This window comes from Medicago sativa, chromosome 4 (genome assembly GCF_051527215.1).
Source record: "Medicago sativa cultivar Bolivia chromosome 4, Bolivia_mono, whole genome shotgun sequence".
NCBI classification, from domain to species: domain Eukaryota; kingdom Viridiplantae; phylum Streptophyta; class Magnoliopsida; order Fabales; family Fabaceae; genus Medicago; species Medicago sativa.
This window is the reverse complement of record NC_140752.1, coordinates 82,210,830-82,432,573: the sequence shown is the minus strand read 5'-3', so window position 1 is coordinate 82,432,573 and position 221,744 is coordinate 82,210,830. Positions and strand designations below refer to the sequence as shown.

Here is a 221,744-nt window from a genome sequence, read left to right as displayed (position 1 = left end):
CAGTACAGTAGTAAAAAAATCCATAAATTTCCATTTCCTCTTTCTTTTCAATTTGAATATCACAGTGAGTTTGTTTTGCATTTCTTTCTTTCTTAGAAGTTGAGAGTGGAATTTCGATTTCCAAAAACAAATAACAATGTGGAGGTTGAAAAAATACGTTGAAAGATCACTATTTTGGTCACTTATAAAAACAATTGTATTTTTTGGATACGATATCCGACATCATATGTCATTGAGTGTGAACATCGATTCCAAGAAATGAGAACAAACACACAATGAGAGAGAAACAGTTTAAAATTTTGAAACCATATAAATATAGTACATGGTATGTGTCCAATTTGTATAAGAAAAAACATTTCTCATTAGAAAAAATAATTTAAAAACGGAATATACAAACAAGAACTACTGTCATTTTTAGTAGTATATATGTTATTTTTTCATCTAAAAAAGACTATATACTAATCTTTATTTACAGGAATATATAGACTCAATCTTAAACAAATAGAAAATCAAGAATAAATAGTACCAAAAGAAATCAAGAATAAATAATAATAATAATAATAATAATAATAATAATAATAATAATAATAATAATAATAATAATAATAAGTTATATAAAATCTTCCTTCAAAAAAAGTTATATATAAAATCTAATATTTTTTTTAAAAATAACTGATTTTTTTAAGAAACAATCTAATATACTCTAAAATGATAAATAATTCATAAAAGAAGTTAAGATTCTCAAGTATAATATAAAAGATATTATATAATATTCTAACATATAGTAATCTAGTAATCAACTGAAAGGTTAGGATTCATAAAAAGAAGTTAAGATTCTCTAAAATTACCTAATTTTGAGGACTGAAAGGAGTTGGTGCAATATAAACTATAATGCAAATCATATGCCAAACATGAAATTCAGAACTTATTAAAGAATCATTAATCTGAAATATATACTACACAGCAATAGTAATCTAGTAATCAACTGTCCCAGAACTTTGTTAGTAGCACACCTAACCTAACAATGGTTGTACTTTCTATTTAACAAAATAAATGGTTTGAAAGTAATATCCAACAGAGAGGAGTCTCTTTGCAAGTCATCATGGAGATTAATGCTCCTTGCAAAATTCGGTAAAAACTGGTAGTCTTTTTTTAGTGGTCGGCTTATTAAGAATGCCGAAAATGTATGCATCAACTTCCTCCCTAGAGGGAACTCTGTCTAAACCATTTGGGAGGACAACCTCAATGCCATCATCCAGAGGTGACCAGTCGTTGATGGAGTTGGGATTGACAGTGGTACGATGAGGTTCAGGCGAAGTTGGTTGGGATCTTGCAAGTCTTGTGATTACAGCTCGAGCGGATTCAGGAAAATAGCAGCCATCTGAGCCACACATGCACAGTTCTGGTCTCAAAGATAATTTGTCCATCTGTGCCTACACAATCATGTAAAAATACTATTACTCAAAAAAAAAAAAATCAAGTAGAAATAATGAACAATTGATTAGGTGTTTATTATGCTAAACGATAAGGTGATGTGTACAGTGTATATAATTAATTTGATTGGCAAACTGCAAAAGGATGATAATGTCAAGCATTCAAATAGAAAGCATGTTACGTGCTTGTTTCTTTTAATATAGCCACAAATACAATAATATCATATTCAGGTTTTCAACAAAATACAGTACCAAAGATGTTCTTTATTGAATGTAGCAGAATGTTAGAGAATATGATTTTAATTTTTAATTAATACCTTCTACTAACCTTATGACTCCCTTATATAGAAAACGTAACACAACAAACAACTAACTGCCAAACTCCCTAACTGTCATCCGTTATTAGTAAAGTTGGTTAGAATGCAATCTGTTAGTTACACGGGTTCATTAGATCTCCTGTTTCCCTATCATTCTACGCCACTTTCTTATTTACTTCAATTTTTTTTATGCCAAACTCTAGCATCAAGATTCTTAATCAAACTCTCTCAGAACACTTTCAATCCCTAGTATCACACTTTCAACTGCACGACATTCCTTATACACTAAAAGGAACCAAAACTGAAAAGAAACCAACAAGGATTGCAGAATTAAAAACCAAACTACATATATAATGTTAAGGTAAACAAAATTAAGAAGTTAGAGTACCTTTTTCTGCAAATAATCAAACCTCGTATGAAAATTGTCTCCTTGAGTTGGTGGAAGGAAACCTAGAAGGATGCTTGCTTGCTTGCAAAGCCAAAATACAATCTATTTTCGTTTTTCTGTCTATTTATATTAGGATTAGCTAGGTTATAAAAAATAATAATATCTTTCAATTATTTAGATTTGTTTTATATTTGTTACAAATTAATATAACTGATTTGAAATTAGAATTATCTTATTAAATTTGATTAGGATTTACATAAAAATTTGTTACAATTGTATATATTTGATTCTTCTTCAAATAATATATATATATATATATATATATATATATATATATATATATATATATATATATATATATATATTGCATCTTAAGATCTCTTGTGTCCATGGGCTAAGATCCCACATATTAATATTTTTTTTTTTAAATCTTGTAAATAAAATTTGAGAGAAGATTTTCTTTGTTTTTTAAAGTATCAATTTGTTTGCAATGCTCAAGTCAAGGTTATAGCTCCACGAAAATAACTGGTTGCGATCGTTCATAATTCATTCTAGGATTCAACAACCTTGTGATTTATAATTCCTTCAACAAAAAACGAAAAAAACAACCTTGATTTATAATGAAACAGCCACCTTTGTTGTAAAATTCAAGTTTAACCCTAAATTCAAGTTTTATTTATTGAGAATGTTACCAACGGTCAATGATTATTTATTGAAAAATAAATGGCATGAAGAATATGAAATTCTAACAACGAATAAATTTGAATTTCTTTCTTTCTCATTAGATCATAATCAAATAAAGAATGAAAAGAGTGGAAAAATTAAAAGATTGTTATTTGTTTTGTTATCGTAAAAAACAAATAACAACGCCGAGGTGAGGTGAAGAAATACATGGAAAAGAGGTGACTAACTGTGCCATTATAAATATACGATGTACGTATCCAATTTGTGTCAAAAACATTTCTCATCGAATATTGTATCTGACACAGTATAAAATACAATTTAAATGTTATTTAAAAAAAACAATTTAAATGTGCATGGTGTCGAAATCGAGAATAGAAAAAATAATACAAAAACCAAAAACTGTATATACATATGATGTTGATGTCAAATTTTGTACTCGATAAACATTTCCGTTAGAAAATTTGAGCTAGGGTAAGAATTGATTTTTTTTTTCTTTTTTTTGTTATTTTCATATAAAAAAAGTAGCTAGCTTGAACTCAAAACTCACGTCAAGTTTGTGGTTGAAAATACTTGCATGCACAGCCACAAATAAAATACATTTGTGCGCACACACATAAAAGCACTTATCATTTAAAATAACATATTAGATAAGTGTTTCTTATTTTACCTATTTCTTGTTTGTGTGAGTGTGTCCAAATAAAATTATTTGTGATTGTGACCAAGCAAGTGTTCCTCATCTTGGATATGATTCCCAAATTTCAAAGACAACAATTGAAAGCATAGAGAACACTTCACTTAAAACTTAAGCTCTTATTACCAAAACATAACCCAAAAACTCTATCACATAATTAATGTCATGCCTTAATTTTGACGGACTAGTTTAAAAATTTGAAAAAGAAATAAACCATTGCAATTTTTTTTCATGTTGCTTCACCCAGGCTTCCAATGTTAAAAGTGTTGTAGAGTTGGAAACAAATATACTCATTTTAATTTCTTTCAACTCACCACCAATGGAAACCAACCTCTAGTAGTAGCCACCATATTCAACCTCTACTAGCCTAGAATCACCATAAACTTCACCAGCCTTAGCCACCGTTCCCCCATAGGACCAACACATTAAGACACATAACAACCGTAATGCCAGACAAACAACGGCTTTATCTCCATTAAACGGCCACATTTTCTCCTTTCTTGCAACGCTATGGCACTTGCATTTGATTATCAGAGCAGTTGAGTTTTTCTCTCCTTATCTTATCTTATTTTATACATTTTGTTTTGGATTAAATGAGCATTTTTTGATACTGAAACTGTGAAGTTCCCATCATTAGTCACTTAAATTTTGAGTAAAAGAAGTCCTTTGAATGTAGGGGTATGAAACAAGTGGATTTGGTTTGGTTTTTACGAGAAAATAAACCCAAAATTTATGTGATACATTTGACCTTGATGACGAACAAATTAGAGGAGAGGAGAAAATCATATAAAAAATAATTCTAAATTCCTCAAAAAATAATGAAATAATTTTAAATTATTATTATTATATATAAAAATTGATTGAGTTGTGTTATCTTTTTGTTAAATGATAAATTAAATTAAATCTCCAAACTTGAGAGTTAAATGAGATTGATTTTACCTATATAAATTTCGAAAACAATTAGTTGTCTCTATAAAAAAAAAGTGATTTCATAAAGTAAACTTGTCAACAAAAAAAAAATTGACATCAAAGTAATTTATGAGTAAATAAATTGCATAATTATTGAAAAAAAGTGATAGAAATAAAACTCGAGAATAAAATAAAATTGATTTTACCTATATAAATTCCAAAAAAAAAAAAAGGTGGCTATCTTTATGAAAATTGCGATTTATAAAAATTAATATCACAGTAGCTTACAATTTTAATTTTGTCTTAGAAAGAATATCAAAGGAAATGTAACCAAAGAAAGAATATCAAAGGAATGAGTGAAATATATAAGAAGATTTCATATATAAGAAAAAAGTAATAAACGGTTCCCTACGAAAAAGTACTAGTGTGTATAAGATCTGAAGCATGGGATTAATCCAACGGTCATTATTGCCCCAAAGTCTTGTGACTTTTCCGCCCAAAAGTCATACAATCCAGATCCAATACTGGTTTACCCGCAAACTTTGTTGCAGTATAGTTTGATACACGTTTTTTAACCTAGTGTTTGACAACCTTGGATTCGTGACGCTTATTATTTTGATTCCTTTCAAATTATGAATCAATGTCTTTATTGGACTGACTTTCTCAATCATTAAGCAGTCAATGATTAGGTAGAGTATGTCAGTCTCTGCAGTTTAATTATTGTGAACTCATTAATAATTTTCATGTTATCCAAGGTTCAAGCCACAAAGACCGATTTTGATCAAAATCGATTTTTGTGATTTGAAATTTGAATAACTAAAAAGGCATTAATAAATTTGTGGTAAGTGAACTACATAGTGATAGATATCTGGCAAGTGTACCAAAAACTATCGAAGTAGTAATAAATATCGATCCACAAGGACTGTGTTAGTTTCAATTATAACAAGTATGTTATACGTTAGGATGTGTAAAAATTATATTTGGTTGCCCTAGCTAGGTAGAAAAAGTTTGTTTTAATCAGAGTTGATTAAAGTTGAAAGAGTTTGAAAGAAAATTATGTCGAGATGAATGGTTAAGCCGGTGAATCCACTATTGCTTTATATGAAAAAGTCTACCTCTCTCTACTCTCAATTACTACTCAGTTTTTACGATAAATTAACTAAGTGACTTTGATCAATCTCTCGCATCAAAGCCCTTTTCTAAGTTATAACCCTATTAATCTCTTAACGTGATTGAATAACCGCGGTAGCAATATTGGAACGTTAATTCATGTATCATAACCCTCAATTTCCTATCTCTAGGTTCCTAGTGTTGAGACAAAATTACTATTTCAGGATTAAAAGCTAGGGCTAGTAGTCATTCAATTCCTAAGATCAATTCATGTGATTGCAAGAAGCTAGGGCTAGTAGTCATACAAAACAATAATCATGAAAAGCAATAAACACAAGTAATTCTGAATAAAAACTGAATAGCATTGATTATAGAGAGAGTTCAACTACAAAATCATATATTACAAAAGTTTCATCATGGCTTAACCAAACTAAAGGTTTAGCTACTCATAGCTAAACAATCATAAGAAATAACAAGAGAAAACATACATAAATCTAACCAACGGAGTGTTGGTATGAGATTCAGGGCTCGTTCCTTGGTCTCCTGTCGTCCTCGATGCTCAAAATCGTAATAATAATCAGTACCCAAAACCCTTGCTAGCAGCTGGATATTTATAGAAAGAAAATTAGGGTTTCAGAAAAGTCCATCATTGTGCCACGTTACGGGCTGGTCGTGGCACGATGCTTCATTAATCCTACGTGGCAGTAGACAAAATCAACCATCGTGGCACGTTGCATGTTTCTTCGTGCCACGAAAATTCCAGTGTTGAATCCTTTGTCCCACGCTTCCTTCAACGTGCCACGAACGTCACCAACGTGGCACGATGCTTCATTCTTGGGCAATTTTCCTTGGTTTCTTGAAGTTTCTTCTCTTGAGCACTTGTTCCTGTTTTAGCTTGATTACACCATGAAATCATTGCAGTTGACTCTCTAAATGCTATAATAAAGACCTAAATATGACTAAATAACTAGTGTTGATGCACTGTCATCACATAGAATGAACATCATGATCATTGATAAGGTCAATGTAATGTAATATAGGTTTTGATTCATATTTATTTTTAACTCTAAAGAATAAAAGACCATGTATCAAACTCTAATGCACCAAAGTTCATGGATAAGCCACATTAGGTTAAATTAGTTTTATGATTTTAATGCTTTCTAATATTCTATCATAGTGACACAATTATTAGCTAAACCAACATAGCCTTTTACTGCGCTCATGGTGTTTCTTTCACCATGCACTCCACAATTCTTTAAGAAAGATTCATCAAACATCGAATTAACCTCCATTTCATAACATCCCAAAACTCCTTGATGAAGGCTAAATAAAATTCATCCAGCCTCAGACTCTTGTTTTCATCCGACAATGACATCACCGCCAAGATTTCTTCCAAATAAAATTCTCATGAGAGGTTTTGCTTTGTTCTCCTGAAAGACGAGGTACCTCCACCTAGTTAATAGTTGGTCTTTCCCACTCCACCTCCTTAAAGTGACTCCTAAAATATCTCACTACCTCCTCTCACACATCACCAGGCTTCTCCACCCATCCTTTTCCACTCTCTAGCGTCATCACCACATTTGATCTTTTTCTACTATTCAAACAAGAATAGAAATAGTTTGTGTTTGCATCTCCCTCCTTTAGCCCTTTTTATCTTGCTCTTTTAAACACCATACTCTATTGACATTAAGAAGAAACCAAAGTTCTACCACTTTCCATTTATACTCCTCTCCTTCTTCACCGGCAACACACCACTCTCACTCTTAACCTCCAAAGCCTTTATTATTTGCACTAATAAATTTATTTTTGTCTCTATCTCCCCATATACCTCCTGGTTCCCACCTTTGAGCACACTCTTTAACTTTTTGAATTTTTCCTTTAGGAAATGTCTCATTCAATCTTGAACGTCACCCCCCTCCCAAACCCTTAACACCACATTGTGAAAGTCTTATTTGCTACCCAATGATTATTGAATCAAAACAAATTTTGACCCCAATCATAAGATGGATACCTCAATATTAGAGGACAATGATCCACAAAAATATCTCTTGAAAGTGCTCATAGATTAACATCACCATAACCCTATCCAAACGGCTCATAGATTGGTCATTTGGTTGGATCTAGGTGAACTTCCTTCCCATTAAAGGTAAATCGACTAAGCCTAACATTTGAATAAAGAGATTAAATAAATGTGTGTCATTCTTTCACAAAATCCCTTTGTAGGAATATAATTGCTCCACCAACTTCCTTTCTTCTCTATTTAGCGCCTAGTTAAAATCTCTCAAACAACAACATAAATCTTCTACCATTCCATGCTTTTTGACTGATATATACACCCATATTCGTTTCTTGGCCACCAAGTCACGAGGTGAGTAAACACTTACAATTACACACATTTTTCCCGATTCAAGACACAAGTCTAAATCCCCTACTCCCCTAAAACTATGCACCAAACTCCCCTTCTTTTTATCCCACAATAACAATATTCCACTACTCCTACCAACCAACGACACACTTAGCCACCTCACCTCATCACCTCTCCACCACCTAGTATAATATTTTTCATTCACCTCCTTCACGTTTGTTTTTGGTATCACTAAAACAACTACTTTTACCCCTTTCCAACTAAGCCCCTCATCCTCCTCCTTTTCACCCTCTCTCCCAACCCCCTCACCTACTAGAAGAAAATAATTTTTGTGATTTCAAAAATAGAAGACCATTTGTTAGCAATAAAAAGTAGTGATATTCGGTATTATTCCATAAGATAGTTGAAGACTTGTATTATTCCTTGTAGTGATCTTCAGTATTGAAATGAAGTATTCTAAACAATGAATTTAAATGTTATTGATAATCTACTTCCAACAGAAATGAACTTGATTTCTAAACAAAATTATTTATTTTAGGAAGAGAAAAGCTTCCTTCAGCTGTAAGCTTTATATAATAAGTATTATTTTTCATATTTATTACAAAAATGTTACATGTACATACAATGTAAACTAAGAATATGAATGAATTCTCCACTGATTGAATGAAGCAATTAGCCAATGAAGGCTCTATCATTTAACAGTGATTCAGCTGCTCTTCTTCCAGAAACCAAAGCACCATCAAATGTAGCTGAGGTCAAATAATCACCACACAAATACAAACCCGGTTCAATTTTTGGGTTTTTCTTCAAATTCGTAGGTGGACACTGATTAGGTTGTGCATACTCAATCCTATAAGTCCTCAAATGCTTCCATTCTTTTACCATTTTATCCCCAAACCACTCTGAAAGTTCTTGAATCACCTTACCCACCAACTCATCTTCAGACACATCCTCAAATAACCCAATCAATGATACTGAAACCAACGCCTTGTTTGGTGGTGCATATGATGGTGCTACATTTGTCACAAAAAACATGTTATTCACTATTCCTTTACCCGAACCGTTTAAAAACAGAACTGGATCACGGACCGGGATTTGATCAGGGTTCGCGGTAAAATATAAGCAAACCGTACTCCGAACCGGTTTTTTGTAAACCGGGTTTTTCTTTCCCGGTAATAATTTAACCAGAGCCGGTTCTTCAACGGCAACGATCACTCCTAGCTCGCTACTCAAAACGTCACCGTTTTGCAACCTCACGCTTGGCGAATCGGAGCCGTTAAAATCAACGGAAACTGCTTTCGTGTTCAGCAAGATTGAATCTGACGGTAACCTCGCCGCTAACTGTTCTGGAATCGCTGATATACCTTTCGCCGGAAGAGTATTTTCGCCGAGAGCAAGACACTTGAAGATGAAATCGAATAGTCTTGAAGTTGTTTCGAGCTCTGGATCGAAGAAGATACCGCCGAAAAATGGTCGGAAGAATCTTCTAACGATCGAATCTGAAAATCCTAGCTTCTTTAGTAAGTCAATTGTGGGAACTTCTTCTGCGGTAAGAATTTGTTCGTCGGATTTTGTGAGGACACCGATTCTGGTGGTTCCGATGAGTAATTTATCGAAGATGGAACCGATAGGGTTAGTTAGGGATTTTGCGGAGTCGAAGAAATGGCGAAGTGGATCAGCGACGGTGTGGAATTGGCCGTTGTAGAAGATTTTAGCACCTGAGTAGAATTTTTGGAGGTTTAAGGATTGGTAATTGAGGAGTTTTTGAGCTTCTGGATAAGCGGTGATGAAGATTTGGAAGCCACGGTCAAGGAGGAAGCCGTCGACAATGTCGGTGCGGACGCGACCACCGACGGCGTTGGTTGATTCGAGGAGGAGGAAAGGGATGTTTTGGGAGTTGAGATGGGTTGCAGCAGCTAAGCCGGCGAGGCCAGCGCCGATTATAATGACGCCGGTTTTGGGGAGTGAGGAGGGGGTGGGGGCAAGTTGGGAGGAGCATTTGGGATTGAATTTGAATGGTTTTGGAGAAGAAGGGAAGAAGATGGAGGGGTTTGTGGAAGGGAGGGAAAGTGTGATGATAGTCATTAGAGAGTTGGATAAGGTTTTGAGTTATTTTTGGTTTGGAAAATGTTCAAAGCCTTTGATTGGTGACCATATGACTATCTAATGTATATGTATCTTATGCAATTGCTACCTTTTATGTCTCTAATTAAATTTTTTTTTATACTCCCTCCGTTTTAAAATGAGTGTCGCTTTAGCCAAAAAAATTTGTTTCAAAATGAATGTCTCAGTTTTCAATGCAATAATAACATTTTCTTTTCAATTGTACCTCCAATTAATACTCTGCACACTACTTCCAAAGTATTACTTTTAAAACTAACCAATAGTTAATAAGGACAATTTGGTAAAATAACTATTCTCTTTCTTTTAATCATTGCATTTCTTAATATGTGTGTAAACACCTAAAACGACACTCATTTTAAAACGGATGGAGTAATAAAGATTGGAGGGAGTATTATTTTGCAATTTCTACTTTTATATTAAAAAATAGAAAATGCTAACTAATGGATTAGAATATTGTTTAAAGATTCAAAATCAACTTTGACTTTAATTTTTATTTGTAAGATAGAATTTCTTTTTATGAATTTTGTAAACAACGTGCTTAAAGCATCATGATAGAGAATTTCAAATTTTATACTTGCGACAAAAAAAAATGTGTAAACTAACCAAAGATATTTATGATCGGTGGCTAATGCATAAACAACATCGAGCAAAACACAAGAAGACTACTTATGGTTTGTTTGGATTGGTGTTAGGTGTATATTTTAGTGCCCTATGCAAAATTCAATGTGATTTTAAGAAGCTGGTATTTCTAGCTTCACTGAAAACACGGATAGTTGTCGTGATTTTGGCTTAAATTATAAAGCAACTGATACACATCCCTAGCTACATCTTCCCTGTCCTTGACACGAGACGGGAATAGAAAGGGGAAGCGTAAAAATATGAAACCAGAATTTCTAATAAATTGCTATCTAGAAATGAAAGCTGGTTGTACTTACCATGAGGGAAATAGATTAGACAAAAACAACCACGTCCATTAGTCTAATGTACTCTTAACAACTTAATGTAATGAAGCCAGAAGCTAGCCATCCAAGATACTACTAATAATTGCAGTTGTAAGTTGTAACATTCCTCAATTATTGCCTAATTTGAGAACTGGAGGGAGTTAGTGCAATCTAGTAAAATTACAATGCAAATCATATGCCAAACACGAAATTCAGAACTTATTAAAGAATCAGTCAATGATTCAGAAAGTAGTTGTTCAATCAAACCATTGCTGGGTTCTGCCTTTCTTGTAAAAATGTGTAATTATTCTGAAATATATACACAGTACTGGTAATCTAGTCATCAAACTCCCAGAACATCATTAGCAGCACACCCAACAATGATTGTACTTATTTATTTATTTAACAAATGGGGGGAAATTATTCAAAAGGTAGAAAAAAAATGGGTTTGAAAGTAATATCCAACAGAGAGGAGTCTTTTTGCTAGTCGTCATGGAGACTACTGCCCCTCGCAAAGTGCCGCAAACACTGGTAGTCTTCTTTTAGTGGTCGGCTGATTGAGAATGCCAAAAATGTATGCATCAACTTCCTCCCTAGAGGGAACTCTGTCTGAACCATTTGGGAGGACAGCCTCAATGCCATCATCCAGGGGTGACCAGTCGCTGATGGTGTTGGGATTGACAGGGGTACGATGAGATTCAGGCGAAGTTGGTTGGGATCTTGCAAGTTTTGTGACTACAGGTCCAGCTGATTCAGTTACTTCAGCGGTTTCAGGAACAATGCGGCTATCCGGGCTGGCATGAGTGCGATGAGGTTCAGGGGAAGCTGGTTGGGATCTTGCAAGTCTTGTGACTAAAGGTCCAGATTCAGCTACTTCAGCGGATTCAGGAACAATGCGGCTATCCGGGTCATACAAGCACAGTCCTGCTCTCATAGAAAATCTGCCCATCTGTGCCTACACAATAAAGAAAAAATGCTATTGCTCAAAAAAAAAAAAGAATTGAAATACTTAACCGCTAATTAGGTGTTTATTATGCTTAAGGACAAGGTGATGTATATATAATTTGACTGTTACCTCAGATTTACTCTTCATGGAGAGACGACTTGGATGAAGCTCTTCTCTTCCGTGGGCAAACTGTAAAAGGATGATAGTGTCAAGCATTCGAATAGCAAAGACAGACAGTTTAAACAAAATGCAGTTCCATAGAAGTCAATAATATCTTATACAGGTTTTCAACAAAATGCAGTTCCATAGATGTTCTGTGATAAGATCTAACTCAAGAATAAACAGAGAATATTAATCTTAATTGAATCTTTATTGCAATTACATGTAACAGAATGTCAGAGACCTGGACTCCACAAAAATTATCTTAATCATACCTTCTACTACTAACCTTATGACTCCCTTATATAGAAAGCCTAACACAACAAACAACTAACTTCCATAACTCACTAACTGTAATGTTAGTTTCACTGCCATCAATTAGTTACAGTGTCATTATCTTCTGTTTCCCTCCTATCCCTCCAACTGTATACCTTCCTAATAGGAGATCCTAGTCCCCTATCATTCTATGCCACTTTTTTATTTACTTAATTTATTCATGCCAAACTCTAGCATCCAAATGTACCACATTCCCCATTCAGAAATCAACAAGCAGTATCCAGCAATTCAACATTTAGGTCCTATTTGGATAAATGGTTAAATTAAGCACTTATAGCATAAGTTCTTATGGTACAAGTGCTTATGTATAAACCATTTTTATAACAAAAGATAAAATGAAGCCAAATAATTTTAATAAGTTGTAAAACTGTTTTTGTAAACTACCATTGAGCGCAAATGGAAATAAGTTGAAAACAACTTATGACATATCCATAGAATTCTGCATAACTACATATGCTGTTTCTATAAGCTCTCCCAAACAGTTTTACAGGTGCTTATGTTAGTAGATAAACTCAAATAAGTCAATCCAAATAGACCCTCAATATACAATTCTACAGAGAGAGAGTCGGTGCCAGAATGACAGAACATTGCAGCAGTCAAATGTTTGTGTCTAATAGCTCCAAGATTCTTAATCAAACTATCTGGCCACACTTTGGATCCCTAGTATCATAGTCTGGTTAACCAATACGTGTCCAGCAATGACAACAAAGACTCAGACACTCTTTTGTGACTGAATCTGCAACTGCACGACATTCCTTATGCACTAAAAGGAACCAAAAAACGAAAAGAAACCAACAGAGATTGCAGAATTCAAAAGCCCAACTGCGTATAGAACTATAGATGTCAAGGTAAAGAAAATTAAGAAGTAAAGGTACTTTTTAATGCAGAGAACCAAACCTTGTGTGAAAACTGTCTCCTTGAATTGGTGGAAGGAAACCTACAAGGACGCTTGCTTGCAAAACCAAAATACAATCTATTTTCGTTTTTGTTTGTCTATTTAAATTAGAATTAGGTTGTAAAAAACAATAATATCTTCCAATGATTTAAATTTGTTCTATAACTATTTCAGATTTAATTGATTTGAAATTAAAATTATCTTATTAAATTTGATATAGGATTTAGTTCAAAATTGATTACAATTTTATATATTTGATTGTATCTTTAGATCTTTTGAGTCCATTGGGGTACCCATATATTAATATCTTATTTTTTAATAATCAGATTGATGATTGTAATTAAAATTTGGGAGAAAATTTTCTCTGTTTTATTTTGAGTATCAATTTGCTTGTGATGCTCAAATCTGATTTATCACTGAGATGCCAATATCAGGCGGATCATACCAAAATTATTGCTCCATGAAATTAACCGGGTTGCAGTCGTTCATAGCATTCATTCTAGGATAGGATGAAACAACAACCTAGGTTTATAATGAAACAACAACCTTGTTTTTGGGAAAGTAATTTGGTTTGGGAAAGTTTCATTGATTGATATTAACCCATCCCAAAATCAGAATAACCTATACATGGAATCACTACCAGCAGGCAAATTTCCTATCTGGCCCAATTAAACAAGAAACTTGTGAAGTTCACATACCTGACTGCCGCAAGAGCGGTGAGGGAACCTCGTAATTTTTAAAACAACCATCTTAATATATTCTTTCTTACTACACTGCAGCATTTTTGCTCGCCTCACTCCCAATTGGATAGACCGTAGGTGCGATGATTTACTTCACGGACAAGATCTCCGGTTCAAATCCAGGATGGTCCAATTTATAGTCAGTTTGTTTGTCTTTAAGTTTAATTCATCCACGTTACACGCTTATGGACATCTGGATGTAAGAGTAAAGTTCTCTCCGGTATATCGTAATGCGTGTTCTAAGGTGTTTGGATGCAGACATAAAGATGACATAAAAAAATTATCGATTAGATCATATATCGCACTTTATAGGTGTTTGGACACAGATAAGGATGCTTTACTGACTTGTTTGGATTCACGTTGCGACAAAATTTCTCGCGGCCCAATGCTTTCTAAACGCAATTTTAGTGAAACAACAAATACTTGTTTCTAGTCAATCGCGCATTAGGTGAATATCCCGCCGTAATTCCAAACAAATGCTAAATCTAAAACAATCGCGCATTAGAGGCATAAATAATGTCCCATCAGGACAAAATGAACTACTATTAGTCGCAACCTGCCAGACACATACACCCTTATTGGAGTCGTGACGTCACAAAATCACAAATACAACCCAAGAAAAGGTCTCTAAATAGTCTAAAAATTTGCAAATCAAACCCTTGTTTGCAAATTGTGTTTTAGTCCTTTGGGACAATCCTCCTTTAAACAACTACAGCCTAATGGAAATGGAATATTTATTTAGTGCATGTTTGATATCCTAGTAAATTTGCTGAAATCACGGTGAGACGCCGGGATTTGGCAAAAGCTATAGACACCAAACATGCACTTAATAGTTAATACAGGAGCACTTTTACTTTAAGGGAAATGTTAACTTGTGCCCTCAAGGCACAAGTTAATGAGTCAATGTAGAAACTTTTTGTTGGAATTCGTATATTGTACTTAATTTGTTAACTTTTAATTAGTTGAATGCACAAATATTAATGGAATATTTCTATTTTAGGATTGCTTAACATGTGCCCTTAGGGCACAAGTTAACAAGACCCTAAATAAAATCAAAAGTTTTTCCAATTAAGATGAATACAATTCTTTAAGAGAATTGAATTTACTAATCTAATTCTAAAGTATGATATTATTATTGCATCAAAAGCCAAAAACAGGAATCATTGAATTCATAATAGTTATGGCGGGAACAAACCTGGCATTTGGAGTCATAGCGGCAGTTTCCAGATTCCTCCCATGCTCTGCAAACCTCCTTCTTAAACAACACACTCTTCGAGGACGAAGAAGAGGAAGATGAAGAGCCTCTACCGGAAGAAGAAGAAGAAGAAGAAGAAGATGAAGATCTTCTGTTCTTTCCTCCTGACATTGGCCTCACCTGAATATCATCCATCACAATAACTTCCTCACCACCCTTCACCGGCGTTTGATACATCCGCGGCGACGAGAGCTGCTTCTTCTCCAAATTCTCAATTGAAGAAAGCGGCGAGAGAGACAATCTACCGCGAGAACTGAAGCTATTATTCCCCCCTGAACTGTTGCCGGAGTACGGTGGCGTTTTTGCTAACCTGTACTTACTGGAGCCATAAATCGGAGAATTGAATGAGTCACTGGATTTAGCAGAAATCGGAGATACAGCGTAGAAGTATTTAGCAAGCTGCGACGGCGAGCCGGTAACGTCGAAGTTCTCGGCGGCGTAGGGTTGAAAACCTGGACTCATCGTTGTTGATTGGAGATAACGTAGACCTCTGTTATCATCCAACTCGATCATCAATGGCGAAACGTTCTCGTTCGAAGTCCTTAACTTGGAAACCTTCTTCATCTTGCTGTTGTTCATCGAAACCAATTCCTGCATGTCAAAAACGAAGCTCGAATCACGATTCGGATAAATTTTCATTACGTGATTTTCATTTCTTGGAACGAAATTTGAACTCTTGTTAAGTTTTTCATCAATCTAAACTATTGATTCCAGTTCAGAATTTCAATCGATTTAACCTAATTTCAATTGATTGCAGAGAACGAAAATTTTCCAGGAAAAGAAAATCATAACGAAATTGAAATCAAAATAGAGGTTGAAAATTGATAGAGGAAAGAGAAATTACAAGCTCGAAAATGGAGATTCATGGCGGTTTCATCGTGTGGTAGGGTTAGTGCAGAGAGAGAAAATGGAGAATGAGAGAAAAGAGGAAGAAGAGAAAGTTTCCGTTTTTGAAGTGTGAGAGTTGTTACGAAGAAATCTCATATTTATAGTTTGCGGAACACGGTTTAAAGGCGGTTTAGGTTCACCGCATTAGTATTTCATTGAAGCAAAATAGAAACTACTACTACTACAGGTTTTAAGAATACAATGATTTAATTACAGAAAACACAGAATTATGAGACTGTTTGTGGCAGTGGATTTATGTGCTTATTGTTTGGGATTGCCACGTTGGCACCTTACAACATTGAAGAATGAAGAAACACTACAAACAATAAGAGCTTAATGGCTAATAATCAACTTATCAACACACAACAATAATAACGGAGTAACTGAACATGTTGCACGAACACTTATGCACAGGAATGGTCCCTACTATTTCCTAAAGTGAAATCTACACATACAACTTGAGAGTCACAAACTTGAAACTCCCTCTGACTTCAGATACCATCAAGTGCATTTTTGAGATTCCCTCCAAAAAACAACATGAGGTCGCCACCGTGAACCCTGCCCTCCGGCAAATCAAAGTCGAAGCCTTTTTTAGTACCACTGCAGCCGGCAGCAATGTTTTGGAGGTTTCTGTCTTGGGTTGGCTTATTGGCTGCCAAGAAGTTTGAGTAAGATGGTGATTTCATTGAGAGTGGAACTAACACCTCCTTGGGTATAAGGTGGTGATGTCTTCTTGTAGGTGTTTCCGTAGAATCGTAGGAATCAGACACAACGCTGACGCCTGAGGAAGAGTTGTTGTTCTCATAACTGCTACAGGCAGTGGAAGCAGAAGGCACAAGACCACGGAAAAGTCCCGGTGCAATTAGACTTCCCTTGCTCATTTCGCTTTCTTGCAACAAGCTACAGTGGGCAGCACAGAGCCCGCTTTTTCCCCTTGCAAATTTCTCGCACTTTCCATCTCCCCAATTGCATCGTTTTCCTCCACCATGGGCCTTGCAGAAATCTGTGCTCCCTTGAGCACTCTTCCCACAGCTTTCAAACTTGCAGCGTTTACCCCCACCATGCCTAACACAACAGTCGGTACGGCCACGTGCACTCTTGGTGCAACCGGAAACAGCACACCTCTTTCCACCACCATGAGCAACACAAAAGTTTGTCCCTCCGTGTACGCTTTTTGGACAAATACCACCGCCATTGAAAAGGCAACGCTTGCCTCCACCGTGCGCCTTGCATAGTGGGGTGCTTCCTTCAGCACCTTTGGTGCACCCTGCAAATGAGCAACGTTTCCCACCACCATGTGCCTTGCAAAACATGGTGCTCCCTTGTGCACCCTTTGAACATTCGCGATACTGACAACGGCGTCCACCCCCGTGGGAGATGCACAGCCCAGCTTGCCCTTCAGCACTTCTGGTGCAGCCTTCTATCGTGCATCTCTTGCCTCCTCCATGTCTAATACAAAGTCCTGACTTACCTCGTGCAGCTTTTGCGCACCCACCTGGATACCCACATCGCCTACCACCACCATGTGCTATGCAATAATCTGTCTTCCCCTCGGCACTTTTGGTACACCCTAAGTGTTGGCACCTCTTGCCTCCACCATGGGCCTTACAATAAGCAGTACGACTCTCAGCACCCTTGTTGCATCCTGGTTTCTGACATCTCTGTCCACCCCCATGTCCAATACAAAGCCCTGAAGCACCTCGAGCTCCCTTTGAACAGCCAAAAAATCTGCATCTCTTAGGATTGCTTGTTCGGTTCTGCGAACTTATCGCGGTTTCCTGGGGGCCAGATGCGGTGCCAAGTGATTGATTTGTTGCACTGGATGGTTCGGGGCACATCTGAGATTTAGTCCCAAGAATTAGTTCTTGTGTCTGCGCCGAAATTTCAGCATTATCCATTCTTGGAGCTAAAAGAAGTGATGGCATATAACCACCTGATTTCTTTGCTGAGGTAGAACCCTCATCAACGACAGGTATCATTGCATAATTATATTCTCCTGATGTCTGGCTGGAGAAACATGAAAGATTCACATCAGTCTCTGTTGAACCCGAGTACTCCATTACACTTGATGTCTCATTTCCTGCACCTGAAAGGCCAAGTTGAAGAATTGATTCACATTCAGATGGCATGCTCTGAGAAAAAAGACTGGTTGATTTTTTCTTCTTATTAAACACCATGTCATTGTAGTCATCTCCATATGCCTTCGGGGTTGGACCCAATCCGAGAACCAATCTGCAGCCATCATCCGAAGCATTGGAAAACTTCATCCCATGATTGCTCTCAGGACATCCATAATCAGTACTATTGGTTTCTCCAAAGCCAATACCATTCAAGCTTAATGCAGTATTACCAATCCTAAGCTCAGCATCATGAGGAAACAGTACAGCTTTCTTATTCAAATCCATTATCCAGATGGTTTGCACTACAGCTACAGAAGATTGAAGTAGCAGAACAATTCACACATACTACTACAAGATCCACATACCTACCAGACTAGAAAACGAAACTTGAGCATAAAGCATCCACCGCTTACAAAGCCTGATGTGTCTGCTCTGTCCATTTTCACTATATCCCAAAAGCTTCAAAAAATCTTATGATACCAAATATATCTTATAACGTCTCTTGGGAAGAAACCTTTTATAAGGGTGGTTAATATTGATGTGAAGAGTTCTCTGGAGCTTCTCGTGCTCCTTGTGATTAAATCATTAAGCTTCATTAACCCTGACAAAGAAAAAAAGGAAATAATTTTTTTTGAGTTAATACTCATTGGGAAGAAAATTATCTTTTCATAACAAACACCACAACACATCCATATAAAACTCTACGCTACCTAGATTGAGAGGTCAGTTCATGTAATTGGATTAGGATATGTCAAGTTTTAAATCTTACCTCAAACATGAGCAGAAAACCTTCTAAATAAAATAAAATTATGCATACACATTCAAAGAGACTCAAAGGTACAAGTAAAAATATATTGACACATTAGAAAGGGTTACAAAGGTGCAGATATATTCGCAAGAGGAAAGGCATAGAGAAAGTTCTAAACATACTGGCATGGAATTACAATGACAAGTTTCATAATGAAGCAGCAATTTGTCTAAACAATCCAAGATTTTGATGATATTTGCACATGCAGATTGACTATGGTAGCCTACAGCCTAAACCTTGGAGTTGCAACATTGAAAACAAGAGTGCAGCCTATTTTTGTGCTGTCTCTGGACAGTAAAGCTCTTCCCCGGATGTTTAAGAAAGATTGGTTCATAAAGTATGACAGCACAAAGACTTCCCATGTATAAACATGAGGAAATGGGAGGAGATGGTTTCAAATAACTGTTGGTGATTTCCTTAAAAAACAATTTTCATACTTGTCATAAATAAAGGCATACATACACTAGTGATGCTAAATATTTTCCTTAACAGGCATATATATATATATGTATATTAGGTGCAGAAGAAGGTGTTTTTCTCCTATGACCTATCAACAAAATGAAGCCTATTCATAGCTTAGGCAATTTGATTGTTTTAATCAATTAACTTAAAAGTAATCACCTTTGGATCTATATTCATGTTAAAAATTAGTAAAAGTGTTTCAATCATCCAAAAAAACGGTTACCCAATTCTAGTGTCAACAATGTATTTAGAAATAAAAGGAGGTTGGGCTTTAGTTAGAGAGTGGTTATTGATTGTTTGTACTTTTGAAGAGATAGAGAAAGGGAGGGACAAGTCTCTGAAATACCTTCTGTATACTAGCTCTGTTATTGATCTCTGATCTGTATCACATTTATACTAGTGCAGAGATTCATTATAATTATTTGCAATGAATATTACTCTCTTGTTTCATATTCCAGTCCAGATCTATTAAAAACCTTATACTATATTACAATACGCTATGTTTTATATAATAGTTTCATCATGAAAGAAAAAAGCTTTTCAAATGAAAAATCAAAACCAAAAATAACATAACAGATGATCTGTCATATATCAAGTAGCAGAATACTAAGATGTAGCTATCATTTCAGCAAGCTGAATAAAATATGCGAATGACATACGCATTACAGACATGATCCAAAGGTTGTTCATAAAGTTTTCCATGTGTCACAAGTACATTAACGCGTTAAAAGGTATCCAAGCACCAAAACTTTGATTGATTGTGAAAGGTTTTACTTAACAAATTAAAAATGAAAACTGTGATGGGAGAAAATCTTGCAACCTCCAGAAGGTATCGTGCCAGTCAATTAGATAGTGACATATGGCACATAAATCAAATTTGTGACATATGGCACATAAATCAAATTTGTGACATCATATCAACGTTGAAGTAAATTTCGATCTATTAGATGCATTACTCTTTAGCGTACAAGAATCTTGTAAGGTCGTCAAAGAGTGTTCGGAAAGTTATAACTCATGAAGAGAAGAAAAATCATATTTCAAAATAGGTAGTATTATTATGGAAGAAATCTTGAATTTCATTATTAGCCACAATGCGGCATTCATTAAGAAACATGACTTTGGAATTTCAAGTTGTAATCAGTACTCTCAGCCCAAAAATTTAAAAATTATAATAAAATAACAAATAAACAAGTAGATATGAAAACACCATACCTTATGTACATGAGAAATGAATTATTAATAGGGAAAAAACTCATCAAAAGGTCAGAACATGAAGCAGTTTATTTGCTTCGTTACGAAATAACCTCAAGTCGTTTTAGAAGAATGATATAGCTTTGACTTAAAACACAACCAAGCGGGCGCAAAATTCAAGCTTCAACAAAGACATTGATTAAAAGGAAACTAAAAAAAACCGTGAGGAGTTCTCTAACCTTTGCCAATCTGAAAGAGTATGATCCATTCCCATTTTCTTTGAATAGAGTTCCGTGGTCAGAAAGTCCTTTCAGTATGTAATTTATTTGCAGAGTTTCCAAATATGGAAAAGAATGTTAAAGATGTACCTGCACGAAATTTGAACATAACAACCACTTCAAGCCTTGAGCAAGGAAGTATAAATAAGATAACAACTCTTGTCGGGAGCAAAATTACCAACGTGCACGCAAACTATGCTACACTTCCTTCAAGAAGACGTTAACTATTGAATAAGATAACTTCATTATGAGATTTATATACAGCTAGTAATTATACTTGTAGCACATCAAGCACATAAAAATACAACATTGAAAATGTACAGGTAATAATGGCTAAAAGATAATCAATACTGTTGAAATTAAATTTGCAACTTCTATACAACAAAGTAGTAGATCCAAGTAGGAAAAATAACACCAAATTCACACTCAAATCTGAGATTTAGGATATTTATTAAAAAACATATTGGAAAAAATGAAAAAAAAAAAAAAAAAAAAACACCAAGGTTTATGCAGAGAAAGAAAATCAATTAGCCTGCATCACACTCACATCAAAAAACAAAAATAAGTAAATAAATAAAGAAATAAACAAATAAATAAATAATAAGTAATACAATTACAAGTAGATCAAAGATTATAATTGTTTCATGAAATTCTACCATGAGAGTAGAACATAAACATAGAGAGTAAAAATTCATTCTCAGTAGTAAATCTAGTAAATTCCCCAACAAATAACAAAAAATAGTAAGAGAGATTCAAATTATATTCTCATATGATATTACAATAAAATTCCCTCATACACTGAATTCTTGAAAACTCAACAAGCCAGATACCTATAGTAGCAAAACCAACCAAAAACATAACAAAAAAGCAAACACAGTTCAAAAACCAGCTAGTTACAGCTCAAACAAAAAAGTTACACAAAGAACAATAAGAGCTAGTCATAGCAATAAAAAAATACAAATTAACCATGGAGCAATAAATAAAATTAGAGAAACACGGTATAGGAAATAAAGCAGAATCAGATTAGAAGTATACCGTGATTGTGAAAAATGAAGATGGAAAGTGAAAATGGAAATAGTATTCAGATCTGAGAATCACTCTGTACCATTGACACTTCGAAGAAGACGAAGCAAAAACGCAAAGTGTGAAGGAAAAAACAAAGGAAAGAGAAACACACAAAAATTCTTGAAAGAGAAATACAAATGGAAATTCATTACGTCATAAAGCCTTGTCAATAAATAAAGTAGGGGCGGCTCTGTTTGTTTTTTTTTTTTTTTCTTATTATTTTTGACAAATTGTCTTAAAAAAATTAATAAATTATGCGCAATATTGTTAAGTTGGACATGATCACCGCGAATTTAGTCATTCATTGTGATCGTACCTATTTGATATTAGTTGTGAGCTAAGCATATTCGATTAACACAAAAAAAATTGATTTCAATAATTGATTCAAGTTTTATAATTGATTTTCACATATAAATTTATAGTTTCATTCACTTTTAAATGAATGTATCTAAATTTCAAACACAACTCACTTTTAGTTTGAATTATTTTAACCAAAAACAATTCTACATAATCAATTTTATTAAAATTATTTTTTATCACCGCATAACCAAACACGCTTTTATTTGAAGTTCAAAAATAAAAAATTGACAATATTGATATTGATATAAGTTGAAGATCCCTCAAAATTATGTATGAATGGTGTCATATTGTCTATCAAACCAAAAAAATGTATGTATTCCTTTCATAAAAAGGTTGTAAATTTCCATGGTGAGGAGAAGCTTAGGAAAAATATCAAGGTGCAATGGAATGTGAAAATGACAAAACTGACCCTTTTGGCATTACAAGCGTCACATGCTAGTTTGCGGGGCATGCACCTTTTTGCTCGAAAAGGAAATTTGGGGTGGAGTTCCTTGACTACCCCTATGGTCGGCATTATGTACGGTTAGAATAAAGGGTGTTTCGTCTTTTTAATTTTCGTCTGTTTTGGGATTTTGTGTTTTGTTTTTTCGTTGGGGGAAGAGGAAGTTGTCGTGGCTCTCTAAGAACAATCACCTGCGGTTAGGGTAGATTCATGGTAATGATTAATCATGACCGTTGAATGTGCTTGAAGTCAACGCTTTGATGAACGAGACGAATCTATGAATTTGGTGTATGACGTAAGAGGAGAAAATCTGAGAGCATAATTGTGTTGGGTAGAAGCAGAATAATGACGCAAGAATCAGTTTCGGTTTCGGGTTGGGCATCTTAGGTTTGCTCATTCACACTGGGGTTTCTCGATTTTGTCCTCCAAACATTTACAAGTGATGAATTTGCATGGACCGGAGAATTTGCATAGGTACTTGTTTCAAAAATGTGTTTTTTCAAGGAAAATACGAACAATTATCTTTAGAAGGACACCTGTGAAAAAAATTAAGGTCAAATATCTCCCCTGGTCCTTTAAGTTTCATGTTTGTTTTAGATAGATCTTTAAGTTTCTAAGGTTTCAGATAAGTCCTTTAAGTTTCAAGTTTGTTTCGCATAGGTCCTTCAAGTTTCTAAGGTTTCAGATAAGTCCTTTAAGTTTCGAGTTTGTTCCTTTCTATCAAACTCCGTTAAGCCAAAGTTGATTTGTCCGTTAAGCCAAAGTTGATCTGGTTGGGGAAAAAAATTGATGCCAAGTGTCAGAGAGAACCACCTCACCCACTTAACGGACATATTAGCTTTGGCTTAACGGACAGATCAACTTTGGCTTAACGGAGGTTGACAGAAAGGACCTATCCGAAACAAACTCGAAACTTAAAGGACCTATCTGAAACCTTAGAAACTTAAAGGACATATCTAAAACAAACATGAAACTTAAAGGACCCAGGGAGGTATTTGGCCAAAAATTAAATACTATAATAATATTTTATAGGTTTTTAAGGGATAATATTCCATAAATTGCAGGTTTAATTTTTTTAAAGTTTAAAAAATATTATTTTCAACACAATTTATTTAGGTTATTTAACAAGTATCTCAATGACACTTGTTAGTATTAACTTTTTTTTAATATTCAAAAGTGTGTTTGATGTTTCATGGATTTGGATAAAAAAAATTATATTTGAACACATTTTTTACGACACCAGGGATACTTTTGTTATTTCAATACAATAACAGGGGTAAAAGGATGGCTTCAAATCAATATTCTCCATCTTCTCTCATATTCTCTCCTCTCTTCCATCATCGTCGTCGTTAGTCGTCACCTAGTCCTAAAACACCACCATCACGTTGTCCTCACTATGTCACCATGTCGTCCTCACAACCACCATCACATTGTCTTCACCACAACTGAATCGTCGTCAGTGTGTGTGTGTGTGTGTGAGAGAGAGAGAGAGAGAGAGAGAGAGAGATGGAGAGGTAGATGCACCGGAGAGAAGGGGGATTTTGGTCAATCGTACAAATAGAGAGCAAAAGGAGGGTTTGGGGCATGATTGCCACGTGTATATAGGAATATCGTGTGTCTCGTGTTCCAATAAAAAGTGTGTAGAGGGATTTTAGGACACATGTTAAAATAGAATTATCTATACTATATAGTATAAAGAAAATAGAGGGTTTTCAGTAGATTTTGGGCTAACTTTTTTGTTATTTCAATTATACTCTTTAACAAAAAAATTAATAATAAAGCTATATTGTTGGTGTTATAAAAAAATAGAATTTTTGTTATATTTGTTATATTATTGTTGTCATTGAAAAATATAAATATAGTTTGTTGTGTTTGTTACATTTGAAATTCACAAATATCTATACTTATAATTTTAATATATATCAAAAAAATTATATAAAATATCGTTGATAATCTACACGCGTTAGCGCAATAAAACAAAACAGAAAAACGGGCACGTGAGTGTCCGTCTTTACGCAGGTGAAATATAATGATAATTGGCTTTGTTTAGTTGGTGGAAGACCAAAACCAACAGTGGCAATGAAATAAATATGTCAAAAGTTAATGTAATCTAATATGCTTAAAATGTTTGAACCAAAATGTTCAAAAAATAATGACCTGAAATGTTTAACAAATTATATGAGAACAATTTATCTAATTGCCGCTTATTTGGATCCCACAATATTTAAGGGATTAGTCTCTGCCGTTGTGCGTGAAGGATACCTGGTTTACACCCAAAAAGAACAATTTATCCAATGAAATTTGCTTGAGTATCCAAATAGTACCATCCAAAGAAAACTCAAGGAGAAACCCATATCTTATGGTTATGGTCTTTTGATCAACGCAATGTTGATCATACATTTGTTCAATCAAATATAAGACAATTAGTCTAGTGCTTACGATTTGTTAACCAATGTAACGTACAAAATGTGTCTGATAGTGCGAAACTCATGTCATATAGTGCTCAACGTATACTAACACATGTGAAACACATAATGGTTTCACCATCTGATATGAAGCGTGTGTAGCACTTAATGAAGAAATCACATGTTTAATACTTCACCTGATCTCATTGATTCATCTAAGACAAAAATGACATCGTTTACAAACATTGTGAAGATATTTAATAGGTTTCATGAAATATTTTTTATGGTACGAGATTTTTTAGTGTTAAAGTCAATCGTCTAAAATTTAGAGATGAGTGTGTATGAGTATTATGATAGTAATTATTGACTGGGTCATGATACCACGTGTCTTAAGGGTCGTTGAACTATTGAGTCGTGTTAAAGTTTCCGCAAATAACAAATATTTATTGAAAAAATTAATATTTTACTTTTTGAAAAATAAATTGGCATAATTTTCAATAAATAGTTTCTACTTTTGGTACATTAATAATGGAAATGCTAACATGTGCCCTTACGGCCCTAATAAAGGAAATACTAACATGTTTTCTAATGACACACATTAGCATTTTCCTTATTTATTTCAAATGTATTTTTTCTTTAAAAAAGTTATTTCAAATGTATGAACCTTGGCTTGTTTTGGCTACATTACTAGATTTCTTCCATTATTATTAAATTCATATACGTTTTAATTTCTTCAAAATATTTCAGCATATATTAAATATCACTCTTTTTTTTTAGGTAGTTAAATATCACTTATAAATATGTATTTTATCAAGTGTCGAAATTTAAAGCTAATTTTATTCTTTGGTCTCTATTTTTTTTCTTCTGTAATTCATTTTCCATGTTAGTATTTTTAGTTCTAAAAGAATATAATATTTAAGTACTTTTAGTCATCAAAAAATACATCCATGTCATTTTGATTTATTATTTAATAGAACGGGTCTATTTTTTGGTCCGTAGCATAGCTAACTATGATTATCTAACTGTTTTTTTTTTGTCTTAATACTTCAATTTTCGAAGCAAATGAACTCTAGTAATTTGAAGTTTCACTCAAAAGTAAGTAATTGATCCAAAATTGTTTCAACAAATTTAAACTTGAATTATCTCGATCTATTTATTTTTAATTGAAATTCATTAGTTATTTAAATACAACTAGTGATTTGGTTGTTCTAATTCTTTTTTGTTTTTGAAAAGGAAAGAGAAAAACAAATATATAATGAATTCAATTAATAAGTATAGATAGTCATGTTACTGATGACTAAGAAATTATATTAGGTTAAACACTTAAATTGTCAATTTGGTGGCTTGCCCCTTGGTGTTACTCAAAAGCAAGCCTATATAAGACTACATACTAAACATGACAGCAGAACCATTTTGGATTTTATTTACAGAAAAATAGTACATGGTGACAAAACAAGACTAAAATTATCCTTTGGCATTCATATAAGTCATTTTACATGACAATACTCTTATTTTTTGTTAGCCCTCATGTGTTTTTAGAGGATGAGTTTTAGTAATATGAAGTTTAAAAACGGATAAAACATATTCAATAATTGTTTTCATATATAATTGAATTTGAATTCTCTCAAACGATTCGTTCTAATGAGAATTTATTAATCACTTACGCCAAAATACTTTTTTTTTTCCGAGGGATTACGTCAAAATACTTTGTTTAGCTAACATACTAATCTACCGACATTTCCATTAATGGAAATTTATCATTTTTTTTTGGCTAAAATATGGTTTTAGTCCCTGCAAATATGCCTCGTTTTGGTTTTAGTCCCTGTAAAAAAAAGTTTTGTTTTTGGTCCCTGCAAAATTTTTTGTTTTTGAAAATAGTCCCTCCAGGGACTATAGGAGGGACTATTTTCAAAAACAAAAAATTTTGCAGGGACCTTTTTAAAAAACAAAATATTTTGCAGGGACCAAAAACTACAAAATGGGTTCAGTCATCATGTGCCGAATTTTTTTTTTGTCTGCCCTATATTGAAAAGCAAATTCCAAATCTGCCCTACATGAAGAAAAAAAGTCCAAAACTGCCCTACTTTTTCTTTTTCTCTTTATTCCCTACAAAACAGGTTTGGGGGTGTCTTTCCCAGCAATTTCGTTTGGGGGGGAAGGCCCTGTTTTTTTGTCTAATTATGTTATTCCCCGCAAAACAGGTTTGGGGGGTATCCTTCCCAGCAATTTCATTTTGGGGGGAAGACCCTGTTTTTTTGTCTTATTATGTTATTCCCCGCAAAACAGGTTTGGGGGGTGTCCTTCCCAGCAATTTCATTTTGCGGGGAATAAAGAGAGAGAGAGAGAGAGAGAGAGAGAGAAAGTAGGGCAGTTTTGGACTTTCTTTTTCATGTAGGACAGATTTGGAATTTGCTTTTCAATATAGGGCAGACAAAAAAAAAATTCGACGTATGCAAATCATCACAAAAATGGGGTCAGGGACTATTTTAAAAAACAAAAAATTTTGCAGGGACCAAAAACAAAACTTTTTTTTACAGGGACTAAAACCAAAACGAGACATATTTGCAGGGACTAAAACCATATTTTAGCCTTTTTTTTTTATATGAGAAATATTTATCATTTAGACAACCAAATTTCACAATAAACATTTTTTTTTAGAATTTTCAATTAAACGTATTAACTTTATTATCACTTTTGTTAAAATTGAATCGTGAAAGGCTATTAAGTAAAATGTTGGTCATAATTTTTTGACGAAATGTTTTTTGTAAACAATTAGTTGCTTCAACTTATCTAATCTTTTATGAAAGTAAAAATTGAATTGTAAAATGTTGGTCATAATTTTTTTACAAAAATGTTTTTTTTAACGATTTTTTGCTTCAACTTATCTAATCTTTTATGAAAGTAAGAGAATGCTATCAATTGGTATCTATCACCTATCTCCCATTGCAACTAGAATATTAGCAGGGCTTAAACGTAGGATCTCTAGGTCTAATAATGTCTGTATTTTTTTTTTTATCATTAGATCAAATATTTTCAAATAATCAAATGTTCAAAACAAGGATTACTTAAAGTTGATTTGAAGAGAATGGGATAATTTATTTATTTTGTTTACTCACGTAAGGGGGAAATGAATTAATTATATACATTTGATCTCCGTTCATTGAAATAAGTATAAGATAAAACTCACAAACTGAATTATCATACTTCGTTAAACAATAATGAATATTTCATAACTATTGTGTTTACCCAAAAAAGTCATGATTGGTTTTGAAGAAATTACTCATATTTACTCAAGACTTAAACATAAGCAAAACTGTACTTGCAAAAAGTATCCTTCCTTTATTATAAAAGCTAAAGTTGTTTGGCTACAATGTTTGCCCTAATTCACCCTATTTTGCCCTAATGCCTAGCATTTTTCCCTCCTAAATAAGTACTAATTGCTACTCTAATCTCACCCGTTCAAACTCTATTTTCACATTTGATCACACCCGTTGATTCAAACTCTAAAAATGTTTCCTCATATATCTTCGTTAATGCAATTAAAGACGTATTAAATACTAATCAATTCGTTCAACAATCCCCTACACTAATTGCTAATCAAAAAAATCATAAACATCCATTAAAACGAACTTATATCAATTGGTCACAAAAAATAAAAACGTATTAAATGCCAATCAATTCATTCAACAATCCCCTACACTAATTGCTAATCAAAAAAATCATAAACATCCATTAAAACGAACTTATATCAATTGGTCACGAAAAATAAAAGATAGACTTGCTTGGCTACCATGTTTGTCCTAATTCACCCTATTTTGCCCTAAAGCCTAGGATTTTTCCCTCCTAACCCTAATTCACCCTATTTTGCCCTAATGCCTATCACTTTTCCCTCCTAAACAAGTACTAATTGCTACTCTATTCTCATCCGTTCAAACTCTATTTTCACACTTGATCACACCCGTTGATTCAAACTCTAAAAATGTTCCCTCATATAACTTCGTTAATGCAATTAAAGACGTATTAAATGCTAATCAATTCGTTCAACAATCCCCTACACTAATTGCTAATCAAGAAAATCATAAACATCCATTGAAACAAACTTATATCAATTGGTCACGAAAAATAAAAATGTATTAAATGCTAATCAATTCGTTCAACAATCCCCTACACTAATTGCTAATCAAAAAAATCATAAACATCCATTAAAACAAACTTATATCAATTGGTCACGAAAAACTTGATACCCGGAGAAGTTAATCGACTATCCTATATATTCTATATATCAAATATGCTCCAATAACAAAAAATAACCATATATAATATATTAAACACATTTGTCACACTAAATGGAAAAGTCGTGCAAAGTCATTGTTTTGCAATATGACGTACTTATAGGATTTGCTTTTAATTGCTTTTATGCATTATGAGCTAATTCCTCTACCAATTACGCCCTATTAAAACCAATTATGACGTGGTTATCGCACAAATCGAATTACTGATTTTATGGCTGCAGTATCTTTAATTGCCGAGAGCCACCAGACAAGAAATAACAAATGCCACAATCAATTCTTCAAATATATGGAATTATTGTGAAATTCTCACCCTTACAAAAAATATGAGACTGATAAGTGAAGCATCAGACGCTGATATTGAAGAAAGAAGATTGTTCTCTAATTGGGTTTTGGCAATTGGTGATGGGAGAGTTGGGCTCATAAATGACGTGGATATATCGCTTCAGATTCCTCCGGAATTACTTATACATAGTTCAGGAAATCATGTTCAATCCATTGTTGATAGCTCTTATCCAAACCTATTGGATGGTATGACTGATATATCATATTTTCAGGTCAAAGCAATACTTGCTCCAACAAACGCAATAGTGGATCAGATCAACGATTACATGTTAGATTTGATTCCTGGTGAAGCGAAAACATATTTGAGCTATGATACTCCATTGACACGTAATGGAAATTGTGATGTTGTTGATGATGTCCACACTCCAGAGTTTCTCAACACAATAAATGCTTCAGGACTCCCACATCACAAGATAAGATTGAAGATTGGAGTTCCAATTATGCTTTTGAGAAATATTGATCTAAAGTTAGAATTATGCAATGGAACAAGGTTAACCATAACCAGAATGGGAAAATTTGTACTTGAAGCAAAGGTTATATCTGGAAGTAACATCGGCAAAAAAGTTTTCATACCCAGGTTATCTCTTCAACCGTCTGATATTAAAATTCCATTCAAATTTAAGAGAAGACAATTTCCAGTATCTGTTTCATTTGCCATGACAATCAACAGGAGTCAAGGGCAATCACTTAAAAATGTTGGTATTTATTTGCCGAGTCCTGTATTCTTACATAGTCAGTTGTACGTTGCAATTTCCAAAGTCACTTCAAAACAAGGTTTGAAAATACTAATCGTTGATGGAGATGGAGAGAGCACTGATACGACCTCAAATGTTGTTTATCACGAAGTCTTTCGTAATGTATCTTGATGGTTAATGTTCAAACCTTTTTGTTATGTATGCTACCATTTCATTTTGTTATGTATGATATAAAACTTCTATCGGCAATGTATGGTTATATTATTTTCATTGATTTGATTAACTTCTACGTGGTAGGACCCGTGCGGTAGCACGGGTCATTGGTCTAGTTATTATAAAAGCTAGAGTTGTCAAGCTATCATGTTTGCCCTAATCACTAGCTATTTTTCCCTCCTAAGCATGTATATGATCTCAGCCGTTGATGTGAATTCATTGCTAATCTAATCTCAGTCGTTAATTCAAAGGCTATGTTTCAAACTACTCATTTCCTATCTCATACAGATGCGTCATAATGTCCATTAAAATTGTAGTTAATGCTAATCAAATCATCATAACTCCCAACGATTACCATCTCCTACCTTTGTCATCTCCCGCTGATCAAATCACCATAACTCTTAATGTTTACCATCTTCCACCATTATCATCTCCCACCATTAGAATCTCCTACAAGAAGATATGCATTTATCAAATTTTATCGTCTCCTAACTCTTAATGCTATCCGAAATAGAGTGATAGGAAGATATGCGTTTTTAGGTGAAGTTTCCCCCAAATTTTACCACTAAGGTTAAATGTTTGTTCTTCACAGTGCATGTACAAAATCAGGTTTGTTTCATTTGATGATTTAATCTTTTTCTATTTAAATAAGATGAACGGATTCCGTAAACTTATTCCGTAAACTTTTTATGCCTAACTTATAGGATGTTGGAGAACTGCAGCCATTCTTCGTTGCTAAATATTTCTACGAGCTACTGGAGCAATGACACTTGCTAGATGGTGATGGGAATACTCATAATGTCGTGTTCAACAAATCAGTTAGTCGGCAGTTGTTGACAGATGGTTGGAATGCACTGCGATTGTTCTACGAGTTTAGTGGAAGTAAGATTATTGCTTTCCAGTACCTTGGTGGAAGTAGATTTCAAATCTTTGTTTTTGCGCATAACATTACTCTACTGATTATCCACCCTATCATTCCATGAGTGCGGCAACATCGTGTTATTGTACCTTTGAAGTTCCTATCGTTGGATATGGATCGACGATATCACCAAAGGTTGTTTATTGTTTTTTTGTTGCTATTCAATTAGATATATGTTGTAATAAAGTATTTTTGTCTGTCATTAACAGTTTTTTTTCTTTTTTTTAAGGGACTACCTCATACTTTTGGCAAATTCCTTAGAGTGAAACATCACGATTACCTAATGTTGTGCGGACCTTATGACAATATCATTCCTGTGAGACTCAAATATACAGACGACCCCATACCAAATGTGATGTTCGGAAAATGGTGGACGAGTTTTTGTGCTGCCAATGGTATTGAGGGCAGAGACGTGTTGATTTTCAAGTGCAAGTGCGTCATGGACAAAAAATATGTTATCTTATCCAAGCGTTAATAAACACATGACTCGAGTTTTTTTATTAGTAATAGTTTAAGTTTTTCTTTGAAAGAAAGAATAATTTAGTATGTGTTTTTTGTTAGTAATAGTTTAAGTTTTTCTTTGCATAGGTAAAAGAAGGCAAAAAAAGTACGTAATGTGGTTTATGTTATTGTCTTTTCAGTTTAATTTGCTCTCTTTTTTCGTGCCGTAGCAGTTGCTTTTAATTTCTGTTTAGTGGCAAAAAATATATTGTATCACGCAAAAAATTAATGAAATCGTTGTTGATTGCAATTGAAAACTTTTTAACTTGCATATTTTCGAATAAGAATTGCTTTTAATAGCTTTTATGCAGTATGCACTAATTGCTCTGCCAATTAGTGTGTATTGAATGCATTCATGACTGCAATGATCATATTAACAAAAAAACTTTATTAGAAAAATACATTTAATGAGCACTAATTGCTTTTATGTCTGCAATAGATAAGAATTACTACCAATATAATACTATAGTCATTCACATTAAAAACACACCAGTGAATATACCTATCTATACCTCCCTTACGAAAAAACTTTCTTGGAAAAATACAATTAATTTGCACTAATTGCTTTTATGGAGACAATAAATAGGTAGTAATTGTATTTAATAAGAGTTACTTTTAATAGAAAAACTTTCTTCGAATAAGAATTGCTTTTAATAGCTTTTATGCAGAATGCACTAATTGCTCTGCCAATTAGTGCGTATTGAATGCATTCATGACTGCAATGATCATATTAACAAAGAAATTTCTTAGAAAAATACTAATCTTTGATGGAGATGGAGAGAGCACCGATACGACCTCAAATGTTGTTTGTCACGAAGTCTTTCGTAATTTATCTTGATGGTTAATGTTCAAACCTTTTTGTTATGTATGCTACCATTTCATTTTGTTATGTATGATGATAGAAAATTAGCAAGTGTACTAACTTATATCGAAGTAATAAAATTTATAAGATTCGTATCCACGGGGACTGTTTCAACTTCTACTCGGTAGTAACGTTATTATTAAGGATGTTTGTAAAATGGGGGGTGCACTGAGGCAATTGGTTTGATTTGCAAGTTAAAATAAAATGGTTAAGGAAAAATTGGATTGAAAAATAGTATGGAGAGATGACTAGGTCATTCGATTCATCTGCCCATCGCTCATATTAGCAACCTGTTTCTTAAGTCTATGAACGCTTATAAAGTTAACGACAAATTAACAAAATAGCTTAGGTCAATCCCTTGATCCTAAGCCCTCTTTTCTGATTATAATTCCCTAATCCCTTAGGTGAACCTATAATCATCAAAGGTTTTAAGTCCGTTAATTCAATTATCACAACCTAACAACGCTCCATCCCTAGATTGTCCGTTAGATTGAACAGTATAAATATGTCAGAGTTACACGCTAGTGTCAGTAGTCATATAAACTCTTGAATCAATTATATTGGGTCAGAATCATAAAAGCATTAAGAACGATTTATACTAAATAAACTAGAAATGCATTCATAAAGATTAAGAGTTACAGGTTACATAAACATGAGCTAGAACAGAATCATCTCTTGACCTAATCACAAAGGATCTAATTACTCATGGCTAAAGCATAAATAACTAATATGAAAGAAGGATTCATTACATGAAAATTGGTAACCGGATATGAGTTTTGATGGTCTCCAACCTTCTCTCCATATCTCCAGCTCCAAAAGTACGTTTTTCTCTCCAAAATTTCCAACCCCTGCTTAGAAAACAGTTTGGCTTTTATAGAAAATTTCCAAGTCACGCAAAAATCGTACTACGATGCATAAAATCGTAGTACGATGCTTCATAAATTCCAGATCAAATCCAGACGCTCCTCTTCATCGTAGTACGATGCTTGTAGATTGTACTACGATTTTTCCAGTGGCCAAAACTCCTAAAAACGTCTTCAAATCGTAGTACGATGCTAGAAATCGTACTACGATGCTTCCTGTACTCATGCATTTGAATATCACTTTGTTGTAGCTCATAACACATGCAAAACCACCTAAACTCGACTAAAAGTACATAATAATTAAAGCAAAAGTGATATATGACCTAGTGTCATCATATGATATAAAACTTCTATCGCCAATGTATGGTTACATTATTTTCATTTTTTCGATTAACTTTTACGTGGTTGGACCCGTGCGGTAGCACGGGTCATTGGTCTAGTAATAAGAGATACTAGGGTTAAGTATTGTATTCTAGGGTTTAGACTGATTATTGGATGCCTTGAGAATGCTCCCAATGGTGGTATTTATAGCCTCCTTGTGGGCTTGTTTTAGCGTGACTTCAGCACCAAGGATGCTGGGCGTTTGGTCTTTTAGGCGGTTTCTAGAGGTTTCTAGAAGTTAAGAAAGGCGGCGCCCTGGGGAGGGCGCGCCTAGGCCTCATGAGCCCTTCTGGAGGTCGTCTGAGCCTTTCTAAAGGGCTTTTAAACATTTAGGAATATTATGACGGTCCACAACCCCTCAAACACGAGTCTTGGAACAAGACGAAGTGTTGAATCCTTTCTAGAGGGCTTTAAGGCCCTTAGGAATATATTGAAGGTCCACAGCCCCCCAAGCACGAGTCTTGGAACAAAGCGAAGTGATGAATCTGTAAGGTCGATCTCACATGATGCTTTAGAACGTTCTAGATGTTTCTGGAAACCTTTTGAGGCGTCACTCTTAAGAGGGTACGCCTAAGGCCGTTTTTGGTCCTTCTATAGAGCATCTGGGCCCTTAGGTCTTTTAGGAAGATATTGACGGTCCAAAAACAAAGAAGTGTATGGCATGTTTGTGATTTTGTTGAAGGGACTAAGACGTTTGTGTTTCTATTACTCCCTCCGTTTCAAAATGAGTGTCGCTTTAGCCAAAAAAAATTTGTTTCAAAATGAATGCCACTTTCAGTTTCCAATGCAATAATAACTTTTTCTTTTCAATTGTACCCTCCAATTAATACTCTGCACACTACTTCCAAAGTATTACTTTTAAAACTAACCAATAGTTAATAAGGATAATTTGGTAAAATAAACATTCTCTTTCTTTTAATCATTGCATTTCTTAATATGTGTGCAAACACCTAAAACGACACTCATTTTGAAACGGAGGGAGTAATAGATAAAAATGCAAGAACTGATCAAGTGAATTGATGATATTAGTGAAGACTTTGTAGATTTAGAAAAATAAACAACCGCAAACATGTCTTTACTCGACATTACAACAAAGAGATCAATGTCGAGATACAACATGCATAACATATAAAACACGTGTTGAAGACTAAATTTAGGTTTAGAATACATAGCAAACATGCAAGCTATTAACTATTAGGATACTTCTTTATATGGTTCTTTATATGGGGTTGAAGACTTTGTAAAGAAGACTGGTTAATGCATTTTAAAAACCGATTTTGGATCGGAACCGGATTGCACTTTTTGCCCCCTATCTTTTCAAAACTTGCGGTTACTGCCCCTTAACTAATTTAAATACAAAACAGCCCCCTAAGTTTGGATTCTATGGCAGTTTTGGCCCCCTGGTGCTTTTTTGACTTGGTCAGTGATGACGTGGCACCCAAACCCCTTATGTTTGGTGCCACGTGGATATTTGTTTAATTTTTTTTTTTAATATTGCAGGCTTTTTTTTGCTTTTTAAAATTGGAGGAAATTTAAAAAAAAAGGAAAAAGAAAATAGGGGTTGATCCCATCCAAAACGACGCCGTCTTCTTCTTCTTCCTCCTCTCTCTTTTCTATCCTCCCTCAACCTAAATCATCATCTTCTTCCTCCTATTCCCTCTTCAATTCCCTCCCCCTCCCAAACAACAACCCTCCTCCGATACTCCAATCGACACACCCTCTGCTATTCCATCAAATTTCGCCGAAATCTCTACCTTACCTGTTAGATTCGGCTTGCTTCTTCTTCAATTTGGAACTGTTCGATTATTGCTTGTCCTGCTCAATCCGGTTCTGATCTTCTTCTATTTCTTCAAAACCGATTCAGACACAACAGTTTTCACTTCCTCTTTCGCCATTTCATTTCAGTGAATCAGTGTTGTTGTTGTGGTTCAGTTCTATGAAGGTGAACGACGGATGTTGTTGATGCTTGAGGCAGATCCGAACCGAAAAATTGTTGTGATGAGAGTTGTTGAAGAATTCCGATTTGGCTGCTGTGCTTGTGTGAAATTTGAACGAAATGTGTTCGTTGATGATGGTGACGATGCGATTCGGTTTTGTTCGCTTCTGTATGGATTTTGGCCGAATCTGAGCTTTGGTGTTTTGATGTTATTGTTGGAATGGCATGGTGTTGGATCTGGATCTGAAATGGTTTGTGAAGAACTCGAAAATCACATGTTGAATGTTGAGGAGTTTGGGTTCAGATGATGATGATGGTGTTGTTCTGTCACCAGTGAAAAATGAGAGTTGTCGTTGGTTTGTGCTATGAAATTGTTGCTGGAAAATGCTTTGTGTTCATAGTGTTCCGAAAGCTCTGGTTCTGGAGAAGATCCATCCTTGAAATTAGTACACCGGCACCGGAGACAAGTTCCGGCGGTTCTGCCTCTACTGCCTTGGAGAACAATGTTCCTGTTGAGCAAACTGCTGGGGATCATGAGAATTACCAATATGCCACTGATCAGTATGATAGTTATGAGAATTACCAATATTCTGCGGATCAGTATGATAATTCTGGTGCTTGCGCTGGTGCAGCTTCTAATGGCGATGGTGCAACAATAGCTTTCTATTTTCTTTTTCCTTTTTTTTTTTTAAATTTCCTCCAATTTAAAAAAGCAAAAAAAACCTGCAATATTAAAAAAAAAAACAAATATCCACGTGGCACCAAACATAAGGGGTTTGGGTGCCACGTCATCACTGACCAAGTCAAAAAAGCACCAGGGGGCCAAAACTGCCATAAAATCCAAACTTAGGGGGTTGTTTTGTATTTAAATTAGTTAAGGGGCAGTAATCGCAAGTTTTGAAAAGATAAGGGGCAAAAAGTGCAATTAAGCCTTTTAAAAATCACATACAACTCTAAATGATTGTTTGGTCTTCACATTTGATTAAATATGTTATTTATTTTAGCGAAATGTTAACGAGTAACTCCAGGATACTCTTTAAGCACTTTAAATGGTAAGTTTTTAATGAAAAGTCGTGTATTGAATGCATTGAAAATTGTAATAGTTGACTTTTTAAAATACATTGAAAAGTTGACTTTTTAGATACATTGAATAATTTATGTATCTAGTCAAGAATCTAAACCAAATACATAAATTATTTAATGTATCTAAAAAATTAATTGTCTCTTGTAAATAGGACCGGAGTAATTATTATATTTGGGATGCTTAAAGAGTGTCCCGAACACTCGTTAACAAGACCCTATTTTATTGTCAAATTTAATTTAACGCAGTTTACTTTTAGTTCGATTTACATGCTTTTCATCTATATTCGTGCACTTTTAAGTTTCTGCAATTAATAGACATTTGTGCACTTTTAACTAGTAGCAATTTTACTTTTTAAACTCATTTACATTTCTTGCACTTCATTTATTTTACTTTATACACTGTACATTTTCAATATATTTTTACATTCTTGCATTTGAAATTTCAAGATAGTTCATTTGCAGGCACGTTTTATGCTCAAATCATTAACTTTTCTGCATCAAAATTGTTCATTATTTGTATTCTCAATATTACACATTCTAATAATTTATAATTGGTGATAGATCAAGATTCCTATTCCAATAATAAAAAAATCAACAACAAATTGTTAACCAAACCGAAAATCAATTTTTCTTAAAAGAAACTACTCAAAATATATATTTTTTTAACAGTTTTAAGATTATGAGGAGTATTTAAGGGAAGATGGGGTGCTTTAATTTAATCATGTCATTTTAATAGTATTATGGGAAAGTCCACACCTTGTCGAGGTTTGTGGCTTTGTGCATGTCAATATGTTTTTCTAACTAACACCTTGAATTTGATTGATCATAAACGGGAATTCATTCATTAATCAGCTGTTTAATTGCATTTTCTCCATAACTACGCGTAATTGTCACCATCTTTGAATAAAGAAAGTCTTATTAGTTGGGTTTAACGCCCTGTTGGTAGTAGCTGCTTTGCTTCATGACAAAACAAAACATTGAAGTAGGCAGTAGCGATGTCAACAAGACAATATATTAGCCAAGCTTCTGTGAGTCAATCCTTAAACACATAACCTATTCGGATCTTAAAAAATAAATCAATTGGATCATAAATTTTTTAAGGGTCTTGTTAACGAGTGCCCCCGGACACTCTTTAAGGATTCCAAAAGAAGAAATTATTTGATTAAAAAGTCAAACATTTTGATTATCGATGCACTGATTACACGTATTTTCATGATAAGTTACCTTTTAAAGGTGTTAACTAGTGCCCCCGGGGCACTGGTTAACATTTCCCATTTTTTAAACAATATCAGTCATAATTTCTTATTAAATCTAAACTATTCCTAAAAATTATCTTGGAAGAACTAATGTGACCAACATTTAAATTTTGAAGGACTTAATTGATATGTTCAAGGTCCGGGTTGCTGTTATGTTGTCTGGCTAGAAGGATTAATTGGACCAAATCAACCATCGACTCAACCACAAAGACACAGAGACGGTGGAAAATGTTGATTATTGTCGCTCATCGATTGACTTAGAGGGAAGCGTGTAATTCACCAAGATGAAACTTAGGAACAACGACAACATGAGAACCATGTTCTCAGTATTTGGTAAGTACAATATTAAAAGACTGATTGAGTTGGACAGTTTTTGGTCAGATCGTTCGAAGATATTCGAAAAATTTTGATTCGGCCCATGACCTACGAAGAAACCAGGGCTTGCATGGAGGAACAAGATGAAAAAGTTAGTTTGGCTGATCTGTATTTTATTATGTTGTTTTGCATTGATGGATTATGTTGTTAAATTATGTTTAATGTATGTTCTTGGTGTTGTCTTGCATGAATATTGATTGGTTTTGTCCAATTATGATCAGAAGCATTGTTTCATCTTTGAATACTCATTTGTTTGGGTAATTTACAGATGCATTAAGTGGTCTTTGAATACCTATTTGGTTGTGTTCTTGCTTGAAAATGCGTTTTCTTTTTGGAATTGATAGTTAACTACCATAGGTGACTATGGTAGTTAAGTGACGTTGGTGGTATTATCAACAGTTTATGGTGCTTGAGAGCAAATAAGAAAGCTCGAAGACCAATTTTCTAGTTTTTTAATATTAAAAACCCAATTTATGAATTCTCAATTTTAATAACGGGATTTACTTTTTCCACCCTATCTACTTCTCACATGCCCTATAAATTTTACAAAAATGTCCATGGGATTTCGGATTATAAAATCCGAACACAGTTTGGATATGTTCGGGTTATATAATTTGAAATATGCTGAACATAATCAGCAATCAGAATCTCTCCCATTTCAGCAGTTATGAATTTCTCTTTTAAAAACAACAAAAAAAAAAACAAAGTAAAAAATGATAAAACCTGTCAAATAAAATCATTAAAATATAAAAACACCACCAAAAAATCTAAAAATCAAATAAAACTAATGCAAATGAAAAAAATATAGAATCCGAATTGGTGAAAAAATAATTTTTCCACCCCATAACAAAGGAAAAACTCAATTTAGATAAACTCAATTTAAATTCTAAAATCCGAAAATCACATGAGCATTTTCGTAAAAAATTAGGCGCGTGAGAAATGGATAGGGTGAGAAAAGTAATAACCTTTAATAAATGAGCCGATGTTTTAAAAAGCCCAGTTTCATTAATCATAGAATCGACCAACCCAATTGGTGAAAACTTCTATACCCCCACACATACTCGCCCTACCCTCGCATTTTTCAAAATATTTTAATTTGCCTTTTTGTTTCAGAAAAATTAAATAATATAATATAATTATTTTTAAATTATGTGTGTGGTCTACTTATAAACCACATGCATCGTTTATAATGAATTTAAAATTTAAATATTCTTATGGAGAAAGTTTAGCTTAGACACAACCTTTTGAACACATCATTTAGGTATTCACACACAAAATATATTTTATTTAATTATTTAAAAAATAAGTATTATTTAATTATTTTCTCTCTCTATTTTTTTCTCAATTATGTATGTGTTGTGACCAAACACTTGTGCCGAATCAAGTATTTCCCATTCTTATGATAGTAATCGAGAGTGTATATTATTATTATTATCAATGCAATAAAAGTTGAAATGTTTTGTGCAGTACATACTTTACCGTGACCGTGAGAAATAAAAGTGTGTTGTTGAATTTAGGGACGAAAATGGTGGTCAAGATACGACTATCACGTCTAGGATGCAAAAACAAACCATTCTACCGTGTAATGACAGCCGATAGCAGATCTCCGAGCGACGGAAAACACCTTGAACGTCTTGAAGTATTGGCTTTCTGTTGGAGCTCAACCTTCAAATCCCGTTGGGCGTCTTCTGTTTCGAGCAGGGTTACTTCCTCCACCGCCGACGCTAGCTATGGGGCGTAAAGGTGGACTCCGTGATCGATACTCCTCGTCCTGCTGATGCTTTACGGGACGTGTCATCAACAATGACGCTGCTGTATGTGTAACTCAAATGTTGTTTTTATATATTGCTGTTGTCTGTTGAATTATATTTTGTTGCAGATACAGCATTTTGAAATATTATCCATTTATCCTATTTCTTCTGTGAATTAATGCATGGAATGGAACTGTGTTGTTTAATTTAATTCATGTGTTTTTTTGTGCTGTTAATTGTTTTGGTTACTTAAGTGACAATTAATCTATGAAGCAATTAAAATCCAAATAATAGTGCATGTTCCTCGTATTTTATTTTAGTCAATGTTTTTATGCTGTTGTGAATTGCTCAAAAGTAACTTAAGAATCAACATATTTTGAGTTTTATGTGGATTTTCTGTTAATGCTTATTGGTTTGTTTGTTTAAATAATTTGTTGAGCAGAACTATTTATTTAGAATTCTCATCTAAATCTAGTGACTAGTATGAATTGATTATTACTATTATTATTAGTAGAACATGTTCTTGTTGATGCTTTATTCAAAAAAAAAAAAATGTTCTTGTTGATGCAATCTTGGTTAGAATTAGTTTAATCTAGTTGTTTAGGCCCATAGGAATTACGAAGAAATTGCAATAAAGCATGTTTATGCTTGAAAACTGGCTAGGTATGAGGATAAATTATTTTTATTTCTGAACTTGATGAAGTGTACCAGAGTGCACTTAGGTTGTGATAGGTCGAGTTATAAATCATGAGTGATGAGTAGAAAACTGGTCCAGTCAATATTGATTTTTTTTATTAGAATAAGAATAGAAGCATAGCAATTTGTTACAGTTACAGAATCACTTCTAAAACTTATTTCTGGTCTCACTTTTTTAATGCAAGTTATGGTTCCCTTAAATTTTTAAGGAAATCAATAAGGTTAAAAAAAAGACTCAGTGCAGATGATTGCTTTAAATCATCACGCTTAAAGGATGCTTCAAGTCTCCTACATGAAGCACATGTTTTCCTAGGGCAACTTTTCTGTTGCCAAGTTCATCAACCACACTCAAATCTTTACAAACATCTACTTTGAAACTGACCAGTGCTTCTGATTTTCCTGTTAAGAGTACTTTTTCGAAAGCCAACAAGTGTTTCTGAGGTGCATTGTGCACTGCAGGAGGAGTAGAGAACAAAAACACTGTTTGGCTACTGCTCATTTTCCCTTTGTTCTTGATCCTGAGGTGAATATCAAAGGCTAAGTTTTGACAATGTTCGCCAACAACATCGAGTGACTTACATTTTGAAGAACGGCAAACATGATCATCAGCTAAAGGAACAGACACCAATTGTGGTGCTTTAACCAATTTATGCTCGAAAGTTGAGTAGCTTATTCCATCTCCAAATGAGAAGACAGTTTCCCCTTTATAAAATCTGTATGTTCTACCAGGGTAGCCTGTAGCAGGATCAGGCCTCATGTTCATATTGGTCATTGGTACTTTGTCTACATATGATTGTGGATACCATGTCATGGGTAGCCTTCCACCTGAATTAAAAAATTATGTTGTGCAGACCATACTCATATAATTAGATCCTAGTGAGGTCATCAAGTATACAATATATAAAAGTGTATATGCTAATGCAGCTAATATATAAACATATTATTGAGAATTATTGGAACCTAGTGGGGGGCAATTTTCATGAATGAAACCACTATTTAGGTTGTAAGCCGTCACAATTTCCACGCATTCATGCATTTAGCAACTTGGAGCCATTAGATCAAGATCGAACGACTACAATTTCAAGTTTGTAGCAACTTGGAGCCATTAAATCAAGATTGAACGACTACAATTTCAAGTTTGTTTTTGAAGCTGATGTACCGAGTTTAAAATCAAAGTTGTTTGATCCAACAATTTCGTCTTACTGCATGCGTGAGTGCTTGAAAATTGTGACAAAAGGAAATCCAAATTATTGGAATGAGAATTCTGTGATATGAGGAAAGCATGTCAGTGAGATTGACTTACTTGGATTATGATACCCAAAGATGACATCAGCTATGGCAGCTCCACCAGCTTCTCCAGGATAACCAACCCACAAAATGCTTGTGATTTTATCATTAGTTTTAGCAAAGGAAACATCCATGCCTCCTCCAGACATTATGGCAAGAATCACAGGCCCCTTGGCTGCATTTGCAACTTCAGTAACTAACTGTTGCTGCTGTCCCGGAAGAAGAATGTTAACCCTGTCATGACTCTCTGCCTCTATTGCAAGATTTGCACCGACTACAATCACGGTTGCATCTGCTGAGGCTGCAATCTTTTTGGCATCATCTAGTGCAGCATTGGTGCATTGAACATCAGGACAGCCAGCAGCAAAGCTTGTGGGAACTAAGGCTGTTAGGCCTTGCAAAGGTGATGTATATTTGCATGGAATGCCTGCAAAGTTTTAGAACTTGTTAGTATTTCTTAAATATTATGTCAATGCAACTTCAAAAACAAACTATATTATACATTTAACCTATAAAAATTATAGGAGAGGGAAAATTTGATACCTTCGTAGTTTCCAATCATGGCCCTAGTAGCATTGGCATTGGGACCAATAACTGCCAATGATTTAATAGCTTTGGCATTAAGAGGCAATGATCCTGCACAGTTTTTAAGCAACACAATCCCTTGCCTTGCAGCTTCACGAGCTAGCTCCTGGTTTGCTGAAGTGCAGACATCTTTTGGACCAAGGTTTCCATAAGGTTGCTTGCTAGGATCGCCATCAAAGAAACCTAGACGCATTAATGTCGCAAAATTATTGTAGACGGCATTGTTAATGGATGCTTCACCTATAAGCCCTTGCTTGACAGCACCTTCTGTATATCGGCCAAGAAAACTTCCACAGTTCAAATCCAATCCTGTAAAATCAAAATTTGTACACAAAAATGATAAATAAATAGTTGCCTTGTATAATTCTAAAGAAGCTACACTAATTAAATTTCAAATGAATCATCTAAATAAAATTACAATTCAACTGTTGATGCCTATGAATATGTGATTGTGTAATCTTTTCGAATGTAGTTTACCTGCTAGAATGGACTTGGCTGCAGCTTCCTCAGGGGTCTTGGTGTAATGTTGGTTTTTGAAAAGCACATCTACTGAGTCACAATCAGAGACTATATATCTGCATAGCACATAGATAAACAACATATTCATATTTATTATAAAAAAATTGAAAACAGGAAAGAATGGTAAACATCATTATTTTTCTCAAATCTTCAATATAAGCAAAATAAACTCATGTTTGCTGGTCTAAAATATAAATAAATCTTATTTGATTTCACTCTATCTAATAATATTATTTCTAAATGTCATTTAATTAATATATATTTATTTTCTAACAATCTTTTTATTCTCATATAAAAGATAATTGTTTTGGATGTAAATTGGGTATTCTTTGTTCGCAACTACAAAAACTAATTCCTCAACCCGGATAGAATTACAGTGAACAACAAAGTTCTCACTCAAGAGTTTTAAAGTTGCCGCATTCTATAGCTTGTCTTCAAAAAAGTATGAGATAATATATTTTGTTTATATTTGAATGGAGTGAGATACAAGAATTAAGAGGTTTGAAAAATGAAAAGATACCCATTTAGTTTCCATTTGCCACGGATAACACCTTTAAGAAGATCAGGGTCAGCACAAGTCGGTTTTCCATTTACTTGATTGTAGGAACACATAACACTAGCAACATTTCCATCAATCACACAGCTCTTAAAAGGTGGTTGGTATGTGTCATCTAAATCTTGTTGTGTCACCTAACAAAATCAACAACAATTAAAACAATCCTCAAAAACACATTAACTAGCTTTCATTTCAAACAATGATATTGATACATTACCACAGCATTGAAGGTGTAACGCTGAACACCTTTCCAGTCATCAACATCATATGCAGTGTAGTGTTTGCAACAAGCAGCAACCTTAAGCTTGTTGGAGTCTCCATCATCAGTTTGTTGTAGACCTTTCACGTACCCTGCTGCATATTTGCTAACAAGTAAAGGGTCTTCTCCTGGTGTTTCTTGACCTCTTCCCCATCTTGGATCCCTAAATATGTTAATGTTTGGTGACCAATATGTTAAACCAGCCAACCCGACGTTGTGCATTGCTCTTGCTTCCGTCGAAACCACCTACACAAAATAGCCATAAAACAATATTTGTTATTTACACCATTAACATGCATGATATGATAAGAGAAACCTTACCTTTCCTATGGTTTGAAACAAGGAAGCATTGAAAGAAGCTGCAATGAGAATAGGCATAGGAAAACTGGTTGCTCCAGGTATAACATTGGAAAAACGAGTCCCTGGACCAATGTAAGAGACTCCATGAAGTGCTTCAGACCACCATTCATATTTTGGAATCCCAAGTCTGCTTACATCAACAGCAGAATTCACAAGGTTACCAACCTTCTCTTGCAATGTCAACCTTCTCACAAGGTCTTTCACCCTTGCATCCACACTCAATTTCTTGTTGCAGAACCCGTAATTCGCCAATGCTGGATTCTTGGCAACATCGCAGGCGAAAACTGCAGATGTTTGGCTCGAAACTCGACCACCACTCAGCAAAAGTGTGGCAAACAGAACAAAGAAACAGAGGAAAACAGAGACGTTAGGTGTTCTGTTTTCAACAGAGGCCATTATGACCTTGAGAATTTGAAAACACAAAAATAAGTAAAAGGTTATGCTTGTATTGAGTCTGCTACTAAATTATATATGTCATATTAGAGGATGTAGAAAAATGCTAATAACACATTTTTCAGTAGCCCGTGATGGGTGTTAGGAGTGAAAGAAAGAGGACTCTATTATATGTAGTTGCTTTTGGAAGATAGTGAACAACATGGGAAGGAATCTCTGTGGTTGTGTAGTCCGTGAAAAGCTGAAATAAAAGAGAGAAAATTCTATGTATCATAAAGAGTCTTGTTTGTTTGGAAGCTCAACTTGCATCATATTAATAGTATAAGATAAGATAACATTATTACATCATATTATTGCATCATATTGTCTAATATTTATAACAACAAAAATAAGATATGGGTTTGTTTTCTCACTTTCTTTATTTAGCATTATTTTTAGGAAAATAATTGGTGGACATCTTGAAAATAATGTATACATCTTGAAAGAGAAAGAGTTGAAATGAGTAATTTCATGAATTGATATCTTGGTGATGTGATAGGAGGAAAAAGATAGAGATACAATGAGATTTTCAATTAGTATTGGAAAATATTGGTTGTCTACTATCATTGTTGTTATTTTCATACCCTTTATCTCTTTTTTATCAAATTATTTATAATATTTTTCTTCTTATTTCTACATTATTTACATTGCTTTCACTTTTCTTTGTAGGTTGGGGTGAGAGTAGGTCAGATCGACCAAAGAATGGCAATGACGCAGACTGTATAGACCTAGTCCAACAATTTTTTTTTTTAAAAAAATAATAGGTAAGGCCAAACCGTTTTAAAAGCATATTTATTTACCTCAAAACTAAGGTAGGTTAAATAATATTTATTACTTTTTTTAGATAAATATTTATTACTTTTATTATCATTTCACTTTTCTCTGTAGGTTGGGGTGAGAGTAGGTCAGATCGACCAAAGAATGGCAATGACGCAGCCTGTATAGACCTAGTCCAACAATTTTTTTTTTTTAAAAATAATAGGTAAGGCCAAACCGTTTTAAAAGCATATTTATTTACCTCAAAACTAAGGTAGGTTAAATAATATTTATTACTTTTTTTAGAAAAATATTTATTACTTTTATTATCAATTATCATAGGTTTGGTACTTTTTTTTTGTGATGGCCGAGGTTTAGGACATAGGTTTGGTACTTTGTATTAACTCATAGTTTTACTATCATTTTCTCTAATTTAACCATATTGATCAACATCAAATTTTGACATATTTAAAATATAATTTATAAATTATCATTTAAATAGAATATTGTATATAGTTAAGTTCTCCAAAGACCGCGTTAAATATTAAAATATAACTTAATCTTATTTATTACTATTAGTTTGTTAGTTTATTTATGAAAGTCTGCACAATATAACTTAATCTTATTTATTACTATTAGTTTGTTAGTTTATTTATGAAAGTCTGCACTACCCACTAAGCTAAAGATTTTAATAAAAAAAAATATTGAAATAGACTTTTAAACAAATTTCCTCACCTTGTCACACATTCAAAAAAGATCTACCAAATCTTTAAAAATGAATCTATAACAAATAATAGATCAAACTTAACATTTTTAAAGTAGGTCACTAAGTATAGCCTAACCTAGTAATGTGGAGTAATGCTGTATAATTTTTTTTCTAGTAAATTGGAATACAGTTCATCAATTGCCCAAGATGGTAAATCACGTAAGGAAGATATGGTGGCTAGTTTTAGTTTTGTATAGACTGTAGAGTGAAAACAGAGAAAAGGCCTATAAGCAAAGAAGGAAAAAAATAGGACAAGTTACAGAAAAGAGTAATGTTGAAGAAATTGCTCACAAATATTGCACGGGAAAGGGTTATCTATAGACTATATGTGACATAACAGTGTAGGGGTAAACAGCATCTTGTGATCTTCTGAGGTTTTGCTGAGGAATTCCAAATCCCAACTTGAACACGTGAGTTTTTTAGACTGTTACAAAACAAATGTTTAACGTTGTTGGGTTGTGTCAACTTGTCATTGTTTGGACAAAGACATAGCCACTTGCACACCAAAGGAAAGCAAAACGTTAAATATATTATGATTGTATACAATTTAGAATGATTTTGTATTTTTGAGAAATGTGGACAGTTAAAAGAGTAAACATCAAAGATGTAATGTTCTATTCATGAATCATAAGGGTGCTCAAAGTATCAATGGATTTTAGGAGCAATTTCCTTTTCTAACTTTATTTGGTTGTAGTTTCAAATCTTCTAATGAGAGGATAAAAGGACGGGAGAGAAGAGAGGTGGATCTTTTTCCATTTGTTTTGTAGAATGTGATAAAGGTTTAAAAGAATTGCTTACAAAATTTTGGTTTACAAATAATTTGATAATTGATATCCATTAACATTTGATAGTATATGATTACACCTAAAAATAGTTTAAGTTGTTAGCAAAAAATTTGATAGCACTCAATATCTACTTTTTCATTTAATATGGGACTTTTACTTACATTTGAAACAAACAAAAATGACCTGCAACTGAATTAAAGGTGAGCCGAAGCTTGAATAGCCGAATGAATAATCAATCGAACCGATGATAACTGAGAATGAAATAGTCAACTCTTTTTCACTTTGGGCCATGTGTGGAATGCATAGTACGACCTCAAAAACTTGTTATCTATTTTATAGCTCAAGATAAGCAACACAACTAGATCTACTAGGCATGATCAAGAGAGAGATGTGTGGATAGAATACCAGAACTAATTTTTTTAATTCTTGTAATTTACTTAAATTGATCATATATTTAGGGATGAATATAGTATTTGTTGCGATTAATTTATTAATGCATCAATATAAGACATACTCTATAAATTTTTTTTTGAACAAACATACTCTATAAAGATTAAAACTATAATTATCATTATGCTTAATAAATATATGAGCATGTATATAAACTAGGATCTACGTGTGTCAAGGATATTAGGAATACCTAGAATCCTTGCTAATGGTCTCTCATGATAATGATCAGAAACATAAAAAAGATATGAGAATGACAGGCACCCGTTGACTTGTGGTTCTTCTTCAACCTAAACTTTTTATACCTTAGATACTCTTCAGATGGGGAGAAGAGACAATATGCAATATGTTTGATATATTCGGGCCATATCTTTTATATAGTGTGATGGCCAATTATGATTCCCATTATTTCAAAAGGGGTCACCTTGATATCCCATCATGTTGAGTTCATATAAATTAATTATCCAATTAAAAATTTAAATAGTTATATACTTAATTTGATCACTAATCAATCAAGACTCATAATTGTGAATAGTTAACATAATTATTATAAAGATACTAGAGAGCATGCTATGCAATTTTGTGGTGCCTTTCTCTTTAAAAATGCAATGTGTTCTTGTTTCCAGGTGGATGTCTTAGGTTTGGATGATTTAGAAAGAATAGAACTCAAGAATTTTTTGCAATAAAGAATTTTTATTGGAGGAACTTTTTGACTGCATCAAACTTTACTCTTGATGAAGAAACATAATCTTATTAATGTTATTGATTTTTCTTCGTGGTGTTCCACTCTCCTTCTTTGTTTAAAAAAAATACTTAATATCATAACAATATTAAGTATTTTAAATATATTGTAACAAAAAAAAAGTATTTTAAATATATTTTTAAGGACTTAAAATGATTTTATTAACGATCTTATCTTTAAGTCAGCCCTATAACAAAGGGAATAAATTAAAGTTAAATTTCTTTTATTAAAGAACAAAGCTGCATTTGAATATTTACTGTTTCTGTTTGGTCGTTAAAATATTCTTAGAAAAATTCGTCTATTTCAATTTTCATTGAGTCAAAGCTATGATATAATACTAGATTCATTTGGCAAATCTAAACTTGATCTACACACCTGTAGGTGATGTTCACCTTTAGCAATTAATAAAAACTTCAACCAGCTTCGATATATTTTTTTTTGTTTAATAACAGTTTTCGCCCCCTAACTTTCATGAAGTTGCGATTTTGGCCTCCTAAGAAAAAACTACAAAATTGCCCCCTAAGTTTTGCAACTGCAGCAGTTTTGGCCCCCAAGGCCAATTTTTAGTAAAAAATAATAAAAAAATAACACTTGGCACCTCACTTAGGGTGCCACGTCAGCGTCGATCGAGTCAAAATTGGTCTTGGGGGCCAAAACTGTTACAGGTGCAAAACTTAGGGGGCGGTTTTGTAGTTTTTTTCTTAGGAGGACAAAATCGCAACTTTGAAAAAGTTAGGCGGCTAAAACTGCTATTAAGCCTTTTTTTTAAGGAAGCTGCTTCGATATATTTAGAATAGCACTGTCTCTCAAGTCTCATCCTTACTATAAGAGGAAAAAAAATGCAACTATCAATTATTGTAAATTTATTCTGTGTAACTCAGTTTTTTCAAAATTTTAATCATCATTTATAATTTTAATCCTACAAATTCCCCAAATAAATTTTTCCCTCCAAAACTCTATTTATTTTAATTAAATAAAATAAAAAATCAGAATTAAATTGTATAGTGGATGAAAAAAGCTTCCCACATTTGTTTTTTAATAATTTTCTAAAAAATAACTACCTCATAACAACAACAACAACAACAACCTTCCTTCAAAAAAAAAAAAAAACAACAACAACAATCTCATTCCATTTTCCATTTTCTTTCTCCTATAACACGAGAGATTCTTAGGTGAAGTCGAACATAACACACGTCACATATTTCTTCTCTTTCATCTACTCTAAAAAATATACTAATAATAACTATTTCTCTCCACTTTCTTTCTCTCATGACACACACCTTCACATATTTGTTCTCTTCCATCTACCGTCACTCTTTCTTCAATTTTGGCATTATGATATGCACTTTCTTTTTTCTTTTTAAAATTTTACCTACTATTTAACTTTAATCTAAATCAGATATATTATCATTCTTGCATGTAGCTTGAATTATGACCGTCAACTAGCATCACCTTCAATTGCAAAGTAGAGTTTCCCTCACAACTTTTCAGCTTTAGATCATGATCGATGCAATACTACTCATTGGTTAGTTAGTATAACTTTTTTACGGAATTATCGTACATAGATGTTCTATTCTTCTCTAAAGAACCGTGCCCAACTCAAAAACATAGACAATGTACCACTAAATTCAATCAAACTAATCACTTCCTTAAGAACCGTACACAACTCAAAAACAACAATTAAAATGAGGCAGATTAAGAACCGCGTACAACTAAAAAACAACAATTAAAATAAGACAGGTGAAGTATTTCATTATGTTGTTTTCATACATTATTAGCTTCTTCCCTCTTCTAAAGTTTGTGACTAATATATCTTAATTTTCTTGTAGTAAAATCGGTTCGGAAACAGCTTAACGTCCCAAGAAACAAAGAGAACACACCCTTTTGCTTTCACAAGTAGTTTAACAAGTGAATGTGTGTGTCGAGTCCATTAATTCCTTTCTTATTTCAGTTGCTCCGTGTGAACCCACATATAGATCCTTCTCCAAAGATATATGATTTCTTGCTACCAATCTCCATTGCAATTGTATAAATAAATTGATACTGCAAATGTTTTCTTCATCTCACTCTTATACTAACCATTACCTCAACCGTTGGGGGACAACCAACTAGCCATTGGAAACATAAGACATTATTTTTCTGCTGGTACTTAATTCATTAAACTAGCTATATCAATTTTTTCCAACTCGTCAAGACAGATTAATTTTGACACACACTACAAGGTAGTACTGTTTTATAAATAGGCTCTAGTTCATCCTCTCACCCACCCAAGTCCAACATCACAATTCTATCTAAATCCTTAACAGAGTATTTACCTGAAATATGTTGAGTTCCTTCGAAGTCATCTCCACCACTGTAATCCATGACCATGACCAAATGACTCAATTGGTCATATATGATCTACAATTCCTCCCATATAATGTCAACCAAAACGGGCTTCTTTATCAACACCCTATTGAATTAGACACCTCAAATCAAATCCAACACCTCAAACACTCTTTCTTCTACCCTTGAATTTTTTCCACCTTTTACAAGTCATCTCAAGATCACGGTACACAAAGATAATATTATCTCTTGTTTCATCTCGCGCAACAATGAAGGTGCACTCTTTGTCCACGTGGCAGCAAAAAACACTAGTGTTACCGACATCCTTGGATCCGCTAGTGTCCCTCAAATTGTCTGCCTGTTTTTTCCATGTTAAAAACTACGAAGGAGGGTCACAACCACTACTTGCAGTCCAAGTGACGGAGTTAGTTGATGGCATTTTCATTGGCTGCACAATTTGTTGATGGTAAGTTGTTTTGGCATTTCATCAATTCATGGGCCGAAATCTCGAATGGTTGTCTTCCAATATCCAAACCTCCAGTATTCCTATGTTGGTTTCCAAACGTATTGAATGTCCCATTCGATTTCCTTTCACAAAAGAACACAGTAATAATCATTCTAATAATGATAATGATAAAGAGGAAAAACTCAACACACCAAAGAGATTATTTCATTTTACAAAAGAGAATATTGCAAAACTAAAATCCAAAGCCAACTTAGAGGCAGGTACAAATAATATATCTTCTTTTCAAGCACTTCACTCACATTTGCCACTCTATTCTACTTTTCAAAAAACAATTCTTCCGTTGGAAGATGATTATTTTTGGAACGCTAGCTGTGATAGATTGCGTGGTTACCATGAAAGTTGGTGACTTGTTGGAAAATGGTGGGCTTGGTAAATAAATGATTGAGAACAAGATGTATCGAAAGGTTCAGTACAATTTAATGTATTAGAATCTCATTCAAGTGAGCACGAAAAGACACCAATATTGTCATAGGATGAAATTATAGAAAAAAGTTTATCGAATTTCGGTTGGATGAATTTCTTTCAAGTTATTCTTGTAGTGATTGTTATATTCTTTGATGCACAACAATCGTTCATAAGCCTTTACACTAATAATTACCCAAAATATTCATCATGTACTCCATCCTCTGATATTTGCAAACTCTCAAGATCTTCTTGGTCTTGTGAGTTTGGACACACACCCTTCAAACACAATCAATGTGCTAGCACATTTATCACAAGTTTACCACAATCTTCTTTCTTCATAGGTTTTTTTTTTTTTTGCTTTTCTTTTCTTGCAGCATTAGCTGATTCACCTTTCGGTCGAAAAAATATGTTGATCTTTCCTTGTGTTTTAATGTCAATAATTTACATACTCGTAACCTTTTCCACCAATGTTTGGATTTACTCTGTCTTGAAATTCTTGATTGGTTTTTGGCGTTCCTTCATTGCCACATGTATTCTTGTTTTGCTTACTGAGAAAGTTAGCACTGAATGGCGATTCAAAATGGAATTGTTGATTACTTTACTTTCATAATGGGGTAGATGTACTTACCTTGTTTCACTTATAATAACCAAAACTCTTCTTGGATATCTCTTTACCTTTCGTCGTCAGCTCATGATATATGTTACTGGGTCATTTCTTATTTCTTTGTTATGGAGTCGCCAAGGTGGTTTGTTATGTAAGGTCAAGACGAGAAAGAAATTTTAAAAATGCTCAAAAGGGTTTCATTAGAAGAAAGTATTGATAGCTTCGAGTTTACCAAAATTACCCACAAAAAAAAGGTTTCAGTTATTCAACTTTACTCTTCAATAGGTGAATTGTTTCATAAAAGATGGGCTCTTATAAGAATGATAGCTGTTATGATTCTTGGAATGAATTATCTTGGTATGCCACTAGCAGTCGAAAATTTGGGATTTACCATTTGTTTGGGTGTAGTTTTTAGTGCCTCAATGGAAATACTTATTTGTAACATTACATACGGTATAGAAGAAAACCGTCAAGTTGTAGCAACATATTTCTTAGAAAACTATAGAAGAAAACCTTCAATTCTTGTTTTCTCAATCTTAGGTGGAATTTCTTGTGTGATATGTGCTGTTGTTGAGAATAAAGTACCAGCGGCTAAAGTGGTTTTAGTAATGGTTGCTACACATGAAGGTATTTCCATTGAAGCACAAAAAAACTATAGCCCAATAAATCTTGAGTCCCAAATTTCTAACTGCTAGTGGCATAACAAGATAAACCATTCCAATTCCAAGAATCGTAACTACTATAGTTCTTATAAGAGCCCACCTTTTATTAAACAATACCTATTGAAGAGTAAAGGTGAAAAATAATAAGTTTTTCTCTAGTGGGTGATTTTGGTAAACTCAAAGCTACATTGACGCTATCATCATCAGCATTTTCTTCTGATGAAACCCCTTTGAAGTATTTTTAAAATTTCTTTTTCTTAACCTTGTATAACAAGCCACCTTGGTGACTGTGTAACGAAGAAATACGCAATGAGACAGTAACATAGCAGGGATTGACGACCAAAGGTAAATAGATTTTCAAGAAGAGTTGATCAGTTATTATAAGTGAAACCAGGTAAAGACATGTACCCCATTATGAAAATAAAATAATCAAAAATTTCAACCTGGAATCGCCGTTCAACGCTAACTTTCTCAGTAAGCAAAACAATAACACACGTGACAATGGAGGAATGCCAAAAACCAATCAAGAATTTCAAGGCCGGTTAAATACATACATTGGTGGAAAAGATTACGAGCATGCAAGTTATTGACATTAAAACGCAACAAAAGATCAGCATGTTTTTTCGATTTGAAGATGAATCAGCTATTGCTGCAAGAAAAGAATAGCTAAAAAAGAAAAACTATGAAGAAAGAAGATTGTGGTAAACCAGCGATAAATGTGCTAGCACATTGAAAATTTTGATGAGAAATGATTGTGTTTGAAGGGTGTGTGTCCCAACTCCCAAGACCAAGAAGATCTTGAGAGTTTGCAAATATAAGAGGATGGAGTGCATGATGAATATTTTGGGTAATTATTAGTGTAAATGCTTATGAATGGTTGCTGTGCATCAAAGAATATAGCAATCCCTACAAGAACAACTTGAAAGAAATCCATCCAACCAAAATTCGATAAACTTTTTTCTATAGTTTCATCCCATGACAATATAAGTATCTTTTCGTGCTCACTTGAATAAGATTCCAATACATTAAATTGTACCGAACCTTTCGATACATCTTGTTCTCAATCATTTTTTTACCAAGCCCACCATTTTCCAACAAGTCGCCAGCTTTCTTGGTAACCACACAATCTATCACAGCGTTCCCAAAATAATCATCTTTGAATGGAGGAATTATTTTTTGGAACGTAGAAAAGAGCGCCAAATTTGAGTGAAAAGTGCTTGAAAAGAAGATATGTTATTTGTAACAGCCTCTATGTTGGCTTTGAATTTTAGTTTTGCAATATTCTCTTTTGTAAAATGAAATAATCTCTTTGGTGTGTTAAGTTTTTCTTCTTCATCATTATCATTATTAGAGTGATTATTATTTTGTGGTTCTATTGCGAAAAGAAATCAAATGGGACATTCAATACCTTTTGGAAACCAACATTGGAATATTGAAGGTTTGGATATTGGAAGACGCCATTCAAGATTTTGGCCCATGAATTGATGATGTAATGCCAAAATGACTTACCATCAACAACCACATGGTTGATTATGCAGCCAATGAAGATGCTGTCGGCTAACTCCGTTACTTGGACTGCAAGTAGTGGTTGTGACACCCCTTCGTTGTTTTTAGGGGAATTAGTCACTTTAGTCCCTGAATCGGAAGGGATTCGTCATTTTAGTCCCTGAATGCAGATAAATTGCAAAATAGTCCCTGAATGTAGACTTTGTTAGTCAATTTAGTCCTTGAATGCAAACTTCGTTAGTCAATTTAGTCCCTGAATGTAGACTCCGTTAGTCACTTTAGTCCCTGAAATTGACCATGCAGGGACTGTTTTGCAATTTCTCTTCATTCAGGGACTAAAGTGACGAATCATCTCCCATTCAGGGACTAAAGTGACTAATTCCCCTTGTTTTTAACTCGGTTAAGTGGAAAAAACGGGCAGACAATTTGAGGGACATAAGTGAGTCCAAGGATATCAGCAACACTAGTGGGTCCATATAGTGCATGTTGTGACTTGCACCAAGTTGTATTATGTTGCTAAGCACTCAATTTTTTGTGCGTATAATAAAATGAAATATTATTAGTGTTTCCAATAGTGTTTTTTTAATTCGACAATCTTGGAAAATATCTATGATTCTACTTCATTCATGTAGATGTGTCTAACATATAAACCCCGAGCAACTCGTCCTTTATGAATTTGTTAGGCAAATTATCGAACCCATAATAAGTTCTTAAGGGTTGCATTATTGAACCAACATTGGAGATGCTCTTACAAGTGGCGTGGTATATTTTCACCTTGACGATCAAGTTCCGCTATTTTATTTTTCTCCAACAAAGAGAAGTTACTAGTTGAAGAGGCTCTTGAATATTGATCAAACCATATTTATTGCCGGATTATCTATTTGTGGTCCTACATTTAGTCTTTGTAGTGTACTTCCTCTGAAGTGCTGGAAAGTTTACAAGTTACTGTTAAGGTTTTGGAAGAACTTTTTGAAAGATTGACTGATTCCACTGGTCCTTGTATTTAATTTTTCTGATGGTAGATGCAATATGGAAAGAGAATTAAAGGAATTGGCAGCTGCTTTGTAACAACACTCCTAACGTTACAGTTTTGATACCTGCCTCACTAATGTAATGTTCCTTTTTATTTTTTAAGCTAATGTACTGTTTCTGATCTTTATGTTTAATTTCATATGTAATATTTCATTTTTTTAACTCATAGGTAAGCACTATTTCATTATGCATAAATAATCATGTGAAGAAGAGCATGTTACTATCAATATCACAAAATTCATCATGTAGGTACTACTACTATCATAGGTAGGTATTGTTTTGTTATGCATATATAAATGTACTATTTCACAAAATTCCAACAACTAACAAAGCAGGTCAATTCATATTGTACTTCAAACATGTGAAGAAGAGCATTGGCTGTTACCAGCACTATCAAAGGAGGGGACTCAACCTTTGTAATTTGACATATGTATGTGTCAGCTTATTGTTGAAGTTAACCCCTTGAACATGTTCCAACTCAATGAACTCATCCTTTGATCATTCATTGTCATCCAACAACATTTTCAGTTTTTGTCACTGTATACAACAAAACCTTTGGTCTTGGTTAATGATTTAACCTTTTTTGTTCAAGGCAAGTAAAAGTATCATATCAACAAACATGGTAATATTGTGCCTTAGTTCTTGAAGTTACCCTGTTTGCATGCTGGATACAAATCAGGTTCTTGTTTGTATTTGTCTTTCTTTAGAGATTGATATCCCCTAGCTAGGGAACATAATGTGAGCTGGCTAGAAGATGACATTACTAAGTGCATTTTTGTATTCACCGTAAATTTGACACTGTAATTTTGCAAGAAGTTATATTATGGAGGTTCACCAAAATCACGGTGTCATCTTAATTTCGTCAAACCGGTGATTCTAAACTATGCACTAAAGCTAGAGAAATTGTTTGGCAAATGAGATGAAATTTTAATGCTTGATATTATCTGATCTGATTATACCTTGTCCCAAAATTAAGTCCATGTCATGTGTGTATCCTTAGAAGATTTTAGACATCAATTTGGTTGTTCATAAATAAAATAAGCAAATTTAGGGACTAAATTGATTTCCATCTATATGTTGAGGATCAAAATATTTCTAAAATATTTGAAGAATTAAACAATTTAATGTCATATGCATCTTTTCAGAATCCAATTGTAGGATTTTCCTTTTTTGGAGAAGTAATTTTGTTTTTTTGACAAAATAACTGGTATTCTTTTTAAAAACGTGGAAACTTCAAAAAACAAAGTAATTTTTGTCTCCATATAAGTTGAAATGTGAAAAGGAAAAATTATATTATACTTTCTCAGTTAACTAAACATAAAATAAGAAATAAAAAAGAAATAATTTCATTGATCAGCTATTCTTGGCAAAATTAATAAATAAAATCTTTAGATGACCAATTTAGTATCCTGTATATTCTTCTAAAATCAATGTGATATATTGTTTTATTTAAGAAAAATATATTTTTGGTTTGAACATAGATATAAATACCCAAATTTCAACCTATGCATCACTCTGCATCTCTATCACATGTCTTTTTTATTCACAGCATAATGAAGCATAGGTCAATTTCAAAGCATTTACCACTGAAAAGGACAAGATTTTTGACACTTTTACTTCACAGTATATGCATAAATAATAATAGACAAAATGACAAAAGCGTTTTTACAAAATTCAGTACCCTATTGTTAGCAAATTTCAGCATTGATCTCTTCTCTTCTATATTGTCACTTTCTCTCATTCTCTCACAATACCCTTTTGTTCTTCTTTGCACTTTTTATTCACCATTTGACACTTTTCTTCTTAGAAAATCTTCATTTGTGAATTAGTAAACTATGATGAGTTTGAAAACAAGTAACAAGAAAATGATAAGAGGTTTCATGTGCCACTCTCAATCATCAACAGCAGTGTGTATGAGTATACGTGATTCTAATCACTCTGTTGTTGTACCTAAGAGGATTGAAAAGACTGTTTTTCTTGATGATACAAGGCTCATCAATTTTTCCAAGTACTCCAAACTTGTTGAGTCTCCTATGTCCAATCCTGTCCAAAAGATCATTGTTAGAGAGAAGAATCAAAGTTATCAAGCTATTGAACCAAGGGAACTTCAGAAAACATCAACACATAATGTTTTTCAGGTTTGTTAAATTCACATTTTCTACTACACTAGGTCAAATATAGAGCAAATTTCATTTTTTTTTTTTTTCATCTACTTTATATATGTAGCATGGCTTTAAATTGAGGTTCAGTTGCGCTGCAAACCTTTTTAGTAATATAAAATGCGGCTAATGCGGTCAAAATCACGATTTTGATGTAGTTGCAGAGACTTCAAAACCCTTTATGTTGCCGACTGCAATTTGAAACTATGATATAATATATGTAGGTTGAATTAGTGTCTTCTCTTTATATATATTTTTTTCAAATATAATGGAAATAGAGTGATTACTCTATATCTAGTCTAGTTCAAAATTTTCAATTTAATTTATTGAAACAATACCTTCTTTTAGTCATTCTGCTTGATTTATCTGAGAACAAAAAACCAATCAAAAGGATATGTGTCAAAATTAATGGCATATTATTTTTCTAGAGATATAGCATTGCTCTTCATAAATTCTTGGTATTGTTTACTTTTTTGCTACATTTGTTATGTGGTTAACACAAATTCACTAGACTATTCCATTTTCTATTTTTGTGTGTTTCATATTCAATTTTCTGTGTAAGTGGCACAAGTTTAGCTAGGACTGTGCCGCATCAATTAGTGTCATGTGGATCTGCAAGGAAACAAATTATCTCCATTATTTGTGCTCCTTATATTTGTCATTTGTAAAGGTTCCAAGATTTCACGTGCATATTACTTGACCATGTCTCATACATATTCTGTAGAGAAACAGAGTGGCTATGTCCTTTTTTATGCAAATGAGTGATTAATTTAGGTCACGCCATTTGGTTTTTGTCACTTACACATAAAATGCCATAAAAGTGATTAAAGTATATGTTAATTGTCAAGGAATAATGGAATCTTGTATTAAAATTTATTTAGGGTTGCATGTGATACAAAAATTGCCAAACAAAATTCAAAGGAGAATGTTATGATCAGTCATATTCTAAATTTATTAGTAGGGATTTTGAAGTGTGTTAAATGCACTGCAGGTGGTTGTGATGCGGGTTGCTATTCATTGTCAAGGATGTGCTGGCAAAGTGAAAAAACATATCTCTAAGATGGAAGGTAAAATATATATTCACAATTCATTGTTACTATTTATGTATATATCATTATCCTTAAAAAAAAAAATGTATATATCATTATCAAATTATACACTTATAATTTTTTTTAAGGGGTTGTAATATTTGGTATTGTTACACACCACCTCAATAATTTTTACTAGATACATGTATTGCAACATTCACGGATAGATTAAAAGTTTATATGATATAAATAGAAGAAAAATCAGTTAAATAATACATTTAACAGTTTCAAAATCTAAAATAAATTCTCATGTATATGAATATATGATCTAAGAGTAAAACTAGAGTTGTATTTCCAAGTCTAACAAAGTTGATTTTAAAACATGACAAATGAAACAGGAGTAACATCATTCAGTATAGATGTAGAGTCTAAGAGGGTGACAGTGATGGGGCACGTTTCTCCTGTGGAAGTTCTTGAGAGCATTTCAAAGGTGAAAAAGGCTGAGTTCTGGAGTAGTACTGCAACATCTTGTTAAACCACTTGATCACTTGAGTAACCATATATGGAATCATAGGAGATGCAGAGCCAGAGTCAATAAAGTTTGAATGTTTCCTTTTCCATTTTGCTACCCTGTGGTCCTGAATAGTTGTTGCTTGTTGGTGGGTAGATACCTACTCTGTTGACTTGGTTTTTTGTTGTAATTTTCAATGACATTTTGTAGCATTTTTAATTCTGGTTACAACTTTTAATACAGGAGGTTTGAGAGAAAAATTCCTTAGACATTTTAATTATCATTTAAAACTTCCTAGGACTCTAATCATAAGCTAATTTAGATAGATCATAGCAAGAATATGAAACCAACGCCCTCAAAGAGAAATTAAATAAGAGAAACACAAATTTAGCACTTTTCATTTTATTTCTTATCAAACAATTATAGAATCATTTCATTTTTCACTACCGTTTCTTTCTTTATCACGTTCGTCCATCTCTATTCTTTGAAATCAAACAAACTATGAGTGCGTTTGTTTCAACTTTAAAAAAAAGCTATTAGGGGTGCGTTTGTTTTTCATTTTAGGGTCAAAATAGATTTTTTCATTTTAAAAAAAAGCTAATCCTAATAGTTTTTCATTTTAGGGTCAAAATAGATTTTTTTTTGATAAAATGATTTTTCTAAAAATCCTAAACAAACACTTAAAAATGAAAAAAGTGATTTTTTTAAGGGAAAAAATAGATTTTTTTTTGGAAAAAATCTGAAACAAACGGGCTCTAGGATTAGCTTTTCTCAAAATCTATTTTTTTCAACAACAAGGAGATAACACATGTGCATGTTAGAACTCATTTTTTTGAAAAATGGATTTTTATAGATAGTAGGCAAACACAAATAACTTCAGATTTTTTTAAAATCTCTAAAAAATATCTCTAGATTCTTTTGAATCAAAATCTATTTTTTTTAAAGCTGAAACAAACGCACCCTATATGTGTCTATAAGGTTGTACGGACTCAAGGTGAATACATATAATTGTAACATAGTTTTTTCATCGAGTCAAATGTCATTTGTTGGATTAATTGTAGTCGCAATATAAATGATATTGAAACCTCTGCAAAGGCATCCCGGTTACGCGACTACAATTTAAAACTATGATAGAGAGAATTCAATGGCCAACATTAGAAGTTGGAAAGAGTTGCGATGTTGAGTTTGACTCAAAATTTGATGTTTGTGTTTCAACAAAATCAGGGCACAATTTTGGTTCAGAATTTTGGAGTTTGGTTCGACAAAAATCGGGCCACGATTTGTAGAAATCGGGCCACGATTTGTAGAAATCGGGACACGATTTGGATAACGTTCAATTGTACTGTGTACGAACTGAAAAATTGGGGCACGATTTTGACAAGATCTGAAGCACTATTTAAGCACTCTTTGACCAATTTGTTGAGTAAGCTTGGTGAATCTCATGGAAACCAAAGAAGAGAACTTTTAGGGTATTTCTTTCGGTGAGGTTCAAATCATCAAGGTGTGAATCTTGGAAAACCAAAAGAGGAGGCTCTCAGGAGTGGGTTTGTGCCTTTGGGGAGAGATTTATGGGTTGGGAAACACATCAAAGGAGAGTCTTTGTGAGCAACTTGAGTGAATCCTAGGAGACCAAAAGATAATATCCTTAGTGAAATCAAAGGCTAAGGGTAGCCCTCTCTTTTGGCGGTTAAATTCTAGAGTTGGGAAACAATTGAGAAACACCTTGAGTGAGTGAAATGATTGAGTCCTTTGTTCATGGAAAGAGATTGGGAAATGTGTAGAAATTATGTTTGTTCTTGGAGAGCTTGAAAATAATTTCTTGTAACCATTTTATATCTCTTTGTAAAGAACTCATTGATATTGGATTGGAGAGATCAAATCTCTCCCCCGGTGTAGGTCATTATTGGACCGAACTGGGTAAATAATTCTTTGATGCTGTTCTCTTTTTTCTACTCTCTTTATCTTGTTGTTTTTTGATTCAATTGTGGTTTTGTTTTACATTTGGTTGCTAGATTAGTTCTAGATATATTGTTGCTTGTGGTTATTTTGGTTATTGATTGTCATTGATACTTGCCTCACAAATCTAAATTTCATTGACATGAGATTTCGAGTTAACGAATTCACAAAATGAAGCAAGAGAGAGGATTCATATTTTACAATCCATCATTGGCTAGTGTAAAAGACTTGATATCATTTGAAATACTGCAAATTGTGAGAGCTGGCCAAATTTCTTCCCCAAATTAAGAGATAATTATATATATCCAATCCAATAAAAATAAATATAGCTAAGTCATTATACATGAAAGAATTGATGCCTAGAATTAAACTATAGTTCAAAGATAATAGCAACAAGTTAATCACAAATCAGAGCAAGAAACTGATCACTAATTGCTTTATTAGTTCCGATCTTTCATGCTTTGTGTCCTCATTCTGCTACCCCAAGACCTTCCTTTTTGTCCCATACGTCTACTAGACCTTTTCTTCAACTCAACCACTTGTTCTTGCCACCTACTTCTCCATATTTCATCATTTACAATATTATTATTATTCATCATGTTGTTTCTCAAACCTAATTCACTATCATATTGTTCACGAAGCATAGGATTTGACAAAGTTTCATAAGCTGCATTTAACCGAACAAAAATTTTAGTTGATTCCTCTTTCATGGAAGGATCATGACACACATCAGGATGATACTGAAGTGCCATTGATCTATAAGCTCTCTTTATTTCTTCCATTGTTGCGCTTTTCGGATTCACCGACAACATTTTGTAGAAATTTGATCCATTCTTGGTTTCTTCCACTAGCTTTGTTGCTCTACATGAAATTGTTGCAAAGTACACGTGAGTAGGTCTTAGCTGTTTACTAGAGAGTTGTGGAAGGTGATGAAATTGCTTTGAATTTGAAATGCTTAGGCTTGAGGTTAAGGATGAAGCATTCATAGTGCTCTAATTATTTGTGTTACTTTATCTTTGGACTATGAAAATTAGTGAGCGTGCAAATGTAGATGGTTCACTCTACTTTAGTACTTAGACATATTTATATGCGTGACTTTGCTCTTAATTTAATTGAGTCGTGATACCAGCTATTTTAATTTTTATTTATATTAGCAGCCGGAATGGACTTTGAAATTTTTTATCAACAAAAAAGGAAAGGACGAAGAAAAAACATCAAAGAAAGTGAAAGTTTTACATTATGTGATGAATATTCAAAGTTGACGCATTCTGTGTACAACATATTCATTGTATCATGATATTTAATTATAATGGAGATCAAACGGTTTAATTTGTTGTCCTCGTTTTTTATGGTTTTTTTTCTCCTAACGTGATTTGAAAATATATCTTGAAGTTTTAATTTAACTGTTTGATATATATATATGGATTACTAACTTAGCCAACCTAAAACATTAAAACTAAAGTTTAAACTAGCAAGTGTGCATCTATACTTTGAACAAAAATATTCACTTGTTACTATTCAAACAAACTTGAGTGTAATTTACTAAATTATCCTTTATTTCAAATCTCTATGTTAATGGAGTTTAATGGGGTTTAAACTTTCCGATAGACCAAACCTCCCGTGGGTAGTGCATATAATCTATACTTTTCTCTATGTTAATGGAGTTTAAACTTTTCGATAGACCAAACTTCCCATTGGTAGTGCATATAATTTATACTTTTCAATTTGTCTAGAATTATATGTCTTGTTTCCAATTTCACACAAATTAAAAATAATATAGTCAATTTTGTGGGGAAAAGAAAATTTAAATTGTATAACAAAATCATCTTTCATTAATTGTATAGAAAAAAATCTAAAACAATTAAAAATATAGAAAGTAATAAATAATAAAAGCGTAAAAGAATGAGAAACATTAATATTTTATTGTTATTGTGAAATTATATATAAAACTCGAGGAAGACCGGTGCATTTGCACAGGTTGGGTAACATTACGACATTTATTTAAAAAAAACATCAATAGTATATATATAAAGTAAGGTTTTTTATGCCACGTGTCGCTTCCACGTTTATTTTCAATATTTTTATATTTTTTCTATGTTTTATTTGACATCTTATTTGACATAAAAATCTCAGCAAACTTTTGATCTTATCCACTAAATATTTTATTTTATTTTATATTTAATTCCTAATGTTTTGTGTAGCCAAAATATCTCAACAAACTATGTATAATACTTTCAATACTATCCATTAAATATTTCTGTTTTTTAGGAAAAGAAGTTTCAATTAGTTACTATCTCTTTTAGCACCATATTATTCAATTAGTTTTTTTCGTTGAGGAAAAAAATGCTTCGGTTTGTTTTTTTTAAACTATAAATAAAGGAGAATTTTTTAATCACGTAATCACATATTTTGAGCAGAAACTGAAACTCAAACCTTCTTTTGATCTAAGCTTTTTCTTTCTTCAAGTTTGACAAACACCTATACTATTGTTTCTTTTACTTTTACTTATGCTTAGATTTTTATTTTTATATATAATATAAGAGGGAACTAACATCTACGAGTGAGTTTACTGATTGTTTTTTTTCCAGGTCCTTGAACTATTGTTGTTGGCATCCATTACAAATACCTACGAGTTTCAGGTGCTTGAACTAACACCTATACTATTGTTTTTGTTTTACGTCCTTGAACTAACACCTATACTATTTTTTTTTCTCTTTTCGATTCAACAGTAGCGTTTTAATATTATTAATCACTTATACTATTATCACTTATACTATTTTTTTCAGGTCCTTTACGTTTCAATATTATTAATCAGTAGCGTTTTGATTTTAATAATAATAATATTTCAGGTCCTAAAATATTATTATTTCACCAGTAGCGTTTTAATATCAATCAATAGTATATATATAAAGTAAGGTTTTTTATGCTATGTGTCGCTTCCACGTTTATTCTCAATATTTTTATATTTTTTCTATGTTTTATTTGACATCTTATTTGACATAAAAATCTCAGCAAACTTTTGATCTTATCCACTAAATATTTTATTTTATTTTATATTTAATTCCTAATGTTTTATGTAGCCAAAATATCTCAACAAACTATATATAACACTTTCAATATTATCCATTAAATATTTCTTTTTTTTAGGAAAAGAAGTTTCAATTAGTTACTATCTCTTTTAGCACCATATTATTCAATTAGTTTTTTTCATTGAGGAATAAAAGGTTTCGGTTTGTTTTTTTTTTAACTATAAATAAAGGAGAATTTTTTAATCACGTAATCACATATTTTGAGCAGAAACTGAAACTCGAACCTTTTTTTGATCTAAGCTTTTTCTTTCTTCAGGTTTGACAAACACCTATACTATTGTTTCTTTTACTTTTATTTATGCTTAGATTTTTATTTTTATATATAATATAAGAGGGAACTAACACCTATGAGTGAGTTTACTGATTGTTTTTTTTTCCAGGTCCTTGAACTATTGTTGTTGGCATCCATTACAAATACCTACGAGTTTCAGGTGCTTGAACTAACACCTATACTATTGTTTCTGTTTCACGTCCTTGAACTAACACCTATACTATTTTTTTTTCTCTTTTCGATTCAACAGTAGCGTTTTAATATTATTAATCACTTATACTATTATCACTTATACTATTTTTTCAGGTCCTTTTCGTTCCAATATTATTAATCAGTAGCATTTTGATTTTAATAATAATAATATTTCAGGTCCTAAAATATTATTATTTCACCGGTAGGGTTTTAATATTATTAATCACCTATACTATCATTTTATGATAACACCTATACTATTATTTCAGGTCCTTATTTCTAAATCAATCAATCAATCAATCAATATCAATAGTATATATATAAAGTAAGGTTTGTTATGCCGCGTATCACTTTCACATTCATTCTCAATATTTTTATTATTTTTTCTATTTTTAAAATCCAATATTTTATTTTTTGTCAAAAAAAACAATATTTTATTTAACATAAATATCTCAACAAACTTTTGATCTTATGCACTCAGTATTTATTTTTATTTTTATTGAATTTCTAATATCTCAACAAACTACACATCAATCAATCAATAAATCATTCTCGATATTTTTATTATTTTTTCTATTTTTAAAAACCAATATTTTATTTTTTGTCAAAAAAAAACAATATTTTATTTAACATAAATATCTCAACAAACTTTTGATCTTATGCACTCAATCAATCAATAGTATATATATAAACTAAGGTTTTTTATGCCACGTGTCACTTCCACATTCATTCTCAATATTTTTATTATTTTTTCTATTATTAAAAACCAATATTTTATTTTACATAAATATCTCAATAAACTATCAGACAACTAGGAATTTTCTTTGGAAAGGAAATAATAACACGGGAATCCATCTGGTGAATTGGAAGAGAGTCACTAGTCAAAAGCAAAATGGTGGGCTGGGTATCCGAACTTCAAGAGAGGCGAACACTTGCTTACTTGGGAAACTGGTATGGGATATGGTTCAATCAACAGATAAGTTGTGGGTTCACATTCTCGCTAACAAATATGCTTCAGGTCCGAATATTCTTCATGCTTCAGCCAACAACAGTAGTTCTCCCATTTGGTCCTCCATTATCAAAGCCAAGAATGTCCTCCAAAATGGATATGTTTGGAGGGCTGGTTCAGGTTCCACATCATTTTGGTTCGGCATCTGGAGCTCTTTCAGTCCCATTGGAGCGCAGGTTCCCATCATAGACATACATGATACTCACCTTACAGTCCGCGATGTCTTCACTCAATCCGGGCAGCATTCGCAGGCGCTTTATACCAATATCCCGCAACCAATTGCTGATTTCATAAATAACACCCACTTCAAGTTTCATGATAGAGTTAAAGATACTTTCATTTGGGAGCATAACACTAATGGTACCTACACCGCCAAAAGTGGTTACGCTTGGCTTCTCGAAAGCACCAACCCAACTGTCGTTCCTACTACTCTGAGTTCTTGGAATTGGATATGGAAGTTGAAGATTCCTGAAAAATTCAAGTTACTCATATGGCTCGCCTGTCACAACGCGATTCCCACGCTTTCTTTGCTTCAGCACCGTCACATGGTGCCATCTGCTACTTGTCCGAGATGTGGTGAAGATGATGAAACTCTTCTGCATTGCCTCAGAGACTGCAGCTACTCTAAAACCATCTGGACTAAGCTCGGGTATACAGCTCAGGAATTCTTCACCGAAACTGCTCACAGCTGGCTGCGTGATAATGCAACGAAATCAAATTCTGCCATCTTCCTTGCAGGCCTCTGGTGGTCGTGGAGACACCGTAATCAAATGTGTCTCAGTCATGATACCTGGTCCATAACCAGAATTCTCTGTCACATCTATAATACGGCTGCTTCAATAGACAGAGCCTTTCATGTTGCGTCTGCCATTTCTTCCGACCGTCTGGTTCGCTGGAATAACAACGACTACAATTGTCTTGTGCTTAATGTGGATGGAAGTTGTTTGGGTACTCCTTCTCGAGCTGGATATGGAGGCATCATTAGGAATTCTGCAGGTTTTTACATCACGGGATTCTCAGGTTATATTGCAGCTTTTACTGACATTTTGTTTGCTGAACTTACTGCCATTCATCGCGGTCTTCTCCTGGCAGTGGAATCAGATTTTGAGGATTTGGTTTGTTACTCGGACTCTATGATTTCCATTAAAGTTGTCAATGAGCAGGACTCACACTTCCATGCCTATGCTGTTCTTATCCAAGAAATTAAGGACCTCCTTTCCTCAAGAAACTTCTCCATCCATCATTGCCTCAGAGAAGGGAACCAATGCGCCGACTTCTTTGCAAAGTTAGGAGCAAACTCTAATGAAGAATTCACTTCTCATGCTACTCCTCCAACTGACCTCCTCCCTCTGATCCGGAATGACGCTATGGGGACCTTGTTCTCCAGAGCTTAGGCTTTTCTTTTTTCTGTTGTTTTTGTTTTTTTTTTTCTTCTTTTGTTAGCTTTGTAACCAAAAAAAAATAAATTTTTGATCTTATGCACTCAATATTTTCTTTAAATTTTTATTGAATTTCTAATATTTTATATAGGAGAAATATCTCAACAAACTACACATCAATCAATAGTATATATATAAAGTAAGATTTTTTATGCCACGAGCCACTTTCACATTCATTCTCAGTATTTTTATTATTTACTCTAATTTTAAATACCAATATTGTATTTAACATAAATATCTCAACAAACTTTTGATCTTATGCACTCAATATTTTTATTTTTATTTTTATTGAATTTCTAATATTTTATGTAGCAGAAATATCTTAACAAACTACACATCAATCAATCAATCAATAATTAATATCAATCAATAATCAATAGTATATATATAAAGTAAGGTTTTTTATGCCACGTGTCACTTCCACATTCATTCTCAATATTTCTATTATTTTTTCTATTTTTAAAAACCAATATTTTATTTAACATAAATATCTCAACAACATTTTGATCTTATCCACTCAATATTTTCTTTAAATTTTTTTTTGAATTTCTAATTTTTTAATATTTTATGTAGCAGAAATATCTCAACAAACTACACATAATACTTTCAACAAAGTTTACATGTATGATCTTATTTTATGATTAAAAGACTTCAATTTGTTTATTTGTTTTTAGGAAAAGAAACTTCAATTAGTTATTACTAATCTTTTAGCACTGTATCATTCAATTAGTTTTTATGTTTGAAGAAAAAAGGGTTCGATTAGTTTTTATTTTTGATAAAAAAAGGTTCGATTAGTTATTATGTTATCTTTTAGCAGCATATTCTAATGCAAATGTTAATTATAAATAAATAAATTTTTGTTAATCACATATTTACAAACCTTCTTTCATCTAACATTTTTCCCTTTTCATGTTTGCCAAACACCAATGTTATTCCCTTTCAATCGATTTTTTTCTCTCATACGCATGGGCCAGGAAACAAACCCATGACCACATGTTTAAAGGGACCCAACACTCTTACCACTTGGACTAATTCATTATTGATTTTGTTACATTTTTTATTCTTGCATTGGACATTCATCTCATCATTTATATATATTTTTAAGATATTATTATAATTGTAAATTTAAATAAATTCAATCTAATATACTTACATGTGTATTCGTGCACACAAATTTATAAAACTTATTATTTAATATCTAACCCGGGCAACGCCGGGTCTCTAAACTAGTTTATATTGGTAATATTGTGAAATATTTAAAGATTTTAAATGAAAATTATTAATATTAATGTAATATTTCTATTAAATATTTTTTATATGCAAAAAATCAATAAATATTTGCACAACGTCCCTTGTGCATTTTATGTGTTTATATATGTAGAAGTAAACTTTTTATATATTGATATGAAAAAATCGATATGATAAAATTTTAAAAATTGATGACTATTTTCAAAATATCAACATTAATGTAGTTTTTTGAATATAATATTTTTTATTTTATATTCAAAACACCGTAAATATTTGCACGACACTCTTTGCGAATTTTATATAATTATATCAGCGAAAGCACATTTTTATGTGTCGATATGAAAAATTGATATGATAAAATTTTGAAAACTCGTGACTATTTTCCAAATATCAACACTAATGTAGTGTTTTTATTAAATAATTTTTTTTATTTTATTAGTAAAACACTGTTATATATTTGAACCATGCTTGTTATAGATTTTATGAGTTTTTATCTGTAGAAGCAGATTATTATGTACCAAAGTAAGAAAATTGATATGTAAAATTTTGGAAATCCATTATTAATTTCAATATATCAACATCAATGCAGTGTTTTTATTAAAAAGTTTTTTATTGTATAACAAAACATCATTAAATATATGTGCCGCACTCAAAATTTTATGTGCTTATATTTGTTGAAATAAATATGTACCAATAGGAGAAAGCTGATATCATAGAATTTTGAAAACACATAACTATTTTCAATATATCAACAATCATTAGTATGTTATCGATTTTTTTTAATAATATTGAATTGTGTGCTCCATTTTTTGTGAGAGAAAAAAATGCTCACATTTCTTCTATAATCATTTTTTTAAAGAAGTTTGTTATCGATTTTTAAGGATCATGTGTTCCAAATGGTCATGTAGTCTATTATCTAATACTAACAATATACAAAAATTGTACTCCAGCAAAATTTCATAATTGTCCCTTTTATAACTCATGATCTTCTTAATTTTATTTGTCTAGTGGTCATTTTGTAAAATATAAGTTTCCTCTTTCTTCTTATTATTATTCAATTCTCTTAAATATAGGAGAAAAATATATATTATGGCATGACTATAGGGAGAAAAAAAGTTTATTATACTATTTTATGTCATATGTCTAGGAAAATAGTTTATTCTAATCTTTTAATTTCCCTAATTTGTATATAAAATAAAATCAATAAAAATACTTTGTTAACGTTGATATTTTTAAGGGTTAATAGGTCTTTACCATCTGTAATATAGGTCATTTCCGGTTTTCCCCCTATAAATTTTATTTTTATTTACCCCCTCTAAAAAAAAGAAAAAAAAATTGTTTTGATTTACCCCCTAATAGGCCAAACAAAAACGAAAACTTCTTGAAAAATAAAATAAAATTGGTTTTTGTTTGGCCTATTAGGGGGGTAAATCAAAACAATTTTGTTTTACTGGGGGTAAATCATAACAAAAATTTTACAGGGGGAAACCGGAAATGACCTATATTACAGGGAGTAAAAATTTATTAACCCTAATTTGAAAATATCATTAGTTTTAAAACGGAAATGGGGCTATGGCGAATCATCTCAGGTAGGGAAACGTAAAAAGGCCGAGGTTAAAACTAGTATAGATGAGATCTTTGAAACTCTGAAAAATGCTGATTTTAACGACAACACTGCATGCGTGGAGAAGTTGAAGACATACAAAGAAGTTATGGTTCTTCTTCAACCACTACTTTTTGCTAGTGTAACTCTAAACTTGATTGTGGATCAAGGGTTACTAAATGTTTTAGCAAAGCACATCAATGGGCCATCTCCACTAATGCGTAAACTTTGTTGTGAAGCTCTTATGTGGTTCCAGTCAAAACAACATAAACGGATGATTTGTGGTACTGGTGTGATTAATAACATCATGAACGTTTTAAGGATGAGTCAACATGCGGAACCCATAATTTATAATATCAAAGCAGTCTGCATAATGATGAATATAGTTGTTCATCTCGCTGATATCCCAGAAAGCTTTCAAATAAATGGTGTAGTTCAATTATTTCACCAATGTTTTGAAAATTCAGTAAATATAAAAGTGAAAGCGTCTGTGTTTCGTATGCTAGAAAAACTTTTAAAATATATCGTGCCAATTCCCAGTAGATTATTGTTATTGCTCTGATTTTATTGTTTTTTGCCTCAGGTTGATATGTTGGTTTGAAAGAATGAAGAAATTCATCGTTCCGTGTTTCGGTTGATTGTAAATCTATTGGTATTTCCTCCTGTTTAGTAAAGTGCAAGGGTTTTCTAACGAACCGAATATTTCAACTTGCTACTAACCTAATTGGATGCGACAAGACCTTTGAAGACACCATAGCTTTGGGACTGAGTGTCCTTTTTAATATATATATATATATATATATATATATATATATATATAATCTTTTTCTGAAATTGGAATGTTTTATAATTGTTATGATAGTTAAATACCTGAGTTTGATTTATATTGGTTGAAGTATTAGAAAGAGCTCACTGAGATCGTAGTATCTCATCTCACTCTTTTGAATCTTTTTCAGGTATAAGCTATTTAGAGAGAATCGAAGCCGGATCACAAGAGTCTAGAGTTTAGGGTTCTCAGTTATACTTTAAGGACTACTTTGTCTCAAAACTTTTTTTCGAAAAAGCTAAATTAGCCCACTTTGTTTCAAAACTTGTAAATTAGATAATGTCCGATGTGAAAGACTCTTATCGAATAAACTTTTGGTTTTAAAAACTCTTTGATGTTACATTCATCGTATAGATTTTTTTATATATTTACATAAAAATTTGTTTTTGCATTTTTAAGTAAATAAAATTCATAACTAACGTGATTCAACTATTTAACGAATTTTTTATACATAATAGACAATTATTTAATAGAAACACTACATTAAAACGAATTTTTTTATACATAATAGACAATTATTTAATAGAAACACTACATTAATACTGATAATTTTCAGTTAATATTTTTAATGATTTGTCAATATTAACAATCTAACTGTTTTCTATATAATTAGCACAATGTTACGTGTCACACAAGTTTTTTACGATTTTAATTTGTATATTCAATACACAATTTGTGTCCTTTCAATTTAAACTTTTTCATGATATTTTATGTAACACCCTTGAACCCCAAATACATTAATTATTACAATTAAAACAATTAATCATATGTATTCAGGTGCTACTTCACCAATAACTCAAAATCATGCGTAATTCATTTTCATAAACATAAAACAGTCGCAATAGATTCATAAAGTAAAACAACATAAAACCATCGTCTCAACAAAATAGTCGTGAGTTTCTAAAATTTTATCATATTGACTTTCTCATATATGTATATAAAAATTTGTTTATGCAAACATAAACACATAAAATCTGCAAAGTATGTAGTGCAAACTGCAAACATTGAACGATGTTTTTCAAATAAACTAAAATGTTATTTAATAGAAACATTACATTAATGTTTATAATTTGAAAATAGTCACGGATTTTCAATATTTTATCATATCGATTTCTCATATATGTATACTAAATTTGTTTTTGCAAATATAAACACATAAAATCCGCAGCGGGTGAAGTGTAAAGATTGAACGATGTTTTACATATAAAATAAAAGGTTATTTAATAGAAGCACTAAATTAATTTTGATATTTTGAAAATAGACATGAGTTTTCAAAATTTTATCATATCGACTTTCTTATATATGTACATAATTTTTTCTGCATATTTAAGTAAATAAGATTAATAAGTGACGCGATTCAACTATTTAACAATTTTTTGTATATAAAAGAGAAAAATATTTAAGGGTTAATATATATTTCGGAGAAAAATATTTAAGCAATGACAGAGTAACATATAGCAGGGATTGACGACCAAATGTAGAGAGATTTCCATGAAGAGTTTCGGTTAATATAAGCGAAACCAGGTAAAGACATGTACGTCACTGTGAAAGTAAAATACTCAACAATTCCAACCCTAAATCGCCATTCTGCACTAACTTTCTCAGTAAGCAAAACAAGAACACATGTGGCAATGGACGAACACCAGAAACCGAAGAATTTCAAGGCAGAGTAAATCCAAACATTAGTGGAAAAGATTATGATCATTAAAACGCAAGAAAAGAATATGATGTTTTTTCGACCAAAAGATGAATTAGATAATGCTGCAAGAAAGGAAAAGCCAAATAACAACCTATGAAGAAAGAAAATTGTGGTAAACCTGTGATGAATGTGCTAGCACATTCAAGATTCCAATGAGAAATGATTGTGTTCGAAGGGTGTGTGTCCCAAGTCCATCAAGATCTTGGGAGTTTGCAAATATCAGGGGACGGTGTACATGATGAATTTGTGTTTGTGTATGTGCAGTGCCATTTTGGGTAATTATCAGTGTAAATGCCTATGAACGACTGTTGTGCATCAAAGAACATAGCAAATGCTACAAGAACAGCTTAAAGAAATCCATCCAACCAAAATTTGATAAACTTTTTTCTATTATTTCATCCCATGACATCAATGTCTTTTCTTGCTTAATTTATACAGTGTTGTGTTGAACCTTCCATTGATATTGTTTATTTTTTTTTGTTGTTGTTGTTGTGATGTTTGAGGTTGTGGATTGCGAGGGATGAGTGTGTGGGGCTATATTGTACCTATAGGAATACATTTTATATATATATATATATATATATATATATATGGTTTAAATGTGTAATTGGTCCCTGCACTTTCAACAGATTTTGGCATTGGTCCCTGCATTTTTTTTTGTTTGGCATTGGTCCTTGCACTTTGTAAAAATATTGATATTGGTCCCTGCACTTTGGAAAAATATTGGTATTGGTCCCAATCATTTCATGCCACGTGGCACCAATACCAATATTTTTACAAAGTGCAGGGACCAATGCCAAACAAAAAAAAGTGCAGGGACCAATGCCAATATTTTTACAAAGTGCAGGGACCAATGCCAAACAAAAAAAAGTGCAGGGACCAATGCCAAAATCTGTTAAAAGTGCAGGGACCAATTACACATTTAAACCTATATATATATATATACAGGGCCGTCTTAACAAATTTGTTGGCCCTGTTTAAATTTTTAAGGATTCACAAAAAATTTAAATTTTGGGCCCCAAAAAACCTAAATAAGACACTAAAAAGAAAATTATTAACAAAAATCACCTTAGTGGGAGTTGAACCATTGAAGTTCCGTGTCTTATTTGAAATTTTATTAGCATTAACTATATATAAATACTAATTAAGTGCCTAACATATAAAAAAAATATATGTTTCGGGCCCCAAAAAAATCGAGGCCCAGTGGCATAGCCCAGCCTCGACGGGCTATGGGCCGGCCCTGTGTGTGTGTATATATATATATATATATATATATATATATATATATATATATTTTAGAAGAACTGAATTCCAAAAAAATGGGAAGTATCCGGGCATTTAATACTAATACTATTAACATGCAAAAACAAGGAATAAGGAAATTGTAGTTACTCCTACCAAAAAAAATGAATTTTAGTTAATGAGACCATAAATAATGAATTTTTTTAGAAAAACAAAAAACAAAGAGTAAGGAATTGTAGTTAGAGGCTTGCAAAGTTTTTTTTTTTTTTTTAAAGAAGAGGCTTGCGAAGTCAGTATACTCTCAATTTCTCTAAATCTAAATCTCAAAATAAATGGAAGATTCTATTTATAGAGAGATAAACATAAAAGATAGAAAATGAATCATATCAGTCTTATCAAAAAAAGAAAGAAAGAAATAATCATATCACTAAATAAGTCTCACCACCATTAATTATTTTATACTTCAAACTTCTTCGTGTCTTTATATCTACACATAGAAGAAACGACAATGTTATATTAAGTGAAAGAAAACGTCCAGATGGCATATTGAAATTGAAATGGACCAATAGAAAACCAAGACAAGCGGAATTCATGGGAGTTGGGTTGAAATAATGGAAGTCAATAAAAAAGTGGAAGTGAATGGAATACACATCGCAATCAATTTGCTAGATACATCATTTTCCTAGAAGAAATGAAGAGGATCATAATCCATTTAATATATAGATGTGTAAAGACTCAACGTTGTTCGTGTTAAACATAATATATTAAATAAGTGTGTGCATGCACGAGTGAAGTCTAAACATTAAACGGTGTTTACTAAATAAAATAAAAAGTTATTTAATAAAAGCACTATATTAATTTTGATATTTTGAAAATCAAGATAAGTTTTCAAAATTTCATCGTATCGACTTTTTTATATATTTACATTAAAATTTGTTTTTGCATTTTTAAGTAAATAAAATTCATAACTAACGTGATTCAACTATTTAACGAATTTTTTTATACATAATAAACAATTATTTAATAGAAACACTACATTAATACTAAAAAATTTCAGTTAATATCTTTAATGATTCGTCAATATTAACAATCTAATTGTTTTCTATATAATTACCACAATGTTACGTGTCACGCTGGTTTTTTACGAGTTTAATTTGTATACTCAATATACAATTTATGTCCTTTCAATTTAAACTTTTTCATGAGTGCAATGAGCTCTGACTTTGTCTTCTCCGCTCAAAGTGACTTCAACCTGCAAACCACCAAAAAGCCACCCGACCTCCATAACCCCCCAACCCCCAAGCTCTCCTTTCGTGACAAACTCTTGGGACCTTCCCAAGAAATTCAAGTTCGTGAAAAAGAAGACATGATCGAGAAGAAACTTGTCCGTATTGAACTGGAGAATGGTAATCGCCTTTTACCCAAAGTCTTCCTGGAACCAAAAGTCTTTCAAGAATTATGTACGCCATGGAAGGATGCAATAGTTGTGAAGCTTTTAGGAAAGAATCTCGGCTACAACACCATGAGGGAACGACTACAAAAGATCTGGAAGCTTCAAGGAGGGTTCGAAATCATGGACAACGACAATGGCTTCTACATGGTGAAGTTTGACTTGGCAGCCGACAAGGAAAAGGTTATAACCGGTGGACCATGGCTCATTTTTTATCATTATCTTGCAGTTTCGCATTGGTCACCAGAATTCGCTTCACCGGATGCTAAAGTTGATCGTACGGTGGTATGGGTTCGATTTCCAGGTTTGAATCTTGTTTACTACGACGAGAGCTTCCTATTAGCTATGGCCTCTGCGATCGGTCGGCCAATAAAAGTCGACACAAACACACTGAAAGTGGAAAGAGGAAAGTTCGCAAGAGTCTGCGTCGAAATTGATCTCACTGTCCCAGTTGTAGGAAAAATATGGGTCAATGGCCATTGGTATAAGGTCCAATATGAAGGTCTGCATCTGATTTGTACCAATTGTGGATGTTATGGACATATAGGACGAAATTGCACCACAGCAGCCGCCGCCAGTCAGCCATCGCTGCCCCAACCTGCAACCACGCCAGCAACCAACAGGATTCTCATAGGTCTGATCAGCACAATCATATGCATTCAATGCTGGACTCCCAAAACGGTAACAACACAATTACTCCTCCTATTATTTTGTCACTTGATAATGGAAAAGTAATTAGCACTAATGAGGGAAATAAGGATCTTCATGGTGAATGGTTATTGGTTACCAGGAAAAAGAAAATGCCAATAAATCCAGCCTTAACTTCAGCAAAAACCGGTACAAACAAAAACAACCGATTTAGTGTGTTATCAAATTCCTCACAAAAAGCTAAGCATGGTCCACAAAGCAACAAAATTCCCCCATGCCCCAAAACAACAACTATTGCACGAGCTTACTCCAGTACCCATTAAACCAAAAGACGGCGCAGTGATGACAATCATCATGACCTTCACTTTGACCCCACCGTTTACCTTTCTCCCACTGGCCCATTACGTATAACCAAGCCTGGCAAGAAACCACAAATAGCAGATACTCATATGGGAATTCACTTCACAAAACATTCCATAAGCCCACCCAATAGCCATGAGAAACATATGGAAACCAACCAAACATCTGAACCGATTCCCAACATGCAAATTATCACCAATCACCAGCCTGAAACTAACAGTACCAATCATAACATATCACCAACCAGTAACCTTGTTGCAAGTTATGATACCACCCAAGCCATGCAAAACCCTAGTGATGATCACATGAAGAATAACGCAGACAAACATGACCTCCTTGAGGAGGATACGGTAACTTAGCACCTCCCAGTCTCGGCCTATCAATCTTTCCGTTGTTATGGAAGCTCTTTTCGATACTTCATTCCTCTCTTGGAACATCAGAGGAGCTCTCAGTAACAATGCAAGAAGACATTTGAAAGATTTGATAAGAAAGCATCAACCAACTTTTATGGCTATTCTTGAAACACATGTTCCTTTTTCTAAACTATCTGTTTTTTGGTCCAACATGGGATACACTCATGTTCATATTATTGAAGCTAACAGTCATTCTGGAGGAATTTGGCTTTTTCAACATTCTGCTAGTAACACCACAGCCACCGTCCTTGACTTCAACCAATTCTCCATAACCATTAAAATTAGTCGTGGTAATGTTACTACTTCCTACACCTGCATTTATGCTAGCCCCAACCATGCCTAACGTCCCAACCTTTGGAACTACCTCACGAACATTGGCCAAACAATTGATGTCCCTTGGATGCTCATAGGTTGTTGGATATTTGTATGTTGGCTTCACTTTTGCCTAAAACAAATATTCACTTCAGATGTGGAACACAATGTTCCAACATCAAGAGTTGTTCTGTACGTTCTGGGCCTGACCTATGTTTACGCACGCGCTTGCTTGATTGAAGGAATCCACACCAGCATGTGTTGGTATGAACCGTGTGCAATTATGAAGAGATCAGAACATATGTGATTTCTTAAGGAATTGATGAAATGACTTAGGAAAGTATTTTTATGTGGCTTTTAATAAAGCCTATTTTATAGGAGTTTCTATATCCATCCATTGCTTAATGAAGAAGTCACTGATCCGATCTGAAGCATGATTGAAGGAATGACACGCCTTGCTTCAGTATATAAAAGGCTGCAAGACCTGAAGATATTCATTCAAGACATTGTGCAACAAATAGAGTTTTTGTTTAGGTTTTGAGTCATACATATTGTGAGCCTTTCGTGTATCATCTTGATACATGTTTAGGACTGTGCTTTGAGTTGTAATACTGTGCACTACTTCGAAGCTTTTAAGCAAGGAGCTAGGTAGATTGTGGACTGCATCTAAGCTTTTAAGCAAGGTTGCAAGTTGTTGTTTTTCGAGGGTAACCTCATTTGAATTGAGTCTGTAATTTGGGAATCACAGGGGATTGTGATCTGTTGTAAGGGAGTGAGATGGGATCTCAAATCTAGGAGTTCCTAGTTTGAAGTCTAGTTGGGGTAGGTCCTAGGTCTTAAGTGCAAACATGGTTTGCTGAGAGCTTTTGAATACGGACTGCACTAGTGGATTTCCTTCCTGGCTTGGTAGCCCCCAGATGTAGGTGACGTTGCACCGAACTGGGTTAACAATTCTATGTGTCTCTTTTCTTTCTTGTCCATTATTTGCTTTATTATGTTTGTATTTGTTAGCTTAATGTTCTAAACATCATATACAACATCTGTGTATCTGTGTCCTGTGTTGGAACATCGTTTGGAACATCGTAAGTCTAACATGCCAGAATAACAATTGGCATCAGAGCAGGCACCCTGCCTGTATTTGGGTGAGATCCAGAGGAGATCTATTCTGGCAATATGGAGAAAGAAGGAGGATTCATTAACAGACCACCTCTGTTAGATGGAACCAATTATGACTACTGGAAATCACGTATGTGTGCATATCTTAAGTCCATAGACAGCAAAACCTGGAAAGCAGTGTTAAGAGGTTGGGAACATCCAGTTGTCCTTGATAAAGATGGAAACAAAACAACTGTCCTGAAACCAGAAGAGGAGTGGACTGCTCCTGAAGATGAACTGTCACTCGCAAATTCAAAGGCGTTGAATGCTCTCTTCAATGGGGTAGACAAAAATATGTTCAGACTCATCAAAAAGTGTGATGTTGCCAAAGATGCTTGGGACATCCTCAAGACAGCACATGAAGGAACCTCAAAAGTAAAGAGCTCAAGAATTCAGCTCTTAACAACCAAATTTGAGAATCTGAAAATGCAGGAGGATGAGACCATCCAAGACTACTACATGAATGTCTTAGACATTGCAAATTCATTTGATTCTCTTGGTGAAAAGTTGTCAGATGAAAAATTGGTGAGAAAGATTCTCAGATCCCTTCCAAAGAAATTCAATATGAAGGTGATAGCTATTGAAGAATCTCAGGATGTCTCCAGTATGCAAGTGGAAGAACTCATAAGCTCTTTACAGAACTATGAGCTTGTTGTTGACAACAAAGGTGAGAAGAAAGGTAAAGGTATTGCTCTTACAGCAAATGCAGCTGATGATGATGAGTGGTATGAAGATACAGAAGATGACAAAATCGCAGATGATATGGCTATGCTGGGTAGACAGTTCAACAGAATTTTGAAACAAGTCAATAGCAGAATCAGAGGCAGTGGGCAAAACATCCGATTCAACATTGACAAGCAACAAAGCAATCCAAGGTATGATAGAAATAATGACAAAAATGTTCAATACAAAGGAGTGCAATGCTTTGAATGTGGAGGTTATGGTCACATTAGAACTGAATGTGCAACCTTGCTCAAGAAACAAAAGAAAGGGATGTTGGTTTCTTGGTCTGATGATGAAGATGGATATGGTGAAGGAGATGCTGCCAAAATTGTCACTGCCTTGACTGGAAGAGTGATACCCCTGTATAATTCTTCTGATAAAGACCTTTCTGGTAAGGAAATTGTGATACCTGACTATGATGATACAGACATGTCTAAGCTCCTAGCATGGCATGATGAGATTATCAACCAGCTCCAGTATAAAAGAACTAATCATTCTAGCAAAATTGCTGATCTTAATCATAAGGTAATATCTGTCAAATCTCATCCTAACAATGCCTCACAACAAGTTACAATGATGAGTGTTGGAACTGATGTTTTTACTAGGTTGTTAGATGGTCAAACAATAGAAGAACCTAATGACATAGAACATACTCATGAACCCTTGACAAATGAACATAAGATTAGTAACTATGTCCAGTCTCTATATCAGCATGAGATAGATAAAAGTGTGAACCCAGCTGAAAAGTTAAACTTTGTAACTTCTTCCAGCACAGTGGATAACCCTGGCAAAATGTTAGAACATCCGTCAAGACCTCTCCTAACTAAGCCTGAAAAAGAGTTTTCCACCTGGAAATGTCCTCCTAGCAACTTACAAGGACATAAAACTCTGTTGTGTTTCAATCTGTGCAAGACACCTGAACTGTATCAATCCAGATCTGTAGAGAGTGAAACATATAAAGAAAGGAAATCTAAATGTGTGGGTCTGATGATTCATACATCCCCAGCAACATCTGATGAGAAGGGTTGGTTCTTTGATAGTGGTTGTTCTAGACATATGACTGGTGAATACAATTACTTTTAAAACTTGAGACAGGTTGATGTTGGCCCTGTTACCTTTGCTGATAACTTTAAAGCCAGAGTTATAGGAATAGGAAGCCTTAAGATGAGCAAGTTACCTAAGTTGACTAATGTGTTTCTGGTCGAAGGACTCCACTCAAACCTAATTAGCATAAGCCAGTTGTGTGATCAGGATCTAGAAGTTACCTTCAGGAAGACTGGATGCAGAGTTGTGAACAAAGAAGGAGAAACCATAATGAAAGGGGTCAGATCTAGAGACAACTATTACAAATGGGACTCAGAGTATGAGGAACAAATTGAGATGTTGCGAGTAATGATTGAACATCATAAGATATCTGCCACTACTCAAGTTGAAGATACTGAAGGTGGAGGTTGTATGGGCGGAGATTTGGTGTCTATGCCAGATACTAAAAATACTATTGAAACCAAATCTATTTCCAATATCAGTTCTGATGATGTGACAGGGAACAAGGCCAAACTAGCAATACAAGGTCCTGCTTTAGAAGAAAAGTTCAAAATTGTTGAAATCCTTGACTCTATAGTTGAGTTTAAATTCATCTGTCTTCTGGTATGTGTAACTCTTATTCTAAAGGATAATGATGGGTATCTTCAAAAAGATGTCTGTGTAGAAGAACACAGAGTTTATGATGACTCATGTCTTTCTGTCCTTATGTACAAGAAAGCTTGTCCGTACCTTGAGCAAGCTTCCAGACCTTGGCTTAAAAGATTCTCAAAATCCTGTAACATTCAAGAGTACAAGAAAAGTGATGCAGACAAAACCTGGTCTAAAACAAAAGAACGTGAAAGATTTCTGGTTATCCTTACCTACCTTGATAATATTGTGCTTGGTGGAATGTCGAATCAAATGTTTCCACATTTGATTTATCAAATACAATCTGGGACTAAGAAGAGGCTGGAAGGAATAGTGATCTATTTTCTGGGTTTGCAAATAACGAACACCATCTGTATCCGTCAAAACAAGTATTCTAGGAATTTTGTGACAAGGGTTGGTCTGGACAAAACCAGTCATAAAAGAACACCAGCAGCCACTCATGTAAAGCTATCTAAAGATGAAAATGGTGTAGCTGTTGATCAAAGCCTGTACATAAGCATGATTGGAAGTCTCCTATATCTTACAGCAAGCAGACCTGACATAACCTTTGCTGTAGGGGTTTGTGCTAGATATCAAGCAGATCCTAAAATGAGTCATCTTGTTCAAGTTAAAAGGATTCTGAAGTACATAAACGGCACCACAAACTATGGGATTCTCTATTCTCACTGTGGAAGTTGCAGGTTGATTGGCTATTATGATGCAGATTGGGCAGGTAGTGCAGATGTCAGAAAAAGTACTTCAGGAGGCTGTTTCTTCCTTGGAAACAATTTGGTGTCTTGGTTCAGCAAGAAACAAAATTCAGTGTCTCTATCAACCGCAGAGGCAGAATATATTGCTGCAGGTAGTAGCTGCTCTCAGTTAGTCTGGATGAAGCAAATGCTGGAAGAGTATGATGTTCAACAAAATGTTCTAACATTGTACTGTGACAATCTAAGTGCTATCAACATTTCCAAAAATCCTATACAACATAGCAGAACAAAGCACATTGACATCCGGCATCACTTCATTAGGGATCTTGTTGAAGACAAAATTGTAACTCTGGAGCATGTAACAACTGAAGAACAACTGGCTGAAGCCTTAGATATCAAGCAATTTGAGAAACTACGAAGCAAGCTGGGTGTTTGCATCCATGAGGAATAGCAACCACTGTTCAAAATGTCAGGTACTTTTAGCTGTAATTTATGCTTTTATCTCATCTCAATTTGGCATATTTTATGGCTAAAAAGGGGGAGTAGGTATGTCCTTGCTGTATGTTACCTGACTATGTGCTTGAGGATGTTGAGACATCCGGTTCCGGCTTTCTGGTGATTTTGGTTTTTTTGATATTTCTGTTAGTTTGTATATAAAAAAAAATTGTGCATATATTCAGGGGGAGTAAAGAATATCTGTTTGTACTCCTTGAGGGGGAGTAAGCCTCTGTGCCCCTGAATGTTCCTGTGGATGTTGGAACATCCTGATGATTTGAGCTACTGAGTACTATATTCCTATTTCTCTAAGTAGTGTGTTGTGACAGTTGACTGTCTGTTAGGATGTACAGGAATTTATTTTTCCTTATACGTCCTTTGCTGCATAACTCTGATATTCTCTCTGATACCTTCTAGTCTGCTCATTTCCATATGTTAATTGTTGTGTATGGAAGCAGTATCTAAGACCTGTAATATAATTCTTCTAGTCCTGAAGATCATGTGTGAAGACTGAAGAACTATATTTTGGTATCTTTTAGAAGTCTGAGAATGTGAACCTTTCTTCAAGGAAGATTTTATTTGTGAAGATTGAAGGAAAGGTTGCGTGTGCTATCTCTCTGTTTTTAACAGGTGTGGGCTGAATTTGTTTTAGCCAAAAATTTGCCAAAGGGGGAGATTGTTGGATATTTGTATGTTGGCTTCACTTTTGCCTAAAACAAATATTCACTTCAGATGTGGAACACAATGTTCCAACATCAAGAGTTGTTCTGTACGTTCTGGGCCTGACCTATGTTTACGCACACGCTTGCTTGATTGAAGGAATCCACACCAGCATGTGTTGGTATGAACTGTGTGCTATTATGAAGAGATCAGAACATATGTGATTTCTTAAGGAATTGATGAAATGACTTAGGAAAGTATTTTTTATGTGACTTTTAATAAAGCCTATTTTATAGGAGTTTCTATATCCGTCCATTGCTTAATAAAGAAGTCACTGATCCGATCTGAAGCATGATTGAAGGAATGACACGCCTTGCTTCAGTATATAAAAGGCTGCAAGACCTGAAGATATTCATTCAAGACATTGTGCAACAAATAGAGTTTTTGTTTAGGTTTTGAGTCATACATATTGTGAGCCTTTCGTGTATCATCTTGATACATGTTTAGGACTGTGCTTTGAGTTGTAATAATGTGCACTACTCCGAAGCTTTTAAGCAAGGAGCTAGGTAGATTGTGGACTGCATCTAAGCTTTTAAGCAAGGTTGCAAGTTGTTGTTTTTCGAGGGTAACCTCATTTGAATTGAGTCTGTAATTTGGGAATCACAGGGGATTGTGATCTGTTGTAAGGGAGTGAGATGGGATCTCAAATCTAGGAGTTCCTAGGTTGAAGTCTAGTTGGGGTAGGTCCTAGGTCTTAAGTGCAAACGTGGTTTGCTGAGAGCTTTTGAATACGGACTGCACTAGTGGATTTCTTTCCTGGCTTGGTAGCCCCCAGATGTAGGTGACGTTGCACCGAACTGGGTTAACAATTCTCCGTGTCTCTTTTATTTCTTGTCCATTATTTGCTTTATTATGTTTGTATTTGTTAGCTTAATGTTCTAAACATCATATACAACATCTGTCTATCTGTGTCCTATGTTGGAACATCGTTTGGAACATCGTAAGTCTAACGTGCTAGAATAACATAGGTGACTTTAATGAAACCCTTCTCCCTAGTGACCAAACAGGCGGTATTTTTCAGCATAGTAGAGCTGCTCTTTTCTCTAACTTCATGAACAATTGCAACCTTCTTGACCTTACAACTACGGGTGGTCACTTCACTTGGCATCGTAACAACAACGACATTCACATTCTTTCCAAAAAAACTCGACAGAAGCATAGCAAGTGTTGATTGGCGTGTTGCCTTCCCTGAAGCCTTTGTTGAGGTTCTTTGCAGACTCCACTCCGATCATAACCCTCTCCTCCTCCGCTTTGGTGGCCTCCCTTTAGCCAGAGGGCCTAGGCCTTTCCGTTTTGAAGCAGCTTGGATTGATCACAATGATTATGCGGATTTGGTTAAAAATTCCTGGATTCCTCAAAACAACAACATTACTGCGGCTTTAGCTACAATTCAAGAGAATTCCATCATTTTCAATCATGAAGTCTTTGGCAATATTTTCAAAAGGAAAAAACATGTTGAAAATAGAATTAAAGGCGTTCAAAGCTATCTGGAAAGAGTTGATTCTTATCGCCACACCCTCCTTGAAAAAGAATTGCAACAAGAATACAACCATATTCTCTTCCAAGAAGAAATGCTTTGGTATCAAAAATCTAAAGAGCAATGGGTTAAATTTGGCGACAAAAATAGCTCAATTTTTCATGCCCAAACCATCATAAGAAGGAAGAGAAATAGAATTCATCGGCTTCAGCTCCCTAATGGTATATGGACCTCCGATAGCTCCATCCTCCAAGAAGAAGCTCAAAAATACTTCAAATTTTTTTTTGAAGGTCATCAACCCCCCACCAGCAACGTCTTCCATGAAGGCGCTCTTCCCACCATTGATGACATTGACAAACTCTCTCTCACCAAACCTATCACCAAAAATGAAGTGTTTAATGCCCTTAACTCGATGAAACCTTACAAAGCCCCAGGCCCAGACGGCTTCCATTGTATTTTCTTCAAACAGTATTGGCATATAGTAGGAGATGACATTTTCCAAATGGTACACTCTTCCTTCCACACAAGTTACTTTGATCTGGAGATTTCAAGCACTCTCATTGCACTCATTCCTAAAATTGATTCCCTCACCACTTATAAAGATTTTAGACCCATTAGCCTCTGCAACATTATTTACAAGATTATCACAAAAGTTCTTGTGCACCGTCTCAGGCCTATTCTCAATAATCTTATTGGCCCCTACCAAAGCAGTTTTCTGCCTGGTAGGGGAACTTCTGATAATTCAATTGTTTTGCAGGAAATTATTCACTTCATGAGGAAATCAAAGAAGAAGAAGGGCTATGTTGCTTTCAAGCTCGACTAGGCTTACTATTCATCAGGGACTCCACAAGCGAAGATCAACAATCTCACATCTATATCTGGCATCCGCAGCACAACTTCTCTTGGGAAGTACCTAGGCTTTCCCATGCTTAAAGGCCGCCCCAAAAGAAGTGATTTCAACTTCATCATCGAAAAAATGCAAACTAGGCTGGCTTCTTGGAAGAACCGTCTTCTTAACAAAACAGGTAGACTGGCTCTAGCTACTTCTGTGTTATCTTCCATCCCTTCCTACTACATGCAAATAAATTGGTTGCCGCAAAACATTTGTGATTCCATTGATCAAACAACTCGCAACTTTATTTTGCATGGTTCTAGTAACAAGGGTGTTCATTTGGTAAGTTGGAAGAAAATAACTATCCCAAAGCGCTATGAGGGATCGGGTATTAGAACCCCTCGAAACGCTAACAGTTTTCTTCTCGGAAAGCTAGTGTGGGATATGGTTCAGTCCACAAACAAGTTATGGGTGAAGCTTCTTTCTGCAAAATATTCAACAGGGCCTAACGTCCTTCAAGCGAAAGCTACCAGCAACAGTTCACCATCTTGGGCAGCTATCATTCGTGCCAAAGAGATTTTCAAACATGGCTATTCTTGGCGGCCTGGCTCGGGTTCCTCCTCCTTTTGGTTCAGCATTTGGTGTCACCATGGTCTCATTGGCTCTTTGGTTCCTGTTATTGACATTCATGATATTCACCCCACGGTTAGAGATGTGATAAGCTTCAATGGACAACGCACTCAATCCCTCTACACAACACTCCCTCAATCAGTAACCGATACCGTTAATACTTTTCAAGCAAATTTTAACTCAACCGTTGATGATGCCCACATTTGGAGTCATAACAAGAACGATGTTTACTCTACAAAAAGTGGCTATTCTTGGCTTCTCTCCTCCATGGATTCAGGGAACATAATTAATCCGAGTAATTTGTGGTCTTGGATTTGGAAATTAAAGGTTCCGGAGAAGTTCAAATTTTTGCTTTGGCTGTCCATTTACAATGCGGTTCCAACACTTTCTGTGCTTCATCATAGAAATATAGATGCGTCTGCAATTTGTGGTAGATGTGGGGAAGAGGAAGAATCTCTCATGCACTGCTTTCGGGAGTGCAAATTCTCGAAACCCATATGGCAGAAGTTTAATTTCTCTGACACAGGCTTCTACTCTAACTACTGCTGTAACACCCCGTTTTCCCAACTTGAAAATTTCATCATAAATCAGAGTATTTAAATCACAAACGGAATGTCACATACTTCTTAAAACCACAAAATAGATAATAATGATTCAACGTCAAAATCTATAATCTAAAATCAAAGTCTTGGCACGCAGGCCTTATTAGAAAATCTCATCATTTTAATTCAATACTTAATCATAAAAAGGTTCATCAAGGACACGTAAGGAATAGAAGTAAAAGCAGGTTCCCATCCCATTACGTATCAGAGCACTTAGACACAATGTGAGGAGTCTACTCACGAACACAGCTAGTCCTGGTTACCTGCAAGTTACCCATACGAAGGGCAACATTTTCAAGCAGAAGGGGTGAGATTTCACAGTCAATAAATTAAGCATATAATTCATTGAAATGCATTTAACAACATAAAATAGATTAAACATTTATCAATTATAATCATCAAATATCATCATTAGTTCGTAAACAATTATCATCTCTAATTCATAAGCAAAAATCATCATTAAATCATAATCAAGTATCATTATATATCTAACAACTTAAGACATCATAAACATCAGCATTAATAATCATTTAGTATCATATTATTATCATCATCAATCATAAACATACATCATCATCATCAAATATCATCATCAAATCATCATTAAATATAAGTTATGACGACTCTACAATGCAACTACAACTTCAACAACAACTTAGACAACTTTAACAACAACTTAGACAACTTCAACAACAACTTAGACAACTTCGACAACAACTTAGACAACTTCATTACGCATGTGGTACCACCAGGGTATTAAGCCCCCTTCGCTAAGGTCATATTTGGACCTGTCGTGCATTAAACCCCCATCGCTAAGGTCATAAAGGACCTGTCAGGCATTAAGCCCCCATCGCTAAGGTCATAAAGGACCTGTCAGGCATTAAGCCCTCATCGCTGACTATGCAACATCGCAACTCTAAATGCAACGACATAACTTTCGTACAACTTAGACAACTTCATGAACATCTCTTATAATTCCATTATTATGGACAACTTCTCAAATCTTTACAACTTAGACCGACTTATACAACTTCACTAAGATCCAACAGCAACATAGACAACATATGAACAGTTCACAACATATTATCATCGATGAATGAATCACATTAACTTAAAACATCACAAATATTCACTTAATATATTTATAACAACATCACTATATAATCATCTTCAATTATCACATCAATTTTATTACATGTCAATTTCACGTAGTCAAATAATTCACAAATTACAGTTAGTCAAATGATTCATCAATTAAATACATGAATCCCAAGAATGAATTAATTAACACCTTGATAATAAATAGAAGAATCATGTCCATAGATAACAATAATAATAAAAGAACATTATAGTGTGAGAAGGAGTGAATAAGCCGTGTAGCACTAGCAGAGTAGTGTATATACATATAATTATATTCTAGGCTACTAGGTTAGTGATAAGGATGTATGCATTCTTAAGTCCCAAAAAGAACTAGCAAAATAAATATAAGGTAAAGCATACACAGAATATAAAACAAAAACAAAAACAAATTCAAAGTATAAAACTGAGACAATTCGATTGCTTATATCTAAGAGTATAAGGTTGCCGCACCTGGATATAATTTGGTGCAATACTAGTTACTAATAATATATTATCAATATCTCTATTTTCAAGACAAATAAAATCAAAAACTAATTAAGAATAACAATAGTTTCCAAGATTAGTGGATCACTCATGTTTAGTTTAATTATAAAAGGTAATCAATATCATTACAGTACACTTTCTCATTCATAAGAATTCACGTGAATCTATCCCACAATACTATATTTCAATTTCTTTTTTTTTATATATGAGTTTAGTCAAAGGTAGTTAAAACAAATTCAACAAAACTTCGAAGAAAATAGGCAGTAATGAATTAGACTACAAATCGATCAGAGTTACACTTACAGCAACATAAGAGAATACAGTTTCACAAAGATTTATCACAAATTATAAACTACAGTTAAACATATAGTTATAGCAACGTAAAAGAACATGAATTTAACAAGAATTCATCACATAATCATCAATTCTCACTCAAACCCTAATTCTCATAATCTTACAAAACTCATCCTAAAACACGTTAGATGCAATCTAATGATCTACAGACTTAATATTAGTGAAAGATAGTCCCACCCTTACCTGTTTATTGCAGAAATCGACAGCCCCTTTTTGTTCTTCTCTTTTTCTGACTTTTCTCCCTTTTCTCCCAAAAGCGTTTCACGTACGTTGTAAAACTTATTCTCTCAACCTAATCCTCTATTTATAATACTTGTATTACTCTTCTCACCACTAAACTTACTCACCTCACAACACAGCCCACTTGTTAGTAATTTATTTTATTTTTCATATCTTATTTTATTTAATAACAAAATAAGTCACCCAACGTAACAACTTCACAAAATCATATACTCCTCATAATTCATTTATAAATCATATAAATCACTCAACTTCATGAATCATATAGTTCACACACATCAATCATGTAAATCACTTAAATCATAAATCATATAAGCATATATTTATAAATATATTTAAAACTTCGCTAAATCAATTAAAAAATTAAGACGGGCGTTACAACTCTCCCCAACTTATAGAATTTTCGTCCTCGAAAATTTACCTCAGATCAACGATTCTCATTATCAGTCTGAGTACCAGCCAAAGCAAACACCTTACCCCTGGTCGGGGCCTTCTTTGGTTCAGTGCACTTAGCAGAAATGTGCCCCTTTCCACCGCAATTGAAACAAATAATGTCGTCGTGCTTGCAATCTGAAATTGTATGCCCCTTGACGCCACAACGGAAGCATCCTTTCACCTCATCAGCACCACAAGCATTACTCTTGTGACCTTTTTCTCCACATTTGAAACAAACAATCCCAGCATGAGTCTCATTCTTCTTAGGCATTCCCTCATTATTCATCCTTTGCTTGCTCTTATCAGCTGGAGCACTATAAGGCTTCCCACGATCTTGTTGATGCTTACTCTTCCTCTCATTCACAATCTTATAATGAGCCTTTGAATCATCTTCATAGATTCTACATCTGCTCACCAAAGCAGAAAAGTCACGGATTTGTTGGTAACCAATGGCTCGCTTGATATCAGCACGCAAACCACTCTCAAACTTGATACACTTAGAAAAATCAGCATTGTCTCCAGTATAGTGTGGATAGAACTGAGCCAGCTCCACAAACTTCGCTGCATACTCTGTCACCGACATGTTTCCTTGCTTCAGCTCAAGGAACTCGATCTCTTTCCTTCCGCGAACATCTTCAGGAAAATATCTGTTTAGGAACTCTTCCCTAAACACAGCCCAAGTAATAACCGCATCATTCTGCTCTAGGGTAGGTTGAACGCTCACCCACCAGTCATCAGCTTCCTCGGCCAGTATGTGCGTACCAAAACGCACCTTCTGATCATCAGTACATTGCATAACTCTGAAAACTCTTTCAACCTCCTTGAGCCACGTCTGTGCTCCATCAGGGTCGTACCTTCCTTTGAAAGTAGGAGGATGATTCCTCAGAAAGGTCTCCAACATTCTCACATCAGCATTAACACCAGCACCAGCATTTGGATGTTGTCCCACAGCTTGGGCTACAGCTTCCAAAGCAGCAGCAATCGCAGTATCATTTCTTCCAGCCATTCTAGTCCTCTTATAACAGATTAGGTTTGCAGCCTCCAGGTCTCTACTCTGCGCAACACACAACAATTAAAATAACATAATAATGGTATTCTAACTGCTAAAAGACACAACTCGACTCTCTACTTGGCCGGACGGACCGACCTGCTCTGATACCAATTGTAACACCCCGTTTTCCCAACTTGAAAATTTCATCATAAATCAGAGTATTTAAATCACAAACGGAATGTCACATACTTCTTAAAACCACAAAATAGATAATAATGATTATCTTTCGAAATTCAACGTCAAAATCTATAATCTAAAATCAAAGTCTTGGCACGCAGGCCTTATTAGAAAATCTCATCATTTTAATTCAATACTTAATCATAAAAAGGTTCATCAAGGACACGTAAGGAATAGAAGTAAAAGCAGGTTCCCATCCCATTACGTATCAGAGCACTTAGACACAATGTGAGGAGTCTACTCACGAACACAGCTAGTCCTGGTTACCTGCAAGTTACCCATACGAAGGGCAACATTTTCAAGCAGAAGGGGTGAGATTTCACAGTCAATAAATTAAGCATATAATTCATTGAAATGCATTTAACAACATAAAATAGATTAAACATTTATCAATTATAATCATCAAATATCATCATTAGTTCGTAAACAATTATCATCTCTAATTCATAAGCAAAAATCATCATTAAATCATAATCAAGTATCATTATATATCTAACAACTTAAGACATCATAAACATCAGCATTAATAATCATTTAGTATCATATTATTATCATCATCAATCATAAACAGACATCATCATCATCAAATATCATCATCAAATCATCATTAAATATAAGTTATGACGACTCTACAATGCAACTACAACTTCAACAACAACTTAGACAACTTTAACAACAACTTAGACAACTTCGACAACAACTTAGACAACTTCATTACGCATGTGGTACCACCAGGGTATTAAGCCCCCTTCGCTAAGGTCATATTTGGACCTGTCGTGCATTAAACCCCCATCGCTAAGGTCATAAAGGACCTGTCAGGCATTAAGCCCTCATCGCTGACTATGCAACATCGCAACTATTAATGCAACGACATAACTTTCGTACAACTTAGACAACTTCATGAACATCTCTTATAATTCCATTATTATGGACAACTTCTCAAATCCTTACAACTTAGACCGACTTATACAACTTCACTAAGATCCAACAGCAACATAGACAACATATGAACAGTTCACAACATATTATCATCGATGAATGAATCACATTAACTTAAAACATCACAAATATTCACTTAATATATTTATAACAACATCACTATATAATCATCTTCAATTATCACATCAATTTTATTACATGTCAATTTCACGTAGTCAAATAATTCACAAATTACAGTTAGTCAAATGATTCATCAATTAATTACATGAATCCCAAGAATGAATTAATTAACACCTTGATAATAAATAGAAGAATCATGTCCATAGATAACAATAATAATAAAAGAACATTATAGTGTGAGAAGGAGTGAATAAGCCGTGTAGCACTAGCAGAGTAGTGTATATACATATAATTATATTCTAGGCTACTAGGTTAGTGATAAGGATGTACGCATTCTTAAGTCCCAAAAAGAACTAGCAAAATAAATATAAGGTAAAGCATACACAGAATATAAAACAAAAACAAAAACAAATTCAAAGTATAAAACTGAGACAATTCGATTGCTTATATCTAAGAGTATAAGGTTGCCGCACCTGGATATAATTTGGTGCAATACTAGTTACTAATAATATATTATCAATATCTCTATTTTCAAGACAAATAAAATCAAAAACTAATTAAGAATAACAATAGTTTCCAAGATTAGTGGATCACTCATGTTTAGTTTAATTATAAAAGGTAATCAATATCATTACAGTACACTTTCTCATTCATAAGAATTCACGTGAATCTATCCCACAATACTATATTTCAATTTCTTTTTTTTTTTTTATATATGAGTTTAGTCAAAGGTAGTTAAAACAAATTCAACAAAACTTCGAAGAAAATAGGCAGTAATGAATTAGACTACAAATCGATCAGAGTTACACTTGCAACAACATAAGAGAATACAGTTTCACAAAGATTTATCACAAATTATAAACTACAGTTAAACATATAGTTATAGCAACGTAAAAGAACATGAATTTAACAAGAATTCATCACATAATCATCAATTCTCACTCAAACCCTAATTCTCATAATCTTACAAAACTCATCCTAAAACACGTTAGATGCAATCTAATGATCTACAGACTTAATATTAGTGAAAGATAGTCCCACCCTTACCTGTTTATTGCAGAAATCGACAGCCCCTTTTTGTTCTTCTCTTTTTCTGACTTTTCTCCCTTTTCTCCCAAAAGCGTTTCACGTACGTTGTAAAACTTATTCTCTCAACCTAATCCTCTATTTATAATACTTGTATTACTCTTCTCACCACTAAACTTACTCACCTCACAACACAGCCCCACTTGTTAGTAATTTATTTTATTTTTCATATCTTATTTTATTTAATAACAAAATAAGTCACCCAACGTAACAACTTCACAAAATCATATACTCCTCATAATTCATTTATAAATCATATAAATCACTCAACTTCATGAATCATATAGTTCACACACATCAATCATGTAAATCACTTAAATCATAAATCATATAAGCATATATTTATAAATATATTTAAAACTTCGTTAAATCAATTAAAAAAATTAAGACGGGCGTTACAACTGCACGCAAGACTGGATACAAAGTAATGTCAACAGCGCCCGTTCAATTGTCTTCCTGGTTTGCCTTTGGTGGAGCTGGCGGCACCGTAATAACATGTGTTTCAACAATGATGTCTGGTCCCTCACGCGTTTGAGCATCACCATCCAAAATTCAGTCGAAACAATCACAAAAAGCTTCCAATCTGCTGCGAGTTCTGCTGGTTTGGACCGTTGGATTACATGGAACAGCAGCAATTATAACTACCACATTCTAAATGTTGATGGCAACTGCTAATTCATACAGGTTATGGCGGATTAATTCGGAACAGTGCTGGGCTGTTTCTGAGGGGTTTTCTGGTTTTATTCAAGACTCAACGTGCATTCTTCAAGCAGAACTCACAGCCATACATAAAGGTCTTCGACTGGCAGTGAACATGGGAATTGAAAACTTAGTCTGTTACTCAGACTCCCAGCTTTCTGTTAATCTTATTTCAGGAGAAGTTTCAAAATTTCATGGCTATGCAGTGCTCATACAAGATATCAAGGATATAATAGCTTCCCATAACTTCAATATCCTTCACACCTTTAGAGAAGGAAATCATTGCGCCGATTTCTTGGCAAAACTCGGAGCTTCTTCAAATGTAGTTTTCTTGGAGCATCGGTCCTCTCCTCATGACCTCATCGACAAGCTTCGAAATGATGCTATGGGAACTTGCTTCCTAAGAGCTTGATTTTCCTCTTTGTTCCTGTTTTTTTTCCTGTTTTTGTTTTTTTATCTTTGTAACCAAAAAAAAAAAATTAAACTTTTTCATGATATTATATGTAACACCCTTGAACCCCAAATACATTAATTATTACAATTAAATCAATTAATCATATATATTCAAGGTGCTACTTCACAAATAACTCAAAATCATGCGTAATTCATTTTTCATAAACATAAAACAGTCGCAACGGATTCATAAAGTAAAACAACATAAAATCATCATCTTAATAAAATAGTCGTGAGTTTCTAAAATTTTATCATATTGACTTTCTTATATATGTATATAAAAATTTGTTTATGCAAACATAAACACATAAAATCTGCAACATATGTAGTGTCAAGTGTCAACTGCAAACATTGAACAAGTTTTTCATATACACTAAAATGTTATTTAATAGAAACATTAAATTAATGTTTATAATTTAAAAATAGTCACGAATTTCCAATATTTTATCATATCAATTTCTCATATATGTATACTAATTTTATTTTTTTTTGCAAATATAAACACATAAAATCCGCAGCGGGTGAAGTGTAAAGATTGAAAGATGTTTTACATATAAAATAAAAGGTTATTTAATAGAAGCACTAAATTAATTTTGATATTTTGAAAATAGACACGAGTTTTCAAAATTTTATCTTATCAACTTTCTTATATATGTACATAATTTTTTTTCCTGCATATTTAAGTAAATAAAATCAATAAGTGACGCGATTCAACTATTTAACAAATATTTGTATATAAAAGAGAAAAATATTTAAGGGTTAATATATTTTTACCCCCTCTACTAGTATTATATAATAGTAGTTTGAATTTAATATATTAATAGTAGATAAGAAGAAAATAACAGTAGAATTTAATATAAGTGTTATATAATCGATGTGTTAATTTACTAATGAATTTTGTATGATCTGCCAGGCTTGGTCAAAGGGTAAATTTTATTAATTATTGGGATGAATGAAGGAAACTTCAACACAAAGTAGTCCTACAGGTATTATCCTAGGAAACAACTACTTCCTTCTTTCCCAGCTTATTCCAATATCTTCTTGGGGAACAACTATACTTCCTTCTTTCAAAAAAAAAAAAAAAACTATACTTCCTTCTTTCCCTGTTTATTCCAATTAAGACATGTGAAATGTTAATTAATGCCCTCGAGACACTAGTTAAGAAATTATAAAAAAAAACATTTTTTTGAGAACCGTGTATTATACTTTTTGAAACTTGAAAAAATGTTGCTTTTAATGTTAACTTTGTCATTTCTTTTCATTTTTAGTTGCTTAACTAGTGCCTGAGCACTGATTAACATGGCCCGAAAGATACACAGGGTTAAAGATATTTTTCATCCTTATAAATATTCAAATTTTGTATTTTAATTTGTTTAAATTTTTTTTCCAACTTTTATTATTTGAAAGTTTTGCATCATTACTTTTGGTCTCTCCTTTTAAGCCATCTCATGTCTATGATTCAAAAAGTTGAATGAGTTTTTGCATTAATATTTAAAATGTTACAAGAATCTCTTAAAACAAAGATTTTTTTTGTTGGAATTGGATTAAATATGAATTCTTAAAGGCCAAAAACATAAAAAAAATAATTAATTCACCCCTTGTTAAAAAATTAAAAATTTGGCAAAAGAGAAATCTATAATGCACTAAACATGACCGCGGAAAAAAACTCGAATGATATATGAGTTGACTTAAAAACAGAGACCGAAAGTTATAATGCGAAACTTTTTGAGATCCAAAAGTTGAAGGAAAATTTCAGGGGTAAAATAAAAGTTAAAATATTTATAGAGATTAAAAACATATTCAATCTCTATAAATAATGTAGAGATTATCTATCATATTTTAGAGATTACATATAAAAATAGGACAAAAATAACATTTCATGAACTTACTAATGAATTACAAATAATTTAGAGATTACCTATCACATTTATTTATTTTATGTATAAAATAAAATAGAGTACGTTAATTTTGAGACCAAAATGAAGGTTTATTAATTTGTAAACTGATGAAAAAACTTGGTATCACAGTAGTAGGAAAACAAATGGGGTGGTGCGAATAGTTGCATTCTCACCTAACTTGTTCAATAAGAAATAGCCAAGTCCAATAGCATCAAAGCCCATTAAGAAAGTGAAGGATAATTAATAATAAAAATAAAATATAAATACCGACATATAGTATCTACTTTAACTTGTCGCATACCCCAATTCAATTCTACCAAAATCGAATACCCTCCCAACATCACCAACTTCACCATCGCGTCCGAAGAAGAGGAAGAAGGATTTATCGTACTGAATTTATAAAGGTAGATTCTCTCTCTCTCGCTCTTATTTTGGAATTTGGGGGTTAATTATAAATTAGGGTTATTAGGTTACGCTCTTGAATCTGATTTGTAGAATTAGGGTTCCTGAATTCAGACTTTGAAATTTAATTAAAATTGTATTTTACAGTAGAGTTGATCGGATCTGATCTATGGCTGCCGTCGGAGTAGAAGTGAAGCATGCCGAGGGTGCACCGGAGGAGCATTGCTCTGCCAAACCAACCAAACAAGGGGAGGGTCTCCGTCAATACTATACTCAGCACATCCATGAGCTTCAGCTCCTTCACCGTCAAAAGAATCATAATCTTAACCGTCTCGAGGCGCAACGTAACGAGCTCAATTCTAGGGGTTCGTTTACTCTAACCCTATTCCTCTTTTTTATTCTTGAATTGCTATATTTATGAATCTATTTTTGTGTTTTTTTTTTTGCTTTTAGTACAATTATTCAATTCAATAGATAATTAGAGGATATGGTGTGTGTTTGTTTGCCTCAAATTTTGAATCCGTTTATTTACCCCTCTGGGTTGATTTGTATCACCCTTTGGGGTTATCCAACGTGTCGCAGATGGTTCACCATCTACACCCAGTTGTCTAAAACAATAAAAAATGATTAGAGGACATTGTGGCTGAGAGGATGGTTGGGTTTCGGTAATATGGAATTCAACAAGGTTGGTTTCTAGTCACAGACCAATCTTGTTGGAGAAATTGAGAGTAGTGAAGGTGATTTGGTCACTGGCAAACTTTGGTTTGTTTATGTGGGTTTGGGTCTTTCTAGCATGGGGAGTCGGTTTGTGATGATCACTATATATACACACAAAACCAGGATAAGCTTTTGTTTGTTTCTATTTTTTTTCCTAATGTATTTGAGTTATATTTTTGGAGTCTATTGTTTCACGACAAATATTGTCCTTTGAGCGGTGGTTTTTCAAAGTAGTAGGCACAAAAATGATCAGATACTGACACAACATCAACTGGTTACTGAGGAATGATAATAATCAGATCAAACTGTTGCTTAAGTTATTCATTTATCCAATAAATAATATCTAGGTGTGAGCTGTATGGCTCCTCCTCCCAGTTTTCAAATTCATATCTTCTATCACATCAAACTTATTAGGAAGGTTATTCACAAGTGCATTTTCTTTTGCTGTAAGATCGGTTGGGCTATCATTTGCTATATCACGTCACACAATAATATTCAAATTCATCGATCTTTAACTGATTTTCTATCAACTTTATACACCTTCACTGATTTACTATCATTTTTATACACTTCCAAGAATATTATGTATTAAAGTTGTTTTTTTTTTTTATACATATTCGAAGTCATTGTCAAATTGTTTTGCACCCCCCAAAAATAACTTTTCTGGATTTGTCCCTGATTCAATTGCAATTTGGACAGTGAGGATGCTTCGGGAAGAACTGCAGCTTCTTCAGGAGCCTGGTTCATATGTTGGTGAAGTCGTTAAAGTGATGGGCAAGAACAAAGTCTTGGTCAAGGTCAGCTCACTTTTTGTTTTGATTTCGTCTTGATCCACTCTACCATGATGGCTCAATTTGTTTTTTTCTTCCGCTATCTGTACTGTTATATATCAGTCTATCATTATCATCTGCTCAGTGTTGTTAAATAGCAGCTATAGTGGCACTATACCACTATAGTGTAGCGGCATTTGGAGAAACCACTATTGTTGCATAATACACTATTTATTACAAAATGTTGTCCAATAGCCGCTATAGTGGCGCTATAGCACTTTTGCGTAGCGGAATTTCAGCAATCGGATATTTTACGCAGTTCGCGATTGACATCATTTCATTTGCTTGACTTGACATCTCTCTATCTCTATCTCTTTTCATTATTCATTGTTGGAATTGTCTATGTCTCACATCGGTATAGACTAATGAGTAAGAATGTTGTTTGAGCTTCGACTCTAGATCATTAATTGCCGTGGTCTTGTCAAAACTTTTCATTTACTTATAGCAGAATACTATTTAAAGGACACTTATGTATCTTCGAGTCCATGGGCTTTATTGTTTCATCCATTTTTATTGATCTATGCTTCTAAACCTCGTATTGATTAATCTAAATACTCATGTACATAGTTGGAATTATACATTTTAGTCCTTCTTAAATGCTTTTATACATAGTTGGAATTATACATTGTACTAAACCCCGTATTGATTAGTCTAAATACTTATGCTTCTAAACCCGTATTGATTAATCTAAATTCTTATGTACATAGTTAGAATTATACAATGTAGTCCTTAAGAAGTGAAGATTTATGTCCTAAAATAGTACAGAATCTTGGTTGGCCTATGGAATTTTTATCCTTGTAAATCACTTTAATAGTGACTAATATCCATTCTGCTGTTTCCTGTTAGTCATGAACTCATGACTATATCTAATGGCAGGTAATATCCACCTGTGCATGAAATTAATAATAAGAACAAAAAATCCTAGACAAAGGACTGAGTTTCCATTACTTTTCTTCAGGTCCATCCAGAAGGGAAATATGTTGTTGATATTGATAAAAATATTGACATCACAAAGATTACACCATCTACTAGAGTTGCTCTTCGCAACGACAGTTATGTGCTTCATTTAGTTCTTCCAAGCAAAGTTGATCCATTGGTTAATCTGATGAAAGTTGAGAAAGTTCCTGATTCTACATATGACATGATTGGTGGTTTAGACCAACAAATCAAAGAAATAAAAGAGGTAAGTTGCATGACATTCTTTTGATAATAGTATTTAACGTCAAAGTTAATTTTCTGTTGAGTCTGAGAAGTATTTATCTATGTTCATTTACATCAAATTTTACAGGTCATTGAGCTTCCAATTAAACATCCTGAGCTTTTTGAAAGTCTTGGAATAGCTCAACCGAAGGTAATATTGCATGAGTTATAGCTGAATTTGCCATCCTCTGTCAGCATACATGGCTGTAAATTTTTATTTTTGCTTACTCTATTTTACGTATCACAGGGTGTCTTGCTCTATGGGCCACCTGGTACAGGAAAAACATTGTTGGCTAGGGCAGTGGCACATCATACTGATTGTACGTTCATCAGGGTGTCTGGTTCTGAACTTGTTCAGAAATACATTGGAGAAGGTTCTAGAATGGTTAGGGAACTTTTTGTTATGGCCAGGTTTGACCTCTTACCTAAACCTACTCCATTCATTATGTGTAGCATCAACATAAATAAGAGGGAGAAAAATGACGTTTTCTTGACTTCCATGGCTTTTATGGTCGAAGATATATCTGATGGGCACAAGTAAACTCAACTTAGGATGAAGATAGATCCCTAGTAACTGCTGAAGTTGTATAAAATTTATAATTGTAATTTGATGTGCATATATGTATGTTTTTCATTTTCCACTAACTGACCTTTGAAAAGACAACAATGGGCATTTATTCCTAAAAAAACAATGTCTCACAATTTTGATTCTTGAGTTTCCATGCTCATTTGAAGTAAATGTGTTCTGAGGACTTGCTTATCCAATATGATATGTAACACTACTCCTTTTCACAGGGAGCATGCTCCATCAATTATCTTCATGGACGAAATTGACAGTATTGGATCTGCTCGTATGGAATCTGGAAGTGGCAATGGTGATAGTGAAGTGCAGCGTACTATGCTGGAACTTCTCAACCAGTTGGATGGATTTGAAGCTTCCAATAAGATCAAGGTAAATTTTTTTTTAATGATGCTATGGTAGTGTATTAGAGGGAATTCCATAATTGGCAACATGTGTGTTGTAGTAAATGTAAATATAAAATTGTAACAGAGGGACATATTTTATTAACTCTATTCCTAATTTGAGTTATACGTTCACAATTTAGAGGACATAATGAAGAGAAAATTGCAATTATAGGTTTTGATGGCCACCAATCGGATTGATATCCTGGATCAAGCACTCCTGAGACCTGGACGGATTGACAGGAAGATTGAATTTCCAAATCCTAATGAAGAGGTTTGCATCTTTGTCTTCATGTTACCCTTTGATATGATTGTATTGAGAAAGAAGATGCACCTTCAGCATACATATACATATACCATTTACTGAAAACAACTATATTTTTATGCAGTCTCGCCGAGATATCTTGAAAATCCATTCAAGAAGAATGAATTTAATGCGTGGTATTGACTTGAAGAAGATTGCTGAGAAGATGAATGGAGCATCTGGTGCTGAGCTTAAGGTATGTTCTTAATTTGCACTGCATCTTTTTTTCTCCTCCTGCTGCTCTATTATCATCTAAAATATTGTCATCGGCCTTGTTGAAGCAATTAAGGTATGTTATTGTAAAGCTTTACTCTGTTTGCACTTATTGAGATAAACAACGGGTGCCTTTCATTTTCATATAATATTCCCATTATGCAATCACTTTGTTTGATGGGGGGTAAGGTTTCAGAGAAATTTTACAATGCGAAACAAAGGTAAAAGTTTTAACCAACATTAACATGTTATTGTTGTTGTCTAAGATATTATCTCAGGTCATGAGGCGAAACAAAGGTAAAAGTTTTAACCAACATTAACATGTTATTGTTGTTGTCTAAGATATTATCTCAGGTCATGAGGAAAATGAAGTGTTTCAAATTTCAATAGTATGAAATATAAAACTGGGTGTAATATTCAGTTCATTTCAGAGTGAAGAACTGGGTGTAATAGTAACGGGGAACTAAACATGGGTGGGTTACTAATAGTTGATTGGATTGTTGGGTAGTGGAGAACTAAACATGGGTGGGTTACTAGTTACAGTTTGGTCTTGCGGGGTATATTAACAGTTATAAACACTTCATAGTGGTGAGGGTGACTGGGTCATTTGGCAAACGTTGTCGTCTGGATCAAAGTTTGGGTTTATTCCATGGTGTTGGTGACGTTGACAATGACTGTGTTGTTGATATGTATGTGTTTTTGATAAGTGAATCCCCTTTCACAAATCCTTCTATTCAGATAGAATTATGCTGGAATGTCATAATGGTAAAAGTGAATTGCTATGAATTTACGTGTTCATGGTAACAGTAGAATGATTTGTTTGTTGATGTTTGTAAGCTTAAATTAACACATTATTTCAAGTGTGGCCTAGTATGCTCAATTTTCTGTGCTTTTATTTTATGTAGGCTGTGTGCACTGAAGCTGGAATGTTTGCTCTGAGAGAGAGGAGGGTACACGTGACACAGGAGGATTTTGAGATGGCCGTGGCAAAGGTGATGAAGAAGGAGACCGAGAAAAACATGTCATTGAGGAAGTTGTGGAAGTGATTTGTATTTTATGTTTCTGGTGCACATTGTCATGTGCAGATTATAAGAGAACACACATTACCGCAGTTCATGGTCACTCTGGTGTTTTTGCTTATGTTGACTAAGTTATTATTTAGCAAATCTTGATCCTTTCTTGTTCAGTTGTACCTTTTATTACTCTCTTTAGTTTTTGATTTGTATGATATTAATTGATTAAATTTTAATTTAAAATTAAGAGTTTAAGGGAAACTTGAGTCTATAAAATTAAAGGAAAATAATAAAGGAATTTGTCTAAAATAATTTAAAAGGGTCAACTAATTAATTACATGTCATTTTTACAATATTTAATTAATCATGAGAGTAATTTTTTCATTTAAATATAATGATATCTTGTTTGTTATCATGTTCTCATTAAACACATGATAGAATTAATGATTATCATGTTCATACAATATACTGTCTTTGTCCAACTTCATATTGTATCATGTTTCTATCTTATCCTGACCATACAATATCAATTTAAGCCATATATAACCTCGATTCTTTGTAATATAAAAAATTTATTTTAACAACCAAACTCTCTTAATTTGATATAAAGCAACATGCTATTGGTAACGGAGGCATTGATATGTTTCTTATTTTATAGAATGAAAGAATTACATCTTTGAGTATATTTTTTTTCATGAAATATTAAACTTGAAAAAAAAACAATGGTATTTTATAATATAAAAAAACTAATTGTATCAATGTAAAACTATTGTTACTATCACTACAATTTTCTCCCCGTGAGAACAATGTATAATATATGCAAGGTTCAAGGTTTGAACCTTGAACACCAAAAAAAATCACTACAATTCTCGCATGGGAAATTGTATATAACTTGTCATGTTCTTTTAGTGGAACATGAAACATAAACACGAAGTACTTTGAGTTGCTTCTTTTTGTTTGTAACAAAAAACTTGAATTTGTTTTGTTTGATTTATTCGATTTAATTTTTAAAAACCAATTGAACCAAACCTAGTCACATGTTTTTTCTTTTACATGATTTTTATTCTTAAAACTGGATGACACTGCACCATGAACACCTTACTCATTTAGACTTGGTAGAGCGAGAAAAATTAAATTAGATCAATGAAGTAAATAGTAAATACAACTTATTTGAAAAGAGAAATAACATTTGTACGACATATTTTAACAGTTTATCTTTCGAACTCACAGTTGTGTCTTTACTTTCTCCGTTATTTTGGTTTTTTTTATCAATACCGCGTTGTTCATTCATATAACACAAGTTACACAACACATTTCAAAATGAGCAATGATATTTTGACATCTAATTTTCAACAACTTTTAGTGACAACTTTTTTCCACTCTTTTTATTGGACAATAACAATAAAGAGAAAAAAAAGGAAGAGAGAGAATAAAAGTACAATGAGAGTATGCGAGAGAGGATTGTAACAAAAGTTGTTAAAAAGTGGATGTTCAAATATCATTTCTCTTTCAAAATACCACTAGGCACTCTGCACTCCTTGTTTTTCATATTTGCCATAGCTGGTTGAACCAGAATTAGAATTAGAATTAGAATCAGAATTAGAACTGTTTTGTGATGATGGCAACAGCCGTAGAAACAAAATTCGACATCGTAATCTTAGGAGCATCAGGTTTCACTGGAAAACATGTTCTCAAAGAATCTCTCAAATTCCTCAACAACAATAATCTTAACTCCATAGCCATAGCTGGTCGAAACCCATCAAAACTAACCCAAACCCTTCAATGGGCATCTCGACCCGACCCATCACCTTCAATCCCCATTCTCATCGCCGACACAACCGACCCACTTTCCCTCCGTTCACTCTGTCTCAAAACCCGTCTCATACTCAACTGCGTCGGTCCCTTTCGTCTCCACGGCGAGCCGGTCGTCGCTGCGTGTGTCGAAACGGGTTGTGATTACTTGGATATCACGGGTGAGGCTGAGTTTATGGATCGGGTCGAAATTGGATATCATGAAAAAAGTGTAAAGAATGGTTCTTTGATTGTTTCTGCTTGTGGGTTTGACTCTGTTCCTGCTGAGATGGGTTTGTTGTTTCATTTGAAGAAGCAGTGGGTTGGCGGGTGTTTGCCGAATAAGGTTGAGGGTTTTTTGAGTGTTGAGTCGGAGAAGAGGGTTGTTGGTAATTTTGGTACTTTTGAATCTGCTGTTTTAGCTGTTGCTGATTTGAACAAGATGAGACAAAGAAGGGATGCACATGCAATCAAAAGACCAAAGCCTGTGGTATGAATTCAATATTATAATAGTAAACTATATAGCACCGACATTTAAGATTGATGGTGTTTTAGTATCTGACATGTTTTAATGTCCGATACTGACACTGATATGATGCCGACGTTGGTTACATTCAATCTCTGACATGTTGTGATGTCTGTTTATGTGTAGTAACTAAGGTTTACTCGATTGAATTTAGTGTAGGGGATTTAATTTGTATACATTCAATCAGTGTAAAACAACTGTCTTTTATATGTATATCGAATCATATCTCATCATGTAAATATTTGTTGAAATATTTAGAAGTATAATAAAGTGGCATGCCTTACCTCATGATTTGATTGAATGTATGCATAAAACAGTTTTTTACATTGTCAGTGAATAACAATTATAGTAGTTCATATCTTGAGTGTATTTGTAATTGTTATTGTAATTGTAATTGTAATTGCGTGATTGTGTCTGTTACCCCTGTTTGTTGTTCGATGAGTTTTTCTATGGTCTATATACTTTATACCTACACTTCTTGCATATAACATGCATATTAAAGATTGAGCAATTCTTGAATGGGTGATATTGTATAACCAATCAAAAGTTATAAAGGATTGTTAGGAGGCTTCTACCAGGCAGGATTTGGGAAGGGTGGATGTATGTAATCTTACACTTAAAAGTTAGTAAAAAGGAAAAAAAACATCACAACAGTGGAAGCACGGATGCTTATAAAATAGATTCTCATTTAGACTAGATAGATTATTATTATTTTGGAATATTACTGCTAGCTTTGTCGGTAGGAATGATTAATTGACAGTTGTTTTCACTAAATCTTTGATTGGTCTTCATATGTAACAAGCCTGGTCTTCATATAATCTTCAAAGGGAGTGTTACAAATGTAGCCATCGTCACACCCTAAGAATGATTCGCAAGTATAAACTTCATATGTGAAGTGAAGAGGACTGACGGTGTGACACCATTAGTATTCTTCATTCCTGACACTATACTACAATCTCTTCAGCTGAGCATCATATTTTCATCTGCATGTTGTTTATTTTAGGTCATTTTGAATGTTACAACATTGACTCCACTATTAATTGTCATGGTGGATCTTTCATCTATAATATGTTCTACTCCATTATCGTCAAATGGTGGTTATAGTGTTGCGATTGCGTCGAGTAATTTGAATAAATCGTTATTGTCAAATAGCTGCTATGGCGGCAATAGCATGAGCGGAATTTGAACAAACCGCTACTTTCTGTGATTGACAACATTGTTTTACTCAAACTAATGTAATTTTGTGTTGTTGACCTTGTATTACTTTTTAATTTCTTCCTTTTAACATATTTCATATAGTCTGATTTTCCCAATTTTAATGAATCATGCATGTTTGTAGATTCCAGGTCCCCTTCCTAAAGGAGAAATAATAGAACGCCAGAAGAAAATTGGTCTTTGGGGAATAACACTACCTTCAGCAGATGCAACCGTTGTTGGAAAAACATTATCGGTTCTAACTGAAAACCCCGAAGGTCTCCCAGGATTGAATGAGAGTCCTGAGACTGTTGAGAAAAGGAAAGTCTTTTGGTCGTCTGTGAAGCCAGTACATTTTGGTGTGAAGTTAGGCTCAAAATCTCTGTTAGGAATTTTCGCATACATCACTTTTGGAATAATCCTAGGTCTTTTTGGAAGTACCAGTCTTGGAAGATGGCTTCTTTTGAAATATCCTTCAATTTTTAGCCTAGGCGGTTTCAGCAAGCAGGGTCCTTCGGAAGAGGAAGTGGAAAGTGCTTCATTCAAGATGTGGTTTGTCGGACATGGTTTTAGCAGTGAGAGTCTTGCTGCAAAAGTAGACTCAAAACCTGACATGGAAGTTATAACAAGAATAACCGGACCGGAAATGGGTTATGTAACCACGCCGATAATTCTAATTCAGTGTGCTCTTATACTTCTTAGCCAAAGAAATAATCTACCAAAGGGAGGAGTTTACACTCCAGGTATTGTATTTGGTTCAACTGATCTTCAAGAAAGACTTCATCAAAATGGAATATCTTTTGATGTCATCTCGAAAAGCAAGCTATAATTAAAATGAAGTCGTGTCTTTTGTTTACATTTTGTAAGGATATACTATAGTTGTAACATTACTTGTACTGCTTGAACTTGTATCGGTTTATATGACATCATATAGTGGTGGAGTGGACTCGGAAGGAACTCATCATATTTCAGGTAAATACTGTGTTAAGGAAGTAGATAGAATTGTGATGCACTAGTGCCAATTTATAATAGTTACTACCTCGGAGTGTATACAAGAGAGAACATTTTTTACCTGTTCACATGGAGGTAGTCACAAACTTTAGACGAGGGAGGAAGCTAATAATGTATGAAAATTACGTTAATGAAATAGTTAACCGCTCAGCTTTGTCTTCATGACCTTACCTCAATTAATAGGGACAACGCATATATATGCAAGGTCATGGGATCAAACCCCGGCCTCCAAAAAATAATAATAATGAAACTAAACTTTTAATGTGAGTAACTATTCATGTTTGATGTTATAAATATTGTTTTAACATGTTGTCTCTTTTTTAACGAATTTGGATGAAAAACATATAACAATGTAAATATTTTGACTCGAAATGACCAATTTGCTAAAAAAATTGAATTATGAATTCGTTACAAAAAATATAAAAAATTAATTTGTTACAAACATTTAACTTAAAGGACTGCACGGTGTATTTGACCTTTTATAAATTTTAGAAGTTTTAGGTCAAATTCGAAGTTTAAAAAATAGAGACCAATTTGCAAATGTTGAAAATTTAAAGGACCAATTAGCAATTTTTGAAAAAAACCAGGGGTAGTTTGCAATTTATGGGCCAATTTATTTTTGTTGAAACATATGAGAACCAACTTGCAATTTTTTAAAAATTATATGAGCCACTTTAACTTTCACACTTTGAATGAATTTCAAATTTCTAGTGTTTAGAAGTCATTTAAAATTTTCTAAACTTAGTTTGGATAATATATCTCATAAATTTCCATCGTTTTTCACATGTTTGCTGGTATTGCTGGTAACAACCAATGCTCTTCTTCACATGTTCTCGAAGTACAGCATCTTTGTGAAATAGTACATTTATATGCATAACAAAACAATACCTACCTGATGGGAGTTTGATGGGACTCTGACGGGAGTTTTGTGTTGGCAAAATCTGTGCCGCACCCTTGTCTTCTTCCGGTAGATGTGGGCGAAGTGCTCGGCTTGCATTTAGCATTGCAATGGTTAAGTGATATGCAGTTCGATAATGTAGATTTTGAAACGGATTCGAAGCTGACATCTGATGCCTTTCTCTCTGACAGGAACAACACGTCCGAATTTGGTTGCATTATTTCTTCTTGTCGTTCTTTGTTTACCTCTTTATTTTCTAACTCTAGGGTGGAGTTTGTTAGGCGACAAGCTAACGGGGTTGCTCATGCTCTTGCTAGAGAAGCCACATTACTAGCTAGTCTCATTCTGATATACCCAATTGTATTGATACTCTCATTATTAATGAAATGCTATAAGCAAGTTTCTTTAAAAAAAAAAAAAACAATACCTACCTATGATAGTAGTAGCACCTACACAATGAATTTTGTGATATTGCTGGTAACATTTTCTTCACATGATTATTTCTGCATAATGAAATGGTACTTACCTATGAGTAAAGGAAAAAAAATGAAATATTACATATGAAATTAAACATAAATATTAGAAACAATACATTAGCTTAAAAATATGGAACATATTACATTAGTGAGGCAGGTATGCCCATCAATCAAAACTGGTACGATTCTGCATATCAGTGCGTCAGGAGACTTGTTACAAAGTAGCTGTCAAACCAAGACAAACCAATTCTCAACAACAACACTGAACACACAACAAATCCCACCTATGATTGAGAAAACAATAATTGAAGGTTTTCTTCTATAGTTTTCCAAGAATTATGTTGCTACACACATGAAGGTATTTCCATTGAAGCATTAAAAAACACAGCCAAATAAATATTGAATTCCAAGTTTCCAACTGCTAGTGGCATACCAAGATAAACCATTCCAATTCCAATTCCAAGAATCATAACAGCTATTATTCTTATAAGAGCCCATCTTTTATGAATCAATTCACCTAATGAAGAGTAAAGTTGAAAAAATGCAACCTTTTCTTTTGTGGGTGGTTTTGATAAACTCGAACCTAGATCAGTGTTATCATCATTAAGACACAAGAAAAGGTTACATTTTTTCAATTTTACTCTTCAATAGGTGAATTGATTCATAAAAGATGGGCTCTTATAAGAATAATAGTTGTTATGATTATTGGAATTAGAATTGGAATGGTTTATCTTGGTATGCCACTAGCAGTTGGAAACTTGGAATTCAATATTTATTTGGCTGTGGTTTTTAATGCTTCAATGGAAATACCTACATGTGTGTAGCAACATATTTATTGGAAAACTATAGAAGAAAACCTTCAATTCTTGTTTTCTCAATCTTAGGTGGGATTTGTTGTGTGATGTGTGTTGTTGTTGAGAATAGAGCACCAGCAGCTAAAGTGGCGTTAGCAATGGTTGCATTTTTCGGCGCTTGTACGGCTTATAATGTGTTTCTAATATACATTATAGAGTTGTTTCCGACATCTGTGAGGAACACAACAACTTCATTGGTGAGACAAGCAATTGTGTTCGGTTGCATATTCTGTCCCTTTTTGATATTTGCTGGGAGGAAAAATAATATTTTCTCTTATGGTGTGTTTGGAGCTGTTATCATGTTGTCCAATTTCACATTGCTGTGTTTGCCAGAGACTGAAGGGATTGTTCTTTGTGGTACAATGGATCAGCAAGAAAAGAAAGAAATAGCTCTATGTGATACCATGAATCAAGATGAAACATAAAATGTTTTCTTGTAAGAGGCAGGTCATTTTCATTCAAACCAATTAGTTCAAGGTTGTAGTTTTTTTTTTCTTGGTTAAATTTACTAGTGTTTAACCAATGTACTTCTTTCTTGTGAAGTATGGTTAATAATGATACATTTTATGTTCTATGTTGTGCATTCCATTTATGTTGAACATATTTTTTAGCAAGGCCGGTCTTGAGAGATACTACAATAATATGATTAGATCATCATCCATATCTTTCAATATATTGAATTATACTAGATTCCCTATTGATCAAAACAGTGGTGAACAATTATAACATGTTTGGATATAGGTCTGTTTAGATAAACTACTTATTTTACAGCTTACAAAATAGTAAGTGTTTATGGAAAAACTATTCATGTAAACAAGTTAAAATAAGTCAAACTATTTTCCTACCATCTATAAAGCTATTTTCATAAGATATTATGAAGAGTTTATGGAAATAAGTTGAAAACAACTTATGTGTGTGTTATAAGTTATTTTCATAAATTCTCTCAAACAGTGTCACGAGAGTTTATGCTAGTAGATAAACTCAAATAAGTCAATCCAAACAAACCTTTAGTAGAAAACTAATAAAGATATCGTACAAGATTTACATGGATGTGAAGAAACATGACAAAATCAAGGGTGTGAAATCTGCCATATGTCATTAGAAGTGAGTTTTTTTTTTTTAGAATAGATAGATTCACGATTCATCAAATTATATAACTGTAAGAGCATCTCCAATGGGGGGTCCTTACTTAACAAGGACCACTCCCCGTTAAGGACCCTCCATTGGAGGAAGAAAAAATGAGTCTCCGTTAAGGAACAGACAACTATATAAGGACCCTCTCTCTCCTGAGTAATTAACGGGTCCCACGTTTAAAAAAATAATAAAATGTGTACTATTTGGTCCCACTTGCATAAATGAGTAATAAAATGTGTACTACTTGGTCCCACTTGTAAAAATGAGTAATAGATAAATTATTTTTGTTTAATATGTAAAGATAGTGGGACATATTTAAATACTTTTCATTGGAGTCCTTACTAGTGTATTGTCATTGGAGTCATTGAGTCCTTAATAGGTACTTTTATTAAAAAATTATAAATAAGTGATGTGTCACGTGAGGTCCATTTAAGGAGTCCTTGTTAGGGAACTACCATTGTGGATGCTCTAAGTCTTTCGGTTGGAGTTCCATTAAAAACAATATGTCTCAACTTTGCCTTGAAATTCATTTGAAAAAGGAAGCAAGGAAAAAGTTACTTTTGTAAATCAAGTTTAGCAGAATGAAATTTATTCAAACTTAAATTTGTAAACTTTAATCCACACATGCACATAGTTATCTTAACTTGATCAAAGTTTTGGGTTTCCAACTCAATAACATACCAAATAAAAAAAAATCTGGAGTTAAACAACTAAAAGAATGCTCGAAGCACAAAAGAAATGCAGCAAAATCAACTCTCGTTTTGGTGGAATGATTGCTCTAATTATTCGCTCGCAGATCCGGTGGCCATCAAAAACTCACCCTCACAAACAACTTCTCCTCCAACAAATGCCTTCCCTTCCATCTTTGCTATTCCAAATCGCTTTTGCAGTTTGATAAGTGTCATTCTCATAACTAAGGTGTCTCCAGCTATCACTGGCTTCCTAAATCGTACTTTGTCTATCCCAGCAAAGAAGAAATTCTCGCGAGAACCTCCTACTTCAGGTTGTAACATAACCAAGCCACCTACCTGTGCCAATGCCTGCATAAAACACCTCACATTCATCACCACTAACAAACAAGATGTGCCAGAGAGAATCTAATTTCATGCCTATCAAACACAAACCGTAAATGAAATATGAAGAATACTCGACAGATCAAGCAACAACCTTACTAACACGTATATTTTCTATTCACTCAGTTGAGATCATATGAACATTAAGTTTTTCACAGTTGCGCATTTATCTTCATATATAAATTTTACAGCAGAGTGGCAGGGGGAGGGCCAAGACACATCATTCCAATAGAGTAATTGTGTAAATACGTGTGAAAATGCTCATGATCAATAATCTTTTACGTTCTATTTCCACTCTCAAGCTGGTGCTGGCCTGTCAATGTACTTCTTCACAAGTCTAAAATTGTCAAAGAAGAATCTGTCTTGCAAAATGTGATTTTCATTTTTTTGTTGAATAATATGCAAGTAAGGATGAGGGTCTACGACAAGATAGGACTTAGGAATATGTGAATATGATAAACGCAAAATTGTATAAACTTCAACATTGGAAATGCGACAGAGGAAGTGTGTCATGTTTAATAGGTGAATGGAAGCAAAACATGAAGGGATGAACAAAAAAAACTACTATCCCTATAATTGTAGGCTGTATCAGTAAAACCAGTTTTTCTTCAAAAGCTTCAATGATGCATACAAAACTACAAAGGTTGGGTGGAATAGAAATACCTCTTAAAGATGTCCCCAAATATTTTATAGATGAATATTGAGAATATGGTTTTTTAAATTACAAACCTCACCAACTGCTGATAAATTCATAACTATCTCTTACCCGCTTGTTTGACCACCATAATTCACAAATCACTTGCAAAGCTATAACTCTAAAATACAAGTAATCACACCGCTGGCATTTCAATAATAGCTAATATCTTTTCTACAATCTAGATTATTAACACATAATGAGTTCTTAGAGTTTCAAATAAATGGATTAGAGCTTCATCGTCTTATTTATCCAAGTATACAACTAAATGGTATATATTTGAGTTAATCAATCACACAACATACATAGAACATAAGGCATAACATTGAATACTTCAAACTCATATATCAACGAACAAACAGCTATAACAGACAAGCTATAAAAGGGTGGCCTGATTACCTCAACCATGAGAACACCAGGCATGATAGGTCTTTCAGGAAAATGTCCGGGAAAGAAATTATCATTTATTGTTACATTCTTTATAGCCACAGCAGAAACTCCGGGATTGTATTCAATCACTCTATCCACTAGAAGAAATGGAAACCTAAACAAAACACCACCAAAACAAGAATCAAAATAAATAACAAAAAACTAAAGAAAAATAAAACCTTAAATGGATGCATCCAGTGAAAAACAGCTTAAAAAAGCAAACTTTTTAACCTGTGAGGGAGAATATCACGAATCTGATTGATGTCCAATACGGTTGGAAATGCAGGAAACCCTGAAACAAAGTAAAAATCATGAAACCATTAAAATGAGAAATTGAAGGTGGGGAGAAAGTGAAATGATAAAAGAGGGACAAAAAAGCGTACTTAATTCAATTGGGGTGTTTTCTTTTGGAGCATTGGTGGATTCTGAAGAACAAGAGATTGTATATCTTCTTGCGGCGTGGGTGTTCTTCAGCTGGGTAGGTAGATGCAGAGATCTGAGAGATGAGAATTTGGGGGAATGAGAATGGGGAGTGGATAAAGTGGGTGAGATTGTGTTGTAGAAAGTAGAGGAAGCCATTGTTGTGGTTTAGTGAGCTTGGTTGTGATGAACTGTGTTAAATGCAGTTTGAGCGAGTAGTGTGGGGGTGTAACTTGAAATTAAGGGGGTTAATCTAGAGAAATCTATAACAGAGGCGGAAGTAACAAGGATGTAAGTGCAACTAACGATTGTACTTTGTGTCGGGACGGAGTCTCCAACATGGCTCGTTTCGTTCAACTACAAAAATAAATAAGCTCCGCCACTCTTGCCATGTAAATTTTTGTAGGTCAAAATTTAAAGTATGGTAAATAAATTTTTGCCATCACAGCTTATGTATGTATTGAAACTAGTAATAACGCCCGTGCAACGCACGGGATACTTCAAGTTATAAGTTATATATGTATATAAGATTTGCAACTATTTTCAACTTGTTAAGGTCTCATCATGCATGTTATTCTTGTAGTTACTAATTAAATCTTAACAAAACTTATCGTTGAGATTCAACTCTTAAATATTGCTATATAAAGTACATCCTAACTAATGTATTTAGCAAATCCTATTATAAAGTGATGTTATTTAAAAAGTATTTAGAACTAATAAAAAAAGTGTTAAAAACCTTTTTTTTTTTTTTAAAGAAAAGTGTTAGAAAATGCAAAACTGAACAAAACACAATAACAATGAGGATTAATTCTAAAAACCCAACTGCAGCTTTGAAATTTGATTGTCTACAAAGTTAACATTACAACAATAACATAGACGCCCAAAACAAACTTATGGGACTTAGATGGATCAATCATACCACAAACAAAATGCCCAATATAACTGGGTCTTACAAAGATTCGAAATACTTAATAATAATAAACTAAAAGTCATCCATGTTTCCCTATGTGGTGGGATGCCACACTCGACTCTAACAAAAGATCCTCCATATGTGGGAGTGGTACGGATTAAGAAAACAATACTTGAAATAAAGACTGATACGATAAAAGGAAAAACATAATGATTGAGCTGCAAGCCATTATCATCACAAACTTAGAAGACATCAACTTCCTAGCTAGATCTTCTCAATTTTGATACTCCGCTTCAACAGTTTGATAGGAAGGTTCAGATTTTCATCTGCTTCAGCAGTGGGTGAAACCCTTTTACCTCCGTTGTTTTCAATCACCACATCAGAAGTACCACCAATGCCCAATGGGGTAACAGCCTCATCTAGTTCAACAACAGCAGATGAAAACTTGGGCAGCAGATCCTGTAAACATACATTGTGTTTGTTAAAGTCCAGCCATTAATTAATTTTGAATGTTATGTTTGTTTGACAGAATGAGAGATAAGAAAGGTACATCTGATAGTGTTTATAAGTACCTGGCTCACAGCAAGGCTAGCAGAATCGATCACAAGTTCCTTCCCTTTGGAAGAAGATGCAGTCAAAGTCTCAAGTCCCTTAAATTAATGTGTGATTCATTAGACATTAAGTTACAGGTTGGATTTTGTTGTTAAATTACATTATAGTTGAATTATAGAGTAAACAATTAACTTATACCTCAGACAGCACAAGAGCTGAAGCACCAGCCTGCGAATCACCACTATCTCCTGCCAATCCACTCAAAGAACCAGCCTGAGACAGCACAAGAGCTGAAGCACCAGCCTGAGAATCATCACTATCTCCTGCCAATCCACTCAAAGAACCCCACTCCTATCAAATTGAAATTGTAAAACTAACATTAATTAAATACCATTTCATACATTAATTAAAAAAATAAGTTGAAATGAATACTTATGATTATAGAAAAGCAAAAGAAATATTTACATCCTATAGAAGATTGCCTCCTCCTTCGCCCACTTGGTCTTAAATTGATTTATGATAACTCCATCGGTGCATATCTTACGCACGCGAAAGGACTGTTCAAACCTAGGACTTGTATCCGCTTTGCATTCGACCTTAAACAGGTAAGTGGAATTGACCAAAGCAGAAATCTCGGCTGGAAGAACTCCATGAGCAGCATTCTGTGTTAAGAATGAAGAATTTGAACATATTATGCACATAAGTCTAAAGCATTCTTAAATTCTCAACAGTTAACATGCAAAAATTACAGATTTTGAGCAAAGAGTGTAACAGACCACATCATGTGCCTCCAAGACCTCAGCACATGTCTTGTTAAACAGCATAGTGGCATCACAATCAAATATAACAAAGGTAGCACTGTCGGTATCATCCATGACACGAACTTTTATCGAGAACCTATCAAAACAATTTGTTTTTTTTATTAGCTTAAATGAATTCAAGAATTTGATTGAATTATGAGGTTGGTGATAGTTATTTATACCTTTGGGTAACATTTTTAACGTGCCTATTGCACTTCTCACAAAACCAAAGGCCTGAATCAGCATAAACCATGTCAACAACTTCAGTCCACGATTTGTTGAAGTAAAAAAAAAAAAAATATTAAACAACTGTCATTTTAAGAACCTTGAAAAAACATAAAAATTTAATGTTTTGAAGTATACCGTGGAAAGTTTTGATCTTTCCAAATTGGATTGCAACAACAGCGTTCTGGGTTTCTCTGGGTTTCTCCAGATGCTAAGAAAGTGTTCAATTCATCAACATACGAACCAAAAAGGATACATTGGATCTTATGGCTGCATCAAAGTTTAAGTTTTAAATATATTAGAATGGTCATACATTAAGTGTTAAATATGATTAATAGGGAATCTTGAATATATTTTGAAATGTAAACATAGACTATTAAATAAGGAAGTACCCATCTGCTTCGAGAGCAATCACATTAAGCTTTGTAGTCTTTCCATGACGATCGTATTCACGTTCAGAGCCAACTCCAGTAAGCATTCCAACCACATCTAATGAAATTTATAAATATTAAGCAAGCATTCAAGAAGGAAAAAAATGATATAAAGTTAAGAAGTGGCTCATGAAAGACTAACCAACTAAGACTTCATCATCACAAGTGCCTCCACATATTTCAGATATGGGAACAAACTTAAAGGGAGAGCCAGTTACAATGGCAGAAGACAGAGGCATAACTTTAGAAGAAATCTGGAAGTTAAGCTTCAATGGATGTGTTGTGGTTTTGTAGCTACCATTATTAGTGGCAACAGTCAAGTTCTCAAAAGCATACACTCTGCCTTCAGCAATTTGGCTCTGGAACTTGTAAAGTAGAGTCCTCTTAATGGAGGCGTGAATCCGACCTCCCTGAAAATAGGACATCAAAATCAGTGCTTAAAAGTTGAAAGCTTTAAACTTATGTTAATATAAGTTGTATCATTAGACAATCAGCACAAAATTTAAAACAGAGTTTAAGTACTGATTTTTTAATGTAAAATCAAAGTTATAAAATCAGTACAGACTTAAAATCAAAGTTAAAAACTAAAAAACTGTTTTTGACAATAACTGTTAGCCAGTAAATATACAATAAAACCACATAAAAGGTAAAAGCTTTAAACTTATTACTTAAAACTACAATATCAATACAAAATCAGTACTTAATTAAATACACAGTTGTAAAAAATTGTTGTGATGATAACTATTAAGCACTAAAACTTCTTACAGAAAATAAGTAACATTATTAGCTAAATAAGAACAATAAAACAAAAAAAGATTGAAAGTAATTTTAACCTCAGCATCCATAAGAACCAATTCAACAGAGAAAGGCAATGCATTTTTGTTTAAATCGTTGACCAACCACAGCCTAAGGATTCTGGCCTTAAGATTCCAACATGTTTCAAAAGTGTTAATTTCAGAAATTGAGTGAAAACTCGCAGCCATTTCAACTTTGAAAACAAAAGCTTTTGAAAGAAAAAAGAGGGAGAGTTTCTGAATACAATGTTGGGATTGTGGTGTGAGTAAACTTTCAATACTTCCCCCAATTTATAGAACCCCGAGTCTACCACATCATCTATTAAAAACCATAAAAAAATTACACACAAAATAAAAATTTAAACTTACATTGTTATCAAGGCAGAAGGAATCTCTCCACAGCTGCCCTAATTTTCTGATAATGGGTAGATTTTAGAGTCAACTTTGTGGAAAAATATTGAATTAGTGGAATCTGATTGAGAATGGAAATGGGTTGGTTTTTGTGAATTGGGGATATGTGTATTTAGGTTTAAAATATGAGGAAATTAGGGTTAGATAATGACATAAGGTATAAAGTTTTACTGTGAAACCTTGTTTAGATAAGATTCCTGTGCTACTATTAGCCTGCATCATTGAGAGGGAAATAGACTTTTGAAAAACTTGCATGAAATAAGGGTTGTGGGAAGAAGATGAAAACCTGGTATCGGGGAATCGCTTCCCTGTTGGGTAATCAGTGTTGCGGTTGACCAATTTTGTTTGTCATTTTGTTTTTGTTTGTGAGTTAAAAGGCCGACGAAATCAAATGGGCCTTATTTGAAGCCCAGCCCAATTAAAATGAATCTGAAGGCAATGAAACTATTTGAAGCCAGTGACGTCCATTTTTTGTGTCTTAGAGCTAACTTGAAATTTGAAATCGAAAGCTAAATTAGGATAAAACTTGTACTCTGTAATACTTCTGATTAATAGGTGGCATTGCTTAGAAACCAACACCTGTAATTTGTTACTATAAAGGTGTGAAGTAAAGGTCTAATATTAAGATTTGCTGTTGACACATACCATATGGCTGGGACACACATGTAAATGACCTTTTTGCCCCCTCGGCAGTTAACTGCCGAGGAATTTGAAATCCGGCTGCAGTTAACTGCCGAGGAATTCCTCGGTAGTTAACTGCCGAGGATTATGTTTCTTCAGATGAAACAGGAAACCTGCTCCCCCTACACACTATTTTCTCATCACCTTCATACCACTCCAATCCACCCCAAAATCTAAATTTTTTTTCATCAAATCTTGCTCCAAAATGATTCAAGCATCAAGCATAGGATGATTCAACACACTTTTGACGTAAAAAAACAGGTATTGTGCATTTTATTCGGTTTATTTTTTGGTATTTTTTGGATATGTCAGGGTAGTTTTACAACGTCAGCTACGTAACACTGTCATGGGGAATATCGGCAGTTTACTGCCGAGGAAATCCTCGGTACCTTACTGCCGAGGAAAACCTCGGTAGTTAACTACCGAGGAACTCTTGGGAAAAATTTTCAGGACGAAAAAATGGCAGCTACTGCCATTTTTTCAATTTTTTTTTTTGTTTTTTTTGTTTTGGTTCATTATGACATTGATGTTTATGCATTAGTAAGTTGTTAATTTATATTTTTGTGTTGTTTAATTATAGTAATGACCGAGAACGCGGAAGATGTTTCGGGAGAGACAAAACGTAATTTTGTCCAAATTTCCGGAGATGTCAAACCGCCTAAGGTTGAAGTCAAACCAAACATTGATGGAGCTTCCGTCCATGTTGAAGCTTCTAAATATGTTAGCCCCGGTGTCGTCCCACTTCAAGCCCACGAAGTTGACACGGCTAGGTTTTTTTCTGACGACATTAAGTTTCAAGATAGAGAAGAATTGCTTGGGTGGGTACGTTGTCAAGCAAACAAGGCGGGATTTACAATTGTTACACAAAGATCAAGCTTGATCCATCCAATATTGCGCCTAGTGTGTGAAAGGAGTGGAGCTCACAAAGTGCCTAAAAAAAAACCGAAGCATGCGACAACGGGCTCAAGAAAATGCGGGTGCTTGTTCATGATTAGTGGATATCAAAGTACGCAAACAAAGGAATGGGGATTGAACATTCTTAATGGAGTTCACAACCATGCGATGGAGCCGGCTTTAGAAGGACACATTCTTGCCGGTAGATTAAAGGAGGATGACAAGAAGATTGTACATGACTTGACCAAGAGCAAGGTGCTTCCAAGAAATATTTTGATACACTTGAAGAACAAAAGACCACATTGCATGACAAATGTGAAGCAAGTGTACAATGAACGTCAAAAAATATGGAAGGCAAATAGAGGTGACAAGAAGCCGTTGCAATATCTAATCTCGAAGTTGGAGGAGCACAACTATACTTATTACTCAAGAACACATGGTGAAAGTAATACAATCGAAGATATCTTTTGGGCTCATCCAACATCCGTTAAGTTGTTTAACAATTTTCCAACGGTTTTGGTTATGGACTCCACCTACAAAACCAACTTGTATAAGATGCCAATGTTTGAGGTAGTTGGGGTAACTTCGACCGATTTGACATATTCGGTTGGGTTTGGATTCTTGATGCATGAGAAAGAGGAAAACTTTGTTTGGGTTTTAAAAATGTTGCGTAAACTTCTTACTTCAAAGATGAATATGCCTAAGGTGATTGTTACCGACAGAGATGGGTCTTTGATGAAAGCGGTTGGAATTGTTTTCCCGGAAAGTTATGGTATGAATTGTTACTTTCATGTGCAAGCAAATGTTAAACAAAGGTGCGTCTTAGATTGTAAATATCCTATGGGAAAAAAGGATGGGAAAGAGGTGAGTAATCGCGATGTTGTCAAGAAGATCATGAGGGCATGGAAAGATATGGTTGAATCGTCCACTCAAGAGTTATATGCAAATGCATTAGTGGAGTTCCAAGATGCTTGTAGTGATTTCCCACCTTTCCTAGCCTATGCCATGACCACCTTGAATGAAGTGAAGGAGAAAATAGTGAGGGTATGGACAGACCGTGTGTTGCATCTTGGTTGTAGATCCACCAATAGGGTAGAATCGGCTCATGCTTTGGTGAAGAAATATTTAGACAATAGTGTGGGTGATTTGGGTACTTGTTGGGAGAAAATACATAACATGTTGTTGCTTCAACACACTGCGATACAAACAGCCTTTGGTCAAAGCGTTACCGTGTTGGAACATAGATTCAAAGATGTCACTTTGTACTCCGGCTTAGGTGGTCATGTGTCTAGATATGCTTTGGACAACATTGCTATGGAAGAGTCACGTTGTAGGGAAACGTTGTGCATGAACAAGGAAATTTGTGGTTGTGTTCAAAGGACATCTTATGGCTTACCATGTGCATGCGAAATTGCAACTAAACTCCTTGAAGAAAAGCCAATTTTATTGGATGAGATACACCACCATTGGCAAAGGTTACGCATGGGAGAAGAAAGTAATGAACTTGGTTTTTCGGTGGATGATGAGTTGAAGGGTATTGTAGAACGTCTCAAGAAACTCCCTTTCCAAATGAAGCTTGAAGTCAAGGAGGCTTTGCGGCAATTGGCATTTCCTGAAACCACCATGATGTCTCCACCACCACAAAAAGCAACAACCAAGGGAGCCAAGAAAAAAGTGGACATTGCGAGGTCTAAAGGAAGAATTACATCCACTAGCCGGATCCCTTCTTCTTGGGAGGTTGTTGATTCCCAAAATCCGGATAGTCAACCGTCACCATCACCAACAACATCATCATATAAAAGGAAAAAAGGTGCTCGTCTTGGTAAAGCACCAATTTCCCCACTTCCACCACCTTCTCGATATCCAAAGCCTAAGGCTATCCCGGTTATGAGGCCTATTGATTATATGCCACGCTTCATGCTTCCATTTATTGAAAAAGTGGTGGATGTTATTGGCGATGGACATTGTGGATTCCGGGCTATAGCCGAGTTCATGGGCTTAACCGAACAAAATCATCTCATGATTCGTACACATCTTATTCAAGAATTGAAAGATCATAGAGATGATTATGTTGAAGTATTTGCGGGTGAGGATCGTTATAACTACATTTTAAATGGCTTACATCCTCCCGCAAATACAAAAAGTTGTGCACATCTTGTTGATAAGTGGTTGACTTTTCCGGACATGGGGCACATTGTTGCCAATTATTACAAAAGGTGTGTGGTTGTGTTGACAAATCTTGAAGTTGGTAACTCAGAATCTTTTTTCCCACTAAGAGGGCCACCACCGCCGGGCAAGCAAAAAACTCCCATCATGTGCCTTGGGGTAATTCCTAATCACTTTGTGCTTATTTACTTGAGGAATGGTTGTCCACTACCTCCATCATCTACGGAGTGGCACAATCACAAGAAACAAGATGCGGTGACTTGGGAAGATGAGTATTTGGATCAACATGAGTTGTTCCGAAAGCTCATGGCTATTGAAAGTGGAAACAAACCACCAAAACCACAAAAGGAATCAAACAAAGCGGCGCCTATTTTGTTGGACACTCCCGAAAAACCAAAGCAACAATTTGAAGTTATTGCGGAAGATGAGGAAGATTTTATGTCACTTGATCTTCTCCAATCACTTGGCAATTAACAAGGGATTTTTTTGTCGGTGTTAGTCCTTTTTTTTGGTAGAAATTACACCGACGTATATTTTGGGGTCAAAATTGTAATGCCAATTTTTTGTGGCCAATATATAAGTAACATTATGTAATTTATATTGATATATATGATAACATGACTTTTATTGACTTGAAACTAGTGCAATACTTATTTATAGCTTATTAATGTTTGCACATTTGATTTATTCGTTATTACATTCCATTTAATTTTGTTCTAATCTATGATTATTTTGTTAAAGCTTTTGTCAAGTGAAACATGTCAGAGGTTGCAAGAATTGAAGGGCGTGTTAGGTATTGCGCGTTTAAAAAGACGGTTAAGGTTATGATAACACCGACGGACTCTATTGATGATTTGAAGACACAACTTAACACTTATTTTGAGCATCTTGGTGAAAATCAATATACACGTCACTTGTCTGCTCTAATGCCAATGATAGACCTAGGAGAAGATAGAGATGAATTCACATGGAAAACGGCAAGCTATATGCCTTGGCTTATTAAAGACGATAGCGACGTCGGATTTATGTTTAGGAATATGGTGGAAAATAATGTATTATATATATATGTTCGTTCCATATGCAATTGTAATGAATGTAAGTAGGGATTTAATTTAATGATGTGTAATGATGTGTAATGACTTGTAATGTGTTGTTTGATTATGGACACTATGTTCCGTTTTGATGAATTTCAAACTTTTGTGTGGTTTGAACCAAATGTCGGTTTGATTTAATTATGGACATATGTAAAAGATATTGTATTTTTCTTGTTTATGACCGAGTTTCATTGTTGTATAATTTGAATTGCATATGGAAATGCTCTGGTAAAATTACAGGTAAAAACTGGCCGAAAAATGGCTTGGAAATGCTTAGCATTAATGCAGAACCTGCTGTCTGCATAAATGCTTTCCTCGGCAGTTAACTACCGAGGTTTTCCTCGGCAGTTAACTGCAGCCGGATTTCAAATTCCTCGGCAGTTAACTGCCGAGGGGGCAAAAGCGTATTTTACATGTGTGTCCCAGCCTTCTCTAATGTGTGAACAGCAATTTTCGTATGTATTTTCTCTTATTCATTAATTTGCCAAACAATACATTATTATTGAATATATGTGTAAAATAATTGTACACACCGATAACTTAGTGTAATACTCACTAAACATTAAAATGAAAGTATAACTTCAAGCGTCACATGGAGCATAAATGATAGTTTAAGAGAAACTATTATCATGACCTAGTTTGGTATGCAAATTTGATGTTATTTTAGTAGAAGTTCTTTAATCTTGGATGCTTTTAACACCCCAGTCATGTAGATTAATGCTAAATTTTTGTGGACATGCATAAATTAAGAGCTCTAGTCTTGCTTCTAGTTCTTAATCTTTTGTTCGACGATTCGGTGGATGAGTTTGTGGCATTGATCTTCTATTTTTCGCTTTACTATTTTTTTTAAAAGGAAAATCAAGCATTAACCCAACATGGTTAAGAGAAACTATCTACTAGCAGCTTTTTACCGATTTAGATTAAGTAATGTCAGTTTTTACTGATTTCATAGCATGGTCGGCCGATTTGGTGGCTTAAACCAGTCATATTTCCAATTCACAATTAGACCGGTCCAATTGACCGATCTGAGCCGGTTTTTGATACTTAAACCAGTCATAATTCCAATTCACAATTAGACCGGTCCAATTGACCGATCCGAGCCGATTTCTGATATAGTAGATAAAACGGAAGTGAGGGTTGAGATATTGAATGCCATTAATATTATTTCTTATCAAGTCATTGATGGAGTGTGGGGAAAAATCTCGCAGGTAGGTCCATTATAGATTCTTATTTGTGCTTGCACTTACTACCATTAGAGAGTGAAATATGATATAGTAAGTTCTTATTTGTGACATGCTTTGAATTTTCCGACTTAAACTCGCTTACAAATCCTATTCAATTGTCATACTCTTAATATTAAAACTTTCAACGAAGGTTGGCGACGATTTAGAGACAAAATGACAGCTGTGTTTGTCATGTAATTATATTCGAGACATTGTTTACTCCTAAACATAAACATTACTATCAATCATATAAATATTGACTAGAAGTCTATCCTTACTTTTTTTTTTTTTGTGAGAAGAAGTTTATCCTTACTCTTAGTATTACTCCATCCGTTTCAAAATGAGTGTCGCTTTAGGCTTTGGCACACAGATTAAGAAATGGAATGAAATAATCATTGGATATAATGCTTTTACTAAATTGCCCTTACTTTATAAGAAAAAGACAAAATTAGAGTTGCATTGGAAATTGTGTGAGAGAAAAGTTGGAGTATTTATTGAGGGTAAAGTTGGAAGAAAAAAATTAAAGTTGTATTGAAAATGTAAAGTGACATTCATTTTGAAACAATTATTTTTGGCTAAAGTGACATTCATTTTGAAACGGAGGGAGTATTTGGTAAGAGTGAAAGTGCATGATGCTTAACCAACACTCAAGATATAACTTTACTGTAATTTTGTCAAGTTTAAAAATGTTTAAGATGAAATATCTGGAAGACTAACAGTGTGATTAACAAAAACGGTGAAATTAGCCGTGTATGAGTTGTACAGTTAGAATATATAGAGTGACAGTTTTGAGTTTGGACCAGTAGAATATTGAATTGAATTGAATACTAGTAGCAGTAGGTCACTCCATCGGAGGAGGATAAACAAAATGGAGTTTCAACATCAGCACCGTAACAACAACAACAATTCATCATCACCACAATGTTCCTCCAATTCCAACTCATCCTCCTCCTCCTCCTCCGTAACCACCACCACAGCCACCAACAACAACCCTAACAGAATCACCAACACCAACGATCCAATGCACTCATGGTGGGAATCCGTTTCCAAAGCCCGTTCCCGAATCCACTCCCTCTCCTCAATCCTCCCTAACCACACCTCCACTCTCTCCCCTCTCGCCGACTCCGAACGCCCTGCTCTCTCACTCCTCTCCTCCCCCACCGCTTACTCCGCCCTCTCCTCCTCCCTCTCCGGTTCCCACTCCGATCCCCTCTGTCACTGGCTTTACGATACTTTCCTCTCCTCCGATCCTCACCTCCGTCTCGTTGTCCTCTCCTTCATCCCTCTTCTCTCCGGTCTCTACCTCTCCCGTGTCCATTCCTCCGATCCACCTTCCCTCGCCGGTTTCGAAGCTGTTCTCTTAGCCCTTTACGCCGCCGAAACTAAATCGCGTGCTGGTAAACCTCTTCTTGTTACTATCCCTGATCTATCAATTCCGTCAATTTACCATTCACCCATTCGTAAATCTTCTTCTCCAAACCCTAACCCCTCTGTTGGTGTAATTTCACCTCCTCTTGAACCTCACCTTGCTGTTAAATCCACTAAACGTGCCTCCATCGTCGCTGTTGCTCTTCATTCTTACTTCTCTCAGATCTCACATATGCCTTCCTGGTCCAAGCTTGAATTTTGCAGATTTGCAGCCGGCTGGGCCGGTCAGGATTGTCCCTGCCGGAGAGAATTCGATCAAATCGAAAACCTCAACAATACTCTAACTCTAAGTAATGGTAATGGTAATAGCAATGGTGATGGTGAGAGTGAGGTTGAGATTGAGGAAGTTGCAGAAAACATGAGGAATTTGGAGATTCATCATGATCCTGAATGTGAAGAATCTCCAAAGGGAATTGCGAAAGGGGATAGAATCCCTTTACCTTGGGAAATACTTCAACCTACATTGAGAATTCTAGGACATTGTTTGATGGGTCCATTGATATCTCAAGAGGTGAAAGATGCTGCTTCTTTTGCGGTTAGGTGTTTGTATGCAAGAGCTTCTCATGATTTGGTGCCTCAAGCAATACTTGCTACAAGGAGTCTCATTCAGCTTGATAACAGGACTAGGGATGCTGTTACTTCAGCTTCTGCTGTTGCTTCAAATGTCAACACACCTACCAAGGCCAAGAAACCTGAAATACTTCTCGTTTCAAAGTGATTGTTATAAGATAAGATAACCCTTGCTGTATCTTTGTATAGTATATGGGTAGTAGCATTTCAATATCTATTCTAGCTTTCAAGTTTATATTCTAGCTGTAAACATAGTTCCTGTTTGAATTATAGATTCTTTGTAGCTGTGGGTTGTTGCCCCTTATTTATGTTGTTTTTAGGTTTATGTATATTTTTTTTCTTGTTGATTAGTTGTCTCTTTTAACTTTGTTTCTCGGTAAAATTATCATGTGTGGTGTGAATCATTGTGCTATTGTTTGATTTTAATGAGAGTGAATTTGCTATTCATGTGTGGTGTGAATCATTGTTGTACTTTAGCTGTAAAGATTGAGATGTTCTTAGTGAGTTATAATTTGCTTGCTGGTTGTTTTGCCGGCGCATTTGGTTTCTCTACGTTGTAGCTGTCAGCTTCGGTTGTTTTTGTTTTCTTACATTTGTAATATTTTTGTGATTCAAATGTTATTTTTGTGAATTCGTTTATACTATTGCATCCATGTTGTGATAATATTATTACCCACAAAATTCATATCTCTTGTTATCTATGTGATTTTCTTTTTGCCTCTGGTTGGGACCTTGACATCACAAGGGATAACCCAACTCTATCCTTGTGCTAATATTATATTATCCTTCTATTCATGATGTCTGTTAGTTTAGTTGGATGTTCATATTTTGTATTTTGGAACAGTTAAAAATATGAGGATGGTTTATTTCGGTTTCAATTTAAAGTCCTACTGCTAATGAATGTAAATACGGCATACTTTTGGATCTTTATTTATGACAATGCCAAATTAATGCTTTGATTGCTTTGCCGTATGCTTGACTGAAGCATCAACTTTTTGCTTTGGTAAAATTTATCCCAGGACATGTTCTACTCGGCTTTGTGTCCGATGGAATCTTAACCAAACACATTATAAGCGATGAGATTGGTTGACTACTTAATTTAATGCTGATTTTGTTAATCAATTTATTCTCGCAAGTTATTTTCTCATAATTTTGATTTTGAATCTCTATTGGTAATGATGGTGAGAAGTGGTGACAAGAGAGCCACGTTATCATAGTTTCATATGATTGCGCCATTTCTCTTGTTTTTGTTGATACCATGAAATGTTATAAGGTTTTATCAAAGATGTTTATAACTAGAACATTGGATGATGGGATTTGGACATGTTATTGAATGAACTTGAATTTCAAATTGGAAGCTTTACATTTTGATGTATGAAATGGTTATGTGCAACAACAATAGTACACCAGGGTCTTCTTTAGCATCACTATTACCAACTTGAACATCATGTCCCCAATTTGTATCTGTCTTTAGTCTGTTTAGTGGTGTTTAGATATGGAAAATGCAATGTCATATTTACTCTTGTATAGTATGTCCCTCTGATGTAAAACTACGATATAGTTGGCTGGTCTGTGTTCATCTGCTCAACACGAGCTGTCTGTTTGCAAAGAAGGGTTTGTCTAATGTTTGTTGGTGGCTGAAGCTTGGTGCTCAATGGTTACAAATTACGATGAAGCTATTGACCCTTGCTTATTTGTGTGCATTCTATGTCATTAGAAACAATGATGGGAAGGGAATTAGAAATAGATATTAGACACCTAGGGTGTCTCTGTGTGTTCAGCAGTAAAAATTTGTTAAAATTTTAAAGATCGATGTTTAGGAGAACTATGGTCTGCCTTCTTGTAACGATTTGTACTGAAGATCAATTACGGGCTGTGGAACATCATAAAGCATGATTCAGCCATCTCTTGTCAGTAAAACTGCATAAGCCCTTGCATGACTTTGGACTGCATGAAATATTCATCCTGCTAGTTGGCCAAAGCTTCGTGATCCTAAGCCACATTCTGCTCGAGATGTGTATTGCCTCATGGCCATGTACATCATCTTTGGCCCATTATTCCTTTTCTTGGTCTGTTATCGTTGTCCTCATAACGGCATCATATCACAAACCATTGGGACATTTTGAGATAGTTTCATCTGCGAACCTTATGGTAACAAGCACGAACCAAGTAATCGAGGAGAACTGGCCGGGAACAGCTAAAGGTGGTTACAAGCCTAGCATAAAAGAGGAAGGAGACAAGAGAACATGTAGATAACTCATTGTTAAGAAAACAAACGCCTAATCTTGAGGGTAACACATCATCGGCGGAGGTCGTTAATATTCCATCCCGGAACAGCTTTGATAGAAGACAACAGCAACAACAACAACAAAATCTTTTCCACTGGATGGAGTTGTATATGTGGATCAAATGATGTCATTGAGTTCTATAACCCAGTGGTTCGAAATGCCGCTTTGATTTAAATCCCTTTTTTTTTTTGTCAAGATTTAAATCCTTTTAAATTGGGCTATACTCTGTCTCAAGTGCTCTTCACATCCAACCCTACCTAGTGGGAAAATACTTCGGTTGTTGTCCAGAGAGCAGAGAAACCAAATCACGCCGTAGTGTAGCTACCGGTAATGAAACAAACCACATTACATTTTCTTATGCAGCAATGTAGCTACCGGTAAACTAGCATAGCAATGTACCACCTAACAACATGTTTCACCCCAGCCATCACTATCGTAAACGGCTGCCTCATAATATTACATGTCAAATTCAGGTTCTTTAATTGAGAAACCTCATTTGTAAATCATATGAAATAATTCATCAATTTAGTTCTAAAGTATATAAAAATCCGTCAATTTAGTCTTTGACGTCTTAACAGTAAGGACTAAAATGATCGATTTTATATGGTTTAGAACTACTTGGTCTATTTATGTAGTTTAGATTTAGATACTAAATTGAAGTGAGGGTTATAGTTTAAGGACTAAATTAAAAGAATGTGAAGGCTCATGTACTTGGAAATTTGATTGGCTATTTATTCATCATACAATCATTTAAGAAAGGTGAACATTTCAATCTCTCGGTAATTGAGAAACCTCATTTATAAACTAAACGATTAATAGAAGATACATTCAAGAACTCTACTAACTAATGAAATATATGCAATTTGAGGATCAAAATGATTAAAGAATAAATGGGACAATAATGACCAAAATAATTGCTTACTCGTATAATAATAAGAGATCACATAAGGATACAATTCTGAAATTTTGAAAACATAGCAGGCTGACTTCAAAATCCTCACAAACAAACAACTAACTTCTGTACTTAAAGAGCTTGCAATAAAGAAGACCAGTTGGATCCCCTCCATTTTAGAACAGATGCATGTTTTAATCCACAGGACAATAACATGTTCCCCTGCCTTAATTGGCAATGTATATAGCTAGTGCCTGCATATGTAGCGGGGCCCTGTCATATATAAGATGCTAGCTATAGTTAATGAGTTGCATGTATTGGTCTATTCAGCGCTCTACCAAGTTTTCTCTAAGCATGTTAGTTTGAGTGTACCTACAAAATATGCAACCTGATGTATGGTCTAAAATGCTCAGTTGTAATCAAGTGTTGACAGACTACGGTAAAGATCTGATTTCGATTGCAACATTGCAACAAGTAGGTCACACCTTCTAGCTTTATTGTCATTATTACATAGCCAATGTTTGGTTGTGCGTTCATTCTCTCTTTCTCATATCCCGAGGGTATCCCACTATGAATTTTATGAAACTAGTATAAATTAGAGTTTCATCACGGAGGTGATTTGTTAGCTAGCCAATGTAGAAACAAATAGACTAAGTAGCTTTTGAGTTTAGAATTGATTTTCACACACAAATTAGTTCAACTTATTGTATCCAAATACAAACCATTTTTAGTCAAACTTTGCCATGATTTTGCATCAAAACCTCGCCAACTTGAAGGCATAAATCCACCTCAAAGAAGAATACAATAATATAAAATTAGTGAATTCATTAATCTGTTAAAAAAAAAAAGATGCAGAATTCATATAGAGAGCCAACAGCTACATGTTAAATACTCACTACTCCACAAAACATGTAACTGACATTGATTAAGGAGACAACGAAATGATAGAGTATAAGGTAATGAAGTACAGTACTACTTTTCCTCCCACCCTCTCATGCATGCAATGTAATTCATGATAAGAAAAAGCTTTATGAGTTATTATGTCATTGAGTCAGCATTGGGTACAAAATTCTAGTCCACGAAGAGAGGACAAATAAGGGAAGCTTTGTTTGAACATGAGAAAGAGAAAGGACAAAGAGTTTTCTGTTGAAGAGAGGGTGGGGGGTTACAGCGTACGGAACTGATAAATATTTACTGTAAAAGTTAAAAGAGAATAGAGATACGTACATAGCAAAAACGACCAAACATTGATTCGCATCATGTCACTTTGTACTTGTCATTTGGATCCGTTCTTGAATAACATGTATTATTCAGTGTATATTTGATCCCACTGTGATAAATATATCAACTTAATTTAAAGTCATGGTAAAAGTGGTTTAAAAATCTAGTGAAAGAGATGTCAAAACCTGGCTAGTGGATTCACTCGTGACCACTGGCCATGCAATTTTCAAGTTGAGCATGATAAATGATGAAATGCTGCAAAATTAAACCAGATCTTTAAATTCACTGTCCAATACAGTGCATGAGCATGGATTTGTTTAAGCTAATTGATTTAGCATGTGTTTATTTTTACGGTGGATACCCACCAAATGTACTTTTTTCCTAACTCTTTAAATTGGAGCTTCAGGATTTTCACGTTGGAACTGTCTTAGGATAAGAGCACAACGTGTATCGAAACAAATACTTAACTTATGTTTGATATTACCGTAGATATGTCAGAATCACGATAATCCACTGTGATTTTCAAAAGCTACACTATGTAGCTTCTGTAAAATCACGATGGATCACCGTGATTCTAACATACTCACTCTAATACCAAAGACACACTTAATACGTTCAAACTTAAATGTGGAAGAAAGAACGGTGTGACCCTTTTATTATATCTAATCCATTTATGCTTTAGCAAATTATATCTTTCAATTTTGTCTATTTATTTATACCCATGTTATATTCATTTACCCTTTGTCTATTCATTTTCTCTAAATGCACTCATGTGCTCAGAGAGGGTAATATGGCAGCAGATGCTATGGCCAAGCACGGCCATGGACTAGCTCCTAATTTCTCTCAGTGGTGGGAGGCACCCCCCTCTTTTATCTCTTCCATTCTTTTTAGAGATAGCTTACGCGGTTCAGGCAGCTCCTGAATTTTTATTGCATTTTTCTATTTGATAAAAAAAAAAAAAAATTCCCTTTGTTACAATTCATCCTCAATCTCTAGGATGTATACTTAACCGAATGAGCTAATCTTCCACAACATAACAAACTAATTTTCAAATTTCTACAAGAAAAACTGTTCATATTTAGTGATTGATTGTGTCTTACCTCAAGTAAAAGGAACTTATGAAGAAGAAAAAAAACGAAACTCTTTAAGGAGACAACTACCCTTTTTTTGAAGGGGAACTACACTATTTATAGGTGGGTAGAATTATCCATAATGAGTTGATAGATAACAAACGAATAATTCTGATTGATGTCAATTAGTAATTCTGTCCATCTTTTATTGACGGATAAATAATAATTTCCTTAATTAAATAGATTCTTAATGTCATAATCGGTATGCCTAAAAGCAATAAAATTAATGTTATACTATATGTTAGTCTTAATTCAACTTGTAAATGATCAAATTGTAAGACAAGATATCATTGTCCTACGTTGGAACCTGCGATTTTCCATTTATATGTGAGTTTCAGTATTTATCACTCTCTCAAACAAAAATGATACTATCCACGTAAGTTTAGCTCAATTGGTAAGGATAATGCATCGTATATTTAAGGTATGCGTTTGAATCCCAGACACCACAAAAAAACAAAAAAGATACTAATAATAATAAAGACCTAATATTATACATTTCTTAAATTTTTCGTATAGTTTTAAGTGTCTTGCTAACCAGAGTGCCCTCTGGGCAATGATTAAGGAATCTATAAATAGAAAATTTGTTTAGAAAATATAAGTTTTGACTTTTGATTAAGTAATAATTACACTACTTTTGATAAAAAGTTATTTGTTATGGTTGTTTAATCAATGTTTCGAGAGCACTTTTAATTATAAATTATTTTATATTTGTAATATTCTTCTATAAAAAAAATATAAGTAATAATTACACTACTTTTCATAAAAAGTTACTGTTAAGGTTGTTTAACCAATGTTTCGAGAGCACTTTTAATTATAAATTATTTTGTAATAATTACACTACTTTTGATAAAAAGTTATTTGTTATGGTTGTTTAATCAATGTTTCGAGAGCACTTTTAATTATAAATTATTTTATATTTGTAATATTCTTCTATAAAAAAATATAAGTAATAATTACACAAAGGTTGTTTAACCAATGTTTCGAGAGCACTTTTAATTATAAATTATTTTATATTTGTAATATTCTTCTCTTTTATTCTTTCTTATGGTTGTTGTGGTCAAAAAAATATAAGTAATAATTACACTACTTTTGATAAAAAGTTATTTGTTAAGGTTGTTTAACCAATGTTTCGAGAGCACTTTTAATTATAAATTATTTTATATTTGTAATATTCTTCTCTTTTATTCTTTCTTATGGTTGTTGTGGTCTTCTCTTTTATTCTTTCTTATGGTTGTTGTGGTCAGGTAGCCTAGTGGATAAAATTCACCTTATAAGTGAATAAGTGGGGTGTCTGTGGTTAGAACCCTGACCCTTGCATATAATAATGCATTGTTCTACCAACTGAGTTATGCTCACGGAACTTTCTTATGGTTGTTTAACCAATGTTTTGAGAGCACTTTTAATTATAAATCCTTATTTATTAATTTTGTTAAGTCTGCAACAACTTAACCTAATTTTTTCCCGCTCATTTGCTTTATTAGGTTTGCAATTATTTAACCTAACAAATTTCATCTAAAAAAATGCATTGCACACCAATTCCATTCCTATCCGCTTGCTTTTTTTTTTAAAAATAAAATATTTTCTATCATATCAATGATCACGTATGATCCTTCTATTTTATATTTTTTTTTGTTCAAGAATTTTACTCTTTTTTTTTGGATTTTTTTTAATTTCATGCCTTTTTTTTTACATTCTTATTTATTAATTTTGTTACGTCCGCATCAACTTACCCTAATTTTTTCCCGCTCATTTGCTTTATTAGGTTTGCAATTATTTAACCTAATAAATTCCATCTAAAAAAATGCATTGCACACCAATCTCATTCCTATCCGCTTGCCTTTTTTTTGAAGAAAATATTTTCTACCATATCAATGATCTTACGGGTTAAAGATTATTTATTTGTCTCTATTATAGTCGAGAAAACTTGTGCGACGCACGGGTCAAAAGTCTAGTTATTTTATATTTGTAATATTCTTCTTTTTTATTCTTTTTTTCATTCATGAGATAGAACGTCGTGGTTGGACCTAACACAACCTCACAAAATACATTATCATGTCATCTGCTGTCCGATGTGGGACTCAAATTTGTTATCAACAAGAGAATAGGTGTTTTACTACGAACCACAAATTTCATCTTGGACGCAGTACTCATACCGGCAATTATAATCAAGGATTATTTTATCAACCATCATCGCACAAGTTAGCTAACTACCCATAAAAATACGGATAGATTCCGGTGGTAAAAGATAAAAGGGTAAGCCGTAAATGGAAGAGAACAAAAACTACTAATGGGTACACACCCACCTGTCACAGCATATAGGTTTGAAGGGTTAGGACACCTGTGACTCCAAAGATCCCTTCACTGTAAGGGTAACCTACCCTTCCTCATTTCTCTTCATATATAGGTTCAGAGGCAAACACCCGTAACAAACTCACTCACCCTTACGACCTAAGAAAATTACCCCAAAAAATTCAATCTTTTTTCTTCTCCACCGCTTCAGGCAAAAAGCTCAATCCAGTTATGGGAGATGGTATCGCAATTCAAAGCACAAACAATTCAAACAAGAGCAATAAGGATAAGAAAAAGAAGAAGAAGAATAAGAACAGAGGTGGAAGCAAGAAGAAGATGACCCATGAACAAGTTTTGGCTTTTAAATTTGTAACTGAATGGGTTTCATTGGATAACCCTTCTTCTTTCGCTACTTCATCTCTTGTTGATGATTTTGGGGTGCAGAAGCCTGTTGGAAAAAATGGTGACAGAGTTGTGTTTGATTTGCACTGTCACTCTAAATGCAGTGATGGCTTTTTGTCTCCTTCTAAGGTTGTTGAGAGAGCCCACATGAACGGCGTAAGTTTTATTTATGTTTTTGTTTTTTGATTGTCGTAGGATTGCTTAGATTTATTTTTGTTTGAATTATTTAAGGTTGTTTTTATTGTCGTATATTGTTCATAGTCCAAATAAAACAAAAAAACTGTAGTAGCATGAGCTTGAACACTTAAAATCGTGGTTAAGGACGTTTAAAACTGTGGTTAATTGTATTCAGAGGATGGATGATATGATTAATGAATTGCGACACCTTCTTATATTCATTACATATTTGAAATGCGTTACAATCTAAATTACGGTTGAATTTTGATTTTGATGTCAAATTGTGTGTCAAAATACCACAACTCTTTGAAATATGTGCATCATTTTATGATTATGGTTATTATTTTATAAGGATAATGAAGTCAATTTAAGGATGGTGTGGCTGATGGAAAATTAACTGTATTGTAGAGGCCTCTAAAATAAGTGGAGATGGAATTTATTGCATTTTCCAATGAATTCTAAAAGATGGTTGTCTAAGGCATTATTAGTTTTGCATAGAATTGATTTCCTTTGTAGTTTAGGCTCATTTTTTTAAATTTGTTACCATTTGTTCATAACAGGTGAAAGTTCTTGCTCTGACAGATCACGATACTATGGCAGGCATCCTCGAGGCTGTAGAATCGGCTCGCAAATATGGCATTAAGATAATCCCAGGTGTTGAAGTTAGTACAATATTTTATCCAAGGTAATTTTCAAACTTAAGATTCTTGATGCTTGTTGATTGAATTGGCACTTTGGTTAACTTGTGTTGCCTCTAACTAGAGGAGGGGGGAAGTGAAAATTTCTAAACTATAATTGTCCAAGTGCATGTTTGGTTCTACAGGGATAAAAATTTATTTTGAATGAATCAATTCTGGTATAAATGAGTTGGATGTAATGTGGTTTATGTCTGGACACATTTACATAAAATTAGGTTGAACGATAGATTTGAGGCTGAAATTCAATTGTAGAGGCAAAAGCTTCAAATTCCAATTTCAAGTTCAAGTTAATTAGAATCAATTATGAAGGCACAATCAATTCTACTTACCTCCTCAAAAAGTGGAACCAAACATACACTAAATCAATTGCGTTTGAAGTCCTTTTTTTTTCTCCATTGGTTCTGATGTTTGCCCATCTACTGGCAGTGGTGGAGACACTGAAGCAGAGGAACCTGTTCACGTTTTAGCATATTACAGCAGTATTGGACCATCAAAATTTGAGGAGCTAGATAAGTTTTTGTCAAACATAAGGGACGGACGTTATCTTCGAGCAAAGAACATGGTCTTAAAGCTTAACAAGCTAAAAATGGCTCTTAAATGGGAGCATGTTTGTAGGATTGCAGGCAACGGAGTTGCTCCCGGAAGGCTCCATGTAGCCCGTGCTATGGTTGAAGCAGGTTATGTTGAAAATCTCAAACAAGCCTTTGCCCGATATCTTTTTGATGGTGGACCTGCTTACTCCAAGTAATATTGCGTTGCCTTCACTTGTTGATTGCTAGATACCATTTTTGTAGTTAAGAAAAATGGTTAAGCATCTTGTATTTTCAGGGGAAGTGAACCTGTGGTGGAGGAAGCAATAAAAATGATTTGTGATACTGGGGGTGTTGCCGTTCTGGCTCATCCATGGGCATTAAAAAATCCTGTTGCTATTATTAGGAGGTTAAAAGAAGCAGGCCTTCATGGGATGGAGGTCTACAAAAGTGATGGAAGGCTTGCAGGTATGTGAATTTTCTCATTTGTTTAATCATCAAAATGATGTTATAGTTTACAATTATCATCTCATAAAAATCAAAACTAAGGTGGATCTACTTTGTCAATTGTCATACAAGGTTGAATCATAATTTATGCAGTATTCAGAAGAGTGCACATCATGCTCATTTCTTCTACTTGTACTAATCAAATGTGATGTTATCAAATCATCAGGCTAATTTTTAAAGAGTGAAACTTAAATTGCCTCAAATTGTAAGATTTAGTGAGAATGAAAAATAGCTTGAAATATAACAAGTGAAGTGATGCATGGTGTTCGATATAATAGTTTTAAACCTGGAAATGACAAAACAGCTTAACGACAATCGTCACTAAACAAAATTGGGTGTCATAAGTCATACTTTTTAGTCATGCAATTAACTTATATATAGAAGCTAGTAAGTATAATACCCACAACACTTACGTAATAACCAAGTGAATGCACAAGTCATTATTCTGTGTGTTCCATAACAAATGGTAGTTTTCTTTCTTCTAAGTGCACTACCCCACCTTTTTGTGGACATTGGATGATAATTAGATTTGATGGGATATATATTGTGAAGAACAGTACAATGTTCTATAAGTAACATCATTCTTTGCCTTCTGATCCACATAAAGAGACTGTATGAAGCCTTAGTGGTTGACCATATATGAAATCACAGTGATTCATGTATTTCACACAATTAAATACCATCTGCTATTCATCCCATGATATGGATGCTTCTTGCCTAATCATATTAGTGAAGCGATAATTTTCAATACTCGGAATCAGGGTTTTAAATGGGGGTTGTAGTAACTGTTACACTTGTGTCGCGATCTTTGATATTGCAATGAAACGTGGCCAATGCAGTAACATCCGATTTTGGAAACATAAAAAATCGTTATTTTGCGGACAAACTCATCACTACCGCCAACTTGGGCTAGCCGGTGAGATAGAGGCTAACCATGTCTAGTCATAAACGAACAATATGCACAACAAAAGCATTGATCTACAACCGAATACTGCCTACTACATCTCATTGTGTTGTCACAATTGTGTAATAGGAAATTATTTACAAATAGATGTAAAATTAATCATTGTTTTAATTTTGATCTTGCTTGTTAATTTTTGGTATGCAGCATATAGTGACCTGGCTGATGCCTACGGCCTTTTGAAAATTGGAGGGTCAGACTATCATGGAAGAGGAGGACACCATGAATCTGAACTGGGAAGTGTAAACCTTCCAGTACTAGTTTTGCATGACTTTCTTAAGGTAGCTAGGCCTATATGGTGCAATGCTATAAGGGAATTATTGGAGTGTTATGCCGAGGAACCGTCTAATACTAACCTAGAAACAATTACAAGGTTTGGGAGAACCCGCATTTTTAAGGGAGGTTCACCCTTGTATTGTGGAAAGGATTTGATTGATCATTGTTTACCTCTTTGGTTAAGTAGCCAAGAGATGGAAAATGAAGAGTTTGAGGCTACCAAGTTGAAGCTTTCCAACGTTTCTACCAGTCAGGGAGGAACTCCGGTTCTCATAGAGACTTAGAAGTTGTGTATTGTATTCTATCATACAATTTTGTTGATCATTTGCAGTATTTTTGTTTGCCAATTTTATTGTTAAATTTGTTGGTCAAGTTTTAAGTGTCTATTGATTTTTTTTTTTCTTTCTTTCAAATATTACTTTGATCATTAAGCCAACGTTTCTGATATTATTGTTGTATCTTATATAATTGATGATTTTCTACACATTTGGCAGAATGAATTCATAATGATTATTTTTGTTGAAATATATAAGGGTTAATTATGTTTTTAGTCCCTATAAAATAGCGACCTTGTAAGTTTAGTCCTTACTTAATTTTAATAGCATTTTTAGTCCCTATAAAAAAAAATTTACTTATAATTTTAGTCCCTGCTAAAACAAAGTTTGATTAATTATCCTTAAACTCTTAAATTTTTGAACGATTTTTTTGAGACAAGATTAGAACACTATGAAAGGTTCGTTTACTAAAATTTAGAATTTTCAGACATGAAATGAATTAAATATGAATTTTTTAAAACGACAAAAGTTAAAGATAAAAAGTAATAAAATCTGGATGTAGAAATCAAATTTTGCGATAATTTTTTGCGGAGGAACTTTTAGTAATGTTCTAAACATGTCTGCAAAAAATTGTTCAAAAATTTAAGAGTTTAAGCATAAATTAAACAAATTTGAATTGAGTAGGGACTAATACTCAGGGCAAAAAAACAAAATTAGGGACTAAAAATGCTATTAAAATTAAGTAAGGACTAAACTTACAAGGTCGCTATTTTATAGGGACTAGAAACATAATTAACCCAATATATAATCATGGTTAGTTTTGTTTGTTATGACTTGAAAGTTATATTTTTAGTTTTAAATCAAAATCGAAATTTCATAAAAAGAACACCGTTTATAATTTTCAAACATTGGCGTAATAAAAAGAGTGGAAAGACGGGCACGTGAGTATCCGTCTTTTCGCTAGTATATATAAAGAAAACAACTTCTTTTAGCTCTTTTGAGCTGACTTTTTCTCTTTTCAAAAATACCCTCGATTTTCAATGCAAATAACACATGTAACAAATATATAAGAATAAATTTAAATATTAAAAAAAATGTAACAAACACGATATGAATATATATGTTTGGCTTTTTTTTTCTTTATCTTTAAAAAGTGTAGCAAACTAGATGAGTATATTTATGAGAAGTGCTAGCAACACTCTCTTTTGAACACTCTCTCTAGCACTCACTCTTTTATTGGGTGAAATCAATGTAGGATCTATATTTTGGAAATGGAACCCACATAAAGTGGTAGGACATACATTGATTTCACCCAATAAAGGAGTGAGTGCTAGAGAGATTGCTCAAAAGAGAGTGTTGCTAGTATTTTACTTTTTCATTATCTCAATTATACTCTTAAACAACTTTTTCTATAAGAAAGATTGTTCTTGGTGTTATTAAAAAAAAAAATAGATTATATTTTTTTGTTATATTGTTGGTGTCATTAAAATAGATAATCATGGTTAGTTTTATTTGTTAAAACTTGAAAACAACAAACATTTATATTTTTAGTTTTAATCAAAATCAAAATTTCATAAAAAAAGAAGGGGAATAAGAAAAAGTGACACACAGTTTTTGATTAAATACATATTAGTCGGATGTGATTATCTGTCTTTAGGGTTCCATAGCATTCTTACGATTTAAAAAATTTTGGACTCTTAACCCCCATTTACAATATGCCCACACTGTGAAAACATAAACTACGTTAGTGTTTCACACTAATACAGAAACCCTAATGCCTATTTCAATCAGCCGCCGCTCCTCTGTAGAAGCAGCTCCTTAGCGTTTCATCTTCTTTCATCTGTTGACATCTCTTCTTGCTCAGAATCACCCACATAATTTTCTGACATCCTTTTTACCCATACAAGTTTGTTTGAAAACCAAGAAAAATATAATTCTCCTCTCTTTTTTCTGAGACTGATTTCAACTTCTTTTCTAAAGAAAAAACGAAAACGCGGTTTGACCGTAGCAACCTTCTAAACCGGCAGTTTTGTCCGGTTTATCCGGTTTTTTTACCGGTCCACCGGTTCTTTCCCTGGTTTTATACTAGGACGATCTTTAGGCTTGATCGGACCAGACACTGACTTGGTTCACGACTCAACCGATTGAACCGGATGGTCCGGTTTTCATTACATTGATAACAACAATGATTTAACAAATATAATATAAATTCTTATACTTTTTTATACCACCAACAATATACTTTATTTTCCTTTTTACCCATACAAGTTTGTTTGAAAACCAAGACAAATATAATTCTCCTCTCTTTTTTCTGAGACTGATTTCAACTTCTTTTCTAAAGAAAAAACGAAAACGCGGTTTGACCGTAGCAACCTTCTAAACCGGCAGTTTTGTCCGGTTTATCCGGTTTTTTTACCGGTCCACCGGTTCTTTCCCTGGTTTTATACTAGGACGATCTTTAGGCTTGATCGGACCAGACACTGACTTGGTTCACGGCTCAACCGATTGAACCGGATGGTCCGGTTTTCATTACATTGATAACAACAATGATTTAACAAAAATAATATAAATTCTTATACTTTTTAATACCACCAACAATATAACAAAAATTTCTTTAAGTGTATAATTGAAATTATAAAAAAATCCAGCCCAAAATCTCAATCTTATTTATATGTAACTAGCGAAAAGACGGGCACTCACGTGCCCATCTTTCCGCTCTTTTTATTGCTCTAACGTTTGAAAATTATTAAAGGTGTTTTTTTTTTATGAAATTTTGATTCTGATTAAAACTAAAAATATAAATATTTATTGCTTTCTAGTTTTAACAAACCAAACTAACCATGATTATTTATTTCAATGAATCAAACAATATCACAAAAAAAATATAATCTATTTTTTTAATGACACCAAAAACAATCTTTATTATAGAAAAAGTTGTTTAAGGGTATAATTGAGATAATGAAAAAGTACTTATAAATATACTCATGTAGTTTGTTACACTTTTTAAATGATAAAGGAAAAAAACCAAACTTATATATATTCATATCGTGTTTGTTACATTTTTTAAATATTTAAATTTATTCTTATCTTTTTGTTACATGTGTTATTTGTATTGAAAATTGAAGGCATTTTTGGAAGAGAAAAAGTCAGCCCAAAAGAGCTGAAAGATGTTGTTTTCTTTATATATTGTATAGATATTGGTAATATTGTTTCTATTGTAGTGTGATATTTCCTATTTTAATTAAATTTAAAATAATATTATTAAAGGATAAAATAGTAAATACAATAGTTTAAATGAAGGGTGAAATTAGTAATTAAAAAGTCATCCCAGACTCATATATTTTAAGTATATACTCTTTATATATAGTATAGATATAGTATAAATTAATGATAACGAGTTATCTCGTTTTTTATGTATCAGTGACACATTTATTTCATTTTTTTTATATTTATCAGTGATAAATATTGTTCATGCATTTTTTTTATGTATTAAAGACACACGTTTCTCTTGTGTTTTTCATATAAAAGGAAAATAAAATAGAGTAAAAGTGAGTGGGAAAAAAATGAAGAAAATAGTAAAAAATAATTTAGAGAAAAGAGAATACAAGAGAGAAAGATAAATAGTATTTTTAATAAAGAATATATATAAATAGTAAAAAAAAATATAAAATGGAATGTGAAAGTGAGATATATAAAAGATGAGAGATAGAATTAAAAATTTATGGATGTTGTTTCTTCCAAATAGTAAGAAGAAATCAAATAAAATAACACTTTGCTTGTCTCGTGAAATCTTCTATATTATATTTATCTATAAATGAAAATACATGATTTTAGGGTGACTTTTTAACTTTAAAATTTACCCTTTATTTAAATTATTATTATATTTAATTTTAGAACACAACTTATGTGCATTTTTTTAGGTGTTTTTCGTATGATCCTTAACTAAAAATACACTTTTTATTGCTATAACAAACTTTGAAAAAACTATGATTTTGAAAAAATCATACAAAAAATACCTAAGAAAAATGCACCTAAGTTTTTATTCCGTTAAAGAAATCCTTTTACTTTATCCCTTTGTTTTATTCCGTTAAAGAAATCCTTTTACTTTATCATTTAAATTATTAATTAAAAAAATATAAAATCCATTGAAAGTAGGAACAACACGACTATAGGAATTTAGATTTTTAATTAGAAAAATATTCAATCCCATCAAAATAGGAACAACACTGCATGAACTATTTTTGACAATATTAAAAATGCTTATTTTAATTTTTTATTTACCAAGTTTTTTTTGTTGAGGGAGTCCAAAAATATATATATCACGATCAAGTTTTGGCGAATGAATTCATAATGATAATTTATGTTCATGACTATGAGGTGTCAACTCAACAGTAAAAGTTCGATCTTATAAATTTAAGGAAACAATGTTCAAATCTCCTTGTAGATGGGCGTAAAATAACTAATACTATTTATGATATTCTAAATCCTCGGGTATTGTTGATATTATTTTTTTTGAGGGATGGTATTGTTGATATTTATGGTGAACTATATTCATCAAAAAGATCTTTAAGTGAATATTATTTTAGTTTTAGAATTTGTATGAGTTAATCAATTTACTCATTCAAAAATTTGTAAAATAGCAACTTACTCAATTCAGTCCACTCACTAGAGATGACAATGGGTAGAGTACTACTCATCCCTGTATCCATTTGAGAGTAAATCTGAATAGTACAAATCAAAATGCTCCACTTTATGTGCATATTTGGTTTCTATTAACAATATCAGTCACAAAAGAGTGTTGAATGACATGTCTTGATAAACTTTCTTATGTTCCATCTTTAATTTTCACTATCGAAAAAAATGTAGAATGTAGGTATCACCACACAGAAATGTACCATTTTTTTTTAGGGGCGTCTTTTATTTTTTTTATTCACTACACAAATGTGATATATATATATATATATATACTCAAAAGTGTTTCCAATCGCACAAGATGCGCAAAAAAGAAACACCACCAAAGTCACAAAGTTACAGTGTCAGATTGCCCTTTGAAGGGCCAACCAAGAAACAAAATTACAAGAACACACCCATACAAGAGAGTGGGTGTTTCAACCAGTCATAATAAGAATAAGCTAATGCTGCCTGTTTAGATTTCAACCATAAAAATGAATGTTGCTTAACTTTTTCAAGAAGGGTGGATGAAGTAGTTGTCGTGTTTTGGAACACACGATTATTCCGCTCCTTCCAAGTCACCCAAATAGTAGCAAACCAAATGACTGTTAAGATAAGATGAGCTGTTCTAGGCATACCTGACATCCTGGTAAACTGAATGAAATGATGTCGAAGCTCACCAGGAGAGACCAAATAAATGTCCAACCAAGTCCGCACATTAGACCACAAAGCACCAAAAATACTACAGTGCATAAAAAGATGTGTAGCCGTTTCTGGGACATTACAACCAGCCACACACATGCTATCTGTTGGAATTAGGATGCCCCGGTGTACGAGATTATCTTTAGTAGGAAGCCGATTGCGAAGAAGACGCCAACTCAATAAAGACACCTTTGGCGGAATATGCTTGGACCAAACATCATCAACCTGAGACCTGTCGACCCTGGCTCCTGTGTCTGTGATATAACGGTATGCTTCTTTCACCGAATACCCTTGAACCGGGTCTAGCGTCCATCTCCAAGTGTCATGAACAGAGTCCTGCAAAATAATGTTACATAAAAGAGCTACACACTCCCTCACACTCTCCTCCTCCCAAGCATACAACAGACGTCTCCATACCCACGGCCTTCCGTTCTCGTCCCACCCCAACCGCCTCATCTCCTCAACCTTACTATCCTTCTCCACCGCCAACTCGAACAATCTAGGAAACTTTAACCGCAAAGGAGTATCCCCTATCCAAGTATCATACCAGAATAAGGTATTCCTCCCGTTACCAACCACCCTACGAACATTCACATCAAACCACCTCCCTACTCCCTCACCTACACCTTCACGCACTCTACAAATCATATTCCACCACACCGATGCATGTCTATCCCCTTCCCTAATCTGCCCCCCAACCTCACCATACCGAGCCTTTAACACTCGATACCACAAACCCTCTTTGTCCACCAACATCCTCCAACACCATTTTCCTAACAACGATAAGTTAAAAGCACCCACCCTCCTTACCCCCAACCCCCCTTCCTCCTTTGGGAAACCAATAGAGTTCCAATTAATCCAAACAATTTTCCTATGATCCCCCCCCCCCCCCCCCCCCCCCCCCCCCCCGCCAATATTTTTTTTTTTTTTAAAAAATAGACTCAATAGAAGAGATTATACATTTGGTTTCTATTAACAATGTTGAATGACATGTCTTGGTAAACTTTCTTATGTTCCATCTTTAATTTTCACTGTCGAAGAAAATGTAGAATGTACGTGTCACCACACATAAATGTACCATTTTTTTTAGGGGCGTCTTTTATTATTTTTATTCACCACACACAAATGTGAAATATATATATATATATATATATATATATATATATATATAAAATTCACTGTCGAACAGAGAATTATAATTTTTTTATTTATTTAAGATAACACAACAAAAATGTGAAATTATCTGATGATAAGTGCAAAGGAGTTCTAAAGTTTGTATAAATTACCCCTAAAAAATGTGTATAAATTAATCTCTTAGATATATGTTTAAATTTATTAAGGAAAAAACTTAGGTACAATTTTGTGCTTTTCGTATGGTTCTCAACTAAATTTACCATGATTTCCTTAAATCCATAATTTTCTCAAAGTTGGTTATATCCAAAAAAAAAAAAAATTGTATTTTTAGTTAAGAACCATACGAAAAGCACTTAAGGAATTGTACCTAAGTTTTGTCCTTTTATTAATATTTAAAATTTTACATATTAATCAAAACTTGGGAACCAAGGACGTGGTCACTCTAGTAAGAGCATGAACACCCATTTGGTGGCGTTTACAATGCACAATGCACAAATTTGTGCATCATACACAAGTTAAGGAAAGTTTCTTTTTAACTATTAGATTAAAAGGAGCATGGATCCTTATTATAGTCTCTCCACACTATATCATTTTCACTTATCTTCAACCGCTTCACCTACCACAAGACTGCAACTCAATTCCTTCTTCACCATGTTCTGGAAAAATGTAGCAACTCATAACATCACCATGTTCTGGAAAGTTTGTGCATTGTGTAACGCTAAATGTCACTTCTCTGTAAAATCATTGAATGTATTCATATTTCAACTAACCCAGAAAAATAAACAAACAATCATCTTCTTCAAAATCTCATACTCTTCAAACTTAGCATCTTGTTTCACATTTTCACATAAAATCCACATATGGTTTTCACATAATTGTACAAATTCGTTTTTGCTACAAAATTTTCCAGATCCGTTCCAATTATCCATTACCTTGTTTAGATTTTTGCAATTACAGTGATTTCCGTTGTTGACACAAAGATAACAAAATTTTCCTTTTTTATTAGAAGATAACAAAATTTACTTTCCACTAAAATATCTAAAGGAAATTTCACCCAGCAAATATCCACCTACGAAATTCCAAAATCATATGAAGCCAGCAAATATCTCACACCACTGTTAAAATCCACTTACTGTTTTTATACTAATATGAGATCTAATGAAAATTGGTGTCCCTCATGAAAATGGATTAGAATTAATTTTACACCCAAATGGGAGACTTAGTTACAAGGTTATTTGATGAGCTAGTTGTATAATTTTTCTGGAATTAACTAAAATCCGCTACTGTAACAAATCCAACTTTGTTTATCGAAGGCAGCAGCATGATTATCTCATGGATAGCCTCAAATTCGATTTATTAGAGGCAACAGCATAATCTAAGTCATGAATAACATGTAAATGTCATGTTGGGATTTTATCAGTGGTGTATGAATGTAAAATTCTAAGATATGAAAAAATATTACTCATGATGGTTGAAGACAACATGAAAAAGAATGAAAAAAATATAGTACAACTAGACCATGATAAAATCAGCACTCCTCATTGATCCAATGGTGTACAAAAAACTTGTGCATTGAAAAAGCAACTTTGTACATGTGCACAAATTTGTGTTGTGTGTATGCTAAATGCCACCTGAACATTTGTCTTCAAATTCTTAGATAAACAAATATACATGAAAATACATGAAAATGGCTAGAGCTCTACATCTTCAAACAAACTCGACATGGATGCTTATGTAAATAAACAAATATTGATAAAACTCTATTAACTTTGAAAATTTAATTAATAATAACTTACACTCTGTTAACTTTGAAAATTTAATAAACAAGATAGGAAAGAAACCAAAATATTTAGATTTTAACTTAACAGCTTCAAATTCTTCAAAATACATGAAAATGGCTAGAGCTCTACATCTTCAAGATCCAAAAAATACAATTCATTAATCAACTGAATCTACAGCTCGTCTTAATCATGGTGTTATATGAAACGCGTATGCACTGACCAACCAAGTACAAGTCATGAGCAGATTCAACTTGGACATTAGAGCACCGATGTAGGAAGGATAGTGTGACCTGACCCCATCATCTATATTTTCCAATCTCCATCTTCTTCTTGATTGTTTTCTGACCATAATATATTGATGAATCCACAATTCCCGCAATTGTGAATATACCTATGCAGAGAAATTGAAATCCGTTTTTAATCAGTTGCATGAGGCAAAAAAATTGATGTCCCAAATGTATAGAAATGAATGTACAATAGTACAAGTGTATGATTTACCTCCAATGATTGCACAAATATTGGTCAAGAAATGTAAAAATGGAATATGTTCCTCTTTAAAGTTGACCTGCAACATTAAACACATTGGTTTATCAAGTAAATCAAATAAGAAAAGTCTACTTTTTCTACAAAGTGAAGAACAATATGCATAAGTATTGATTATTTATCAAGTGATCAAATAACAAAAGTCCTCTTTTTCTACAAATTAAATCAAAAATACAAAATTTAAGCTCTAAAGTTAAAACTTATTAAGATTTGATGCAAGCATTGATTTTGAATTTGATTAGAATATTTCTCAAGATTTACTTTGTTCAATAATAGAGATAAGAAAAAAATATGAAAATTCCATCCAAAGTGTATAGTCATGGCAGTTATAATTAAGGTATAAAACAAACTTCAAGGTGGACGTGAAGGGAACCAATGTAACATATTATTGACTGCATAGAATCATGTTATTGTCCTTGATTGAATTTTCCTTTCCTATCCCCCATCTCTAATAACAATTTTTAAATTAGAAAAACATACAAAATGCAAACAGAGCCCAAATGTCATAGGATGAATGAAATGAAATAATTTAACATGCAGGAGTTCGTGACCGCAAAATCAGGCAAGAAAAGCAGAGAATCAACCAATCATGCAAATTATGTTCACAAAATGTGGCAATCAACAACAATTCCCTAGCCAAGGAAATACTGAGAAGGTAATATCTTATGGAAAGACTAAGACCATTAATGTTGTGCCTGGCTGTAACAATCTGACATGTAAAAACACATACTAAGCGTTATCAAGGGAAGAAGGAAAACACTTCACAGCCTTTTTATTCAGTTTAGATGCAAAAAAAAAAAAGTACTCTTACCTTTATTGGAGATATGTCATAGAAGAAGAAAACTCCCGGAACTGCAGCACCCAGTTCTGAACTCTTGAAATGCTCGGTCACGGAATACTGTGGAATAACATTTACAATGTTACTTAGATATTATACAATGAATGAACAACATGAAATGAATGTTTCTGACATTTAACAATACCTGATTTGAATATATAACACGACCTCTAATGTCCGTGTATACTGTAGGTACCACCTACAAAGTGTATACAGAAAATGCAAATGAATGTTAACCCAGTAATATTGCCAAAAAAGTAAAGAAAAGATAACAGTGCAATACCATGTAATGTAACATGTTATCATAAGTGCATCTACCAGTGGGAAAAGGGTCATGAAATAATAAAAACGATATTGTTTATATTTTCCAGAGAATAATAGTTTATGTCTTAGCTAAGATCAGTATCAAAATCATCAAGCAAAATTTCACAATGTCATATAAAAGCTAAATATGTCATATGTATTTAATATCATTATCAAGCAATTGGGTAATGATAATAGCAGGCGAACAAATTTCAATGAGGAAAATATTTTCTGATACTACCAAGTACAAACCTTTATGAAATATTGGTACATGCCATGATCATTTCCTTGGACCCATTTTATCCTGCAAAGCATTAGGAGAAGAGAAGAAAGACTTCAAATGGTAGGGACAAAATACAAGACAAAATAACTTTGCACTCACAGTCAAAATACATGTAATTATTAACAGTTTCCTATTTCTGCAAAAGTCTCACCGCAATGATTGCAGTCATAAAGTTTATTGAGAAAAACACAAGTTTCACATTGGCTAGATTTAAGGCCTGATAGAGCTTATAAAGCCTAGACAATCATCAACTCACAAGTCAGCTTAGTGGAGTCGAGCTAGGCCCAAAAACCTTAGATAGTATGAGAATCTATCCTAGATCTGCTAAAATGAGCCACTGTATTACTCACGTACCAAACTCAATAGTGTTAGGCGCTAGGGGTATGTTGAGAAAAACCCAAGTTCAACGTTAGCTAAATATAAGGCCTAGAGCTTATAAAGTATAGGTGACCCTCACATTACAAGCCTATAGGCCAAATCTAATGGCTAGGCATGCAATGGGGCAGGCTTTGCCTTCGAAGTCCCTGACTCCTCAAAACCATACCAACGTTCACTGGGGATCAGGAGAACACGCTCAACACGATCCTCTACTAACTACTTTTTTTCAATTTTGAGACAAGTATTAGCCCTGTTCATTGGCCCAGTTTGCCCTTCTCATTGATTTTATCCAAAAAAAAAAAAACAAAAAACACTTCCGACAAAATATCAATAACCCATCTGTGCATGCAACCGCCAACTAGCGGCATACAAAATCTCAGAAAGCAGAACTCCGTAATGAAATTAACCCTGTCTTCCCTTTCTATATAAATTTTGCAATACACTGTAAGAAGTCTTCTAAACCAGAATGCAATATTTCTCGCCTAGCATTCACATTCAGCATGGTAGATGAGTCAATTAGCTTTATGTTCAAGAATATAAGAGAGAATGGGTAGGGAAGAACAATTCAAGTTTTGTAGCTGAGTTAAAGGTTAGTTTTGGAGCCCAACCATTTGAATGAAGGTTCAGCTACACCAAAGTATTCATTTGAATCATTTCTCAACAGATAAGTCTAAATAAGGTTAAAGAATGGCATTTGACCACACACCATCCACCAAGGAATGGCTAAGTTATCAAATATGTTAATAGTTATAGTGGTTTTCCTTAAATATAAGGGAATTTGTTTATTTAAGTTTTACTGATAAAGGGTAAGTACTTTAGAAATGCATTATGTGCTGTGAGATCCAAATTTATGAATCTCGTAACCATAAACAATAAAGGCACCTTAGGAAGAAAAAAGAAAATTACCCATCAAGAGGATTAACCAATCCAGGGTAATGGTGACCAAAACTTAATTTGTTGATCTGATGGCTTATCTGCATCATACACCAAGCGTTGACAATCAATTATGTGATTACAAGCAAAGGGGAAAATATTGTAATTTTTTAAAAAATTTCACATTATACATAAATAAAATAAGAGATGTTAGAAATCCTGTTGTTCATTCTTACATTATAATGATTATCCTGCAAAGCAAGTAGATCAGCCAGAAAGATAGCTGACTGAAGAAAGCTTTGGCCAGTCGCAAAATGAAAATTTCCTGCCACTTTATTCACTTCAAGAGATCCATGAATATTGCATCCTTCACCTTCTTCATCCTTTACCTTTTGCACAAAACCCTCTCTTTGACACTAAAAGCAAAACCAAATCGTTGGTAAGCTAAGAATGTTAGGTTGCCAAGCTCTAAAACTGGATGATGATTTTGAGAGTTTACAAACCGCATACATATTGATAAATAAATGAGTCATTTATACTGATAGGAGTTTAAAATTATTTGGTGAAAGGAATGAATTCAATAATTAAGATGTAAAAGAAACTTAACAATTGAACAAAACAGAAAACAGAGAAAAAAAATCAATGAAGCAAAGCTAGTATGGAGCCAACCTGATCGATCAAATCCATATTTGTCAGTGCCCATCCCTTCTTCCTATATGCCTCACGAACTTCTTCACAATTATTACAACAGTGGTCGTCTGACTGCATGAGAGAGAGTGAGCATTGACATAAAAGAAATTATAAAACAATTGGAGAGTATAAGTTCCACTGAATTGAAAGTGTACAAAATACACAGAAAATAATACAATTTACGATGCAGATTGCACAGTGAAAACGAAAGCATCAACGATAAAAATCAAATTAAACTTCAGCATAATAATAGCTACTCATAAAATTCAGTAACCATAGATTCTCAAATCACACAAGACAAATGCAACTATGTTAGTTAAACCAAACTTTCTAGCATCAGTATTCCAACCATGTAACTCCATGGACATTTGCATCAGCCTAACTTTGTCTACAATATATGCACATTTAACAAGATCGGTCTTATTATGATTTATCATTGTTATTACCATTGTAGCAATGAAGATAATTTCAGTGTTTAAGAGGCTTAAAGAAGTATTTTATCTTTCTATTTTTCAACAAACCAAACACGGGAATATTTTCTTTGGTTGTATTGGGTTGTAGTACCTCTTGTATACCGTTCTTGCTATAATCTATTTGCTCTTCAAAAAGAAAATAAGACATACAACTGAAAATGAATATATCAACGGCAGGAAAATCAAGGATATACAAAGCATATTTAATGTCAAATAATTAGATAAAAAAGTCATAAATTGCATTCCCGTTGATGTCAACATCTTTTGCAAAAGAAAACCAGGGTTTAAAATTGTAACCACGGATGAAAAGTAGACAGTAGTGTGCAAAGAAACTAGGCCATGGCCTAAAAACTGCCCACGGAGAAGGAATATGGATAATAGTAAAGAAAAAAAAACAATATATCCAAATTAGTTGAATAACTCCATTATTCGTGAGTGGTAATAATGGTACTCATAAATCCAAATTAATACACTTATTTCTCGTTAAGAAAACAAACAAACAAACAAACAATATATGAAGATAAAATAACTCATGAAAGAATTCCATAGGTGAAAGAATTTGGAGAGGTTTTATGTTTCATATGTCCAAACTCCAGAATCGATTAACACACATTCTCTTTTTAATAATAACAGTTATTTATTTTTATTGTTTTTTAACATCTTTCTTCAATGAGGCATGAGCTCTTTGGCATCGCTTGCCACATGTCAATAAAAAAACCCTGGCGTCTCAAGGGAACTTTTTGCCTTTGACTAAGAATTTCTTACCAAATTTTGTCACTGCGCACCTTGCAATTCTAAGCAATACTCAACACTTACTGTGGTTACAAAATTCTAAAAAAACTAGACCAAATTTAAACATAATAAACACGATCAAATGTACCTCTTCTGCACCAAAACAAGAACCACAATATTTTTCATCATGTTCAAGCCTGCCACCATGTTTCTGTAAGGGCCTTTCAATCTGCAATAGGGAAAATATACAGGAAATCAGAAAAGTAAATTTTGTATAAATGAATATAGACCTTTGGTCTTTTGGATGGCTATTGGAAAAACCAAGTCCCATATAGGTTAAAGATAAGGCCTGACTAGAGAGTTTATAAAGAGTGGCAGCCCTACCTTACAAGCCAATTTTGTAAGGCTGGGCTAGGCCCGGTATTAGAAAACCTAATTATGGCAAAAAAGAGTAGTACAAACATGGTAAAAAAATAGGAAAAATGGATTTCAATTCCTCCATCAGATCCAAAGCAAGCAACTGGTGCATTGTAAAAGGTTGTCTGAGTATTTAAACTAACCTTTGGTGCGCCAATTCCTTCCTTTCTAGCTTCTATCACTTTGCCATTAGCATCAATTCTTTGTTTCATTATATTATGCAGCTGCAAATAGAAACAGAGTTAATTGATACAAAGCAAAATCAGCAATGAGCCTAAAAGTATGTACATGCAATTTTAATTGATACAATGAAATCTGAGGAATACATACTATATCATGATGCCGCTCTCCACTAATATCCATTGTGTCTAAACTGAGTATTGAACATCGAACAGCAGGAAAAGTGACATCAAACTGCATTTCAAAGGAGGGAAAGACGAAAGCATATATATGAAGTTAGATGAACAATTACGGAATTGTTTAGAAGGAAAAAACTTTGAGATAATGGATCTTACACAGTTTGGCTCAACAATAAATCACCAAACTAATAAATTTATGGGAAAATAATATTGTATAACCCATGAATCATGACCCAGACCATAGATTAGACTTGAAATATAACGAGCTTAGCAAAACTATTAACGTTGCAGTAAAAATATAACAATGACGATTACATTGATGTTTAAGGTTTCTCCCCTCGAAGTATCCACCAAAAGCTTACTCTCTGTAACAGTGTAGAGATACAATCCTGCAATCAAAATAAAACCGATAAAGTTATTGAAGTTTGTGTTTCATTTAAGATCACTCTCGCGGGATCTGGACCAAAGCCACAGCAATAATGATCCCATCCTATGAATAAGAAAATTGCAGAAAAATACGCTCAAGTGGGTAAAAGGGTAGCAGTAGCACTAAATTATAGCAGCACTGATTGAGTTTGATATACCCCTTGCGCCAATAATTATTTAACTTGTGATCATGCTTGGATTGACGGTTGAGTTTCTCAATATCACGGTGACACTTTGATATTGTTGAACCTACAAAGTGTAGCATTTGCCAAAACTGGGGTGACTTTCCGACATCTCACCGCCAATCCAAACATGCATAACATTAATCACAAGTTAAATAACATTTGCAAGGTGAATCAATGCACACAATTGAAGACACAACAAACAAACCTATCCTTGATGAAATCCCTTAACTATCCATGAATTACATCATAAAACATTGAATCAAAACTCTCATTGCCTTGCAGTTGGCACATTGAATCATTAATTTCTTATAAACATGGTAACACCAAAGAGCGTCAATTTTCTAACATGATTGAAATAGAGAGGAAGAAAGAAGAAGCTTCATTGAAAACCCAAATCACTTCAAATTCAGCTAAATACACAACAAAATTGCAAATTGAAACCAAAACCCCCTAAAGTGATCTTAAATGATAACCATAGCCACAGCAATAATGATCCCATCCTAAATATACACAAATTGAAACGATTATCTCTACGACCCAGAAATCAAAACCCATGAAATCCAAGCTACCCTTTCTAAATTTCCAAACTTTACCAACCATGTTACAAAAAAATCATTCAAAGTTCTAATATTTAAAAAAAAAATAAAAAGGATGAAAGAAGGGTCATATCATACTTAGCTCGGAAATAAAGAGGAAAAGCATGACGGCGGCGGAGACGACGGTGACGACACCTCCGGCGAGAGTGCGGTTATAAAAATCTTCATTAACTTTTGGGTATGCATCCAAATTGCGGAGCTTGTTGAAGACTTTATCCATGGTTGTTTACCAAAAGCTTCACAAGCACCGAATTGTGAGGAATATGATAAAGGCGATAACGGCGCTCCGTCAGCGACGGTGGCCGGTGAATAGCGTAGTTTGTTGAGGAAATTGATGGATTGGTTGAAGAATGAAGAAAGACTGAATGGAATCAAATCAAATGAAATTTAATGACTCTTTTATTCAAAGGTCAAATTAGTCAAACATGCCGTCTAAGTCTAACACCTTTTTTCTTTTTTCATGAGAAAAAAATTACTATAAGTTATTTAGTTTGATTGGTAAAATTGGTTATTGTTAATTTAGGTAAATAAAATCTCAAATTTAATCAAATTGAATGGATTACGCCTAAATATCTTGAAGTGGATATTCAATGATTATGTTCCACAACCATAAATAGCTTATTAACTGATGGTGATGGATTCCCCTCAAAAGAAATTGATGGTGATGGAGTTAACTTCTTTTTTTACCTCATGCTCATGGAGGTAATTAACCGGGTTGTACATCTTTTCTATTTATTTTGTTAAAAAAATATTCCGCCATTCAAAATGGTAGAATACATCGAACACATTTGAAACAAAAATTTTTTTAAAAAAAAGGAATATATATTCACACAAACAGAGACACCTCCTTAGCAAAAGGCGTGTCAAAGAGGACTCTCAAAGATAGTAGCTGTTAAAATACAACAAAAACAAGCAGTTAGCCGATACCCAAATAAGTCAACGAGTTCGACCACCACTGCTGACAACCATAAACAAAAGTGGCATTATTAGCCCTCAGCCACCCGTAGGAATGAAATTTATCCTTCTCCATAAGTTCCATAGTGGAGCTATGAGAATTATTAAATAAGGGTTTTGCTTGAAGCCACCCATGAAGGTGTCTTTTAGCAATCCACACCTCAAGGTGTGATTTCTACTTTTTAGTTATAACTTTGCTAAAAGACACCTTCATAAAATGTGTCTTCTACCAAAACTCATTAAATAATTTGTTATTTCGTTTATTCCATACTAGCCAAATACAAAGAAACCGTAATAACTGTAAAAAAGATTGACGCTCCCTTAGACCACCTAAGGAATTAGTGAACTGGACAAAGTGTGCCTTTATACTTTGATGATGATTTGCACGAGAAACGTCAATCAAAACCGAACTTGCTGCCAAATATGATTAAATTAAGAGGAGTGATATTTGTACAACTAAAATTAGACAACTTTGATGACAACCAATTTTCTCCTCTTGTGATTGGACAAAAACAATGGAGAGAGAAAGAAGAAGAGAGAGAATAAAAAACACATATGAGTATGAGAGAGAGGGTTGTTTAAAAAATTGTCAAAAAGTGGTTGTACAAATATCATTTATCTTAAATTAAAATGTTCAAAATACAAATTGAATCCAGATTTGTAATGTTGAAAATATCAAAGTCAACAATTTAGTTGAATTTGTATTAGGTGGAGTTAACATGTAAACGTCGCACTTAAAAAGACTAAATATATGTGTGAATATCACTTATGTTAGCTCAACACAAATAAGAATTACTCTGTTCAAAGCTGCAAGTATTGATGAATATAATGTCTATTTTTTCAAAAGTACTTGGACTATTGTAAGGGATGTTGTCATTATTGTTGTCTGTGAGTTCTTTAGATATATGGATTTATGCTTAAACTTATCAGCAATACTTATGTGAATTTGACTCCTAAGGTACCAAATGTTAGTCTCATACGAACTTTAGACTCATAGCTTATTACTAATTGATTTATCATATTGTATCTAATGTTTTAACAAATAAAATGCAATATGTTTCAAGTAGGATACGACGTAGACTTAGACAGGGAGACCTTATATCTCCTTCTATGTTTGTAATTTGTATGGAATATCTTCTTAATAGACATCTTACATAGCTGAAGGACATATCTTAATGTATGCTTTGTTGATCACTCATTGTTGTCCTCTAAAGATGAGTTTTTGAATTGTTATCTACCATGTCTAGCACTATATCACCCCTGCTGAGCGAATGAAGAAGAAAAATGAGGAGAAGCGAGTTGAGCGGCGGCTGCAAATATTAATTAACTTTTCTACTATGAAGCCCAGATACATCAAAATGGGTGACGTACCTCTAGAAGAGTATCAGATCATTAAATTTTAATTTTTTAAAAAATAATTATCCGATACTTCCCGATACGTATCGGAAGAGTATCAGATAATATAAATTTTATTTTTATATATTATTTTGATTTATGTTTTTTTCTTTAAAAAGTAAGAAAAAACATTATATTACTATAGCACTAACAATGTTCCTTTTAAATATATTATAGCATTGATAGTGCTCTTTTTGGGATAATATTGTATATGCAATTGACTAATCATCACTCTATTAATCGTCAATATTACTTATATTTATGTTGATATGTTACGGGCCTATGACTGGTTTCTTGTGTTTGTTAATATATTTGCATATTAAAAAAAATTGTTATAATTATACTGTACGTTTAATTATATAATTTTTTTATTAACGTATCCCGGCCGTATCGTATCTTGATTTTTGAAATTTTTCCGTATCGACGTATCAGTACCGTACCGTATCGTATCCGTATCGTATCTTGTATCCGGGCTTCATAGCTTTTTTATGATTGTGATACTATCTTCTTTTTTTTTTGGCAAGAAACCAAAATATTAACCAAGATAGTGATACTATCTCTTTTATTTATATTTATGTCTAGAAAAATATCAATCTTAACATATATTACGATCAAGTATTTTTTATAAATAAAATTAGAATAAGATCTTTTGACAATGTCTAATATATTGTCCTATTGTAACTAGATTTAAATATTTTTTCTTAGTTTTTTTTTTGGCGTCTGGGGTTTGAACCCCGGACCTTGTATATATTATTCATTGTCTTTGTCAACTGAGTTAAGTTCACGGAACAACTAATTTCGTAGTTAATAATTCAAAAAATATTATAAAAAGGAAAAATATTAAATATAATACTCCCTCCGTTTCAAAATGAGTGTCGTTTTAGGTGTTTGCACACATATTAAGAAATGCAATGATTAAGAGAAAGAGAATGGTTATTTTACCAAATTATCCTTATTAACTATTGGTTAGTTTTAAAAGTAATACTTTGGAAGTAGTGTGCAGAGTATTAATTGGAGGGTACAATTGAAAAGAAAAAGTTATTATTGCATTGGAAACTAAAAGCGACACTCATTTTGAAACAATTTTTTTTGGCTAAAGCGACACTCATTTTGAAACGGAGGGAGTATAAATTAATTTAAATTAAGAGTAAAAATGAAAGAAAAAAATGAGCACAAATAAATTTAGTTAGTTTGTGACCGAACGAACTGCGAAGTGGTTCTGTACTATACTCAGTAGGGTTCAATTCAATCACTCACATTCACAATGAGCTTATCACTTATTCAAGGCTATTCTTCCGGTGAAGAAGAAGAAGAAGAAGAAGATCAACCTCACATCCACGATTCCGACTTCGACGACCAAGACGACACGGACTACAACTCCGCCGAACCCTCCGCCGCATCACATCCATCTTTGGGGGATAGATCCATCTTCGACCACCATCCCCCACCTCCTTCCGCTTCCGGTCTTCCTTCTGCATTCGACGCTTTCTCCGAAGTAATTTCCTTCTAATTTCATAAACCTTAATAAATAAATTCAAGTTTTATAAATCTTGCTCCTCCTAGTTATTGAACCTCTTGTTATGTTTTTCTTAATTGAGATTCCAGGACCACCTCAATTCCTCAACCATAGCGCTGGAGAATTCAATCCACCACAAAATGATCATCAACGAGGTTCAAGGCGGCATCATCGCAAGGAGAAGAGGGATTTACCCACTGGTATTCCATTCTATTTATTTATTTATTTATTTGATCTCAGCTATGTTCTTGTGCTTCTGAGTATGTTAGGGTCTGTTTGGTTGAACGAAAGTGATCATTTTAAAAACTATTTTACTTTGTTATCCTTACAATAGTCTTATGATTTTAAAACTACTCACTCTCTTTATAATTAAACTACATATATCAAACATTTACTTTGTTATCCTTACAATAGTCTTATGATTTTAAAACTACTCACTCTCTTTATAATTAAACTACATATATCAAACATGAATGCTCTATAAACAATTAAACATGAAAAGTCCATAAACACAAAATATCCAATATTAGAGCACTTTCAAAACTGTCTAGTGCAATGGGAAAAGTCTATAAATTCCAGATGATAAGTAATTAAACAATAAACAAGATACTTAGAAACATCATATCAACCGCTAAGTTTTAAATCTTCAATCAAACGCATCATCAATACAAATATTATTTGCATAGCATAATCACTGCTTTGCATGTTGCTTCAGTTGGACGCTAAAAAATTATTCCGAATTTGTTAACATCTTTCTATCAAAGAGCAATAGATCTTAGGCAATTCATTTACTTCACATGCACAATCCTTGATTAAATTCCAAGTTTGTTCCCCTAAAATTGGAGGCAACTCAAAGTTATGACATTCTCTCATTATGTCATTTCCTTCTCTTAGTGCCTCTGCAACCACATGCATTGTCTCTTTAAGCTTGATTGTTGGTCTCTTTGTTCTTAACCACTTTGGATTTCTTCCTTTTGCCACAACCTACTATTGGCGAAGGATCTAGTGATTGCATTTTGGGTTCAGAAAAAATCATAGTTTATGTCATTACCATTAACATAAGCATCAAATTCACCTCATTCCAAGCAACACTGTTATCAATATCTTGAAGAGGTTCAATGAAGTCTTCTTCGGTGACAGATTGCCTTCGTTTTCTTGTCTCTTTTAAAGTCTGAACGAGTTACCTGATGGAGATGGTTATGAGACTTTAAAAGAGACAAGAAAACAAAGGTAATTTGTCACCTAAATGCAAAGAGACAAGGAGATCGACATTGGAATAATTGAACTTAAAGAGACAAAAAGGAAAAATCCGAAGTGGTCAAGAACAAAGAGACCGACACTGAAATGATTGAACTTAAAGAGTCAATGCATGTGGTTGCAGAGGCACTAAAAGAAGGAAATGACATAATGAAGAACGCCATAACTATGAGTTGCCTCCAATTTTAGGGGAAGAAGCTTGGAATTTAATCAAGGATTGTGGATGTGAAATAAATGAATTGCCTAAGATATAATGCTCTTTGATGAAAAATGTTCACAAACTCAATAATTCTTCAATGTCCATCTGAAGCACACAGTAGTGATTATGCAAATGGTCTTTGGCTCCTCATTATCTTTCTATTGATGATCCATGATTGAAGATTTTAAAACTCAATGGTTGCTATGATGTTTCTAAATAATTTGATTTGCTCTATTATTAGTGACTTATTTATAGTTTATCGACTTTTCATATTGTGCAAGTGCTCTAATATTTTTTTTCTCGCTAATAATTTGCTAGAACTTTTGTGTACGCTAATAATGAGGTTCCCATGCTATAGCTATGGGATAACACTGTTGCCATGTAACGGTGTCAATGTTCCCCACCGCCCAAATTGTGCCCCATTCCTCACCATTGGGAGATTTTCTTCTCCATCCCCATCCTTGCAGATCCGCAGTCCCTGTGGCCTTTGAGCACCCCATCAGCATGAAAAAATAACTAAATTTCTATTATTTTTAATCAAATAGCTAGTAAAAAAATTAAAATTCAAACAGAAAACAGAGTTAATATTAAGACATTATAGTAAACATCACATATAAAAGAATTTTTATACATATTGTGTGAGTACACAAATAAATGTAACATATGAATTATGAAATACTTGTATATACACATAAAAGGTATTTTTTTAGTGATTTACTCTGGGACAGTTTCCCACGGGGCAGGCGTATAATCCCGTCCTCGTACTAGCCTCACGGGGACTTTCTTCCCCATCTACGGATGCAAATTGACATCCCTATTTGTATGAATGGTGGATATAGTTTTCTTCTGTGCTCCTGAAATAAAGTTGTGTTATGATGTGTATCATGAATCATAAAACTTAATCTGTTAAGTGAAGACATCTAAATGATTTTATATTTAATATTAAGTTTCCTCCAATACGGATTTAACTTTTGCTGATTGGTACAGTAACTGATCATTCCATAAGTCATACATCATCAGTTTCTGTTGTATAAAATATAGATATAGATTTTGTATATGCGATGCTATTTGATTGGTGACCACGTCCTCAAGTTTTGGCCATTGACATCATTGGGATTAAAGTTCATAAAATCCTCAATGATGCTTCTTGTACTTAATCTATGATGTACGATATATTTTACAGATGTTACTTTCTTTAATAAGTTAATAAACTGCTCTTTGTCAACCAAAAAAGAAAGACTGAAAAGCCAAATTGCTTACATAATAAATAAATTGCATAGCTGTTCATCAAGTTTAAATAGTCCTCCTTTCCTGAACAGAATGCATCTGGCTTATAATGCTTAAGCTGCTGATTTCTTAAATGTACTTTTATCAAGGAAAATTAACTAATGGGCAGTTAGAATATTTTTTATGAAGAATCTTCTCTTAATTTCTTTTTGGGTTAAATCCGATGCAGCAATGGCAAGTTATAGTGCCCATTTCATTAATATTTGTCGATGTGGGTGCATATCTGGCAGGTGCGGTAGTAGAGGCAAAAGCTCAACTAGTTGGGATTCATGAGCGAGTAAGAAGTGACATCAATGGAGGCCAACCACCAACACCAGCTACCGTGAGCACATCTGAAACAGGCAAGCGGGTGCCAACTGCAACCAATCCCAATGCTGAAGATGCTGCAGAGCTTTTGAGGTATGTATTATTCCTTTCTGAGGTAGTAGTTAGGACCTGAAAATATTATTTTTATTTCATTATCTAAATACCAAGTATACTGCATGTAGTCTGTGCATAATACTCCTATGCAAGTTTGCAGTAGGTGTATCTCCCAAGAGGTGTTAATGTATTAGCTTTTAAAATCAACAACTATGAACTTTCCCTTATTCTCTGAGCTAACTTGCTCGCAGCATTATGAGGAATATTTTACTAACTTATGATACTAGTTTAAATATTTTACTAACTTATGATACTAGTTTATATGTTTTTCCTTTAAAGCAAAATTGGCATGTAGAGGCATCACATACTGTTTCATGTGTGTGGGTAGATTTTATGTTTTTTGGTTACTTGTAGTCTGATCTAAGCACTTCGCTTTCTCTATAGAATGTGTGTGCAGTGTGGAATTCCCAAGACCTACTCCAGTGCACGAGGAATGGTCTGCCCTGTATGTGGTGATCGCCCTCCGCCGGATCCAAGTGTAGAGGCCAAGAAGAAAGGATCAACGATCAAAGACAAGGAAAAATCTAAAAGGATGAGGGGCCAATCATCTCATGCGAGTTGGAAAAGTGAAACAGAGATGCAGCTAAGGCAACACTTTGATTAGCATTATCTGTGTTTCCTATGTAGGTTTCATGCTGTGAAGAATGTCCCAGCAAGTTTGCGACAGTGTTGTTAATTTAGCAAAGTTTGTTGTCAATGATGTCAAAAGAAGTAAAAGCTGACTTTATGACTACAAATATTATAGTAGTGATTTGAAGTTAGACTTTTGTTGTTGCACTCTTGAATCTCAATTCCGAACAAGATTACGAAATGCTGCGATGGTCAGTTTGTTACTTTTAACATTTCATTACATTCATGCAATTGATGCAACGGTATTCCCTCTGATCAGTCTGTGTTGTTTAAGTCATTTTGAGTAGTGAATTTTGGATTTAAACTTGTCAGATTGCAGCTGCAGATACATCTTGTTTAGGGTTTTAGGTTACTTTGATAAATCTTTATGTTTTTTGTAACAGTTTTAACATGGCCTCAGGCTTTTGTGCTACGGTTAGCACAAGAGTTGTCATCTACATAATAATTTATGTTAGCCGTTCACACATATACTGCCAACCTTGCCAAGAATCTTTCAAGTAACCTTTAGCTTCTCACCTCCTTGGGTTGAAAGTTAAACCTAAACACAACATCACAAAACATATTTATGTCTGTTATTGAATGGAAACAAGTTCAAGTTGTAGTATCCAGAAAGCAATTAGAATGTATGGAGAAAACCCACTTGCTTCCAAGAGATACACATAGCTTGTTTATACTTCTTCCGTTCTTTTACTTATCACTTTTGCGTAAAAATTTTGTTTTCTTTGTATGTATATATGTCTAAAACGACAACTAATAGAAACAGTATTTAACAAGATATGAAATAGAATGTAGCTGAAAAGGTGTCAGAATATCGAAGGAGGAGAGGGCTTCGACAAAATGTCTCCGTACACGATATTGTGCTCGTGTTTTTATGGAAATAAGGAAAATACAAGAACTGAGAAACACTGCTAGAGTAAATGATAGTTTAACAGAAGGAAAAAAATAAAAAAAATTATTTTCAAAGAGAACTTTGTGAAGGAAAATTTATATAAAATGAACATGTATATGATAACAAACATAACCGTATTAAAAGATGGCATATCGCAGGAAAGCACACCTAAAAAAATATTGAAACATAGCATATACTAAGAAAACACACTTAACAGATTAAGCAATTGATCAAGATCAGGCAAGAAGGTGAGTGAAGTTACGAAACAACTTAAAGAACTGTAAAACATTTGCAAGTAGTAAAATGCAAGTGATACCAATAGGAGGAGAAATATTTAGATTTTTGAAGAAAAATGGAAGAGAGGGATTTAAAAATGAAAGAACTATTAAAAAGAAATAAAATAATGACTAAACTAATCAATCACTTCTCAAAAAAAAAAAAAACTAGTCAATCGACTTTGCATGAGATTTTCTTTTTCTTTTTTTCCATTGGCCTTAAACCCTCCGATATGGATCCATAATGAGAAAGCTTTTCTTCAAACTCCTCTCTTTTCCCCCTTCAAACTCGCAAACAAGGGGGAAAAAAAAAGTCTTATGGGTTCACTTTTTTATGGCCTTAAGGGGGGCATTGGGGTTCATTTTTCTTTTGAAAACTTGAAAATTTTAATGGTCATTTTCTCGCAGCACTATTTTATTGTGTCAAAGGACGAGCGCTAAGAAGTAATTCCCTTAAGAATTTTTTGAAATATTATAATTAGATACAAGTACCCTTGCACTTATTAAAGATTTAAAAATAGAAATAATTTGATAAATTCTATGTAGAAAAAAATTTGATAAAATTCCCACTTTAAACTTCTAAACAAGTTCTCTAAGAACACTAGCATTTTCCATGTAATTAGGTGTTCGAACCTTGAAGACAGCAAAAAATATAAAAATTAGCTTGCCAAGATTTAGTTATAGAAATATTTAAAGAGTCAATGCATTACCCGCGTTACATTCCAAAGTAATACTCAAATAATTTTTTTTAAACATCGAAAAATCAAAAATCAATTGACAGTTGACACTTTTAACTATATTTTGCAACTATTGTTTTTAGTTCAAAGAAGTAACGTATAACCAAGCCAAACACCAAGAAAGATCAGTATAAAACAAGTCAATCAACTCTTTACGTGCAGAAAACCGTTTCATCATTTTGGCAGGTAACTGAGTGGCGATCGACAGTACACACAAAAAGAACTATTTTGGTATTGTTGAGTTCTGATCTCAATTCATTTTCCCAGCTCTATAAAAAAAATGCGACAATTACTCGAACCATTGATTGGCTTGCCAAAGACTCGAATTGACGAGCTTGCACCATCAAAGTTGAAAGTATATCTTTAGGTGAAGAGAGCTGTGTATGTAGCATTGCTCTACATAATATATGCTACCATATATAGACTATTTGCCCAATATACATCAGTCTAATGGCATCAAAGCAAAAACTGAATGATTAATCGATCTGAGTAAGCCAAATTATATATATACAATAGAGTATGACTTCATTGAAAAGACACTGTACACCAGACTTCCAGTTATCACTAGGTGATTCCCTTTAAGACTTATTTTCTACTCCAGCAGAAGATTCATTCTTCCTGACAAGCCTGTTTCTCAGCAAATATTGGTTGATCGGTCACTGGTCCAGGTATCTGTTAGTAAAACCAGAAAGTCAGACTAGCAACAAAAAGGGACTATCTACTTCATTGAAGCATTCAAGCAATTTTATAGTAATTCAGGAATGCATACCATGAAACTGGATTTTAAAGGTAAAGTATCATTCAGGGGCAACACCGATGGATCTGAGGGCCTATGAAACAACAAGTGTGCTATAGACCGATCAATGGGATTTGTATTAGTTTCCAAATTCATGAATCCCGCACACCTGTATACAAATGTGTTATTATTATAATAACAAAAATGAAAAACTGATATATTTTTTTTTATATGAAAAATTAAAATTAGACACTTGGCAAGTTTCTTCTTAAGTCGAAACGAAGTTCACATTAAATGAACATCTTTGGGTTGACTTAGTTATACTTTACAAAGCATGACAGTTTTTTTAAATAGAAATGAACTTGCGCCATATACCCAAAAATAAATGAACCTACACCTAACAAAAACAATAAAAAAACCACTTGTAAATGAAGCAATATGGTATTTCAGAATAACTTGTTTAAAGAATTTGTTGAGTTCTTAGACATATTAGAACTCTTGCAATGTAAATACAGTTATGGTTTATTTCCTAAGCAAATTTTGATTCCATTTTCAATGAGTAGTAAAAAGGTGGGGAGGGAGGAGAGCAGCACGACTGATCATACAAGTTTTATTTTTACCTGACATTCAGAGTTCGATCATGATATTTTCTTTGGACCTTAAAATATTTCATTTTCCAAGTCATCAATATTTCACTTTTCACTCAAAAGTATGCTGCATTAGTATTTCAGTGTGTCGATGGTTGTTGACTAGTAGCCAGAAATATCAAAAATGAATAAGTTAGCCATACCTGTTTGCATCCTGTGTCGTTACTCCTTTGCATGCTTCACCATCATCACCCATTAAACCACTTGCACTGACATCAATATGTCTTTGGTCGGCACTTTTAGCCAAGCGGTAGAGACTGTCCCTTATGCATAGCTTGATTTTAACGTCCAACTGCAATCAAGGGAACTCTATGTTTACAAAAGTATATAATATCAAATGAGTAAAATAGTGTTGTCAATCACGGGTCTGTTCAAATTCAGCTACGCTATAGTGCCACTATAGCCACTATTTGACGACACTTTGTAATAATAAGTAGCATACCGCAAAACAATAGTGATTTGTTTAAATTTTGCTACACTATACGATACAGATTAAGTTAGCATAACTTGATAATACATATCGAGATTGCATAGACTCCCCATTGCCACCACCAATGCTAGTTTCTCCATTAGACCACCCTATAATGCTAGTTTCACCATTGCACCACCCTAATACTGACTTTAAGCCAATCAGGCCACCATGTTTGACAACCTCCAGTTTTACTAGATTGTGTTTCAAGTCAGTGCATGCATACTAATTAAATTCTATTAATTACTACTATTATTTCAACTGTAAATTGGTCTCTAGGATTAAGGCCAATTCCTTCAGGTAATGTCATCCTGGAAGTTTATAAAATTGAGTGTTCTCAATTGAGAGTTAGAGAGTTGATTCTCTCTTGGGCACCACTATTTAACGTGGCGAAAGATTTCGAATAAAAAGTATAGTTATAGCCGTTTATTTGAAAATCACTAATAGAATTTAACAACTTTACATTGTTCATGTATTTTATCACAAACACAGTTGTTGATTTTCTAATCAATAGTTTACAAGAATAATCCTCACTTTAGAGGAGTCAATCCCACATGGAATAACTTTTCCCCCCTAAAGAAGAGCCTTACTCTGAACCACCCAGAATAAAACCTTAAACCAGAAATTGATAAGATGTAGATCAGCTAGATGCCTACCATTATGTGTTTTGGGAGCACCATATTTTCAACATTTATATGGCAAGCAGAATGAGAGAATAATGCTAACACAAACACGAAAAACAGAATTCAATCATCATTAAGAAACTGAAATCAGTCAAATGCATGGTGTGTTAACTTTGACTTCAAAGTTCAAGAAACAGTGATAAAGACCACATAATCAAACTTTAACATCGCAAAATATTCCAATACCTGATCCAGAACCTGTTGCAGCTGGTGAAAGCTAGCTGCTTCGGGTGACGTTTCGTCCAAAGCAGAGCTCCTGGATGAACTTTCATGCACATTTGATGATTCTATTTCTGGTGAAAATCCTATGCTAACTTCTCCAACTTCACTATGGCCTTCATTCACATTTTCAAACTGACGTCCTACCTTCTGAGCTGAATCTGGACTTCTGAATGGCATAGGATTTTGCATATTTTCACTCTTGAAACCCCTACTCATATGGTTTGCATCATTGCAATGATATAGGTTTTCTTTCTTATCATTTGTTTTCAAGGCAGCAACCTCTAAAGGATGACCATGAGAGCTCTCCATATTTGATACATATGATGATTCTTTAAATGAAGGAGATGGATATCCATTATGTTCAGACCTTGATCCAGATGAGGCAGGAAGGAGGGAAGTATACTTTGAAGTATGACTGTAATCTGGGTGCATTGGGGGAGTTTGTATCTGAACACATGCTAGCGAATCAGAATCCATGTTTGGTGTTTGATTGTGAATGCTATCCTGGGAAGTGACCCCACTGGAAGAGGCTTCATAGGGTTGCTTCAGATTAGCATGTTGCTCCATGTGGGCATAAGGATGATCAGAATCACCATCTTTTAGACAGCTATTTTTTCTCTTTCCTGCTGATTGCTTTAACAGCTGCCCTTGTATCTGCCATACAACGAGACCGATTATAATATGAAAATCAAGAGATGGTTTAATTCAGTTTATAAGGACACCTGAATTAAATGGACAGAGTAGTTTACTTTTACTATATAACTGTATAGGATAAAACATAAACCTGATCAATGCTACAAAACAGCCAAAAATAAAACAGCCAAATTGAGTAGAGGTCAAGCCTGATTTTCTATGGGAAAAGAATATCAAATTAAACATGTAATTACTTGATTGCAGAAGAAAAAAAAAATGTCATCACTTGATCCCATTGACGCACTATGCTTTGCAACTTTATTAATTAGGATTTGAATTTAGAAGTCCTATATGAGTATAAATTGATATTATTGTCTTATCTTCATAACATACATCACAAAATATTACACAAGCAAATATTATCCATAGTCACTTTTATCTTTCTTTTCTTTCTCCAGGACCTCCTCCAGTCAAGCCTCTTTAACTTCAAAACAATTAAACCTCTGTTTAATGGATGGATGTATACTATGTGCAGATATCAACTGAATTGAATTCTATAAAATACATAAATCCTAACATTATCAGTTATAACATTGAAATGTCAAACACAGCCAAGTCATGTGTTGACAATCACTTATTCCAACTCCATTATGCCACAGTGCTATATCCTGCACTATGTACTAAATCGTGTATCACAGAACAGTAGCGATTGGTTGACAACATTGATCTGATCTAGTGCCTTCATCATAGAATGCATGTAATAACAGAATTCAATAATAAATTCAATGGCATCAACAACTCTGGCATGTTTAGAGATAGATCTCAAACTTATTATGCAATATGTTTCTGAGAGGTTCATTTGGTGGGTGCATACAAGTCACCATGTGTATGAGTTCACAGAAATTGCAGGTACGTATTTTAGAATTCAGAAAAGCAGAAACCAAGGTAAAATAAGAATCTTTTAAATAAAATATGGGGTAAACAACCTTTTGTTTAGGCATCAGGTCATCTGTAATACTCGATTTCACATCTGACTCGCCAAATGTTGATAATGAAGTAGCAACCCCATCAAAATCAACATCCATTTCAGACCCCAGTTTTTTATCAAAAGGTGATGGTTTTTTGTCACAGTCAAGAATTGGCAGACCTTCAATATTGTCATTCAGGTCCATATTATAGTCTGATATATTTTTCAGTGAACTAGCTTCAGCAGATGAAAACTTGAAGTCCGATTTCAGCGCATCATCATCAGGTCCTTCAGTTCCATGTGACAATGAGGGCCAGCAGAATTCATCTTCATTATTGAGGCTCTCCATTCCAAAAGTTGAGTCATAATTTCTGCAATTTTAAAACGTCATATTCAGGTATTTATAGAAATCATTGTGCATTGGTTAGTAACTCATACAGAGCAAAAGGTGAAAAAAACTTATGTCACGTGAGAATTTCTTACAACATCATCCTATCAACATCTTCAAAGTTGTCTATATCAAGCCACCCATCAGTATCAAGAAAGCTGAGTTCATTGTCAGACTGAGATATGTGATTGATTGAATATTGAGATACGCTATCATCCTCCACCAAACACTTGTCTCCCAAGATAGTATCATTTGCACAAAACGCACTACTGCAAGAATCTATTTTGCTGCTCTTGAAATAGCGATCAGTTATACTTGTATTATCTGATGCTAGCCTTTGCTGTTCTTTGCATGAGTCGATATTACAAGGAGAAAACAATTCTTCAGGTTTGCAGGAATATGAACCCTTTTCCACCATTCTTTCTTGTTCCGATTTCATAGTACTGCTCTTTACCCTGAGCACAATGGCTCCTCACGCAATCGGCAGTTTAACGTTTCTTTTGATACAATATATAGTTCGTGAAGTAATGTCTTACTATCGGACTGTATTGCAAACTGATCCTAAGTTTGTCACCAGCATAGAGCACTATCCGCTATCTGTTTCGAAAAATTCATCCCACATGTTATATTGAAGCTGTAACACCAAAACAGTTGTTTAGAAAAATTACTTGCAATAACCTGCATCAATAACATAATAACTACTCGCAAACATATCACCAGGTCCATTAAAGAAAGAAATAAATGTTCTAATCGTTTCACAGATTTCAATATATTATACAGAGAGAGAAAAGTTACTCAAATAAATTATTGGAAAAAAGCATTTATCCTTCGATGACAATGTTTGAGAAATGTATTTATAATGCTCACATGAAAATTTCTCAGTTAGACGCTCTCACTTAAAAGCCCTTCGAGCTTGGAGGGTGGACAGTGCATAGCATAGCCTACCTACGTTTTATTGAAAATCATTTAAACTTAATAGAAGGAATGGGAACAAAAAGGATGAAATTTTAGACCATCTAACCATTAAGGCTCTGATAATATGTCACAATTTATCTATCTCAAAAGCTCAAAATAGTTTCTACATAAAACTAAGATATATCATAAAAACACTTCCTTCCAAATATTAACCAAATGCATCCAAAGTTGAAACATTAAAAATTGCATTCTTTTTTGGAGAACAAGTTCAGCAATAAATTGGAATATATATTCTTTTAGGGCGCTGCTATATATATCCCGAGAAAACCACTCGGGAAATTTCACGAAGATTACGTGTCGTTATTAGAGTTATGTGTAGAATACATGCGGCTGTTTTAAGTAGGAATTGGGAGGAAAACATGGGCAGATGGCCAATGGGAATGATTTCGGGCTAATTTCGCTAAAAAAGAATTCGCTGAAACTAGCATTATTCATTTTTTAAAGAAAGAATAGCCCAATACACCAGGGTCCTACTATTTGGAGTATGCTAGGATCAAATGTACGCAACTACACAGCCTCGCTCTTGTGAATTGAGACGCTATCGTATTTCTACTGCAAAATGAATCCTCAAAGATGATTCTCGATCACAAAATATACCAAAAAGAAAAGTAAAAACAACACATGGGTCAAGTATTGAGTTCGGAAAAATCAACTAAGAAGGAAATTATTTGGACAGTGAAGCAAACAATCACACTATTTGTTCCAATCCTCGTCATATTTTGCGTCAAGTGTCACAAGCATGGTATGTGTGAAAATTCGGAACTCATGTACAGTCCCACCTACCAATGCCTCGTTGATAATTTTGGTACTCAATCTCAAAGTCACAAAATACGACTCCAATTAATTCTCTTTCAACAGCTCAACAAACAAACAAACAAAAAAAATCAGTTTTTTTTAACCGAAAATGTTAGTATTGTTTGTGTTTGCTGAGGGCGAGGATCGAATGCTTGACCTCCTTATCACTCGATTCACAAACATCAGTCACCAAACTATATTTATATCCCCCTCAGTGGTAATAAAGTCCAATTTAATAATTACCAAGAATAAAACGAAAATTTTCCATAACTTTTACCGCCAATTACAATTGAGTTGGATAGAACAGGGATTTAACTGGAGATCTACAAGAGCCATGTCTTGCTTATACTCAGTAATTTTCTTATAAACAAAAACACCGTTCAAAAAATCAATAAATAAATCTCATTACCATACTCAGTAAAGAAGGCACTAAAAGAAATCAAAATTATCAACTGTCTTATGTTGTAAAAACCAAACTATTGCACTAAAATATTAAACAAATACAGAAAGTTGAAGATCTAGAATACTTTAAGAGCTATGAGTGAGTTGCGTAACATAGATTAAATAAAAAAAAAATAACAAGAAACGAACCTGAAATCAGAAGCGGATTAAACGAATTTTACAGGAAAATGAGAGAAAGAGATATTTGATTCGTATGCTTCTAGAGTCTTCTTTTTCCGTCCGTCGAACTTTACCAGCGGAAGAACTTTTATTTTAATTTATTTTTAATTAATTGTTGATTATTAAAGATTTGAAATAAAGGTATGAAGGTGGAAGCGACGCGTGGGTACGAGAAATCACGGTTCGTGGACGGGAGCACTCACTCAGATCCGATCAGTTACCACATTTTCATTCGTCCACGTACCCCTTCTTTTATTTAGATTTCGACACGTTTCCAGTGTGGGACCACTAAGCCGCCCTCTACTAATATACCAATATTTCCATGTTTTCTTTAGTTGATAATAAAAAATAGGGTAAATTATAACAACTTCCCCTAAGTTTTAGCTAAATGCATCAAACCTCCCCTCTATTTTTTAAACCACCACATACCTCCCCTCCGTTACATTCCGTTAATTCTCCGTTAGATACAAAACCTATCATTTGTTCGTACAATCTTTGTGTGTCATCTCTCAAAACACCGGCAAAAATCATGCTATTCTAATAGAAACTTTTTGTCTTCTCTCCATAGTCACTCATCTGCACTTTACTTTTCGTTGTCATCTCTATCACCTACCTTAATCGTCACTGACCACTGTTTCTGTCGACGTTTGTTCTCGTTATCGATGTCTCCGTCGTCGCTCTCAATGGTAGGACGTTCATCCTGTTGTGTTGTTCCGCTCTCGATGATTCTCATGTTCTTGAGATGTTCAAACTGATCCGCACATATCATATGGCAGATTATAACATGGCTTGGCAAATATCTAATTACATGTATCTTGATTCTTTATTCTTTTTAAATGAAATAGAATTGATGTATATCACCCAACTTTCAAATTCATGAGAGAGTATTATCACAGTATTCACTAAAGAATTTGAAAAGCTAAACATGCGAATGAGATAAGCAACATAGTATAGAGAAAAGAGAGTAAGATATTGGTTGGTTGTACAACATGTTTACACCTGCAAGATTTTTTTTTATTCAAAAAAATAATACTAATAGTTAACAGACATTTTAACGGTGTTAATGAAGAAGGGTGATGTTTGACTATTTGATCAAAACTTAAGGGAGGTTAGTGTTTATTTTAAAACTAGAGGGGATGTCACTCTCATTTTAATAGAACTTAGGGGAGGTGAGTGCAATTTCCTCTAAAAAATATGGTGTTATTTTGTTTTTTGGGCAAATTACACTCACCTCCCCTAAGGTTTACTAAAATGGCACTGACACCCCCTCTAGTTCTAAAACATACATTAACCTCCCTTAAGTTCTCATCAAATACACAAACACCTCCCTTTTCCATTGACACCATTAACTTTACCATTAACTTTATTTTTTGAGGGAATTTTCCAGGAAAAAAAATCTCCATTGTTAAATTTACCATTGATGATGAATCAACTAAATCAAAATATAAGTAATTGGATCAAAATAATAATAAAATAAATAAAAAAACTCCCCAGTGAAGGCTGTTGAACCAAATATGAGTAAAAATCCGTTTTTGTGTCATCAATTGCTTGAATTGTGTTTAGTTACTTTTAGTATGGGAATTTGTTGAATCATGCTGAGTTTACTTTTATGCATAACTCTATATTACATTGCTACAAATAATGTTGATACCGGGCTGTGTTTGGTTGCATTAACAGTGCTTTTAGTTTTATCAATGTTGGATTTGGTTGATTACAATTTCCAACAATGAAATGGTTATCAACTGCATTTACGGTGCTTTTGCCATTTTTTTCGTCTCCCTAGTAATTCAAGAATCACCATTAAATATTGATAAAAAAATTCTAAAAGAAAAAAGGATAACGGAAAGTTAACGGTGTTAATAGAAAAGGGAGATGTTTGTCTATTTAAAAAGAATTTAAGGGAGGTTAGTGTGAGTTTTAAAACTACAGGGGGTGCTAGTGTCATTTTAGTAAACCTTAAGGGAGGTGGGTGTAATTTTCCCTTGTTTTTTGTGCATTTTTTAATGCATATAGTGGTCTCTGTTTGTTTATATTCTTAAAACATCTTCAATGATGAGTCGCTTGGTTTTAAATAAAATGGTTAGTAGTAAAATTAGATAACAAAGAATATTTTAAAATACACAAGTTTGAATTTTAACAGAAATAACCATTACTCCGACTTTATTTACTTAATAATTGGATTTTTCGATTATCAAAGCTTGTTTATCCTAAAAATTTGAGGATTAAAAATCGATAAATTATGATTACCAACGTGCATCAACTACACCAAAAAGTGAATTGTGACTTTGAGTTGGTTTGGTTCTTAAATATTAGTGAATATATTCTCATGGGAGGGGTGTATTGGATTAAGAAGATTTTGAAAGACAATTTTTGTTTAAAAAAGTTTTGGAGATTTTAATAGATTTTGCATGATTTTAATGACTTTCATGATTTTAAAAGATTATATAGATTTACAACATAAGATTTTAAAGGATTTGAAATGATTTTATAAGATTTCAAAAGATTTTATGAATTTTAACGACTCATTAAAAAATTATTATAATACACTCTTTCACAACATCTCTTTTATTTTTTTATTTTTTAAGACATCTCTTTTATTTTTTTATTTTTTAAGACAGAGAAGGAAGGAGGCGGAGGAGGAGGAGAGAAGGGATCAGAGAGAGGAAAGGCTAGAGTGAGGGGATGTAAGATAGTAAAATCTTAAAAAAAAAAAAAAAAACTTATGGTGTGTTTGTTTCAAGTTATATTTGTAGATTTCTGAGAATAAAATCATAAAAATGCATATGCCTATGTTTGTTATAAGTTTACTAAATTTTATTCCCGCGTATAAAATGTTCATGGGAATAGAAAAGTTTTCCCAAAAAAAATTGTGGGAATAAAGTTCCCATGGATAAGGGAATAAAATTATGCGTGATTACCTATTATATTCCTTATTTTTAAGGTTCCTTGGAATATTATAATGTTAACCAAACATCTTTTTTCTAAATACCTTGGAATAAAATTTCTATCTTTATATTCCAAGGAATGTTATTCCTAGGAATAAATTTGGTACACTTGAAACAAACACACCCTAAGATATCATGTTTAAATAATGTTCTTTCGAATAAAAAACACATGAAAATAATTTTTTTCGACAAAAATGAAAATATTTTTTAAAAACTTGAAACAAATATGAGAATATGTGTTTCTAATTTGAAATTCTCATAATTAACATTATAGACTTTGAAACAAACACATAGTGAATGTTTGGTTTTTTAATCAGTTTATTAGTATTAATCATAATCAATTTTACAAAATCAATTAATCACAATACTCCATATTATTTTATCTTCAACTCACTTTAGTCCTAATCAAATTTTCAAAATCTGAAAATCAATTGCTATCTTAAAAATGCTGGATGAAACATGCACTGTAACATCACAGACGAAACACACACAAACTCAATTCCCACCTCTCTTATTCTCTCTTCTCCTCATTTGTCTTACCTCTCTCGCGTCCCGCTGACCGCCGGTTTCTCCCTTCTTCACAATCACCTACCTCGCATCTTCTCAGGTAAGGTAAGCCAATCAATTCTCCAATTTCTCCTTTCTTCTCCATTTGCTTGTTTTAGGATTCCAGAACTCGGAATTGGAAAATTGCTTATTCTGATGTGCTATAGCGCTGCTATAATCAATTTTGTAAGAAAACCTATGTGCAAATAGCGTTCTTCCAATTTTTTTGTTTGTGAACACGGAGTTGACTGTGTTAAGTATTCAAGTAAATATGCACTAGTTGTTTTCTACCTCTTTTTTTTTGCAAACATTACAATGCTTTGAAGTAAGATCATGTTGAATTGATTTGACAAGCAATAGATATGTGGATTCAGGGCTTTGAGGATATCCCGCGTGATAGAGCAACTCTGAGGGCCTGTTTGTTTTGGATTTTTTTTGAAAAAAATCTATTTTTTTGAGTAAAAAATCACTTTTTTAGTTTTTGTTGTGTTTGTTTGAGATTTTTAAAAAATCCATTTTGCTAAAAAAATCATTTTTAGCCTCAAAATGAAAATCTATTTCAAGTAGCTTTTCCAAAATCTATTTTTTTCTTAATGCAAGGAACTCAAGTGGAAGTGTTTCAAATCTCAAAAAAATGATTTTTATGATAGTAGACAAACAGAAATAGCTTTAGATTTTTTTTAAAATCTCTAAAAAAAAATCTCTAGATTCTTTTAACTCAAAATCTATTTTTTTTAAAGCTGAAACAAACGCACCCTCATGCTTGTTTATGATAATTGCTTGTTGTGTAGAAAATTGTTTATTGCCTATTTGTGTTATGTAGAAATGTTTATGGAATATCGCTTATTGTTCATTATTGCTTATTGTGTTATATAAAATTGTGCATCGTGCTTGCTTTCTTTGTACAATTGTCCTTACAAAGTCAATATTTCTTATTTTTAATATGATTTGCATCATAGTTTCTTTGAAATTTTAGTCCACGTCAATATCAAATGTCTAGATCCGTCCATGGCTTTTTTTCTCTCTTTCTGGTTAGATTAATTGAATTTCTAGCGGATTACTTATTAGTTTATATGGTAAAAACAAATATGTTGTTTTTTTGGCTTTTTCTCTCACAAGTTTATAGTTGTTTTTTTACAGCTTGCAACATTTACGTTCATCTTCAACCCAGTTGAGTAGAGGTACTCACACAAACGCAATGCAATGCTGCACACATTCGCAAAACTCATCCGAACAGCAAACACACTCTCTAAATCAAAACTACTCCATCACCACAAAACCCTAACCACCACCACAACCACCACCTCCAAGGATGAATACTTTGCCGCAATCCAACACGTCGCAAACATCGTCCGCCGCGACTTCTACCTCGAACGAACCCTCAACAAACTCCGAATCACAATCACCCCCGAACTCGTCTTCCGCGTCCTCCGCGCTTGTTCCTCTTCCCCAATCGAATCCCTTCGTTTCTTCAACTGGGCCCAATCCCTCCACCACCACCCTCCCTACACTCCAACCTCAGTCGAATTCGAAGAAATCGTCACAATCCTCGCCAACTCCAACAACTATCAAACCATGTGGTCTATCATCCATCAAATGACTCACCACCACCACCTCTCCCTCTCCCCCTCCGCCGTCTCATCCTTAATCGAATCCTACGGCCGTCACCGCCATATCGACCAATCCGTTCAGCTTTTCAATAAATGTAAAATCTTCAACTGCCCTCAGAATCTTCAACTTTATAACTCCCTCCTTTTCGCACTTTGCGAATCAAAACTCTTCCACGCCGCGTATGCCTTAATCCGCCGCATGCTTCGTAAAGGTATTAACCCCGATAAACGCACCTACGCACTTCTTGTCAACGCGTGGTGCTCGAGCGGTAAAATGCGTGAGGCACAACAGTTTCTAAAGGAAATGAGTGATAAAGGGTTTACCCCTCCTGTTAGAGGTCGTGATCTTCTAATTGAAGGGCTGTTAAATGCCGGTTATATTGAATCAGCGAAAGGAATGGTGAGAAAGATGGTGAAGGAAGGGATTATACCTGATGTGGGGACATTTAACGCGTTGATGGAATCAATCTGTAAATGTGGGGAAGATGAAGTTAAGTTTTGTATTGAGCTTTATCATGAGTTATGTAAATTGGGAATGGTTCCTGATGTTAATACTTATAAGATATTGGTGCCGGCGGTTTCAAAAATTGGGTTGATGGATGAAGCTTTTAGGTTGTTGAATAATTTTAGTGAGGAAGGTAATAGACCTTTTCCTAGTTTGTATGCACCTGTTATGAAGGCTTTGTTCAAGAGAGGTCAATTTGATGATGCTTTTTGCTTTTTTGCTGATATGAAAGTAAAGGGTCATCCTCCTAATCGGCCGCTTTATACTATGCTTATTACCATGTGTGGCCGTGGTGGAAAGTTTGTTGATGCGGCTAATTATCTGTTTGAAATGACCGAGATTGGGTTTGTGCCTATATCTCGTTGCTTTGATATGGTTACTGATGGATTGAAGAACTGTGGTAAACATGATTTGGCTAAGAGAGTGCAACAACTTGAAGTGTCTATTCGTGGGGTTTGAACTTTGATATATCGAATTCCAATGGCAATTTTCATCAATTGTTTTACTTGAAGGTGTGAACTTTCAGTTTTAAGCTTAGTACACTAACTGCAATGCACACATTTACTGGGTTAATGTCTTAAGGAAACTTGATTGAATAGGTTTTGAAATATATACATGCATGAGAAGAGAAAGCCATTCTTTCTCTTGGATGGAGAATCATTTTTGTTTTATTTATATGGCAAATGATAGGAAGTATCTAGTCATTCGTAAAGAGAAAAATGGCCAGGAGGAAGAAAGTTTAAAGCTTTTCTCCTTGGCAGAATTTGTGTTTTCCCATAAATTCAATCCACAGATGACTGGAGGAGAGACACTGAATTGCAGATAAACACGAAGAAACAAATTTTCTGTTCCTAGATGCTGCTTCTTTTGTCCTGTGCATTCTTCAGTTTGTATACTCTGATGGAAATTTTTGTTGTATGGCATTGGAAATTCACAGCATCTGGAAGGTGCCCTTGAGTCTGTATACAGTTTTTCTGTTTGAATTTTTGTTTGTCATATGTAGGTCTGATAAAAGATTGTACATGTCAGTTCTGCAGCAGCAGCTCCAATCTGACTTCTTTGTTTTCTTTCGACAATATACAAATGAAAGCAAGACCTCTGCTGGATCTGGAAATTAAGAGCTCGAGGGAAATGACTCCAATCTAGCTTATTCTTAGTTGTTGATAGAAGAAATTTGGCCAAAAATTACGGTCTGGTTTTGGTTTTGCTGCTGATAGTTTCTTTTACCAGGGGAATTTGATTTGTTGGGTTAGAAAGTAATTGGTTGCACCTAATGTTCATCTGTTTCTAGCTTGTTTGTGGTTGAATTGGAGATCCAGAAACATTGTGTGTCTGGCATAGAATCTTTACTTATGCATCAAGTTTTGAGAGAAGTCTTCAATTTTGCGATCTTCTGTAATTTTCTTTTATGTACAAGTAGAAAGTAGAAATGTCAATAAACCTCGAAGATGGGAGGCATGACATTTTTCAAGAGAGAACTGCTTTGTGCTTAATGTTGACAGCAGCTGCCTAGGCATTCCAGGGACAGCTGGATTTCGAGGCTCGATTTGAAGATGGAATGGAACATGGCTGTCTGGTTTCAGTGGTTACATGCGAATATCAAATAACACTCATCCCGGGTTATTAGCCATTTTCAAAGCTTTACAAATAGCTAGAACTGGAACTGCACATCATTTAGTGCTATACTGATTCCTTGACACAGCATTAGACCTCATTGCAATAATCATGCTACTATTATCCAGAGTATTGAAGATGTGCTGCAACTTTGATTGGACTGTCATCATCAAGTGCACAGTTTCTAGCCAAATTGGGATCAAGTCAAGTGATAATCTAAAGCTGTGGATGCACGGCTTCAAAATTGTTCTGACATGGCCCAAAGAGCCAATTCCATAACAATCACATGAGTAGTGAGTACCATTTAGCCTATGTTTGGTTAAGCGTCGAAACCGGCAAACACATTTTAAAAGGGTCAAAGGCGAGTTTTTCATTGTGAGAAGGATACATCTCAATGTGAGAAGGATATATCTGTCCACCATCGAAGCTTTGGAGATCCCATCCCTTGAAGGATATCAAACTGTGCTTTCAACCTTAGCATTCAATATAACCAAAGGGAATTACTCACTTCAGATGAGTTGAATCCATGTTATTAATGCTTGGAAGAGTTGTACAAGTATTGTGTTGAGAATTATTTCCATTTAAATAATACTCTTTCCATTCCTTATTGTTTAAAACTGCTTTTCTGTTCTGGGATTTCTTTGATTTTGTATGAGCAATGTCCCGCTTAGATTAGATTTCTTTATTTATCAGACTTTGTTTTCCCACTCCACGATTTGTGAAACGGTAGTTGCATTCTTGCGGGCTTCGGTCATCTTGTTATCCAAAATAAAAAAACTGCTTTTCTGTTCGTTTTCAAAGTCTCAATGTAATATTATTCTGTCAATACGGGGCGACATAACTACAATTTTAAGGACAAATTCGGCAGTTTCATAAATACTACTGATTTTAGCCTACAGTATTCAATTATTTGAATTCACCAAAAAAAATTAATTATTTAAATATAATGGAGCAAATTTAGTCCAAACCTGGGAAACTCGATCTTAAATTAAATTGATAACTTAAATATTTACTACTGGTTGCCATATAGATTATATAAATAAATAAATAAATAAATTGATATCTTAACTTGAAAAATACCAATATCAACTAGTAGTAGCAGCATAAGTATGATAATTAGATTCTTTTTGTGTTAATATTTTCTAGGAGCCAACTTCTTGATACATATACTATTTTATTGAAGACGTCAATGTTATTTTCAGCTTTAATTAGATCACATCCATTGCTCACATCCTCCGTGAAGGTAATATTTACGCCGACTTTTTAGCAAAGCTTTGAAGCTTCTTCCTTTTCGAATCTCATGATTCACACCTCTTCGCCGTCAAACCTATCGAACCTTCTACCAGCAGACTCTACACGAAAACTAGGTTTCGTAGATTATAATAATATTTTTGTGTTTTTCTTTCTTGTCATTGTAACAAAAAAAAAATCAATAAACTTTTAGCAAATTAGATAAACTCATTTATATTCAGTGTAACTTACTGTTTTGTTAGTTACTGTATGACTGTAAAAAATTGTGAATAAAAATACTAATAATTTTGTTATTTTTATTTACAAAAAAAGCAAAAGCAACCGAGAAAGGTTGTTGAAGTCGTTGAGAGATGGATTCGGATTCGAAAGGAGAAAGATGGAGCGGAGCGATGACGAATCTATCAGAAATGAGTTCAAATCTCGAATCTCTTCAGAAGCTTCTTCTCACCAAAGCTGTTTTCGTCGACGACGACACTTTCTCTAAAGCCTCTCTCGCCGCCGATCAAGCCCGCACTATCAAACTCCTCGATCAACGCGTCCACACCTTAGAACGAGAACTCGACGCCGCCATCACCGCCGCCGCTCGCGCTCGTTCCGAGAAACGACAAGCCGAAGCGTCTCAGAAAGCCGCTGAATTACGCGCTCTTGAAGTCACCAAAGAACTCGAAAACACCACAAGTAAGTACTATTAACCTAATTATTAATCCTAATTTCGAATTGAGTTATTGTGATCTGTGATTGGAGAAGTTAATAATTGATGGTTTCTGATTTTTTTAATACGGTAGAGGTGTTTGAGTTGCATATGGAAGAACTGCGTGCAAAACAAGAAGAAATTACGAAGCGTGATAATGATATTAAGCTTTTGGAAGCTATTATCCAAACGCTTGGTGGAAAAGAATGATCGTCGACATCTCCTGTAAAACACTAAAACCTGTTGTTCTTAGTTTCTTTCGTCTCTGTGTAAATTGAGTTGTTATCTGAAACACTGTAATAAATTAAAAAATTTCTATAATGAATATTTTTTTTTTCTTTTCTTTTTCTGTGTTAGTTAGTTCTCTGGTGCAAGGATTAAATTTGTGAGTGTGAAATGAAGGTGATAAAGAAAATACGTGCATGATAGATTAAATGTTTAGTAGGAATGTTTTAAATGGTGATCAAGTCTGCTTCGCGGTTCTTGATATTGCTCATGGTTGCGTTGTTGTCTCAGAGACATTAGAAATCTTATGCCGTGGCCGAAATTGCGTTTGCAGACTTTCTTTAAAATGCTGTTCATTACATAGAGAATACAGTAAGCGTAAGTTGTGGTTGATCATCTTGCTTTTGGACATTAGGGTATATAGATTCTCCACAATTACAATGAGTGCCTTAGGAAGCAAGATATGTTTGTTTTCCTTGATGAAAGACAAAATTGGCATAAGCTCTATCCACTAGAATTAACTGAGATTTTAGAGACATATTGCACAATAAGTTTCTTGGTATGACATATCCAAATTCCTGGCTCCATTTTCTTTCTTTCTTTCATGTCTCATCTCTTTTATCCCTTAGTTTGGAAACACTGAAAGTATTTATACTTGTTGGAAAATGTAAAAATGAAAGAGATGTACATATCTCAAACTCTCAAAATACATCTTTGCTTTTAAATGCTAGCGTTGTGTGCAGAGTGAAGTATCGACCTCTCTCAAAACAACATATGCGAAATTTGATCTGCAATGTTGACATGTTTAGTGTTAATTTTCTTTGGTTTTGTATAATCAGCTCACTCAAAACAGCATGAATATAAGCATGCAGGTAAAATGAACATCTAATGAAATTTACATGGTGAAAACATCAACTATGTTTCTACTTACAATTATACCCTGTTGTGTCTCTGGCCTATAGGCTATAAAAATTAAAAAATCAGTCATCTTTCCAACTCTTCTCTATTTAATTTGAAGTATCTCAGGGTCTGATTTTTCTTTGTATTTGTAACATATCTTCGGTTTTGTCGACACTCACATGTGCAGGCTAGGTAATCTACCTCTGATCTCAACTTTTCTTAACTCTCACTATTACACAGTACACACTAGCTGTTTCGTTCATTTGCCTCCCTTGTTCCTCCTTTTATAACTTCCATAGGCATTGAGATCTTTAAAGATACAGAGCCTTCAGGAAGCCAAGTATTCCCTGACAGATGAAAGAATCTCTAGTTAAATTTCACATAATATTTTTTTTTCTTCCATAATCTCATGTTAGAGTCTATGTTTTCTTTCTGAATACCAATAATCTTAATTAAGTTTCACCTGTTTAACAGGATAGGATTCATTCTCATAGACAAACTATTTGAAATTGAAAAACTAAATTTGACTGATTCTAAATCTACTTTTTTATTCATCATTTAATCATTCATTATTATATTAAGATTTAAATTCTTAAATTGTTTCTATTATGTTGAACTCTTCTTACATAAAAGTTTAAGAAAAAAGACAATAGTTTGAAAAAAGAAGACCTTGGAAATTCCAGCAATGGGTGTTAAACTAGAGAAATCTAACAGACATTGAAGGTGTACAATAAAGTTGTATGGGCATCCTAATCTTATATGGTAAGGGCTAAACAAAAGTACACTATCCACCCAATTATGCCAAACTTGCTGCTTGGTCTGCTTCCTGTGGTCACTCTAGTTGTGTCCATACATAGTAGACGTTTCTATTCCCTTTTTCTTTTCTCATCAATTTTGTCCTTTTCCTTGCTTAACGTGCTTCACTTCACAACGGTGTCAATAGAATACCATATCTTGGACAAGTAAAGAATTAAATAAATACACTTTATTCAAGTACTACCATGCCAGCACATATTGCAGAGTAAGCATTTTACTCTCAACTTTATTTTAAATGGCAAACTATCGCTGCTCACATGACAAATTTTCAGTCATTTGGCAGGTCAAAAAGACAAAAACAACAGAACCGTTATAAATGTCACGCAGGATCAACATTAATGATATCCATTATCCAATGTACATGAACATTCAATGTAGCAGATGCCAGATGGACAAAATTAATATAAAAGTGCCCATAATCCACAAATGGGTAAGTTTACTTGTAACAAAAGGTATCAACAAAAAAGCACATAAATTTGGAGATCAAATAGTAAATGATCCATGAATAAAATATCATGTATAGCTACTGCTTGTGTTGCATGTTAAGGCTTATCTATCCATCAATTTAATATGTTAAAAGACAAATTCGAGACAGAAGGTTCAGATGTTTAGCATGCTGCATGCATTTGTCATTAAAGCCAAAATCTCTGATTTTTTGTTCCATTCTCTAGGTATGTACAAACTTGGTCAAAAGGAAAAAAGAATGTTAGATCTGTCAAAGCCAATCATTTCAAATTCTCATACACTCATTACTTTGCTTAGATGGAAAGCATCGGGGCTTGGATCGCATATTCTAAAGCTGAATTTGCTTGTGTCCCAGAAAAAGCATTTAGTTTTGCCTTGTTGTAGTACTACTAGTTCAAACAACCAACAGACTCAAAACCCAAGACAGTGACACTTCCCCACACTTTAATGTTTCTTCCAACTTTAGTTGAGATTCTCTTTTGATTGACATATAAATAACCCTCTATCTCTCTTCCTCATATCAATTGTTGAATCATTCTCTCTACTTTTGTCCTACGCTTCACAAAACCATATAGCTCATTACCATCATTTCCTCTAAGCAGTAATAATGGAGGTATTTTTCCTTGAACTTTTTAGTGTAATAGATTGTTATACAGTTTATACAAAAATTGTCTCCAATTCCTGCATTTTTTGCCATTACCATTAGGTGTTTATAGGTTGATAAAATAGATGTATTATAGAGAATGTGGAGTATTTCATTAAGGAAAACAATGTATTCTCAATTAATGAGTTCATGACCAGATTAACTGTCTAATAATATCAGTTTCATTCATGTGATGTTCGAGAAAATGATTATTAGCATGGCTGAATCCTTTTTACAAAGTGCAGACAATTATGTTCAATGATTAATATTTGATTATTGTTTTTGCTTTGCAGATTGTTGAGTTAAAAGTGGAGATGGTTTGTATACATGAAAAAAGACTAAGGAAATGCCTCTCAAAATTAAAAGGTTTGATTCATACAAACATTTATGATTAATGCCACAATTGTATAGTTGTTGACTTAATGTAATTAATATATTGTTCATGAGTGCAGGGATAGAGAAGGTGGAAGTGGATACTAATTGTCAGAAGGTTGTAGTAACTGGATATACACACAAAAACAAAATCCTAAAAGCTGTTAGGAGAGGGGGACTCAAAGCTGATTTCTGGTCTCCTCAGAATGAGTTGCTTAATGCTTATGTCAGTGCCAATTATGCCAGATTTAGATTCAACCCCTTTAGTTTCTTCTAGTTTTTCTCATCCCTCACCCCGACCGCGCCTTTGTGTTTGGCCTTCTCTGTGTTTTTGTATCTGCTGCCTAGTGTGAGGTGATAGATATATACACTAACATTATATTCATTAGCTTTCTCATTTATAGAAATCATATGACAAGGTCAGAAAAAATGCATGAGGATATTTCAGATACATATAATAGAATAGTGACATATCTTCCTGAACTTTGTGGCCTCAAGTCTATCTACAAATTTTAAATTCCTGCTTTACTTATTTTTGAAACTAAACTGATTCCTGAATGATGTTGCTCCTTATAGGAGTAAATGAAAATTTTTGATGTTGCTCCTTCATAGGAGTAAATGAGAAATTTTAACATAAAAATAAAATTTACATTTTTTAATCTCATTTTAACTTTACTAGGTCGCTGTTCTTCTTCCCTCAAAAAAAAAAAAACGGTCGCTGTTCTTCTTGAATCGTGCAGGTAGCTTAATACAATTCTCACAGACCGATGTGCTTATTTCTGGTTAAATATGTGAATTTTACTACATAAGAAACGTAGTACTAGGTTGAGAAGCAGGACGGTTACCATAATAGCATCAACAGGGGTCGGTTTAACTTACTTCCACAACTTGGCTGACTAAATTCTGATTAAGATGTCCATCAAAAATGTCTCAACCTCAAGTGGATGAAACTTGCGAAAAACTAAAAATAATTCATATTAGTAGTTGACTATTGACAATGCTCATGATACAAGTCATAGTGCTAAATGATGCTGATTTCTTTTAATACTACCGTCCATGATCAGGATATGAATTTCTCTGAAGCAAATTCAATTTATATCAAACGAATGTATTCCATTTATGGTTTATAATAACGCCCTAAAGTGATGGTTTAATGGTGTTCATTTGGCTACTTCTCCGTTTTAATGTTTATAAATGATGGACTTGTGGTGCAAATCCTCCATTTCTCTTCCAATTCACTCGTAGTCTCGTACAGGAATCAAATCAATACATTAAATAAAAACCTTGAGCCTCTCAAACAACTGAGGAGTGTGTTCGGAAAACTGAAAACGGATCCAAAAAACCAAAAATTATTTATTTGATGTCCTTCAGCTAAAACAAGGTGTGTTCATGGTACAATTTGAATCAATTTTTCAATTTTAAAATAAAAAACCAACCAATCAAGGGATTATAATCACATGTAATTAGGTTTGGGTGAATCCTTTAGCAAACCTATGACAATCCAACTCAATTCAGTTTAGTTTGCATCGGTTGTTTGGTTAATTACAATTGTAAAGAATTATATTATATTAATACAATTCCAAACAAGTTTGATGCGTTGGGGAAAAATCACACGATATTCACTATGCCTAATTTACTTCACTTCTAAACCAAGGGTACAAGATCTTAGAGAGAAAATAAAGGCAAACCCTACATGTTTACTATATATGCAAACAACTTAATCCTGTTTTGAATGGTTGGTCTCAAACGAACAGCTGATTCATACATGTGGACATCTCAATAACCACACCACAATATCGAAGTAGAGATCAAAATGATCAAGTACCAAGTGATAAGCAATAAAAATATAAATATTTACGCAATACAAAAAGAAAATGAATGAATGTGAAACAACAAAAAGCCAACCACAAGCTTAAATAGTGAAATGCATTCTGCCAGGCGGCTTTGGAATCAACAGAAACCAGCAATGCTGCTAGACAGACATCATCAGCACGAACTACCAACAGCTAATACCATTGCAAACCCGACCCCAGCAAAAAGGGCAGCAACAGTCTGCTACATTCAAATTATTCACGAACACACATTCATATTTAAGATGCATCAGCAACCACCTCACAGCTACAATCAAGGAGCAATGAGCTACAGCAAACATATCTCACTACATTAAGTAGCAGATATTACAAACTCAAAAGGCCAATGTTAAATAAGTATCCAGTAAAATATCTTAAAAAGTAACCTTGAATATTTTACCATTGACTCGTTCATCGTGATTAGAAGTAACACACCGGCAAATTAGGATTCATATTTAGTATCACAGATTATGTTTAGTATCTGCATCTGAATCAACAAATGACTGGTCCAACTCCTACGTGGCATCAGCCAAGTGCCAAAATACGTTCAACTTGTGTTCATCACAGCATCAAAAATTCCTCTTGGGACATTTTTTATGAAAACCAAGCACAATTACCAGTTCAAAATCAGAACTCTCAAAGGGTGTGCAGGATTTAAGAAATAAGGAAGTGAACAAAAAAGCTTACCAAAAATCAGATCAATCATGAAAAAATCAAGTAACTAAGTGTCTGTCTAACCAGCACACTGGTAAAACAATCAGTCCTAAAATCAGCATAGTTCTTGCAACCAGCATCAAACTCACGAACTATCATCAATGACATAGAAACAGCATCAAACTCACGAACTATCATCGATGACATAGAAACAACGGCATCAACAGCAACAATATCAACATGCGCCTATCAGGCCCCAATCACTTTTCCCGATCACAACTATAAAACCCAATAAGTTGTTAATTATATATTAATTGAGCTTTAACTAGATCACAACCATCCTGCCTATAACAAAGGAAATGAAAATGTAGAAGCAGGGAGAGATAAATGCAAACACAGTAAAATAAAGCTAGCTAAAATGGCAAAATCCCTCATACTGAAATATTAACCTAGGAACTACAAGGTCCAAATGCTACCGAACGTCGAAGTAAACAACATAATATGTCAAAATAGAGAAACATTCAAACATCAAAGGAAATCCAACCCTACCAAACTGCACTTAGATCATAAAATCTTCCCAAAATTCTGATAAGATCATTCACATTGACCGAATCATCCAATATTATCAAAGACAGCAGCAGGTACACTAGTCGAGGTGTCTCTGGAATACTTCATGAAGAACAGCTTATTCCTGCAAATGTAAATAGAATTGAGCGGGTTACAAAAGGTTAAAAAAAATGCCTCTTTGATAGCAAAGATGGCTTTTTGATCCATTATTAAGTTCAAGAATAACATTGCTTTACTTACATCACCATTTGAATTTCGAGGAGAGGGGCTTCGAGAAGCACCAGGACGACCTCGTGGTGAGACACTGCGAGGCGTAAGAGACCTTCCACCACGGCTACGACTATCAGGACTTTCACGGAGTGGACTTTTCCTGGGGGAAACACTCTTTTGGGGGGATATGCTCCTCTTCAGAGAAGGGCTCCTCTTTGGAGAAGGGCTCCTCTTTGGAGATGGGCTCCTCTTTGGAGAAGGGCTCCTCCTTGGAGAAGGGCTCCTTTTAGGAATAGAACTGCGTCGCACTGGGGAGCGGCTGTGAAGAATAACAAAAAAGGCTCAAATAACAATAATTATGGTGGTGAAAAATCACAGCTGAAAAGCTCAAGTGTCAATGAATGAAGACCTGTCCACTGATCTGCTTCGGCTTCTACTACGACGCTCATCATCATGGCGCCCCCTTCCACGGCCCTTGTAACCAGGACTAGCACTACGGCTTCTGCTTCGGCGACGATGGTCCCTATCTCTCCCACGGTGCCTGTCACGTTCATGCCTATCATAACTCCGGCTGCGACTTCTCCTCCTGTAATCCTTTTCTTTGTAGTCATCACGATGCCTACAAACAATTAGACATTAGTCAATACAAATTGCTATCGAAGTCAATCATGAATGTCAAAACACCACTGAGTACGAGAAGTGAATTTTAATAGTAATAACATAAGAAAATACCAAAATCAACACATAAGATCCCATTGAGCATATCAACCAAAAGATAATTGCAATGTTTACTACAGTACACTACAATGGCAGATATGAAAGAAGACATTCAAAGAGCCTACCAAAAGTCAACAAAAGACAATTTCAATTAGACGTACAGTTTCGGATATCTACAAGCATGATTACAATGGCAGATATGAAAGAAGACATTCAAAGAGCCTACCAAAAGTCAACAAAAGACAACTTCAATTAGAAGTACAGTTTCGGATATCTACAAGCATGGCGCCAGACACCGTACTATAAGCTGCGGGGTTTTACTGATTAGACAAATTAACATGCTTAAATTTAAGAGGTCACATCATCCCCTCCTTAAGGAGCAAAATCAAACTGCAAGATACAAGTTCGATTGAGCATCATATAAATGCATCAACTGTATCATTGAAAATTCTAGAAATGGTTTCAGCCATAAAATTCAATGATCACTCTGACTGAACATTGAAAACAAAAACAAGAGATTGCATGTAATTGAAACATCACTCATCACAAAATAGCAGCCACCAAAACTCTCCTACATCCACAACACTCTAGAAGCAACAAGGACATTAAAAAGTGGCACTCACCTTCTCTTGCTGGGACTGCGGCTCCTTGAGCTCTTTGATCTCGGAGATGTTTCAATAATCCTTCCTTTCTGACTGTAAATAAAATAAATAAACTTAGCTACATACAATTATACAAAAAAAAAAAAAAAAAAAAAAAATCAATTAGAAAAATATTAACCAGCATCCAATATCAGTATGCAACTGAATAAGGCCTATTGTATTCAAACTCAAACTAAATCTATTCGACAGGGTTACTCAGTGTGTGTTTGGTTTCAATTAAAAATGAGACAAAATTGATTGTAGAGTTGTAAAACTGACTTTGCCTCTACATTTCATTCAAACTTGAAGCTAGTGTTTGTAGCTTTAGACTCGAAACACAATTTTTACACTCAAATTTACTGTTAAACTCAAACATAAACCACGTCACATTGAACTCAATTTTAACTAAAATCAATTCATTCAAAATCAATTTTTATGACCAAACACACACTTAGTTTTACCTCGTTATAGAAAATCAAGGTAAAATTTTTAATTTGACATAAAAACAACAACGCCATCATAACAAAAACGAAAAATAAAAATAAAATAAAACTTACATCCTCTCAGCATTAGGGCCATATTTTGCAAACTGAACAGTTATTTCACGACCATCGACCATCCTTCCTGAAAAATTAATCGTTTTTTTTTTTATAAATTCATATTAAAAAAGACCTTTTTTCCTCCCTAATAAATGAAACTAATTAACAAGAAGCATATACCGTCGAGCCTATCAACAGCCTTGGAAGCTTCATCAGCATATTTGTAACGCACAAAAGCGAAGCCTCTCGATTCACCAGTCCTTTCAAAAATACATCAAATTTCAATAAAATAAAAAATTAATTTCATGAATGATTAAAAAATGGGGAAATTAAAAATTAAAAAAAAAAATTGAATATACCTTCGATCTTTGGGGATGAAGATGTCAACAACCTTGCCATACTTATCAAAGAGAGGAAATAGGTCATCGGCGGTGGTACCTAGAGGAAGAAAAACACAGTGTTAGGTTAATTAGGTTAAAGATAACAGAAAAAATTGAACTTGAAAACAGAGAGAGAAGAGAGAAAAGGGTTTCGCTTACGGAAAGTGATGTTGAGAACGAGAAGAGAGTAGGTATCAGAGATGTCTGGAGGACCTGACCTACCGAAGTGAGACATGGTTGATTTCTCAGGATTGGATTCGATACACAGAATGTGAGAGTGAAGTGGGAAAGAGATAGATTTATCGGGATGGAATATAAACACGTTTTATTTTTAATAATTTTCATTTCTACTCTTAAAAAAAATATTTTTAATTTTTTCTAATAAAAAAATTAAAGTGAAAAATCAATAGTATATATATAAAGTAAGGTTTTTTATGCCACATGTCACTTCCACATTCATTCTCAATATTTTTATTTTTTTTCTATTTTATTTAACATAAATATCTCAACAAACTTTTGATCTTATGCACTCAGTATTTTTTATCTCAACAAACCACACATCAATCAATCAATCAATCAACACATCAATCAATCAATATCAATCAATATCAATCAATAGTATATATATAAAGTAAGGTTTTTTATGCCACATGTCACTTCCACATTCATTCTCAATATTTTTATTTTTTTTTCTATTTTATTTAACATAAATATCTCAACAAACTTTTGATCTTATGCACTCAATATTTTTTATCTCAACAAACTACACATCAATCAATCAATCAATAGTATATATATAAAGTAAGGTTTTTTATGCCACATGTCACTTCCACATTCATTCTCAATATTTTTATTTTTTTTCTATTTTATTTAACATAAATATCTCAACAAACTTTTGATCTTATGCACTCAGTATTTTTTATCTCAACAAACTACACATCAATCAATCAATCAATCAATCAATCAATAGTATATATATAAAGTAAGGTTTTTTATGCCACATGTCACTTCCACATTCATTCTCAATATTTTTATTTTTTTTTTCTATTTTTAAAAACCAATATTTTATTTAACAAAAATCGGGTTTTCGGGCTACTTTATCGTATTGCTCCGAAACATCCCCAGAAAATCAGAAAAAATTCAAGGACCATGACTCCCGTAGAAGGGACTTCTTACGGGACTCCGCCCCTCAAAATCCAAAATTCCATCGTTTAGACCCATTTTTCATTTTTATTAATTTTTTATATTCTCAGAAAAATCCGAAAAATTTTTCATTAGTTTTATTTGATTTTTAGAATTTTTTGGTACTATTTTTATATTTTTATGATTTTATTTGACAGGTTTTTAGCATTTTTTTACTTAGTTTTTTGTTGTTTTTAAAAGGAAATCTCAAAACTGTTGAAATGTGAGAGTCTGATGGCTGATTATACATAAGAATTGTCCGGATTATAAAATCTGAAATTGTAAACATGAATCCGAATTTTAAAATCCGGAATGCACAAGGGCATTTTTAGAAATTTTACAGGGCGCGGGAGAAGGCAATAAGTTGGGAAAGTAATAGTCCATGTTTAAAGGACCCAAAACTATTACCACTTGGACTAATTCATTATTGATTTTGTTACACTTTTTATTCTTGCATTGGACATTCATCTCATCATTTATATTTATTTTTAATTTTTTTTGAAATATTTATATTTATTTTTATGATATTATTATAATTGTAAATTTAAATAAATTCAATCTAATATACTGATACGTGTATTCGTGCACACAAACTTATAAAACTTATTTAATATCTAACCCGGGCAACGCCGGGTCTCTAAACTAGTTTACATTAAAAATAGTGTTTTTTACAATTTTAATAGTTTGGCTACACAAATTTCAATAAATTTTTACTGCTTCCATAACCTGTGCATCAGGGGACTAGTTAGTATTTCTCTTGAAGGAAAGACTTGTAACAATTTCATTTTATTTTTTCTATTAATTTTAGTATTTTTATCAGTTGTTTCAAGTGATAACATCAGTAGTGTTGAGGCTCAAGTTATGGATTAAATATGTAATTTGTCAATTTAAAACAAAGGAAAATTGCAACAAGATGGAAAATCAATCAACCTAATATCAAGATGTCAAATAAAACAGTACCACGCTTAGACAAGAAAATCAGGAAAAAAAAAAGAAAAACCACTTATTTAGATTAAAAGATGGGAAAAAGTTAATTTTGATGTTTTAGTTATATTTATGTTTTATCAAAAAAAAAAAGTTATATTTATGTATAAAGTTTTTCTAAATATCATCTTGTCTAAAAATTGATTTTTTTATGCCCAAAATGATAACTTATTTGATTAAAAAGAGTTTATTATTTGAAATTATTTTCTATTTTTAATTTCTAAAATCATGTTTCCCTAAAAAAAATCTAAAATCATGAGCATATAATATGTTAATAAAAATACTGGGACTCGTGAAATGAACTATTGTGATAAAGGACAGATGAAACGCTAAATACAGTTAGATGAATTTCATAAAATAATGAAAACAATGTTGTAATATTCCAAACATAAATTATCTATCTATTAATACCTAATTAAGAGAATTAATAGATTAGAAACAAGAAGAACATATATTACTTAACCACGTCAAGGTAAGTTGGGGTTTGCAATATTATATGGCCCTAAATAAGGGAGGAAGATCATACTTTTGTCATCCTCCTCCCTCACCTCTACTCCTACCACCGGGCCCCACCATTTTGCGTCATCATCCTTCACCGTTCCAACCCAATCACATAAACTTCGCATGCGATTGATTAATTCGATTGTTTAGGTCCTCCTAAATAAGAAAAAGAAGATTTAAGAGTAGAAAAACGATATTATATTAGGGTTTCAAGATAATGAAGACAGATTGTGGAGAAGCTTGGTTGAGAGCAAGGGAAAGGCATTAGGGGGCAAGGAAAGGTTAAATTGTAAGCTTGAGCCATCGTTATCAACATAGAATCAAGAGGTGGGTTCGCCTTCCCTCGTTCCTCATACTTTGGGTTAAGGGTTCAATTATCAAGAATTTGGGTTTTAGTTTAAGAATGTTGAATCCATAGAAATCTAAGTATACGAAGTTGTTACATGATAAATTGTGTAATCTCACTAATTGAATTTGATTAGACAACATTAAGGTTTGTATCTATGTGTGTTGGATGTTTAGGGGCAGGTTTAGGAGTCATTTAAGATCCCGAGATGCAGTTTTTTCATGTGAAAATCATTTAGATTGGTCAGTTGCAAGGTGCTAGGAAATAGAGATTGGGCACTGCTATAAGGAGTTGAGAATTAAGAGTTAGGAACCGCCTAAAATGAATTTTTTGTGATTATAGTTTAGCGCACTCTTAATAACAAATTTACTATAAGCAAAACTTATGTGATTAAATTTAACGATGAACTCTTTCCTTAAAAAAAAAAAAAAAAAACTTAACGATGAACTCTAACTACCATATGTAAAAACTGTTATATTTTTTGCAATGATATTATTTATTTTATCAAAATTCATTATTAAAAAAAGAAATATAACCCTTATTAAGGAAGGATTATTTTGAATTTTGTTAAACTTGTTGAATAATATATAATGAGCGAGGGTCATCATGGAAGATTCTAATTGTGATTTTCAAATGCGTATATGATAATTTTTCAATTGCAATTTTAATTTTCACAGTATGAGTGATAAAAATTTAAGAAAATTAAAATTTTATTTCGTTGATATTTTTGGTAAATACGATTTAGTTATTATATTTTTAAAAAAACCTGTTCGACTATTATTTAAGGATTTAATGTACCGGTACATTCAAATTTTTGGGTGTGCCATATAATTTGTTAAACCGTTTCTTCAAAAAAAAAAAAAAATTGTTAAACCGTAAATTGCCATAGTTCTATTTCTTATAATTGCACTAACTGTTAACCGTTTGACTGACCTCTTTTTAAGAGGCATTTCAATGATTGAATTTAAATGAGATCATTTTATTTTTTTTGAAATATTATGCTGTGCCTTTCCCTTAGCTTGTGATGCATTGTAGTTTATAAAAAACTCTCTTGTCTGTAGTTACTCGTATGGAATTGAGAGAATGGATAGGAGAAATCATAACACTTGGCGGATTTGGATGTATTGGTGAATTCAAAATTATGACATGTTTGAATTAACTTATTTGAATTTACCAACTAGCATAAGCTCTTGTAAGACTCTTTGACAGAGTTTATGAAAACAACTTATGCATGATCAATATTTTGTTTCAACTTGTTTTCATAAACTCAACTTGACTTTCTTTTATATTCTGTTACAAAAGCTTGTCATAAGCATTTATGCTATAAACCATTAATTAAGTTCTTCATCCAAATAATGCCTTAAATTCACATAAATAAAATAAAATAAAATAAGGCCTTAAATATATTCCACTTGCATACATTAAGATCTGGAATAGCTAAGGCAGCATAGTTATGCTTCCTTGAATAGGGAAGTTTAAATAAATTTCATCCCAAAGCAGCCTTATTCAAATTCCAAAATTTAAGATGGTCAAATAATTATGAACTTAACTAGAAAATAAAGAATTTACAACTCTAGAAGGACTATGAAGGACAAACAAAATACTACACAAAGCAGAGCCAAAACATTAACCTGTAATCAATGAAAAACTGCTATGAGGAAGACATCTACAAGTAGGGGTGTAACAGTTCGGTTTGAATTAGTTTTCAGTCAAAAAAAATGTCCGAACCGATAAAATCTTCATCGGTTCGGATTGGTTCGGTTTTCACTGTTTTTCAAAAAAGAAACCGAACCAAACTAATAAATTTGGTTCGGTTTGGATTGGTTCGGTTGATCGGTTTGTTTAATAATACAATTAAAAAAAAATCATATTCTTACAAAAATATTTCATAGAACTTTGTATAATTGTATTTCATATTTTGTTTTTTCATGTTCTCTATTTTTCAAACAACTTTTCATAACTAACCTTACTCAATATTTCATACATATGATCCAAAATTCATTCATCCATCATTCTTCATAAACAACTTCATCAAACTTAAATATTTCAGTCATCCATGATACATACATGCATCATTCATTAACAAACACAAATTCCAAAAAGCACATCCTAAAATTAAAACATAGTCAAAATAACAAATCAATGGCATAAACATGATAAAACTAACCAAGAGATAAACGATCCCAGCGGTGGCCAGAGGTGATGAACAATTGGTTTGGTGTGGTTGATGGCTAGGGTTTACTTTTTAGTAAAAATGAAAGAGTCTGACTGATGAGATGAGATGAAGATAATGATGAGAGAAAGCGAATGGATTAAAAAGTATTTTATGTTGGACTTTAATTTTGGGATTAACCATAAGTTTGTGTGATGTAGGATAATATTAGTAAAATAAGGAGCGGGGTTATCATCGGATTGGTACATCGGTTTCACGGATCTCGAAATGAAAAACCATAAACCAAACCAAACTAGATCGGTTTTGATTGGTTCGGATCAGTTTCAAACCGAACCAAACAAGGTCGGATATTTTTTCGGTTTGGTTCGGTTTGGACTTTCGGTTTCGTTGGTTTAGTCCGAACCGCTTACACCCCTATCTACAAGCCTCCCAAAACGAAACCTACGAGAAATAAAGAGAAGTATCTTGGATAACGATATAATTAATACTAACATTTATTATTTCACTCAAATTTCTCAACTAATGCCCCTCGTCTCATTGATGGCGTGGCTCTTTCATTTCTACAATACCTCCCATCCCGTCAGTCCCAATTTCTTTTCAGTCTTCAGATGATTACCGCAAAGCAAGAATAAATGTGTATACTCCCATCATAGAACTGCGCAGAGCCCAGGATAGAGAACCTTGTTTATGTTGTGTGCCTCCACTCAACACCTAATTTGGATACTTCATTTTCTTGTTTCGGCGAGCCAGATCAGATTCAACATAGGTTTTGATGATTGGCAATATGCCGTGTATTTGTTTTTGCTTTAAGGAGAACTTGAATCTCAAAAGTAATGAGTTAGTCATTACGCCAATGGAACTCAACCCCATGAGAGCCCCTGCAATTGATGGAGTCAGCATGGTACCATTTACAGGAAATAACACTCCAGCTGCAATTGGAACCCCTACCTGCATGAAGATAGAAGTATAATCACACCATGAGAGTTGAAGAACAATAAAAATCAATGTATTATTAATTAAACTGTAAATGACGCTCACAGTGTAATTACACCATAAAAATAGAAGTAAAACTATTTTCAGTTTTCAATGTAATATTAAGTAGTTACCTCTGTTGCACGGACGCTTATGATTGAAGGCGTGTCCCGGTGTCCGACATGTGTCGTGTCCGACACCGACATAACACCGACACTTGTGATTACATTGAATTATGTCATTTTCTCAAAAAATTATCGGTGTCAACGTGTCAGTGTCGTGTCTGTGTTTGTGCTTCATAGGTAGTTACTTTTTTCAATTGTATCCCCTAATTAAGACTAAATGCAATCACTCCTAAGTCAATATCCTCCACTTTGCATTTATGTTAATGGTGACAACACCAAGGGTTAATAAGGTTAGTTATATAAAAGGAGTGGGTCATACGGGGAAAGGGAAAAGGAAGGGAAAGAAAAGGGGGTAGTTTTGAAAAAACGCAAAAGGTGGTTGGAACTTGGAATGACAAAACAGGATGCTGGATGTAACATTGCCCTTTTGTTAGCATTTGTATGGTGGTCGTCATAAATCGATAATAGAAAATGCTGAGAATACTTTTCATGTTTCAAGAATTAACTTTTCAGGCAAAAATACTATCAAAATGTTACAGGTAAGAAAATGTGTCAACCAAATCGTGCCTATCAAATTTTTATATCTGGACAGCAGAACTTACAATGTTGTATACGAAAGCCCACCAAAGATTTTGCTTTACAGTATTCATGGTTAGCCTGCTAAGCTCCAAAGCATCAAGCAGCTGCATAAAAATAAAACGATTAACTGTCCGGTATGCATTCAATTATCATATTGTAAAAGAAGGGAAGAAAATAATTAGAGTAGTCGGACGGGAGACCAATTAGGAACAACTACAGAAGTTAGTTTATTAGAGGGGATATCAGTTACACGAATAGGATAGTATGATTCATTTGGAAAATTAGAAAGTTAGTATGGAAAGAGATGCCCTTGGAGGAAAATTCTCTCCTATTCTCATTAAAAAAAAAAGGGCAACCCGGTGCACTAAAGCTCCTGCATACGCAGGGTCCCGGAAAGGGCCCACCATTTGGTATATTGTACGCAACCTTACCCTGTTTTTTACACAAGAGGTTGTTTCCAGGACTTGAACCTGTGACCTTTCAGTCGCATGGCAACAACTTTACCGGTTGCACCAAGGTTACCCCTCTTTCTCCTATTCTCGTTATTCAATAAAATTGTTTTTTACTGTTTCAAATAGTTTCTCATTTCTCTTCACTATTTTCCTAACAAAGATAAACACATAGTATTACAGGTCCACCTAATATAATGCAATATATAATATCCTAACGTAAGTAAGGGTGTTGAGAGATGGGCCAAAACATTATTCACTATTTAAGTAAGGGAAATGTTAACTTGTGCCCTTGGTGCATAAGTTAAGAAACCAAATGTAGAAAGTTTTTTCTGAAACTTGTGCATTTAATGTCTTAAAAGTTGCAAAAGTTATATTTTCAATATAAAATTTATTTTTAATTTCCATTTTAAGCTTCTTAACTTCTGCCCTAAGAGCACAAGTTAACATGACCGTTTAAGTAAACATTTGTTTCATACAAGAAAACCAACTAATTTGATTGAACACACTCTTGATGCCTCTTAGAAATTGTTGAGATCCTTTAGATGTTCACTCCAGAACATGATGAGATATGTTCAGAGTCTATATCGACTAGAGATGTTGCCTGGGTATTGCTTTTCTTATAAAGCTTGGGCACTCCTCACCTTACAAGTCGATTTTATAAGGTTGAGTTAGGAACAAACAGTAGATTTCATTCAAACATGACTGTTATGGGTGCAACATTAAGTCAAACAATAAAATGATGCAATAAATTGAAGAAAATTTTGGGAAATATAAGATTGTTTTAAGAAAACCAAAACGAAAAAAATATTACCTGCGAGAGATGATTGTGCATCAATACAATAGAAGACACCTCACTGGCAGCTCCAACACCTCCACCCAATGCAATACCTATATGTGAAGAAGCCAGGGCAGCTGCATCGTTAATTCCATCACCAACCATAGCTACAACTTTCTTATCTTTCTGAAGTTCCTTTATGAACTTATTTTTCTCCTCTGGCTTCACTTCAGATAGCACCTACAACTCATAACATGCTAGACATAAAATTACCAAAAACATTTTCCGTGCACTGAAAAACATCAACAGCATAAAAAATATCAGTGAACAAATTCAAACCCAAGACACCTATCCAAACATGTAAGCTAAATTCCAAATAACCAGAAGAGGGCTAATATGCCAAAAGGTGGAATAAATTGTTATAATATCAGCCTTACATGCACACAAAGTTGTGCATATTAAACACAATTCAAATGGCTAGTACTGCAAATATCGGCAACTTGTAATGAACAAAATATAGAACTTGATCTGTTTAGACATGGGAGGGTCATGAACAATGACAAAGCCTGTCGCTCCACCTTGGTGTCAATAAACATGTTATTTTTTTACTGATCAGATGCCTCAACGAGGATGAAGATGACCATTTACAACTCAGATTCAGTTATGTAGAACAAGTAACCCTCAGTTCTTAGCCTCTTCAACTTAGTGACATATTCAACACGACAACAACCAAACATAGACTGTTGTTTTTCCATGGCACCAAAATATCAGCCTTGCAAGTGCTATTTCTTTATAGAAATATTTTGTAGTTACGTAGTACGTTGAAAACATTTTACCTTGGCTTTGGGAATCCCAACAAGAGATGCAACATATTCAGCTGCATTCCTTTTGTCTCCAGACAGCATGTAGACATCAATATCTTGCTTAGATAAAGTGTCAACAACATGTCTTGCATCTTTCCTTATCTCATCTTCAAAATAAATCTGACCAGCCAAAGTATCATCAACTCCAACATAGACAAATGATTGGTTTTTATACTCCACTTCTTGATGTATACTGTTGTTAACTCCATGCCTGCACATATAAATTACCTGCTGAAGGTATGATGTTTATGAAAATAAAAATTGTACAAGAAGATTATTACAAGAGCTTTCAGAGTAAAGTCGATACAAATATTTTCTATTATGTTAATCTTCAAGTAGAATGCAATATTTAGAGTTCATTACAACAGTTGGTCACAGCTGTTGCATCTAATAGCAACAGATTCTTTGGGCATAAGCTAATCCATACTCCATTACAGTGAGACATAGTAGATACATTTGGATTTTATTTATAATTTTATATAATGAGACACTGTAGATAAATGGACGACTTGTATGAAGTACAGTGGTGGAAGTATGTAACGATTAAAGATTTTGGTAGAATGAAATTCAGAAAGCTATAGCACCCATAATATCCAATTGCTCCATCAAGTAACACTATAAGGGCTGTTTGAGATTTAGCATATACGTTAAAGCAACCCTCTTGGGTTGGCCTGGTAGTGTTGGTTGGGACCTTGGAGTGTGCTCCTCTCAAGGTCTCAGGTTCGACTCTCCCGAGTGCTAATTTCGGTGGGCTAGTTTGGCTTTTTAAAAAAAAAACATATACGTTAAAGGAATGGAATTCAAAATAGACGAATTATCTCATGCAAATTGACTCACACTATCAAAATTATAAGGCATAGATGGGACAAGTAAAATATTTTTTAGGTTGTGTGGAAAGTGAGGAAGCATGGGTGAGTGAAAAGAGGTAGAATCAATCAACCAATACAGATGATAGTAAAAAACATGGTCTTTTCCTCTTGACGGACAACAAACAGAGGGTCCTAAGAAAACAATAGAGATTGAGGCTCATTAACCAATACTGAGGATGACATGCAGTTTATCAAATAACTGGCAATGAGAACAACGTCGCTTCAAACTTTAAGTGCGTGAACATTAATTAATAAGGTTCGAGTGGTATCAACTAGAAGACGATGTTCTCGTTCAACGCCATTCTATTGCTTCGCTTGTGGACAACTAGATTGACTGACATATCAGCACTATCCAGGACAGATGGAGGGGCGGATGTCTCTCAAAGAGGTTCCGGTGACAGACCTGCTGCGGCTCTGGCAGCAGCTTCGATGGAGCGTTGTGACACCTGACTATTGGACGGTGGGTAAGAGCTCACAGCTTCTGAAACCCTAACAAGGATGTGTGAAACAAGAGACAAAACTGTATCGAACCAAAGCTCTAGATACCAAGTCGAATGGTTTAGATAATTGACTTGCATTTAACAACGGGGCAGTACAATTATATATACAAGAGAGAACATCTCAAAATAAGAAAACTATATCAATGATTATAATAGAGAATAGTCCTAATTATGACTGTAATCAACAAAATGAAGTATATCTTATCTTGTGTATCTTTGGACCATGATAAAAGAATCAAACTCAAGTACCTGGTTATCCATTCCAATGTCCCAACCGAAACCTTTTTGTTATTTACGGTTGCAACAACACCAGATCCAGGTTCTTCCAGGAATGTTTCATCTGCTACCTGCAAATTTTGCTTAAAGAATAAGCCGGCAGTCATCAATTTTAGGACAAAAGGGTAACTCAACTAAAATATGAAATGCATACATTACTACAGGTAAGATCTATTCTTTGAGTCTGATTAGATAGTCAGACTACCAAAAAAACTAAATAAAGTGTTATTAATGACTGAAAAAGGTTAAACAGTTAAAAACCCATTGGCATAGCTTAATGAAAAAGACAGCATCTCAATTTCAAACATATCGTATAATGTTCATGAAATAACCCCAAATGCAGAGAACAAAATCAAACTTTGTCGAGAAATGACATGAGAACCTTTGCGTCATGGCAATTAACTGCCTGAGCGGCATCCACAATTGCTTTCCCAACTGGATGTACTGAATTTGATTCTACAGCAGCTGCTAACCTCAGAACTTCAATATCAGACAAAGCATTTATTTTAGTTTGGCTGCATTGAAAAGGCAGTGTTATATCACCTTTTAGTTGCATAACTTCGGCCAAAGAAAGTTTCCTATCATGTATTAACAACATGGGAATGGCTTCTCTCACGATTATTCATGGTTAATACTTACACCTGATTCTATTCCAATAGGAAAATATATATAATCTTGTGTAGGCAACTAACTAGAGAAATTAAACATTTTATAGAAAAACAATCTTTTCAAATGAACTTATTGTGATAAATGGGCAAAATTTTCTTTCTTTACACTACCTTGAATTTGCATTTTCTATGCATGTTCCCGTGACAATCTTTGTCACCACAGGTTTACCAATCGTGAGGGTCCCTGTTTTGTCAAACACAACAGTATTTACCATGGCAAACTTCTCTAGAATGTTTCCACCACGCAAAAGTAATCCTCTTTTAGCCCCCAAAGAAGTTCCAACCTGTTGAACACACACACAAATCAAACACAACAATAAGTAAGGTGGGGACAGATGTTGTCTTTGTGAAGATTTTACCAGTACAGCAGTGGGTGTGGCTAACCCAAGTGCACAAGGACAAGCAATAACCTGCATCAATAAACAAATATTACTTTCAGAACAGATTAGAATTTTCATTTAAGCAATATCTGAAAATTAGAAGCTCAAAATGGCCTATTTCTTCTTTCTTATTAACGGAAATACGAGTGAGAACAAGCAGCTGGACTGTGTATCAATTTTTTTTGCATTCCAAAGCCACTCGTCTATATAAATAATCAGTTAGTTGGACTAAGAAATATTTTTGGGCCTATGTTATCAAAACTTAAGTGCCTAACAGATCTTTACATTTGACTAACATTATATAGATGACGGACAAATATCCGACAGGATATATGTTCATACAAAATATATGAAAAACATACCAGAACACTGCATGCAAGCTGCAAAGCCAGTGAAACTGAACTTCCTTGATATACAGCAGTAGGTATAATTTGTGGGCCGAACACACTCCAAAACGTAAATGTGGTAACAGAGATTGCCATTACTCCATACGTGAAGTATCCCGCTACCTGGATACACAAATGTCGTTTCGATTTAGTGGAAGATATATAAGCAAGAAGATGATTGAAGGAGAATATGTTGCTAACATTCCTCTAATTGAAAATACATATACAACAACCAACAACAGATTGATAAAGTTCTAGAGTGAAAGAAAACAAAATTGTAATTAGAACTGAAAATGTTTCTACATATTGATCTCAGTTATTACATTAGCTTTTATATTGGTTCAGTTGGGTTTTATTTTTATCTGTCCAAAACAGCACATCAAGGGTGGTCTATGTGAATGAAAAGTGAGAACCTAAAGCAGAAAAGGACCAAATCACATGATGTTTGGGATTCCCTATGGACTAAAGAATACAGTGAATTAAATTAAACAAGTAAAGTCTGTATTGGTTAAGAAATGAAAGGCACGGTCTGTATCAGTTAACGTAAAAATACAGACTGTATCTGTTACAAATAAACATTCTAACACTCCCCCTCAGGGCAATATTCTAGAACAACGTACTGCTTAGCCCTTCGAAAAGTACATCAGCAAGTTAACCCTATGAAATACATAAAAGGTGCAGATCGGCAATGGCAGAGCATGTGTTCTTTGACAGGGCAATAAAATTACAATTCTAACACTCCCCCTCAGGGCAATAAAATAAATCTCAAGAAGCTTGACTATCAAGTATAGCATAAAAATGAAAAAGGAAACATCATGAAAGATTAAAGCCAAAGAAAGCAGCTTAAAAAAGAGTTGTCATCTTTCCACCAGTCCTCCCAGAATCAAATATGTGATCATCACCAAATCTATATTTAAATAAGAGTTTAAGAAGAGATGCAAGGGAAAGGGATTCCTAAACTGTAGCATGACACTTCCTGCATTTTTTCTAAACCAATTCCACAAAATTTTATTTTGCAACAGACCTCCTTCATTTTTTGTTCTCAAATAAATAAAAGAGCAAGTCCTATTCTTTCTTGGGACAGACGTTGAAACATACACATAAAAGGAGAAAAATAAAAAGGACGCATTAGGTTGTATGACTTTTAGATGCATAGAGAAGGCTGTTACTTTTTCCTTTTATGGCAAAAAAGAAATTCAATAAGACAAAGATAAGATGACTACAGAGTACAGTGAGAGATCCTCCTTACAAAAGAGGTGAAAACAAGAGAACAAAGAAAACGACAATAAGATAAACCAACCTAATCACTCAACAAATCGATTTGAGGGAGGGGACCCCTTTGAAAAGAGCGGATGCTTTATACCAAGTAAAAGCCAAAAACCTAATCCTATCGCAAAGAAACTGCTCATCCAAAAACATCATCTTGAAGATTTTAAAAAATTACTCTCCAAACGAAAGAGCTAATACCTGATTATTATAATTTTCAAGGCACATAACATTAACTTATTATACAGCTATGATGCTTGGACCCTCTGGTGAGGCCAACTATAAAAACACCCCCTCCCCCAAGAAAAAAATCATGCACGCCTAAACCATTCTGAGCTTGTAAATCTGTTTATAATCAGGTTCCGTATTCTTTTGGTCAAACTTATCAAGACTGTATAATCTTCCAAGCCAGATAAAAGCATCGATCGCAATGCTAAATCTGTAAATCGGTGGTCACAATTTGATGAATTTAACTTTTGCAATCAATCAGACCACTTAAGATAGTAAAAAAAAAAAATACATGCTATAAAATAATGGGATTCAGTGGGCGAACCTTGTCAGCCAACCGTTGTATAGGAGCTTCTCTACTTTGTGCCTCTTCAACTAGACGAATAATGTCTCCTATAGCAGTCTCACCACCTGGTCTCCGCACCTCTATTGTAAGAGTTCCATTAAGATTTATAGTTCCAGCTGCAACCTCACTCTGAAGACAAAACCCAACAATCAGTTACATAATTCAACTGCCGGTACTGCCACAGATACAGAAATGTTAAAGGGCCGATCACATCATCAACAACAACAACCAAGCCTTATCCCACTAAGTGGGGCTGGCTGCATGGATCAAATTACGCCATAATGCTCTATCATTAACCATATTTTGATCAAACTCATTAATTTCTAGATCTTTCTTAATAGTTTCTCTTATAGTTTTTCTAGGTCTACCTCTGCCTATGGTGATCTGACAATCATGCATCTGATCTACTCTCCCTACTCAACATCTACAGGTCTTCTATCTACATGCCCGAACCACCTAAGCCTGTTTTCAACCATCTTTTCTACTATAGACTATAGGTGCTACCCCAACTCTCTCGCGCTCTCTCTCTAATGATCACATATCAACACAAAATGAAGTGTGCTCATCATCAGTTAATATGCACCCAAACAATGTTACCATTAAAAACATAATGGCATTCCTATTTAATTGGCACAGGGCACATAATGCCCTAACAAATTTATAATCAACGATCAGGCATCCAACATCATTAAAAGGCATCAACAATATCTATAAGTCACACTAAAAGTCAAATAAATGATAAATATCAGATTATAGTGTGTTGAGATACAACTTACCCCAAGTTCTTTTGTTACTGGCAGCGGCTCCCCAGTGAAACTTGACTCATCTACACTACTTCTACCAGCTCTCACAATTCCATCAGCTGGAATACGATCCTAGAAAAATAGAAAAAGTAGCTGGGATAAATATTTTATGCACATCAACCCTCAAAATCTAAGCAGAATATGTTTAAATTTCAAATCACAATCATCAACAGTTTAGCAGCACAAACACCCTCATACTTTTGGAAATAGGAATGAAGGTGTTTAGATGGTGAATCCCTCCTTCACCTCTTCCCGTAGTAGTAGACATAAAGCATATCAATGTTATCATTTTGTTCATTTTCTTTAATACCTTAGTGGGGACTTTAATCATTCAAAGATACGTTAATAAAAGTCAGCCTTTCTAAAATAAACAATCGGAGCTTGTTCAGATGCAAAAAGGGGGTGAAGCAGTTAGATGGTTGTATCCGATAGTATGCATGTTCCGATATTACTTACTCCGGGGAATATGATAATTTGGTCTTCAACAGAAAGACTGTCAGAAGGAACTTCAACAACTGATGCAGCATCTGTTTCCCCATTATTAACTAGAAGGCGAGCTTTAGATGGCAATATGCTAAGAAGTCCTGTCATATCACTGGTTGCTTTAATTTTAGCTCTCTGCTCAAGATTCCTTCCCAACAAGACAAATGCAATCAGCATAATAGGCTCCTCAAAAAACGCCTTCCAACCCTGCATTAAAAATTCCATTTAACACAATTAAACTTCCATTCATATCTATTGCATATCCAGCTTCGTAATTTCAACGAAAAATGTATACTTCCTAACTTTAGCTTTACATATATACAGGCAAGCCCACTGTTGAAAAGTCCCCTATCGGCTAGAGATATGGCCTAGGTAGTGCTAATAAGACCTGAGAAGTCCTACCCTTTCAAGTCAGTTTTGAGGGGCAGAGTAGAGTCTGAAGCCTAAATTCTAAGATGGCATCAGAGTTTATCAAAAATCTACTATAGGCAAAGAGCATTGTTATTCCACCCATATAGGTTTACGCTTCAGATGTTCAGCCTTAAGCGTGAGGGGGTGAGTTGAGAATCTCACATCGACTACAGATATGGCTTAGATAGTGCTTATAAAACTTGGACAGTTCTAACCTTACAGGCCAGTTTTGTGAGGCAGAGTTACCCCAAAGCCAAATTTCTAACACACACACACAACAAGCATCGAGTATACCAAAGAGTTGATTTCCATTTTCGTAAGTAAAATGAGAGTGGGCTTGATGTAATATAACAAATATACAATGGAAGTTTTAGCGAGCCCCTAGTATGGAACCTAAAACAAAGGGACCATTGGTGAATATGGACCCTAAAACAAAGGAACCATTGGAGAACCCAAGTTGATGACCGGTTATACCAAGTAACATTTTTTTTTTACTGTTTTTTATAAATGTTTTTTCTTTTATTGTAAAATAAAATAGAGTACTTTCTCTTTTAAGTCAAATTTTGTGTAGATGAGACAAGGAATGCACCAGATCGTTGGAGAGAAATTAAGGAGGCAACTTGACAAAATAAACAAAAATTAAATTAGTGAGATATCAGTTTATGCAGTACAACAGATCCTTCACGAGTTTATTAGAAAAATTATTAACACGACTTTTATTCTAAACCACAGGCCACTAAAATCCTACTCCTCCTAATTTGATGGTTGATTGAAGCCTAATCAAATTCATTGCATTCATATCATTATAATGGCTAGTTTTTTTTTTTCTCTCTACATTTTAATCATATACATGGAGGAAATCTCCATTGTAAACAAGATCCATATTTGGAACAACCACCTCATTGTATCCAACTAAACTTAACATGACTAACCAGAGTTAATATGTACACATTCCGCAAATATTTTTCTCAGATCTACAACCTTGCCGCACATAAACAATGATTCGGGGGTTTACCAACTAGTACTGTATCCAACCCCTACCTTTGCGACTGACAACCTTTGTCTCTCTTGAGTAAACAAAAGATCGAACGAGGAACGCGACTCTCAGCTTATTTTCTCGCAATAGTTTTCACAAGGGGCAGGCTATATCCTTTTTCTTATTCCTCTTCTTCAAATCCACCATGTCAACATTTAACTCTTTTTTCCCATGATGCAAGACATAAATTTAAGATCTGTCCACAATTTTCCCGCAACATGCAAGTTGACGGCCATCTCCTGACTCGTCTCCATCTTAGCTACCGAAAAAATAACTAAAAAGAAAATAAAATTAAATTAAAAAAAAACAATTGTAACTTGCTATAGCCGGTCATCAACTTGGGTTCACCAATGGACCCTTTATTTTGGGGTCCATTTTAGGGGCTCCCAAAGTTTTAATGTACATATTATATGAGAACAAGATGAATACAACACTATTTAGCTAAAGTAGATAAGTAACCATCTGCCTAAGTCCACCACAATTTAGTCCTTAGGTAGAACAAAAAAGAAAAAAAGAACCCATCCAACATTGTAATGGAAAAATGAGACAAAAAGGCTTGTTGAGATGCCACATTGACTAGAGATATGACCAAAATGAGAAATCCTCAACTCTTGATTTAAGCCTAACCCAAATTTTATATAAGAGTATATCCTTGATCTTTTACAGGACCACTCGCACTTGCCCATGCTCTAAATGCTAAGTCCTGGGCATAAGATGTGTTGTGCTATTAGGCCACCAATATTTCTAAACACTCCAAATGTCCGTCCAATCTTGAACATGAAAGAGTGTTTTAAGATCCCTCATCGACTAGAAATATGAACAAAGTAGTCCTTTTAGGGCTTAGACAATCTTGACTCTTGAGCAAACTTTGGGGGTTGAGATAAACCTAGCTCAAATGCTAAGATGGTATGCTAAAATTTAATCAAACTGGAATATGCCCATGAACATGGATGATCAAGGAACAAGTCAATTATGATTATTTTTATTATAGTTAGTGACAAGTATATAGTCAATTAGATCAAATTAATTGATCCCATTAAATTTCTTGTGTGTTTCAGCCATGAAAAATTATCTGTAATTCTCATTGTCATTGATATGATAGAAAATACATGAGGATATAAACAACCTAGGGAATACAATCAAATAAGGAAACTAATTAACTCCTAGATTTGCAAGAAGGAGAGATTCTGTATGATTGATTTTAAATGGAAAACAAGTATCCTTATGATACAGCTAATAATGACAATACAGCTGTCCCTTAATGGCTCGGCCTTGATAAGGACGAAAAAAACTACTTTTTAAAGTTTAGGAGCTAAACCCAACAATCTCCCTCAATTAGGAAGCTAAAAAAACATAATTAACCCAAATATCTTATAGCATCTCTTGAATGCTTTTATTCCTAATGCTCTCATCAACGTAAGGAATTCAAATTTTCTATTTTTCTTTAGTCTTTCCAAGTTAACTGAGTTGCAAAATATAGCCGGCAACAAAATAAATTTGAAATTACAAGTTGGAGATAGAAGATTTCAAAAATACATTTTACCAATTTCGGCAGCAAAACAGCAAATGAACTGACTGTGAATGATGACAAAGCCCCAAGACCAACTAAGCTGTTCATGTTTGGCGCCCTTTTAAAGAGGCTTTTTAAGCCATCAAGGATAAGTTGGCGGCCGGGACCAAGTAATGTAAGCAAACACAAGGATAGATGAAACCCGACAGAATGAAATGCATGAATCCATGGTGCCTTTGCGGCAAAGAGATGGGAGAGATGGCCAACAAGACACACAGCACAAAGAGCCCAGGAAACGGCTAGCTCACGACCTTAAAACAGCATATAAAAAAGAAAAGGAACACAATTAGTCTCAGTAGTCACAACAGATGAATCATCACAAACAACTCAGAAGTATCTTAAAAAGGATCTTGTTGCTACATTTAAAAGATGCTTACCACTTTCTTTTAATAGTTTATTTCTTTCTTCCATCTTTCTTTCAAAAATTTGTAGGAAGTTTTCTCTTGTTGAATCTGCACTTTCATTTTCATTGGAGAAACAGCAGAAAAGTTACACAGACATATCATTGGAGAAAGCTAGTATAACTTCAACTAGGTTTAAACATGTTTTTAATGTTTTTCATTTTCGCCCCTGGATTTTTTTGTTATTTAATGGTCCCAATAATATTGTTTTCCATTTTGATCCCTTTTATGTTTTCTATTTTGGTCCTAGTTATTTTGTTTTGGTCCTAGTTATTCAAAATCCTTTAAATCACATACAGGCCATAAGCTTCAACTTCGCCACAGAATTTGATTGATCTGAAAGTTGTAACTTGAACTAAGAGAAAATTTAAAGATAACAATCATCAGATTTCTAAAACCAAATTTCCAAAAAAAATATTAACACAAAGTAATTCTTGTGAAAAATTAACCACTCATCAGGCTAGTGATGTTCAAAGAGTGGTTAATAAGTAAGCATGTATTCGCTTAACCAACTACACTGAGAGGTTGGTTATTCCTAGACTGAACTGTCACTATATTCTATGAGTAAAAAACAATATTCTTTATGCTTCAAACTAATAAGTGGAAAAGCTTGAATCTTTGTTATCATTGTATGTGATAAAGAGAACTTGCTGAGTGGAGGGAAACATGATAACAGAACAATATAGATGCAACCTGATAATCATCCAAGCAAGCACCCGGAGAACCTTCCCTTAAAAACTAGTTATCAAGGGGGAAGAACCAAGCCACTTAATTACTCCACCAAACATCCCATACTACTTGATGTGGAACTTGGGCACCCCATAATACCCAAGTCCCTATCACAACAATAATAAAGGAATTGGATTTTGTTATGCTATAGTGGGTAAAAAATGAAATACAGCAGCTGTACACGTTAATTGGGTACACAACTGTCATTCTAACAGATCAAAACACAACCCAACCAACGTTCACGGGATAAGAGTCCGCAAAATTATTGACAAATAAAGGATTTCTACTTTCAGATTCAATATCAGCAAATTCTTTAACATTCCAGGGAGCTTGAACACAGGCATGGCTCTAGAATACTCACCACGAGAAGCCACAGAGGCTCACTGAAGGGAGAGATTATATTATAACATCAATAATGCCACTTAACCCACCAAACTTCATATAAACAAAATGAATAACAACATATGATAATGTCTAATCTCGTCTGAAGTGATGACTGCTAAGTAGACAACTAAGGGAGTAGAGTATCCAATGCCGTATTTTACGTCCATTTGGCAATTCAACTGTACCTCCATGCTTAAGAATCATTGTTTAGAAAGAGTCTAGTCTATACTGTTCCCAAATTGAAGTTCGGAAGAAAGTTGGTTGTCATTCATTGATACTCACAATTAAATAATTTCCAACCAAAATCCTAGATGAATAACCAACCAAGTATATATACTCAAATAATAAATTTTGTAATATGCAGTAGTTAAAGGATGGAAAAGAATAATAACCAACCAAGCATGCAATTTATATGATAATTGTGAATATATCAAGGAACTAGATCATCAGTAAGTAGCAAGTCAGGCTATTTTCTTAACCAACAAACACCGAAACATAAAGTAAAAATACAGTATGTAGATGAGCTTGAAAATATACCACGGAGGCAAGAATTGAAACCACAGCTAGTTAAATGTTCTGCAAGTGTCTTCCCTAATTGCTTTTGCCAATTTGGTGCAGTTTTTGCTTCAGAAACAGGCCAAACTATTGCTGTCTCTGTTGTTAAATTTACACTAGCAGATGACACTTGTGGCTGCAGGTTAGTGTAAAAATTAAACTAATCATTAATCATCCACAAACTTATGAAACTAAATATACTGCATGCTTATCCCATTTCAACTACTTAAGCGTACAAACATAGCAACATTCGCTCAACATTACATTAATCACCGTAGAAATAAGATAATGAAAGCATCAACTAATCAAATTCAAGTAGAATCCAAATATAAAAAACTTACTTGACTTTCCAGAATCCTCTTCACAGATGCTGCACATCCACCACACACCATTCCCTAACAAACACACAAACAAAACTGAATTATTAATTTTAAAAAGAAAAAGCAAGAAAAACAATACGAACGAAGAAAAACTCAGAGTGAAGAGTTCATACCGAAACATCGAGAATGATAACATCAGGCGAAAGAGCCGAAACCTCTTGCGCAGCATCTCCAACCAATTTTACACTACCATCTCCAGACTCACCACCAGAACCACTACCACCACCTCCTCCTCCATTTCCAACTCCAGCACCTCCATTTCCACCGCCGGCAGAAGAACCAAAAGAAGCAGCGGAGCTCGAAACGCAGCGCGTACGGCACGGCGTTCGTAAGAGCAGCGCGCGGAAGTTACGGAGTGATGGCGATAACGGCGTAGAAGTACAAGAGGTAGAGGAACACGGAATGCGGGAACGGTTGTTGTAGGAAGTAACAGGGCGTTTGAGGTTGTGGCGGAGGAGTGTGCGGTGAGGTGCTCCGGAGAAATGACGGTGAAATGCTCTGAAAAGTAGCATCTGCGCCGTCGTGGTGACGGTTATCGCATAATCCATTGGATTGGATTAGAATAGAGAAGAGTCGCACAGTCACTGACTGGCTCTATCTTCTATCCTATCATCTACCAGTCGCGCGCTTAAAATCAGCTGAGCTTATTACTACTACTTCGCACCACTGCGTTTTCGAACTTCTTGCTTCGGAGACGGTTTTCACCTTATAGATTATTACACACCATAGGATAATTTTATTCCGGATAATAGCTCATAAATGTATTATTTCATATTTAAAAAAAAAATTATCGAAATTTCAAATTAATCCGCACTATACTAATCAAAATAGTTATTATGTTAAAATATTCCGTTAATTTTGTAGTGTTTAAAATACTTGTTGTCATATCAATCCATATATAAAGAGTTAATATCAACATTGACATTGACGTACTATTTTAACTTTATTAACTATTTTGATTAACAAAATGCACCATTAGAGACTAGTATTTTATAATTTTGATACATTAAAGAACCATTATGTTTACTCGTTTTATATTCAACAACCAAAATGACTTTTTAATTTATTTCTTACTAATTTTTTTAGGGGTAAAAATGATGTATTTGTACGTGTTTTTTGCTTAAAAAAATTTAAAAAAAAAAAAGAAGAAACATTTTTTAGCTGTGTTTATATAGAAATGTTTTTTAAAATTATCTTCTAAGTAGTATATGACACTTAGTTGACTTTAATCTTAAAAAAAATCATATTTTAAATGAATGAACAATATGCATCACTTTCATGGTAAAGAAAATGTTGTCTTTTTAAGTAACATACAAAACTAATTCTATTTTTTTTCCATCAACTATCTTGATGATGTAATTGAGGCACCATTTGACATTAAATATGGACATAGAGTTACATGTAGTCTTCAAACCATGACGATGATCGTTGGATCTTAATTCAAGCAGTCGCCAAAGTGGCGATTGCCTGAATACGGATTGTGACGACTACATGAAATTGGGGTTTTTAAACGTGGTCATCTCTGATAGTGTCGGACATTTTTTGCATCTTTTCCAACTGATATTTAAAACTTAATTATTTTAGTTGTATAAGACTGGTCCCTTCTGCGAGACCAAATTCTATTGATATATTATGGTTTTTACTTTGCATACTCTTAAGAAACCCAGATTCATTTATCAGCGGCGAAAGCATCAAAAGATTTCCACTTAAAATCACCTTTACAACGTCCACACGACAAAACATTATTTGAAAGTTGGAAGTTGTAAGCTATATACTCAACATAAAAGACGTATCAAGATAATGAAATCACAAATTGTTCAATTTCTAAATCAATCATAGCTTCAAACTTGTTATCTCCACTTCAAAATACACCTTATCAACCTAAAAGTTCCCACTAGCTTTGTTTCTGTGGCTTCACTTGTCCAACCATCAAACACTAACGTATAGCTATCCATCATTCTGTGTCGAAGTACTATGCCGTTCTGGCAGTGGAAGAAGTCCTAAACTAATTGTATGATAGGAATAATAATTCAGCGGCTCAACCTCTAAGAGCTCTGAATTATTATTCCTTCCCATCATCCCCCTGTTAGAAGGATATTTGGCTTTTGTTCAGTTGCTGGGAATTACAAACCGTGAGGACTACTTTTCCTCGGGGTATCTTTACCTTTTTTCAAAATTAATGAACTGTGGGGACGAATAGTTCCCCTTCACCCAGTTATGTTCCAGATCTTATCAAGAGAACAGTAACAATGTAACTCTCACATTAAACATGGTTTTCAAATTAGGTGGGTTCTAGAGTCATTAGTATATATAGTCTAATCAGCATGCTCTTTACAAAAAAATAGTATAAACGGTAAATGTAGTATAATGATATCCAAACATATGATCAAAGCATAACAATTCTGTATGATCAAAATATTGGTGCTTATAGGTATCTTTATCCTCTTTCTATTTTAAGGGATGCTTATAGGTTTCGTAATGCAAACTAAAGGAGTAATTTTATATTCATGACAGTAAAGCCCTAATGATAACCAAGAGGAGCTGGTGCGTCCCGCAGTTCTTTACCGTGGAAGTGGATATCCTGCATGAAAGAACGGAATTGTATTATAAAAACAGGGAACACCAGTGTGAAACCAATGGCCAGCATTATTATGAAAAAGAAAAAAAAATCAATGTACAACATTTGAGATAACGAACATGCTAAATCAGGTGGCCTTTATTTTAAAACAACTACGAATAGCCACTTTCTTTAAACTAAGTTCTCAGCATAAAACATAGCAATACTGGAACTTGCCTAAAAGAACAAATCAAAGCACAAAATGCATCTTACTCTTAAGTATATGTCATCTTCCAAGGTGGTTACAATTTTTTTTTTTTTTTTGCAAAAGCAAAATGAAATGCATTACTGACATGCACAATATGTGCAGAATGTCTTACAAGCAACCTCCAAACGAGATCCAATACCCAAAATAAGGTGTACTGCAATAAAACCAAACGAAAACTAATGCATAACATCACAATTCGATCTTGGCATTCTTCCACAATAAAACAGAAACTACTCCCTCAAGAAACAGCCACTGATATCGGCATCAAATTGGCCAAAACATAATTAAGCACTACACACGCGCGCGCACACACACACACACATATATACATGCTCAGCCATTCCATAAACCCCATCCACAACATCTCTTAAAATAATTATATTGATCACTGCATCTTCTTAGAATCTGGGTTTGGACTTTGGACTAATCCAAAACAACGTATCAGTCCCCTCCCCCACTACTTTCCTAAGATTACAAGAGAACCAGCTCGTTTAATTCTCCTCCTCCCTTCACCCGCAGCCAGACCCATTTGTCTGTTGAGTACCCCTTGAAGTTCTCACGGTTGATCAAATTTTATACATTCATTCACCAACTCCTTCCAATGGATTGACTTTCTCCTCCAATCCCACTTTCCTTCACCCCTCTCTGAACTTGTTCCACACGCCTCCCCCACATTAGCATCCTTTTGCACTGTTATTTGGAATAACGTTGCAAACTTCTCTTACAAGATCTCCCCTTGCCCTACCCATGGATCACTCCAAAATGACATATCACTCCCTTCCCCCACTACTTCCCTGCACTTACTAGAGAACCAGCTTGTTTGACTCTCCCCGTCCTCCCAAGTGGTTAAAATTTCTTACCTCCCTAAAAGTTGGATATAAGTAAAGCTTCATTGTTTGGGTGAAGTTAATTAAATTTCTACTGATTTCTATCTATTTGACTACACTTGACAACAAATGTATGCCTTATGGTAGTCATATACTTCTGCCGCCCTTTGTCAAGTGTATAGCAACACAACCTACACTACACTTTCGAATTCTAGGAAGTGCATGAGAGGAAATTAGGGGAAAATGCGATCTGGTTTCTGTCAGATTATTATCCTTTGTGTATATTACCTTATACCAATCCTAAATTTTACAGTTTTCATGTTCTGTTTTTCAAATAAAAAGTGATCCAATATATTGAGATCACAAGTTCAACAGGATAACAAAATGAAAAGCACAGAAACAAATATACCGTAAATAAATGTAAGATGATATGTTGGTAGAATAAGCATAGTTTTATGAAGAAAAATATATCATTACACAAGTGATAAAGAACACTCACTGAAGCGAAGTGGTTCACATCCCGATGGTGAGCCTCATCAGCGCGAATGACTGTTATGACATCTTTCAATTTGGCATCCTTGGGAAGCCTCCAATAGTCTATTGCAATGGCAGGAGCAGGAACATTTTCAATTGCACCACTATCAATGTCCTTCAAATACTCAGTGTAGGAATGTATAGCTTCTTCTTCAAGGTACCCAACAACTCTATGAGCCACCTTTGGGGAAAGTATGTAAAGTACAAAGAATGCATTGAAGAAAACTCCCTGTACAGCAAGAACCAGAAATCTCTCATACCATTTCGGCTTCACAAGTTCTACCATAGTCATTAGGTGCATCCTCTCATTCTCTGCTTCTTCAAGCAATGCTTTGACCCAACCACCACTATGCTGAAATTTTCGGAGTGACTTGAGGTGCAACAGCATCCCTCCAACCATTCCAGGGACAGCTGCAACTGTTTCGAGCATCATTGCACGGCAACCATAACGTCTCTGAAAATATTCATGGATTATTATTAATAACAATTGAGACAATTTCCATGAAGAACATCATAACAAAATTTTGTGATGAACCTGCAATATCTAGTATAGTATGCATCTAAATATTTTTTTAGAGCAAATACATGACATGCAATATCAATGATGCATATTTCCAGGAATAAAATAAAATATGACGCTAAACAAACCAATTTCTTAAGAGCACATAAATATAGCACCCTTTTATTCATATGTAGCAAACACTTCGTATGAAGCACCAACATGAACACTAGACACTACACAACATTGACACGGACACGATGACACCGGTAAAAAATTGACTAAATTACATGTGTCGGTGTAAGGCACCATACACGCCTCGTGCGACAGAGAACACTTATTTCTTCTCTTTCCTTTTGTTATGGATCATACAATAGGAAATTTCAAAATCAAGTGCTATAGTATACCACACACCTTAAAAAACACATCAGTGGGAATTCTGAGAAGCTTCACTGTCCTGTAAGCGACTTTATCCAGAAAATTCTTCGGCACATGATGCTTATTCAGATCAATGGAAACGTTTGATTGATAAGTCTCCCATGGCTACAATCAACAACGAAATCTCGTCTCATAAGTCAAATTCCACTTTATAGAAACCATGAATTAGCGAAAAAACAATGAATACAGAGAAATTCTTCAATTCAGAAAATCGTTACCATGAAGCAGTTCCAAGGCCACTCTGTTCCATCCTCTCTCATAATCTTCGGCCTCGAAATCCCCCAATAACTCGACACAACCACGTTATTCTTTGTTCCGGAACTCTCCTCCTTCTTCTCGTTCTTCTCCGTCGATTTCGCCTCCGTCTCTTCCGCTGATGGCTTCGACGGCGCAGCTTGCGAAGACATCATCCTCTTCCAGTAAAAGAACCCTCCGTTTCCGCCATCGGCGTAGAGATGCCTCTGGCCGATTTCCGCCGCCGAGAATGACCTCACAACCGCCGAACTTTGACGGTTAGAATTCCGGCCACCGATCAAAGCTCGGCGAGCCATGTAACACAATGCTGAATGCTTCATCTTTCGAGAGGAAGGAATCGCGTTTTGATAAGTTTCCAAGAAAATTGGAACTACAGTTACTGAAGAAGAAGCAACGGTGTTTATATATGGGGTTCCTTTTCATGCATTTCTCGTGATGATTGGTAAGAAGCGTTTGCAGCCGTTAATTGAGTGGGTTAGTAATGTGATCGACGGTTGTGATGACGGGAAAGCTGTGGAGGGAGTTTGACGTGCAATAAGGCGCGTAGCTTTTGGATAAGAATCGCATCTACTTGGAGTAAGGCGGTGTAGGAATGTCAATAATAGTCTTTTTCTAGATTAAAGTCTAACAAAAAATTTATCCAAATGACCATTAATAATTTTTTACTTTTATCCAAATGATTTAGATCAAGTGATTAAAGAACTCTATCAATGATTTCTCTTAATAATTTTTAAAGTATAATGCATATTTAATTATTAAGAGAGATTGTTGTAATTCAAGCATCTCATAGGAAAAATAATATAAATTTTATTTTTTGAGAAAGAAGAGTGTATATTTTAGGCTTAAATGCACTTTTCACCTCCTATGTTTCAAAAAGTTGCGATTTTGACCCCCTATAAAAAAATGGATATTTTGATCCCCTAACTTTTGGTCCTCTTTTGATTAGCTGATTTTGATGGAGATTATGACAATTTCTCAGTCTCTGATGGTGTAAACTGACACAGGGATAGAAGGATGATGATAAGTGGAGTCCAAACTGGCATGGCGTAACTTTTGGCCCCCTAAAAAAGGACCCACTTGTCAGTTTGGACTCCACTTATCATGTCAGTTTGGACACCATGCAAGTTTGGACTCCACTCATCAGCATCCTTCTATCCTCATGTCAGTTTACACCATCAGAGACTGAGAAATTGGCATAAAATCAGCTAATCAAAAGAGGGCCAAAAGTTAGGGGGTCAAAATATCCATTTTTTTATAATGGGCCAAAATCGCAACTTTTTGAAACATGGGGTGAAAAATGCATTTAAGCCTATATTTTAACATAAAAGAGGAGAAGAGTATAATTTAAACTTCTTTTAGGAAAGCATAGGGTAATTTACTCTTATTATTATTTTATTTGTATCATACATCTAACTATTAGGGTGCGTTTGATGGTCAGGATAGAGAGGCATGATATGATTAATATTTACTATCATGTTCTAATCTTCCGTTTGATGCACCAAAGGGATAAGATAAATTATTCCTTTTACTTATCCTATCCTATCACTCCTTTGTAATTCCTATCCTAAGTTTTGGCTGGGTTTAAATTAACCTATCCAATTTGGTAAAGAAAATCCATATTCTGCCCTCACTCTTTTGCCCCTGTTGTATCCTCTCATCTTCTTCCTCTCGCTTACCAGTGTCATCATGTATGCTATTCTCAACAAAAAAAATTATATTTCTCTTTTTTTTTCCGATTCCAATTATCTTTTTTATTGATTCATCTTTCTTTTTTTTTTCTTCTTCTTTTTGTAGATTCATCTAGTTTTTTTCTTTATGGATTTAAATTTATTTCATTCTTTTTGAATCGTTTTCAAAATTTTCTCCGATGATGGATCTCTCTCTTTTTTATATTTTCCTCCGATGATGTTCCCTTACCTGCCACTTCCTTCACTTGGCTATCAATTTGAATTTTGTCCTCTTCTTCTATTTTTCTCTATCGATTTCAATTGTTTTTTTCTTTTCGGCGGATTTCCGTTTTTTTACAGATTACTTGTTATTATTTGTTGTGAATTTCAATTTTTCCTCTCTCTGTGATGTTGTTGTTGATATGAATAAACATGAAAACCTGTTAAAATATGTTATAAAATGAATTTGATTATAAGGATAATTTTGTCATTTAATCAAATAAAATAATGTTATCCTAATAATTATCATGTGTGCATCAAACACATGATAGGATGAGTGTTTATCCTATTCATATCATATCATATCTCTATCCAGCTTCATATCATATCATGTCTTTATCTTATCCTAACCATCAAACGGACCCTTAATTAGTTATTCTATTTTTTTTTCTTCACCTCGTATAGTTGCATTTTTTTATACCATTAAGAAAAGGAAATCACCAAAAATAAAAGATAATTTTGGATTCAGTAAAATTAATTAAATTTCTTAATTAATTAAATTTCTTAATTTGGATGTTATTTTTTGGTAGTGGTCGGAGTTTGAACCACAGACTTTGCATATATCATACATTATTCCTACCAACAGAGTTAAGCTCACGAGGATAATTTGGAAGTTATTTATTAAAATGAATTATAACGTGGGATTGAGGGAATATTATACAATTTGTTTATGTGATTCTCACTGTTAGTATCTTTAATAAAACTAATATTTTCATTTAAAAAATAATGGGTTAATAGTGCTTTACCCCCCTGTAATATAGGACACTTATAGGACACTTTTGGTTTTGTCCCCTGTAAACAAAAATTAAATTTCGTTCTTGTAAAATAAAGATACTTGAGGATTGCCCCCTGAACCCCTCGAGTCAGCAGAATCTCTGATGCGGCACACTGACTCAGCATTTTTTTATTACGTGGCACTATGACTGTAATTATTATTTTTTTCATTTTTTAATGCCTCCCATGTGTATAATTAAGTGACACATCATTATTTAATTAAAAACAAAAGAAAAAACATAAAAAAAAATTAAAAAAATCAATATCATTTATCATTTTGTTTTTCTTTCTATACGTATTAAAAAAAAATAAAGTTTTTTTGTTTGACAAAAAATATTTTTATCATTTGTGATTTATAATCTTCATCTTCTTTCCTAGAAACCTAGAACCTTCACCCATCTATCTCTCTTTCCCATTAATCTCTTCTTTCCATTCATTTTTTTTTATTCTTCCAATTCTTCTCACTTCTTCATCCAGAACAAAATCTTTCATCCTCAACAATTCATTTTCAGCAAAGGTAACAACAAAGGTAACAGAAAAAAAAAAAAATCGAAGAAGGGAGGAGAGGGAGGGAGGAATCCGCAGCCACTGTCGCCAGTCGGTGTCAACCGCGGTCGCTGTCGTCGGCCACCCTAAATCAGATTGAGAGTGAGATTTATTAGAACCCAAAATCAGATTGGGATCATTAAGAACTCGAAATCCCCAAATGGCTTCCAAAATGCTTCTCTGTTTTCAATTTGTGCTTTTTTGCGATTTGATGTTTCAGTTTCCAGTTTGAGGTTAAAATTTTCGTGCTAATGGGTTTGAGATTTGATGAACCAAAAATTAGGAGGAATAGATATGAACCAAAAAAGAAAGAAGAAGAGGAGGGTTTGACGGGGTTCGATGAATGATTGACAGAGAAGGAATGATATGGGTTTGATGGTTCATGAGAGGTAGAAGGAGCTATGTTGTTGGTGTGTTGGTGTTGGTTTGGGAGAGAGAAGGGGGAAAGGAGAAGAGAAGAGAAGAGAAGTAGAGATAGGAGAAGAAGAAAATGAGGAACAGAGAAGAGGAATTTTTATTTTATTTTTTATATAATTTTGTTTTTAAAAACCAAATAAAAAAGATTTTGTAAACAAAAATTTTAACTGTCTTTTAAAATAAAAATAAAAACAAATTTTTTTAAAAAATGAATTAAAAAAGATTTTCGTTTTTTTTAATTTTTTTTATGTTTTTAATTATTAATGACATGTAAACTCTTTTTTTACGCGTAACATCCAAAAATAAATAAAAAATAAAAAGAAAAAGTCACATCACCGCCACATCAGAGATTCTGCTGACTCGAAGGGTTCAGGGGGAAATCCTGAAGAATCTTTATTTTACAAAAACGGAATCTAATTTTTTTTTTACAGGGGGCAAAATCAAAAGTGGTCTATATTACAGAGGGTAAAGCCCTATTAACCCAAAAATAATAATTGCTTGCACTATTTCATAAAATATTAAGTGATTCCTTCAACAATAAATATTAAGTGATTGAACCCAAGCAGTTAATAAGTTTCATTAAACGATGGATTTTCTAGGAGAACTTCGGATTACTATATCTCCTCCTTCCATAAATCGGATGATTGCAACAAAAAAAATTCTCATGCAATATTTTTAATTGAATAAATTTACGTATAATGAAATTATTATAGTGAAATTATTCCGAATATCATGAAATTTAATTGATTTTCTTGAAATTATTCCGATTATAATGAAATTCAATTGAATTTCTTAAACAAACAAGACTTAAATAATATTATATAAATATAAAATTGTAAACATAATGATTTAAACGAAGAATATGCTTAAAATATAAAAAGCCAACCCAAAATTATACATCTGTTTGTATATAGATTAATTTTGCTTTTGTAACAAAAAAAAAAAAGATTAATTTTGTTTTTTCTATCATAACTCTGACTATTGTCTATTCCATTCCATTTTTTTTTTCACTTTGCATAATTGTTTTTTCTCATACCAAGACACGTTGGCTTAGTTGGTAAGGAACGGGCAACTTCCTTGCAGAATGTTGTGTGTTCGATTCCCTCTGCCGATGTGAGGGCAGTGTTGGTGGGTGATCTGTAAGTACCTCTATAAGTGCCCTTTGGGCCCGGAGGCGTGCCCTGACCCTGGTGGTGACCGGAGCCGAACCCACCTAAACTTTTTGTAACCAAAAAAATACCATTAATAAAAGCAAATCACAATTGAAATGGTAACAAATTCCAACACCGTTAATAAAACAGGATTACTCTAATAAAAAAAATATGGCTTAATTACATGTTTAGTCCCTTAAATAATTATGAAATTTCGATTTGGTCCCTTAAATAATAAAAGGCTCAAAGTGGTCCTCTAAATCATCTTCGTCCGTCAATTAAATCCACTCCGTCAGTTTTTAATTGAAAAACGTTAACATTCATCACAAAACCCATAAATTCATCACCTTCATCATAAAATTTTGCACTAGCTGCTTCTTCATCACAAAACTCAACAAAAATAAAAACTCAAAAGAAAAAAAACCCAAAATATTATTCATTACAACAACAGCGAGATTGATTATAACAGCGAGATGAAATGAATCAAAACAGTGACGAAGCGAAAGGCATAACAAAGGGAGTGAAGAGCAGATTCATACTTAGAATTTTGAGTCGACCCCATAAATGTAGTTTCTCTAATTGTGTTAAAGTGTTGGGCTGACCCTTTCCTTGAATTAGCCTCTCAAGAAGGTGAGAAAGATCCAAGTCTTGTGCTATCCGGCAGCTTAAGTTGTGCATAGAATGAGGTAATGTAGTTGTATCAGAAATTCTTGTGAATATTCTCAAAGTGAGCTTGCATCCTATCATAGTGAATTGCGAAAAACAAAGACATGCCATCAACATTTGTTGCTTTTATAAACAAAAAGACAGGAAGAATTGAAATTGGATATATTGACTTAACTGAGCTTTGATAAGTTCGTCACTTTGTCTCTGAACATCGAGTTCCATCTCAAGTGCATCAAATCTTTGCCTATGAGCACCATAAAGCTTATACAAACAATAGCCACCTCCTCCTACAACACCGACGGAGAGGAAAATCTTCCTCCTATGCCGTCTCCAGAAATCCCTAACACGATAGTAATAATAACAGTTGAAAACAAAAGAATGCAGAAATGAATAATTGAAGCCAACCCAACCCATGCTGTAAAAGCGATAAAAGTTAGTGATTTTAGTAACAAGAACTCAATTGAATTGAATTACAACATTTGAGACATTAAACCAAAGTTGTTGGAGAATTTACCTGACAGAGAACATTTTTGTAGTTGAAACTCTAGTAGTGGGTTAAGTTGAGAATCACGATTTGGAAGAAATAATGATAGGAAAAAGGCTTTGGAAAACACGCCGCAACCAACGCATATATAGATAAGAGAGAAACAAGTGGGGAGTATAGACACGAACAGGAAAACGGGTCGGAGGAAGTAAGGGTGAGAACGAGATTACCTTTGATTAAGCTTTCAGAATCGAATCGAATCGAATCTCAGACTATGTTGTGTTCTTCGATTTATTTGGAACAATTGCTTTGCTAAGAATCTAGCAGGCAAACAAATCAAATATCAGATGCTACAATCTTTTGAGTTTTTATTTTTGTTTTTGAGTTTTGTGATGAAGAAACAGTTAGTGCAAAATTTTATGATGAAGGTGATGAATTTCTGGGTTTTGTGATGAATGTTAACGTTTTTCAATTAAAAACTGACGGAGTGGATTTAATTGGCGGACGGAGATGATTTAGAGGACCACTTTGAGCTTTTTATTATTTAAGGGACCAAATCGAAATTTCATAATTATTTAAGGGACTAAACATGTAATTAAGCCAAAAAAGAAAGATAGTTAGAATTAAGGCAAAATTACACTTTTAGTCCTTAGCTTAATTTCAGGTAACAGTTTGGTCCTTTATCTTTTTTCCATTTCAATTTGGTCCTTTTTGTCCATTTTCATATACATTTTCAAGCTTCAAATCAAATATTTTTATGCAAACATAGACGAGGATCATAGATTTGAAGACTAAAAGATCATAAAAAAATAAAATCATGAATTTTAAGCTTAAAAATTCATATGAAAATGGACAAAAAAGACCAAATTGAAATGAAAAAAAGATAAAGGACCAGAATGTTACCTGAAATTAAGTTAAGGGACTAAAAGTGTAATTTTGCCTAAAATTAATAAATAATATTAATAAATTTCTTAATTTGGATTGTGTTTATTAAAATAATATAACCTATGTTTTTTTAGGGGAAAAAATAACTTATGTTGTGCAATTGAATTTGAAGGAGTGTTATACATTACGTTTTTTAATGTGATTATCTCACCCTTAGAACAAAAACTAATATTTTTATTTAAAAATAATAATTGTTTGTGCTGGTTCATAAAATATTTATATATAATTAAATTGATATCACGTATGTGCTCGTGAGCTTAGCTCAGTTGGTATAGACAATGCATAATATATGCAAGGTATGGTCTATAGTTCAAACATCGACCATCATAAAAAAAAATTGATATCACGTATAAAAGAAACCAAATCCTTTTTTTTTGTTCAAACATCAACCATCATAAAATATAAAAGAAACCAAATCCTTTTTTTTTGTTCAAACATCGACCATCATAAAAAAAATTGATATCACCTATAAAAGAAACTAAATCCTTTTTTTTTTTGTTTTGACGTTGAAACCAAATCCTTCCCTGTTCCTTATTTTTTCTTTTTTATTTTTCACATGTGATTTATGTCCTTTTAAGTTTTTATTTTTATCTACAACAGTATATAAATGGAATACATTGATTTTTTTTGCTGGAGTTTTCATGATTCAAGTTATTCCCTTAAATATTCTTTTTTTTGTGGTGACCGGAGTTTGAACCCCGACATTGCATATATTATGCATTATTCCTACAAACAAAGTTAAGTTCACAGGGACAAATAAATCTGCCTTTAAAAATATTATATTATGTGTTATTGAAAAAATAAGAATTTTTATTGTTTTGTTTTGTGTTGTTAAATGATAAAAATAGTTTGTTACTATTTAAATGTCACAAACATCTATAAATATAATTTTAATCAAAATAAAAATTTCATAAAAAATATTGCTTATATTTTTACAAATGTTAGCACAGTAAAAAAACGGAGAAACGGGTACGCGTACATAATATTTTTAAGGCAAAATCACACAATTTGATGATAAATATTAAATAATAATAATAATAATAATAATATACTCTTGTAAAAAAATATCAAATAATATAATCCCTCAAAAAACTATATTCCTTTTAATCAAATGTTTGAGCTCGACTGGTTAATGAGCTCCAGCAAACGATGAATCGTTTTGGAGAATTGAATCTAAAACTTGCGCCGAACAAACTTTTACTAAACCTTACTTTCATTGATTGCGACCAAACTCCAAATTATTACGACTCTCTATCAATAGAAGTGGAAGGGTTGACAAAAAAACTTTTTTGAATAGTTTTTTTCTCTCCTTCAATTAAAGTTATTCTAGCGAAAAAATGTCATATTTTATATATCATTTCATTTTGCAATTTGAATGAATTATTCCCCTAAAAAAAAGTTTGAATGAATTATTAATTTTGCCCCAAAAAAATTAATGAATTATTATTATTTCATTTCTATCATAATATAACTATTATCTATTTTATCTTTTTTTGTCACTTCCTATAATTGCATTTTTTATTCCATTAAAAAAACAAATCACAATATAAATGGTAACAAATCACAAAACCATTAATAAAAAATAATTTTAGAATCAATAGACTTAAGTAAATTTCTTAATTTGGATGTTATTTATTAAAAGGAATTATAATGTGGGATAATGCATAATGTGGGGTATTATACATTTTGTTTATGTCTCTGTGAGCTTAACTTAGTTGGTAAGGATAACGCATAATACATGTAACTCCGAGGTTTGAAACACCACCAAAATGGTGAGGCCTACGTTACCCTCTCTTGTTTAGGGGGTAATTACCCTCGCATTATATCAACCAATCAAAATGTAATATATATAGGCAACATTAAATGTCAAATAAATGAGTCAATTTTTTCTAAAAATTGTAATATATATAGACAACATTAAATGCCAAATAAATGAGTCAATTTTTTTCTAAAAATAAAAGAGTTAATCTTAATCATAAGGTAACTTTTAATACTTTTAACTTTTATTTAATTATATTAAGGTGTTCAATCTTGATTAATTTACACTACAAGACTTATAACAAACAAAATTTTACATCAAATTTCTTTCATCTGGATGTCCTTAAATTCATCACTTATATTCATAAAATTTCTTCCATTCCGGAACCCTGAACGTGAGAACAAAAACATCTCCTTCATTCAAATTTCTTCTTATTTATTCTTCCCTATTGATCAATTCTTTTTTATTCTTCTTCCCATTTTGATTGTTCAATTTTGTCGTTCCAAACTGCCGCAATTTCCAATTATAGTGAGAATTGTCGTTGTTTCTAGAACCGCATTAGGTATCGTGACTTATTTTTTTATTTAAGCAGCCAACCTGATAAAATCTGCTAACACGCATAGACCTGCCTCACTATGAGCCAAAGCCTTTAAGTCCAAACAAAATAACAAAAGCCTCGTGACATAACCATTTCAACAGCAACCTAAAGAAATCCTAGCAAACTCCCACAACATCACAATGGCAACACCTGCTAGCTGTCCTCAAAGTACAACAGATGACTTACTCAATTGTTATAATTAATTACCTCACAACCAAGAAAAATCAAATCAGCATACCTGACGTGGTTCTGGAAATAACGGCAATTCTCACGATATTTGGAATCAAACGCGAAGATGATTCTCACTAAAATTGAAAAATACGGCGGTTTGGAAGGACAAAATTGAACAATCAAAATGGTAAGAAGAAATTTTATGAATGTAATTGATAAATTTAAGGACATTAAGATGAAAGAAATTTAATGTGAAATTTAATTGTTCTAAGCTAGTCGTGTAAATTAATTAAGATTGAACACCTAACTATAATTAAGGCAATATTACATTAGGGGTCTTTTATCTTATTTATTTGTAACACTTTGGTCTTTTATCTTTATTTTTTCCTGTTTAGGTCCTTTATCTCTCTTAAAATCACCTATACATTTTTTTTCTCATTTTTTATTAAAAATGAAAAATATCCAGAAATATGATGAAGATATTCATCATCTTCATCTTCTTCCTTTGAATCTTCATCATCTT

The 221,744-nt window shown here is 33.9% G+C and overlaps 22 protein-coding genes and 5 pseudogenes across 48 annotated transcripts; 11 read left to right on the top strand and 16 right to left on the bottom strand.

Annotated features, from left to right (window-relative positions):
• Window positions 1-8,409: 8,409 nt before the first annotated feature.
• On the bottom strand, window positions 8,410-10,070 carry LOC146932706 (FAD/NAD(P)-binding oxidoreductase family protein). Its single transcript, XM_085704433.1, has one exon. It carries the CDS (start codon window positions 9,980-9,982, stop codon window positions 8,570-8,572), a length of 1,413 nt encoding a protein of 470 aa, XP_085560559.1. The 5' UTR covers window positions 9,983-10,070; the 3' UTR covers window positions 8,410-8,569.
• Window positions 10,071-11,159: 1,089 nt separating this feature from the next.
• On the bottom strand, window positions 11,160-22,240 carry LOC146932705 (uncharacterized). Of its 3 annotated transcripts, XM_085704436.1 has the most exons (5): window positions 22,076-22,240; window positions 21,002-21,130; window positions 15,234-15,884; window positions 12,038-12,097; window positions 11,160-11,917 (listed from the first exon to the last, which is right to left on the bottom strand). In XM_085704436.1, the coding sequence occupies exons 3-5, from the start codon at window positions 15,870-15,872 to the stop codon at window positions 11,462-11,464; spliced, it is 1,155 nt and encodes a 384-aa protein (XP_085560562.1). In that variant the 5' UTR covers window positions 15,873-15,884; window positions 21,002-21,130; window positions 22,076-22,240; the 3' UTR covers window positions 11,160-11,461. The 3 variants fall into 3 exon arrangements, with proteins under 3 accessions (XP_085560562.1, XP_085560561.1, XP_085560560.1); XM_085704435.1 differs by lacking the exons at window positions 21,002-21,130; window positions 22,076-22,240 and adding an exon at window positions 16,138-16,252; XM_085704434.1 differs by lacking the exons at window positions 21,002-21,130; window positions 22,076-22,240 and having other exon boundaries at window positions 15,234-15,890.
• On the bottom strand, window positions 16,370-22,240 carry LOC146932704 (uncharacterized). Of its 2 annotated transcripts, none has more exons than XM_085704431.1 (3): window positions 22,076-22,240; window positions 21,002-21,247; window positions 16,370-18,902 (listed from the first exon to the last, which is right to left on the bottom strand). In XM_085704431.1, the coding sequence occupies exon 3, from the start codon at window positions 18,584-18,586 to the stop codon at window positions 16,673-16,675; it is 1,914 nt and encodes a 637-aa protein (XP_085560557.1). In that variant the 5' UTR covers window positions 18,587-18,902; window positions 21,002-21,247; window positions 22,076-22,240; the 3' UTR covers window positions 16,370-16,672. The 2 variants fall into 2 exon arrangements, with proteins under 2 accessions (XP_085560557.1, XP_085560556.1); XM_085704430.1 differs by having other exon boundaries at window positions 21,002-21,130.
• Window positions 22,241-41,548: 19,308 nt separating this feature from the next.
• Window positions 41,549-45,576, bottom strand: LOC146932703 (beta-xylosidase/alpha-L-arabinofuranosidase 2). Its single transcript, XM_085704428.1, has 7 exons — window positions 45,005-45,576; window positions 44,642-44,929; window positions 44,389-44,558; window positions 43,827-43,924; window positions 43,308-43,658; window positions 42,781-43,191; window positions 41,549-42,302 (listed from the first exon to the last, which is right to left on the bottom strand). Exons 1-7 carry the CDS (start codon window positions 45,437-45,439, stop codon window positions 41,731-41,733), a joined length of 2,325 nt encoding a protein of 774 aa, XP_085560554.1. The 5' UTR covers window positions 45,440-45,576; the 3' UTR covers window positions 41,549-41,730.
• Window positions 45,577-50,697: 5,121 nt separating this feature from the next.
• Window positions 50,698-52,199, top strand: LOC146932702 (uncharacterized; annotated as a pseudogene).
• LOC146932695 (organic cation/carnitine transporter 3 pseudogene) lies at window positions 52,200-108,609 on the top strand (annotated as a pseudogene). Its single transcript, XR_015008021.1, has 3 exons — window positions 52,200-52,226; window positions 52,295-53,116; window positions 107,766-108,609. The product of XR_015008021.1 is annotated as an organic cation/carnitine transporter 3 pseudogene (transcript).
• Window positions 53,331-73,470, bottom strand: LOC146932699 (organic cation/carnitine transporter 2 pseudogene; annotated as a pseudogene).
• Window positions 57,699-59,989, top strand: LOC146932701 (uncharacterized). The gene is made up of 3 exons (XM_085704427.1): window positions 57,699-58,169; window positions 59,182-59,257; window positions 59,617-59,989. The coding sequence occupies exons 1-3, from the start codon at window positions 57,867-57,869 to the stop codon at window positions 59,751-59,753; spliced, it is 516 nt and encodes a 171-aa protein (XP_085560553.1). The 5' UTR covers window positions 57,699-57,866; the 3' UTR covers window positions 59,754-59,989.
• Window positions 61,957-62,738, bottom strand: LOC146932700 (chaperone protein dnaJ 20, chloroplastic-like). Its single transcript, XM_085704426.1, has one exon. The coding sequence runs from the start codon at window positions 62,669-62,671 to the stop codon at window positions 62,126-62,128; it is 546 nt and encodes a 181-aa protein (XP_085560552.1). The 5' UTR covers window positions 62,672-62,738; the 3' UTR covers window positions 61,957-62,125.
• On the bottom strand, window positions 86,560-91,109 carry LOC146932698 (uncharacterized). The gene is made up of 2 exons (XM_085704425.1): window positions 89,140-91,109; window positions 86,560-86,764 (listed from the first exon to the last, which is right to left on the bottom strand). Exon 1 carries the CDS (start codon window positions 90,157-90,159, stop codon window positions 89,146-89,148), a length of 1,014 nt encoding a protein of 337 aa, XP_085560551.1. The 5' UTR covers window positions 90,160-91,109; the 3' UTR covers window positions 86,560-86,764; window positions 89,140-89,145.
• LOC146932697 (26S proteasome regulatory subunit 8 homolog A) lies at window positions 95,869-101,479 on the top strand. 3 transcript variants are annotated; one of them, XR_015007215.1, is made up of 10 exons: window positions 95,869-95,980; window positions 96,126-96,343; window positions 97,395-97,492; window positions 98,484-98,708; window positions 98,814-98,876; window positions 98,973-99,136; window positions 99,521-99,677; window positions 99,864-99,962; window positions 100,078-100,483; window positions 100,560-101,479. XR_015007215.1 is itself a non-coding variant. In XM_085704424.1 (10 exons), exons 2-10 carry the CDS (start codon window positions 96,148-96,150, stop codon window positions 101,249-101,251), a joined length of 1,254 nt encoding a protein of 417 aa, XP_085560550.1. In that variant the 5' UTR covers window positions 95,869-95,980; window positions 96,129-96,147; the 3' UTR covers window positions 101,252-101,479. The 3 variants fall into 3 exon arrangements, 2 of the variants coding, with proteins under 2 accessions (XP_085560550.1, XP_085560549.1); XM_085704424.1 differs by having other exon boundaries at window positions 96,129-96,343; window positions 100,078-100,188; window positions 101,111-101,479; XM_085704423.1 differs by having other exon boundaries at window positions 100,078-100,188; window positions 101,111-101,479.
• On the top strand, window positions 102,742-105,706 carry LOC146932696 (putative mitochondrial saccharopine dehydrogenase-like oxidoreductase At5g39410). The gene is made up of 2 exons (XM_085704422.1): window positions 102,742-103,499; window positions 104,875-105,706. Exons 1-2 carry the CDS (start codon window positions 102,834-102,836, stop codon window positions 105,556-105,558), a joined length of 1,350 nt encoding a protein of 449 aa, XP_085560548.1. The 5' UTR covers window positions 102,742-102,833; the 3' UTR covers window positions 105,559-105,706.
• Window positions 108,610-109,674: 1,065 nt separating the features above from the next.
• LOC146932694 (uncharacterized) lies at window positions 109,675-112,144 on the bottom strand. The gene is made up of 4 exons (XM_085704404.1): window positions 111,682-112,144; window positions 111,530-111,590; window positions 111,269-111,413; window positions 109,675-110,142 (listed from the first exon to the last, which is right to left on the bottom strand). The coding sequence occupies exons 1-4, from the start codon at window positions 111,875-111,877 to the stop codon at window positions 109,885-109,887; spliced, it is 660 nt and encodes a 219-aa protein (XP_085560530.1). The 5' UTR covers window positions 111,878-112,144; the 3' UTR covers window positions 109,675-109,884.
• A 378-nt stretch (window positions 112,145-112,522) lies between these two features.
• LOC146932693 (replication protein A 70 kDa DNA-binding subunit C-like) lies at window positions 112,523-115,729 on the bottom strand (annotated as a pseudogene). Its single transcript, XR_015007196.1, has 10 exons — window positions 115,470-115,729; window positions 114,779-115,046; window positions 114,598-114,694; window positions 114,344-114,475; window positions 114,163-114,241; window positions 113,957-114,077; window positions 113,646-113,842; window positions 113,379-113,531; window positions 113,201-113,278; window positions 112,523-113,087 (listed from the first exon to the last, which is right to left on the bottom strand). The product of XR_015007196.1 is annotated as a replication protein A 70 kDa DNA-binding subunit C-like (transcript).
• Window positions 115,730-122,542: 6,813 nt separating this feature from the next.
• LOC146932692 (hyccin) lies at window positions 122,543-124,344 on the top strand. Its single transcript, XM_085704421.1, has one exon. The coding sequence runs from the start codon at window positions 122,768-122,770 to the stop codon at window positions 124,043-124,045; it is 1,278 nt and encodes a 425-aa protein (XP_085560547.1). The 5' UTR covers window positions 122,543-122,767; the 3' UTR covers window positions 124,046-124,344.
• A 7,511-nt stretch (window positions 124,345-131,855) lies between these two features.
• On the top strand, window positions 131,856-135,752 carry LOC146932691 (Polymerase/histidinol phosphatase-like protein). Its single transcript, XM_085704420.1, has 5 exons — window positions 131,856-132,275; window positions 132,857-132,981; window positions 133,421-133,738; window positions 133,823-133,992; window positions 135,140-135,752. The coding sequence occupies exons 1-5, from the start codon at window positions 131,949-131,951 to the stop codon at window positions 135,550-135,552; spliced, it is 1,353 nt and encodes a 450-aa protein (XP_085560546.1). The 5' UTR covers window positions 131,856-131,948; the 3' UTR covers window positions 135,553-135,752.
• A 4,864-nt stretch (window positions 135,753-140,616) lies between these two features.
• Window positions 140,617-141,672, bottom strand: LOC146932690 (uncharacterized). Its single transcript, XM_085707782.1, has one exon. The coding sequence runs from the start codon at window positions 141,670-141,672 to the stop codon at window positions 140,617-140,619; it is 1,056 nt and encodes a 351-aa protein (XP_085563908.1).
• Window positions 141,673-143,799: 2,127 nt separating this feature from the next.
• Window positions 143,800-151,300, bottom strand: LOC146932689 (uncharacterized). Of its 2 annotated transcripts, none has more exons than XM_085704419.1 (13): window positions 150,305-151,300; window positions 150,036-150,109; window positions 149,692-149,775; window positions 149,505-149,585; window positions 149,093-149,173; window positions 147,719-147,811; window positions 147,286-147,465; window positions 147,083-147,150; window positions 145,768-145,819; window positions 145,358-145,411; window positions 145,186-145,272; window positions 144,330-144,396; window positions 143,800-144,222 (listed from the first exon to the last, which is right to left on the bottom strand). In XM_085704419.1, exons 3-13 carry the CDS (start codon window positions 149,722-149,724, stop codon window positions 144,131-144,133), a joined length of 888 nt encoding a protein of 295 aa, XP_085560545.1. In that variant the 5' UTR covers window positions 149,725-149,775; window positions 150,036-150,109; window positions 150,305-151,300; the 3' UTR covers window positions 143,800-144,130. The 2 variants fall into 2 exon arrangements, with proteins under 2 accessions (XP_085560545.1, XP_085560544.1); XM_085704418.1 differs by having other exon boundaries at window positions 151,006-151,300.
• A 3,169-nt stretch (window positions 151,301-154,469) lies between these two features.
• LOC146932688 (plant/protein) lies at window positions 154,470-158,840 on the top strand. Its single transcript, XM_085704417.1, has 4 exons — window positions 154,470-154,771; window positions 154,875-154,992; window positions 157,766-157,934; window positions 158,340-158,840. The coding sequence occupies exons 1-4, from the start codon at window positions 154,541-154,543 to the stop codon at window positions 158,557-158,559; spliced, it is 738 nt and encodes a 245-aa protein (XP_085560543.1). The 5' UTR covers window positions 154,470-154,540; the 3' UTR covers window positions 158,560-158,840.
• Window positions 158,841-160,791: 1,951 nt separating this feature from the next.
• LOC146932687 (dentin sialophosphoprotein-like protein) lies at window positions 160,792-167,717 on the bottom strand. The gene is given in 9 exon segments (XM_085704416.1): window positions 160,792-161,100; window positions 161,102-161,158; window positions 161,256-161,391; window positions 162,013-162,161; window positions 163,208-163,897; window positions 164,863-165,214; window positions 165,327-165,865; window positions 166,099-166,176; window positions 167,593-167,717. Coding segments are annotated over 7 exon segments (1,764 nt in total). The 5' UTR covers window positions 165,671-165,865; window positions 166,099-166,176; window positions 167,593-167,717; the 3' UTR covers window positions 160,792-161,064.
• Window positions 167,718-171,052: 3,335 nt separating this feature from the next.
• Window positions 171,053-175,459, top strand: LOC146932686 (Pentatricopeptide repeat (PPR) superfamily protein). Of its 10 annotated transcripts, none has more exons than XR_015007208.1 (3): window positions 171,053-171,174; window positions 172,254-174,175; window positions 174,258-175,459. XR_015007208.1 is itself a non-coding variant. In XM_085704412.1 (2 exons), exon 2 carries the CDS (start codon window positions 172,317-172,319, stop codon window positions 173,685-173,687), a length of 1,371 nt encoding a protein of 456 aa, XP_085560538.1. In that variant the 5' UTR covers window positions 171,053-171,174; window positions 172,254-172,316; the 3' UTR covers window positions 173,688-175,459. The 10 variants fall into 10 exon arrangements, 4 of the variants coding, with proteins under 4 accessions (XP_085560538.1, XP_085560537.1, XP_085560540.1 ...); XR_015007209.1 differs by having other exon boundaries at window positions 171,053-171,179; window positions 172,254-173,740; window positions 174,232-175,459; XR_015007207.1 differs by having other exon boundaries at window positions 171,053-171,179.
• A 931-nt stretch (window positions 175,460-176,390) lies between these two features.
• Window positions 176,391-177,127, top strand: LOC146932685 (tropomyosin). Its single transcript, XM_085704408.1, has 2 exons — window positions 176,391-176,771; window positions 176,879-177,127. The coding sequence occupies exons 1-2, from the start codon at window positions 176,444-176,446 to the stop codon at window positions 176,992-176,994; spliced, it is 444 nt and encodes a 147-aa protein (XP_085560534.1). The 5' UTR covers window positions 176,391-176,443; the 3' UTR covers window positions 176,995-177,127.
• A 754-nt stretch (window positions 177,128-177,881) lies between these two features.
• Window positions 177,882-180,688, top strand: LOC146932684 (heavy metal-associated isoprenylated plant protein 45-like). Of its 2 annotated transcripts, XM_085704409.1 has the most exons (5): window positions 177,882-178,930; window positions 178,998-179,155; window positions 179,397-179,803; window positions 180,127-180,199; window positions 180,286-180,688. In XM_085704409.1, the coding sequence occupies exons 3-5, from the start codon at window positions 179,798-179,800 to the stop codon at window positions 180,480-180,482; spliced, it is 276 nt and encodes a 91-aa protein (XP_085560535.1). In that variant the 5' UTR covers window positions 177,882-178,930; window positions 178,998-179,155; window positions 179,397-179,797; the 3' UTR covers window positions 180,483-180,688. The 2 variants fall into 2 exon arrangements, with proteins under 2 accessions (XP_085560535.1, XP_085560536.1); XM_085704410.1 differs by lacking the exon at window positions 177,882-178,930 and having other exon boundaries at window positions 178,998-179,177.
• A 1,243-nt stretch (window positions 180,689-181,931) lies between these two features.
• On the bottom strand, window positions 181,932-186,047 carry SC35 (serine/arginine-rich splicing factor-like protein, putative). Of its 8 annotated transcripts, none has more exons than XR_015007204.1 (10): window positions 185,923-186,047; window positions 185,743-185,821; window positions 185,564-185,643; window positions 185,402-185,468; window positions 184,827-184,898; window positions 183,896-184,105; window positions 183,517-183,805; window positions 183,259-183,400; window positions 182,442-182,988; window positions 181,932-182,363 (listed from the first exon to the last, which is right to left on the bottom strand). XR_015007204.1 is itself a non-coding variant. In XM_085704407.1 (8 exons), the coding sequence occupies exons 1-8, from the start codon at window positions 185,996-185,998 to the stop codon at window positions 183,395-183,397; spliced, it is 879 nt and encodes a 292-aa protein (XP_085560533.1). In that variant the 5' UTR covers window positions 185,999-186,047; the 3' UTR covers window positions 182,992-183,394. The 8 variants fall into 8 exon arrangements, 1 of the variants encoding a protein (XP_085560533.1); XR_015007200.1 differs by having other exon boundaries at window positions 181,932-182,344; XR_015007202.1 differs by having other exon boundaries at window positions 182,456-182,988.
• Window positions 186,048-190,752: 4,705 nt separating this feature from the next.
• On the bottom strand, window positions 190,753-207,067 carry PAA1 (P-type ATP-ase 1). Its single transcript, XM_085704406.1, has 17 exons — window positions 206,500-207,067; window positions 206,348-206,401; window positions 205,989-206,142; window positions 204,315-204,389; window positions 203,911-204,188; window positions 200,894-201,127; window positions 200,411-200,509; window positions 199,614-199,763; window positions 197,771-197,917; window positions 197,388-197,438; window positions 197,140-197,312; window positions 196,743-196,875; window positions 196,334-196,431; window positions 194,689-194,926; window positions 193,889-194,092; window positions 192,649-192,729; window positions 190,753-191,897 (listed from the first exon to the last, which is right to left on the bottom strand). Exons 1-17 carry the CDS (start codon window positions 206,932-206,934, stop codon window positions 191,661-191,663), a joined length of 2,841 nt encoding a protein of 946 aa, XP_085560532.1. The 5' UTR covers window positions 206,935-207,067; the 3' UTR covers window positions 190,753-191,660.
• A 1,649-nt stretch (window positions 207,068-208,716) lies between these two features.
• Window positions 208,717-212,138, bottom strand: AOX2 (alternative oxidase 2). Its single transcript, XM_085704405.1, has 4 exons — window positions 211,728-212,138; window positions 211,486-211,614; window positions 210,538-211,026; window positions 208,717-208,967 (listed from the first exon to the last, which is right to left on the bottom strand). The coding sequence occupies exons 1-4, from the start codon at window positions 212,082-212,084 to the stop codon at window positions 208,908-208,910; spliced, it is 1,035 nt and encodes a 344-aa protein (XP_085560531.1). The 5' UTR covers window positions 212,085-212,138; the 3' UTR covers window positions 208,717-208,907.
• Window positions 212,139-216,295: 4,157 nt separating this feature from the next.
• On the bottom strand, window positions 216,296-218,285 carry LOC146932680 (peroxisome biogenesis protein 3-2-like; annotated as a pseudogene). The gene is made up of 4 exons (XR_015007195.1): window positions 217,779-218,285; window positions 217,440-217,604; window positions 217,138-217,338; window positions 216,296-216,660 (listed from the first exon to the last, which is right to left on the bottom strand). The product of XR_015007195.1 is annotated as a peroxisome biogenesis protein 3-2-like (transcript).
• Window positions 218,286-221,744: the final 3,459 nt, after the last annotated feature.

Excerpts from the sequence above, each read along its gene's own strand:
- LOC146932706 (XM_085704433.1), bottom strand. The coding sequence starts at position 9,982 with ATGACTATCATCACACTTTCCCTCCCTTCCACAAACCCCTCCATCTTC.
- LOC146932705 (XM_085704434.1), bottom strand. The coding sequence starts at position 15,890 with ATGCAGGAATTGGTTTCGATGAACAACAGCAAGATGAAGAAGGTTTCC. Across the intron at positions 12,098-15,233 it reads GCTATGACTCCAAATGCCAG|TTTGCCCACGGAAGAGAAGA; the intron begins GTTTGTTCCCGC and ends ATCCTTTTACAG. Across the intron at positions 11,918-12,037 it reads CCATGAAGAGTAAATCTGAG|GCACAGATGGGCAGATTTTC; the intron begins GTAACAGTCAAA and ends TTTATTGTGTAG.
- LOC146932704 (XM_085704431.1), bottom strand. The coding sequence starts at position 18,586 with ATGGATTTGAATAAGAAAGCTGTACTGTTTCCTCATGATGCTGAGCTT.
- LOC146932703 (XM_085704428.1), bottom strand. The coding sequence starts at position 45,439 with ATGGCCTCTGTTGAAAACAGAACACCTAACGTCTCTGTTTTCCTCTGT. Across the intron at positions 43,659-43,826 it reads AGCCAAGTCCATTCTAGCAG|GATTGGATTTGAACTGTGGA; the intron begins GTAAACTACATT and ends TTGATTTTACAG. Across the intron at positions 42,303-42,780 it reads CTTTGGGTATCATAATCCAA|GTGGAAGGCTACCCATGACA; the intron begins GTAAGTCAATCT and ends TTTTTAATTCAG.
- LOC146932701 (XM_085704427.1), top strand. The coding sequence starts at position 57,867 with ATGATGAGTTTGAAAACAAGTAACAAGAAAATGATAAGAGGTTTCATG. Across the intron at positions 58,170-59,181 it reads CAACACATAATGTTTTTCAG|GTGGTTGTGATGCGGGTTGC; the intron begins GTTTGTTAAATT and ends AATGCACTGCAG. Across the intron at positions 59,258-59,616 it reads ACATATCTCTAAGATGGAAG|GAGTAACATCATTCAGTATA; the intron begins GTAAAATATATA and ends CAAATGAAACAG.
- LOC146932700 (XM_085704426.1), bottom strand. The coding sequence starts at position 62,671 with ATGAATGCTTCATCCTTAACCTCAAGCCTAAGCATTTCAAATTCAAAG.
- LOC146932698 (XM_085704425.1), bottom strand. The coding sequence starts at position 90,159 with ATGGCTGGAAGAAATGATACTGCGATTGCTGCTGCTTTGGAAGCTGTA.
- LOC146932697 (XM_085704424.1), top strand. The coding sequence starts at position 96,148 with ATGGCTGCCGTCGGAGTAGAAGTGAAGCATGCCGAGGGTGCACCGGAG. Across the intron at positions 98,709-98,813 it reads AAATCAAAGAAATAAAAGAG|GTCATTGAGCTTCCAATTAA; the intron begins GTAAGTTGCATG and ends CAAATTTTACAG. Across the intron at positions 98,877-98,972 it reads TTGGAATAGCTCAACCGAAG|GGTGTCTTGCTCTATGGGCC; the intron begins GTAATATTGCAT and ends TACGTATCACAG.
- LOC146932696 (XM_085704422.1), top strand. The coding sequence starts at position 102,834 with ATGATGGCAACAGCCGTAGAAACAAAATTCGACATCGTAATCTTAGGA. Across the intron at positions 103,500-104,874 it reads TCAAAAGACCAAAGCCTGTG|ATTCCAGGTCCCCTTCCTAA; the intron begins GTATGAATTCAA and ends GCATGTTTGTAG.
- LOC146932694 (XM_085704404.1), bottom strand. The coding sequence starts at position 111,877 with ATGGCTTCCTCTACTTTCTACAACACAATCTCACCCACTTTATCCACT. Across the intron at positions 111,591-111,681 it reads AAACACCCCAATTGAATTAA|GGTTTCCTGCATTTCCAACC; the intron begins GTACGCTTTTTT and ends ACTTTGTTTCAG. Across the intron at positions 110,143-111,268 it reads CTGGTGTTCTCATGGTTGAG|GCATTGGCACAGGTAGGTGG; the intron begins GTAATCAGGCCA and ends TGTTTTATGCAG.
- LOC146932692 (XM_085704421.1), top strand. The coding sequence starts at position 122,768 with ATGGAGTTTCAACATCAGCACCGTAACAACAACAACAATTCATCATCA.
- LOC146932691 (XM_085704420.1), top strand. The coding sequence starts at position 131,949 with ATGGGAGATGGTATCGCAATTCAAAGCACAAACAATTCAAACAAGAGC. Across the intron at positions 132,276-132,856 it reads AGAGAGCCCACATGAACGGC|GTGAAAGTTCTTGCTCTGAC; the intron begins GTAAGTTTTATT and ends TGTTCATAACAG. Across the intron at positions 133,739-133,822 it reads GGTGGACCTGCTTACTCCAA|GGGAAGTGAACCTGTGGTGG; the intron begins GTAATATTGCGT and ends TTGTATTTTCAG.
- LOC146932690 (XM_085707782.1), bottom strand. The coding sequence starts at position 141,672 with ATGTTGGTGGACAAAGAGGGTTTGTGGTATCGAGTGTTAAAGGCTCGG.
- LOC146932689 (XM_085704418.1), bottom strand. The coding sequence starts at position 151,147 with ATGGATAAAGTCTTCAACAAGCTCCGCAATTTGGATGCATACCCAAAA. Across the intron at positions 149,586-149,691 it reads GAGAGCGGCATCATGATATA|CTGCATAATATAATGAAACA; the intron begins GTATGTATTCCT and ends TTCTATTTGCAG. Across the intron at positions 145,412-145,767 it reads TGTACCAATATTTCATAAAG|GTGGTACCTACAGTATACAC; the intron begins GTTTGTACTTGG and ends TACACTTTGTAG.
- LOC146932688 (XM_085704417.1), top strand. The coding sequence starts at position 154,541 with ATGAGCTTATCACTTATTCAAGGCTATTCTTCCGGTGAAGAAGAAGAA. Across the intron at positions 154,993-157,765 it reads GAAGAGGGATTTACCCACTG|GTGCGGTAGTAGAGGCAAAA; the intron begins GTATTCCATTCT and ends CATATCTGGCAG. Across the intron at positions 157,935-158,339 it reads GATGCTGCAGAGCTTTTGAG|AATGTGTGTGCAGTGTGGAA; the intron begins GTATGTATTATT and ends CTTTCTCTATAG.
- LOC146932686 (XM_085704412.1), top strand. The coding sequence starts at position 172,317 with ATGCTGCACACATTCGCAAAACTCATCCGAACAGCAAACACACTCTCT.
- LOC146932685 (XM_085704408.1), top strand. The coding sequence starts at position 176,444 with ATGGATTCGGATTCGAAAGGAGAAAGATGGAGCGGAGCGATGACGAAT. Across the intron at positions 176,772-176,878 it reads AGAACTCGAAAACACCACAA|AGGTGTTTGAGTTGCATATG; the intron begins GTAAGTACTATT and ends TTAATACGGTAG.
- LOC146932684 (XM_085704409.1), top strand. Across the intron at positions 180,200-180,285 it reads ATGCCTCTCAAAATTAAAAG|GGATAGAGAAGGTGGAAGTG; the intron begins GTTTGATTCATA and ends TCATGAGTGCAG.
- SC35 (XM_085704407.1), bottom strand. The coding sequence starts at position 185,998 with ATGTCTCACTTCGGTAGGTCAGGTCCTCCAGACATCTCTGATACCTAC. Across the intron at positions 185,644-185,742 it reads TTCATCCCCAAAGATCGAAG|GACTGGTGAATCGAGAGGCT; the intron begins GTATATTCAATT and ends TATTTTTGAAAG. Across the intron at positions 185,469-185,563 it reads GGCTGTTGATAGGCTCGACG|GAAGGATGGTCGATGGTCGT; the intron begins GTATATGCTTCT and ends TTAATTTTTCAG.
- PAA1 (XM_085704406.1), bottom strand. The coding sequence starts at position 206,934 with ATGGATTATGCGATAACCGTCACCACGACGGCGCAGATGCTACTTTTC. Across the intron at positions 199,764-200,410 it reads CAGTAACAAAAGAACTTGGG|AGTGAGGTTGCAGCTGGAAC; the intron begins GTAAGTTGTATC and ends TTTTGTCTTCAG. Across the intron at positions 192,730-193,888 it reads TGCACAATCATCTCTCGCAG|CTGCTTGATGCTTTGGAGCT; the intron begins GTAATATTTTTT and ends ATTTTTATGCAG.
- AOX2 (XM_085704405.1), bottom strand. The coding sequence starts at position 212,084 with ATGAAGCATTCAGCATTGTGTTACATGGCTCGCCGAGCTTTGATCGGT. Across the intron at positions 211,027-211,485 it reads CCACTGATGTGTTTTTTAAG|AGACGTTATGGTTGCCGTGC; the intron begins GTGTGTGGTATA and ends GAATATTTTCAG. Across the intron at positions 208,968-210,537 it reads ATGTGAACCACTTCGCTTCA|GATATCCACTTCCACGGTAA; the intron begins GTGAGTGTTCTT and ends TCTTTCATGCAG.